This window comes from Chiroxiphia lanceolata, chromosome 1 (genome assembly GCF_009829145.1).
Source record: "Chiroxiphia lanceolata isolate bChiLan1 chromosome 1, bChiLan1.pri, whole genome shotgun sequence".
NCBI classification, from domain to species: domain Eukaryota; kingdom Metazoa; phylum Chordata; class Aves; order Passeriformes; family Pipridae; genus Chiroxiphia; species Chiroxiphia lanceolata.
The window spans coordinates 36,506,129-36,794,486 of NC_045637.1; the positions used below are offsets into that span (position 1 = coordinate 36,506,129).

The window sequence follows — 288,358 nt, forward strand, 5'->3', positions numbered from 1 at the left end:
CAGCATACCAGTGCTTAAGGATGGTACATTTTTAAAAAGGTATGACTAAAAATCTGATGTGGTTTTATATGCAGATTTCTAAGCCTCTCTAACACGTTTTCTGAAGGGACTTGGGTTTCATTGGCTATAGCTATATTATAATGAGTCTGTGCTTAAGCCCAGAGCATGTGGACACAAGCCCAGGCTGTGGCATGGACATTCAGCAAGCTTCAGCGCTTGGGGAGAGAAAGCCTGATCCCTCCCACCTTCCCTCTTACAGAAAAGCCACGTCCCTCCTGCCTGCAGCATGAAGTGGCTTTGTGCAGTTGTCTCAGTCACCAGCCTGTACACACAATGCCTTACAGCGACTGCACCTTGCCAAATTCAGGCAGCAAAGCTGGGCTGGAGTCATTGCAAGAGAGATTACCACATATAGGAAGGACAGAATGGGTGCAACAGGAAGCCCAGGGTGGCAACAGGGAGGTGGGAAGGGTGCTGTGCCCTTGGTGGGGCTCTGGCCGGTGCTCTGCTGAGCAACGCAGTCGCTGCCTCTGACTCTGGCAGGAATGTAACACTTCACACTAAGGTTACAATCACTTGATGCCAGCTGGACATGCAAGTTAGATCTTTAATAGCAGGGAAAAATGTCTTGTTTCCTCTTTTTAAATTGATAAATTTGGTGCTTTCTCCTGCTAAATAGCATGCAATTATTTAATCTTCTACTTCAAAAGCATTTGAAAATATGAAAGTGCTACCTGTTTTATTTGGTCAATGGAGATGTACACTTAAAAGGAAGTCAAGCTATTTTTTGCTTACTACATCTAGTTTACTCATCTAGCAAGATGATGCATTTATCTGAAGAATGGTTTCTTTGGCCCTGTGTCATGGAATATATGGAAAGAAGAATATATCCACAGTTACTGCAATCTCAAATTACTGATTTGTTTTAATGAAATTAAACTCCTTACAAGATTGCCCCAGAACAATATAACAATTTGAAGTGCAGTGTGTGCACTGGGATCTTTACATTAGCAAATAAATCTGGGAAAATATATGTATCCATTTGTCTGCCTTGCAGGGATATTCCTGAGGAGGCAGCTGCATGCTGTTTTGTTTCATTGTGTTGTTTTGGTTTTAACCAGCTTGGCTTTCTTTTCAGCCATGCTGCAGGACAGGAAGGCTCCATTTCAGCGGTAAAAATGTTTCATTTTAGCCAAAACAATAAATATGTCAGCTCCACCAGAGAAATTGTAAGACTGCATAGTGCAGCTCTATTTACAGTAGGATGGACTACAGCAGCACATCACTGGGAGTCTTCACCGCTTCCCCACTGAGTTCCCATCCTGAAAGCACCCTGTAAGACTAAGGTGAGTTTTATTGTGCTAGTCTTCCTGAAACCACTAAAACCCCATTTGCCAAGTTTAAGTTTCATAGAAATAATAAACGAGAGCGACCAATGCGCATCATCACATGGATATAAAATCTTCAGAGACGGCTGAAATTAACTGCTCAAATAAATCCTACACGAAACTAAATATAAATGAGGAATTCAACACTTAAAATAAACAAATAAAAACATTGAGAAGTCTTAAGCAGACGATGAGAAACTTTCAGGACATAACTTATGTATCCCATTTAAGGACCAAGCTACAGATTTTAATGGGGAACAAGAAGAAAAATATCAGAAATATCTTAGATGAAGTAGAAATGTAAATTCTTTCTTAAACTGAGATCATGTCTCTGAAATTCAACAAATTTAGGGGTTAGCCTCAAGAATCCCTCCTTCAGGAAAAGTTTCACTGACCAATCACATGTGATGAAGAAAATAAGAACTGTAGGCAGCTGAGAATGTTGTATCTGACTTTAGACATCAGCTAATGTGACTGAAAAAAATTGGTTCCCAAAAAGGAGGCTAATAATAAATCCTATTTTCAAGTAATTGTTTGACTAACTCCACAGGAGGGCAAACCTTGGGAATGAGATTACACAGCTGCAAACACACTTATAACTGCTACACATCTCATCTCTTGACTTTGCCAAGTAATATACCTTTCTCTCCTGTATCAATCTTCAGAAATGGGGAAAAGAAATAAAACAACCGATAAACAAATTCTTATTTTTCATTTGGAAATTGGAGACTGCCCCTATTCTTTACTTCCATTACTTCACATGAAGATGCACCTACATAAAAACTGTTACATTTTCTTTAAAAGATATCTAGGCTAGCAGGTGCTTCATCTAATTTTTATTTCAAATTTTAAGATGTTTTGAAGAGAGAGATACTCAACACCTTCTAAAATCACTGTCTCAGCTCTCCAGATGGTGAAAAGAAAAAGGTATTTCTAGATAGCTAGCTTAGATATAGGATCTAACTTTTGGTGGCTTAGGTTAAATAAGAAAAATCCCATCCCCAGCAAAGCTCTGCTGCCAATCGCAGATAAATAAATGCTCTGTCTAAAATCTCCAGTGCGAAGATAAACTGGTGTTTGGAATATATTGGCATCTTTACTGGTTTTTCTGGTCACAAAAATAATAATTGGACCTGTCAACCTGGGATATATATATTTTTTCCCATTCTGTGTCTAACTGCCATTACTGCTAGTAGAAGATGTATGTGGGTATTGAGAGCAGAATATACACTAGTTTCAAGTAGTTGAATTATTTTTACTTTGCATGGAAATATGATTAGTTGTAATGAGAATTCAGGATTCAATGAAGGTGAGGTAGCTTAATGGTGAGAATTTAGTGCACTTTTACAATCTGATTAACTTAAAATGTCTCAACTTATAGCTTTTCCAAGCAGACATAATGGACCTTATTCAATAAGTTTGCTTAATCAGGTGTTACTTGCAGGGAAATATTACCATTCTTCTAAAAATAAAAGATTGTGTTTCCATTGTATTGGGCTTTCTCCTTTTCTTCCTGTGGAGGGAATTTCTGATATAGCCCTGAAATTATTTTATTAATGTCTTTATTTCAGTGAAATCAAAACAGCCTGTAGAACTAGCTCCCCTATGTTCAGGTTTTCATATATATATATATATATATATATATATATAAGGATAGTAGTAATCTGAAGATATTTTAGCTTCAATAAACACTATTTGGCAGAAATATCATAATTAACTAGCCATGGCTTTGCAGGAACCAGGAAAGCTATAGTCTTCAAGGCTGAGGCACTGAAGAATGGGACTCCTAAACCTGGCTTTGTCAGTAACTCATCACATTGTTTCAAGCAGCTTGTCACTCCTCTGCCTCAGGGTCTTTATCTTTAAAACTGAGGCAGCAATACCCATATTGCAAGACAAACCAAGATTGTGGCCATGACTGTCTGCTTGAACACGCTGTACGAAAAAGCTTAGCTGGTATTGGCACTACAATGAGTTGTCTGTGCCTTTCCCCATATGAAGAGCACAGTCTCTTTGTTTTGGGTGCAGAAATGAGATTAAGTTTGTGAAAATGGCCTTGGTATGTCTGCTTAGGGGCACAGACTGGGCCCACTTTGCTCCTTGCAGAATGCTGCACTGAGCATAAGGCACAGGCAGAGTTGAGAACACTCCATTTTGTGATTCCAATATTTTAAAGCTTTTCCTAGATGCAGTTTTATGCTTATGATGGGATTAAGCAGTCTCAACTAAGAAATGTAGTCTCCAGGAAGAACACTCATGATTTTGTGGTTTTGGGGTTTTTTTAATTTCTTTTTTTCATTTCATTATTTTTTCATATTGTGTTTATGTATATGCAAACACATTTGAAACACCTAATAAAGAAAGCCTCATTCCTCCTTTCCATGTTTAAATGTCAAGACAAACTCAATACTTACCATATTACCAAAGCAGGAGGGTATGAGGAACCAGAAGAGTGTCTTACACTTGTGATGCCTTGTGGTATGCTGTGTTGAGCTGTATACTTATCTGGGTTAACTCAAGCTTCCTAAACACTAATTTTCCAGTCTAAGCCAGCTGAACCTGAACACAGCACTTCCTCTTATCTGAAAAGCAGTGTTTAGGAAGGTGTAGTGTTCTGTCCTTTGGAAGCATTTTTTTTTCCACTGAGTATATAAGGGCCTAAATGACCATTTTAGTCTAAAATTATGGAATGAGTTACAGTAGCATTGAGTAAAATGATACCAGCCTTCAGGTTGCTTGAAAATATTAAAAATGTAAAAAAGTACTGTACATATACAGGATGGGTTTAAATATATTCATAATTCACTTTCATCTCCATAAAGAACAACATGTTATGGAATGGCTTTAGATAATTTTGAATGCCTTTTTTTGATAGAAAACACAGGCATTGCTGGGGAAGGCATGAAAAATATATAGATTTCTGACTGAAGGTTTATCACATGAGAAACCCACTATCATTGAACAGACTGGTACCCTATGCAGAAATACTAGGCCAAACAAATGACTAACATGTTAGGAATGACAAAAATCTGTCATCTCACTCTATCAGCATCTCACCATGTTCTTTTCGTGATGCCATTTAGTATCAAACAGAAAGCCTATGGTATGCAGAAGACTGAAACAAACAAACAAACAAACAAAAACCAAAACCAAACAATCAAAAACATTTTTGAAAGAATAAAATTATTCAGAAAACAACAGGACAGGTCAAAATTTTAGTGAAATTTCTTCTCATTTTTCAAGCTGTGATAGAGCTACTTAAAGAAATAATAAATAACAGAAAAAAAATGAAATGTTGTAAATCCTCTTCTTCTGCATTAACAGTACAAAATATTGAATACTATAATCCATATTCCAAGATTCAAACTGATTAAAGTTTTTTTGGGGTAAGTAGGAAAGATCACATCTTGACATCACTTGCCAAGTGGTACTTTTTAGTGATGAATATAGGACATCAGCTGTGCCATTCCAATCCATCAATTCCCAGACTATATAATCAGAAAGAAAAACTAATCTGGGATTGAAATGGTAAAACCATTTAAATCCAACATAGAATGAAGAACTTTGAAAAAAGCTAAGAAGCAAGTATTGTGGTTAGTGCTCTAACTGCAGCAAGAAACTGCCAAATGGCAACGTGACAGAAGTAGTTAAGAGATCATTTTATGGCTCCGGGTGCTTGAAAAAGTTTAGGGTTATTTTGGATTTTGATCCAGAAGGTCATTCCTTGTTCATAACTAGAGAAATCATTGGAGCTGTTCTACCCTCACGGATGATGCTGCTGGAAAAAAAGCATCACCCCCAGCTTTTGATTTCCTTCACTTGATAATATGAGTTTTCCTTTGTCTCATGTACATACACTGAGAATTCACTTTTATTGCTGCAAATGGTTGTCATAAAAAATGACAGTTTGTGGAGCAGACATTTTGGGTGATATTCAGGGTACTGTTATGATATTGCTGCCCATTTTGGAGTCTGACATAGCCTGTGAAACTCCACGCAAGTTCAGAGAAAGTCACTTTCCTATTGTCCCTGTACCATACACACAGATAGATGTGTATATGTTTTTGAAAACTAGAGCTTTTAGTGATCAGCTTAGCTAGCACCATCCTTAACAAGCTTGTTTTAGTCTATTACTTCAAATTAATTTTTTAAGACTAAAGCATTAGAGAGGATGTCTGCTGGGGCTGCAGTTGGAAAGACAAGTCTGAGGGCTATTTTATGAAATAAAAACAGCACATAAGGGAAGAAAATTGCCTAAAGGAAACATACTTCTGTTTGAATAGCAGGCGAGAGGTGGGAGGCAACCTTGTTAAAAAAACAAAAACAAGAACAAAAACAAAAACAGGGAAAAATGTCCAGATCCTCTTTAATATCCCAAACTGAAACTGAGTTTTTTCCAGTTTTAATGTATCCTACACATTTTTCTTATCATAGTGGTTGACTTTTGAGAATTGCTGGTAAAAAAACCCTTAAAAATTGCCAATGCTTTAGAGTTTTTGTCCTACCCACTGATACTTGGGAGGTGGGGTGCAGAACATGCTGTTGTCTCTTTTGTAGTTGCCTCTTTTGTAGCTGCACCCCTCCATTTGATGCATCTCATATGACACGTGGTAGGGAAATGCCATTTTGACTACAGCTTGGTGCACCCATTACACTTTGTAAGTCAAATTCCAGGTTCCCAGAACATTCCCCAAAGTGGAGTTTTATTTTTAAGATAGAAAAGAATAAGAAAGCAGACGTGACAATCAGAAGATTGTCATCAATACTATGAAACTGTATGTCCTGGTTCCTTTTCCCTTATCTTTACCTTTCCCTTTTCCTTTTTTCTTTTCTTTCTGATTTTTGGACTTTGAAAGCTTTTAGTTAATATCTAAAAGTAAATTATTATTTCTTAAAAAAACCCTGATATTCTTCTGTGGTTTCAAGATCTAGAGGTTAAAGGAAACACTGTTCAATACCATGAGGTTCATACTATCACTGAGAAACAGGAAAGCTGAGTCTAAAAGTGTGTCCAGAGCCTGTAGCTCTGACTATACTCAAACCCTGACTCCTTTTGAAGAGATCCCTCATATTAGTCAGGTGCAAACAGAGCAGGTATTATGGGACATTCGTGAACAAGGTTTTTCTAATACAAATATTCATCTAGGTGAAAGGAGAAATAGGAATGGCTACACTGATGTGATTTGTGTGTACAGACCTCCAAAATTGTGTCTGTGTGACACACAGGCTACTGTGAGTTGTGATTTTTGGATTCACACATACCTAAAATATTGTCAGTGCAACCTCAGCCTGGAAAATGTGTCTTTTTTTTTTTTTTTTTTTTTGCTGTGTTGGGCACATTGCCTGTAGTTATCCAGGATTTGTTTAGAACTGTAATCTCCAACTTTCAAATTTACCCCTGCATCCTCATACTAAACTTGTTATTTGGCTAATACACATCATGCATATAATTCTTACCAGGTCAAACCCACTAAATAACACTGAACAATCATTAATATGCCCCTCCTGGGTAATTCTACCCAGGATGGGCAAATGTCAAAAATTAGATAAGGACTCCATCAAAATTACTAGAAACTGGTAAGATTACTATTTTAAACTGACAAAGAAACTCTCCTAGAAAAACAAAACCTGTGAAGCTGCATCCATGCTGCATCATGTAATCCTTTGTGGAAGAACTGGACAATCAGAGGAATTCCATACCAGCTCAGAGTAGGTTTGTGCATATGCACGTGTATGTAGGGTTACTTTAAATGTATACAACTCTCTCTCCCAAATGTAAATTGGGAATCAGTTGAATAGTTTGTTGTCAGTTGAGTGATCCTCACATTTCACTCCTTCTCTACAAAGTGACTGTGTTCAAAGTGGGACAGAAACATTTTTTTCCTGAAATGATTAAAGAAAAAAGTTGCTGAAAATTATGGCTATATCAATTTTTAAATTATGCTGAACAAAATAATTCCTGCTAAACCTCCTCTTTCCCACCCCTCCCAAAGAAAAAGTGCATTTGAGGATACAAAATGTCATTGAAACCCCAAGAACAAAAATATTTCAAACTGCTCTGTTGCTAGCATACTACGGCTATAGCAAAACACATAGTAGCAAGTTGGAATCATATCATCCTGAGCATCTGCACTACTCCTCCTTGGAGAGTGCATACTAATCATCTCTCTTCATGGTCAGTAACCACATAAGGACAACACCAGACGATGCCAGTGGTTTTGGTCCTGTAGCATTTATATGCTTTCCTGCAAAGATAGTCATGCCAGATAATATTCGTCAACCTTGTCTTTGGTCTTCTCTCTTGATTGAGGCAGATGTTTATTTTCCATCTGCACTATGTGTCAGTGCAACTGCAGCCTTCATCTGGCAAAGGGTGCCTGTAATATTATGAGGCCATCACATAAGCTGCTGGAAAGATTACTCTTGTGAATAAAATCAGTTTATAGCTAAAAACATTTATTCTTCATTTTTATAAGCCCTTAACAAATGAAAATTTGCTTCCTTACACTTTTGCCAAGCATAGGACCATGTTTATTTCTAGCTATATGGGTCACGAAGGATTCCCAGCTGTTAGATGGAGTCAGTTGTGCATTGCTGCACTCAACAACATCTGTTTCACAAAAACAGTATCCAGCTTTTAGCGCTCAAATGGAGGTTATACCATATGCCAGCAGACCACTTAGTTTTTACCTTGGGAACCAACTTTACACTAGTCAAGGTAACAGAGGAAGTACTGAGTATTTAAATGCTACCAGGCTTCAGTCATATCTTCATGTGCTCTTGTCATTTCCAACTATATATAGTAAAATTAGTTCCAAGCATATACCGCAAGCTGTTCCTCTGTTTAATTATTAACTGGAAGAAAGTTTGTTTGCAAAACAGTTAAAATGTTTTTTGTGATAGACTCTGATGTTGAAAGTGGTGCCATAAGATGCTTCTGCAAATACAGAACCTTGTTAAAATGTCAAATAATATCAGCTATCAACAAAGGCAGATCAGGCTGAATACCCTTTAACTACTGAGCAGGATGTTAAAAAGCCATACTACCGTGGAACTCTTCAGAGCCTCACAAACCATTCAAAATGTCTGGCGGTGTTACACTACCAGGATGTTTTTGATTATGATTTATGTTGTGCTACCAACTGTCTGCTTTCCCCTCATTTTGTTTTAATCACTTAATGACTCTCTAGAAATAAAGTTTTAAAAATACGTATTTTTGACAGCAACAGATAAATTAGTTTGAGAGAAATGACTCTGATGGGTGAATCATTCTCTAAGGAGAATACCAAATAATTTTATGCCCTTAATGGTTGTAGAAGGACAGTTGTTGCTGGAAACATTGCATAGTATTGTATTGCATATAGTGATACAGTAAAGCAGATTTGTTTGTCAATGATGCAAATGCTGATGATGATGTTTTCTTGCAAAATTCCTTTATGCCAAGTAAGATATTTTCAGTAGCACATGGATTAAATTTGGTATGTGCTCCAGAATAGTTACAAGACTCCCAATTCTACCAATTGTATCACTGAAAATGTAGATTAGGCCCATGAAGTGAATGAGATAGATTCTGTTAACACAGACAAATTTTCCTTGTATGTGATTCAATTGGCTGCAGTGAAATTATGCTTCATTTTAATGATGCAAAAAGCCAGTCATGACGCCACAGACCAGTTTGCTTCAAGTCCTCTCCTTGGTTTGTAAAACTGAACAATATGATTCAAGCTGCACAGGGAAACTGCTTATATTTATTTCCTTGCCATTGCACAATCAAGTGAGTAACGGATTCATATAATCAAAAAGATTCTGTCCTGATAACTTCCAGGAGAGCAGTAATAAATTCACTTGGTCTATTGTAACTCTTGTGTGAACATCACATGTACACAGCACAAGTTGTATCTGGTTTAGGCTTCTTTCTTTACTTGTCTTCTGAGCTGCACTATGGACATGCCTCAAGCTCTTCTTATTCTTTTCTACTGTTCATGATTTTCTTTTGGATGAAATGATGTGGTGTTCACATGCTGATATGGAGTTTACATCCTGATATGGAGCAAACACCTCCAGATAACAGATGCTCTTAAGTTCCATACTACAGACAATGCCAGAGTCTGACAAAGCCATGCTTTTGGGAAATGTGTCAATAAATCTATAAAACACAAACCAAAACTCTAAGTATGCCAGGTCATAAATTATACTAAGAATTCAGGGGGCTTGTTTCCAAAAGGGACACCAACAAAAACAAAAATTCCAGGGCAGATCAGAACATCAGAGGCTGCAAATTTGTGAATAAGATTATGTGACTTCATGGTTTAATTTACGTACCCTTTTGCAGAAAACATGTATTGAAGCTTCAGAGAAATAGGTTTGGAAGAAAAATATGATTGCCTAGTTTTTAAAATTCAGGTTGGTTACTTGATAAATAGAAAATCAGCCCAGATAGCTAAAGCCAAGCTGCTTTAGCAAAACGGAAGTCAGAGGAGTGACATCCGTTTATCTGTGACATCAGGACTTGGTTTTTGTTGTTTTTTTATTTTGCTCACTGAGGTCAGGTATGGAACTAAGCAACTCCTACAACACCACTTACTTAAATCATGGGTGGCAATTTAAGTTTTCAAATCTGTTTTCTGTTTCCAAACCTTTAAGAAATCATCCAGCTAAGAATAATCGACTCAAAGGACAGTATGAAAGACTTCATGCATTATAAAAGACAACAAATCCTTGAAATTATCAGTTCTATCCATTCATGATGGGAAAAAAAGTCCTCTTTCCTTATATTTTGAATATTCTTTTTCCTATCTTCATCAACATTAAGTTCTTTGGGACACTGATGCCTTTCTGTAACTCTGTATCATGACCGTGTTTGGCTAATTCTGTATTACAAGGAATAACAGTTTAGTTTGTTCTTTCCCCAAGGGCTAAAATTACTGAGACTTTGGATTTACCATTTTTGTCACCAGCTATTTTCTGAATATTCACACCCTCCACAAATTAAAAAAGGATTTTTATTTTAAAATTAAGTGACCTTTGCAGAAAATAAGGGTACACTATCACTTTACAGATTTCATCTTAGAATGTACCTCATTTTTCAAGGAAGATGGGAAGTGTTTTGTTTTTCGGTCTTCAGAAATTTAAAAGCTGCTGGGATATCTTCCCTTCCATTCATTATTGTTTGGCATCCAGCTCAGTTTTGAAGTATTGGCCCTTGCTCCACTTGGAAAACATGAGGATTCATGGAGATGAAAGTAATACTGGGTTGTCTAATGTGCTGTGAATATCACTTTTCCAAATGAAACAACGGCAAAAATTGTTCATTCCTCAATCCACAACCTTATCACAGATTTTTTTTGTAATATTTCTGACCAATCATGCTGAACTTACAACAATAACTCTGAACAGACAGTATACAGAGGTGCTCCTGCTCCCACAGAAATAGGAAAGCTGTTAAGTTCAATAGACTCATTCTGGATTTTGAAACTTTGCCCTTTCCTCCTACTGAATCATTACCAGGAACAACCCTTCATGTCCCTTTTCAGACCCTTCATTTCTACAATGCATCTGTACAGCCTTGCTCCACACGAGAAGAATTGCATGGGTACTTTGAAAGCCCATCTTTGGTCTGGGGTGTCTGTGCTGCTGCTGCTGCAAAGCCATAATGTCTTCAAAGCTATCAGCTAAAAAGAGACATTCTTCATTTTTCATCAGCAGGCAAAATGTCCGTGTTGATTCTGTGAGCCTCACTGAACACACAGTCCTAGACTGTCAATTCTCAGAGCTCAGCCTACTTCCCACAGTCTCAGCAGGTTGGCAGGAGGGCAGCAGGTGTGTGTCCTTTCCAGGGCAGAGGGGTCAGACAAATTTTTGCTCAACCTTTTGGTGGTTCCACTGTCCCATTCTACATTCTTTATACATTTCACCTACAAAATCAATGATGACTGGTACCATCTGCTTCTGACTCCCCATTAACTATTTGCCATCTAGCCTTTATACTATGATTTTGTACTTCTGCTTCATGTCCCCTTCCCCTCTCCCCAATTTAAAACTCTCCACTGGTTTTATTTAAGCTTTCCCTAAGCCTACAACTTTGGTGAGCTATTCTGAACAAAATGTATTAAAAAACAAGCTGGTTTTCCAGGTGGGTTTTCCCAAGCTCTCACAGCTCCCATTCAAGTAAAGTTTTTACAATTACATCTGTGCAAACAGTGAAAACAAACACAGTGTAATGGCACGGAGCTGAAGGAAGTTAAGTGCAACTCTCCACCTGCCAAGGCCCAGATGTGGGAAATAACATGGCACAAAGACCCCAAATATTGGGACACAGAAAAATTATTGCTACAGAAGGCTTTGGTACTATGTTAGTTTAATTTCTTGAGGCATAATCTTTTCTGCAACCATTGTTTTCCCATCCCTGCTGCAAGCAATTTTAGCACCAAGCATGAGGTAAGATTTACAATGTCTCTAAAAGCAGAAATGAGCAAAATGTTTGTCTGCAGAGAAGAATGTCCATCATTAAGAGAGACCATAAAGAGGGATGTTTATGTCTATTACCAGAGATAGGCAAGACATAACTTACAGCAGAACTTACTGCTTTAGAGAGTTTGGATGTTTATTAAGAGAGTCAAAGAAAAGTCTGCTTTCTAAAATTTTTGAGATTTTTTAACCTCCCTCCAGCTCCCCAAAAAGAGACCAGTAACACTCACACTGAATCTCTTTCTCTTCATAAATCATTTTATTAATTCTCACCAAGTGATACTATGTGGCACATAGAGGCAGTGTTGTTTCTTAAAGATGTTTCTTAAACAGAGAAATCTCCTCTTAACTCTAGACACTGGTGTCTGCTAGACAGGCACAAACTGACATTGTAACTAGAGATGGTGAAAGTCTGGAAAGCTTCTGACGTGTACTGGACTCTGCACATCATCTCATACTGGGTCAGGCCACAGATCTATTCTAACCAGTACATGATCCTTAATAATAAATATGACAATGTTAGAGCATGCACAGCACAACACTCCCTCAAATACACTCCTATTTTGTGCAGTCTTACATAGTTTATGGACTGGACAAGCCATTCACATCTTTCCATTTAAATAGCCCTGTTTTTACACCCATGTACACAGTCTATGATATCCTTTAGGTATGAGCTCTATGATTTAATTGCCATGTGAAAAAATCATGGTTTTTTGTTTCATTGCTTGATTATGTACTTGTTTTTATATTCGAGAAACAATTACTAATTGTTCCCAGTTCTCCATCTCCACGATACTTGCAACTTTACAGACTTGCCATTAAACTTTCCTTTTCCAATTTGAGGGGAGTTGAGTCTATTTAATCCCTGTTCATGAAGGAAGCCTTTCCCTATTCTTCTGACCACCATTTTCACATGCTTCTTCTGTAGTATCCTTTCTGATATGGAGGGGACCAGAACGAAACACAGTACTCATGGGACACACAGGGATTCACAAGGGCATAATGATCTTTCTGGTTTGTTTTTTATTTTTTTCCCAATCATTTCTAACAATCTATTTGGGATTTTTTTATTGCCTCTGTCTTTTAAGCTTACATTTTCATACCCACAAGTGAAGATCTCTTCTCTGGCTAATAATAGCTGCATTAGAGTGTCTCACTGTGTATGCATAGTTTACAATCATTTTTCCCTATTTGCATTATTTGATACTTTTGGATATTGAATTTCCTATATTATTCTTAGTCATTCAGTACTGCAAGATCCTTTTGTAACCCTTCGTAGACATTTACTGCTATGAAAGGTTCTGAATAATTTGCAACTTTGCCACCTCTCTTTCCAGATTATTTATAATTCAGACAAAGAGGCTCAAGCTCACACCCCTACAAGACTCTCATGGCATTGTCCCCTCATTGTGATACCCAATCACTTACTTCTACAACTTGTTTCCCATATAGAAAAGTTCCTGTACAGGAACCTGTGTGTCCTCCTCTAGAGCAACTATCAACACAGAGAATTCACCCAAATTTTCTCCTATGTCATTATGATCCTTGACCGCTCTATTCACTTTTGAGTAATTCCTTAGCCCTCAAAAGTTGCTTCACACAAGTTCTTCTCTGTTTGGAAAAACATTCTTGTTATTGTTTTTACACTTTTATCAAATTATTTATTAATATTTTATTTTGTTATCTTTATTAGCATTTACATTTACAGTGCTAGAAGTTATGCTTTCATTTTTTTCCCCTTTTTGGACACTTGACCAGAAAAGCATTTCCTGCAGTCCAAAAAAGGCCCAGTACTCCTAATTGCCTTTCTTATTCTGTTGAGTCTTCTCCCCTGCTTCTTTTCCAGACTTTCAGGACAACTTATGTCTTGATGCACATAGGTCTGTTTCTACGTTAACAATTATAATTACATAAACAATAACTCAGAAAGTCAGGGATTCTGTAGAGTGAAAGTAATTGCCTTGTAAACTTACAAAATTACAGCTCTAAGTAATACAAGAAAGAATGTAGATGGTACTGTAATAAGCAAGTCTTTTTAAATGCTACCAACATCTGGATGAATGGAAAAGGGCAAGTGAAAATATAAAAATGCCTTGTATTTACCTTCTGACAACACAGGCAGTTCACATCTGCCAAATTAGGATTGGTAATGAGGTCATGTACCCTTGTATTTCTGTAGGGAAAATTCTGTTTGTTTGATTTTACCCCAACTATTTGTTATATTTTAAGAATTATCAAGGGGAAATAGTCTGTTGGTCTAGTAAAAGGGAAATCCAGTGTTTAATAGAAATTACATAAAATCCTAGATTCATCCTTCTTTTGTCAGCTTATGGTAGATGGAAGAATTGGACAAGAAGGGTGTTTAGATTTCAAGTGTAAGGATTTGTTTTCTGTCATGTTACTTCAGTCTTGGGATATTTTTAAGAAGGGATCTTTATCAAGTCATAATGTAGGTTTCAATCGTCTCTGTCAGTAGAGGATAGTGGAAATTGATGAAATATAAACATCAAATGTAGGGGAAAAATACAGCAAATGCCTTTATATAGATATTTCTGTGTCCAAGTTACTCGACTCTTTAATTTGCCCCAACAGCTGACTCACTATAGTATTTTTCTGTGTTTGTTCCTAACCACATCTGTGAACCTTTTTTTCTTTTCATATATATGATCAAATAGTGTTGTAATTTATAAGCAAGAGATTAATAACTCACATAGACAGGATCATATTCCACAAATAACAAACTGATACAAGAAAGGGTAAATAAAGGGTATATTTAATAGGGTACCACTAAACATACATTAAAATATGGCCTTTTATTAGTGGGTACTGGGCAACCAGGCAAGTGTTCTCCATTTGTATTTAGCTCAGAAGTTGTCCATCTCTGTTTGAAAAAGTAGAATGTTTTAGAGAAAAGATTTCTATACCTAAAACCCTGTAGCTTTCTCAATGACTTGTCTCAATGACAAGATCAGTTGTTCTGATGGGTGATATTACTGCTACTTGTGCATGTCCTTAAACCTCTGTGGGTAGTGATCAGCAGTAATTCTATCACTTGTTTTGCTGATAATTTTGAAGGTTGTTGATCCTCTCACTGCCAAAAGACTCAGGTAGTTTGTGTGTCAACACCTTCTATGGAGAATTTGAGACTGACTCTTTCCTTCAGTTCTCATATTGTTGTTGCCAGCTAAATGGACCTATAAAGACCCTATTTAGTTGGTGAAAACTTTCTGTTTGGGTTTTGTTGCCTATTGTTCTCCTGAATCCAGTTTCCCTGAACATTAAAGTATAAAAAATTTGGTCCTTGTTCTTTCTTAGCATAGGTATAAGGAGTGTATGATCTCAAAATATTTGGACATCTGTAGTAATTAATGGCTATATCTGAGATTGTTTTTCTTGGCTTCTTCAGTGGTCGAGAGAAAAGGAGAATGTATCTGACCTTCCTTAGATGTCTGCTTTATGATGGGATGGATCACACCTTGGAAGAGTATGTCTCTCTGCTGCTAACACAGGGGTCACGGCAAGTAATTCATATGTCAAGTCTCCTCTGTAGTTGACCTATGTGGTCGAATGAATCCCACACAGAGTGTGCTGTCACTTTTTCAGAGTCGTAAAATTTCAACTGTAAAATTTAAGAGTTCTAAAATTTCAAGCCAACTGAATCTGAGCTGCATCAAAAGGAGTGTGGCCAGCAAGTTTAAGGAGGTGATTCTTCCCCTCGGTTCTTCTCTTGTGAGACCCCCTGGAGCACTGCATACAGTTCTGATGTCCCCAACATAAGAGGGACATGGAACTGTTGGAGCAAGTCCAGAGGAGGGCCATGAAGTTGATAAGAGGATTGGAGAACCTCCCCTACAAAGATAGGCTGAGAAAGTTGGGGCTGTTCAGCCTAGAGAAGAGAAGGTTGTGGGGAGACCTCATAGCAACTTTCCAGGATCTGAAGGGGGCCTAATGGGAAGCCATAGAGGGGCTCTTCATCAGGAACTGTAGCAATAGGAAAATGAGTAGTGGGTACAAATTGAAAGAGGGGAAATTTAGGTTAGATATTAGGAAGAAATTGTTTACTGTGAGGGTGGTTAGACACTGGAACAGCTTGCCACAGGTTGTGTATGCCCCATGAGCAGTGCTCAAGGCCAGGCTGGATAAGGCCTTGAGTAACCTGGTCTAGTGGGAAGTGTCCCTGTCCATGGCAGAGGGAGTTGGGACTTGATGATCTCTAAGGTCCATTCCAACCCCTTAACATTCTGTGTTTCTACGATTCTATGATTAACAAAAACAGTTGAAGGAGAACATACAGTATTTGAAAATCTGTTCTTTTACCTCTAGCTCACTGATTTGAATGCAGACAGAGAGTGCTCACAGTCTAACAGCTGTTCAGTGACCTATGTGATATGCTTTGAGTGTTCAGATTTAGGCTTTGCAAAGTCCTAAAAATAACCTTCTTTTTGCCATCCACCTGCTCCATTGCCAGTGCCTGCATGCTTGGGGTGTTTGTTCAGGCATGTTAAACATGCTTGTTTGTACCTCCTTGAAAACAAGCTCTTTAGGTAATTATTATGTCAAATGCAACAATAAGGGGAAGAATACAGATTCATCTGATCATGACAGCAAACTCTATTGTCTAGAGCTATTACTAACTAGCAAAGTACCAGTCAGGATAGCAGAAGACAGGGACTTCCTAAAAACGGAATTGCACTGAAGTTCTCTACTGTCTTGATATAATTTTTCAATGCCAGCTAAGACCTTTGTCCTAATTTTGAAAATAATTAATGGTTTAACCCCAAGTTGCATCAAATTTGCATCTATGAATCCTGCTGACAGCTAAGCTCTTTGGAGACTACACAGACCAGAAAGCTAAGAGTGAAGCTGGGGACGCAGTGTTCTCTGTTCAGGGCATCTGGCTAAGGAACAGCATTCCAGAGGAAAACAGCATTAGGAAATGTTGACAAATCTATGTGAAAGCCTTTCAGCCCTAGAAGTAACAGTGCACAATTTGAATGCCTTTCACTCTCTCCATCTCAAATTCTTATCTGAGAAAGCCATACCCCAACAGATGTTTGGCCTTAAATGTATTGGAAATTCCCTGTGCACTTTGCTCTACAAATGCCTTCATATAGTACCACGACTTCTGGCAGCAATATAAAACTCTGAGGCATACAGAAGAATTAGTGTCGTGCTACCCAGGACATTGAGAGGGCAGGTGGTACAATTGTACCAGGACCTGTAGGTTGGCACAGAGGTGAGCAAAGACAAAGGCAAGCGCCAATCAAGTTGGTCAGGTATTTTTTTTCCTCATGCCAAGGCACATGCCAGCTCCTGGTGCTTGAGGTTGTCTGGGGAAGACAGTACTCTTGTTGCCTATTGAAGAGGTTTACTTTATCCTCTGTTCAATTTCCAGGGGATGTTACTATGTGCCTGGCAGAACTAGGAGCCAGTAAAAGGATTAAAAATGCAACTTCCTTAAAACATTCATGCAAAGTCTGTATCTACCTAGTTGAATGCCTAAATCACTTAGCCTTTCTGAGGATTATATAACTATACATTTTCCATATACAACACTATTTCAAGGAGATTTCCTGGAAAGCCTGACTATCCAGAGCCCACCACACAGAAGCATTAATATATTAATAGTATCTGTTTGTATAACTGGGAAACAAAGCTGTGGAGTGTTATTCAATCAAGTGATACTAGACAAGTTAGAAAATGCTCACAGTATCATTTTGAAATGCTTTGATTATGGAAGTGTTCGTAATGTAATGATGTTGCCACTAAATCCCTGGTACGTGTTCATACCACGCTCATACAGATGCCCTGGGGACCCCATGGGGCTCAAGAGTTGTATTTTGTAGGCAGTGAGACTTCACAGGTACTCAGAATTAGATTGGTTTTGTTGTCTCAAGACAAATTATTACCAAAGCAACTGATTACTAAGAAGAAAAAAGTCTCTTCCCATTGTTGGTGTTGCCCCATTCACCAACGGTTCCCAGCCCTTCATTAGCACAGAGGCACACAAGCAGTGGTTCTAAAGTTTTTAACAGCTGTAGGGGTAGATTTTGCAGAGCAAAAGTAGGAAGGAAGAGGTGGCTGGTGAAAGAAGCTCCAGAAATCTATGCAATAAAAATGTTTCCGACCATAACCTTAAAATAATAACTATGCTGTTCATCAGGCATTACAGCCAATAGCTCATGCTCTGTCCCATTGCATCATACACTTGCATCCCACTGGTAATGACTTGTTCTTTGAATTGCAATTAACCTATTTAAGACCAATTAAGAAACAGATCTTGAATAGGCCTGCAGTATTACAGCTCAGTACTCACAGAAGATGACAATGATGTTTTAATTAAATATGGGAGCAAAAGGTCTCAAACTGAAGCTTACAGCTAACTAAGCAGCAGTCATTTGGTTACTGAACAGGCAAGGAGCTTTACGATCTCCTTCCACATGGTTCAGCCTCCATAGCTCTCAAGTTTGCTTAAGGCTAAATAGCTTTCCTAATCTATTATTGCACAGAAGAAGTCTCTCCCGCCCCCATTTTCCAGACTGCAGTTTGGTATGTTTTAACAGACTACGATAATCCCTTGGTTTTTGCAGGGCAAGAATATTGCTGATAAAGTGATTTCATTTAGGCAAATTAACTCTGTTAGTTACATGAAAGATTGAACACTGTTATCTTATGCTGGTATGTGCAAAGTCTCATAAGTGCAAAATACACATCGAGGGCCAATTTCACATGAAAAACTCCTGATAGTATAAGAGCTGGTTAATATTTCTGAATTATTAAGTCTGACAGTATAATCATGCTTTTTTGTTGTTTAGGTTGTTGATACCAGATGTTTAATGCACAATAAAATGTGATAGTGTAATAGGAGGCATTCTAAGGAAATGCAATTTCGGAAAACGAAGAAACTAGTTGGGGTAATTTAAAGCATAAAAACAGATGTTGGAATTTGGAGCTGCTTTAGTTTCAAATAAAGTGGAAGCCTTCCCTCAGAAACCTATAGATATTCCCAACCATTTGCTTTTCTCTCCTGGTATTGTTGTGGCCAGTTTAGGCCAGGAAGTCAGGTCGAAGTGTTGACGTGTTGATTCTCACTATTACGTGGTGTTCAACACTGTCCTCGGCTGTGGTCACCACACCACCGTGTCAGAGGTGATTGCTCTGCATCTGCTGTTATTTAGCACATGAGGACCACAGGGCCAAATGAAAAGCTTGACTGAAATGTTCTTCCCGGTTTAGTATTGGATTCTAAGAAAGTCTTGCATGTGTTTTCAGGGACACTTGATTTTAATTTGGATGTGTTATTAAGTTGGTTATAAAAGTTGGCTGAATTTAGACAACATGATATTTTTGTTAACTACTATAAATTGAGGTTCTTAAAAATACTGCACAATAGGATAAAACACTATTATATATTCATTTAAAATACACATTTCATAAGATATATATATGTGTATTCATTGAGTTACACATTAAATACTCGCTCCATATGGAAGCAACAGAGAATAATCAGTAATCAGTACTGGTCAGTATTTTGGGACCACTGAGTCTAGTAGCATAATTGTGCTTCCTTTCTTCTTGCTGCTTCTTCTGGCACCAGATGTTTAAAGCACAGTAAAATAGAACCTTAATATTCTCTGTAATTAATGAGTGAAAGCACAGAAGTATATATAGGCAGGTTGCATTTCTATTAAGACATTGTCATATAATTTATGAGCGAAAACAGATGTTCCTTTGAACAATTTTCACTTTGTGTGCCTGGAATTCCCCCTGAGAAATGACAAGTTGTGGGAATTTTCCATGACATAAAGGACTGAGTTTCATACTTAAAAAATTATTGTTATCATACACAGCTACAAACTTTATCATGGCAAGAGCCATTCCAATGTCATTATACATCTCCTTGCACAATGCAAGAGGTCCAGATCAACTGAGGGAAAGAGTGAAGTTACAGGAGATTAGGTCTGTTCTGATCTCTGATTATTTAACATCTCGAGTTGAGGGGTTTTTCCTTCTTTTTTCCTTTTTTTTTTTTTTTTTGAAAGTCACTGCTTCTTGTTGCCTTCAGTAAGCAGCTCTGTCAGATCTGCTTTGAAAACCATCTGAACACAACTGGTATTTCGACTGTCTTCATTGGCTCTGATTTTCAGAGAACAGCTGCTGAGATCTTTCTAATGACTGGGCATTTTTTAAGGCATCACAACACAACCATCCAAAAGAAAGAAACTGGATAGGCCTTAGTTCAAATGGGGTTTGGGTCACTGACTTAATGGCCCAGTACATTGCATCTTCAAAGACCTAGCAAATATTTTCTAGCACAACATCCTTCACAAGTGAAGAAACTGTTTTCAACCCCTAAAAAAGTTTGGAGAAAATGAAAGGACACAGTGAGAAGCTACCCAAGCAGAAGCCAGGCTCAAATCAGAACTCAGGGCTCAAACATTCCATGAGATTCTTGCAGTTTCTCTATTTATCTCATATCAGCGGGATGGCAATATCTGTGAATACATGCTTAGTCCATGGCAAAGGAAAGGTTAATTAGCCTACTACAGTCTGTGGTGGAGGTGGCTTAGACTGTGCACAACAATGTTCCTCTTGTCACTTGTCTTCTAATCCTGTGTTTAGGCCTCTCAACCACAATTTGTAAAACACCTAAGTAGGTAATCAATGTATTTGCTATAATTTGCTAAATTAGGATAAATCTTCCATTGACTTGTCTTCTGATCCCTGGTCTCCCCCAGCTCCAAATGATGTGACCAAAGGCTGCTGCCATGTGATCCAGGTCGATAGGCAGGACAGTAGGAAGACACTGAGCATTTCTTGCTCAGCACTGTTCCAGAGCAAAACAAAGATTCAGGAACAGATCCTGGATTTAAGATTGTCGCATTATCTCATTTCAAATTAAAATAAGCTTCCCTAATCTTTCATTGCACAATCTGGTAATACGTTTTGTAAACAGATGTGTAGTAGACAGCTGTTTTGTTTAACAACCAACTGAGAAAACCAGCCTCCTGCATGTAGTAAATAAACAGATGAAATGTTAGCTTTAGAATTGCTTCTTTCAGAAACAGCAGCATGGAAATATTGGTGGGGCCACAGCTAGCCATGTCTCTTGTCCTTAGCAATTCACATTCCTGTTCTGGAAAACAGGCGAAGTTCTCTGCTGTCAGCACGTGAATGAAAAGCGTAAGCCATTCACTCACCAGTCTGTACACTGTTAGTTTAGCTTATACAAATATGATTAAAAAAAAAAGTCAAATTTGGGGTGTTTTGGTGAAAAATTGCACTAATGGACTACTTATAAACATGAATTGCAGGAGGAAGTACAGATAATATCATCATTTGAACCAAGAACACCCACCCCTCAAAATCCTACTAAGTAACCACAGGATTGCAACAGTTTTTCCTGCTTCCAGTCACTTAGCACAGTCAGGTCAAGGCTTCTGGGAATTGTGGTTGATACATTTAGAAAATTTTCTTTTTTACTTTCTCTGGGGGGAAAAAATAAAGAAAAATCCATTTCTGTATGGTTTTGTGGATTTGACATTTGGTTCCCTCATTTTTAGTAGTCCTGGATTGGTAGAATGTCTGAAACATCATTCCACTATGCCTCCATATGGCTGAAATTAAAAATGAACATCTGTCAAAAGTAACTTACTATTTAATGAAGAATCAGAATACCAGGACAAAAAAATATAGTCTTTGTTCCTTTTTTACAATAAAGACTTAAGTCTCCTGGCAGACTGGTCAACTGAGTGCTGTTCTCATTAAGTTGTATGACTCCCAAAAGTTAATGAATTATTTGACATTACCAAACAGTGGAAAGAAATATTTTTCAGAAATTTGTACAAATACATATGTGTATATTTATTTGCATAACAGAGCAACTATTTAATATGATAAAGATTCCCAGTTCAAAGTTCAGGATTGCCAGAAATAATTCATACAGGGTTACTGTATTAAGAAAAAAAAAGCATGGAACTTTTTCAAGTATGTTTCTTCCTTTTTTAAGAAACAAATAATTCAAAGGAAAAAACCCAAAACAAACAAACAACGCTATATCTCACAATAAGCTCCATGCGAATCAATGGGTTATGATAGAAACCCCCCTCAGGAGGAAGGAACACTAAAAATACTTACCCTGAAACTGAAGTCATGATGATTCCTTTGCTTGGAGAAGCATGTCAGTCTAACAGAAGTGTTCTCTGCAGCTTCCCTAACCCCAGCTGTACTTTTCAAGGATACAGATGACTCTGATGATAAGCCAGACTGGCTCTACAGAGTACTTTGTTCATTCCCCAAAAGATCTGCTGCTCGAGGACTTGGTGTCAAGATAACTTACCTTGCTTTGCTTGCTATGCCCCGGGAGACTGAAAGAACTCCCGCTCCCAAGAGCTTTCATAAGAGATGTGTTTTTTAAAAGTCTGTTTAAAGTCAGGTGGCTTTGTGTGTTTCCTTGCAAGAGGACTGTTCCTGACAGTATTTATTTATTTCCAGAAGGTTTAGGTCAATATGCCTACTGTATTGATCATACAGGCAGATCCTGATCTCAGTTAGGCTGGAATAAAGAAAATGAAATCGGTCAAGGTTTAAACTTGCACAGTGATGCTCAGAATTTAGCCCATAATTTTGTTGCGCATGAGGCAGTCTTCTTATATTTGCTCAGGGAGATACATCTGGGGGAACATGAGGATTGTTCAGCGCTATCGTCATTATGCGTGCATTGCACATAGGCTCTACTCTTCATTTGTTTCTTTGTTGCTGTGCTGTCCATATAGACACAGTCACGAACCACCACGGAGAGAACGCTTCACAGAAAACAGGAGACACATTAAGCTTCCACAGCTCCCATTGATTTTAAAGGCTTTTAAAAATTAGCATGCCTGAGGATCAGGCGTGTTAATAAGAGTGTAGGCTGTGTTAGTTTAAAAACATAGCTAAAACAGTAACCGGTCATGAAAAATTCACTTTTCTTTAACATTTAATGACAAATCTCCCTCCCTATGAAAACAAACAAACAAACAAGCATGTTTACACATTAAATATGAAGCTGAGGTGAGAGGATAAATGGTTTGTGTCAATGTCAGGAGGAGGAAGGCATTTTATCACAGCATCAGTTCAACTAGGTATGAACAAAGTTTGTCTCGTTCAAGAGCAGATTTTGCATACGTTGTTCCAGAACAAATGATGATACAAGACGGCAAAACAAAGAGTTAAACAAGACATGTAGGAGCAAGAGGAGGAGGTAAACAAGTGAAATGAAGAGAGAAAAACACTGAGTGAGAATTTTTGGGAGAAAGAAAAAGTACTGCTGGCAATCACCTGGGGTGATTTAAACATCCAAAGCTTAGGCTTTTGTAGGTGTTTACATCTGCTTTTGGTGACCAGCTCCCCTTGGTGCTCACTGGAGAGCTATGCTGAGTGGAGCCCAGAGCTACTGATGATAATGTCTGCCCATTTAAGGATAACTGTCTCCATTTACCATAATGGGAGTTTATCCACCTTATCACTAGGCACCAGGAGACACATTCATCTTTGCACATTAAACATATCTAAGTGTCCTAATCTTGAACATTATAGAGTATGTTGAAATGGGAGGTGATGATGTTGCAGGAGTCAAGCCGAGATCTGGCACTAGAAGACAGGCAAACATAACATTACACCAGAGGAAAGCAGTGGATGGGGAAGGAAGCTGTAACCTTGAAACCGGCTGAAAGCATGCAGGAACCACGTTGTCTTTTCTTCGTCCCACCCTACAGCGGGAGAAAAATCAGGTGAGGTAGCCTATGCTAAGGACACTGAAAGGGATATCAAAATGTCCATTTAGTGTGGTTTCAATTTACAGATTCAGTTATATTCCAGTTAATATATATAGACCAGTCAACCCTTAGAAGCATTTCTGGTGCTAGGTATTAAGAAAAAAAAAAAAACACAAAACAAATCTAATATCATTAATATGGAACCCAAAAAAAAAAATAATGTGACTTTTAAGCCTTAGTGCTATTCCTACTTCTTATTTGTCTTCTGCAACAGTGCCTGTGAGAATAAGAGAATGGTACACATTCAGAGGGTGATGGTAAACAGAGAGGATAGTCCTCAAGGTTCTTCATTAGTGAAGAATACATCACATTTCCAGATAGTACTTTTGCTGAACATGCTAGGCCATCTGCTCATGAGGCTTTTGGTTTCATTTCAGACACAACTGGCTTCAGCCCATCTCTAGCAGTGAATAAAAAGAAAGTTTCTAAAAAACAAATTACAGTCCCAAATCACAAATCATTTTTTGCAAATGTTATGATAAAGTTTCCAAGCAATGCAAAGAAGGCTACTGTATGTGCAAACCTCTGTGGACTGGTGAGGAGGGATACACTCCCTCTGTAGCTCTCTGTGGCCATGTCTACTTTCATTATTAATTATTAATTTTTATATACCAGCATTAAATTTTCTATTTGTTCTTCTTTTTTGTTAGTCACTACTCAAAAACACTTTTGCACAGTTTAAATATTCAAGTTTAACAATTGCTTTTCTTTTTCAAAGCAGAATGTTAATTTAAACAATCCTAAGAATGCAGCAAAAAGGGCAATTATTTCATGTTGGTTGGAAGTTATTTATGGACATTTTCTATTGCTGCCTCTCACTTGAAACAGGACTATCACCCACTCGAGATCAGGTCAGGTGCGACTTTTTCCAGCCAGCTGCTGAAAATCTGTGTGGGATAAACCGATTTCTCTGCTCTGGTGGTAACCTCTACCACTGCTGCATTACTCTCTGGTTTCCTAATGACCAACCATCCCAAGCCACAGCTTGAATGTACTGTCTGCTTTCAATAAAACAGCGGGCCAGCAAAACCTGTAACAACCATTCAAGCATCAGATAAACTTGATCAACAAAAGTCAGGTAGAACCTAAGGGACACAGGTTCTATCTGCACATTGGAACTAAAGGCTACATCTCCTGCATGCAGCACTTCATTGATAATCCTGTACCCACAAGCATTTCCATCTTGTGAACAGCATCAGAAGGGATCATCAGAGGAAATCAACTACCTGGTTTTGTCCTAGTGTTAGTTAGTCCTTTTCAAAATGTCATACATAAAAAAGAGAGGCTGACTGAGGCATTTTTGTCGCAGGAAAGACAGCAAGGAACTGCTGGGTCTGTTGCTGTTGAGTATTACCAGTAACTTGTTTTAAAAGGCATTTCCTGCATGCTTTGGCAGATAAGCACTCACTGCTTTAGAAGTTTACACCAGAAATTTGATGTAGGTGATTTATACTTCCCATATAGTAATCTGTACATAGCTAAAAATGGCATTTGTGGTTCATCAGTTGCCTCCTGACACTTGAAGAGCAGGTGTTTTGTTGACATTTTAAGATTGGGATGGTCTTTGAATTTGAAATTCTCTCTCAGTGCAATAGCCTGCTGACTGCCAAACTGCAGCACTGAGAAGCCTTTTAGCAAGGGAGGAGGACAGTGCAGGTTGGGCTTTGGAAAGACACTTGACTTGTTTTGATTGTTTTGAGTAGTCTGGAATCTAGTGTCATGTTTTCTTGAACCTCTATTACCTCTTGGTCAAAATAAGCACTATCTGTGCTAGGCAGCTGTTTATAGAGGTGTAACATCAAATAGATTAGTGGACTTGACTGCTCAGTCTAAGCTGAAGAATTAAGGCTCTTGATACTTTGGATCAATCTGAATGACCCAATGGTTGAAGCAACTTGCCAGGGAAGATATGGCTCCCTCTCTGCAGCACTGTTTGCTAAGATGTGTGATAAATCTTGCATAGATATGACCCGTGTTGTTGCCTTTTCATGAATGCACAGAAGAACTTCAGCCTTGAGGGCCACTGATCTGGCACCTTTTCAAAGCACAGCGCTGGACCAGACCCAGAGGTTTAAGGTGGAGCTGAGGCACCCAGTCCCCAGCCTGGAGCAGCTCTTTGCCAAGATGTTGGAGCCATAATACTGGCGCACTTTGGACTCACATACTCAAAGCTAAGTACAAGCAGAAAACCTTTCAAGAGGAAGTCTAAGGGTCAAGTGTTTAGCAGGATCAGGCATTTCTAAAAACAATAATTATCATACATAAGCGAGAACTATAAAAGCATATGGGGGAATATTAATAGGTTAATAATAATAACTAAGTTTATAGTTACAATTCTAAATATTACAGTAAAATCAGGTGTTTGGTAAGGACTACACCATCTCACTGTTCCAAGCAGAAGCACAATTTCCCTTCGAAATAGAAGGAAACAGCCTTTACACAAATTATTTTGTAACCAACTTCTGCAAGGACCTAATCACTTACACTACTGCTTTTGATACAAAGCGCTGCCTAAAAAAAAAAAAAAAAAAAAAAAAGTAGGCCACTTATGATAGCCAGTATGATGATACTTACTTTTCAGAGTTCTGGTTCATAGCCCCAACCTGGCATAGTTGTATTGGAGACGAGAGAGACACTCTCATTTACACCAGATCATGAATGACTTGATTGTTGCCTCACTCCATTTGCTGTCATCCAGAGCAGAAACATTAGTCAGGAAAGGGGAGAGTTACTTTTGAGAACACTTTCAATACAAATCCTTATTTTCCTATCTGCAATCACTAACACTAATTGTTAAACAGTGAATGAGTGAGAAGTACCAGAGTTATTCACATGTTCTGGGTGCACTTTCAGAGTGTCTTTTCTCCAGCCTGCTTCAGAAGACAAACAGCTCATTTGAAACTCAACATGTTGCACTGCCAGTAAATTACACCATAAATTGCTTTGCTTTAGTGTCAATTAAAATTCTTTTTTTAAAATAAAAGTGAATTGAGACATCTGAATTTTATTTGGTGGTTTGTTATATCATTCCCTGAGGTTTTGCTTACAAAAACTATATGAAGGCGGATACCATTGTAAGGAGAAAATATTTGCCTAATATTTGACTTTCTGTAGACTTTTAAGGACAAAATTTTAAGATTCAGAAAAAAAAAAACCCCAAACCATTTAGCAATTCCTGCACATATTTTACTACTTCCAAAATTATTGAGATAGAAACATATAGAAGTATCAATTTTATTTTAATAGGTGATAGAATAATATGCCATTTCCCAGTAGATGAATAATTACACTATTAGATTTTTCTGCTTCATGAAGATTTCCCCTGACTTTGGTAGGAATTCTAAATGTGAAAGACTTATAGGGTCAAGTCCTTGGTGTTGTTTTCAGAGCTGAAATAGTATCTGTTACAAGCGCAAAATTTCCAGCAGATGTCTCTGACTATGGCATTGAACTTGAGTAGTTTCTCAGTTTGAGTTCAGTGAGACCATTCAGGCTTTTAAGGCTAAGCATGTGCTTAGATTGGATGGATCAACTTTTTTTTCTAAAACATATATATAATGAACTTAAACATTCATAGAATTAAATTATTGATTGGGATACTTAAGCAAGTAACCTGATAAAAACAGATTCTTTAAGCAAACCAATTTTTATTCCACCCCAAAGGCCAAGCACTCAGTTAGAAATCTAAATGCAAATAGAAATAAACTATAATTTTCAGAGAAGCACAAAAGTTATCAGGAATTTTGTACCACTAATTAGGTGTTTCCTTTACTTTTTAAAGTTAATTGCGATTTACCTAGAAAAAAATGCATGGAATTCTAGGGATAACTCCAACACAATATCACAGAAATGTAATTAGGTGTAACAGAAATGAATACAGAATTCAACAGAAAATGATCATGGTGTCATTACGTTTTCAACCAGGCTATGTCTGAGGAAATGGAGAATTCTTTAAGTTATGAGAAAAAGCAACAGGAAAGAGGTTTTTTTCAATTAAATGGGACCTTTTCCAAAATATGGAAGGAAATACGATCATTTATATTCTGAATATATAGAAGTTTGAAATTTACATGAGCCTGTTAAAATACATATATCACCATTTAGTGCTTGTGAATATAATACAAGAGCATAATGGATGTTGGGATTGCACATCTTGGAAGCTGATGCAACCGGTTACTGACCTTCACAAGTTCTCCTCCTATAAATGTTGTATCAGTGATTCTTCTACCTGAAGTAATGAGAAGAAAAGGAAGTCACAGCCTAAACCCCAGAAATTGAACCTGGGGAAACTGGGCAGAAGGGTACCATTAGGTACTGTGTGCTTCTGGAAGCAGAAGCCGGATGTGATCCCTGAAAGTGTTCCAGGACAGGTGGGTTGGAGCTCTGAGCAACCTGGTCTAGTTAAAGCTGTCCCTGCCCATGGTATAGGAGTTGAAACTCAATGATCTTTGAGGTCCCCTCCAACCCAAGTCATTCTATGATTCTATAATCTGCAGAAGAGAAACAGTCCGAAAGCAGAGAGCAAAAGCAGGAAACAGTGGACCTGGCAGAAGAAAAAAGTAATGGTTAGAGGAAATGCGAACATGGAAACACCCAATTTTAGTCTAAGCTGGAAAAGGCCTTTGCTCTCTGTGGAGAAACAGGGTTGCATCACATTAAGGAAATATCTTAACCTGTTCAGCATCAATTTTCCAAGGAAAAAAAAATCACTAGATTACTGATGTCTTTCAAGGCAAACAATTATTTTACTTATTAAAATATTTCTTTTCTGTTCTGGGAATTGCTTACATATATAATAGCCATTTATTTGATTGGCATTTAAGAACTCCATTTTGGCCTGGTTTTGCATGCTCATGTGTGATATGGCCAAAAGACTCTGCTGCTTTTTTTAAATGACTCACATCTGCATCTGACAAAATATTATGTTGACTCCTCCCTCATTTGCAGAATATAACTCAAGTTACGAAACCGTCATTTGAATTAAAATACAGGTAGGTCTACAAATTCAAATACATTCCCCCACAGGCACAAAATTACACCGTTTTTGCAGGTTTTAACCAGGCATTGACTATTAAGCAAGAAGCATGTTTTCAGAGGATATTTTTAAAACCAAAGCACTTTTCAAAGACAAGGGTTTCAAGGTGCAGCCAATATTTCTGCTTATGAATTACATGTTCTCTCCTATTTTGAAAGCTTGAATTCATAGGGCCGTATCTACTTTTCTATTCCTTCATCTTCTTCTAGCATCGTTGATTCTGCCTATGGAGGTGACATCCAAGAAAGTATCACCTCTTTTCTCATACATTGACTGCCTGGAGGCCAAAGTGAGTATATATGTAGAGGGGATCTCCAGTGACTTCCAATATCATAATAAAGCACGAGTATCTTAGTAAAATTGAAAGCTTCAGTTTCAACTTAGGCTGTGACAAACCTGAAGAGTAACCACGAGCATACGCTGCCTGCATACCTATTTCCCACTTCCCTTTTTAAAGGATCTTGCTTGCTTTGCTCTTTAGGGAGATACTGTAATAATGTAACCTCTGAGATCCCATTTTAGACCGGCCTGATCTTAGTCTATCCACACACAGAACATTTAATTTGGAAAAAGTATCTATTTCTGATGGAGTCCAAAGTACAGACTCTATCCCACACTCCACCCAATTTCTCTAATCAGAACACCACCCATAGGTGTGCCCCGTGCACAGGGAGGCACACATTTACCAACACCAGTAGCTTTACCCACCAGCTTCAGGCTTTGACAGATTTGCAGCCCAAGATTACAATCTGACTGGCATAATGATGTACGGTACTACAATGTTTTGCCTTTTGTTTTTCACAGGCTTACTTCAAATTATTAAGTTCAATAAAATATAAACCCAAATCCTTTAAATAATATTTTAATCATGACATCATTGATCAGCAAAACCACTATTCAAAGTAGTATCAGAGAAACAAGTGATACAGTAAGTTAACAAAACCCAAAGAAGACAAATTCATCGCATTTAAAGACCTGGTTTAAAAAATCTGTAGTACTAATATATTGAAACTGTGGTCCAAAAATGACAAATAAAAACAAAAACTGGTTGTGCAGAAGTATAGTTAGCACCATGGGAGTCATTATCAGCTACAGTCTAAGATATCAGGATTTAGAAATCGTGTCACTCAGTCATACTGTTTAAGTCACATTTCAGGTCTATATGAGCTTTTTTTCCTTGAATCCTTATTTGTTAATTGCATTTCTTTTCAGTGTGAATGTGAAAACACAAGCATGCATTCAAAACTTGTGCATATCTCCCCTTTGTTACATAAAACATGATTTTAGTTGATAATTACCCTGTGTTTTATTGCTAATTAACTTCTATGTGTGCAGTAACTCTTAGCATTGCTCTTGAAACATTTTCTACTGCACTTTGATCTGACCAGCACTGCTCCACTTTTTTTGCTCTTGCCAAGACAGCTCAAAAGTTTTTGAGTTTATTTCTGATTTTATTTCAGTTTAGGAGGTCTAGTCTCCTTTTTAAACATTTTCTTGTATTTTTTTTAAACCTATCTGCCATAAGCATCTGCCCTGTTTAGCATTGGTTAGCACTCCTGACATAAATGCTCAATCATTTTAGGGCAATACCCCAGCCACTGATTTTCTTTTGTTTGTGATCATGCATTTCCCTGTGTGGGGTTTCAGAAATGTCTGTGGATGGATTCACAACTGTATTATCATCCTGATGACAAATTTGTCTGGATTTTACTGTCTCCTCTTTCTCTGCTTCTATGTCTAACCATTTGACTCATATAATATTCTTACATCACAGTCCATTAATAATACACTTCTAAATAGTTCTAGGATTTTTCATCTGCAATCTTCAATCATTCATTCTTTTCACTTGGGTAACTGTGTACTCTTTAGACTTTCTCTTGAACTCTTTCTGTTTGCAAAACAGGATATTCCACCCTACAGCTGATTCATCCTTACAATGGACAGCACTGTGAAAGCTGAATCTTTAATGTTCCCTTCCCACCCACTCCTTTTTATCTCCTCTCCTCCCTCCCTTCCCCTCCCCTTCCCTCCCCTCCTCTCTCCTTCCCTCTCCTCTCTTCCAGTTTGTGCTATAGCTGTGTTCAGTACTCCAGAGAAATGAAAACTGTCCAGATGTTGTTTATATACATACACCTGCCAGTTAATGAGTTAATACACGATATTTGTTTTTATAGTAGTACAAACACTCTTCAGTTGCCCCAAATATTTGCTGCTAGCAAAGACTGCAGTATTCCCAAGGCAAATAAAACTGAATTATAGCAATGAAAAATAAAAAGTGTATTTCGAAGGTTACAAAGTCAGCTATTAGAAAGTTAGAAAGTCCAGAACTGTGGGCTTTTAATGAAGGTAGAGTATGATGTAGTTCCATCAATTTTTTAGGATAACTTTGCCAAATTCTTAATATATAATCCTGTGCAGGGAATACAGCATTCTTCAAAATTTTATTATGTTACTCAGAGCATACAGTTGAATACCTTACTATATTGCAAATACAAATTTTGTTTAGGGCACACCAGCATTAATATTTTCATGGATGCTTATCTGTAGGGCAGGTAAATGCTGGGGGTTTTTTATGCTAAAAGTGCTTTATGTGTTCAAAGGGAAAGTCCTGAATACATCACTGTTTCTTTACATCTAGATAACTATAGATATGCATCACTTTTGCTGGGCTTAGCACTTTGGCAAATCAGACCCAAGCTCTCAAATTAACCTGCAGAAAATGAGGGTGTATCAGATAATTAGCCTATAAGTGGTATGATGGTATAAAAATTTACCACAGAAGTGGATGGAATATAACTATAAAGGAGAATCTTGAGTTAACTTAGCCATGACAGCCACAGCTTCTGCAGTCACCTCCTTGCCACACCATGTTTCCATCTACGACAAGGATGATAGTTAGCTACAACAGAAGGGAAAATACAGGATTGCATGACTTGTGGCAGAGATGGCAGTACAGAGAAACAGGACCATGTCTTTTGAGGCTCTGCCATTGTACAAAGTAAGACTGCATCCAGGAAGATGGAGCATCTTCTGTTGGTTTCTTCTTGTCTTGATCCTCTTGCCCATCACTTTTATGCTTTCCCAGTTTCAATTTTTGATCCAAATCCCTTTCTTCTTTCCCATTGAGTCCCAGACTGCAAACTGCAGGAACCAATTCAGTCCTCTTGGCTTCTCCTCTCTCGTGCTGTCATTCCCACTCATTTCCAGTTTCACCTCTCTTCTTGGATTTCCCCTTTGAGTCATATCACAATTCCATATCTTAATCTCTACACTGAGGCAGTTGTCTGTTCTGTCACATTTTTCTTAAAAATCTTTTCTATTCTTACTGTCCTCCTCTCTCCTTTCCTTTGGGTCCCAGATTTCATGCCCATTCATCCCCAGTTTCTACTCATCTGTTCCTAATCCTCTTTTTTTTTCCCTCTCTGGATCCCATTCATGATCTCTTTGCCTATTCAGTTTCTGCCCCCGTGGACCTTTCAGCTCCTTTTTTTCTGACAAAATATGAGTACATATGCTGATGCATGTAATGGGTATATGTTTGGCATGGTAGTTCACATGACAGTGGATTACAGCATTTGAAATGCAGGGGCAGATGAGTGGGACTTCTCACCTGTCTCAGCATGGGGTCTTGTTCAGAGATCAGGCCACCTGGCTGTGATTGACACAGGAGGCCACGTGAGAGAGGCTGCAGTGCTGCCCATTCCAAAAGCATTACATGCACCTTGGTCTGTTCTCGAAGAAGAGAACACAAAGTGAGAATCAAATGTATTAATCCTGAATCTAGTGAGTGAGATTTGAGAGGTCTGTAGCCTTTCCGTTCTACACTTACATCACTGTACTTCCCTTTGCCTGTATTCTAGCAGGAAGGGAGAGGGAGAGCAGGGAACAAAAAGGCTTTTACTTTCATTGCCCTGAATACAGCCTGATCTCTATTAGCTCAGAGCTTCACTTCCAGAGAAAACAGCTGCTGAGCTAAGAGCTGGAAGCAGACCCAGTTCCAGTGGCATCTTCACGGAATTAAGCCCCAAAGGTCCAGCAGGTCATTAGAGTGTACAAAACCTCTTTTCTTGTGGGGCTTATAACCTAAATAAATTTGGACAGATTATCTTTGACACAGAGGTTAATTTGTTGACCTCATTTCAAAGTCTGATGCCACTGCCGTTTCTCAAAATCACTAAAAATGTTACCATGGGTATTTTCCCTTATCATTGCTCACAAAAATACACACATTGTTTTGGTTGAAATACTGCATGTGCATTTAAACTGAAGGCAAGAATGGACTTGCAGTATTGCAACTGCAATAGTTGCAGCAGAGCAAAGCTATAAGCTGTTCAAAATAGCCTTTGAATGAATAGTGTTAGGCGAGTAGAAAAGTAAGCCTTCTTCCTGCCATCATTTATAACACATTATGTCACTGGTGTTTCAGTGATAGAGAATCTGCTCTTGTCTAAGCCTGGGAGTTTAAATCCTTGTGCACATGAAAGCTACCCAGTAGAACAGGCATTTGTCCATGTGCTGTACATAGCAAAATCACACTGTGATGTGTAACATATAGTACAGATTGCAGTATATACTGTTCAAAGTTTATTTTGAGTCTTCTGCATTTTCATAAGACAAAAAAATATGATCTATATCATCTTACAACATTGGCAGTATGAAACATACACACAGTATGCATTTTGAACTGTAGCATATGTACAGAATGTTCACAATTTAAACAGGAGAAATGTAGCTGAGCATCTATCTGTCTATCTATCTATCTATCTATCTATCTATCTATCTATCTATCTATCCATCTAAGCTTACTACCATGGTATTAGGAACCTCTCTGAAATCTTTGGTGTATTCCAACTGAAAAGCCTTCAAAGCTTATCTCATGAATTCTCTGTCCCTTCCCAGTAGGTATTTGCAAATGCCTTCACCTCTCTTGAGCCTGCACTTGTTTCTAGCAGCTTTCTAATCACACAAACAGCACTTGAAGAAATTTGCTAAGGAGCCAATACTACTGTCATGGAACAACAGCAATTACACCCCACCAGTAAGGATAACAACTGGACACAGTTGTATCCAGCTGGAAAGTAACATTATCCTTTTCCAAATATAACAGCATTTGCATTCTTTCTCCTCACTTATGACCATGCTGCAGCGATACCTCCATAAAGATCTCATGACAGCTTGAAACTGAAAATCCCTCCAAGTCTCAAAAAACTAATTTTTCAGCATGAGACCGTATCACTATAAGACTAGCCTTGCACCTTCTGAAAATTAAATTATTTTCCTCTTTCCTGCTAGAGCTACATTAGAGGGAACTGTTCAGCCTCACCCTGTTTCTCCAGTTAGCTGAGATGCCAATATCTACGGATACATCTATTATAATTTTAACTGGTGCGTTATGTGTAAATATCATCCAGTTGGATCTGCATTGACGTAATACATACTATATATAAGACGCCAAACTTAAATATGTTTCGGTTTCTAGCTCTTTGAGAATCCTTTGCTAGTTAAGAATTCAATCCATCCTCTTGGGATTTTTAAAGAGTCGACACAGAACAGTACACAGCATTCTTAGGGTACTTAGGACCTTTCAGGTTCTGTTCTCTGTATTTCAAAATAACACAGTCTTGCTGATGGTGTGGTGCTTTTTGGTGTGTGAGGTGTGGTTTTTGCATCTGCAATTGACCTGACACAGTAACTTTCAGCAAATATGAAAAGTGTAAAATAAAAAAGGCTGTTGTAACCGCTTCACACCCTCTGCCAGAAATACAGTGATCTTCTTGGTGTTTTGATGTTTGATTGTGGATGAGGGCTTACTCTAGCTCTCATAGCTATTTAGTTGTACATGAACAGTTATTTCTCATTAAACTGAACTGAAACACTAAATTTTCACAGCAAAGGTCACTTGTAAAATGAGTAATATTTTACTGCGTAATGTCTTACATCGCAACACATTTCAGTCTTGAATTACTCCTTTTCCATGAATTTACTGGACTAGTAGCTAAGAAACCTCCTGGGATTCCCAAGCTGGGGATTTCAAATATAGTTCCCTACAAAAAGCCCTACAGAACTACAAGGATAACATCAGTTTCTCTTATGGTTTCCCTTTGTGCATTATATTGCACAATAAGGGTTTCTGGTTTTTTCAGTCTCAGGAGGGACAGACAGCTGATGGTTTTAAGCAATAATGACCCAATTCTGAGAAAATTTAATGTGAGACACTAATCAGATTTTTGCTGATTAACACAATGGCATTTCTGAGTATTTAATTGAAATTAACAGGAATGTTTGAGGAAGAGGACACACAGCCCTGATGACTGCAAATGGTCAGAGATGACTCAAGCTGCTAAAAATGATGAAGTCTTTTAAAGTTCAGGATGGCTTTTAGCTAACTGGCTTTTTATCTGCTAAGATGCATTTGGGACTCTACAATTTTGAGAAAATTTACAACAGGGCAAGCCAGAAGACTGAGTGTTGTACAACTTGTTTTCAAGATGAAAGGAATGTATAACCACCAGACATTGTGAAACATATAATGCATGATAATACATGCAGCTGAGTAAGCAAGCTAGGTGAACTTTTTGTCTGTCAGCATTCAACCAAATCACGATTCCAGAAAACGAAGCATCTTACTCCTTCAGTGTGAATTTGCACTGAACGGTATCTTACATCACAGCAACATTTTGGAGTGTACATTGTGCCAAATGGCAGTGGAGCTGTAAGGTACTGCTGCTGCCCTGGTATTTTTTTAGTCCCTGTCCTGCCATGCAGTACCAAACTACCTGGACCTCTGACTCAGTCCACCTCATCCCACTTCCTCACGCTGGGGATCTCTCCATTGCCTCAGTTTTTGGTTTCTCACCTCCTCCGCTCTTCATAACACATCAGAGAGACTGGCACAGTGGGGGACTGGACCCACATTATTCTCATATAGCACAACGCCAAAAGGCAACGCTCACTATTCATATCTCATCCTATCTCAAGCGAAGTTTTATGAAGATGGTGGGGTGTTGTCCTGCTGTTTAAGCGGGGGACACACATCGGTTGTCTGTACCAAAATCGAGGAGAGGTCAACGGGATATCAGAGTCGCTACCCGCCCAAACCCAGCCCCGCTCGCAATGGGGACACGCCACCGCCGCTCCGCCACACGAGCCCCTCTGCAGGGCCCCGAGACCCTCACAAGGTGCCGGGAGAGCTGACAGGGATGGAGGGCGGGGAGGACGGAGACCCAGGATGAAGGGGGGTCTCCGTCCTGGGACCTTTCCGCCACATCGGAGCCTTTCCCCGCGAGCCGAAGGCCGAGGCTTTCCCTTCGCCGCCGCCGGGAGGCCGCGGGGGCGGGCGGGCGCGACCCTCCCCGCGCCGGGCGCTCCCCGGGGAGGAGCCGGCCGGGTCGCACCGGGCCCGCTCGCCAAGTCCGGCTCCGAGCAGCCAAACCCAGCCCCCTGGGCTCGGGGTGGGCGGGGAGGGACTGCCGGCCGGGTTCCTCTCCTGCCGGGAGCGGGAGGACGGGCGAAACTTTCCTCCCCGGCGGCGGCGAGGCACCAGCGGCCGCCGCGGCGAGCGCCGCCAGCATGGGCCCCGACACGCTGCCGCTCGGCACCTACGGCGGGGCGGCCGCCGCCGCCGCCCTGCTGCTCTGGGCCGCGTGCGTGCTCTGCAGGAGGAGAAGGTACCGGGGCAGGGGGTGGACGCCGCATTCCCTCACGGCCGCGCCGCGGGAGCGGGGCCGCCGGGCGGGCGCGGCGCCGCCGAGCCGCGCATTGGGCCGCGCTGTCCCCGCCCCCCCCCGCGCGGGGACGCCCTATCAGCGCCCGGCGGGCCGGGGGCCGCAGTGCCCGGGGGCCGCCGGGGGTGGCGGCGATGGCGGGCCCCGGGACCGCCGGGGGCACCGCGGCGGCAGCTGCGCTCCCGGGGGCCGGGGAGAGCCGGGGAGGTGCGATGGGGGCGGTGGCTCCTCGCCTAGCCGCGGCACGTGGGAGTCTGGTGTCGCCTCCCGTGGGTACGTGGGAGCCCGTGCTCCAACAGGAGGTGTGCACGGAGCACGCATCCAATGCTCCGGGAAGTTTGGCGTGTGTGAAAACATACGTGGCCCTGAGGTTTGCTGCGAACCCGAACGCGAGCTGTTCGTGTAGTAGGACAGCCCGGCGCGGCCCTGGGACCGTCCCGCGGAGCCCGAGGTGCGCAGGCCGTACCTGCGGCCGCTGCTGGGTTGCAACATCGGCCCTCGCTGCCGGTTTTCTCTGTGATGAGTAGCTCGGGTCATGGACATTCTAGTGACTTCTGTTAGTGTATCTCACGGGGTTGCCTTTAGTTTCTGTCAGCTGTACGATCTAAGGAGTCACAGAAGGTACACACGTGTTTTGGGACACTTTAAGAAGAACTTGCACTGTTTTTGAGGGGAAAGAAGTACTGTCTGGAACTATATTTTCTGTTTCTGAATACCTATTACTTTATATACTATCATTTTCGCAGGTATTTATCACTTGATGAGGTGAAATGCTGGATCAAGTTTAGCCAATACTTGATGCTCTTCAATGTCTCTTCTGCAGATGATGATCCCAATGTTTGAGTGGGTTCATCCCATAAGACAAACTGCTTGACAGAGTAGTCTGCGGCTTCATGCTTCAGCTTGGTTTATGAAATGGATAGCTGCTGCTTGACTGGTCACTCTTCCTCCTCCTCCTCCTCATCCCCTCATCTGACTCTCTGTAGACTGGTTCTGGGAGTTAAACCAGCCAACCCCCTAATTGTTTTAATAGCTTTAGTTTGCTGCAAGTCTAGCTCCCGAAAGAACATCAACACAGAAAACAAAAGGGGAGCAGGAAGGGCATGGTCAGGCCAAATGGGATTGGATGTCGTTTTAAGGCTAGAAGTTGTTGTACTGGCTCAGGCGTATTATGTAATTGTGCCTGTCATCAGTTGAAATTTTAGTAAAATTTAAAAAAAAAATTGAATTTTTGAAAATGGAAACAGGCAAAGCTCTTGCTTGTAAAGTTTTCAGCCAGATGTGAATGGTAGGGAAAAAGGATCAAAGAACCCATTTTGAGTTATTTTTATAATCCTTGTGGCTGTGGAGTTTTTAAAGTGCACTCTTTAGAGTCTACAGCAAAATTGTTTGGACATTTGTGCCACAGCAGAATGATATTGTACAGGAGGCCTCAGCAAGAAGGTGTGCTGTCTTGCCCAAAAAAACCAAACTTCTGTTTGATTAATAAACCACTTTAAATCCTGTGCTTTCTCAAAGAAGTGTACAAAGCACTGGCATACAAGCAACTGGAAATAACAAATGGATAAACCATCAACCTCTGTATAGCACAGCCCTCAGCATAAGGGGTTGGTGTTGAGGCACTATCCTGCTCCAGTAAAATGTGCAATTAATTTTTTTTTTTTTTTTTTTTTTTTTTTTTAGCGTGAAGGAAGAAAAAAAATTAAGCATTATCTGGAGAGGTACCTGGGAGCAGCCTGGCTGTCTACAACAGCCGTTTTTGATCAGTAGGAAGAAAAGCTCTACTAAGGGTGCAGCAGATTAAAAAATAGGGATAGGTCTTAGTTCATGCTTCTAAGATTTGGTGCAAGTCTGTGATATCCCTTTGCTTATCTGACCCTTATGTGCTTATCCATCCCCATGTGTCCTCCACGTGTCTCATTTCTTCTTTCCCTTTCTTCTATTTGAATCTAACAAACCCAGGGAGGGTTTGTTAAGCAGCAGGTGAGGCTACCCCTCCCCTCAGGAATCCACTGTAAACATATGTGAACGTGTTGACATAGGGACTGTTGGGAAATTACTGCATAAATAAATGCCAAAGTCAAGGTTGTATTCCTGGATCACACCCATTTGGACAGAAACGCAAACAATATTTGTTTTGTGGCAGTTGTTGCTACTTCATGTATGCATGTGTTTTTATATAAATTAATATATTGCTCTGATGTTAGTATGCTTGTACCAGTGTGCAAACTCTGTATAAGGGGATTGTTGTGTTTAGGGTGCCAATATAAACTTGTACCAGTGTGCAAACTCTGTATAAGGGGATTGTTGTGTTTAGGGTGCCAATATAAACTTGTACCAATGTGCAAACTCTGTATAAGGGGATTGTTGTGTTTAGGGTACCAATATAAACTTGACCAAAATAATAAAATTTGACATCTTAACCACAGCCATGCATGGGTTCCATCAGGATAGGTGCAGTAATCAAATATGTGTATATATAAATGAAGAGTTTAAGTACATAAAAAAAACAACACTAAGTGCTAACTTGCATTGCAAAGTTTGGTATGTTTGTTTTGCTAGATGATGCCTCTGTCGTGCTCCACTGAGGCAAAGCACAGCCACCTCTGTGGCTCCAAGAGTTATACCTCTAGGAGCCTGACAAGGGTTTGTGTATCCCAGAGAAGAGAACTCTTAAGTCCATCACGGATGTTGCTTAAGCAGATGTTTCAGGATTTCACCTTTCTTGGTGTAAGGTGCTTCTGCTTGATTCCTCTCAGGCTGAGTGCTTGTTACTGGAGAAAAGATTTTGTCAGAAGAGGTGTTGATTGACTTAATCTGCCATTGCCTTTTTCTGTGACGAAGTGTAATCTGGCATTACAAAATTTCAGGGTGAGTTCAGTACCGGTTTTCTTCTTAAAGTATTTAGATCTGCTCTTTAGAGACAGGGTAGAAAGGAAGAGGAATTTCCTTTTGTATAAGTATTTATCATTTGAGTGCTTATAGTGGTAATAACACAAAGGAAACTAATTGGAGTCTTTGCCAGGTTTTGTATCACAGATGGTGCAGAAACAGAAGAAGAACAAAAGTTTCCGTAATCACAGAAAAATTTATTTTGAGTTAAACTTCTATGTCAGATGAGCCTCAGTGTGTTCTGCATGCAGCAGAGGGATCTCCCTCTTACTGGTTAATGAGGAAAAGCCTATCTAGGCTGTTTGCTGAGGAATGTATTTTCTTCATAGAGCGCTTCCTTTTTGCTGCTGTACAAAAGTATTTCTGCTATGGCAAAACCTGATGACTTCCTAGGCTGGAGACTGCACAGATTATTCTCTTTTGTCTTTATAAAATGTCTAAGTCATCCCCAGATTTATGTGGGGTCTTTTTTGGTGTTTTCAAACTGTTTTTCAACTAGTTGTGCATGGTCTCATGGAGCAGGAGTTGAGATAGCATGTGAAGCTAACTCCTGCTTGTCTTCCAGCAGTAATGCTGCCCAAGTCAGTGAAGGGCCCTGGAGATCCACAGGGGCTCTCTCCTACTGGCTTCGATAGTTGTAGAACTATTCCACTTCTTCTTGCTCAAATTGATGTTTCTATTTGGTCGCTTTTTTTTTTTTATTATTGTGGGTCCATGACTGCAAATGATCACAGATTGTAACAATCAGTTTGTGGACAAGGCTGGGGTGTTCTCTGACTCCCTCCTTGCAGGGCAGATGCTGATTACTAGGAAGGGGAAGGGGCTCAGGCTGTGACCACAAATTAAAACCACCGTCTTTGGGGAAGGGAACAAAAGGAGAGAAGGGGAACAAAGATTGTTGTGTCTGTATTTATCTATTGAAATTGGATCCTTCTCCTGAGGTTTGAATCCAAAAGTTTTTCAGATAAAGAAATTACAGAGTGAACCTGGTAATACTCATCAGAGGTTTATAACTGCTTAGAAAGTTAACGCACATCGGATGTGAGTTACATCAGAGAAAGGGTTTGCAAAAAGTATTCCTTCTGTAATTCTGTGGCTTTAAAAATGAAAGAGGGTAGATTTAGATTACATATTAGGAAGAAATTCTTTACAGTGAGGGTGGTGAGATACTGAAAGAGGTTGCCCAGAGAAGTTGTGAATGCCCCATTCCTGGAAGTGTTCAAGGCCAGGTTGGATGGGGCTTTGAGCAACCTGGTCTAGTGGAAGGTATCCCATGCTGTGACAGAGGATTGGAACTAGATGGTCTTTAAGGTCCCTTTCAACCCAAACCAATTACTATAAATGGTTTTCACAGTCAGAATTGCTTGTGAGGAATGATACGATAGATGGTGCATCTCTCTGTGGGTCTTGCTGTACAGCAGCATAGGAATTCCCATGCTGTGTTAGATGGGACGTTTACGTTCTACTATGTTGTTTCTGCAGTGCATCACAGTATGGTATTAAAAAAACCCAAACAACTTTAACAGTATAATTGTAGATTAAAGTCAACATAAGAAGAATTACATTTCTCAGAAAGGATTTTGCTGTGACATGAGCTACGGATTTAAAACCTTGTCGGAGCAAAGTGCCTTTCATTTTTCCCTTTTATTCTATTCCCTAAAATACCTCCAATCTATACAAGCATGTTTATCTAAGATACTTTTTCCCAAAATTGCTCTCTTGAACCCAGACAGATATTGTGGAAAAGAATATAGATTTCGTCTTTGCCTTCAAGAACATCTTATCCTTCTCTGTGACAAGCTGTGAGCTTGCTAACAGCTCTCTTACCAAGTGAATTGTAGTTCACAAGATGTCATCAGCCTGTCTTTTTTACCACTTCTGCTAATTTAGGCAATATGTTAAGGTAGTTTTCAGTTGGAGGGAACATCAGGAAGGACAGATACAAAGATATCAGAAAAATCTGGCCTCTTACTTCTTACCTTGCCTTTCTACCGAGGCCTTTTCCTCCATCCTTTTGATTGGAGTTCTAGGGAGTGCATGCAGTTTTCACGACCTCCTTTTGTTTACTGTCATTGTCCACTCTGAAAAGGACTGAAGACTGAAGCTGTTTAAGGCAGAAAAGTAACAGTTCTGTTTCTTAAGTAGCCTTAGAAAACCTTTCTCACCATCACACTTGGGTTTTCTGTCAACTGTTCACTGCTGTGCCAAGATGTGGTGGAAGCTTATTTCTTTGCTTGCTTCTTCTGGTCAGAGCTTAAGTGAAGGTAGAATAAAATGAGGTAAACAAAACCATAATCTTCTCAAGGTGTACAAGAGTCCCTTCACTGGCTTTAGATTTTTCTTATGGCACTAATAGACCTGGAGAGCTGGGGAGCTGTTATGTCATGGATCTTGCACAGTAGCGTGTCTCAAGACAGGCTTTTATTTTTCTTATTATTTTTTCAGTGTTTCTTCTGATGTGTAGTGTGTGTATTATGTACATTTTGGGTTCTGCTTCCTACCAAAACTTTGAAGACGACACTGAAGATGAGACCTCTTTTAGCAGATAATGAACTTTCCCAATAATCTATGATTTACAGTATTCTTTGCTTAAGGTACACTGCCACCTAGCAACAGTTTCCCTTCCCTCCTAGTTTTCTTGACCTACTTTGTTGGGGGTTGTTCAGCTTTATAGTTTGTGCCTGGTCTGGTCTTGATTAGTATCCAGAACCCATCAGTAGATGCCATCGTGGTAAATGTATGTGTGTTGGGGGTGGAGATATTTTTAGTGGCAATAAGAATGGCTAGCTTCAGGTTTCTCAGTATAATACAATAGTTTTTACTTCCTGGTGTTTTTTCCTTAGTGTTTTTTTGGGAAAAGGCCTATAATATTTTTTTTCTCTTGGAATGCGTGATTTTGCTTACTTTTGTTCTTTATTCTTTGGACCAAATAAAATTAAAGAGTGAGAGCTAAAGGAATTTGCTTTCAGCTCTTTTTATTATTCCATTGCAACATGAAGCATGGAGTGTCCATCTAGAGCACTGTATATGAATGTACAGAGCTTACAGAAAGTTCTGAACGATTAACTCTTTTGCTCCTTCTCCAAGCTGATAGTCTTAGAGGTATGAATGAGGACAACCCAAGTGAATACAGAGTGCTTCAAAAATTATATTCATGCTTACCACTATATTTAGAGGAGAAAAGCACACTGGCTGACAAATCTTAGCGGAAATGTTACATATAAAGCCTGGTGTGAAGGAAGACACAAAGGGGCAAATCCTAAGCCTGGTTTTCTCTTACACAAGATATTAACTATTTCTCCTTTAAGCATGATGGCGAATTTTTCCATGTGATGTGTTTTAATCACTGGTGATGTAACTAGAGAGCCACATCATTGGATGACTGATTGGAGTCCTGACCCACAAATCTGTTTGGGCCTTAGGTCCCTCAGCAAGGAGTGACTTCAGTGGGATGCAGGGACTTGGATGAGTCCCAGGCTTGCAGGCTGTCTTGTGGGCTTCCCCTCAGTTCCCCTGCTGTAAATTGGAGGTTAGTGTGGTCTCTTGATTTACGGCTAATGCAGCCGAATGCTTCGCTGGGCACTCATAGAGTTGTCAGAGAAGCTGAAAAAAATTCTTCCATGGTATAGCCACTCAGCGTGTGCTGAGTATCTGTTGCTTGTCCATTCCTTTTCTCCTGTATCCTGAAATATGAGCAGTAGGTGCTGTATTTGTGCAATATTCAGTTAAGCTTGTTGAATCGTGTCAACCACTTTAGTGTTTTGCTCAGTTATATGAATTACAGTCCCAAAAAATTTGTTTGGGTTTTTTGTTTGGTTTGGTTTTTTGTTTGGTTGTTTTTTTGGTTTGGTTTGGGTTGGGTTTTTGTGTTTGGTTTGTTTTTTTTTTTGTTTTGGTGGGGTTTTTTTAGTCTATTGTTTTGATTAAAAATTTGGTCAGGGCTTGTTTTAGTACACTAAGATGACTGTTCTCAGTACTCCATCTAGTCACTTATTTAACTTAGTGCATCATAATGCCAGGGAGTGGGGGAAATACAGAAGCTAAAAGAAACAGCATAAGTGCAATGTTAATACACTATATGAAGTTAAGGAAAATCTCACTGTTAAGTTGGCAGTCTTTTTCTCTTTTATCCAAGTTTTATAGATCTCCTTGGTAGTGGAGCCAGGCTTGGAACACATTTTCCTGACTTCTAGTTTTGTGCTTTAACGTGCTGCCTCTCCTTTCCAAGACACTTACCATATATGTATGACACTATAGCTGTCTGGTAAACTAACTTTTTCAATCATGAGGCAGATTTTGAATTCTGATTTAAAACTTCGGTAGTGTTCTTTTTCTTTTCCCACCGTTTACTGATCCTTCTACAAGAAGCATGTAGGTTTTTAGGCTAATATCCATTTGCATGCCGTCTGGGAGAATTTTGGCTGACTGAGAGTCCCATAAAACAAAAGTTTCCTCTTTACAAACCACATGGAGCTTGGCTGTAGATATTCAGTCCCTTTCTCCACAAACTGTTTTTAATAGTGCCAGATTCTTCTGTTTCTTCTCCTTGTTTGGCACATGTCAGGAAAAAAAAATCTTGGCTCTTGTATAGAACATATCTTGTTTCCTCTTAACTGCTCGTACTTTCTATTCGTAATTCAAATCAGCAGAAAAATGCTATGATTGTGCTTCTCGTGATTTAATCTTGTAGTTCCTAAGCAATAGTCCAATGTTCTTAAAAAAATAGTGCTCTCTCATACTGTAGGCCTAGTGGTAGGAGGTTCTAGCTGAATGCAGTGGATGTGTCTCTGTTGATTTTGGAGAGTGCATGGAGTCCTGACTGGATAGCCTGCTCAAGCCCTGTGGAGGCATGTGAAGAAAGAACAGATGAGCAAAGTGAAGCTAAAATGGGATGTTAAAGGAGTATCCTCTCCACCACCCAGCTGTGCCTTTCTGACACTGCAGTGAAAACCGGGACTGCAACACAGCACCTTGTAGGCTCATTTCCATAGTGGGAGGTTGAAGAAGTGTCTCCTTCCTGGACCACGGCATCCCAGTGACCTAGCAGAGAGCCTGTGTGTGTTTGTCACAAGCTACTAATTTTCCTTGCTGACAACCTTCCTCTGTCTAAGGCAGAGTGCAGCAGCCCTGCTAAGTGTGGTCCTCTGTCTGCTTTATTGTGGCTCCCCAGAAAAATCAGCAAACTGCTAGTCACCTGCACTTTCCTTATCCCATTGCCCTGGATACTTCCCAGAAGTCTCCCGAGTGGTCATTACAAACTCTTATGTCACTTGCTTTGCCTAAAAAGATTGAACAAAATCAGAAATTTTTAAAAGATATATTGAAAAAATGATCATAGAAAATTGATGCATTTTCATTACTTTATAAAGTGATATAGTATTTAGAAAAAAATTATGATCTCATTTCAGCACTGTGTGAGAATGGAGGTTTTGCAATTATTAGCTCTAGCAGCTCTGTTTTTGCTGAAAAAAAAAGAAACCCGAAAGGAACCCATATATTCCTTAACAGCAGGAACTACTGCTGTTCAAGCACAGTAGACAGAACTTATGAAGAACTGGTGATTAAAATTAAGTTTCTGAGAAGTCTGTATTTCAATGTTTTTGTACTCTTGCTTTCCCTTTGTATGTATGCCAGCAGAAGGGTGGATCTGCCCCTTTGTCACAGTGTAATTCTGTGGTCTCTGAAGGCTTTAGAGAGATGGTCTCTAACTTTATACTAGGGCCTCAAGGAAAACCAACCTATTTTTAGAAACTCTCATTTAACCTGGTTAACCAAAAAAGGATGCTTACTGGAGGAAAGGCAATTGCTAGTATCTTCTCAGAGAGAATTTGAGTGACTTCCATTGCTAGTCCATTCATGTGATGCCACAGTAGTGTTCGGTCATCACTTCCCTAGCTGGAATGTACTGCTCTATGTTTTTCTCTTCAGTGCTGGCATGGTTTTTTAGGTTACAATAGCTCCTCTTCAGAGCTTCTGGTGTATGGTAGATCATAGCCACGTTAATTCTCTCCAGCTGGTTTTTCAGCATGAGAAGCTTTGTTAGTTGCATTTGGTAAGCTTCTCTGAAATATCTCAAACAGTGGATTGATGACAAGGCATAATTTTTTCCTTCAGTTGTTCAGGAATTGATCTGCGATATTTACTCAGCTGACTTATACTTCAGTAAGACAGACAAAACCTCCCTGGAAGATTTAATTTTGTTTTTGTGGGTACCAGTATTTGTGAAACGTTTCCAGTGCATTATGTGTTTCTTCCATATTCCTTTCAAAAACTTCTGTTATTCTGTTGGATGGTATTTTTTTCACATTTTTAAAAGATTTCAAGATAACTAGGTTAGTTTTCAGCATGGCAACTATTTTGCTTAAGTAGCAAATTTCCAAGACCTACAGCTGGGGGTGAGGCGTGTTGCCAGAGTCCGTGCTGCAATGTTCCTCTGCGATTCCCATTTAAAATAGCAGCTGTGTAGCTGTACGAGAAGTGAAAATGTCTCTCAGTTCAGGAGTCATCCAAGAACCAATTGTAAAACACGATGAACTGACTGAATTGATATTTGGGAGGCAAAATGAAAGTACTGGGAGGACAGGCTTGTATGTGGTGCTCTTTTTAAGCTTAAATACATGCCTGAAAGATTCTGATTCAACAGCAGTAGGACTGTGTGTATCTGATTACGATATTGTGCTTATAGTGCACTACACAAAAGATGTTTAGGCCTTTCAGTAACAGTTGCCATCAGAGCATACCTGACTGATGCAGATTCATTTCCAGGCCCTGGAACAAGTGCAATAAGCTGAGTTCAGAGCATGGGCTCCTTCAGAGGACCAGAGGAGGGAAACTTGAAGTTTGTGTACTAGCAGCTTGCACGTAATATCCTTTAAAGCCAGGTTAAATTATCTGTCGCCGTTAAGGAGCGACACAGAATTGTTCACAGCAGGACTGGAGAGGTTTCTCCTGTATGTCAGTGTTCAGTGGCTTGGGAAACAGCTGCTTGCGCAGTGTCTGGTTTTGTGGATGAACAGACAGCTCAATTTCTGGCATTGCTGCTTTAAGATACAAAAATGATAATTAAATTTCAAAGAAATCTTGCATATGTGAATGAGTCAGAATTATTTTTTCTTCTATAAGCTGTTTAGTTTCTTTCATCTTATGTAGTGAAAACACTGGTAGATCCTACTTGGTATTATCACATTATGAGTGAAAGGATTTTTTCCATAACCTTTGGACTTCCTCAGATAGAACCACATCAACTATAATAAATTTAGAGCCTTAAAAACCTGTTGTTATGAAGACTTTAAAATAAAACTGTGCAGGCTGTGGCTGTTCAGTGGTAAGAAGCTAAAATAAGACAATGCTGAGATATGTTGGGCTCAAAAGCAAGTTCAGATTTCCTGGCTTCATGATCTCCTCTGCCGAAGGAAACTTTTGTGTTTCTCTCTTGGGAACAGAAGTCCAATAAAGCACCGTTGTTGTGACCTATCCAGTCTTACCTCTCACATAATTTAGGCCATTGCAATGTCTCCTGCATTAGTTACATTAAAAGGTGCTTGAACACAATTGTGCTTAAAATTGTGCATGGCAAGTGTCCTGCCTTTCGTTTATTTTATCCTTTGAGGGATGAATAGTCTAGTGCTAATCCAGTAGGTTGTTCTTACCATTCTGTTTTCACTTTCAGAAAGGGGGGTGGATTCAGTCTCATTAGTGGATGCCTATGTCCTTTTGAACATTGAAAAGATTTAATTAAAAGTGATGAAAGATATCCCACGATGTCATCCAGAACAAACAAACAAGGTAATCTCCCATTCAAAGTATTGAATACTGCTGTTCCAAATAAATACTTGCTTAAAGGCATAAGCAAGCTCATCTGACATGTCTTTGCTTGTGCCTCGATGGCAATTCAGTATAGACTGAGGCAACTTGCTTTTTATGCTTTCTTCCCACCCCAAGAACGTTTGAGTGGACCAGTGCGTGTGCACTGGGTGCTGCTGCTCTGTAGTGTCTGCATTGCAGGCTTGCTTGATTGTTTTGGAAAATAGATCAACCAAGTTTTTTTAACCAAGACTGTGAAAATCAAAGATAATTCAGATGGGACCAGATGAACCAGTGCTTTATTTTTGTTACTTAGACATAAAAAACCCCAAAATCTTGTTTTGTTTTGCACACTATTTCATCATATCTTGTTATTAATAATACCTCTGAGACCATTATTTAGGAGTCAGGCATATGTGTGATCTCATGCCTCCAAATTGTGTTGCAGCAGTTTCAGAGTCTCAAATGCACTGTATACAGTAGAAATATGAGGGATAAAGCTACTTAAACTGCAGTGATGCAATTTTGTTTCATCAGAATGAAAGCCCAGGAAGATTTTTCTTGTAATTGTGTTCAGCACAAGTGTAATGTGCTGATTTGGAACGTCAGATAGTTTCTGTCATCAGATCATGTGAAGAAACCCTCCAGTGTGCATATAGTTGTAACTTTGTAGGTAATTGGTGGTGTTAGAAATGTCCAACAGAGATACGGTTTTGATCCTTGGTTGTTGCATTGAAGAGTGCACACCAGGCTCAGTTCTCAGGGAATGACTGCAGTGTTGGATGACTAGAAGATGGAAATCGCCTTATGTGCTATGATGATGGTGGCTTCCAAAGTGAGGGCTGCCCTAGAATTCCCACATGCACAGGACATTGTCACCCCCCCATAACTTTTTTTCAATGGCAGGACCCAAGGCTCTGGGTAACAAAATCCCTGCTGTTGCCACCTGTGGCCATTTGTACCTCTGGTATCCTATTTAGTCCCAGGTGCATTGATCAGTTGCAGCTAGAGCTTCCACCCTGCGGTGTCAGATACATCTTTTCACTTTTTGTGGCAAATATCAAATCATCTCCTTAAAGACAGCAAGATGCTGGAAAGTCTGTCCTGCTCATGGCAGTCAGTTAATTTCTCAAGATTATGAAAGGGACAGATTAGCTACTTGCCTGCCAAAGTGTGAATTTTACTGTCAAGACAGTATGGAATAACATAGAATCATAGAATCATAGAATGGTTTGGGTTGGAAGCGGCCTTGAAGATCATCCAATTCCAACCCTCCTGCCATAGGCAGGGACATCTCTCACTAGACCACATTGCTCAAAGCCTCATCCAGCCTGGCCTTGAACACTTCCAGGGATGGGGTGTCCACAGTTTCCTTGGGCAGTCTGTTCCAGTGGACACCTCTTCATTTTCCAAGGTTGGGCTGGTCAAAGCAGCCTCATTAAATATGACTTTACCTGCTAAATTTCTTAAAACTGCTCTGTATATGGAAAGCAACCAGCACAGTTGGATTCTGTCATACAGGTAAGGTCCTTAGGCCCTATTGCAATCTGTTGATAATCATTACAACCTGACTGTAGAGTTTGGCTGATGCTTAGCACTAGATTTATGTCACTAAAGGATAAAGTCTGTATTTATCACTTCTCACTTTTTCAGCAGGCTTTATGTTTTGTATCATCCATTTTTTCTGCTAGATATTAGAGTGCTTTTTTTGCTTTTTCACTGATCACAAAATTCACTGTGCTGTATAGTAACTGTCCTCATGAATTCCCATTGCTCTGCTCAGCGGGTGGTAAGCTGGGCTAATGAGACCCTTCTTTTTTCATTTGAGTGGGTTTTGCTAATTGCTTTTATCACACTGGAACCTGTAAAGGGATTTTCTGTAGACGAAATGACAACAAAAAAATGAAGTGCTTTTGTTGGTAAGTCACCTGGCAATTCCTCATGGATCCTCAGCATATCTGTCAGCAAACATGAGTGACTCCTTAACATCCAGTGCCTCTAATTGTCCTTTATTTCCCCCCTGCTCTTCTTGTGTGGGATTTCTCATTTGATGGAGTGAAACCTAAAAGAAGGTTTTGGTGGAGTGCATCTCCAATCAGTATTAGGGAGAATGAAAGAATGAAGTTAAGGTGGTCAACAACCATCAGGAGGAGAAATTTCACTCAGTCTCCTGCCTTGTCTTGTGGTTGTGGCTGGTCTCTTGCTGTCTCAGTTCATACTTGTATCATTGCTTCCATAACAGCTCAGCTCATGTGAGGCCCCTGTCACTTCTGCAGTCCTGAGGGATGAGGACTTCAACACTTTCCCTTCACAAAGGCTCATGCTCCCCCAAATATCTGTTTGTATCCATCTTCTGCCCCCAGTCTTGCTCACTATACTGATTATCAACCTAAGCACTCACCTTTCCCAGCATCATATAATTATTTTCAGAATGAGGGTGGTATAAGGTTTTGTGACCTTCCTAAGAAAATATGATTGAATGAATTTCAAGCCTCAGAAATGAGATGGCAGCTGTTAGTTAGTTAGGAGGAGACAGCCTGCGTGAGTCCTGGGTAGACCTGTGCTCTGGCTTTTGAAGAAAATTTATGTTGAATCTTAATGGAGTTTCCTGAACCATTAAATTTGTAATTATTGATGTTTACAAACTTCACTGAGTTTGTGTTAAATCAGGATATGTTTGGATTATTTTTTTTTGTCTAACTTGAAGCTTTGCCCTTGAGCTACAATGTACTCCTTTCTTATCGTCTACTTGGTGGAGAGTAACTTGAGAGCTTCTTGCCTTTCCTGCCACACCTGCCTTCTGCAAGACTCCTTCCTTCACCCATAGAAGGGATTGGAGCCATTACTATTCTCTTCATTTATATAATTCTGTCATTGCCTTGACATCAGTGTAATCTTCTTGACTGGCTGATCAAACTGATTTTCAACAGTTTTAGACAGGGTAAAAAATTAGTGCATTTAAGTCTTCTTTGATTTTTTCAAGCAGTTTCTCTGTCATTCAGTCTAGCATTTTCTTTCTTTATCTCAAGTCCTTTTTGTTTTTTTTTTTTTCTGTGCTTATCTTTTTCCTTATAAAATATCTACTACAGCTGGTATTTTCTAACCTTTAGACCTGTAATTCTCCTAATCTTATGTCAAAGCAGTTAACAAGTGATAACAGACCCTTATCAGACTTTATATTATTTCAGTGTTCAGCATGACTTTTAGCTTTACTGTAGACATTTGAGATTTTCCACAGATTTCAACAAGCCCAGGATTTTTTTATTTTATATATTTGCTCACAGGATACAGCTTCAATGGTAGCTGGAGCTTTATTATATAGGCAAATGAAATAATCTCTTCTGTAAGTGATATGTGTAGATTTAGCATTTTTTGTGGTTCATGGGACATCAGTAACAACTGAAATACTGTTGCAGTAAGAAAATCTGTTCAAACTCGCAGCAAATCCAGCTGCTGTGGGCTTTCGAAAAGGGAACAGTGCTTTGGTTTGTGGTCCTGTTTCTACCATGAAACAGCTTTGGATTTTGTAACAGAGGGCGATTTGTGTTTTTATTTTGCAGGATGAAAATACACAATAGTTAAGGATGCTTTTGGGAGAACTGCAGACACTGGATTTCTCAGGGACATTTTAAATACCATCGAAGTTTTGCCAACCTGGCTGCATTAGTTGGGCTTGTGATTTGTCTCTCTCCACCACAGCTGTGCCTGCAGAAGTCCCCCAGCAGTGGCAGCAGTACTTGGGGGTAGAGGGGATTGCCATCGTAGCTCTTTCTGGTTGAGGAACCAGATTAGTGTATCTTCAAGACCTATTTGCTTACATGAAATTTACTGACATTAGGGCAGACCAGGCCATACAGGAAGGAGTGGAAATCTTGATGCTAAAGTCATGCAGCCTGACTATGCATGACTTCTTTGCAGGACCTCATCTTCACCATCTCACTGTCTTTACATGGTGACTTACCTCACCATGTAGAGGATAATACTTGCAAGTTTAGTTGGGATTCATAGAAGCTCCCTTGTGTTCTGATTCACTGAATTGCTGAAGTGATGGCTCTTTTTAAGCCTTTGAATCACTTCTGGTTTTAGGGGGACTTGAGCTTTTAAGTGGACAGATCAGCACATTTGACATGCTGAGTCAAATGTGAATTTCTGGTTTGATAGTATGATACAGAATATGCAGTAGCATTTCCTCTCCTTAGTGCTACTAATTCATGAGGGAAAACGTGGTTCTAATTTTATACTTTGAACAGAATTTCAAAGTTCATAGAGAACGAGACCACTTCTTGTTGGTAACTGAGGTTACTTAAAAATAACACTTTCACTTCCATCTACACAGCCATGCTAGACGACAGTTTACAGGGCTGGAGCTGGTTTTAGGTTTCCTTTTATATGCATATGTTTGAACTTATGGATTGCATGGAAGTATAATGGCCACATGGCCCTGATCACAAGGGAACCTTTTTTCTCATTGCTAAAACTGTGAAGCAGTGACTTGTCTCTCAAACTCCTTTCTGGGACTGTAATGCAAGCAGCTGCCTGTGGCTACACCGAGTTGGCAAACTCCTATCTTCTGCTAAGCCCACCCCTTATTTTTCTTCCTGTAAGGTGGCACACTGTGGCAGTAAATCTGCATTATATTGGAAATCTGTTGTTTAAATGTGTCTTAAAATGGCTTTTGGTGGTCTTTGCAAACACATGCTTCTTCTTCCCAACACCCCCCACGGTAATGTTATCCATGCAGGAATGTCCTGGGAAGGTGTCCTGAGGTGTTTCCCATTGGCCTTTGTTAACCCCTTCCTGTGATTGGGTGTTCCTGTAAGCCCCTTGAGACTTCTAATTGGTTACCCTGTGAATCCTCCTAAACCCTATAAATGTAACATCCCCAACAATAAACACTCTCTTGCCTCCTCTCCACGCCTGGTGTGCTGTCTCTGTGCCTGCCATGGGACCACGTGCGTGGGGGGAGGGGAGGGCACCTCTCCCCTCCAACCTCAGGGACAGAAGAAAACCCTGAGAAAACCCCTGGAGTTCCCTTTCCCCATCCTTCAAGACGTCGGAATGGTTCTTCAGATGGAAATGGAACTAGAACTGGGCCGCCCCACGCCGAGGGTGGGGAAAGGGATCCAGAGCACACTTGTGCTAATGAGTCTGATCTGGTGTTGCCCAGTGGGATACTAACCTTTTAAAAGCAGTCTGAAGCTTATTCTCCTTTCATGAAAAGTATAGGGAGGTGTAATTCTGTTGACTTACACAGAACAGTAGTACTCTTGTTTCAGTGCTTGAGAAGGCTGAAGCCTTTAGAGCCTTTTTTCAGTTATAAGCAATAAGATGCAGAACACAGTCAAAGACTTCTGTCTTCCAACTGGGGACCCCATTGTATGTGAATTTTCTCTAATCGTGGCGAAATTAATAACACAGTTGCTAAGTGTTGCAAAGTCATTTTTGAGCCATGAAGATTTTCTGACGTTATAGTACTTCTTGTTTGTTTTGGGCATCTAGAAACTAAGAGAACTTCTTTAACAAAATCCATCCTGAGTTTGTGAGAGCTTCCCACAAGAAGCTCTTCATGTAGCTTTCAGCTGCACAGTTTGTTACCATTGAATTTTTAAGATTTTCTTCTGGTCACTTTAGTACAAGATAGTTCCTTCTAGTAGGAACAAAAGTGTGTGGGTGGTAAAAATAATGGGTTTTTTCTATTGTGAAATCTACCTGTGTTTCAGTGCATTTCTTCCCACAGAAACCAGCTGTGGGGGGAGAAGGAAGGTAAGGTGGGGGGAATCCCAGCATAGCATGAGGGTGAGTGACAGGATCCAGTCAGTGTCTGGGAAGCTGTCTTTATCCTACCCTACAGACAGAGCCACACTGAGCTTAATTATTTCTTTTTTCAAAAGAAAGGACATTTGCCGCATCAGTAATCATTGCAATTTATGACATTGCAATCATGAAGAGTGTAAGTCCTCTGCTCTGTTTTTCCTTAGTATCGGGAGTATCACTTCTCATAATGCTGATGCTCAGCCCTGAACTGGCAGCTTCTACTTCATCTTTAAAATCATTCCTTTCTTAGGCAGTTCTTCCTAAATTAATGAGGACTGTAAGTAAATGGGACTATAACTCCAGGTGAACGAGAAAGGTGTAGGGTAGGTAGTTTATTTGGGATATAATAGGGGATAACTCTTGTTCCGGAAACAAAGAGAGCTCATAAGAAGAGAATGGTAGACTGAAAACCCCAACTATCCTTTGATTACTACCAGACTCAAACATTCCTGTAGTCTTAGAATGCTAATTAACCACAACTGATACATTATGGATGCTTGTAAATAAGTGATTTTCCTTTAACTCTGGTTTAACTCCTGAAGATACTATTTTGGGTGCTTATTTTGATCTAAGCTTTATATTCATTTACCTGTACTGTCTTGTGTCAAAAATATTGATAAATATTTCATGATATATATCCTTTAAATAGTATCAATACATAGGTCTTGTCAGCCTACACCTCTATGACATTTACTTCTAAAAGAAAAAGATCTCATCTTCCCTTAAAACTGATTTCCATTGGTTGTCATTTTCTTCAGTGTCAATTACCATTTGTTACCAGTTCAGACATTTGAAGATCTTCATGTGAAACTGGAAGCACAATCCAACTCCTTTAAAGTGAGTTTGTTTCTTATTAACGTGTTGAAATGAATGTGTTTTCAGAGTTCACAGAGTTCACAGAGCTTGCATTTTTCCTTCTTTTTTTTCTTCTTAAACCACAAAGCATATTAGGGGAACCAAACTGTTACCAGTCTTTGACTTTTTTTAGATTTGTGCTTTGACTCCCCAGCATGACTATGGTGCTGCAGCTTTGGCAGTGCTGGAATCCTGCTGTATGTGTGCTATATTGATGATCTCTAAATCATGTCGTCTGTGGTTGAGTGTGCTGATTCTTGGTACCAGAAGGTCATCTTCAGTTTGTTACTGCAGTGATGGTGCCACATTGGGACTCAAATCACTTCAACAAGACCACTGAAATTATGATGCTGAGTGTTCACCACTAAATTTCATGGCAAAATTCAGTTTATTATTGCATAGTCATATGGCGTTGTCGGAAACTTTAACCTCCTTTTACAGGCTGATTAGTCAAGAGTTCAGTGGGCAGTTAGTCCACACTTGGGATTCCACACTTTGTGTCATCTGCTATGTTTCTCAGCTTTGTGTGTGAGAGCACTGGACATGCACCTCTCCCTAGGAAGCCTAGCTAGTTCCTCACCCTTGTGCTAGTGACAGGGGTACTGTGATGATCCAGCCTGGTTTTTATGTCCTTTGCACCATTCTTGGACTGATGGACTTCACTGAAGTTGCCCATTTACAGCAGGGATTAGGATGATGCCCAGTGTTTCTGGCTCCTGCAGAGCAGAGAGTTCCTCCCTTGTTCAGCAGGGAGCATCCTGTTATACAAGAAGGTTTTGTTAATTTTTTCCTAAGTAATTAGAAATTTATCAGGGTAGAACTCATGTGCAATATAGGATCACTTGGATTTTCTCATGGATGAAAAGTAAAGGCTCTCTCATAAGCAGGAGTAGAAGATGATCTCATAGAAGATGATTGATATTGTATTAAGAATACAGTAATTTTATCTTGGCTTATTAGAAGTGATGACTGCAATAATTAATACATTTTTTAAATAAGAAGATTATGGAACAAAGACCTTCAGGCAACTTGTTTGTAATTCCCTTAACTATGCTGTGCCTCACAAAAATTACTGCAAGAAGTTGATAAGTCTTTTTTGCTCCACAAAATCAAAATGAAAATTGCTTTCCATTTTTTCAACCTGGTGCTGCTGCCAGATTTGTTATGTTGGGAACATGATGTGGTGAAAAAGGCATCTGTAACCTCAGGCTCTCAAGAAAAGGCCCATGTTTTATACATTATTCTCTTCTCTTCGATGGATACCTTCTAGGAAATGTCTTTGTTAGTTGTTCTTTTTTTCCAGTACAGAAATACTGCTTCAACATGTTCTGTGCTGAAATGTCAGCGTTGCGCTGTTGTGTAGGTGGTAGTATGTATTATACACAGTTTTCAAAACCTGAATAATCAGTGATGTGCATGACTTTGCCAGGGAAAACAAATGGCTGTGTCATTTTGATTTCGGTATATCAAGAAAATGTAACCTATAAAAGTTAATTAGCATTCTTCCAGAAGGGGGTTGTTTAACTAACATCTTTATTTCCATGTTTTCAGTTTTGTCAGAAGTTGGAGGGGAGTGTTTTATTCTGTTGCTAATATATACCCACAGATTTGCAGAGTATTTCACAGAGTTTTAGCTACCATGCATCTGTCCTTCATTTCAGCGAACGGCTCACTTGAGCAGCCGCTTAAATCCACTGAAAAATTTTATTCAGTTTTTCATGTAATTTTTTTTACATAGTATTTATAAATAAAATTCCTTGAGCCTGATGGTGTTCATGTTATCTATCAAAATGAGGTTTTGACAGTGATTTTAACAGGAGAAATCGTGTCATTTGTCATTGAAATCCTGACCATCTGCATCACTGGTCACTGCGGGGAATTGATGTATCTCCACCTCTCATGGATTTGGTTCTCTGGTAGGCTCAGTTCTTCCTGTTCAGCCTGGATATTACTGGCATTTGGCTGTATCGGATGCACAGAAGTTTCTGGTCTGAAACAAAACTGAGGTTTGAGCACCCATAATACTAAATGAAGTAATCTCACTATATTTTCCTGTATAACTGCAATTCATTAGCCTTCCTCCACCCCTTTAGAAACTAACTGAGAGAAGGCGTAGCCATTTGCACACCAGCATTACACAACTGTGTGCTAAGGTAAGTTATAAAAATTAGAGAACAGGTTTCTCACACACTAACTGGTTTGATAAACTCTGTCTAGACTAAGGTCTTCCCAAGGTTGAAGAATCAAAGATGGATGAAATTGTCCTGTCATAGTAAAATTATATTAGTAAAGCTACTATATTAGTAGCTTTACAAATACTCTAGAAGTGGGGGTGAGGTTTTATTCTGGATATTACTTCTGGATGTTAATATTTGCAAAAAGTGTTTAAGAAAAAGCAGTCAGTAGAGAATTCTAATTTTTATTTTAATGAGGCCCTTATAGAAAGCATAATCCTTAGAGGCCAGATTTTCAAGGCTGCTGAGGTATATTTGCTGTGTATCAAATCCGTCCTTCCTTAAATGCTGAAGTTAAGATGATCTTGTGGATAACTTGGCTTCTTTCCACTGTTCTGTAAATGCACACTTGAGACTTTAATTTGGGAGTCAACTTTGATATTGTGTTACTAAACTGTATATTGAAATGTTTGGTGTCCTTTAATGTAAGCCCTGGGTGGTGGCTAGAACCTGTGCAGAGACTTCAGCATTGTCACTGCCTGTGAAACCACCTCTCCTCCTTTCGTAACTAAACCACAGGGACTCAGAGATCCCTGGTTTTGGGTGAAAAAGTGATCAGGAGCAAATATTGTAAAGATAATAAGATTGATTAGCCACATATGTCTGCGAAGACACATGGAATGGACAGAAAGATGTTCTCTTGAGAATATAACCAAATGCCAGTAATATCCAACCACATGGGATTTATTAGCCACAGTGAGGGAGAACTGAACAAATGGTGGCAGGGAGAGGGACTGAGGGTGAAGTAATTTAAGAATTAATGGTAGATAGAGGACTGAATGGTACGTAAAGTGCTGTTGTTTCTGCGCTACTGTTTTTGAGATGATGTTTCTGTGCTGCCTCATCATTCTTAGGCCTGTTCTGAGTGTGAGCTGTTCGATTTTATCATCTCTTCGATTATAAATCTCAGAGTCTTGGAGAGCATGTACTCTGACCCTTTGCTCAAAGTGGGCCTTAGCATTTCACTTGGTGGTGCAATGCCAGCATGACTTTGGAGAGTACACATCTTCCATACCATCCCTGTAGCTTTCCTGGTAGCCAGTTCCTTTTGTTCCTCATCCTTGTGTTTAAAATACTTTATATATAACCCTATTTGTTTCCTTGTCACTGGTGGTTGCTATGTGTTTCTCTAAGATGAAAACCTAAAGCACAATTTTTTCATTTATCTGAGTTTTTGCAAGCTTCTTCATTTACCTGTTTGGTGTTAGATTCCCTCCCCTCTTTTAGAGATAGTGTCTTTGTAATAGCATTTGTGGATTAAAGCCCTATTTATGTAGAATGGAATTCAAGCCCCACCTCCGCTGATAATGAATACCCTTTCCCATATATCCAAGCCAGTATGCTTTCTCACAAAGTTCAGTTTCCCTTGTTTTCGTAATTGCCACTGTTTCAATATGCTTGTTCTGCCATCTCTAATTTTTAGTCCTACCAACCACTACCATGTTTTGAATTTTTCTGTGTCGGGGCTCCAAGTGCCCTTACTCAGTTGTAACAAACTAATTGACTTGGGTTGAGAGATGTTGTAACAGAGGATTATTAAATCTAAAAGGTAATAGCCATTAGAAGTAAAGTGTGGATAGTATAATCTTTAAGGTAAGACTATGTATTTTTCATTATGCCCATAGTATCTCCCTTTTCTGTGCTTAGTTTTAATTAATAAATGTTGTTTTCAGTTCTTTACTGATGCAAATTGTAGTTTTTTTGTCCTTTGGTATTTTGACTAATAAGTCTTCTTGAAGAATTTTAGTTCATTCACATTTTCTCTTTCTCATTTTGCCCTCCGGAGTTACAGCTTTCCCGTAACATTTGGAAACTGTGTTCTTTAAAGCTGTTGACTTTGGAACTGTCCGTGTTGGACATAATCCAGGGCATGGTTACTGATTACTGCAATACCAGCTTCCAGCCCAGTGATTTATTTCATCTATGTATGTCTGCATAGTTACTCTGTCTTAAACAGTGTATCTCTAGTAATGATAAGAGATGAAAACTCTAATTGTGTTTTCTTACTGTCTGCCTGGCACCTAAAGAGCAGAATAATTTTATTTCATATACTGGATAGGTGCATGAGGATGAGCATCCCTCATAGTGTGAGAAGAGCTTTACTAATGATGCAGTTTCTTATCACCCCTCATCCCCAAACCACTTAAGTGCAGAGCTGTAACTATGAAACTACAATGAAACTGGACAGTAACATGGCTTTGTTGGACCATGGGATCTGCAAACTATACGCAGCCATGAGCCTCCACCCCTCTGTGTTTCTGATGCAGGAATGATTCTGATTTTATTTAAAATCTTAAATGGTGTGGTGCTTTGGTGAGGAAGAGAATGAAAAACTGTTTCTAAAATTCTTCCTACTTAGAATGGTGAGACTGGGTGGAAGGATGGGGAGCATGCCAGTGCCAGGACAGGAAGGCAGGAGGAGAGTGCAGTGCAGCTTGTGCGATGGACCAATTCTTTGTGAGCATGGATGGGTTAGTAAAGATTTGAACAGTAGCAAAGTTGAAAAGTACTGTCTCATATGCACAAGTATCTGTGAGAGTGGGGTAGAGTTTTGTGCATGGGCTTGGGAGAAGGTGGAAGATCTGGAGGTTGGAGGAAGATAAACAGTCATTGGGTCAGTCTTCCTACAGGTTTGAGTTTTCTGAGAGTACTTTGGAAAAGCCCTAAAACAGACAAATATTTGGTGATGAAGACACAGGGAACAGACAGGAAGGTGTTCTCAAAGACTTGAGAAGATTTGTGTTTGGTTTAGTATCCTGTTCTTAAAATGGTGAATTAGGCAGGAAAATTTTGCAGCAGAAGATTACTATGGGGGAGGTAATTTGGTTACTTTTGTATTAGTATAGAATATGTTCAAACTCAAATATACAGCAAGATCTCGTCTTCTCCTCTAACATGAAGATAACCCAGTATATGAAAATCTGTCTGTAGATACAGAAAGTTTAAACAAAGAATTATCAAGAAGATATCACACAGGAAAAGAAAAGAGGAGTTTCAATAATACGGTGAACACTTTTCTGGGCTAAATGTTCTATCTTACCCAGTTAGTAACCTCATCAAAAAATCCTCAAAAGTTCACATTTCCTTTGCCAAATAGAAAAAAATTATGAGTTCTACCTAAATAAATATTCAGTACAGTATTTTGTACAATTCATAATGTCATTTTACCTCAAATAATGATGAAAAATTGAGAGATAATATATATGCATATTAATGCCAAATGACATGAGCTTCCCTTTAAAAAGTTTTCTTGGAAAAACCAGCAGACTTCATCCCCTCCAGTGCTGACAGAACTGGAGCTGTTGCTCTATATAAAAATTATAACTGACTATAAAACCTGTCTATCTGAATTAACTGCATGAAATTAATTCCATGAGAAAGGGTTAATATGTCATTATTACAATAATAACAAGTCTTGGAAAAAGAAGCACTACAAAGTGAGAAAATAAGTGTTGCATTCAGTTCAAGCTCTCTTTGAGGGGTTACATTTCATTTTTTGAAAGTATTCTACATTTTGCTTCTGTAGTTCTTCTGTATTTCAGCGTGAGGTCAAAAAACATACCTTCCACAATGAGCCCCTCCTGTAATAAGAATTATGGAAATGGGCAATAATGTCTTTGTACTTCTATAGAAGTGTAACATTTATTTTTATCTACCTATATATATATATATATATAATATTTAAAACTAGTCCTTTCTGTCTTGTCAGTGTGCTGTGCCATATGGTGCCGAGCAACATGCCAGATGATAAAAATATTCCTAGAACATATGATATCATCAGTCAATTCAAGAGGGGTGAGACTTCTTGACCAAAGCATTTGTGGCTTTGATACATTTTCCTAGGTGTAAAGTGTATATTTTGAAATGATGAAGTGTGTCCAAGAGGTCTCCTTTGAATTTGCATAAGCAAATTTTAAGATACCAGCTTAGAACATTTTCCTTCTTAAAAAAGATGGAAACTGGATAAATTTTGTTCTAACAAAGGATTTCATGGCAAAGTAGCAGTTCTTTTCCTAGCAAGAAATGATTCACCTTCTTCCTTTCAATATATATTGCTGATAGCTGCTCTGGTGTTGGAACCATGCCATGAAGAATGGCATCTCTCCATCTCCCTTCTCCACTTTCAGAGAAGTCAGAACATAGTGCAGGGTCAGAGGATTTGCACCTTGGGTTTGGTGCAGCTATCTGTACATGCTTGGGAAAAGACCATGTGTCCCCAGGAAAAAAAAAAAGAGAGAGGGCAATATTAAGTATTATGGTTTCTACCAGTCTAACTGAAGTAGCTGGAGTTACTCTGGTGTTAACACTGGAGGTTTCTTACTTTATGTTGAGCCTGTTGCTTGTTTTTATCTGTTTGCACAAAACACCAAAAAAGAGAAAATGAAGTGTTTTCACTTGGCAGGGAGAGTTGTGGTCAAATGGCCTGCTCCAGGGAAACTGTGGGTGTTTCCTCAGTAAATATCACAAGGATGCTAAAAACCAAATACAAGAGAGATGTTAAGAGCTGTATGGACAGCATTGCAGGAAGAGTGGCCTTTGCAATGGCATGAGTAATATATACTGCAAATAACAAACGTATGTGCTAGAAGTGCCTACACAACCAGTGTCTTTAGCAGCCTGCCAGTTCTCTGTTCATTTGTGTCTATGCCATGAGAAGAATATTAAGGAGAAAAGTCTCAGCTTTGAGTTAGGACCTAAAACCTGTGCTAGTTGATTCATTGGTATCATCTCTATGTCACTGCACTCTTTCTTCCGGCTTGTCTTCCTTCATCTATTTCCTTTCAGTGTTTGTGGTTTACCTGAGAATCTCCTTAGTTGTCAGGTCTGGGGTTCCTGGGTCAGTAGTTTTATTTGAGTAACCTCAAAACTCAAGCATGTATTGCAGCATTCTTGTTCTGTATTCACCATTTTCAGATTTCCAGTCCTTAAGTCATCCTCACTTTGCCTCCTGTCAAATATCTGTTAGGGTCTTCACTGACCTATTTGTGGTCAAAAAATTGTCTCAAAAGAATTCTTGAATATCCCAGAATAAAGACGTCAGTTATACAAAGCATGGTTTAAATGAGAGTGTTTGGTCCGATTATAAGAATCTAATTTGTTGAATGAACTAATTAATTGGGCCTCAACAAAAAGTAACATTCAGAAGTGTGGTTAAAAATCTGTTTTGCATGTTGCTGAGGCTCAAGCCTCTGCTGTTACAGTCCCAGAAATTTTCCAGTCATCCATTAAGTTCTCAAAGAGGTAGGATCTATATTTATAATTAAAACCATGAAAAAATGTGTATGTGCTGAAAAGGAAAAAAAAGGAAGGGTTTATTTGTTTGTTTGTTTGTTTTGCACAATGTGAAGAGGAGGAAAAAGGGTTAAAAATAAAATATATAAAACAGGGAACAAAGTGTAAATGCTGTCATAAACCATTATCTCTGTACCAGCATGTGTGCTGCTGATGTAGTGGAAAAAAATGCAGTTCTAACTTCCAGTCTATACTTTTCACCCTTTCCTTGTTGTGAGTACTCTTTTTCATATTTAATGGTTCTCCGTAACAAGGTCTTTAAACCCATTAACCCATCAGCAATTTGCTTTTACAGGTTAATATACTTACAAATTATTTTGTAATAGAATATCCTCATTAATGGGCAGATTTATTAACAATTCCCTCTCCACAACTCCCCCGTTTTTTCTTTGAAACTCAACTACATACCTAATTTAGTGCTTTTACAGTGACCAATTAGTTTGGCAAAAGGAGTGCTTTGACTTGTGCTTGGCCTTGTAATCTTTCGAGTGTCTCCAGAGGTACATCACACCACAGGATTTTAATAACTCAGACACTGTATGGTTGTTTGGGTTTTGTATGTTTAATGCAGAACTAAATGGGATTCAGGTCCAGAATCCGTAAGATTATACCACCTTTTAGGATTGTGGTTCTCTTCTGGAGAGCTGTATTTACCATGCCAACATTATTCCCTCAGAGCTACTGCTTACAGCTGTTCTCTTCTCAGTCAGACTTGGTTGTGCTCATCATTTATGAAACAGAACACATGACATTTTTCCATGTATATGTTTGATAATATAATCACAGAATCACAGAATTGGTCAGGTTGGAAGGGACCATAGAGGGTCATCTGGTCCAACCTCCCTGCTCAAGCAGGATCATCGCAGAGCAGATTGCGCAGGATTGCACTGAGATCATTCTTGGATCTCTCCAATGAGGGAGACTCCACAACCTCTCTGGGCAGCCTGTTCCCAGAGCATGGTCACCTGCACAATAACGAATTTCTTCCTCATGTTCAGGTGGAACTTGCTGTGCAAGTTTTTGGCCATTGACTCTTGTCCTATTGGTTGGCATCACCAAGCAGAGCCTGGCTCCATCCTCTCGACATCCACTCTTAAGATACTTACACACATTAGTGAGGTCCCCTCTCAGTCACCTCTTCTCGAGGCTGAACAGGCCCAGCCCACTCAGCTTTTCATTGTAAGAGAGTTTCTCCAGACCCTTGACCAATTTAGAAGCTCTCTGCTGAACCTGCTCCAGGAGCTTCATGTCTCTCTTGTACTGTGGAGCCCAGAACTGCACATAGTACTCCACATGTGGCCTCACCAGGGCTGAGTAGTAAACTACTAATTCGAATTTTGAAAATGCAGCCATCCCTCTTGTATTCTTTCTTTTCCAAACCAAGATTAGATGTACAGATCCTATATAAGCTCGTGGTTCAGTTATGGATATGAACTTGTCCTTTGCCTGGAACATCTGAGTACCATCGTTGAGGTCTTCCAAGCCAAGGTGATCAGGGCCAAACCATATTGCAAACGTGATCCACTCTTTTCAGGAAGACAGAAGTAGCTGTCTGTATTTAAAAGCAAAAGACTTTAAATGATTTCGTAGTGGAGTTCAGGCACCTAAAAATATTCTTCATCACTAACTTTAGGCTGAACTAGTATGTCAGAGCAAAAGACGTATATGTGGTTAAATGCTAAAATGATCTATGCTCCGTCTACTTCAAAAAAAGAATAAAGCAGTACTTCGTAATGTTATACAATCATCTTTTACCTCATTTCTGAGGATCCTGTCATTACAGTCATTTGGGGCTAGACAGCATTATTGTCCATAACCCACTGATGGGAGGACTGAGGCACAGATCAAGACTTTTAAGATGCTGTTAAAGGGAATGAGTGGGTTCTTTACTGACATGGGGCTAGGCTGCGCAGCCACAGTTAGATGCCACAGGAGCCATGTCTGATCCATTGCCAATCCATGGCACTCCCATGCATTGGATAGGTACTGGGCACTGGCGTCCGCATCTGAACATTTATTAGTTTGCTGTCTTAATATTGTAACGTGCAGACCATCTCAATTGATTTGCAATCAAGAACAACCAACACAGTGGGAACAGAAACCCTATCTAAACAAGTAGGAGCTAACGAGGCCGTGCGGTGTTCTGTGCAGCGATGAGGCAGGAACCTGCCTGTAGGTCATCTTGGCAGATGCATTACAGCACATGCTCCTCTTGTGTAGCCTCAGCTAGGCTGCCTCTGGGCTGCAGCTGGCTTCTTTGCTATATAACGTACCTAAAGAAAGCAAATGAAGCACAGTTTGCCGTGGTATAATTCTTTTTTAATGGTTGTGAAGCAACCTTAGCTAAGCGCACTCAATATTTTCTCCTAAGAGGAGAAGAGTAACTGGATACAGAAAAGCTCAGAAGTTATGGACAGTGGTGAAAGGGATTTATGGACTCTTATAATCTTGAATATTCATTCTCATAGGAGATCACATTTTCAGAAGGTATAGAAACACAGTTGCAAGCACAAAAATATGCATGTTTGTATGGGTTAGTGCACTTGATTCACTACACAAGCAAATGCATATTTCAGTACCTAATTACCTCTCCTGAAGTGTAGTTATGCAATGCATCCACCCACTTGCTATAAACCTGAATGAAGATATAACCTGCATATAGGTTGTTTACATTGCAAATCTCTGCCTCTTTTAGAAAATCCAAGTTTTACTCACTTCATATGAGCAGCTCACAGGATTTTAAGAATTCATCTTAACAGAAAGCAGATGGTTTCAGAAAGCTGAAATGAAGAAGGAAAAGGAAGAAGTTGAACATCAGAACTACAATGTATAGCATTAAGTGAAAGCTACCATGATAGATTTTTTTGTTTTTAAAGACGAGGGATTCCAACAATTAGTTTTGTGTCCTGGCATGCAAGTAGAAAGAAGTGCTAAAGATGCTTTTAAAGAAGCAACTTTACTTTTTTTTTTAATCTGGAAAGTGTTCAACCATAAATTGCAGAGCATAGGTTATCATTCCTTCTTTGGTTGTCTGTCTTATTAGGAGGTGGTGGCGGTACCTAACTCTTCCCTAGGACCTTCCCTTGCAAAATCCTGGCGTCTGTTGTCTCAGTGCTAAGGTTAAAGAAGCCATCGTCTCCCAGACAAGGGAATGCAAACTTCTCCAGTGTCTGTGAGAGAGCTGTGTCTTTCTGCTCAGTTCAGCCTCCATCTCCACAGATATATCCTGCCTCTGCAAGACACTGTGGATTAGTGAACCTCAAAAGAACACTTAACAGTGCTACTGCAAAAATCAACAGCCTGTTTTAAATTATCAGGAAGAGTAATTTTCTCTTTCAGTATCAGTATTTCCTTATTAAAATGAGAGGACAAGATTTAAATATAGCATAAAACTTCCAATACTGTGTAGTATTTCTTGGAGGACTGTGTTTGCTATGTTTATTTGCCTCAGGGGTAACACTTTTTTATGTACATTGTGAGGCTCAATAGTCTGGCAGCGGCAGCGCTCAGAGCTGCTTTTCTTGATACTGTGCATCTGTCTCTGTTATGGTATCTATAGCAAAGTTGGTAGGAAGAAATAGATAGTGAAGATGTCTCTGGACTCAGTTTTTCAGTGTTGCTGTAGTTAGGTTTTCCAAAGGGTTGTGATTAATTTTTGTGTAGGGGAAAATACTAACCTTTTTTGCCAGTGACTACTCTTAAAGAAACAGTGATGAAAAATTCCCAGAGGAAGTTTTGCTGTAAATACTGTGAGGATTAATTACTGCCCACTGCTTCCACATGGATAAGTAATCCTTTTGGGCTTGTGTGGGAAGCATCATGTGTGCTTTATTAATGATCAGTATTTGGTCAATGTGACTTTTTTTATTATTTGAAACTTACTTTCTGTCATGAAATATTGGTCTCATCTTAAGAACAAGGGGTAAATAATATGGGTATATTGTTCGTATAATTCATATTGTTCCCTACTGTCATTATGTTTTTTTTATGCTGAAAGCTCATCTTTAAGTGAGTAATATAAACATTGGTGTATCTTCTCTGTTCCACCTTCATTTCTACAGGGACTGATTTCCAGTCACTACATAATATTGTTGTTCTCACCTGTACTGTGTGGACTTCCGGAGCAGAGCCTCAGCTTCCCAGTAGAAAAAAAATTCAAAACAGGACACTATAAATTGCATTGATGAGAGAATAGTCAAATGCTCAGATAGGTGGAGAATTGATTACAAAAGCTTTTGTTCTTTAAGCTTCACTCATAAGCAAGTGATTCTATTAGAAAACTACTTCATTCTAGTGATTTTTCTTTTTATTCATCCTCAGAAAGTTGCTGTTTGAAAACCATTTTTGGTTCTTAGTAGCAGACAAGCATTAGGCAGCTGTTTAGCAGCAGTAGCAGAAGCGCCATTGGTGTACGTCTCCATAAAAATGCAGCTATTTATTATTCTTATTGGGGAAAAATATATATCTCTACATATTCTCTGTATCTCTGTGTGCCATATACTGAAAGATATATTCAGAAAAGGGCAAGTTATCCACATGGCTTATGAAAACATATGACTTCTGTTGCTTTTCTTCTTCACAGGTTATTTACATAGCATGGTTAGAAAAAAAAAATATTTCCTCAATGGAATTTTTTGTTCAGATTCTCTACTAGTCTACTTATACTCCTATTCAGAGTTTTGTGCTTATAGCCATTCTGCACTTTCTGAAGACACCAACTCAGTCCCAAAGCCTGATAAAGACTTGGACTGGAATGGATTCACTTGCTGGTGAATACAGAAAGTCATAGCATTAATATAGAAAGAAAAGCATAGTGTGTTAGTCCTGCATTACACCTAGTGAATAACTATGGATTTTCGATGGCAAGAGCAATGGATTAATTATACATTAAACCTTTGGCTTTTAGTAGCACTTACGAGTTGGTGTGGGTAACTTCTTACTGAAATCACTGCTAAAATCAGTGTCAAGGTTGGAGAACCCAACCCTTAGGTCCTGTTTGTGTGATCAGATGGTTAGCTTGTGCTGTGAATGCACTTCCTTAACTTTGAGTTCCCACATGGAGAACTGGACTGAAATAATTGATCTGTTTGGAGTTCATAGCCTGATTTGTTCATATTGATTGTGCACAGGCAAGCTCTGAAAGCTTTTGAAAACAGAAGCAGTTAGCACTGGTTTATGCTGGGGTCAGTACTGGTCCCACCTAGCTCAAGAGAAAAGGTGATAAGTTCATTATCTGGAATGCCATTCATCCACAGAATCCAAGGGTAAAATCCTCACTCTTCTTTCTTGTGCTTTGGATTTGCCAGCAGAGGAGCATTTCTTTTGTTCCTTTTATTCCTTAATGTGGGTTATGCTAGCTTGTAGTTACTGTAAATATTAATACAGAGAACCTTCCTGGAGGTCCATCTGACTGCATGTAAAAATGGGGGAAGGGAGCACTTCTAAAGCACTGTTCATCTCATTTTAAGTAAGTCTAAAACAGATTAGACAAATTGCAACTCAAAAGGAGATGGCTAATCCAGATGTGTCCTTGTGCGTCTCTGCCAGAACTGGCCACGTACATCTAGCCAGATCTTTGTTTTTCATGTTACTCCTAAAACTGTTCATTCTGATAGCACATGTGCACAATGTTTCAAACTGAATTAAATTTTCCTGGAAATTTGGTATCTGACGAATTTTGAAAACACTTTTGTGTTTTTCTAAGCTCTCCTGAGGATAAAATTCATTTTGTGTGAATGTCCCAAGTACAATTGCTTCTTGATTTGTAACAGCTGCTGCAAAAAAAGAAGCATTTACATTAGCAATTCTGGGCAGGCACTCATATTTTAAACTCTGGGCTACTCCATTCTCTCTCCCCGACTTCCTCAGGAGACCAGTGGATCAAAAACAAAAAAGATTTGGATACATGTAACATTGTGCAAACCAACGTGCTTTGAGCTTACTGGAGGGCTGCAACAAGCACATGATGATTGGTAGTTTAATTTGGAGACGTGATGTTATAAGACATTTTAAATGAGGAAAGAAATTAAATTTAAAATTTCATTTAAAATTTTACTGGTGCAAATATTGTTTAAAAACAAAATAAAAGAGTTTCTTAGATGGTCAGTAGAGGGCAGGCATATTTTATTTCTGAAGAACCTTTGCCCGCTACTGTGTGCAAAGAATATTTGTTCTGTCTTCAGATTTGGGGAGTATAAGTCTATTTTGTCACATTACAGTGATATAAATCAGCAGTAATAATTTAAAAAGACATTGTCAACCCCTTTGAGAAGCTAAATGTCCATTTTAAAGCAATTGGAAGATATGAGTTATGACTACAGGCATTTAATTTCTGTGTTTAGATTGTAAAAACCATGGCATAAAAAACCTGAAATATTGCCGCTACCGAGTACTAGATAAGAATCATTTCTCTGCAGAATTCTGTAAAATGCAGTAGTTCTTTCTGATGTGAACTACTATATCACTAATGGGGTGGAAACACACTCTTGAAAGTCATGATTGTTTAAATCTTCAGCTCGGTAACAGAGATTCTTCTTGAAGATCTGACTAGCCAAGCGACTTTAAACCTAAAGGAGCAATGCCTCTTTTAATTTCTACCTGCCTTCCTCTGTAATTGAAACAGTGTTTGTATTTCAGCTGGACAGAATACCTAACAGGTTCTGAGCACAGGGTAAAATCAGTGTCATATCTGATTAACTCAAGAGAAAAAATTAAAGTGGATTTAAAGAAGCATTTATTCTGAATGAGCTCATTCTTCCCCAAATACATTTCAGCCCTGAAACAAAATGTACACAGAGTCTTTTCTGGAAACACATTAATACAAACACATCTCTAATGTTGTTATGAGATACCCCTTTCAAAATCTTGTAATGAGATTTATTCTTAAAGAGAATGAATGATTAAAAAATACACGTTGATTCTGTAAAAGACTAGAAATTTTTTTTAACCTATGCATAACGCATATATGAACTCTTTTTTATGTGTATAATCAGACTTGCTGCGGTGAAGCTATACATGTAAGTAGCAGTAACATGAGACAAGAGTCGTGTCATCTACCATTTCTTTCTGTGACTTGACAGTTCCATTTTTTTCTGGCAAGGTTGATGTTCACATAGACACCTTTAATTAGGATCAAAAATGGTTTGAAGATTTGTCCCAAAATATGCAGTTTGCATTCACTTTGTCCACTCTGTATCCATCAATAGAAAGTCTTTGTTAGATTTTGGAACTATTCCAGCTAGAAGAAGTGAATGCTCTGAAAGATGGTTGTCATCAACTCCAACTTCATGGCTTTGGACTTATGAGTTTGGGTGCCTCGTTGCCTTCATTATGACCATGGCTTAGACGCGTGTGACTGAGATAAAGAGGTCCTTGAATTTCATCTGTAACTGAAGATGAAACCAAGTTTGTGTGATTACTTTAGTTCTTTTTAAAGAAATGCTCTGACCTTACAGGCAAGGAGCTGAATTTTTATGCTACTCATGCCTTCCAGATGGTCTCTGGGATTAGTTTCAATTTTTCCTTCTAGAAATTAATGGAGGTCCATATTTTTGTGCAATCCAGTTAGATACTGAGATGATGAATCTCTGTAAGAAATGAAAGCTGATTGAAGAGATGCAAATGTTAAAACCCTCAAATGATTTCAATCAAAATTGGACTTGCTATCATGTGGGTACATGTTACTAAATTAACTTCAATTTTATCTACTTGTATCTTTGTTGAAGTTATCTAGGCAGATGGAAGAACTGTCCATATGCAGCCTATACCATGTACGAAATTTACAGGATATACTTTATTCTAATCTTGCACTTAACCCCTAAATGATGTAGTGTTATGTTTCCTATGAAATACAAAGTATAAAATCTGAACTTCCTGCTTAATGCTTTTAGGTGATTGGATTTCACCACACTTAGACTGGATAGAAAAATCTAAAACTTCATCATGTATTGTTCTGTAACAGTGACGACGCTGCAGCAAAATATATGGATCTTACTTTAAAAATGGTATTTTTGTCTATAATACAGTAACCTTCATCAGGCCAACAAAAAGCTTTCAAAGTTTTAATGCATAAGCTCTCAAAAATTACTTTTTCCTTTAAAATTTTTGCCTTTGATTTGATATGGTGAAACTACTGTAGTGTAAATTTCAAGATTACTTACACTGACAACATCAACTTGAAACCTAGTAATTTCATAAAAAAGTAGAGCTAGTAGTTTCAGGAAATGTTTCTATTTCTATGTTACCTTGCCAGTTTCTGTAATTCTACTATTATATTTTCCTCTTTAATGACTTTTATGCCTTGTGTTGGACTGCAAGGCTTTCACAAAAGTGGGGGAAAATCCATTTATGCAGGGTAACAGTGAGACTGACTTTAAACAAAACGGTACTTTCTAACACAAATTCTTAAGTGAATTTTTTACACAAATTCTATATTCACATAATAAACAGAAATTTAAAAATCTGATTTTTTAATGAGTTTTGCCTATTCATGCAGACCTATTTAGTGCTGAGTATGATAAAACCTGGAAATAATTTCTGCAAGAAACTGCCCCTTGAAAACAAGACAAACAGATGGCCACAGAGGAAACAGCGAAAAATGGGAGTAGGCTGATCTATAGTAGGTCAAACATTTTCATCAAGGAGTACTGGAACAAAGTCTTAATGAACATTTTCAGTGCCACCTTAAAAAATTAGAACCGCTGTTTTAGCTTATCTGTTTTTCCTAAAACCGAGGACTCTGGTACATGTAGGCTGCCGTGTACCACACATTAGCTGTCTACTGTAGCCTCCTTAGGAATGGTATGTGGACCACCTGAGGTCTCCAGCAGTTGCAAAATCACTCATCTAAATAAAGCTGAGGAAACAACCATGACCAGAGTCAAGTGTGAGCTGTCCTTCAGGGCTGTGAAGACTTCTGGTAAAGCCATGTTCAGTGCCGTGGATTCTTGTGCTCAGTCTTCTTCATCTACACCCGCTTGTCTTCAGAGGTGCTGAAATGGCTATTTCCATGGCTCTGCTTGTGTTACTCCTCTTGATGCTCTGTAACCTCTGCAATGCGAAGGGTGAGATGTGTTGTAGCAGACATGAAGGGAAACAGCAGTGTGGGAAGCTGAATTGAGATAGCCCAGACATGGTTGCAAAAGGATGTTCAACACTTAGTTTAATACCTGTATAAAAACCTGTATGGTTAAGAAGATTTATGGAAAGGAACTAGGAAATAGTTCCTATGCAGTAGGACAGAAAAAAAATGCATGACAGGGGATTCAGAGATGAGTCTGGGTGAGCATGGATGTATTGGAAACTGAGAGGAGCAAAATGGAAAAGAAGTAAGAGGAAGCTTGAGAAGAAGTGATAGAAAAGAGAAAGAAAAGAATCTCGTCTTTGTCTCTTGCATAAAAATGTGCACGTGAGAAAGAACTCACTTGAATATTAGAAAAATATAAAGAGTTGGGGAGGGTGACCAGGGAAACGTTAAACTGGAAGTAAAACAGAGAGGGAAAGGGCTTACTTGTTTGGGTTTTGCTTTTTTTTTTTTAGCAACAGAATGCTCCCAGATTGCTGCTTCCTGCCATCCCCCACTTTTTTTTTTTTTCCTGGCTAAATATCTTCTGATTTCCCAATATCTTCTCATTCTGTAAACTGAGGTGGGATTTATGACTTTCACATAATATTTATTACTCTTATTGCAGTACCACTCAAAGTCTCAAACAAGGTCAGGACCTTTCTGGGAAAGTAACTATGAAAACGAAGAAAGATGATAAATTTTGCGTTCTGAAGCCTTGTTCAAAGGCTGTTTAAAGGCTTCTTCAAAGGCTGTTACAAGCATTGTGAAGACTCCCTTTAATGTGAATGAGTGGGTAACATTTTAAATGTGCTAGAAAACTAAGTACGCTTCTGCATATTGCAATGGTGTGTCACTAGAGATGCAAAGCCAGCCTGAAAGGCTGAGCAGTGGAAGTCTGAGGTAATTCATCTCAAGATGCAAGACCAAGTCCTGGCTTTATTGGAGAAAGTGGGAATAGGACTCCAGCCCTACAGCTTCTGGGACAGGAACTAGATCAAATGATTCTTCTAGATCTAAATGATCTTTGCACTGTAGCAACGTAGTGCAGCTGGACTGTTTAAATGCAAGAGGGTCCTACTGTAGAAGTTGGCCAGGTTTCGTTGTTTTGATCTTTAGCTGTAAGCTATGTTTAAAGTAAACAGAAGCAGCATGGCAGGGCTGAAGAAAGTCAGGCTTAGGACTTGTCATTAATTCCCTGGATACTCCTTTTTCCAGTTGCCGAGTCCAGTTTAGCCCTGATTGATCCCCCAGAGAAATGTTAGAACAATTCATAAGCACCTAGACAGTAATCAGGTAATAAAAAACAGCCAGCATGAATTTGTCAAGAACAAATTGTGTCAAACCAATCTCATTTCCTGCTTTGACAGAGTAACTGGCCTAGTGGATAACAGAGAACTAGGAGATGTGATGTATCTTGACTTAAGTGAGGCTTTTGACACTGTCCAACATGACATTCTTTTAAGCAAGCTTGAAAAATATGGCCTAGATGAAATCGCCATGAGTGGCTGCAAAGCAGTTGAAAAGTGTTCTCAAAGAGAAGTTATTGGTGGTGCTCTTCCCAGCTGCAGCAGGGGCAGCTCACCTGACATTGCTAATTGACCTCTTCACGGAAAGTTCTGCTCTCTAATCCATCTAATCCATCATTCAAAATGCTAATGAGGAAATACGCTCTATTTTTTTTTAACAGGGGCAGGCGGGGATGTTTGCAACACTTTGGATCAATGAATTGGAGCAGAAGGATCTCTGTAAAAATCGACCAAGTGAAATTTGGTAAAGAAGTACAAATACTGCCCTTGGAAATGATACAGTAAATGCACGAAGACAAAAAAAGTAATTGGAAAGCAGAAAAGTATCTGAGGTTTTAGGAGATCACAAATGAAATATAACGCACAAAGGACATGCTATTGCAAATAAAGCACCTCTTTTTTCGGGATTCTTTAACAGGAGTGTCATGTGTAAGACATGGGAAGTAATTATTTTGCACCATATGGTGCTGGTGAGGCCTCAGCTGGAGTATTGAATCCAGTTTTGGGGACTGCATATAAAGAAAGATGTAGATAAATTGGAGAGTTTCCAAAAGAAATCATGAGGAAATGAAGAATTTTAAAAGTATGATTTAAAATGAAAGGTTCAAGGAGTTAGGTTTTCCTAGAATATTTATGCCCTCTACCCCTAGGAGGGTCTAGACTGTCTCCTGAGAGTCGTATGTTTTCGTAGTCCTAGCTGTAATATCATCAATCTGAATAACATACTCGTCTCAGTTACGATTGGTTGATGTCATAGCAGAGGCATCAGAGAAGTTCTGGAAGAGGAAGCAGATACTTGGAGTGGTTTCAGATGTTCTCTGTGTGCAAGTACAGTAGTAAGAAAGAGTTTATTGGGGAAATAGAGAAGCCAGTGTTCAAGACTGACTGTGGAGAAAACCCACTTTATACATGATGACTATTTTTTTGTGTGGCCACATGGACTGAAGTATCATCATTTTGACAAGCTGGTACCATCCTTCACCACCCGGGGGTTTCTTTCAGTAAAGTTTTCATCACTGGAGATTTCTGATTGGATCCAGAGTATTTTTTCCCCTGAGCTGAAATACAGTAGATTAAAAACAACGTTTTTAGGAAGCAAAAATTTTTAAGAAGAAAATAAATCCACATTTACAGTATATGGTCAGATTTTTCCCTCTTTCTTTTCTGTGTTTATTTTTCAATTCCAAAATACTTCGTCTGAGTTGTAGCCTTTAGACATTGAGGTATTCACAACGGTAATTGCTGACCCTTGCTTTCTGTTTCTGTGCTTTTCTTTAGAACTGTAGTACACATACTTATGTACAGCTGTGAGAAAGTTTCCAGCATTTGCAAGATTCAGTCCCATGTGCTCCTCTGAAAAGCAGAGTTAGTGTAAGCGTGTCCAGGTTGACTACGCAGCAGCTCAGCTCGCTGGACTAATGCAGTGCCAAGTATGGCATTTATCTTGGGTGTGGAAAGTTCCTGTGGTCTCCAAGAAAATGTTAACAGATCAGTAATAATGAATTTTTTTAAGATAAGTGAGGAATAATAAATATAACACCTTTTTTTTTTCATAGAAGCCACATCCTCCCTCAAGGAGAGTGATTTGAGGGAGTTTAAGCTTCCTCAAAGTTTAGGGATTTGTGGAGCAAGTGAGAGTAGTAATGCATCCTCTGAAGGATAACACTGCCCAGACATCCCAGAAGGATAATATTGCCCATTTCTCATCCCCATGTCAGGCTTTGTGGCTGGTGTTGCTGAGGAGCCACTGTCGTGCCTGTCCTACACATCCTTCCAGATAGGTGGCACAGGGAGCAGAGACCTTCAGCTTTGTAGTTCCCCAGCTTCTTTGCCTTAGAGGCTGCTTAATGCTGGTGACTTAGTTGGAAATGATGTTATTATCCATAGGTATGAGCAGAATCTGTATCATAGCTCATCCTGTGCCTTCCAATACAATGCCTCAAAAGCATTTGTATTTTAGCCTGAAAAAAACAAGCAAAAAAAAATCTCTCTTAGATACACACAAACAAAACAAACAAACAAAAGAGAAAAAATAGCAGAACCTGGTTTAATCCACAGCAAACCCGAGGCAGCTCAAAGTTAAGCTTCCCATTCAACTACTAATTCGTTGCTTTTGTTTGTGGGTATTGCAGTATAGATGGTTGGTGAGAGTACCCGCTGATTATTATCTTTCATAGTGATGCAGCTATCCCACAGAAGGAATTAAGAGTGAAGCTTCCTTTAAGTGCTTACACTTTGCAGTGTTACAGAGCATGGGGAAGTCGTTTCATGTATGTGCAAGGGGGGCTGCACGTGGGTGCGAATTAATAGAGTTTTTAAATGTATTTTTAATTTTTATCTCTAAGCACTGCTCTATTATCAGCTAGATGATAAGATGTCTTGAATAGTTGACTCTAGGGCTTTCACTAAACTGCCCATGAATGCTGAAACCATCTGTTTTTCTGGACGTTTGTCAGGGTGAGTGTGGCAGAGGCAGCTGTTTGAAAAGGGACGCTTTGGATGATGAACCAGCCCATTGTTTCTGAGCGATGCGCTTGCATTCAGCGGCTCTACCCAAGCGTACTATAGAGCAATCAAAATCAAACTATTGTTTGTCCCAATCATATTGATCTGAAAAGAAGGTGGTGGGATGACCGCATTGTAGATGCAAATAGTTGTTTAGAGCAGCTGTATGCTGGCCAATATGTACCACAGTAGGAATCCCACATGGAAGCTAGAGGGCTCCCTGCACCCTACTGGGGACAGAGAAAAGATGATGCCAGATTGAACTTCAGTCTACAGCAAAAAGGAAGGCTCTGGACTGTTGGTATTGCTAGTAATTTGCTTTTTGCAGCAATGGTTGACATTAACCCTGTAGTGCCTTAGTAACTAAAGTAAATTGTTTGGGTTTTTTTTTCTGCAAGCACGTTGTGAAGAGGGGTTATCAAGAAGATAATTACCTAAAACTACTGCGATGAAATATAGAAGTAATTGGATTGCTTCGATGTCAACTATCAATTTTCTCTTCTATAAAAATTAATTGCATTTTTGTTGTTTTCTATGCAGAATCATTCATGCAGTGTTTAAAGTTTTCATAATTTATTTATGATGATGAAAATATAGCAGCTGAATCGAAACATATTGTGGTGTATGTTTCTGTGTTAAATATAGCTGTCTTATCTCTACAGAAAGCGGGAGAAAATATGATCTTTAGTGCATGTAATGAAGATTATAGCTTTTAGTTTAGAGGAACTAAGAAAGCTGCACTTCATCCATTAACATTTTAAGCTTTTTAGTTGTCCTTGTCACTTCATTGCATGCATGCTAATATCTCCTCATATAAAATTTAATCTGTCGAACTAAATGAAGGAATTAGTATCTGAAAGACATCTTTCATTAAGCAATTAACGAATCTTTCTAACAAATCTACAAAAGCATATGTGTTTATATTTAATAAGTATTTGTATGATCAGCCAATTACAATACATAGATACATCTTTTTTGTTTATTTGTGATATTACAAAATCTAAACTTACAGTTAAGTTGCAATTATGCTTTACAAAATGTAACTTTCTAAACAACTGTGGTTAGGGAACTGCTGTCTTTAAGAATCATATCGCAGTCCCATAAAGCTTAATATCTATTTCTTTGCGTAAGAATCTTTTTTCCTGTCTCTTTGTGATTCATGGATGGAAATGATGAAGTAGTAAAGAATCTGCAGAGGGAATACATTCAAGGATATGTCTTTTTAAAATTAACAGTTATGTATATGTGCATGTAGGAGGGAAGCAAACAAGAAGAGGATGGCAGCCTGGATGAAAAGATGATCACCTGCACCAGCTGCAATATGTTTCCTTTCACAGCTCTCTTTTCAGGCTGCTTGCATAATTTAATGAAGGGACACCCCAGCCTAACTTAAACTATTACTAAACCAGTGTTAGCCTCTGTGTAAAAAGCAAAAAAAACATTAGTAATAATAGTGACATTGTCCTTTTGCCTTTGCACCATCATTAACTTCTTCGGGAGTCTTTAACTTCTTTTCTTAGCAGTATCTGTGAATGTTTCCTTCCTAGGCTTCCTTCTTGTTTGAATTACTAGTCTTCAGAATGCTCCATCTGATGTATAAATGTCCAGTCGCTGCAGCACTTGGAATTGCCAATTGACTAGTAAGTCTTTAATATGAATTTAAAAAAAAAGCTACTTGATTTTCTTGAATAAAGTGGTGCTCCTGTACTAGTTGCTCTATATTTGGCCCACTTTTATAGGTTTTTTGTTGTTGTTGTTTTTGGTTTTTTGTTTGTTTGGGTTTTTTGTTTGGTTTTTTTGGGTTTTTTTTGTAAATGAAGTCTTCACTGCGATCATGTAGTTTTTTGGAGAAAAAGACTATGGTAAAGCAGAGGAGCTATGAATCATACTAACTTCAAAAAATGGCCATTTTTCTGAGTAAGGACAAATTTCTGCATTAACTTGTTCATTTTCAGGCACATAGAGTATTACAACAATTCTAAGAATGTCCTTCTACTAAATTTTGGAGAATAATGTTCTTCAGAAACTTCTACCCTTCTGAGTGCATGTAGGTCCATGGCAGTTGGGAGGAAAACTCCATAGAGAAAAATTTGAGATAGGTAAAAGGAATAAAACCTCAAGTACATAGAAAATGCTGCACCGGTAGTTATCTCCAGTGGAGAGACCTGTGAGTCAGGTCAGTTAATGAATTACAGGAAGGCACTTGGGTGTTAAAAAAATGAATTTGGCCAGTAGAAAGACGTGTTTTTCTTTCCAGACGTACCAACCAACATTAAGACAGACAGTGTAGCATGCTTGATTTGACTCATTTGCTTATCTTTTTCATTAGCAGTTTGCTACCTGACTGTTTCAGAGCCAGTTCTCCAAGTGTTAAAATAACTCACCAGCTTGACAGCTATCATATATGTCTGGCACTATTAACAAAGTGCAATCCTTGCCATGAAGTTTGAAAAAAATGTATCAGACACCTACTTGCTGGTTGCCAGAGGACCAAGCCTCTGAGCAAGAGAGAGACAGAGGGAGATGCTGTACCACCAGTGAAGTTCAGGGATGGTGAGGAGCCAAGACACCTGCTATTTTTACCTCCTGGAAAGGGTGGAGTGGAGGAATCCTGGAAATCTTTGTTTACTCAGGTACTTCTTTGTCGCATCTCTGAAACTCTGCTCAAAGTTTCACTCTTTGTGTCAATCTCAGGGTCGTGTTTGTCTCATCTTGTGTTGTGGTGGAGTCTGAAGTCTTATGCTCAAGGATGCTTTTTAGCTGTGTGCAGTGTGCTTCACAAAGTATTGGTAAGGCCCATTCCTATGCTGAAAGAGCTCTGGCCACTCTCGAGCATTACCAGCTTCCTTCTGCTTTTAATCTTTTGTTAGCTCTCACATGGCTTTCTGGACATGGGCTTTTATTACACTCCTTTTGTCATATATGCCTTGAGCAATTAACTCCAGTGGCTCCTTCAGTGGTACTCAGTTTCGCTGAATATTGGCATCCTGAAATTATTGTTCAGTTAAATCCAGAGATTTTACTAAGTGCAATTCCTGGATCTGCTTTACTTCAAATGGAATTACACAAACTGGAGCTACAGAATATCAGTGTTTGGTTATAGTCTTTCTGATCAAGAGCAGTATAAATACATAGACAGACAGAAATCAGTGCCTTGGAAAAATGATACATCACTAGTGTATTGCACTGTAACATTTTCTCATAGCCAGTTTTCACCAGAAAAACTGTGGAGATGCACTTGGACACAGATATAGGGTTGTGGTTTTATGCTGCAGTTACCGGAGGCAATCATTCGCCTATGGTCTCCGGCTGGATTAGACTCTACTTTAGTCAACCCAATGCCTGTGTCTGCTGTGCATTTCCCAGTGTGAACATGGATTGTAGAAGAGATAGATGCAAACAATAATGCCAAACTATTAGTACTGTGTACCTGTGTATTAACATTATTTGGCTGGGATTTTATTAGGGAAAAAATATGAGAATTTCTTTTTCAGACTGAGTGAAGACTCAGATCTCTAAATCCTATCAGAGACAGGGAAATAGTCTGATATAAATAATGTTCCTTTGGGATGGGCACACAGAAATAAAGCTTATTTCGCTTTGTTGCCTTTCAGATTGTAGTCTGCTTTAGTATATGCATTCTGTATGCATTAGTATAAAAATGCATACATCTGAATCCACCTTTTCTTCTTTCCTTATTTTTTTGTGTTTAAGACGTGTTGTTATATCCCCTAAAAAGATTTCTTAAGAGTCTCCTTTTCCTGGTGGAAATTTTTCTTCCCAAAGAAGCATTTTGACAATGATACTGATTAACATCCTTTCACAAGGTGAATAATATGTTAGGCGAAAATGTAGTGGAGTTAGAGAATTTGGCACAAAATTGGAATAAGGACAAAATGTTGTCAGAATTGGGTGCTGGAAGCCATATGCTTCTTTTTTGAAGGTGGGTCACGTTTTTAGCTGTCAGATGGCTAAGAATTCTCACATCGCCCGTGGACTTCAGGCAGAGACAGGTTTTCACCACGGTGGGAAGGCAGACCTGCCTGCTACCCCCAATTTGGCACATGAATTCAAAACTTGTATGACAAGGCATCTGATTTATCAAGCCTAATTTGTGACGTGGAAGGACTTCTCTTACACAGATTTGTTTTCTACTCATACTGGGGTGAGCTGTCATTTTATTACAAGTTTTGAAAAATGGGGAAGATTGGGTTTGTTGGTTTATATCTTTCTCCAAAGGATTCAACTTGCAAAGTGAAGTGCTTGAACAGGAATTTCATCTTTAAAAGGGCACAATCATTCTTGTGTTTGAGAGAATGGAGAGACAAAGACGAAAAAAGCTAAAAATCCCCATAAAATTGGACTTCTAGTCTCAAACCCAGACGAGCTCATAGGTAATTTACACCAGACATTTTTGCCCTCACTTTTATACCAGCTTGAATAAACCTGCTGTTTTTATCTTCCACTTCTTCCCAGTGTATTTTTAGGAAAGTTATTATGCTAAATAAGTATAACTCCTTGTCCAAAGAACTGATCTCACTCCTTTCGCATATAAATTAATATCTTTATTTACTTATTTTTTTAATTGTCCAGTAAGTTTTCTTTGAAATTCCAGAAGAGGTTTCATCATAGATTTTTGGGGGTGATACAAATATTTCTGCTGACAATATGTGGATTGACAGTACTATTGTGTTTCAGTGTCTCATTAGTAGAAAAAAATTAATAGCTCTTGGCCCTTGGCCTTCTCTGCATTTACAGTTCTGGAAGCACAGCACCCAGAAGAAGTTCTTGTCTCTGTCCTGAAGTGCACGGCCTCTCAGCTAAGGCTAACAGATCTTCCATTACTGATGTCCCACATTTCATCTTTGTGATTTCTGGTCCTTCTTTTTGTTAGGAGTGAGTCTTGACTTCAAGTTCTCATTAACATCCTTATATTTATTATTTTGGTGGTGAAAATATTAAAACTAACTAATCTTAAAGCCAGTATTTAAAGTACTTTACTGGTATTCTCCTTCCCATATAAATAATTTTTTTTAGTGTGTAAACTACTGATTTTGGTGGCTGATTCCAGAACTGTTTGTGACTACTGGAGATGCTCTGCTGAGTTCCAGATAGGTTAATAATTACTGGTTTTGTTGGTTTATTTTTAGTGTAAAATACTGGTTCACAGAATCATAGACTCATAGAATGGTTTAGGTTGGAAGGGACTTTAGAGATCATCTTGTTCCAACCCATCTGCAATGGACAGGGACACCTTCCATTAGACCAGGTTGCTCAGAGCCCAATTCAACTTGGCCTTGAACATTTCCAGGGATAAGGCAGCCACAGCTTCTCTAGGCAGCCTGTTTCAGTGCCTCGCCGCCCTCACAGTAAAGAATTTCTTCCTAATATCTAATCTAAATCGACTTTCTTTCAGTTCAAATCATACCCCTCGTCCTATCACTGCATGTTCTCCTAGAAAAGAAAGATTTCACGTCTAGCTGTCCCCTTTCAAAAATTGTTTCAAAATGTCAGGATCTCTAGAGGTGTGTAGTACTCTAGGACTCCTTTTCTACATTATTACCATTAGAAAGATGTGGGCATAATCATATTGTCCAACTCCTGATTTGTATGAAGGATGTATTTATTTCGAAAAAAATCAGTACAGTGGTTTTTTCAAAGCAGACTATTCTTGACTTCTAATCTTTTTTTTTCAGTGTTTGGAAATGAAGCTCAGTTACACTTTACGGATGTTGTATGTCAGAAGAAGGAGCTTTATGCAGCAATTTATCATGCAGAATTTCTGTTTCTGAATGGTTTTTAATAAGAAACTTGTTTGTGTTGAAATGTGTCTTTCCAGCTTTCCAAGTAGAAGCCTACAGGTATGGACCCATTCACACTGAGAGAAAAATTATCCTACTTTCTTGCAAATGAGTTCTAAAAAAGGAAACTGCTTATGGTTATTAGGAGATCCTATAGCAATCTTTGTCCTGGCATGCTCATACAATTCTTCTTTAGATGCTTGCCAAGTTACGTATCCCAATCATCTCAGAAAATATCTTCCCTTTACTAATATTTGCTTTAGGTTTGATTTGATACTCTAATCTTTATTTTACATCCTCGGCTGTCTGTGGTTTAATCTCAAACCAGTGAAAGTGGTTTCTGAGTGGCTGCACTGCTGTGGATCTCGTGTAACTGAGCGGCATCAGCCCTTAAAACAGAGCTAGTTGCCAGCAGACTGGAAATTATTTCTGTTTTCCTCAAGCAAGGGTGGCTCTCAGGTAGCTTTCTCATGTTTTATTAGGAGGAATCTATGGCCTTTCAGTTCCTATGTGAATTTTCTATTTGTGAAAGCGGGTGGTATTTCTAGACATGGAAACTTTTGTGTACAGATTTATCGAACAAATTTGATATTCAGTACTCACTGCAGACAAATGCTGCACATTCAGTCCTCAATATGCACATGTATCAAATGAGGATTGTGTACTCAGCCTTCACTTGAAGTAAAGGCTTTTCTCATTCCAGCATTGAGTGAATCAAAGTTTAATGATAGTAATGAGGCTAAATTAACAGAGTTTATGCATGAAATAAATACAAAAGATTATAAATATAAAATTAGTTCCAGAATCTTAAAGATTTTAGGTCAAAAACCTTCTGCTACCATCACTGTTTTTAACTGATGAATATTTACCTCCTGTTCTGTTTTAAAGCCCAGTTTCTCTCCTGCACTGAACATACAAAAAATACAATATAAAATACTGATGAAAAATGCTGTGTAATAACATAGCATGGTGATGGTTCAAGTACAAGAGTAACCAAGGGGTGGTGATTAAAGTAAAATAAATATTTTACATAATTAAAAAAAAAAAAACAAACCACAGAGTTTTGTTCCGCCTCTTTAAAAAAGGTTTAGCAGTAAAATTTACTATTTTCTTAATTCTATGAGAAATTTCACTAAGGGTTAATTGGTTTGATTTATACTACCAGTATAGGAAAAACATGAAGAGAGTTTAACTTAATATTTCTCATGCCCAGCTAAACTGAGATATACTTTTTGATCGAATGGGATAATTTGCCTTTCAGAGAATCACTGTGTTATGGCATATATTAAGGGAGAGTTAAAAGTGTTTGCCACAGTTGCTGTAACTTTTGCAAAAATGGGTGTTGACATTGTTTGGGTATTGCCAGAAAATGAGGCAAAGTGTTTGCTTTATTAAAGGATAAAATCAATAGTGCCATGTGAGGAAGTGGGAGTGCTCTGGTGCTCTGCTGTTCCACATAGTCTAAATGTGATGCCCAGTTTTCAGCATGATTAGGGTGATGTCCAGTTTTTAGCATGACCCCTAACTGGGGTTTGGTGGGATACATGCATCCCTTATTTGTGTGTGGTGGTATTTCTCTGAGCCACTGGCATGTCCAGATAGGCACTCAGAGCAGTTCCGGTGTGTTTGTACTCTGTTTTTGTTCTCTCCCTGGTCACTTCTCCTGAGACACTGTTAATGGTTTTGTGGAAATCATTTATGATGCAGCGACATGCTGTAATGAAGACGTAAAGGACACCATTCATTCTCCTAAACAGAGATTTCTGTCCTGTGTGGCCTCCAGCTGTGGGTCCAGAAGGTTGTAATTCTCCGTCCATGGCACTGTCAGACCTGCCAGCTCTGTGTGAATGTGGAATAAATATGGTGGAGCATCTCACAGTACTAGATGTCTGTCTTGAGGCAGCTGAATTGAGCCCTGCTTGTTTACTTCAGGTGAAGTAAATCAGTTCGAGCTCTACTGATGGTACGGTTGCTGTTTGGCACAGGGAGAGTGCACAGATAGAACAATTTTAGATACCTACATTCTGGTACCTAAATTTACTCTAAAACCAAATCCCACACATGCAGCCAAAACCAGGGAACTTACTGTCTTCATTGGTACATGGGTTGGAGGCTGGAAACTGTTGGCATGCCACCATCTACCAACCTAAAGCCATTGTGGTGCATACTCATCTTTAAATAAAATGTGAAATTCTGGTAAGTGAAGTGTAACATATATTCAGCCTTACTAAGTTTGTGCACTTGACCACTTTAAGTGAAGACTGCAGTTGTCCCTGTGCTGGGGAGGTAAGACAGATATCTGTAGAGAGGAACTCAGATCCTGAGCACCTGAATTAGCACTCACACTAGGAATTATACTTTCCATCTGCTGTATAGTATATGCAGGGTGATTAGGATCCTTACTGCTTGCTTTAGTTTAAGAGAGATGAATCTGGACCTGAATTGTTTCACGTACAGCCCTGAGAGAGGCCCTGAAATGTAAAACAAGTATAATAAAGAATATGCAAGGAGAGTGGAGTGCTACGCAAGCGGTGTTAGGGAGACAGGCAAATATCAAACAGATTTAGAGGTTGGGTGGCTCAGGTGTTGGTCTGAGTGTTGAATTTGAGTTAGAAATTATTTTCTCACTCATATTCTTTAAAAGCATGGCCTGGGGTTTTCTTGTCAGATATGGGATTAGCAATGGTTCATTCCAGCTGTCATCATGACCTACAGCCTGTGTCTTCTCTATTGAGAATTCATAAAAAAACAGTAGCAGACAGTTGTGATTATTCCAGTGGGAAGGAAGGAGGAACCACTGATAATTCCCAGGAACACTGAAGTGTCCCTAGAATAAAATAAAGTTCTTTAGGAGCAATTCCTAATAATTCTTTTTGTTCTCCAACAATGATTTCTGTTCATGGGACAAAGCTTTACTCTTCATTTAGTTATGTTCTCTCTGGAAAGCAGAAAGAAGAGTTCTTCTGGGAAATAAGGTGGCCAAAAAAAGAGAAGCTGAACAGTCGCATTACACCTCAAGAGCATCTCTACTGTGCAGAGGTCCCTGGTTCAGAGACCCCTGCCCCAATGTTTTGTCCAGCTAGTAGGGGCTGTGTTTTTGCTCTCACAAGAGCTGCACAAGAAGGAGTAACTTGGAGAGACTTGGCTCTGCTTATAAAGGGTCAACTTCAGGCTGAAGGCACTTTCATCTATTGTATTTCCTGCTCTGCTCTCCTGAGGCAGTGAGATGCCCACTTAATTACAACAACACTGTGCGTTTATCAAGATTAAGAATCAAAGCTGAGAGGTAGGGAGGGATGTGGATTGTCCAAATGTGAACTCCTGGCACCTATGCTACCCTGCGTCTCTGAAGGGTCATCACAGGGCCTGAGGCTTTGCAGATGGTGGCAGAAAGGCTGCAACCTCATGTTTGCCAGCAGCAGCCTGTCTCAGCAGCTCTGATTAATACCAGTGATGATGGTATTGAGAATAAAAGAGAAACATTGTTCCCATTTTTAAAAAGTGGAGAAAGGAAAATCCAGAACTACAGACTGGTGAGCGTCACCTCTGTGCCTGGGATGATCATGGAGCAGATCTTCCTAAAAGATATGCTGAGGCACGTAAGAGACGAGGTGATCTGAGGCAGCCAACACTGCTTTACCAAGGGCAGTCTGGTGGCCTTCTATGATGGAGGGATGACAGTGTCGACAAGGGAGGTCTGACAGATGCCATCTATCTAGATGTCTGTAAGGCCTTTGATATGGTCCCACATGACATCCTTATCTCCAAATTGGAGAGACATGGATCTGATGGGTGGACAACTCAATGGATAAGGAGTTGGATGGATGGATGCAGCCAGAGGGTTGAGATCAATGGTTTTATGTCCAGGTGGAGGCCAGTGACAAGTGGTGTCCCTCAGTGCTCTGTCTTGGGACTGTTGCTCTTCAGTATCTCCGTCAATGACACAGACAGTGGGAGCGAGTGCACCCTCAACAAGTTTGCAGATGACATCAAGCTAAGTGCTGCAGTTGACACAACAAAAGGATGGGATACCATCCAGAAGGATCTGGAAATCTTGAGAAGTGCGCCACGGGAACCTCATGAAGTTCAACAAGTCCAAGTGCAAGGTGCTGCACCTGGGTCAGGGCAATCCCAGCATGAGTAGATACTGGGAGAAGTCATTGAGGGCAGCCCTGCAGAGGAGAACTTGGGGGTTCTTTTGAATGAAAAGCTGGACAGGAGCCAGCAGTGTGCATTTGCAACCCTGAAAGCCAACTGCATCCTGTGCTGCGTCCTGCATCAAAAGAGGAGTGGCCAGCAGGTCGAGGTAGGTGATTCTACCTCTCTACTCTGCTCTTGGGAGACCTCAGCTGGAGTATTGTGTCCATGTCTGGGGTCCTCAACACGAGAAAGATATGGACCTGTTACAGCAAGTCCAGAGGATGCCATGAAGATGACAAAGTGATAGAGCATCTCTCCTATGAAAACAGGCTGAGACAGTTTGGGTTCTTCAGCATGGAGAAGAGAAGGAAATCTCATTGAAAACCTCATTACAGCCTTCCAGTACCTTAAGGGGGCCTATAAAAAAGGAGGGAAACGGACTTTTCAGACAGGCCGATAGTTACAGGACAAAGGGAAACAGCTTTATACTGAAAGAGGGCAGGTTTAGATTAGATGTTAGGAAGAAATTCTTTATCCAGAGGGTGGTGAAGCACTGGAGCGGGTTGCCCAGGGAGGCTGTGGATCCCTGGAAGTGGCAGAAACATCCTTTTTTAGGTTTCTGGAAAGGATGGTCTGAATTCCTGCAGCAATATCAACTTCATGACTTAGGAGGTTTCTTCCATCTCCATGTTCTCTTATTGCTGTTTGAGTTGCTGTAACCTTAATTAAGGTTGCCTTCTTACAGTATTTTTTTAAAATATGTTCTTGGAAGTGTTGAACTGCTTGTGAGTTTAAAGCAAATTAACAATACTTCTTTTTTTTCCCCCTCTTGAAAAGCTGTTTTACAATATGTCTCTTGTAAACTTGCAGCTTTCTAAGTTTCTGTATCAGAATGTGAATTGATTATGGGATTTGACGGATTGTATCCCATTAGCTCTTTGGCTTGTAGGAAACAGCCCTTGACCTATTTTTTTAAGCTTTATTTCATAAATGTTTTCAAAACTGTCTGAAGATCAAAAAAGCAGGGTCATTCATTTAAATTTACTTTAAAGACCAGTGGTTCATGGCTAATGAATGTATGGTTTATTAATCAAAATGTATGTAGCTGAAAGAAGCCAACTACAATTCGCTTACAATTGCGATTTTACCCTATTTTAACGTTATTTTAATGAGCTACAGATTTGAATGTGGGCTTTGTTCATCTGTTGCTTCCACTCAATTGCAGTTTCACCCTAAGAAGACACAAGACAGATTGATCAGGCTTCCAGTCATTGTGAGACTTAAATGAAGTGAACAGGGCCTTATGTTTCAAAACCAAATGAGAGGATTAAAGCAACAAAAAAAAAAAAAATCTCCTATGTTATCTGTCTGCTGTTCTTAAATTTGATTAAGCTACTTGCCACTAAGCACTTTTGGTTTTACTGTAAATACAGCCTAGAAATAAATTTTCATGGCCGCAGGCACCAATCAGCAAGTGATACCATGAATAATTAGCACTTAGAAACACTTGTTCATGTTAGAATATTTCTTTGATTGCCATTTCCAAAAACACACTCAGATAATAGGACAGTACATTTCTTTAAGGTCTAATTGGGATAGAGCTCTGTGCCAGCAGTTACAGTAGTAGTATAAGCAAAGTTTTCTGAATATTTGGGTTTTGTGTGTGTATGTAGTATAAGTTTGTATTTTATGAGAAGAGGGAAAAAATAGTCTCAAGTTAAACTATAGCAATATGATGTATTCATATTTTATTTGTTAAACTACAGCATTCAGTTTTGGGCTATAAAAGGCACTTTTGAACCTGAATATGACCATATCTAATATTACCTTTGCAAAATATATGCAGATTGCAATGACCTGTAAAATAATTAAATGGCCTGTGAAGACAATATAAGCAAGAATTCTGTATCCTACTTTTATTCTTTTCTGCTTTACTCTTAAAAGCTCTCCGGTTCGCTTGAGAGTGTCTGATAGGGAGTAGCAATCCTTGTGAGTTATACTGAACATAAACTCTAGGAACAGCAATGTAGAAGCATAGCTCAGTTTTATAGACTTTTGCTTTGGTTTGTATGTTTAGCTTTTGCCATAAGTGTGTTTGAACTATGAAGTCCATCAAGAAATACTTTGAAAATATTCATCATGTGAGTAATAATGCTCTATTTTTCAAATATGTTTAATTTACATATTTTATAATTGATGTTGATGCCAATTACAGATTTCTATATTTGATGTACACCTTTTTTGTTCCAAATTGCCTTTGGAATTTTTCATGAAAAACTTAAGGAACAAAGCAATCTAACCTATCTGCAGTCGATCCCACATTTCTTGTGTATCCAAACTCCCACCCTACTCTAGGGTGACTTTCTGTGCAGAAAAACCCTGACTGCACATTCTGGTGGCCCGACTAATGTGGGGCTGTTCTTTCAAATGACTTTATGGATTGAGATTTTAAATAAGAAATACAGGAAATAAATTTTGTTAATGCTGAGAATTTTTGCAGAGTTTAAAAATGCTTTTAGAGGGGAAAACAGCTATGTAATGCCATAAAAGAAATGGTTTTGAAAATTGTTCTTTATATAATGTCCTGACTACATTAAGTACAAGCACCAGCTAATTAGTGCAGGATCTCAGTGGAGCAGGCTAAATTTGTGGCTGGTGAAACTGAGGCAGAGAAGGAAAAACTGGACTTTCTGGTGTGCTTATGCATATCTCCAGTGATTGGCATCTCTATGCAACAATTGAAGCACAGGCTGCCATAACTTTTCATTTAGTTAAGCTAAGAGCAATAAAGGTAGGGAAGCTGTGGCAGTGTAGCGGTCAGCATATGGACTTGGGACAGCCTAAGGTGTGTGATGTTGTCTCTAGTACCAAGATAAAAGCTAATTGGGGTTTGCTTCACTAGACTGTGAGCTGTACCTTCATTCAGTATCCAAAGGACAAATGCAATATAGAAATTGTAAGATTACGATCAGATTTGGGAGTACCAGACTCCCAGATTTGCATGGCTTTCTCTTGAGTATTCAGACTCTCCTTGTCTTGTTTAAGTGTTAGACTAATGTCTATCAGCCTCAGGAATTAAATGTGCAAGAATGAACACATTGATAAGAAAAACTAATTTATAATCAACACTGAGTCTTTATGCAAAAATTTAGAATAATGCAGGTCTTAAATCTGTCTGATTCCCACACATTGTTTTTAAATAATGTGCTGCATGAAGTACATTTTTTGTGTTCTAGGGAGATGATCGTTAATAGACCTTTGTGTTTTCTCAGCCTTTGTGTGGCCATATGTAAACTTGAGGAACCGGGTTCTGTTGTGTGCATCTATGTCTAGCTGAAATCAAAGGTAATTTGATATTTTTCACCCCAAATGAGAATTTAGGTGAAAAAAATATTGGTGGGTGAATTTGAAGCACAAACATATTCATCTTCTGTATGTTAATCTTTATGCGAGCCATATGCTCTTATTTAGGAAGAAAATTCTAAGAAATATTTGCGTGTGTTTTTAATAGAGTTGAATTACTTTGTATTTCGTAAAAGTATGTATGAAGGCCAAAGCACATAGTGCGATGAAATTTCGTAAAACGTTTGTGGGCTCATTTTCTGCAATGCAGGGTGTTTGGTGGCACAGTCGGTGAATATTTCTGTATAGCTTCACAGTGTTAAACAAATTTCTCTTGACATTCAGTATATGTAAGTAACTGAGAATATAGTTCATTTCATTTAGTGTTCAGTCATCTAAAATCAAAGCATTTGGAATATTATTACTCAGCTTTGATATAAATGAATAATCTACCGTGTATTAAGCTTACTCTGTTTAAACTGGGATTTCCAGATAGCACAGGTTACCATCTGTATTTTTTCATATTATTATTGCCCTCATAATAAGTTCAAGGTGAGATTTTCAGACAGTAAGCTGCAAGTCAGTTTTCATATAAACACTTTAGAAAAGCCATGTTGACATCAGCACCTTATGCAGTCTTCCATCTATAATGTAAATGACTACACCTGTGTTATTTTTATTTCTTCATTACTTTGTGTCTGCTCATTTAAAAATGTTTAAAGCATTAAAAACGCCTCTGCAAATACGTGTGAAAGGAGACAATTGTTCTTGTAGGAAAGGCCTGGAAAACACACAAAAGAGGCCACAGTGAGACGATAAACATAAAGGTCCAGGAGGTATTATGATGAGGTTCACAGATACTGTGTTCCAATCAAGCTCAATAAGCTCTGAATTCCTATTATGTTTCTCAAGTCTCCAAAAAGACATGGGAAGAAACCAAAAGTTTAAGTCAAATAAAAAGCACTTAAGCCAAGAGCACATGAATGTATAGCTGGGTAATGGAGCTTTCATCTCTGAAATAAAAACAGTTCAATTCAATTGGAACTGAAGTTTCTTCCCCCTTTGTAAAAGTTTATTTTAATGAGTTTCCATTTTATGCGTGGGCTGTTCTTTAATCGATGCTGCTCCATTGAAGTTTTACCCAATGAAGACACAAGACAGATTGTCCAAGCTTGCGGCTATTGTTGGGAGTTGATGAAGTGTATGGGCCCTTATGGTTGATAACAGAAGTAGATGGTCAGAGCCAATAAATAAAACTTTAACTCTGATTGTTGGCTGCTTTATGCTGAAAAGCTTTCTATTACCATGAATCTTCGGTTTTGAAGGACTTGTGAACCCAAAGGCAGCTTGTAGCTCTGTCACACAGACTAAGTTGGTCAGACAAGCAGCAATCTGTCCTATCCAATAAACCCAGTTTTGTCTTTTAAATTCTAGACTTCTCTTCAGGAATCAACATTGTTAATATCTTGACAGACCATTAACTTCATAATACATGTATCTGCTGCCCTGTTGATTTATCATAAAAAATTGATGTTTGCAGAAGTTAAATTGTGCTGTCCTTGATTGTGTTTTTACAAAGCACATATGAGAAAGAACAACTGGAAGCCTGTGCTAATGTTAGAGGACAGTAATAAAATATTTTTGTGACAGCACTGAGAGTCACAAATGCTAAAGAACCCTAAGAAGATTCAGATTCTGTATAGAAAGGAAAGAGAATATTAACCTAGGGGTTTGAGTTTTTTGAATGATAAATGAGATTTATTTTACAGATAGAGCAGTCTAGAGACAGATTTGTTTGTCGCTTGGTCCGAAGAGAACTCAGTGAACAGAAGAGCAAATATGAATTCAATTAAAATACTCTGTATATTTACGGAAGAAATGTCAATCATTTCAATTTTAAGAAGAAAATCTGTTCAATATTTGTGTTATAACTGGTTTTGTCTGAACAGCTATACTTGTGGGGCAGCTAGTGGCTGTCTCACTTTGAAAGTGTCACGCAGATACAGTGGAAGATACTTGGTCTTAGAGATGCATTGTGTATACTGGAGTTTCCTGATTTTTGGGGTGAGAGGGAAAGAAAGGGGGCGAAGAGCCCTGACTGGCTGAGAAAATGCAGGGAGTGCAGGTGTGAGTACCCTTGGGATGGATTGCAGGAGGAAGAGTTGTGGGGAAACGGGAGAGAGGCCTCTCTGGGAGTGTCTGTTGTGTACTTGCATGAAGGTCACTTAAGTGATTAGACCCTCCTAATCTTCAGAGGTTCTTACTCTTCTTCAACATCGAGGTATCAGAACCTCTTTCAGTGGCACGTGGAGTAGCATGACTAAGATTTGTCACGAGTGATCTGTTCTGTTATTCCTTACATCTGAACACAAGAAAACACTTTTTTTACTGTGAGGGTGGTCAGACATTGGAACAGTATGCTTGGGCGTGTTATGGAGTCCCCCATCTATCCATACATGGTCCTGGCAACCAGCTGTAAATGACCCTGCTTGAGCAGGTGGGTTGGACTATACATTCTCAAAAGGTCCCTCCCAACCTAAATGATGGCAAGTTTTTGTGTACTGTGCAGTATTTTATTCTGGTAGGCATGTTGCTTGGGTTCTAATATTCCATTTGGCATCTGTTTCAGGAAAGAGAGAGGAGAAAGATGCAGCTTGCATATGGAATAGGAGGTCATTCTCAGATTGGCTGCCAAAAACTCCTCTCCTGTAATGATGATCTTTCAATCTGCAATGGTAATTGAAACAACATCCACTCATATAAAGTACATGGGGAAGGTGGGCAAAATTTTTGGTGCACATTTATTATGCCTGAAAAAAACCCTCTATTTTTCTTAATAATATTAATATAGTTACAATAATATTTATACATTTGCTTTATTAAGTGGCACTGCACTGAACACTGTTGATAATTCTTCACTCATACATTTGATGAGGATGAAAATTCCATTTTCATCATTATTTTCTTCATTAGAAGACCTGCATTTTGTCCACTTTCTAGAAGAAGTTGGTCTTGTGAGAAGAGGTGACACAGGGAAATAACGTACAAGGTGTGGGTGGTCAAATGGATGCATTTAGTGTATACCAAAGAATCCTGGACTGTAGCTATGATACCTCTAAACTGTGCATCAGTATGTGTTTAAGGACAGGCTTTGGGTGAAGTATAGAAGCCCTTTATTGTACATGTAGTACAGTAGCTGCTCCTGCAATGTAATATGCCAACTCTGGCCTTCATAATCACAAAGATCTCATATCTTTTGTGTGCTAAATATGCTGATATTACCATGTTCTTGCAAACCATGTGTTAACTCCAAGTGTGTTAGATGTTGTAATGGAGTAAATGTTTTGAGTATAACTATTGGGATGTGGGTAGCTGGAAGGGCTGAACTTAGAGTAAGAAGCTTTGAAATACTTGGAGGAAAGCCAGCTACTAAAATCTCTGTGAAGAGTGGACACAAATGAAGACAATTTCATGGCAAATTAAAGGTCAGGCTAATTTAGTGTTAACCAGAGTTGTTTAACACCCAAGATGAGTTGGTCAGGCCCTTGTGAGAGTGAGTGTGCTGATTGCACAAATCGCAAAGAATTTAACCATCATTTGTACTGTGGAGGATCTCTTTCGGCTCTCTCAAAGCCTCTAACTAAAGGGATTCAAAGACCTAATACTATCTTACTCCAACTGATGACACTTCCATCCTTATTACATTTATCTGTTCATTGCTGTGGAGAAATGTTGTGTTCTAGGCACTGGTAGTAGCATGACATGCTAATAAAGCGGGGTCATACATTTTCATGAACCAGATCTTCTTACTGCTTTTTGCGTCTCTTCTGTAATATGCTTAGAGATTTGAACAGGAATAGTGATACAAAACTCTGGATATTATTGTATTATTTTATGCCGAGTGGCTTTGTGCAAGCAGATCTCCTTGTTGGGGAGTATGTAATGTGAGCTCTTGCAGATGAATCAGATGCAATACATTATTCTTCCGTTTATGTTACATCCTTCTTTCTTTACTTTTATCAAACACTCAGTGTCTCAGCACCAAAGACTTGCAATATAACTGACTGCATTTGCTGATCAGCTTTTTCTCAAGACATGGACAATACAAGTCATGGACAAAAAAATTCATTCATTTCCTTGCCATTGCCCATCCTTGCACAGAAGCTTTGCTGCCAGTTCTTTCCTAGAGAGGGACTGTGACTGTACAGACATCCTAAAGAACAGCAGGCTGGACACCCCAGAGAGCCCACTGAGCGAGAGAGAGAGCACAGCCAGTAAACAAAGTAATTCAGAGACTCACTTTGCCATTCCCGGTTGGCACAAAGAGAATTCTCTGGCAAGTTTCAGATTCCAGAGCTGGCTCCAAGCAGGGAGAGTGGTGCTCCTTCCTAAGGCATCTAATTATGAGTCTGTTCCTGGGTATTATCTGGTACAGGGAGGTGTGCTTGCATTTTCCTCATGAGATAAAATTATTCCTCTCCCTCTAATTACATGTAATAGGAATTAATTCTTTTTACATTTAAATCAGTTTTATATCAAGTTTCTTTTACGTTCTAATACACCTCAGGTTATAGAGTTGCTTTAATTCCTCTACAGTTGGAATTAGAGAGTCTGTCTGATGGTTGTTTCCACAAGGGTGCTCTGAAGTAAGCACCCTTATCCATGCTTTGTTTTGGATAGACTAGTTCATCTGGGGATTTTACTAGGTTCAGCAGTTACACTTTGGGCGAAAGAGTCCTGGGCAGTTGAAGTCTACTGGCACCCTCACGTAGTTCCTTCTTAAAAAAATGCTCTCTTCTCTTATATAGCATCAGTAGACCTTGGTGACAGTATCTAAAAGAAGTGTAGCTTAAGTTTGGTTTTGTATGTCCTGGCTTAATGAAAGGGAAGGTTGTTGGAGGAATGCTGTTCATAGTTTAAGATAATGAAAAATGCGCAGTTAAAATACCAGCTATATTTTGAATAAATTTTCAGCCATACATGCTTTTCAATGCTTCACCTGCAGCTATGACAACTGAGGACCATGGAATATATTAGGAGTAAGGACTTTGGCTGTAGGGAAGGACTGCGATGTCTGTAAACCACTGCTGAGGCTGCATCTCAGGTCCCTAATCATGCTCTGAGCTTGGGCTTCATCCAGGAGCTGCACAACTGCTCAGTAACAGGCTTTGGCTTTTCTGGTCGAGGTGTAGCGGTTAATGACTGGAACTCTGGAAAACCCTGTTGCATTAAGGAAAATGTTGTGTCAGGTCATCAGAGCACTGACTTTTAAGTCTCTGGAACATAAAGCAGCATCCACTAGGAAAACTGTACTTGATAAAGCAAACTTCTTTTGCCGGAAGATAAAGAGGATTAGAGTTCGATTTATATGATAAAAATACTGGCTAGAGGCTGTAATCGCTTGCTGTCCTTTATTATAATCCCCCAATTGCCAGATACGGGTCAAAAAGGTAAGATGTACTCTTTTGTACCAAAGCAGTGGAGTAATGAGGACATCTGTTTTCATATGGTACTTGACACACACTACCAGAAATTTGATGTCATGCTGTCCAAACTTGTACATCATTGCAGAATTGCATTAGCTTTTCTGATTGATTCTGACAAGTCACTGACAGTTTTTGAGGTGAAACACAGACATGACAAAGGGCAAGCAGAGGCTGCATATGTCAGCTGGAACACTCCCTTGTTGACTCAAAAGGGTGAAAATCTCTCAGTCTTGTCTCTATCTGCCCCTTGCTGCTGTTTAAGCTCCCCAGCCTTGCAGCTTTAGACATTATGTTGTTACAAGAGCGAGTCCTTTTGAGATTTTGCTTCAAAGAATTATAGTTCCCAGGAATCATTTTCTTTTCATAGGTTAACGTGTGTACCCATAAGGTAAAAAAGATCATTGCATCCTTGCTTTAAATTTATTCATCATGAATCATGAAAAGTTGATTTCATTTATTACATCACACCATAAACATAGTATTTTTTGCTTTGTATTTATGCATAAACTTAATTTACCCTCGCGGTGTCAAGCAAGTCTGTTTCCTTTCCAAAAAGTGTCGACGTATATGTGCTAACACGTAGTGGTTTAAAATACCAGTGCTATGAAAAAAGTTGTTGGTTTGGTTTTAATGTTGTATGGGTTTGAGGTGGTTATTTTTTAAGAAAAATAAGGACAAATTGCACTCCAGTGATGATATATGTAGGTTTACGAGCTCTGAAACAACACAGGATTCCCTCCGGTGCTACTGTCAGTAAGGTCAAATGCACCATTTGTTCTCAATATATATTTCTAGGTATGCTGGCAAAAGAGCAAATGATGTGCTGTAGCATAGCAAGTTGGGGTTGCATTCTATTTAACATTTTACATTCTATGTTCTGCTCCAGCCCTTCTCTGTGAGCTTGATGGTCACTTTTTGTCCATGACTTATATTGTCCATGTCTTGAGAAAAAGCTGATCAGCAAATGCAGTCAGTTATATTGCAAGTCTTTGGTGCTGAGACACTGAGTGTTTGATAAAAGTAAAGAAAGAAGGATGTAACATAAATGGAAGAATAATGTATTGCATCTGATTCATCTTGCTAGACTTGAACACCAATCTCAGAAAAGATCAGGTAACATATGCCTTGGTTTTGCAGATAGGTGTGTGTTACAATCTTTTGGCTGATTTAGACTTTTTCATAAGAAAACACAGAAATGCAGTGACTATTTTAGGTGAGATACTGAAGTTGACATTTATTATTTGAATGAAAAGATAGCTTAAAACTATGTATTCTTATTAGTAAAAGAAAGCTCCCCTTTCACATGTTAGGGGTTTTGTTTGTTTGTTTGGTTCGTTGGTTGTTTCTTAGTCTTTTTTTTATTAAATAGAACAGGTTGTTTTGGAGTGAGTCCAGAGGAGTGCCTCAAAGATCATCAGAGGGCTGGAGCATCTCTCCTGAAAAACTGAGAGAGTTGAGGTTGTTCGGCTGAAGAACAGAATTGACCAGGTTCAAAAAGACCTCCGAGATCCTCAGGTCCCACCCTTGATCCAACACTGCCGTGGTTACTAGACCATGGCACTAAGTGCCACATCCAGTCTCATCTTAAAAACCTCCAGGGATGGTGAATCTACCGCCTCCTTGGGCACCCATTCCAATGTCTGATTACTCCCTCTGTAAAAAATTTCTTCCTAATATCCAACCTAAACCTTCCCTGGCAGAGCTTAAGACCGTGCCCTCTTGTCCTACTGCTGGTTGCCTGGGAGAAGAGACCAACCCCCACCTGACCACAACCTCCTTTCAGGGAGTTGTAGAGAGTGATGAGGTCTCCCCTGAGCCTCCTCTTCTCCAGGCTCAGGGGAGACCTTAGAGCAGCCTGCCAGTACCGGAAAGATGGCCTGCAAGAGAGCTGGAGAGGGTTTACGACAGTATATAGTGATAGGACAAGGGAAAGTGGCTTTAAACTGAAAGAGGGCAGATTTAGATTAGATATTAGGAATAAATTTTTTATTATGAGGGTGTTGAGATGCTGGCACAGGTTGCCCAGAGAAGTTGTGGATGCCCCATCCTTGTAAGAGTTCAAAGCCAGGTCAGATGAGGCTCTGAGCAACTGGTCTAGTGGAGGGTGTCTCTGCCAATGGCAGTGAGGATGGAACTAGATGATCTTTAAAGTCCCTTCCAACCCAAACAATTCTATGATTCTTTTTACCAAACAGTATTGTAATAGTATTGAAGAAGCATATAAAGGAAAATAAATAATAAGGAAAAATATAATTAGTCATAGAATCTTCTAATATTATCCAAGTCTTAAACCACAAATTATGTGAATGTTGTTTAGATCAGTCTTTTTTTAGAAATTTCATTTTGAAAGGGTTGTGATCTCTCAGCTAAGTTAGTGGAAGGCATTGGTAGACGAACCATAGACAGTATTATCAACTCTTCCCAGAAAGGAGTGTGTTAAAGAAACAATGTGTGAAGCAAAGGAACAAATTTTCCCACCTTATTGTTATCTAAATTCCAAGAAAACATTTTATCTTAGTGCCTTCATCCCACTGGGCTCTGTGAAATGGAGCAAGCTAGGCACTTTCAAAGTGTTTGATCTGTGGTCACCTATTTTCTTTTTCTTCTGGAGATGCAGGCATGTCCTGGTTGCATGAGACTTGCTTTTCTCAGTTAAACTTTGCAGACATCTGAGATTGCCGAAGGTTCAGGGATCATACATTCAAAACTCCTGACATTTGGAGGGCAGTGTCATCTTATTTTACATGCTGTCTGAGCTGCTAAAATTACGCGCTGATCAATCAGTGGTCGAAGTGGTGGTTACAGGTATGGTTGATATTTCTGTGGCTGTACAGAGCTGTGGTGGAATAGGCAAACCCACAAGAAGCTGCCTTGCTGCTTAAACTCTGTTATTGGACTGTCAGACCTCATACGGACAAAGCTGGCCAAAGCAAGAGTGTAAACACAACTTCCTCCATCTCCCACTTGGAAGGAGAAGCATAGCATGATCATCTTCATCTTTGATTGTTTCAGATTTCACCCTGAATCATTCATATTCAAGGATGATTTTATTCTGTTTGGAGCACAGGAGAGACTTGCACAAGACGTGCTCCTATTTGGGAAGGCTTGCTGTCATCAGTTTGAGCTGGGTACCCATAGAGGAGAGCAATAACAAAACAAACAGCTGAGATGCAAAAAATTGTTGACTTGTTGCTGCTTTTGACATCCTTAGTGCATCCTTTTGCATTCTTTTTGTATTTACAGTGCAAGTTTACATGTAAAACAATACATCACTATCAAACTTGCAGTATTTGGGACAGATACATGGAAAAGGGTGATCAGCATATTCTGCAAAGCATCTTTTGCTTAAATGCTCTTGACTTGAATATCCATTGTATCTTTTCTGATGAAACTTGGAGATATATAAAAAAGTATTCTCTGTTCGTTGTGCATACATAATTTGAGCTTACCAGCTGGAATCATATGTATATGTAAATTATGGCAGATTTGGGCTCATAATTGTTCAAATTGGCTATGGCATTTGTTATGTCAACCCTGTGTTCTCAGTGCTGACACTTAGATTTCAATCAAAATTTTGTTAGGCAGAAGTCATGGAAAACTCCATTCTTTTAAGTGTGTAACTTTCTCATGATACAGTCTGGAGCTAGCATACACTTAAAGAATTATTTTAGCAAATGGCAATCTTTTAATAGTTTAGCCTGTGGCATTGCCTTAGCAAGTTATATTCTTCAGAGACTTCCAAGCTGCCCATCAAGATAGTATCCAGTACTAATGATGTATATTTTTCTTTATTTTATTAATATAAAACAGAATACCTTTTTTTGTTTTTCAATTCTGTGTTGCTATTTTAGCCTCCTCACCTGCAAGGACATGCTGTAGATATTAATTATTAGGGACAACTTTTAGCTTCAATGCCATTTGTGAAATTAGGACCTGTATTGCATTACTCTTAGAATCATAGAATCATTAAGGTTGGAAAAGACCTCCGAGATCATTGAGTCCAATATTTGACTGAACACTACTATGTCAACTAAATCGCTAATGCCACATCCAGTCATTTCTTGAATGCTCCCAGGGATGGTGATTCCACCACCTCCCTGGGCAGTCCATTCCAATGCTTAACTACTCTGTCAGTGAAAAAATTCTTCCAAACGTCCAACCTGAACCTCCCCTGGCACAATTTGAGACCACTGCTTCTTGTACTGTCACTAGTTGCCTGGGAGAAGAGTCCGACTCCCACCTTGCTACAACCTCTTTGGAGGTAGTTGTAGAAAGTGATAAGATCTCCCTTGAGCCTCCTTTTCTCCAGACTAAACAACCCCAGCTCTCTCAACTGTTCCTCATAGGGCTTGTACTCCAGACCCTTCACCAGCTTTGTTCCCCTTCTCTGGACATGCTCCAGCACCACAATGTCTTTCTTGTAGTGAAGGGGCCCAGAACTGGACCAGGGATTCAAGGTGCGGCCTCAGCAGTGCTGAGTACAGGGGCAGAATCACTGCCCTGGTCCTACTGGCCTCACTATTGCTGATACAAGTCAGGCTGCCATTGCCCTTATTGGCCACCTGGGCACACTGCTGGTTCATATTCAGTCAGCTGTTGACCAGCACCCCTAGGTCCTTTTCCATTGGCCCTTTTCCAGCCCAAACCTGTAGCGCTGCCTGGGGTTGTTGTGACCCAAGGGCAGGATGTGTCACTTCGTCTTGTTGAACCTCATACCGTTGGCCTTGACTCATTGATCCAGCCTATTCAGATCCCTCTGCAGAGGCCTGTTCAGCCCACAACATACTTCTGCTTTCTGGTTTTCAGTTTTTCCAAATTGTTGACTGTTTCACTAACATATACTCTGATTTTTCCAGCGTGCCTAGAAAAATCCCTCTCCCTTCTCATGCATCTGAAGATATCACGTTTCTGTCCATCTCAGGTTTGATTTTGGGAGGATTGCAGCTTGAAGAAAACCAACTGTGGTTTTTTTTCCCTCCTCAGAAGTTGTGTAGCTGTTATTACTTTTTTAACCTTTCCTTTATATATTTGCTGTTATAGTTCCTTTAATTTTGAGCACAATCACACAGATAAGTAGACATCAGAGCAAACCTGGGCAGGCAAATGGCTGCTCTTATAATATTTATAAAAGATAATGCCAACAGTTTCACAGTTTACCACAGTCTTGACTCTTCATTAAAAAGAATTGAAAATGTAGTGCCATCAGCCTTACAATCAGGGAGCGACTAGCACAGAAATATTAACTGATCTGGACTGTCACAAAGTACATTTTGGTGTCTTAGTTAGGTAGGGCTCAAGCAGAGTAGAAGTGCCTTAAGGCACAGACCAGTTCTGAGCTTTATGTTCAGAAGCATTTTACAGCCATGATAATATATCTCTGAAATTAAGCATCCTAAGCACGGCTGATTGTCTTTTAGTTAATTTATTACTGTGGAGTATCTATACAGTCACTTACAATGACAGGCTGTAGTATGGACAGTAAACCCTTCCTGTGGCAGGCTGCATCTGCAGGCTTTGTATGAACTTGTGATATAAATGTTCCTGATAGGCCTTGTTTTCCTACCAGATGAGATTGGTTATTGTCCCTGTTCGTGTGTACATATGCAACGGAAACAAGGAACCGCACTGCGTAATGCTGGAGCTGCTCCAGGTCCTTCTCAGCAGAGGACAACTATCAAGTGTCCCCAGTGTGTTTGATGCATCAGCTCCTATGCTAGATACTCCTCCATTCAGAGACCCACCGATTTTTATCACTGACCTTTTCAGGAAAAGTGCATTTTGGACATTTTCAATGTAAAGACATTGATGCACTTCTGACTAGATAGGTGCTTGGTTGGGCCATCAGCAAGGTCTGAATTTCATCCAGTGGTTGTAGGTCTGATGCTCTGACCACATTACCTTGGTTTCTGAGCATTGCAGTACTGTGTAATTACAAGTCTAGGGTGTATATTTCAAATTACATTTTATGGCGGTAAGTGCTGCTTTGTATGATCATGTTTGAATTTGTATGGTACCTGTTTATGAGACCAGTGTGTGTTTACATCATGAACTCCACCTTTGTGTATTCCGTTCAAACTGTTGAGGATGGCTTGATGGATACCCTGCTAATATAGAGCTTAGCTCCAATGACTCTGTTACTGTTTTAGCATGCTGTTGAAAGGGAAGCAGTGCATTCTGCTCTCTCCCTTCCCACCCACGTCTAATGCATGCTTCTTAAAAGTAAGAATTTCTACCATGGTCTGGATTTCATTGCAAGCTATTCGAGAAACAAATACTAATGCATTCTAACATCTGAAAAACACTACTGTACATTTGTTTTGCTGGCTGAGTGTGGCAGCACCATTTCAATATTAATTGTAAGGAAAGTGCTCCTGGGTGTTTCAACTTGGTTTTGGTACTGAGGTCCAGATTGCTAAAAACTTGCTGAATTATACCCCATTGGATCCAAATGTTTTTATACTATCAAAAGAATTGTAAGTACACCTTTTATTTAGAATGCTTGTTAAGGTATAAATTGTAGTTAGTTCTATTAATGTACTGAAGAAAAATTGAAAAATATCTCCCTGGAAAGATTATCTTGATGACTCTTTGCCTCAAAGCAACTCTTCATCAGACTGAGAGGTCTAATGAATGAAAAGATAGGATATGCTATAAGGAGTCCAAACACAGAAAAAGTGTTTGAGATTAGGATAGGCAGACACATCTAGTGATCCAGTGGCAAAAAGGAGTTATTCCTTAAAGTGCAGGGCAAATCCCACTTCTCCTATGTTTTCTTTTTTAGAAGGAATCGTTCCCTTAAAAGGAAAAGCTTAATTCCTCTATGAAAATCAACATTTATGGGTGGCACAACGTGGCTATCAAGTTTTCTGTTTGGAAAGTAAAACTGTTTTGATGAGGAATAATAAAGCAACATCAGAAGGAGTTAGATTGTGTTTGTCTTCCAGAAACAAGCAAGGCTGCAAACATCCTTTTAAGCTTTAATTTTATCTAAGCAGTGGCTCATTTCAGAGACTGACAGGTAAAATGATTGGTGCCAGGAAGGTAGTTTTCTTTTGGCTCCTGGCACCCTTCCAGTTCTGTGACTGGACACTGTGCAGCACTCTTAGAGTTGCTCTGCAACGACTTTCTTACAGCAGAATTGCAGTGCACAAACAGTGCAGTGGAGCTCTGAGTAGAAGTGTAAGTGGATTTGTATGTAGGGGAGTTACCATTTCTTATCAGTTCAGATGCAACAGTTGCATAGATGATATGCAAGAGGACAAAGCCCAAAGGCACAGGGAAGTTTGAAGCTTAGCAAACTCCAAGAAGTTGTTCAAAATGTGATGGTGGTACTGTTTTTTAGAATATATATCAGCTTTTCTCTTGGAGCTTCTGCTTTCAAGGTACTATGACTTCTGTTTTAAAATGCAGATGGTTTCTAAAATGTACAAGGTCTGACTCAGCTGGAATTGATTACATGAGTTTTGGTTTCTTTGATTCAATAGCAGAAAAACCACGTTAAAATAGGGGAAGGGGGATTGGTGGGGCTTGTCTCATTACTGGCCAAATGTTTCCTGAGATGTTAAAATGAATCCATTTCATTGTAGGTAAGATAATGCTTAAAATGCAAGCCCTTGGTGTAACTGAATGTCTGTGGAGCCATTCTTTAAGCTGTTACAGCTCCTTCAGATCATGGAAGGTGACAGGAGTACTTTTGAGAGCTGCATTCTTCAATCTTTGGTATCCCTGCTGTTTCACAACACTGATTTCCCCACATTTTTCTGTGCATGTTTGAGAGCACACAAGTGGCCTCATGTACCAAATAGCTCCTCAGTTACTGGGGCTTGGTACAGGACCAAACAAGTCAGTGACAAGATTTCTCTCCAGCAGACCTTGTATCATGAACTTTCAGTATGTACTGAAAAGAACGTACCAAATCAAAGCAAGTTTTCCTTCAAAGAAGCCAAGATATCTTCCCACTGAGAGAATTTTTCTTGCCAAATGCTGGCTCTCCAACTGTGGCCATCTTGACTAGGGAGCTATTTAAAGCAAGGATGCAATGATTTTTTTTTTTCATTATGGCAAGACTTTATTTCACTTCTCATGGATGGCTGAGCTGTTGATGCTCAAACTTTCCTTAAATGTATGTTCAGACAGAAATCAAGATTGGGAAGTTTTAGAAGGAAAGTGATAATTGGGATGAACTGAAAGCAGAATTAAAATGGACACTTAGTATAAATATTTGTGTTGTTTCTGCTGTTGTAATCATAATAATTTCTCTTTATCTGATATTTTCCATTCTTACTGAAGTCAGAGCACACCCCACATGGTTGTTGCATCCACTTGAATGTATATTGTCTCTTATACTCTCTGACATGGTTTCTAGCTGGTAAAGAAAGGGCATCATAGGGGTGGTTCAGAAACTGGGCCCAGATATGCCAGTCTCAGTTAAGATAAATGCCATTGCCTTGGATGAGAAACTGTCCCTTGTCTGATCCCTTGGTCACAAACATGGATGTGGCATTATGTACATTAGGAGGCATCTTGTGTGAATTTGGTTTTCTAAGTTTGCTGCAAGGTTACATGCCATGGAATAAGTACTTGGTGCTTCAGTGTTTATTATTGCCCTTATGATGAACAACCAATGTCTTTTTGACAGAAAAGAATTGATCTTTTCCAAAAACTTGCAGCAATTAATCATCTAAGTTATGTATGTAAATAAAACTCCTCACTGCCTAAACACCAGTAATAGAATTGAACTAGTTTATGTAAAGGTATAAATATGCACATGCTTGGTTTTAATTGGAATAACTCATTTTCCTATTTCTGCCCTTGTTATACAAAACAGGTTTACATTTATCCAACCTTCTTTGCAACACCACTCTTCTTGTTACTCTTTTCTCCGTTGCTGTGTCCCCTGCCGCCAGTCTTGTAAATCAGGTGTGTGATGCAGACATCATCATCATCTACTCATATCTTCTAGTAAGACTATACCAAATCTTACAGATTATTTTGCATAATATCTTTAAGAGACCATCTTTCTTCTCTGTCTGTGTATCCCACATGCTCAGTTCTCTGCTCTGTTATGCCTTAGTTATTGCACCTCAGCATATGACCACTGGGGATGAATCCATCAAATGCAACATGCTTAGTCTCATTCTTGCAGTCTCTCATGGTGTGGCTTCTCACTGATTCAACTAACCTTTCATATAGTATCCAAGTATTTGCACACTCTTCCTTATCAGTCCAGAATGCCAGTTCATCTTTGAGGATATTGAGGATATTGCCCTTGAGAAATGACTTTCAGAGCTTGCATTTCCTTGTGACACAAAAATGGTTTATCTGCTTATGTGCCAAGATGACTACTAATTGATGTTAACTGAATGCTTTTCCTATGCTAATTCCTTCTGTCTTTAAACAGCTGTTGTCTATTGTCTAAAAGTAAGATCTTTCAGGAAGAAAATGTCTTCTTCATGTGCTTTGGCTTTGTGCAGTATCTAATGCAATCAGTTCCTGATCCATGATTCAGGTTATAGACGTACTTCCAAAAATAATAAAGTACAACTTGTTTGTACTAGTGATTACCTCTCATAGCATTGTTTATGCCTTGTCTTTTTTACAGTTTTATTTACAAGCAGTACCTTTTAAATTTCTGTAAATTTCAAAGTCAGAACAATACGTTCTGGGATTATAAAGTAAAACCTGCCATAAGTATTCAAGACTACTGAACACAAAAATAAACGATGCCAGCAATTTAGGCTGCATTTCTGTTATTATTCCAAGGCAGTTTACAGTTTTGGAAAAAAGGAAAATGTCTTTTTCTCCATTTGCTTACATTTTATACTACTTTGTTTATAAATGGTTCGACTGTTTCCCTAGAGGAAATGGTGAGAATGAATTCAAAGCCTGTTGAAGCTAGTGGAGCATTAGTCAGATTTGACATTTGTGTGTTTGTGCCTTTGATACAGAAGGAAGGTTGGGTGAATTTTTTTAAGAAAAATACATTAGTCTGATTGCAAAGCTACACAATTGGTAAATTGTCTTGAGGGCAAGTCTGGGCCCTGAAGCTCTGATTTTAAATTATGTTCTTAATTGACTGACTTTAAAGATTACTCCTTTTTGAACAACCTCATATGGATAAGAAAGAGAACCCCCAAATTCATTAATTGATGGTTTCAGCTTCCCTTTTTTTTTTCTGGTTGATAATTTGTTTGACAAGACAGGCGTCACCAGAATAGTTACCTGGAAAATGAGTTCTTAGTTTCTTTTACACAGATTTTAGTTTTGACTCAAAAAATAGTGGCTTCTGCCAGAGGCAAACTGTAATCTGGCAGGCACACAAGGCCCTAAAGACTTCAGAGGAGCTGAGCAGAATGGCCCATATATCTCATTTTAAAGCTTCCTTCAATAGCTTTGAGTCCAGTGAGGATCTGTGTGTTGGAAAGATCTGCCTCTTGACACAGCAACAGAGGAAGAAAGATTAGGCAGACACTGTGTTCCCTATGTGGAGGACTAATTTCTTTCTTTATCAAAAGGACCTTAGCAATGTGCTGCTAGATATGATAAATGTGTTTTTTACCTAAATCAAGATGACGATGATGATGGTCTTCACTGTGTCATCATAATTTTGTGCAGCAAATTATGAAATCCGGGGGGGTGGGGGATTTTTAAGATACTGTAGGAGAAAAGAGAATATGCGTATTACCTACAAAGCTTTTAAATTTCCTAAATCTGATGAGTGTGCTGTGTTTTTTGAAACCACTAATGGCCTGATTACTTTTGGAGGAGACTTAATAAAAGGATGGGCTTTAGCGTGTCTGTTACCTGTCTGCTGCTGTGTGCAGTTTTGTGTAAGGCATGCACATTGGATAAAACGTGCATGTAAAGAGATTGCCTTAGACCCATTCACACCCTCATGTGAATGTGCAGTTGAGGTAAGTATGAGCAAAATTCAGTTGCAGAAAGCTTTTAGATAAATAGGACAGGGTCTCTGTTGCTAAAAATTAGCAGAGCTCCTTTGACATCAAACAGTGTAAATCCACAGAGCATCCTTGGTGACCCAGGCCATCCTACCTTAATTTACATATACGACTCTTTTCATCTCTGCTACTGAACTGGATGTCCCAGTGTATGAGGTATCTCTTTCTTTCTCCCTTTGCAGAGAGGGGTTAGTCCCAAGTCTGTGAGTTAGTCTGGGAGCTTCTCTCCAGCTCCAGCTGTTTAGCAAAAACTCTCTGTACTGAAATAGCCCTTCTCCAGCACTGCAGGAGCTTGCCTGCTTAGAGAAGTGATTGTGCTGGATTAAACTGAAGATCCAGAAGACTGTAATCTCAGGTGTCTCTGACCTTTGTGCAATAACAGCTCATAGGCTGTTTCCAGTGCCATTTGTCCTATAGATGGCCTGGATTCAAGAGCTTGCATGCTGTTTGAAGCTGTTGCTTTTGACTTCACCATGGCCAGGATATCTCCAACAGAATTCAGTCATCTTCCCACATAGTGACAAAATCTGGTAACAAAACAAACCACAGGTGAAGGTTTAGGAAAGAAGTTGTACTGAAGGTAGACTAGATTAAATGTCTGTCACAAATCCATGGCATGCTGCAGGATGTTTCTTCTGCTGCATCTGATTACAAGGTTAGGAACTTCTTGGACTGATATAATGACTTATTGGAACTAAGCACAAGGCAGGTTGTTATAAGAAATCATCATAAAGCTCAGGGAGAAACACAAAGTATTCCTCCACATTTCCATACTATGGTAGTAAAATTCATTGTGTATATATATATAGATATATATAATATATTGATAGATACGTATATTTTACACATATGTATTTATAGAGCTATGTATGTACTTTTTGAAATACAAGACAAAGCATAAGATGGTTTTCATCTTAAAGAAGAATTACCCTCATAGCTATCCCTAAAGAAGTAGGCTCCTCTGTATTTTCCCCTTTAGTGTGAATGCTCACAGGTTGTATGCTAGGCTTGTTTTGGAGGAAACTGGTTACTGAAGGAGCCCTGTTCTGAGAGCACCGGATTCATCCTTCAGGATTCAGAGTTCCTGAGGGGCAGAGCTGTCAGGAGTCGTTGACATTTAAAGGAGAGGAGGCTGTCTTCTATGAATGCTGTGCAAGTGTCTCAGAGGTTTTGAAAACAGGGAGTAAATGCAAACTATATATAAAGATGTGAAGCCAAGGTGCTCCTGGTAACCTGCATGGCTGCAGATGTGAACTGCTGCACTGCACTAGATTTGGATACAGAGGATGAAATTTGTTGTTACGCCAGGAACGCAGCTGATGTTGACATCCATTCAGATTCATTTTGCTTACAGAGAAAGAACAGAGAGATCTTCACTGTTAGTAAAAGCTGTTGTTGAATATGATAGAATACAAGATAAAAAGAATTATAAAGACAGATTCAAATTAATTTGGAGTCACAGAAGGGGGACTAGAAGGCATTTCAGTGGTGTAGTAAATTAGGACAGAGATCTTTCACCTCCAGCCACTGGGTTCAAACTCATGCCAACCTGCAGGCTGATAGAAACTGAGTGATTTAAACTACGTCCTTACTAGGGCATGTCCATGGTTTCTTGTGTGTGCCTCTCTTCAGTTGGAAAGTGTTTTCATTCTATTAAATTATTAAATGTCAGAGTGTGGGATTATTGCTTTGTAAATTTACAAAACTGATATATTTTCAACGTCAATTATAATATTTATAAGAATAGCTTTGTCGTGATTGAATTAAAGTATTTCAAAACACAGCTATTAGAATTAATGCAACTGTTTTATTTGAGCATTCTCACAGGAATATGGAAGCTCTTTATTCTCTTATTTATATATGATGAGTTAATGTATGTGTGTTATATGATGAGTTAATGTATGTATGTGTACTCATTGTGGTCCTTTTTTTTTTAATAATAATTACTAGAGAAGGAAGTTGTCTGTTTTTAAAAACCCTAGACCCTCAATCTTTCCTTTTTACATAATAGCTAGACTTGGATGAAGCTAATGTCATTTGGATGTTCAATACAACATATGCTTAAAAGCACAACCAGCTATATTGGTAAGATAACCCTACTTCTCCACATACTATGGGTGCAGATTTAAATTTAACACTGTTAAACTGTGGAGGTGAAATGAGAAATCATGTGAGGCCTTTTTCAAAGATCCAACCATAAAGCATACATTCAAATGATACCAAGTGATAAATTAATAAAAGTGAAACAGCTCCATGTTTATGTTTCTCTCATGCTCCATAACTCAGACATTTTGCAGATATGTTAGGTTGTGCCATACGGTCTTCTTCTATCAGAAATTTACAAAGATCTGAATAATGTTATATAAAAATTGGGAGAAAAGCTCTGGTATTTTTCATTGTTGCGATTATGATCTGGTGCATGGTATAGGTGACAGAATACCTAAATTCTGCACAAGATGAGATACAACTTTCAGTAGGTATCTCTAACAGCGTGAAATAAATATTATTTTATGTATTTATTTTATTTTGGAAATGTATTATAATCTCTTACTGCTGAGGCAATATTTTATTAATCGTTCTCTCCTGGAAGAAAAATAATATCTCAGTCAGGAATTCTTACAGTTCTGAAAGCTGCATAAGACAGCCTTTATGGACTAGAAAATGACCTTTTATAGAATTAAAAAAGCATAGATATTTGTTAATAAAAGCCCAAATCTATATATGTGGCCCAAATGTGCCACTCTTGTTCACTGGAGTAATTCTGTTTACTTCAGAAAAAGGAACTATTCCTATGACAGTATAAAGCAAGTAGTGAAATTTGTAATTCCTTAAATAATTTGTCTCTGGGGGTGGATAATGCATATTTGAGCATTTTAATTGCAGTGTATTGTATTTTATTTTCAGACTAAGGGCTAGTGTACACAGCAGTTTTCAGTGTTATTGTATAATGTGTAATGTCTCTGATTAAAGATTATTTGTGTGCTGGGGGTTTTATTATTATTATTTTTATTTACTTCATAGACATACTTCACAAAATATCATAGGCTGGCATCTCTGCAGTAGCTCGGAGCTGCTCTTTAAAATGTCCTTGACTTTAAATAAGTATATAGCCAGAATAGGCATATTCTTGGCTTCAATGTAATTTGCCTTAGTCCACTCTCTGACAAGGCTGTTTAGGAGGGAGGATGCCAGTGGTTTCCAAGAGGAAAATTTATAGTGGGGGAAATTCAGTGTTTGACAGTAACACAAAAGGACATGAGAGGCAGGTATGAAGGCACCTACTACAAGGGATTCCAAATTTTAACTGGACTTTTGTTTGCTTCCGCAATACTAACTGTTGGAGAATTTATTAATTAAATAAAAACAGTAGAATCCTTCTGACATCATTAGGCTCGGGGGAAGCTGCTAATGTACTGCATTGCTTTAGCAGTGAGTATGTTCTGCTTGGGCCATTTACTGGGAAGAGCATTGCAAAGAGGAACATGAAAGAATATCAGAATCCTTCTTCTCCATTGCATTTTCTTGGTTTTTTCACATGTTGGGGTTAGGGAATGGGACAGCTCAGAATACTTATTTTTGCTGAGATAAAATCCCCACACATTGAATATTCTGTTTTAAATATAAAGAACCAGGATAGCCTAACTCTTGGCATCCCTTTCCAGTAAGGATACAGGGCCGAGTACCTTTGCAGCTTTACCTGGGCTTTCAAGTTGCCATCTCTAAAATACACCATGTTGTATTTCCCCTCTTATGTCATGTTGAAGACATGCAGGGCTCAAAAGAGCTAACGGGTCTGTAAACTTCCTAAGGCCCTCCTGATTCTCTTCAATTCAAGACAGGTAGTCCTGAAGGTTAGATCCAATGCGATAAGGCAATAATGATCTTTTTATTGCCACGTGATAACCATCTGATTTCTTTTTTTCAGGTAATTGGCTGGTTTGTAATAGAGGAGTGAGGATGATTTAAGAACTTCTTGGAAACATGCCTCACTGCATTAGCAACTGAAACCAACATAGACTTAGCTGAGGTTTTTTCATACTTTTCAGTAGAGTATTTTAGAGACCATTAAATGTGAAATTAATTAATCCTTATGATTCCTTTGGGAGAAGTAAGATTGTTATTAGTCCTGTTTTACAGATGGGGGAAACTGAGATAGTTTCAGGCAACTCACTTCTATGTAGTGAACCACTGGTGGAGCAAGGAGGATAGCATAACATGTCCTAACTGATTCCTAGACTTCTACCTTAGCTGCAAATGATGCTGTTTTATTGCTGGACTACTGCATCTCCAAACTCTTTCATATCTATGCCAGCTTGCAGTGCCTTAGGCATACTTAAGTTCAGGGTCCAGATACCACAAATTCTGCATCCAGAGAATAAGACATATAGTTGTCTGTCAAAACGTTAATTTAATAACCTTGCCACACATGACATAAGAATTCTGGGAGAGCGTGAGGTGCAGGACTGGTTTTGGTGTGTCATTCATTTCCTTTGATCACACCAGTGCTTCTCTCCAGTTCCTTAACACTATTTCTTTTATCTCGCTCTTGAAGCCTTGCTAAAAACAGCCTTGTTTACTGTGTAGTCTTAATTTGCTCCCTGAAAACCACCCTTATGATATGCAGGGGCTGTGAAAGAAGAGAACATACACAAGCCTGCAGCTGATGGCTGGATCATAACATGTAAAAAGAAAGGGAAAGGGATACAGTAATGCTCAGCAACTGTAATTCTGATACATCCTAACTTTATACTTGATAAAACAATGTACCTTTAATTTGAGATCTACAGTGTTGGTCTTTGAGTTTGTTTGTTTCCCTTGTATTCTCAGAGAACCCAAAGGAAGCATGCTTCTTGCCTGAGTAGCAACAACATCCTACGTAGGTCATGATAGCCCATCCAACTCCAGCCTCCAAGACTACTGCACATGCTGCTTCAGCTTGTTAGGGGATTAACAACTTTAGCTGAAAGAGCAATAAGCCTTTTATCCTTTAGGCATCAGGTATTGCAGGGGTATGCACATCACGTTTGAACAGTGCCCTCTCCAGTGGGATTGAAAAAGAAACAAAGGAGGAATGGAGGACAGTTGAGGGGAGAGACCCCAGCAGCCTGGGACAGGGTGTATTGAGCCCTGGATGATCTTGCTTTCTGACTGATTTGGCTACTCCCAGGGTTGATGCACAGCCTGAAAAGAAAAGGGCTCTGTTGGGGTGGTGGCTCCTGGGGACTCCGCCTCTGGCTGCCTTTAAGTACATTGTATTTCCTTTTTATTGCACCTGCAAGCAGTACTCGGGAGCAAGACACTAAATTTTGTATACCGTCTGGATGTCAGCAAGCATTGCAAAGAGCGGGGTTCTATTCCAGTTAGGATGCCAGTTTGGCTTAGCAAACTAATGCAAGTGGGACAGAATAGCTCCGGGTTTGTTTTGCTCACTCCAGCATGCTGAGCTGGGCTAAAAATCATTTTCATTTTCACCTCGTTTCCCAGAGAAAAAATCCTCCCCATTATAATTTTTTCCTCCTCTCCAAGAGACTGTTTCATTTCGTTGAAAACAGACAAAAAAACTTTTGTTTCTAAATTCTTGTTTGTCTAAACCTCATCATGACTGTAAATCCAGGAGTAGTGGTGTAATAGGTTTTGGGCCATGCTTTTAATCTTATAAGATGGACCTTAAACATTTTTTGTCCGTTTTTGACTTCACAAGAAATGTGTGATATTTGTGCATTTGGTAGCATGTCGTTAAATTTGTAAGGCGGATCACCAGCATTATGTTTATGGGCTGAGTTCATGATACGTTTCTGATATGTCCATCCTTGGATCCAGCATTGACTTCAGTAGAAAGTTTCACCTTCCTGACTTTCAGCTGTTGGTATATGGTAAAAATACAACTTTCAGCAGTTCAAATGCCTCCCCATGTCTGCTGGTTTCCTGGATCCTGGATATTTTACTTGAAATATGGTGGTCTAGGGACTCGTGTCAGAAAGGAGAGATTGAGAGGGTGACAGGACAGGGCAAGGGGTGGCTGCATCCATACGGACGTCAGCAAAGTGCAGAGCAATGCCACATACCAGAAAATACTGCAACTACCTCTTGCATTTTGTATAAGCAATTTTCCAGTCTGTTGTCTTCTGTCAAATGCAATGTTCTGAGACATTTAAATAAAATAAATATTGCTGTTGAGATATATTTAGAACCATGTGAAATTTCTCTAGTGAAACTCCCAGCCAGGCAAAACATGCTGGCTTTCAGGTTTATGTACCACTTGAAGCTTTGTCTGGGTTTGTCAAAGAGGTTGTTCTTGAAATCTGTCAGTGAAGGTGGGCTGCTTTCCCAAGGAGGCAATCAAAGGCCCTACTTGCCACTAAGGATGCTGCTGGAAGATTTAAGCAAACCAGGAGTGGGTCCAGGTGAGCCTCAGAATAGAATTGAGTTTCCCACAGATGGCAGGTCAAAAAAGCAAATGATGAGAACAGGCTGCTAATGGAAATTGAAATGGAGGTTTGCATAAATCTCCCACCCCTGCTCATTGTGATCACTGAGCTTTCGCATTTGCCTGTCTTCCCAGATGTAAATTGCTTATCTAATGAGGATGGGTGTTGGTGTCACGAGTACAGGCACACATGGGGACTGGCCAAGGCAAGAGTAGGTGCGTGTAAATCCTCCAGAGGTGGGGTGAGAGCCCACTGGAATGGAGGCCATGATGGGGCCCTGGGGCAGGGTGGCCTGCCCGTGGCTTAAGCATCCAGCTTCCTCCCTCCCTCTTCTCTAGCCATCACAGGGTTGCTCCCAGAACATCACCTCTGCCCTGTGGAGTCACCCTCACCCTAAAGTGCTTCTATTTTGCCCCCTGGGGTGCAGTTGGGTGAAGCACTCCTGCTCAGCTGTAGCCCTGTTTTGAGGCTTCTTGAGTGCAAATGCGTTAGGTGTGCACATCGCATTCCCCTGGCTTTGGGGAGGGAGGCTGGCAGCACAACAGTTTGGCAGGCTGGGACCACTGGTGCCACACAGGCTCTAATTGGTGCCACACAGGCTCCAGTGCACATTTTACTGCACTTTTGCCCCAGTGCTAACATCCAGTCAAATGGATTTTGATAAAGCAGCAAGCAATGTTCTCTCCATTTTCCTGGTGAGATGGGGAGGGGAGGCTGAGCATATCTTTAAATCACTGTCCTTTCTCTTCGTAAGGATCCTCAAATTAATTTGAAAATATACAAAGGCTTTATTATAAAATATGTATTCGTGAGGAAGCAGGCAATTTTGTTCACCACAGTGGTGGTCTAGCTGTGGACATTATAAGATAAAATTTTTAACAGCATTTAAAATAATTACATACATTGTTTAACAACTCTTTTTATTATTATTTTTTTTAACTCAATAGGGCCCTTCTTTTATTCATTTAGAAGTTAGCCTTGTTTGATAACGTGCTAGGAAGGGATACAGAAATCTTTATTCTTCCAGAGGGTTGAATTCTTTTGTGAGATATGATAGACAAAGCTGGCATCCCTTGTAGAAGATATGTAAAGCCTGTCTCCAGACATTGTGACATTGCTACAGACAGAGTTTGTCATCCATAAATTTACAGCTTATTTCAGTCTATTCATAAATTGACTAAATTTTTTTTTGAAAGAAAAAAATATATATAGGTGTATAAAATACCCAGTTACAGGTTGTGTTCTATTTAGCCCTTGATTGAAACGTATTGCTCCTCAGTATCTTTTAGCTATGAAAATTATAATATGGAACAGAGATTAGAATGAAATTATCATGGCTAGAAGGCATTTACTCAGTGGTGGCAGCCACATAAACCTGAGCCCTGAGAATGATGATAATGCATTAGGTTCTGCATGCCCGATATTATTGCTGTACATTATGTATGTTTCATTTATACTATTTCGCACACACCAGCAACGCTGACAGATAGGTAATTACTCTCTGCGCCAATGAACACTTATCAGTCCCGCCGCTGTTTATTGCAGGGATGAAGTGCGCTTGTCAGTCAAGGTCACTTGTTTGTGTGTCCTTTTTAATAGTTCTTTCACAGTTGTTGAACTTTGCGGGTGATTCTTATGGCAAGCTTTCGTCAGGTTGCTTTACTACATCGCCTGCCTTATTAAAGTCATTTGTATTTTTCGCTTTAATTGATAAACAACCGAGTTGCAGGAAGCAAGACTGGAAAGAAGAAGGAGTATATTTTGCTGGTCAGCTGATCCACAGGGGTATTTGGTCATGGATGACCTAAAAAACCAGCATTTTGCAGAGACCCTCAGACCCTGCTGTGCCACCAGCATAAGCTGGTGAAATCTCTTGTGATAAAGATAAACATCAATTTAATGGTAATGGATACCAACACAATCTGCAGACTGCTGTAGGGCTACTGCTTGTGCTTTTTGGTAGAATATTTGCCAGTTCTGAGCAGGGCTCTTATTGTTTGCACCCTCAGGACATGCATGCAATAGACCAAGCCACTTTGCCTTCAAATCAGGGTTTCCTTTTCTGTAAGAAGCCTCACAGAAACTGTATTATTGCATAAAGTATGCTTTACAGACTATGTGTGTGACTCTAAAATTATTTTTTTCCTATTCTTCAAATTAATAGTGTCAAAGGCATTATGGCAAGCCCAAAATTTCTTTGATGACAAAGAAAAAAATCAGAAGCTTTCTCTTTTTCTCTTTTTTTTTCTCTTTCTCTTGTTTTTTCTTTTTTCTCCTTTTCCCCTCTTTCTTTCTCTCCTTTCCTTCCTTCCTCCCTTCTTTCCTTCCTTCCTTCCTTCCTGTTTGCTGCTGAAGCTTTATTAGAAAACAGAATAACCTCTAGGATATAATAATTTATCCAGTCAAGATAACTGGAGCTATTTCCTTAAGCCTGTAATCACCCTGAGTTTGTGTGTTGTGAGATTTATACTGCAGTTCCTTATTACCAAAGAAACACTTAGAAAGGATTTATGTAGTGTGTGCAGTGCGTGTGTCTGGAACTTCTGTATGTTCCCAACTTCTGCACTCTGGTGCCTCCTTGGTCCTTATTTGTAGAGGGCACTATTTTGAAGTGGAGACTGAACATTCAATTAAATGCAAATTTTATTCAGGCATTAAAGCAGAATCACATTCATTCATTAAACTCAAATGATGCTTTTATTTAGAAAAATATATCAGCACATGGTAGCACCACATGCTGCTTATAAATAACTATGGTGATCTGGTTGTGCAAAAGTATATAATTTCATTATTAAAGGATTTAAACTCCTTACAAGGTGCATGGTGTCCATGAATGTTTCACTTAATTTGATTACATCCATAGAAAAAGCATTTCACTTACATGGGAGGCAGTGGGTCTCCTGTCTTACGGCGCTGTTCTAATGCATTATGATCCCAGTCTCACACTCGTAGGTTCCAACTTGACTGGACGTGTTTAATATTTCGAGTGCATAAATGCAGATTTGAGCAATTCGGTTTGTTTCTGAATCTAGCCTACCAAGCTTCCACGTTTTCAAACCACTTCCTTTTCTTAGTTCTTAGTTACCAGAGTGTTACAAAGAAAGGGGTTTGATCTCATGTAGATAGCATAGCATTAATTACCCTGACACTAATTAAACTGCATCAAACAAATACCACCGTGTTCCTCAGGGGGACAACAGAAGGCAGTTTAAAATAATTACTGGAGCTTCATGCATGTGTGAAGTTTTCATTACTCTTAGGACACAAGCAAAAGAGATTTGATATCATTAAAATCTCCCCCTTTAGTGTTTGCAAAAAATGACTAAAATTTCCTTGGAGCATATTGATGTCTAAATAGTAGTGATTTCAGTTCTTGAGAATAGTAACTTTTCTTTAAGAATTGTAAGCCTGTGAAGCAGGAACAGGTGTTCCAGTCCACATTCTGGTATGATTATGTATTAGCTTATGTTTGTCAGACCATTTCATTAACCACCCACTGCTATCACATATACATATACTTTGTTCTTTCTGAACCATGAAATGAAATGCATATATCTTCACTAATGCTTGCTATCAATGTAAATGAGAAAAGGAGGCTTATTACCAGTCACTGCTGCTGTGAAGCACACACCTCTGTACAGTTACAGGTAATAAACATCTTTTTGTAAGTAGGAAGCAAGATATATTGAGTTCTGTGTACAGTAAGAAGCACACATGCCTTCGACCGCACTCCAGTGTTAATAAATTGCAATTCCCAGACGTGTACACATTCAACAGGATATCCTAAAGCACCTAAAGCACCTTTCTGAAGGTGCTATTCCTTTTCATGCTCTTTTATATCTTGCAAATGTTTTGAAGCTAGCAAAACTTTGCTGGTCAGCCATTAATGGGCAGCTTCTATAAGGAAAATTTGAGCATGTTTGCACCGCTGAGCAAGTACCAGTTTCTGCACCAGCTGTTGCCCCTGTCAGAGCCAGCATCAGCTTTATAGGCCCTTTGAAAAAGTCGGTGGAAGAGTGATGTCCCTGCCCAGGGTGGGGGGTTGGACTAGACAGCCTTTGAAAGGTCCCTTGCAACCCAACCCATTCCATACAGTTCCTCATGCCATAGACTGGCAAGCAAAGATGACACCAGAGACAGTAAATGCGGACAATGTGGAGTTCCAACCTTCTGCAAATGCTGTACTTTGCTAATGCCTACTTGATTATACAGGAAGCACCACTTGCCCTTTTCCAAGTTGATGAGTGTGTGTACTTCGTATTTCCCAGTGCTCTAAGAGCCACTGAACCCATTGTACAGGGTCATTTATCCTCTTTATTTCTAAAGTCGACACAGTGTCAGTGAACTTCTTTGAATTTAGCACTGATGGCAAGGGTCTATGGTGAAAGGTATGTGAGACAGAAAGCATTTCTAGATCTGCACTAGGTGTAGTGTTCTGAGTGTGTGATTCTTTCTCAAAATTTAATTATGTGTAATTTGAATGTATATTGTCATTTATCATAACCTGCTTACTTTCTGGAACCTTTGAGCAACTATTTAAAAGATTTTATCTGTAATGGAAGGTCCGATTATGCTGGGGATGCTTCTTTTTTTAAATTAAAGTATTGTCTTGATATTACTAAATCTACTGCCTGCAATATAACATTGAATTAGGGTTGTGCAATTGACAGACTAAGTAGAGATGATCAAAACTGATTGGAGAGGAAATACAAAATTAATCCAGTTGTAGGATTCTGTGAACCCAACAAACACGCACAACAGAATACTTTTATTTCTTTGGAGCCAGATGGTTTGTCCTATTTTAAGCTGATAGATTCTTCATGCATTTCTTTTGGATGTCATTGGTTTTAACTGCCAGACAGTATCTACTGTTAGAAGTTTCCTTATTCCTGGATTATTTAAAGAGTATTTTTGGCACATTCAAATGATCATACTGTATACCAAGTTAATTTTTCCTTACACTTAGCTCATACGTGAAAAAAGTGTTTATATAATGAAAAAAACCCTCTAAAATGAACAGTTCTTTTTTTCCTTCTTTTGACATGATGTTGACAGAAGTCGCTTTGATGTAGTTTAGAGTCATGAATTTTCTATCTGTTCTGTTTTTCCTGGGGCTCCATCTATTCAGACATCCTGATCTGTCATTTTGCAACACTTTGTGAAGTGCTTGACAGATAGCGGTTTTGACAAGTGCTGGACATCAGCAGCAATTCAGAATAAGCAGTGTATATTTCTCCAGGTAAAGTGACAAAACGTCTAAAAGCGTAAGAAGAACTGTACAGTCTTCAATCACATTTAATGTTACAAAGCAAGACTTTTTCTGCTTTCTCCATTTATTCTAGTAGCGTGCAGTGGCTCAGAGTTGGGTATCTGCTGGAATTTTGGATTGATAACTTTTCCTTTTCTTTTTGTATTTCCTAATATATGACTAATTTCTCCAATCTGATTAAAAAAAATGAAAGGGCTTGCTGAGACATATCCAGAAAAATGCAGCACAATTAAAGTTTCATGTAATATTAATTTCCAGGGTCTTCTAGTATTTGACATAAACAATATGTATGTGACCAGTTATCTCCGCTTTCGTTATTGTGGTTTGTTGGTGTGTTTGGGGTTTTTTTTGTAATGTCATTTTAAGTCTACAAATATAGCATGTATGAAGAACATAATTTAGGAAAATCACCATTATTCCTTAATTATTCTATTTCCTATTCCCTTCTCAAATCCTTTCTTGATGGTGGTCTGTGCTATATTACCCATAGGTAATCATAGATTTCATATTTACATTATGTAGTATATTGAAAATGTAAAACATTTCATATAATTATTCTGCATCTGTATTCACTCAAGAAACAGCTGTTGAAAGTTGAGGGGGATGCAAAATGGCACAGCCTGAAGATGTTCTTGTTCATTCAGCTAACTCCTTTTTGATGTGATACCTACTGGCAGGGTTGTGTGGTGAATTCAACTTCTTTGACAGCCATCAGCCCCACTGACCAGTAGTTTCAGTTTTTGTAGTTAGGGGAAAGATGAGAAAAAATATTTCCATAATTTAGATTTTTTTTTTCAGCTGCTGGATCGAAAGCCCCTGCCAACAGCTATCTAAATCAACACCATGCCAACATGTTCTGTAGTCCGAAGGTCACTCAAACATCTGGCCCCACAGTCTTGTTCTTTAAGGTTTGTCACTGGGCAGCATCTGTTTATAGATTCTTTCTCAACCTCTCTTTGATCACTTTGACAGCAAAAAGAAGCTTCTATCACCCTTGATGTGTTAAGATAAAAATATCAGGAAGATCAGACCATTGTAAAATTTGGTTCAATTTCATGTAATACTGTATCTGCGCTTTTAGTTTCTTAAGTTTAGTTGTTTTTTTTTTCTTGACTGAGTTAGAGAGTATTATATATTACTCTTCACTGTTGAGATTTAAAAAAAATATTGTCAGAGCTGATATGTTCAGTGGGAATGTGAAAATGACTACACTAAGCAGGTCTTGCCCAGCTAAGCTTGGTCAGCATTAAAAAAAAAAAAAGTTTGGAAAGTGAGCAGAGCCGGCATATTTAGCTCTGATCTATTTTGAGTAACGTGTTATCTAACTCCCTCTACCATGTCTGTCCTCTGTACTCTGACAAAGAGTTACCTTTTCATAAAGGTTTAATCTCTTATGTCTGTAGATATTTCTTTTATAAATAATCATGGGGAAAATGGAAATATCACTGCTTCCCTTTCCTTTTACTAACTTTGAGTTAACTTTTACATCTAGCATTGCCAAACAATGTGGAACTTCTTGCTTTATTCCAGACAAGAATAAATAAGCATTCTTTATCCTGATCTTTTTTTTAAAAAAAAACATGTGGTAGTGTTTGACAATATTAGAATGATCATATTCATAAACATTACTGATGTCTAGTTTGTACCATAATGGAAAAGATCTTAGGTGACTTATGTAATCTTATGGGGTCTTATGGTCCTATCCTCAGCAAAGATACTTTGTTTGATATGTAACTCAGGGACAGACTGTCCCTGAGTCATATTACAGACAACTGTAATATGAATGCATAAAACTACGTGTATGTGGAATTAATTTTTGTTTATGCACCTCCAGAGTTTGTGGCAAACAATGCAGACAGCCCTAGGGTCCTTTGTTACTCCAGGGAATTGTTACAGCATGGTATCAGTTATTCGGACCTATTCATCTTCATCAGAGAGAGGTCTCTGCATGAGAGCCTTATTAAATGTGCACATAAAGGCCTTAGTCCTGTACATCTACCATGGGTAGTCACCTTGGTTCTGTAATGGTGGTTTTATGGATATATATCCATCTGTTAAATAGAAATGAACCACAATCTCATTTCACCTTGACTATAGGTAGCTAAAATATTTTATCATAGTCAGTCAAGTGTGAGAAAATAATCATATGTAGAAATCAGGAGCAGACACATCTTAGTTGGGTGCTGTCTAGTTTTATGAAATTATACAGGAATGCATATTTCAAGTGGCCCAAGTGAGGAGGCTGCATTCCCACTGTTCTCTCAGGTGCAACCATCCTGGGCATTGGGTGCATGTAGCAGTCTCCTCTCAATTGCTGGTAGTGTAACAGGAAAGGGACACCCGAGCAGTGAGGGTCAAGTACTGCTGGCAGATTGGAGCTGTAGTGGAAAACTCTGTTTTCCCCAAGAATACAGGAAAGTCATGAAGAGTCTCAGTGGAGAAGCTAAGTTTGAACCCAACACAGGGAAGAGAAGAAAGCCAAAAGGCAGGTACGGGCTCCTTCCTCACAGGAACATGCCACCTCAGAGGTGCTCAGAATTAAGGTGGTAGAACTTAATCCATACTAAATGATGTCCAGCAGCTTTGAGGAGCAAGATGACATGGCCAGTTGATGAAATTTCTAGTTGTATGAGAGAAGGGAAAGGTCGTTCTTCAGAGATATTTTCAGCAAGAAGTGACAACATTTTGTTATAATCTAATATGCAAAGAAGGCCAACTCTAAGACTGTAGATCTGAAATATACAGAGGGTAGGCGCTTCCATAGTAACTGTGAAAGAGATGTAGGCTTTGAATTTAAATTCCAGCTAGCACATTTAATAGTGTATGAACTGTTTAGGATAGATTATTTCAGAGTAATTCTGCATAGGATCTTCCTTTCTATTAGAGCAGTCTTGTGACATGGGTTAGTTGCACAATCCTACATCTTCTGACTTCTCCTATCTCTTACTTCATGTCTTGATGCTTTCTTTGCAGTTTCTTTTTCAGTGTAATCTTTCAAATCCTATGAGGAGAGGCTGAGGGAACTGGGGTTGTTTAGCCTGGAGAACAGGAGGCTCAGGTGAGACCTCATTACTCTCTACAACTACCTGAAAGGAGGTTGTAGCCAGGTTGGGCGGCAGTCTCTTTTCCCAGACAACTGTCAGTAGGACAAGAGGGCACGGTCTTAGATTCTGTCAGGGGAGGTTTAAGTTGGATATTAGGAAGAAATTTTTTATAGAGAGAGTAATCAGACATTGGAATGGGCTGCCCAGGGAGGTGGTGGATTCACCATCCCTGGAGGTTTTTAAGATGAGACTGGCTGTGGCACTTAGTGCCATGGTCTAGTAACCACAGTGGTGTTGGATCAAGGGTTGGCCTTGATCTCAGAGGTCTTTTCCAATCTGGTTGATTTTATGATTCTGTGACTCTATGAAAGTATGGGCCTTTTCATGTACCTTACTGCTTTTAACTGTACGTTGCTCAATCCCCAGCATCCTTCCTCCTTTAGCTCTCCTTTCCTTTGTAGCAATATTTTACCTATTCTCCTTGTCTGCTCTAATAAAATTTCATTGTTGTAGAGCTGAATTAGTGAAAACAAGTCTTAGACACTTCCATTCACTTACAGACAGTATTTGGCTCAGGAAATATGTTACCTGAAGGAGATGACATAAGAAAGCAAAGACTGTTCAGTGGGAATTTTGCCTCACAAACTTTTTGTAGAGCAGCTGCAGATGGTATCACCTGCAAGAATCAGATGGTTAGTCCTATGCTAACATCAGGCACTTTCTGAGAAAAATAATGCAGATTTGCACAGGAGAAACCCTGTTGTACCCTCTGAGGTGAATTGTGGAGAGTTGTTATTGGATGTGGTACAGTTTTGAGCAGCAGGAAGGCTACATGTTAGTGGTAATTGGACTGAAAGATGATATTAGCTAGAAGTAAGAGTCTTTACATAACCCACAATAGCTTAGTTTTAAGATGAACAAGTAAATAGTTGTACAGAAGCTCTCCAGGAATACAAGAACCTGAAAGAAAGGGAAGAATCAGGTAAATCCTATTTCTTATGTGAGGATTAATATGGTTAAAACTTCAGGCAAAACTTGAACTGATAAAGTAAAAAGCTAGATAGGAATGAGTTTATATGAATAATAGCACTGTGTGCAGTGCAGTGAATGTACACATGAAAGCAGTACAGTTTTCAGCGCTACAGCTGCAAGATGAGAGCTGTTTCACTAGTTGCAAAAAAAGCTTATATTGGCTTGTGCTTTTTTATGTAGTTTTTTCTTTCACAAGTAAACCTTTAGGATGTATTAATACAGAATGAGCAAGCTTTTGGTCTAGAAGTACACATGAATGAAGACTGTGTATTCTCTTGTGTCTGCTTCTGGCTTTTTTCCTCCACTCTCCGAGTCAGAAACATGTTTTATTAACATTTTGTGTTTGTCATTTTAGGTTTAAAGGTAAGAATGGTCAATATGAGACTAACAAATCCCCTAGGTGGATTTCCTGTTGACTCTAAGGCCAGAAGCAGATGTGTGCCAGGGAGTCCGTGGCAGGAGAAATATGCACAGAGACATGCCTTTTGCATCTTTCAGTTTCTGTGAATCAGAGACTGAGAGGTTGTCTGGCCTATGAGCAGTATTTTTATAATTTTAGACTTTCCACCTGTGGATTTCACTGGGTGGTTATCATTTCGAACTTCTAGTTTCTACAGTAGTTTCCACAGACACCCTGCCAGGCTCTAGTTAAAGGACAGTCCTTTAAAAACTGTGAGGTCTGGACCAACTTGGTTAAGACACTGCTGCCTTGTCCCCAGAGTTCGGCATTTTTATTTCTCTTGTTTTCTGTTTTCCTAGGTCTTTGTGTGACTTTGAAATCTATTATTTTCTTCTTCAGCTTGATGTTCCCCTTTGTTTTGTTCTTGATCCTGTTCTCCCACTTCTCTTACCTTCTTCCCTCTCCAGGAACTTATCTCAGACAGCTCAGCCCAGCAGACACGTTCCCAGTTGGTTGGGAATGTGTCTGCTGTGCTCTCATACAATAGATGTGGGACCTACTAGGTGAGCACAGGGTATTGCAGGCACATTGTGCATAGAGCCATCAGAACCAACAAGCGTGTCTCTGGTGGACTGAGGATGTTGTGGCACTTAGAAAACAGTCATTTTAGTGGGATTATCAGCTCCATTTTTGAGTCAAGAAGTGCTTCTAATTAAGAATCGTGGGTCTTTAATGTGTCAGTTATGTCTTCAAAATGAGTTGCTGGCATTGTTCTGTGTTGTCTGGGAGTACAACTGGTTTAAAGCCCCTAGGAAGACATGCCTGACTCACAGGCTGCAAGGCAGATTTGAACTGATGGCTGATGTTTGTTTTCTGTGATGAAGCTTCCCATAGATGATATTGAAGGCTGAAGAGCCTTTCCAAGGCAGATTTGAATATTTTATGTAAAAAAAAATGGACTGAGTGCAGTACAAAAAAAGCATATTACAGAGGCTATAAGTATTTTGGTACATTTCTTGCACAAACAATGAGACTCATAACTGTTTATGCCACCTGTAATTAAAAATGAGATAACCCCAGCAATTTGAGAAAGTCTTATATGATTAATATCCATTTCCTAGTTGCTTGCTGCAGTGAAAGATAATTAATTGTAAAGACATTTTTAGAAGCAGCGCAATAATCTTCTCTAACCAAAAGCAAATGTTTTAAAAGTAAGAAAATTGATAATGCAATTAATTACGTGGATATTACAGTAATCTAACCTCCTTGGTAGAAAGTTGGTGCCTAGGGACAGTATTATCCACACGTTAAATTGAAATGAACAATAACATTCTCTTTGTCATTGCAGTCTGGGAAATGGCAGATGTAACATAGCTGCAGCCCTACAGACTTGCCTAGATTGAGATTTCAGAGCAGTTCTTGAAAATGCAGATCTATTCACAGACGGTCTTTCTCTAGATATTCCAAAAGGATGTTTCAGATACAGATTTTAAGACTTACCCTAAATGTATTCATAGGTTCTGCATATAAAATTTATCAATGCTCCCGAATTCCACAGGTGGATTTGTAGCTACATGATGGGTTAATGATTGTGTCCACCTGCTTTTGAGTTTTAACCTGTGTTTTAAATACACTAGTTCCACAAGTAAGCATTCACTGAACATGGATTTTAGTTAATTGTAAACATTATATTTCAAACTTAGCCATATTATTTCCAAAACAAATCTTAATGACAGAAATAGTAAACATAAACACTTATTTTTAAATAAATAAACTATATTGTTAATAGTAGATGTGGAAAATAATACACAGTTACTGCAAACTGTTGTGCTGAACATTTTCTTGAAGGACTGTAAACTCTTAACCAATTGGGTATATGGTTATAATTTACCTACAATATTTTCCTAATATTACAGATGGCAGTAGAAGCTCAAGATTAAATTACTTATCTGGTTTTCAATTAGACTTCAACAGGTTGCTTATAATATAACAAGAAAATGAGCATTTAAAGTCATATGAGTTGTAACCGTAAAATGATAATGCACAAGTAGGTAAAATACAGCACTGATAGTAAGGAAAATGGCAAGAACTGAATTAGCTCTGTATAGGTGTGTGTAATAATGTATTATTTGTACTATGAATGTATGCTTTGTTGTTTATTCATTATAAAGGAGAGAGGTCAATATGAGCTTTATAAGTAAAAATGAAGAAACTTAATGTATCTATTGCAAGTAGCAGAAAAAACTTGAAGTGAAATGAAATCATGAAATATAGAGGAATAAAAGGAAGTTTATGTGTATGATGTGTTGATGTTGATTTATTTGTGCGTATATATACAGAGACATATATTTCTCTAATCTTAGGAAGTCTCTAAGCAAACCATGAAGTGTCTGCTGTGTGATTCTCTTTTCTATGGATAATCGATATGCTGTTCAGAGGAGGAGTATGATGTGCCAGGCAGTGCCCTGTTGTTGGGATGCAGAGCACCAGAGGCTCAGAAGCTGAAGACAACATAAAGAAGTGAAGATTTATGAAATAATTGCTCTGTAAGAATTTTGCTGTATGAGTTTTGAGCTTGATATGTAATTTCTGCTGTATTCCAGCTGACTTCATCTTCGGGGCATGCACAGTATGTCTTGGGCTCTGCCTCTACCTAGGAGATATCTGCACTTGCAGGAGCTCCTGCGGGTTTCAGTGGGTATTGGTCAAGGGAACTTGTGATTCTTCTTGTTGAAATGGGGCCCAAACTAACAAAAAGGGGTAATTTTTTAACCTTATTTGGAAACCATCCCAGATTCATGGATTCGGTAAATGACATCAAGCTTGTTCTTAGTTTCTTTTTCTAGTCTGTGTATGGCCTGGCCTTAGGCTTGAGTCAAGATGAGCTAGCAGAACTGTAGCAAGACATGGCAGTGTTAGCAGAATACATGTTTCAGACAGTGCTGTCCATCAGTTTGATCAGGAGGTTGTCACCTGCAGCAGGCATTCAGAGGTAGCTGCATTTAATTTCATTTTCCTTACAAAAACATTTAACACAAGAACTCTTCCTGCTGCAAGAGCATCAAATCACATGAAAATAAAACTAAAACAAACAAAAAACCAAAACAAAACCCACAAAAAATGCCAAACAAACAAAAAAAAAAACCCAACAAAAATCCGTCTTTGAACATCTAGATCTGTAGTCTGTAAATAGCTGCACACTTAATTCTACAGTGTGGTTTGAATTAAGCATTTCCTTGTGATCTGCAGGGTTTGGAGCCCTGTACTGCATAGTGCTTAATTTTGTTGCTGGCGTGTTAAGACCACGATATTCTAATGTGCGTGTCCTGAATTATATAATACTACTGAGCACCCTTTCTAATTTTCTTAATGCTGTGAGTCATTCAGCTTCTGGGCATTAGTTAAGTTGTTACATAGATGATTTCCCTCATAATTGTAGAGAGTTTTGCTGCCTTGTTTTTCTTTTTTTCTTTGGCAAACAGGATTGTTTCAGTAGTGGTAATAGAGTTGCCCGTTGCTATTGTGAGTTTAGCCAGCTGTGAAGCTGCACTTATGTTTGTTATTACTCTGTACTTCGTTATGAAATGCGGCCTATTAATTATTTCACTTAAATGTAGTCACTGGGCCCAATCCTGGGGGACATTCCATTTTCTCCTGCTGCCTTACATTTCCACTCATTTTAATGGCAGTTCAGGCAGTTTCTTTACGTTGGTGTGTAATTTCCCTTGGCTGTCACTGCCTGTTCCTTCTAGATACTTCAGTCAATATTTTCCACTGTTGATTAAATTCATATTTTTGCTCAGGAGCTGTTTTTGTAACTTCTGATCCCTTATTTCCTCCTCAGTGCTGTAGTAGAACACTGAGGCATACAGGGATGGAGGTCAGGAGTACAACACTTCTGATTTGTTGTGGAGCAGCTTTCCAGAATAATACTCATTTTTAAGCATTAAAACATTTGACCTGTAACTCTCCTTGGTTGCTGCATTTGACTTAATAACTCTATTTTGAATTTTTTTTCCTTTGGCTCTGGTTGGTATTGCAATGGACTTGTTGGGAAGTTAATAGCTATCATGTCAATTTTTATTTTCTAAATGAAACAATGCCCCCTGGTGCTCTAGGATTCGAGAGGTCTGATTTTACAGTCAAAATAAAAATAAAATCAAATAAGTTCTTTTCAAACAGATACTTATTATCCCTAAATCTTCCAGCTACCACTCAAATGCTGTCACTGTCATTCACAGGGGATGAGGAATAACTCTTGTTCTGAGCAACAAAGAGAAATCACAAAGAGAGTAACGGGGAATAAAAGCAAATTACAAAAGAAACATGCGTCCATTAGGCGGGGTAAAAGCAAATTACAGAAGAGAAAAAGTGAGAGGGTTAAGACAAGAAAAAAATCTAATGATAGAACAGTCAGAGAAAAGTCAAATTAAAACTGTCTGCTTAATGGAATGTAAAATCTAGATAGTGATAGAGAAGAAGCAATAATATTAAAAATGGAAGTACTTTTTTATAAAAAGATTGTATTTAATAAAGGTATTACAGAAGAAAAGGACAAAAAGGGTGTGAAAAATATGCAATGAAGAGCATTAAATTAAAATGGCAAGTCTAAAAAGGAAGATAATATAGAAGGTATATATAAGTGCATGAATGCTACGGGAATTAGTAGAATAAATGTAGTTTGATATTTTCTGTGCATTAGAAAATAGATTATTGATGCAGAAATTTAATCCAAAGTCCCATCAGAGTTAAAATGTAAGCAAAGCTGATAAGCAATGAAAGGAAATAGTTGATCTCTCTTCAGTTTAGCCTGTTACTAGCATTTGATTCCTTAAGAATTAAGATGCTAAATTACAAAATGATTCTTGATGGGCATGGCATGCATGGGAACCACAAGAATGTTGCTTGTCCTGGTTGCAGACAGCAAACTCCAGCACAGCATGCCTTCTCACAGCCTCGCAGCTGACGGGAGCCTCAGCTTTGGAAGACCAATCAATAGAGCAGAGACTGCCATAAATCACCATCTCAGATGGAGCACAGGGCTATGAACACTACCAGAGCTATCTATAAAGCCAAAACAGACACACACACACAAAAAAAAAAGAAGGCAGAAGAAAGGAAAAGGAAACCACCACTTGCTGCAGCTGCAAGATGTGTAAACAACCCGTGCTTTCAGGTTTTTTTCAGTCAAAGACAGAGATAAAATAGCACAGCTCAGAAGCAGGGATGACTGAAATGGCTTTAAGGTAGCTTTATGTTCCCACAGTCCTGGAGCAGCAATGAGTCAGTCAAGTCCCTCACTGTAAGTTAGAATAGCCTGAAGGGTGCTCTAAATCATTCTGGCTGCCAGTGACCCTGCAACAGCAGAGAGGAGTTGCTGGGGCATAGTAAAGTCTTGGCTGCACTTCTCTTCCTTTGGCCATGTCCTCTAGCCTGTCCAGAGGAGCTGTTGGGGGTGGGGGGATGAGGGGGAATTGGGGGAGAAAAAGGGAAAGGAAAGCACAGAAATAGCTGTGATGCCTGTTCTGCTGGAAGACCCCTGCTTCTACTGTAGCTGGCGGACGTCCAGTGGCTGGCTGTGGTCAGAACTGATCCCAGCACAGGCAAGAAAAATTCTGTGACTGGGCCATGGCCAAGTGCAGTGGTGGGATTTGGTTTTGTTAATCTGATTTTCAAAGGCATTTTTTGAGAGTTCTTCATATTATGTAGAGTCCCTTTTCTCTGGGAATCTCATCTGATCATGACTGGTTTGTAGCTCCTACAGACTGATGGGTCTTCATATTCTGTGACCACTGAGCTCATTTTCTTGTGTACCAGTGTTAATGAGGTATTATCCCTACCAGTATCATTTGGCTACCAATATCTTAATGAATACTGCTGTGTAGATTTACGCCATTGAGTCTAGCTATTTATTTTAATTTGGTTTTTATTTACCTGCTCTTACAAACTAAAAACATAGCCCAGTTTGGGAGAAAAACATGAGACTGGGATTTGATTTTTTTTTTTCTTTTAAGAGGAAAATTCTAGATAATATTAACAACTAATATTAGCAACCAGTTATCCTGACTCCAAACATTTGCATTTTGAATTTGGATGCTTTGATGCTGTTGTCGGTCACCTCCCAGGTGGTGATGGAAGCTGCGGTTAAGAGTGTAATTTGTTTCCAAACTCTTCTGTAATATCCCAATCTTGCTACTTCAGTGTGAACAAAATTTTTGTGGCTTAGAAGAAGATCATGATGCTTTTCAAGCCAAAGGGCATACATTCTGAAACCTTCCCTTTCTCTCACTAAACAGTGAACAGACCAACCTTACTAGTGGGTAGTCAGAATTGGAATGTTATTGAACTGATTAGTAACAATAGGTTATTGAGTGGGCTTTTAGAGGAGATCCTGCAGCAGAGGCAAAATATTATCCCTTTTAATAATTCCTTAAAAGCATTCACAAATTTTCATTTTCAGTAAACTGGGTATTTCATGATGTGCAAGAGAAGGAGAGTGATGTTTTGAGGTACTGAGCAAGACCGTTGGTCTTGGAAGTAGTAGACATCTATCTTGCACAAGTTATGCAGAGACATGTGCTTAACCTACACATATACAATGGAAAGGTTATAGTTTGTACTTCCAGATTTATTTTAATGAAAGTGTGAGGAGGTACCTTCCCCACTGAGCAAACCTCTGTGAAGGCAGAAGTAGGTGGTCATGGACATTCCATTCACTACCTGTAGTTATCTGAGACAAAAGGATATGATCCCTTGACAAGCAAACGGTAGAGGAGTGGTAGTTTGTAACCACGGGTGCTGTGTGCATGTGAGGGAGCATAGATGCTATAATTAAATTTAATGCCGTTGACACTGTAGCTTATAATGTCTTGGGTTTTCTGATAATTTAGAACAGAAATTTTTAAAGGAAAAAAGAAATATGTGTGTGTTAGTTGGATTTATGTCAACACTGGTTGACACAGTCAGCAGCTGAAGACTAGATCTTCAGGGTGTAAATTCATTTAGCGCAGTTGATGCCAGGAGAGCTGTGTCAGACTGCGGTACTTTAAGCTCTGTCCTGAGGACACCCAGTACCATCAGCAGGAACCTCATATACAGAATCAGTAGAGTTCCTTGGAAAGGATTCAGTTCTTTCCTGCCAGGAGCTCAGCACCAGCAGTGGTCCTGAAGATCTAGTGCTGCCAGAAGAGACACATAACCTCTGTCTGTTGCCTTTAATCACAACCAAGAGAAAAACTGTTGTGTTATCTTCGAGTCTGAAAACTGCTAACATCCCAAACTATTGAAGATGATCTGATTCTGTGCAATTTCCCTGCTACTGTCTTCTCCCTGGCCTTTTTAGGTAGCACAGATTGCAGCAATTCATGCTGGTGTTTGGGAGATTGTTCCAGAGTCTTACCTGTGACAGTCCAAACACAAAGACCTTCCTACAATGGTGAGCATTTCATCCCATCCACAGTATTGTCTTAAATATACCTGTCAGTTCACCAGGTCAAGCAGTCATTGAAGCTAGTTCTGGATTACAAAACAGAGCAGAATTTTTGGTACTTGGAGGAAGTGGTGCAAACTGGATATGCTCTGCACTTCCAATTCATGTGTAGGGCCACACTGGACAATACTTCCAGATATATTCCTTTGCATGGAAGAGCCCTCTGAGTAGGTATGTCTGATTTAGCAGCAGGATGGAGCTGAAATCACGTCTGACATGCAAGTATTTTGGATTATTTAATAACTTAATTTTTCCTGGAAGATTGATGGCTTAGTCTGTCATTTATTTGTTTGAGATATTTTATGATCTGATGATTTCTTCTCACATATTTTAATCAGGCATATTATGTATCATTGTTGCTTTATATTTTCTATTACTGGGGATTAATTTTTCACACAGTATCTTCATTTAATTATATAATACAGTCACATGTGCATCTGCATGAATAGGAAGAACCTATTCTAATTTAGCCATTATATATTATGGTATCTTGGGTTTTCCAGTAAAAATTCCCAAGTTTTTTGTTTTAGCATAACAATAGTCATATTCATTGCTTCTTACATTGTAACAAAAGCACTCAGATGTCAGTTCATAGATTGACATAATCAGCTTTGTCTCTTAATTAGAAAAGAGAATAAAGCTGCTTAGGGGTGTCAATAAAATGACAGATGTATCATTAACAGAAGGCTACATTGGATCAGAATGGTGCAAATACTTGGAATTGAAATGTTAAAAATTTTTACTGATAACCTTTCATTTCTAATTTTCATTTTCTTTTTTTTCATCATTGAAAAATAGCAAAGGTACATGATACTGCATATATATGGAACAATTACTGGTGATGGAGAACGCAAGTTTATAACCAAAGTGGAGCTATAGCTAGGAAAACTTGTTATGCAGGGTTCCTGCCTACCCTCGAAACAAAATTCAGCCTGACTAATGCACCCTTTGGCCATGCCTTTGATGCACTCCTCATCACCCCTATGATGTCACCAATTGTTTGTGAACAATGGAACAACATGTAGATTTTATTATGAAATTCAGGACACACCCCATTTCTGACTTCTTGGTGCAGCACCCTGTTTGAAACTTTTCACAATCAGTATGAATATTCAGTTTAGTATTGACTTCAGTGAGTCCATATTTTGCAAATTTTTCCAGCAGTTTATGATGCTGTTGATATCCACCCATTGGTATAAAGGAAGTATTTACATTGTACTTTTAAGACACAATGACTTTCAGTCAGAACTAATAGAAATTGCAGAATCTGATAAAATTACAAATATTCAAACACTGGGGCAATGGGAAGTACGTGCTTTGGGATTCAGGCATACAGATGGAAGTAAGATTGAATGCTGCATCTATGATCTGTCACAGGTGTCTTATCCCAGCAGGGTCTGGCGCCCAGGGCATCCACAAAACCCAGCATCTCATATCAACTTTACTGACAACCTGAGCTAGAGGATTTTCAGACTTCCTACAGATCCAACTGTCTTCTGGCAAGCAATATTAAGGTCCTTCCTAGGAGGAAATCTGGGCTGTTTTGTCTATTCAGCATCAGTCATATGATACAACTTGGGGTGTAAATGGGCTAGCTGCTGGGTCAAATAGCAAGACATTTGAGAGCCCACCCTTGAGTATACTCTAAAACACCCATACCCACAGCCTCCAGTACTAGATGAGTGGCTGTACAGCCAGTCTTGGAGGCATTTCTGCAAGGGGAATGATGAATGGGTGAGTCACCTGTCTGTGGTCTCAAGTTTGCATCCATTTCTGCACAGTAATATCAACACGGAGGAGGTGTCCTAAATCTTTGCCTCTTTGTCTGCATCCACATTCTTTTCATTAGAACCTGTAAAGCTCATTATCTCTCCACCAAAAATGTTTTAAACTTCAGGATTTCATGAAGTTTTGACACTTCCAGAAATTTCGTGTCCCATGTAGAGACAGCTGCCTCATTTGCTGTTTGGGATTCAGCATTTAATTATGTGAGGCTCCAAAACAGTTGTAATGATGCCCAGTTGAAATAACTCATTGGAAAATATTGAACATTTTTTTAAATAAAATATCTAATTTTCAAATTCAAGCCTTTACTTGATGGAAAATTGAAATTGCTGTTACTTCCACCAGGGAGTTTAGATCTATCCTGTATCCTTGAATCAAAATAGGAAATGACTCAGTCACCAAGGCAAGTGGCTTTGGTGCTGGTATGATTGACAACAGTGCTCCAGGGTGGTTCACGGGGGGGTTTCCCAAACTGGAGGAACCTTGGGAGAGCTGAGAGAGCTGCCAGGAGCCTGTGGGTTGTGCCACAGCAGGGCCAGGAGAAAAGATGGCCAATTCTCCATGCCTTTAAAAGAAGTCCTGAGGGAGCACCACTGCCCAGGGCATGGTGCAGCAGTTTGTGTGGAAGGGTGTGCAGGAAGGGCATACAGGAAGGGCACTGAAGCCCTGGCAGCTTGGTGAGGGAGCAGTGGTGTCCACCCAGCAGAAAGCCACAGCCTCTCCAAGCTCTGCACTCACCATGACTGCCCATCTGCCCAGATAGAGCTCCATGGGGAACATGCTGCCACCCAGGTGTAGGGCTGCAAGGTGGGCCCTGCTTTGCCACCAGTACCAGACAGCAGCAGCACTGAGCTCCCCTATGCCCAGGAACTCCTCTGCTTAATGACAGACCTCCAGGAGCAGATGAGCAGGTTGAGGAGTATCAGGGAGTGCGAGAGACAGACTGGAATCTCACCCTGCCTTCCCTGAGACAGGCCCAACAGGTAGACAGTACAAGAGATACAGAGGATTTCCTGTCCTCTCTCCACCTGTCTGAACACAGTGACTTAAGGAATAGGGAGCAATGGAGACAAATTCCTGAGCAATGCAGCAGGCACATTGCCTTTGTGACTGCCCCACTTCCCCAGGTGCCCTGGCATAATAGGTGTGAGGCTCTGTAAGTGGAACTGAACAATAGTGAGCACAATGGCTCATGTAGCATGGAGGTGTTGTCAAGGTAAAGTCAGCCTACTCCCTCTGTCAAAACCACTTCCATAAAGGAAGAAGACAGGTCACTGTCACAGGAAACTCTCTTCTGAAGGGAACAGAAGGCCCAGCATGCAGACCGGACACACCTCTTAGGGAATACCTCTGCAGCTTCCTGGGGCCCAGGTTAAAGATATGAAAAGAAACCTTCCTACCTTGGTATGGCCTTCAGATTATCATCCATTATTGATTTTTCAGGTGGCAGTGATGAAGTCCCAACAGGAGGTCTGAGGGCAGTCAAGAGAGACCTCAGGATCTTCAGACCCCTGGTTAAGGGGTCAGGTACAGAAATACCCGAGTTGAGTGTTCTCCTCAATTTGCAGGAAACAATGGGGTAAGAAACAGGAAGAGACAGCAGATCAATACCTGGTTCCGAGCCTGGTGTCACCCTTTTTTTTGATCATGGGTTGGCTGAACAGAGAGTTTTGTCTGGAACTAAGGAGAAAAAGGAGAGTTTATCACCTTTGAAAGAAAGGGCAGGCAACTCAGGAGGACTGCAAGGATGTCATGAGATTATGCAGGGAGAAAACTGGAAAGACCAAAGTCCAGCTAGAATTTAATCTGTTTACTGCCATAAAAGACAATAAAAAATGTTTCTATAAATACATTAGCAACAAAAGGAGGGCTAAGGAGAATCTCCATCCTTTCTTGGATGCAGGGGGAAATATAATGACAAAGAGGAAAAGGCTGAGGTACTTAACGCCTTCTTCACATCAGTCTCTAATAGCAAGACCAGTTGTTCTGGGGGTACCTGGGCGCCTGAGCTGGAAGACAGGGATGGGGAGCAGAATGAAGCCCCAGTAATCCATGGGGAAATGGTCAGTGACCTGCTACACCACTTAGACCCACATAAGTCTCAGGGCACTGAGAAAGCTAGCAAAAGGGCTTACCAAGCCATGTCCCATCATTTACCAACAGTCTTGGCTAACCGGGGAGCTTCCAGTTGACTTGGAGGGTAGCAAATGTGATGCCCATCTACAAAAAGGGCTGGAAGGAGAAACCAGGGAAATACAGGACTGTCAGTCTGACCTCAGTGCCAGGGAAGGCCATGGAGCAGATCATTTTTAAGTGTCATCATGGGGCACATCCAGAACAACCAGCGAATCAGGCCCAACCAGCATGGATTTAAAAAAGGTCGGTCCTGCTTGACCAACCTGATCTTCTTCTATGACAAGAGGTCCTGCTTAGTGGATGAGGGAAAGGCTGTGGATGTTGTCTGCTTGGGCTTCAGTAAAGCCTTTGACACCATTTTCCACAGCATTTTCATGGAGAAATTGGCTGCTCGTGGCTTGGACAGGTGCACTGTTGCTGGGTAAAAAACTGTCTGGATGGCCGGGTCCAGAGAGTGGTGTCGAATGGAGTTCAATCCAGTTTTTGGCCAATCACAAGTGGTGTTCCCCAGAGCTCAGTATTGGGGCCAGTCCTGTTTAATGTCTTTATAAATTATCGGGACAAGGGGATTGTCAGTTTGCAGAAGACACCAAGTTGGGCGGTGTTGTTTGTTGCAGAGTAGAAGGTTCTGCAGGGGGATCTGGACAGGCCAATTGTGTGAGATTCAATAAGGCCAATTGCCGGGTCCTGCCCTTGCTTCACAACAACGCCACGCAGCACTACAGGCTGGGGGCAGAGTGTCTGGAAAGTTGCTCAGTGGAAAAGGACCTGGGGATACTGGTCAACAGGAAGCTGAACGTGAGCCAGCAGTGTGCCCAGGTGGCCAAGAAGGCCAATGGCATCCTGGCTTGTATCAAAAACAGTGTGGCCAGCAGGACTAGGGAAGGGATTGTCCCTGTGTAGTTGGCACTGGTGAGGCCACACCTTGAATCCTGTGTTCAGTTTTGGGCTCTTGTGTTTAGTTTACAAGAAAGACATTGAGGTGCTGGATCGTGTACGGAGAAGGGCAACAAAGTTGATGAAGGGCGTGGAGCACAAGTCTTATGAGGAAGGTCTGAGGGAGCTGGTGTTGTTTAGCCTGGAGAAAAAAAGGCTCAGGGGAGACCCTATTGCTCTCTACAACTACCTAAAAGGAGGTTGTAGCCAGATGGAGGTTGGTCTCTTCTCCCAAGTAACAAGAGGTAGGACAAGCGGAAATGGCCTCAATTTGCACCAAGGGAGGTTTAGATTAAATATAAGTAAAAAATTCTTCACCAAAAGGGTTGTCAAGCATTGGAACAGGCTGCTCAGGGAAGTGGTTGAGGCCCTGGAGGTATTTAAAGATGTGTTGAAGTGACACTTAGGTACATGGTTTAGTGGTGGACGTGTCTGGGCTAGGGAAATGGTTGGACTTGGTGATTTTAAAGGTCTTTTCCAACCTAAATGACTGTTATTTTATGTTATTATGCAGTTGGACGGTATCTGGTTTTGAAAAAAAAAGGATAATATATTTTTGTAAATCTAGGACAAGCAAGTCTTGGATTCTTCAGAAAGATGATCCTTTTATAACCTAAATATTATTTTGTGCAGGAAACGACTTAGGGAAAAAATGAAACAAGTATTCATTTGCAATTGTAATGTCTCTGATTATAGTCCTCAAGTTGACATTTACTCACTTTAATTAAAAAAATTGAGAATTTTATTTATATTTTCTATTCCATCTCTCACAGCAGAGGGATTTAAAACATTTTCAGACCTACAGTTACTGTTCCATCTTGTGATCTTCAATTAATAATATTTTACTTTCTGTGACTGCAGAATGAAAATGTATTCTTGATTTACCTAAAACTGGAAGTAGTTAGTTTACTTAGAACCAACAAGGATTACATTTGAGAGAACTCACACAATACAAGGCCAGAAGCTTAATTTAGGTTTAACTCTTATGCCCTTGAATACAGTAGAGTTTACATAAATATTTAAGAAGGGCGACCACGGACCAATTACAGGAATATATTTTCCAAGCATCAAACCATTGTTTTCAGGCAGTGCACTAAAGCTCTTAAATTAATACATATTAAATCTGTTATGGGCTTAGCAGAGTTTTAGGCTCAGGAGAAGGAAAAGCAGATGAGAGCACTCCAGAGGGAGGTCGAGCAGAGATTGCCTGTGAGACGCAAGAACCACTGCGCAGCTCACAGGATGTCTGCATGAGCTGAGGGTGGCTGCAGGCTGCTCTGCAAATCTGCCCAAGGAGGAGTGGGCACCACCATGGCTCTTGTTAAGTCCTTTCTCTCTTCATTTTGATATTTGCTAAATAAAGTTGGGGAACAGCTGTTTTGTGGAAAATATATTTTAGGGGACTTTTTATTACTTCTTTAATAATACAAATGTTTTGAGATACTTCAGTTTCCCTTGTAATAAGAGATTTAGTTTAAGGCTTGTTCTATCCAGGAATGTTTAGTAATAAAGACTGTGCTTTTCATATCCACTCACTTCAGACTAGAGAGTCTGTGGGGTTGCTCTTACATAGTGTGGAGCATGAATTATAGAACAGTGCTGCTCATATGCACAGTAATGTGAAAAGTATCACTATCCAGACCTAGGAATATAAATTTGCAAGTAATCGAGTTTATTGCTCCCTAATTGTTGCAGCTTGTTTAGGCAGGGACAGGACTTACCCAATATGAACTGTGAGAAAGTATGACTTGAAAAAGACCTGTGTGCTATTGCAGGCAGGGGCAGAGTCAGAGCAGAGCTCAGAGTGAGAGGAAAGGTACAAGTGAAATGGAAAACCTAGCAGAGAAGTTTTGGAAGAGGAAAGAATGCAGAAGCACATTTAGGAGGCAGTGTGGGGGGAAAGGAAAGATTCATTGCAACTAGCGAACAGCAAAAGATGAGTGCAGACGGCAGCGTGCTTTCTACTGAAATAGATCACCTGCAGTTTCTGTTGAGAGAAGTAAAATCAGTTCAGATGGAGAAACTGCGATGGTAATCTAGGCTGGCGGCAGAACAAGATGAAGCAGGAGCAAATGAATGTTTCTAGAGAATCTGGTTACAGGACTGTTTTTCTTAACATGCGCAATAGACTTGTAGCAATGAAGGGAAAAGATGGAAAACAAGTATCTGGGAAGCAAATATAAATAATACTTCAAAAGGGAAGAAGACCTACTAATACTGTGCTCATCTTTCAGGCTTTAAAGCTTTTGAAACATTCACCTAAGTACAGTATTCAGCTGCTGTTTTCCTGTGATATATGCCTTACTGACAGAATTAGTTACCTTCTCTCATTATATCAACTTCGAGTTTTATCTACAAATAAGTGAACTAAATAAGGTACCTGGGGTATTTTTGTGTTCATTCTACTGCTGAGACCATACTTTGGAATTTTTCAATAGATTTTTGAGCAAAATATGTCCTGACTGTTAATTCTGTAATACCATTTGTGAAATGTCTGACATCTGAAACTCATGGGGGAGAGGAGAGAAATTGCTTGCAGATCACCATGTGCTTCCACTTGGGGAATGCATGGCCATAACTGTGGGAGTCATGAAATCATTAATTGAAAACTTCTTAGCTATATTGCATCCTTTTTTTAAAGATGAAATGTAAAGTTTTTCTTCTTCTGAAGTTATGCACATGGAGATTTTAAGACAGAGTAGATGGCCCCATTTCTCTAGTTAATTACCTTGATAAATCAGGAGTGGGCTGCTGGTATTTGAAAATCCTGTGCATGGTAGACAGAGCAAGGGAGGGAACAGTTTTCTGCACTCTTCTGTTGTTGCTCTATAACTTAATATAATGCACTCGGGTCAAAAGGGTGTGACTGATACTCATGATGCCACCATGGCTATAACATCAGAAGTTTGCTGCAATAAAACTAAATATTACAATAAAACTAAATGTTTGTGTTATCACTAAAAAAAAAAAAAATTGCAGCACCACTCAATTTTTACTATGATGAAATTACTCTTTGTTTGCATACATGCATATGTGTGTGCATATAGAAATAAGTATGCTTATATACACATAATCTGTGTTGATAAATACATGTGTACACACACACATGCATTCTGAATGAGTTGTGCTTGCCTCTTGAAAATGGCTAATACTCCCTGAAAGGGGAAATGGAGAGAGGGAGTGATTTTATCGATACTAGTAGATCTTACAACTGAAGATCAATTATGCAATGAGCAATGTAGACATAGACTGTAGAAAGGCTATTCCAGTCTCTTCCTAAGACAGGAGACAACAGATGTTTGTGGGCAGACAGGAGAGCACAGTGGGGAAACTGGACAAGACTCACCAACAGTCTTACTCATCCTCTGTGCTAGTGCAGTATGCAGTGGTTCCCAATGGTGACAGCGGTGGTTGGGATTCAAGAACAGATTTGACTAAGGATGAATTGGAAGGGAAAGCGGATGGACAATATCTGGACTAAGAATATATTGCAGGACATGAGAGCAGAGGTTCCCCAGATCTGAACAGGAGCTTGGTTTGAGAAGAAAGTTAACATTGGGTGAGCAAAGGGGCTGAATGGTGGTGGCAGGTCCATGGAGGTGCCTCAGGAGGGATGGGAAGCCAGGATGAAAGTATGCAGAAGGAACTAGAGGAAGGAGAAAAGCATTTGCATATGAGTGGGCCAGGAAAACTGACATAAAAAACCAAATGTGAGAAGAGACGTGACAGAATTAGGGGAAATCTAGGGGAGTTATCATCTTGGCCACGTAAGTGAGCACTTCTGGTCTATCTGTGTCATTAATAAAAATTAATACTCCCAAAAAGCTTTTGCACTCCTTTTCTCTCTAGTGATTAGAGAACTTAAAAGACATCCAGTTAACCAAGATTCTAAACTTTTGGACAGCTTGATTACCTGACATGAAGGGTCTATTCTCATTATCCTTTTTGTTCTAACAATCATGCTGCATTATTTAGCATTCATACTGTTTTATAGGAAATAATACTCAATTTTTGACAAGAATCATTTTTTTACCTCTGAAATTATATAGTACATACTCAAAGAAAATATAGTTGCTGCACACAGAAGCAGCAATATCTCTCCATCTAGCATTCTGCTCTCTTTCCTTGTTACCAGGGTTTTTTAAATGTGATAATGTCCCACCACTGTTTCTGAGATTTCCTGAATTTATTTGTTTGCTCTTTATTACGTAAGGAATGATTTCTGCCTGTTTGAATAAATTTCTGTGGGGAGTGCTGACATTCTTATCCACACTTCACTTGTCACTTCTAGGCCAGACGGTTAATATGATTTCCTACTATGAGCTACTTACTGTGTACAGTTTTAACATGTGTTGCAGCAAGGCAGTATATTAAAGTGCAGAAATGACTAATGAAAGAAATGAATATTAGACAAAAGTTGTTGGGTTCTCTTAGGTAAAGTCAGCTAATGTACAGCATAAATATGTTCGTGATAGTGGTAAAAGGCAGTAGGGGATGACCTTCATGTTTTGCTGCCATCCTTCTCACATGAATACGAGGAAAAAAAGTGTTTATGTTTGTGGATAATACCTAAAGAGGAGCGACTGCACGTCTGCAAATGAGGGATTAGCATTCGAAATGGTGAACTGAAAAACACAGAGGACCGATCAACAGCATCTGGACAGGAGCATGATCTCTTCTCTGGGAAAAGGCTGAGGGCTGTAATGGTTCCCTGAGTTTGATTTTTATCTACATGGTGGTGTTTTTGCACAGAAAGTCGAGGTTGTGCTGGGAGGCAAAACCAGGTGTGTCACCCTTGAGACGGAAAAGGTAACTGCTCTGCTGTGCTTAGGACAGGACACTACTGGAAGAAAGGTATGGGCTAATGTTAGAAAATTAAGAAAAAACTGACATAAGTATGTAGAGGTCTAGAAAACAGCTATGAGGAAGTACTGGAAGAAATTGAGGTTGTTTAACCTACAGAAGACTAAGGGGGAACAAAATAAGTATCTTTAAATACATTAAGTGTTCCTACAAAAGTGAAGGGAGTAATTTATTCTCTTATCCTTTTCAGGCAGAATAGAAGTAGTGGGCTTGAGGTACAATATGAAGATAAAGGCTGGATGTGAGGAGAAACTTTCTGATAATAAAGACAAATTGCTTGGGGAGACTGTAGAGACTGTTACTGAATACTTCAAGAAGAGCATAGGCAAATATATAGGTGCACTGCACCCTACCTGGGATACAAGGTATGGAATAAGCAACCTGTCATTATCTAGCTGATTTTTCTTTAAATGAAGCTGAATTAAGAAAGGAAAACTGCTGGGCTGGAAAAATAATCTCATATGTAAAATGTAATAGAATAACCTTGGGCTTGGTCATGGTAAGTGTTGAGTAGTCATGGCTGCTCTCACTGCCCTCACCCAGAGCAGAAACAAAATGGGATTGCAAAAATTCAGCCTATAAGCACTAAATTTGTATCCATTTTTAATATTGCTGATTTATTGTCACATTGGCCAAGTCTTGTCTTTACAATGACTCCTCTCCTGGCTGTTATGAAACTTTACATTACATTTTGTAATGTAAAATTTCTCAGAATTTTCAGCCTCTGGTAAAACCTGAGGCGCAAGGGCTTTTTCAGTGGGTTTCCGTTTTAAAACTGTTCAGATTACTTTCCCACAATGGTATTTACTTGCCTTTTGGCTTTTTAGGCAATGTCCCAACCAGTATCTACAAGTACTGCTAGAATTTGTGGGTGTGTCCTTCAACACAGTTTGAAGTGTGAAAAATTGTTATGTGCAATGTCAACCTACAATTGTTGAGATAGTTTAGCCTAAACTGCAAAGGAATAAGATTTCCTAGAGACTGATATTTCAGAGCTACCGAATGAGTTATTATTGGTGGTTTTTTTGGTATTTGCAGATGACCTAAATGAAATTACTGGAAGAGAGAAAAAAAGAGGAGGCTTCTGAACAGATTACAACAGAAGTTGGAGATTTTAACAACAAAAAGCTTGTATGGCTTTGCAGGAGAAAAGATGTATTTTTAACTAAAATCCCAGAAGTTCTTGACGTGAAAAACTTTCAACAAAAGGATTGCATTTTTCTGTGAAAAAAAATCACTATAAATATTCAGTTATTGGTTGATTTGTCTTTGTCAGCATTTCTCCCAGTTTGTCTCACATTACCACTGTTTTGCTGTACTGCTCTTTTTGGGAACTCTTCTCTCCTTGATGTGCTGAAAAAGGTATTTGCTACTTTTTCCTGAGTAGTTTTCCTTTTCTTTTGAGACTAATCTTATCCTAATTTAAAAGAGAAGTTTATCAGTATTGCAGAATGAAACCACTTTACCTAGACGTAAATATAGGCAGCAGCAGTGTGAGGTTTTTTTCATCCCAGGACTCTCGTTTCTTCTTCATTGAGTCAAACCATATCTGCATCTCTCTGTCAAGATGATGCATCCATTTACTCCACACAAGCCTCAAAACAGTGATCAGAGAGGAGCAACATCCGGTCCTTACCTTCATGGGAAGTATGTAAACTGAGAATTTAAGGGTAGAAGACTGTCTATTGCTAAAAGTCTCATCTGACTTGTTCTGCAGGGAATACTTTTTCATACTGCATGTATTCAACATGGGAGATTTAGAGTTCCAGGAGATCAATGAGTTAGATAACCTGGGTGGGTTATTTAAGGCATGCATAATTTTATAAGTGTCAAAAATTTCATTGTGGCCAAATATTTGAAAGATAGTTTTATTTTCTGTCCTCATGGATGTAAAACGCCTAATGCCATGAGCAGGTCTGGAGAAAAACTGTAACTGCAAAATTTAAAAAAATAAAAAAGATAGACTTACTGGCTTTCTCCTGTCCTAAGTTTCCTGTATTCCCTCTCTCATAATACAAGAAGACACTCCAGACACCACATTTGTGGGGATTACCTTTCTTGGGGTTGAAGCCTTTGGCCTCATTCCTTTCCTCACAGTTAGAGTGTTCATAAGCCCCTGGAAAGACACTGTCTGTCATGTCTTATTGCTTAAATATTGTGATCAAGCCTGTGAATAATCTCTAACTGCTTTGACATGTTCATAATAGCTTTTGTTCTACTCTGTACCAATCCCTTTCCATTCCTTAAAGTCCCCCGACACGGTGTGTTCCAGCTTGGACGTGGTATGTGGTGGTTTAGCCAGGGATATTATGGAAAAATCAGAGCAATACTTTTAACTTTTGTGGATGATAACGGTGGCTTGGAAAGTAAAAATGACTCCTCTGTAGCTATTGATATTGTTAGACACTTTTCTCCTCGGCTTGTGGGTTTTTTCCACCCTTTGGTGAAAGTTGTTGGGAAGCGATCGGCTGAACCGGCGTTACCCTGCAGAGTGACGTGTTCACGTCAGGCTTCCTCAGCTGTGCTGTGTGCACTGAAGGCTGCGTTAACACCAGATGCCAATCATACACCACCAGTGGATTTGCAAGATTATAGGACAGGAAAAAAGATGAAGGTTAAGCACGGGGCACAATAGAGATTACTTATGGTAATGAATTGTATAATTTTTCTAGACAGATCTGGATTAATGTTTATCCCAGGCAAGAGATTACTGTATGTCTGATTCTAGTTGTAAACAGACATTATTAAACAGAAGGTTTATGTTCATGAAATGCGACTATGGGTGTTAAAGCACTTATGATTTATTATGTGCAAAAAGAAAAATTAACCTGTTCATCTGCTATAGTACAAGATGCGCTGTGGATTTTTGCATAATTTGAAAGGCATCTGCTCCTTTGGAATACAAATAACCAGTGAAATGAGAAAGATTCTCCTCTCATTTACACTGATCCAATGCCTTACAGTGCAGTGAAGTTGAAATGGTATAACCAAGAAAAGAATAGTCTTGTATATTTTTATAAAGCAATAATATTTCTGTGAGACATAATGTTGGCAAAGTCTATTTTCTTGTGAATCTTTAGGGTATTTTTTTTTAACTTAAAAAAAAAAAAATCATGTTCAGATTGCTAACAAATGACCTCGCTTGGGTTTTACAAGTAATTCACTTTCACTAATTGAAAACATAATGTTTAGAGACCTTGAATTTAATAATTTTTTTAAAGAATATTTTCACAATCTGTACGTCACAGCCCATTTTTCTCTTGCTTTATCGCATCACTGCTGCTTAGCATAAGTGAGATATAGATACAGCATCCACAATTTTGAGTGCTGCCTTACCTCAGTAGTTAAATAATCACACCTGAGTCAGTGCCTTCTATGTTTTAGGTAGACTGAAAAATCTTCCCTTAAAGAAACTGTAAACAAACTCCAGAACTTTTCTTATTTGAAGTAGACATTGCAACTCTATTACTTGCTTAACAAGGAACTATCTTTTCACTGTGAAAGCAAAGCAAAATTACAGTTATCAAAATCTGTTTGTTCTATTTATGGGCTGTATTTGTAGCCAGCTGATTTTTGCATAATGCCATTTGAAATTATCCATTTAACAATGATGGATGATACAACTGTGTTGCTCTCCCTCCACTTTGTAACTGATCTGTCTGCTTATAGATTGCATTGGACATGTTGCTGATGCTTTATTTGTAAAATTCACTCACATATGTGAGAAATTTGTTTGTTAAGTCTTACCGACTTCACAGAGGCTTCTTAGATAAGTAAAAATATTCCTCTATAGAAGCAAAAGCAGCCCAATATGTGGAGCAAAATCCTGGAAGTATCACGAGGTTTGTTAAGTGAATTAGAACTTAAGCAGTTAAACTAGACCTAAATAAAATGTAATCTGTAAGACGTTCTGAATGCTTCAATTAAAAAAGTTGCAGTCTTAAATTGCCAACAAAACACGTCATACTGCTCTTTTGTATTTCTTAGCTGTATTTTACATTTGGTACCACAATATATATTGTGTCATGAGAAAAATATAATTTTAACCCTTGTAATATTTTGCCTAATTATCAAATTTTTCAACTTCTGTTAAGTGTGAGTCCAGAGTTAAAGTGCATGAGCAAATTATTAAGCAGTAAAAGTTTGTGTGGGCTTTGTTAATGGTTCAGTATAGCATCTGAAGGCGATGAGAATTTCTGGAAGTACCCATGGGTACTGGAGGTACTTCTGGAGTGTAGATAAGAGTCCTTCAGGAGATGGGGTTAGCTGCACTACGCTGTTTAAAAGTTTGTGCAGAGAAGCATTGTATTCGGGGAGGCACTAAAATATACGCGCTGCTCGTTTCTTTGCTGTGTGTTAACAGACATCAATAAGTCATGGAGATGACCTCCATCTTCCAAAGAGAAGGAAAGCTAGAAATGAAGACACATTTCTGTTATCAGTCTGCTGGGGGTCGTAAGTTGAACTGGTGTTATATTTTCCTCCGAAAGCCACGTAGCCTTGACACAGTGTTTAACAGTGTTAAGCTTATTGCTGCTGAGCTAAACATGTCTGAAGCGAACGATGACCCTCACGTCTTTGCAATAGCAAAATGTCTCCCTGATGTGATCCCAAAGACTTGGAGCATTAAGTTAATTTTCCCCTGGATTTCTGAGCTGCTGCCTTTTTACCCGGTGGAGAGCTTGTGAGGAATACAGCTTCTGACCGAATGACAGAACATGGAGGGTGAAATTAGATGCATTCAATTAGAAGATGACAAAAAGCCTATCTAAATATTTGTCAGGATGCTACTTACGGGGCATAGTGTCCAGGAGGGGAAGTGAAAGGTGGTCGCTCTGGGGACTTAATAGTCTGGGGAGAAAAAAATGGGTAAATCATCCAGATTTTTTACAGGCTTGGAGAGGATAATTGAGGGTATCAAGTTGGCTGCTATGCTTCCAGAGGTGGTGATCTTTCTCATGTAATCTCGGATTAGTTCTTTGCTTTTATTCACTTAATACAGAAATAACCGTTACAAAGTTTTCTGGACCACATGTGTAAATAATGTTATTATTTGACCACTAGAGGATGATTAATGGAGTGGTTTCTGTGAGGTATTGAAGAAAGAGGGGCTCCACCTTCTCCTCAATATAAAAACCACACCACAAAACAACCAAACAAAACCCCACAAAAATCAAAGAAATGAAAAAGGCACAGCAGATGTTTTGGCTGTGAGATTGTCAGGTTTGGACCAGAAGATTTACTGATTTTCCAGGGGACAAAAGGATGTTCTCAGAAACTAAAATTCAAAATTAGTAGTCAGTTACATAGAAAGAGATTGAGATATGCAGCATGGTTTGGCCACATCTGCTTATCTGTAAATTAAATTTATAGCAACTTTTTAAAAATAAGTGAGCAAATCTCTGGCTTGTAATTTCCTGTTCAAAAAGTTTTAATTATGAAAATAAAAGAAAACAGTAAGTACAGCATACCATGGTTACCTCTTTTTTATTTTTTTTATTTCTGTTACAGCAGTTCAGGGGAGAATGTGACTATGGTAGGGTTAATCCAGCTACATAAAAATCCATGCTGTGTATGATAGTAGTAAAGCTTGTGATCCCTTGATCTTTGATTAGATCCAAGCTAGTAAATATCTTGTGTTTAATCAGAATGAGTTGTTCTGCATATAGTATAAGTCACCTTCACAGATGGGATGTAGCAGCAGAGTTGTTCACGAATATTTGTTTTAATCCTTTCCAGAACAAGCACGCTTTATGTTTCTTTGTTGTAAATCAGAGTCAAGCAACTAAATGCCAGCATGAAGGAAAGACATTTACTTGCAGTCAGGAATAGGACAGTGTGGGAACCTTTTTTCCTTTTTGAAGAAAAATGTAACTTAGTAGGTTCTTAAAAGGTATTTTATACTATTCTGTAAACATAACTAATGCACCATGGCTGCTTTTTTAGACTGGGATGCAAATATTGTTATCTAGAATTTCATCCTAAACTGTTCATACGCATTTCTATCTTAAACTATAAATATAAAGAGACTAAGATTTATTACGGTTAACGTTCAGCCTCTATTATTATCCTATATTTTAACGGTATTTAGTTATAATGGTAGCTATTCTGTATGCTGGTAAGCTGAAATTACTAAAACATTATCTGTAAGGCTAGTTGTTTTTTGTAGTATGTCGGCGTCCTATTTACCTAAATCTGTCATAATTGCCCTCCAATACATCTTCCTCTGACATGCTAAATATTGAAAATGAGAGGACTCTTTACTGGAAGACTTTCTACTGAATATCATTTTTCTGTGTTCATAACTTGATGGTAATAGCTGGACAACCTGTAGTTAAATGCATCTCAATTTCTCTCACTTATTTTTCCTAATCACCACACAGAGCCTTCCGTGCTCAGAGGTGTGATTAGATTTAATCTGCCATCATAACTGAGGAACTTTCTGTACAACGTATTATACATTGCAGAAATTATATATGTAAATGGTGGGTCTAAGTATAATATATAAATAGATATAAAGATAACTCGAGTTGCTCTCATGCCAAAGCTAATTCCTGGTTGGTTTTTTTTCTGTTTTCAACAGGAAGACTGGAGAGCCCCCACTAATAAATGGTTGGATTCCTTACCTTGGGAAAGCTCTGATTTTTAGAAAAGATGCTTTCAAATTTTTACTGGATCAGCAAAAGAAACTTGGAGATATTTTCACTGTACATATTGCTGGTGAGAAATATTTTAGTATATCTCTTGATTTTTTGCTATCAATGAAGTTAAACAGTAATTCAAATGTTTAGTTTAGAATCTTACTGAACCAAAAACATTTTTCTGTAGCATAGACCAATAAAAATGACTCATATTTACACATATTATAAGCATAATAATTATCCACAGAATATCACTATGAACATGTAGATTTATACACATATATATATATGCATATTGACAGAATTCGTAGGTATGTTAGATATGAATGTAGATTTTGCCAGCACATTTAATTGTGTTTTTTTTATTTTCCCTGAAGAAGGGAGAACTAACATCATCTTGACACTGCACAGAAAAATATCAGATTAAATTTAGAAAACACTTTAAAAAAAAGTGCAGAATTTGCTCTCACACATTTTACAACTGGTTGACAGGAACACAACGGAATGAATGACACATTGACTCAGTGATACAATCAGGACTGGAACACAGGAACTTCCCGTTGCCAGCCTCTTTCTCTGATCATGCTTACTGAAAATAAAAATATAATAAAGTGTGGTATAACCTTGTTTCTTTCTGTATTTATAACTGTGTTACTACACTAGATTGAATACAAACACTTGAGTGATTTTACATAGACACTTAGCTGTAGAAGAAAAACCTAGAATGAAACTGGAATCTTGAATGAAAGTTAAATATGTAAATTTACATATGTATATATATGTGTGTATATATATATATATACACACAGAGATCTACTTTTTACTAATATCATTTAAAATCCAGTGTTTACCTCTGTTCAGAAGAAGACAAGCTCTTTTTAGTGTAGGTGGATGTAACTGTCTCCTGCCCCTCTACATGCTGATATCCTTGTTCAAATGATCAAGTTTAGAGTTAAGTCTATTTCATTTTTAGTTATTCCTGTATTTTTAGGGAGTTTCAAACAAAAATGTTAAGGGTAAAGTATAAAGCTTGCTTCTTCCATGGCAGAAGCATTAGCTTTATATTTCCATATAAGTAATATTTTGCAATAGAAATAATTTTTGTCTTCAAATGTCAACTACTTTAATTGCAAGCTGTGTGTTTAATTAATAATTTTTTTTTTCTCTTAACAAATCTGTCTTTTTGTTCCTTTGGAAAAGCATTTTTATTCTATTAAATGTGTGATTTTTTTAATTCATTCAGGATTTTTTCTTTGGAAACTGGTATGCTCAGATTTTTTCCAACTTGAAAGTGAGTTTGACACAGTACAACACCAATTTTTGTTGAAATACAGTCTTTTTTTATTGTTAATGTGCAATCACACTACAATAAAGTTTTGGCTTCCTATAAATACAGGTTAATAACTGTAATTCGGATATTATCTTAGTACATTCATAAAACCAGATACAGTCATACGTCATAATCCTAAATGTGTTTAATCAAATATTTATTTCTCTTTTACCTCTTTATTATGTTATGCAAGACTGTGCTTAGAAGTTTGTGTGTTTAAGCAATCTGTGAGTGTAATTTAGTTTCAGAAATCTCTATTTGCATGACAAACCAAATTCCATTTCAGATAATCTCCCCGTGTTCAAGTGTTTTCAGCAAGCCTCCCTTGATAAAGACTGAAGTAAATAGAGTGAATTCTGGATATCATTTCAGCCTTGTGCAGGGAGATGTTTGATTTTGTGCATTTGTCATAATAGAGATACCACTTTTAAGTTCTCTTTTTTCAGTATAGAATTACTGACCGTCAGGACTTCACTAAAGAGAAATAGTTTGTCATCTGCAAGTCAAGAAAGAAACCTAAGCTAGTTAGTACCTCTTAACGTGTCCTGATCCAAAGGCGTACAGGATTTCTCTATGTCTTACTGATTTGACAAAGATGATGTTTATACGTTTGGCAAACATAGCGTAGCCAGCTGTATGTGGACTATCATTACTTTACCCCCCTGGTGGATGTCTAAAGGTCCTGTCAAAAAATTCTATCAATATATATTGTTCTAATTATTGGTTCTCAAACTAGTTCATTTGGAAAATGCAGAACGATGCTTGGAGTTTCTGGCGTTGCCCCGTACCGGTGATGCGATTTTGCTGATTGTACTTTCCCATGTGATGAGCAAATGATTGTCATCCCTAAAAGTCGCAAGGGACATGGATGTCATCTTAATAAAGAAATTAAAAAGCAAATCTTTCTATGAGAAACAATGTAAATTCCTGACCTGTCGCAGAAAATAGTTCTCTAATTGGTTTTGTGTGGTGGTGCAGCAGAATCGTTTTCCCCAAACGTCATGCCAGCGCAGCACCACTGTACATCATTGTCAGCAGTTCAGCAGAATCTCCCTAATAAGTGGATGATTACGTAAATGCAATAGTCTTGAGGAAAAAAAAAAAAAAAAAACAGAAAAGGAAAGAATAAGGAGGGGAAAGCGAGAGAGGGAGTCTGTGGCATTGAGGTGATCGTACTTCCCAAGCCTCTCTGCTTGTTAAGGGTCAGCAGCATAGGCAGACGGCTAGGTAAGAACTTAAAGAGCTTGAAACAGTTTTGTCATTGTTTCTCGGGATTAAACTTTTCCTGATAAGTTAGTGGGAGTGATACTGAACCTTGCATCACTAAGACTAACTCAACTTTAAATAAAATAATCTTATTGTTTTTTACTAAGCACACTTGCCTTTTCAAATACTGCTGCTAAGTCATTCTTTTCTTTAAAGCACGATACACCTACAGTAACATATCACATTTTTCTCTCTTAGGCAAAAGGTAATTTACATTAACTTCTTACCAAGCTGAAGCCTGCTGCAAGCATTACTGAAGTAACATCCATCATTAGATGCTGTCTGAAATGCTTGTCTTTCATCATTAGCATTAAAAAGCTCCAGAATGCATTATTAGAGTAATTTCTTAACTATCATACAAATACTGGCTTCTGTGCTAGATTTACCAAAGTTGACAATTTTCATATTTTCCACATCAATCTTCTATTTCTAGGAGACTGTAGAAACTAAATGGAGATAACCAGGCTATTTGCAGCATGGGTGTAATGCAGGCTGAAGGACTGGATAGTGAAGTATGAATTCTCTGTAGCCATTAAAAAAAAAAATCAGAGGGCTTTTTACAGAAATAAGGATACATCTCTTGCTTTGACTTGTTTCTACTGTATTAAATAAAAGAGCTCAGTGACTTAAACTATTAAAAATTGGAGTGTGACTTTTCTATATGTACGTCTACTTCTTTTTGGTGTTGGAGGATTTTTTTGCAAGCTAACAAGGAAAGGCTTAGTCTCCAGTGGTTTTTATATAAACACCTTCAATATTTAAGGCTTCCTGATTTGTGGAGCCTGTGGTATGCCTCCAATTCTTGGCTGATTTGGCATTTACCTTTTCCAGTACTCTAAAGGAAATTCATGAGTATCAAGATTTTGGTTTGATTTCAGAAAAGGTTACCTTTTAGAGGTAGTCTTGGCATTAGCTGCAATGGAAAGACATGGGAGGGGAGGGGGAAGATGCATTTTAAAATACCAAATAATAACTGGAAACTTTAGGAAAGGTTTGAATTTATTAGTCTCTGACACCATGAGGGACAATCAGTGGGAAGAAACCTCACTGGGGACAATGACAGGATTTAAAAAGCAAGATTAAGGACCATATTGACACTTAAAAAATTTAAAATCGTAACTTGAGGTGAGAAAGTTTGTTCCACTTTGGATGTTTGCTGTTCAGGGTAGAGGAGGTGTTGGGGCACAGTTTTGTAATTAGCAATCTGTTCCTATATGGAGGAGACTGGGGTAAGCAGTGCAGCCACGTAGTGCATCTGTGTGTGAAGATGACTGTAATTGTTAAAGGTTTTCCACTCTCACAACAACAACTTTCTAACTGCCATTAATTACCCCTAGATTTTAGTATTTTTCTGATTAAGAGATCTAAAATTAGATTCTCGATGACATACATGAACAAGCTGCCTTTGTTATAGAAGGGTTCCGCTTTCTGACTGTCTAGACCTTTACTAAATGCAGCAACAAGAAATATTTTGGTTTATGTGTTTATATATGTTGTTGACTTGCAGTGGTGTGGTCTGGAGCCTGAATTGATTCTACAAAATGAATTATATTTTGGTACATACTTACTTTTTGTTACCAGGAACCTGATGAGAATAATAAAATCGGGATATGTAATATTCTGTTTCTCAGGGATTTTTTTTCAAAGTGTGTGCTAGTGTTGAGTGAATTTTGATTTAAAATTATTGCTAAAATAGTTTGTTGTCTGAAAACTCGTTTACTGAAAATCATTTTCTTACTTAAAAATGATAAGAATTGATGTGCGTTTGCTAAGTGTCTGATTAAAGATCACAAAGAAACTCATATTTTGCATCAGAAATAAGCAGATGGTGGACAGATGGTTTAAATTAATATTAATTAAAAATCTTAACTTAAATTGTTTACCCTGTAAATGCAAAGTTAAGAAGCCAGCTTTCATCTTTAGGGTTAATAACACTCCAAATCTATTTATTAAAAATTGCTCCAATGGGCATTTTTTCCAAGCTTTGATCACAAAGATGGTAGCCTCAATAAAGAGCATGAAAGTGGGTGAAAGCTGGAAAGAGAGAGTGATTCTAGGACACTTAATGAAGATCCTGCACAGGTTGAGACTAAAAATTCTTTTCAGTCTCTGTGGTCTGGAAAGGAAGAACTGGTCAAAAAAAGGAGACTGAGAATTCAAGATCTCTATTTCATGCCAGTTTCTCAAAATATTTTTTCTTTAAAATTAGATTTATGCCTATGGTTGATTATGTTACAATAAAGCAAAATCCATGAGTATCTTTAAGAACTCTCGCACACTGTTGACAAAAAAAAAGGGGGGTCAAATTCTGTCTCAACTTATCCTTTACATTTCCTTACTGGTTCACTGGGATTGCAGTTGATGTAATTGGGAGAGAAATTATGGCAACTGGTAATTGTAGAGGAAGTCCAGGGTACACCCAGATACCACGGAGCACTCTGTGTGTGTAAAAGTCAGAATATGGAATAACTATGATAATTCACGTATCACTATATGGTAACCATGGATACTTGTTGACATTTTTAGTGGTAGTGACTACTTTATCTCTGGACATCTGTCACAGAGCCAAATTTGGTCCTCAGTTAAGCATGTAGTGTTCCCATTAAAATCAAAGGAGATTTGTCCCTTTAGTAAGACAGAATTAGACTGTAAGTGCTGGAAACTTTGCTACTTTCCAGATTTTGTAACTGGGATATTTCACAAAGGATAATAGGTACCCTTTTTCCGTCTTCATTCAAGGTAAGAATCAGGAACTCTAAATTTAGAATCATGTATGAACAGTTAAGATTTAATTGAGCTTTGGGAGCATTAACATTTTGATTCATGACAGTTCACCCAAATGCTTTTCTTTAGCAGTTGATTAGAATTTTAGGGCAAAATTGCAAGATTTTTTCTGGCAGGGGCAATTTAAAAAAGCATCAAACTTGATGCAATCCTATCCCTCTGTACAAGCAGCTGAAGTTATCACTGTGTCACCTAATTAAGTACCCTGGGAAGGGTAGGAAGTTTTTGGTGTACTCTGTCACAATGGGACTGTGTGTACCCCAAAGGAGGACCCATGGTAAAAATCGTGGCCTTCTACATTGTAAGCTATGACTTCAAATTCACATTGTAAGGTAGTCATGGTAAGCATACTAAGCACATTCTTAACAAAAAGTTAGCAAAACTTCAGGGGAAAAAACACAGATGTGAGAGATGTGAGAGAAGGTTTAAATGTTTAACTGCAGTGTGCAGTTAAACCTGTAACTGACAGATTTTGAGTTCCTGTGTCATTTACTTGGAAAAAAGCTGCCTAGGTGGCATGTTTTCCACTCCAGCCCCCATCATCCACTTTCCTCTATGAAGGTGAAATGTGTATGTTTTTCACTTTCCACTGGTAAAACCCTTCAATTTTCAAATGTTGCTATGACTCCACACTGTATTTTCATGAATTAGACCAGAGTAGTAAATGATTTATTTCAGAGCACTACAGTTGAAGAGATCACACTCCATTGTTGGCACTAACAGGAGATCAGTCTTAATAGAAATGGCTTCACACTGATTTTAGAAGAGCCTTCAAAGTGTACACAGGTGGAATCTGCAACCTGACAAAGAGGATCTAAATAAAAGTTATTACCTTTTTTATTATTTTTTTCTGTGCAGATTTATTCGCATATCTTTGGTTTTTTGGGTTTTTTTTCTGCATGCTTTTTTTGCAGTCTTTGGTTTATCAGTTATTGCTTCTGAAAGTGTCACCAGATTATAAAAGTGCATATGTCTCTTAATTTTTTCTTTTCTTCTATTCAGGTAGATATATTACCTTTATCATGGACCCATTTCAATATGTTTATGTCATCCGGAATAGCAAGCAACTTGAATTTCATGAATTCGCTAATAAAATGGCTTCCAAAACTTTTGACTACCCAGCCTTGTCAAAAGGAAAATTCCCCGATCTCAAGGAAAACCTGCACAGAATCTACCAGTATCTACAAGGCAAGCCTTTGGATATCATTTCTGACCACATGATGAAAAATCTCCAGGATATATTTGAATGGAAATGCTCACAAGCAACAGATTGGGAAACAGAAAAAATGTACAAATTCTGCTGCTCTGTAATGTTTGAAGCCAGTTTTGTAACACTATATGGAAGAGTTCCTGCTGCAGATGGCCACAAAGTTATTAGTGAAATCAGAGACAAATTTATCAAGTTTGATGCCAGCTTTCCCTATTTAGCTGCAAACATACCAATTGAGTTGCTAGGAGCTACCAAGAAGGTTCGAAAGGAGCTTATACATCATTTTTTACTTCAGAACATGACAAAATGGCTGGGAGGGTCAAAAGTGGTCCAAGCCAGACAAGATATATTTGAGAAATATGAGCTGCTTGGAGATTATGACAAAGCAGGTAGGAAACTTATGAATGATTGCTTGTCTAAAATAAAATAATTTACTATAGACCTTTGAAATAAAAAGGCAAAATGGCGACCTTGAAATTTTTTTATGTTCTTTCTAATTGGCTAATGATAAAATGTTTTACTCTGAAACAACCCTCTATGATAATTGATTTTTTTTTTTTGTGCTGAGGTGGTAAAACAAGATACTTAATGGTGATAATGAGAAAGATTATAACTGAGCTGCATTTCCTCCCCTTATTCCCCCCACCCCCCCGACATTACATTTCAAACTATTCTCATTAAGCAGAAAATTAGACTTCAGAAGCCTATTGGTCCTCATTAGCATTCACTGATCCTTGGCTGGGTCTGTGTCCTAACATCTTTTAATTAGCACACTGCAAATCTAATCAGTGTAATAAACGCTATTAATCTTCCTTTTCACTTATTTTCTCCCAGCACATCATTTTGCCTTCCTGTGGGCCTCTGTGGGAAACACGATTCCAGCTACATTCTGGGCCATGTATTATCTTCTGCGGCACCCAGAAGCTCTTGCAGCGGTGCGTGACGAGATTGACCATTTGCTGCAGTCAACAGGTCAAAAGAGAGGGCCCACATATAACATCCACCTCACCAGAGAACAATTGGACAACCTGGTCTACCTAGGTAATTTATTTTTATCTGTTAGGAAGAGAAGAGGGGCTCTCCCGGCAAACTCAGTTTATCACTCATTTCTGTTTACTGAGAAGGTGGAGGACACAGCTGCCTAATTGACATAATAACAGCCATTTACATCAATTATAAATTATGTAGTTTATAGCTGTAGATACTCTCATTGCATGTAAACATTAAAGCCTAGGTAATTAACTATGCAAGGTATGCAAAAGGCTAAATCGAAGCTTTGCAATTATTTGAAAAAAAAGTTGATGCCTATTAAGTTGTTTGATTCTGAGCATCTGCCGATATGTTAATGCATTTCAAATACTTCTGTATGGTACTGCCAAGAAAGACCCTTTTCTGAAATTAGAGTGGGGTAGTGTATTTAAACTGCAAATATATTTTTTTCCATGGGCAATTTCTTTCTTTCTCTCTCGAACAAAACAAAAAAGACTTCTTAAAGCAGGCTTCTGTTGGACAATGCCTCCAAATGAAATATAAGAAGATAAAAATTCACACAGTATAAATGGTGTTTTCAGTACTGAAAAAAAGTACCTTTATTCAACATGAACTTTAAGGGAGCTACACGTCTTCCAGTTCTGGATCAGAGGTTCAAAGGGAGACCCTTGCCAGTGGCCATTGGAAGTTGTTTGATTCAGGAGCTGTATAGGCCTTCAGAGCATGAGCTGTTGATTTCACTTCATTTGCTAGTGCACAGACACTGACAAGAGAAATGGTAAAATTAGCCCAAGAGAGGAGAGACGGTATAGCAGGTAGGTATGTACCTTTAAGCATCTGGAAGTCTCCACAGGGTAGACAACAGCTGAATAGAAGTTTAAAGATTCAATAATCCTCTCTTTTTAAATATCAGAAACAGTCCCCTGTAGAAAACAAGCTCATGTCTATAGGTCTTGGTAGCGCATGTCTATTATGTCTTGGTAGCTCATGGCATGAACTGATGTTCCACTCTTAAACAAAGCTTTGTCAAGAGGTGATGGTGAAACAGTGCAGTCTCTGTGCCTGGTCTGGATCTAAGTAACAGCTGCCATTCTCCAGGACAATCCAGTGTGACATGTCTCGAGAATCTGTGTTCAAAGTTGATTTGCTTCTTGTAGTACAAATATAAAATTGAGTTTGATCCAATTCCTTTATGTTAGAGCATTAATATTAATCTTATATAGCATGAGTCTACTAAGTTGGTTTCATCTGGAGTCATGGTTGTTTTGATGCAAATTTATCTCTAACCGATGGAGAATGCTTTTGAAATAGAGGAGATATTGGATGACAAGGACACTTCTGATGAATAACATGACATTCTAAGCATTTTTTTTTAAGGAACACGAGTAAATCTGCTTCACATCAGAGCTAGCATACACCAAACAATAAGTTACCAAGCATCAAGAAGATCAAAGGAAAATTTAGTTTCTATTTGGAGACTGAGATGGGAATGGCAAGGAAAAAAAGGGGGAAAAAAGGCTCCCCAGAAGTGTAGGAATCAGGAAAATAAAAGCATGTAGTTCACTAAAACCATCTGGTGCAAAACAGTATGAACAGTTTAAAACATTAACTGTGTCATTTCTCTGCTTCTCCTTGAAATCTTGAAGTACCTTGGTAGCATTTGATTTATGTGTTGAGAGGGAAGTGCCACATCCTACTTTGTAGTATTCTTGTAACACTTTTGTTAAATTTTATAATCATGTTAAACATAATGTGATATGAACAGAAGCTCGATTTCAATCCTTCTGGCACTTAAGTCATAAAGGGCTGGATACTGTCCCATAAAATAATAATATAGAAAAAAAATCTGTACCATAAGAGAATTAAAGTCATGCTTCGGTGGAAAGGGGTAAAGGGATGTTTTGTTAATAAATGTGGAGGCGGGACAAAGGTCCCAAATTGCATTGTTTGCACACCAAAAATTCCCCCGTTGCAGGAAGGCTCAGGCCACTGACCCCAAACCTCCAAGGCTGAGCTTTTCTTCTTCCTGCTCCCCTTGTGCCAACCCAGGGCATAGGAAACTGGGATTTGTGTCTCCGCTCTTGAGTAAGGCAGACCAGGTGGGATTCTTGCATGTTCATCACCTTGTCATCTCATTCTCCTGTTTTAAGCGCTGTGATTCTTCGTCCTCTTTTTGGCCTACTATAACAAGAGACTTTTTTTTGATTCCTCATTCTATGGAGAACAAGCATGAACTGCTAAAAGTCTTTGTCGGGAAGTAGCATTGTTATTGTGGTCAGGTTCTTTGGGTCGAGAGAACAACATGGCCTGATTTATTCCTGAATTCTAAGCAGAGTTATGTGACTTTTTTAATTTAAAAAAAAAAGGGGGGGGGGCAGAAAAAAAAGCCCAAACAAACAAACAAACAAAATAAAACAAACCAACCAAACAAAAAAACTAAAGCACTTTTAACCCAAAACAAAGCTAGCAAATGTTGACCCTTGTTATCTTTTTCTGATGGCATTTCTGGGGCAACACACTTCATATTGAATACGTTGGACAATACAATCCCAAAATCCAAACGTGTATTTGTGTGCACAGAGTAACATACATTGTTAGTCGTTATGGCTCACAAGAGAGTTCTAACATGGCAAAGGACACATGAGAATGGTCTGTCAGTTAAAATGGTTATAATGAAAATGCCAGGGGTAAAGCAGAGATATACTTAGTGCATGTTTAATGCTGGGCATGTTTAGTCAGTTCGTTTGTTTAATATTAGTCCATTCATTTATATGGTGAAGTATTCTTGCCTCAGGTCATTGCTGAATCCCAGATATTTCCTGCAAAAAAAGCACAGCTTGAAAAACTGTTTTGTACATGAGGAAGGATAGGAACCCAAAAACAACTAATACAGAGTGCATATTCATAACAGAAATGCTAAGCATTAAAATCCTTGGTTGGATTGAAAGAAATAAATATATTTTTCTGGAATGGGCTGGGCAGTACCATTTAGTTCTTTGTAAGATGCAAATGTACTTGTTTCAAATTATCATTTGTGTTGGCACACCATGATGCCTGTGGGTAAATGACCCCCCAAATATTTGCATACTCAATAGCTATTTTCCTACAATACACTCTAATAATTATGATACCCTATTACCTGCTATGTGTTAGTGTAAAATTAACAATCCATTATTGCACAATAAGTTTTATAAAACATTTACCAATAGAGATCATGTTTAATTAAAATTAACTTGCCTACGAAAGCCAAATGCACTTATGATTCGCAATGACCTTTTATTACCTGCAGTCCCTTGTTTTGGCTGGATGATTGACAGCTTGCTGTTTGGCTACCATGTTGTATTTCAGCTGACAAGACTTTTCATTTTAACTCAATTTGCCTGCCTATCACAAGCTGGTGGCAGGCCAGGCTCAAGTCACCCAGCTTTGCCTCAGCAGCTTGCTCTATTTCTCATTAGTACGCATTTATTCAGTGGAAATTGGAAGACAAATGCTTGAAGGCATGTGAACTAAGTATAGCAAATTAGGGTTTAAAGACTGAATATTTATAAGTATATTGAAACAATTTTTTTTTAAAAAAAGTCTAGAATGAATTGGAAGCTGAGTGCTAGCTTTAGTATAAGAGAAATGAAGAGAGAAGTGGGAGGATTCTAAGAATAACAATACTATGAGAGATATCTCTCTCTCTCTTTTTTCTCCCTCTCTCTCTCTCTAGAAAATATGTAAAATCTCTCTGACAACACCTTATCAAACAACAGCCTGGCTTCTTTATGTAGCGCTCACACAGTGAAGTTTAGCATCTCATGTGTGTAAGAAGAGAGGAAAAAAATGAGGGTCATGTTCATTTGCTGCTTGGTTATCCCTTGGTATGCTTTAAATTGCCTTGTTTGTTCGGCACAAGCACAGAAACAGATGTTGCTCTACCGTGCTAGATAATTTACTGTACCTCACGGTGCAGAATGGAAGGCCTCCCAAGCTACCCAGCTGGTCTGTCAGCGGCGATGGCTGGTGTCTGCTGAACTATGACAACTGCAAGTAAAGGCTGCAGTTTTATTGTGCAGTTGTCATTCCTCTCAATGTATAGCTCTGGCATTTGTGGAAAGCTGACTGTCTATTTTTTTAATGTAAGCCTGCAAAGCCATATAAGCTCCATTCTCCTTTGTTGATCATAATGTGACTCATTACTTTTGTCATCTAATGATTATCGGCATGATCGCTCAGAGCAAGAGCCAAGCTTGCCTTCCCCACATAACTGGTACTGGAAGGTAAAACAGATTTGTCATTTACGATCTGACCGCTAAGCCACACTTTGTGCTCCATTATTGTGATTAACTTCTGCATAAGATATGCTGCCCGATTGTCATTTGGGATCCGGCAGCGGGCAGGGACTGTGCGTTTTCTGGGAGAATGTCCACCGATAGGATGTGACCGCATCGCTTGGGTGGTTAAACATAAACCTGCTATTTCGCAGCATCATTTTAATAATTATTTCTCTCTTTTTTTCCCTCCTTCCCTCTTCCCTGTTTGATTTCTGCTGTTGCTATGCATGTCACCACCACTCCCAAATGGTGGACCAGCATGAAGTTACCAGCTTCATTTTCTGCGGGTTGAAGGCAGTCTGGAGCAGAGACTGGACCCTTCCTTTGTACCGTGCAAAGTTTTGTTGCCAGAGCGCTGCCAGTTGAAATCTATCGTGTCAGGTGCCTTGTGGCTATCCGCAGTAGAGGCCATCTTCTGGAACCAGGGTTCTTTTCTGGCTTCGTCACCAACAAGCCGATTTGACTCTGCCTGATTATAGTAACGAAGGCAGTCCAAAAGAATATGCACAGACTCACTGTACGTCACATTGAATCACGGCGCTGGCCACACAAAGCTGACCGCAGCCTCATTTCTTTAGACAAATGCATGCTTAAGGAAAAACCTCCTGCAAGAAAGCATCCAGGGCCACTTTATTTGCTATGCATGCTGCACCAGATTTAATTTTTAGTGAAAGAACGTTTGTTATTATTTTTTTTCAGAGGCATCTACACTGGGTAGCTACTGTCTCTAATAAACTAACCTTTTGGGTGCAGCAATTGCAGTGCCTTGGTGAGAAGGCTTAGAGAAGGCTTATTTGATATCACAAAATGTAAATGCAGACACCAATGGATTACTACGTGCACATGAAACCCCATTTTAGGCTGTTTTTCACACTAATGATTAGAAGGAATCAAGTCACATATAACAGTGCCCATACACACTGGTGGAAAAATAGTCAGTTTTGATTACAAAGTGAGAGATGCAGCCCTAGACAGGAGCTACATGCTGATATACATGCTATCAGAATGATTTATGCAAATTATGCATATTATTCCCAAAGGAATTCCTCCTCAAACTGCCAGGATAAATTGCCGGAAATTAGCCATAAAATCTGTCGTGCTAGGAGCAAAAGGTGAAGGCCACTGGGAAAGCAAGGACATTCAGCTTCTGGAGCCTTCCAGAATGTGATGGTGGAGACAGAAATCTTGCTTTCCCCAAACCTGAAAGAACTATGTTTTGTTTCCTCTTACTCAATTAGAAGTGTATTTCTCTCTTAAAATTACCAAGCAATAATGAATTGCTTTCATTCACTCTGACCGTAACAGACACTATCGTTTGGCAGCATAGCGCATTGAAAAGAAAATACATTTAAAAATTCTCAGAATGACTGCAGAATTAACAAGCAGAATGATCTTTCTAACATATAGTCCTGCCATTACATCCAACAGCTTTTGAAAAGCAAGCTAAACAGCTCCATGGATGCTTTGGCTGGTGTTTGCTTGCAACCGCCAAAATATATGTAAATGGATAAAGCGTTCATATCTTTTTATTGCGTTGTTTTCAACATGATGCCTGAATAATGACTTTTCACCCAAAACTTGGTGCTGCTTACAACCAACAGGATTTCTCAGCACCATCAGTGAGAATCACATCGGGAGGTTCAGCATCCCGGCTGCCCCACCCCAGCCCTGCGGGGGTGTTTATTGCCTCCTCCTGATCTCTGCTTTATGTTTGGTTGGTTTATGTGCTTTTTTCCTTTCTTTTCCTTTAGTCTGCTCTACTAAACCCGTCGAGATTAAGCAGCTGTAGCCATGTATAACTTCCAGTCATCTCCCATATTTCTGACGCTTCCCCCCCTCCTCTGCTTTTTTTTAATCGCAGAGAGTGCCTTAAACGAGAGTTTAAGGATGTGCTCGTCCTCCATGAACATCCGCATCAGCCAGGAGGATTTTGTTCTCAAGCTTGAAGGGAATCAAGAAGTCGTTTTGAGGAAAGGAGACTGGATAGCCCTTTACCCGCAGATTTTACACATGGACCCTGAGGTCTATGAAGATCCTAAGGTAAACATTCAGCTGGTGCTACTCTTTCTACTCCAGGCACATCGAAGCAGCCAAGCCGTTTGTGATCTGTGGGTTGTTTTTTTTTTTTTTTTTTTTTTTTTTACTGCTGTTCCGTCTTGTGGAACAAATCTTCCTACTTTCAGATGTATTTTCTATGGCCCTACAGGTCAAAGGATTCATGGCCTGAAGAGAGAAATATGGTGATGAGACTGACTGCGACTGCTTTCAAAGGAATTGACAATTGCACATTGACTACCATAAACTTTAGGCTAAATGTGGGCTTTGTTTGGCAGTGGATCATTTGATACCCAAGGAGGGCTGAATAATAGAAGGTGGTTTAAATAGCAAATAATGTGGGCCATTTAGCTAAGTGCCCGCAAAGCATCATTGACTCTCTGAAGCCCTATAATAGCAGTGTCTTACTTGAGCCTTATGCTTTTTCACCTCCCTTCGTAGGGATTCACCCCTTCTTGATCAATTAGAGTGTTGTGAACTTGAGACTGTAAAGCTGTTGCTCTGCAGCGGAGCTCGGAGGGTAATTGTGTCATCTCCTTGTATTTTTCTCTGACGCTCGAGTTAATGAATATCAAAGACTCGAAATTAATCCACCCTGCCTCAGCCTTAATACGGCTTCAGAAGTTCACCACCTGCATGCAAATTGAATAGTCCTCTCGGCTAGGTTGCTCCCCAGATTGCTGTCCCCAGCCCAGGGTGCCACAGAGGAAGAGCAAGGAAGAGCAAGGGTGCACGCTGAGGCTGTTAAATGGCTCCTGTACCTCAGAGGCAAGAGCTTGTACCTGATCCACTCCACACCCCTATATTCCTAAGCAAATGGCTGTCTCCCATGCTGATTTCCATCCTTGGCATTTGAGGCAAATAAGAACTGGATTTTTTTTGCATGCTTGTAGAAAGCCCATGTTAGAGACATTGCTCCCTGAGGCTCTCCCTTTCAGGGATTTAAAGATGTGAGGTTGCAGAGAAAAGATGAGAATCAAGTGTCTGGTTGGTGTGGGACAGCATCTCGCTGTGCAGGAACCCTGCCAGCCTCAGTGAGAGGAGGTGTGGAGCATGTTGGAGTCAGCAGGAGTAAGGTGTAGTCACTGGGATGAACACTGGAGCCATGAAAATTAAAATTACTTCCAGGAGGGTTCTGCTGGCTGTCCCCACCCAGAAATGAAGATAAAGCCTGCTAAAAAAATTAGGATTTTAAAAATAATCTGTCTACTGGCAAATAGTTTTTTAATAGTTTTATCCTTTATAAGGATAGATAGCAGCTAACAAATAAGCTTTTTTTTCCATTTTATTCTTAACACTTTATTTTGGAGAACATTATTGATTTGTCAAAAGTCCATCTGTTTGTTTAGGTCCTAGACCAAAAGCATCAGTGTGGAAACTGATCCCCTCCCTTATCCAATAATTGCCGGAATATATTACCATATTTCCATTGCTTGAATATATCTGCTTAGTATCAGCTCTGCTCAGCTTTCACAGTACAGCTTTAGTTCATATATTTTATCTTTTTGATAGTGAATGAGCAATCCACACATTGCAGTACATTGATTTCAGCACATGGGCCCTCTCGAAAAGTGGGGAAATCACTGTTCTGTTTGGTTCTTAAAATATGCAGTGTGCTTTCAACAATAACTACTGAGGATCAGATAGAGATGGAGAATGAATTTTTTGAAAGGTGCAGTCTTGAGCTTGTCATGTATTTAGGGAAAACTTTTCCTGGGAAAACAGGCAGCTTGACGAGATAATTTTGTAGCAATGCTTTTTCTCCTGGATACATAAATTTAAGTTCAAGCTATCTTCTGCTTTGGCACCATACTGTATAAGTGTAAGCATATATTGGTGACCTCTTTCTCCACTCATTAAAGCCTAAATAAATGAGTCAGTTTTCTATGAAGTGGATAAGTGAACCCCTAAATCCTAACGCATCTAGTTGAGGAGCTCAGTAAATTAACTCTGCAAAACCTGTTCAGTGAATATCAGGAAACCCTGCAGGAAACCCTACGTGGTGACTTCCCAAACAAGGCTAAATACAAGATTTGACTTACATTATTCACAGGAAATTGCTCAGTTTTCATAATACCCATAGCAGGCCATCCACACAGAACTTCATCGCCTGTCTTTGCTCACTGTCTTCACCTCTTCCTTGCTTTGAGCCACCCTGTCTCTTCTAGGAGACCTCGTGCATGGCTGAAAATTTCTTCATTGTCCCAAGTTAGTCTTTATGTAGCTAGTGAACTAGCTTTTAAGGAAACACTACTCAACTCAAGGGGCTTCAGCAGCACAAACCTGAGTCACTGTCATTGGTTACATTCCTGTCTTGCACTTGTTTTCTACTTTCCCAATTCCTTAGACACCAATTTATTTTTTGTTAAAAGCAAGTACAAGTCTCAGAAGGCTCTTATTATGACAAAGCAAGCATAAGGTTTGACCCAGTGTGTCTGTGTGTTCAATACCACAGTTCTTAATTGCTCCAGACACCAGGAGTGCACCTTGTGGAAAGGTCTGAACAAAGCAAAGAGCTCTGAGTGGGGTTGGGTTGGGTTTCTAAGCTATTGCAGTCCATATTTAGTGGTGCTTTTTTAGACCAGCAGGATTTAGATTTCAGGAAGTGAATCTTCTTGTTATTCTGGGCTTTCATTTGTTACTGTGCTACTTCAACTGAAGCAATAACTTCCCAGGGGAAAAGATAAGGGCATGCTTCCTTTTGGCTGAGGTGTTCAAAGAGATTGAAAAGCATTACTTGTCAGTGGAAGCAGATATAGAATCAGCTTTATTTTTATGGAATATCCAGGCCTCTGCCATTTAGAGAAACAGGCTCCTGTTCTTCAGCACCCAGAGTTACATCCAGCGCGCCTTGCACTTGTTCCCTTTCTCACAGACCACCTCCCCTGACACTGTCTTTTCTCAAGAGCAAGACCTGCAGTGGATGGTCTTCAGGGCCTTTAATCTGATGGGTAAATCAGCATCAGTGTATTTTCAACGGTGGTGGGGGTTTTTGTAATCAGTTGAGGTCGGTTTCTGTCTGACTGACTTGTTCCCAGCCAGCTCCAAATGGCTGCTGCTATAGCAGATGTATGCAAAGCAGGACAAATGCTAATGAGTGACCATAAGCAAGAAGTGTCTGTCATTTTTATTCAAAGCATGCAGGAGGGTTTTGTAAGTGGTTAATTTGCCATTGACTGAGTGTGGATGCCAGATCTCCTTCATTCAAAAACATGAACGATCTCTACACAGGGATCCTGCTACTGGAAATCAGTCAGAAAGATGTTCAGTTTATGGAACGTAGGTTACAAGTACAACCTCAAACCTTACTTTGTAATGGTCAGTTACTGGCAGTTGTCCTGCTTTACTCACAGCTTCTGGAGCAAAACATTTGAAGGAAAGATGTGGCAAATTAAGCAGCAACTATCTCCAACTGAAATGAAAATTGACTGCAAAGCATCAGATCTGGTTTTCAAATAATCTGCACCACTAGGTGCAAAAGAAGGATGGATTTTGCTCTAGCTTGCAAGAGCAAGATCAGTGCAATGCATTAATTTATTCATAGGCATTTGCAGAATTTGTCAGTTTATCCTTATTCATGATGTATGTACCACACTGAGTGCGTATGATGCTTTACAAGAAAATTGTCCTTCCACTAAGGTTCATTGTCCCTGCTACAAAGCGGTCAAAATCTAATTACAATCAATACAGGCCAGACACTCAGTGGATGAGATGTGGAAGTTGAAGGAGCTTGATGAAAAAGGGCTAAGCTAAGTAAGTGGATTTAAGGAGTGTTCTTTGCAGGAAAGATAATGTGAGTTAATGAAACTTGAGGGAACCAAGTATAAAGAAGAAGCTGTCAGCTCCTTGTCTTCCTCTTTATCTTATTTTCTGGGTTTCACACGTGTTACCATTGTGCAAAGAAAGCAGCTCATGTAACTGCCTTGTTAGATATCACGCTGTCTCTCTCTCTTTTATTTTCAGGAGTATAAGTTCGATCGATACATAGAGAATGGAAAGAAGAAAACAACATTCTACAAGGCGGGAAGAAAACTGAAGTATTTTCTAATGCCATTTGGCTCTGGGATCAGCATGTGTCCAGGGAGGTTCCTCGCAATGAATGAGATGAAGATGTTTCTTTTCATACTATTGTCTCATTTTGATGTAGAACTAGCAGAAAACAAAGCTGTCAGACTTGATAACAGTCGTATGGGCCTTGGTATCCTCCTGCCAGACGTTGATATTGCCTTTCGTTACAAGCTAAGGCCCTTAAGAAATTGAGCAGCTGCCTATATGCCTTCTACTAATCTCCATGTTTGCTCTGTTTCATCACTCAGCTTTATATTTTTGAAAACATTTGCTTTTCCCCTCTCTGCTTTTACCTCCTTCCTCTTTGTTTCTAAGGAGAAAAGCCATCGGGCTGGAGGTAGATATAAGATGCAGGGACATGCAACCTCAATTTGTCCTGCCTGAGTTGTGAGAAGTGAGGTGAGATGACAAGACTCTGGCCAAGTAAATAGCCCAGCATCCTTACAAGATGGATCCCCATACTCCTGGCCATGAGACGAGCAGGATTTACAGGGAGGATGAGAGCAAGCTGAATCCAGGCCATTTATATGGGAAACAGGCTCAGCAGCCCTCTGTCCTGGGGGTTCAACCCTTGTTAGGTTGGGAGGTCCCATATAGCCATCATCTGGAGGAATCTCAGCATCTGCTCAAAGCAGCAAATAGTGAGAAAGGGGGAACTTAATTCTAGGGAGTGAAAGCATTTCTAATGATTATTGTTCTAACTTTTTGTTTGCTCTGTTCCCTTCATGGTCTTGAGAGTCTTAGCCCTTATTTGGAAGATGTGATGGAAGTTGTGTGGGGTGGTGGAAGATAATTTGCAAGAATGTCTTACTGGCAACACATTTCTAACTTCAGTTTTATGTACTGAGGTTGAATGCTTTGCTTCTCTTACTATTTCTTTTGTTGCAAACTGGTTAAATATAATTTTTTTCCTGCAGTCATTTAAAGTCAGAAAGGAAGTTCTGTTGATTTTAATAGGCTCTGGATCAAGCCTAAATTTTCTATTTTGGCTTTCGAGCCAAAAAAGGTATATTCTGCATGGAGGAAATATATGAGCCTGTTTGAAATGATTCTGTCATCTCAAAAATTACCTTCTGTTTCTCTCACTGTTTTCTTAGTAACACATTCATGCATTTATTTTGACTATTTTTTACCTTTGTCCATTTCTCTAAAAAGGTAAAAGAAGAAGAGGGTTTCAAGGGCAAATGTGGTATCTAAAACTACTTTTTAATATTGTTTTACTGTGCCTAAGTTTTGAATAGGCAGAGTAGTGTGACCTGTGTTTGGAAACAGACTTGTCCATCTGCAAAATTGGAAAGTAGGCTTTTCCTTGGGGCCAAAATTTGAGTGAGTGAAAATTCTGGGCAGCCACAGCAGTTGTCTGCATACTGACTGCCCAACCTGCTTCACTGGGTGACCAGCTCTTGTTTCAAAAATCAATTTCCTAGTGCATAGGATCTGAGATTTTAGACCCTGTCTCTCTTCCCAGACATCACTTTGGAGACTGATGAGGATTCTCGTCACTGTCCAGTCTCAATTTGCCAAGATGATAATTGTGATGGGAGAATAGCCATGTCTGTGGGCCTTGCCTTGTGTTCCCAAAAACCATCTCTCTTTAGAATGTGCCAGTATAAGTCTTTCAAAATCAGAAATTTTACTCATCTCTGAAGGACTTGATGATCTATGGATGAAAACTGCTATCTACATACTAAGGATTAGAATTATTTATTATTTATTGTTTCTATGTAGGGGCTTGTTCAGTTACTCTTGTAAAGCACATACCCTAAATAAGTATCAGCAACCATAGAAAGGCTTTCAGAGATTGGCACAGCCACATTTCAAGTCCTCCAAGGAGAAAATTGTGGTTTTGTGAGATATACTGGATAAACATTTTCTTTTCATATATGGTATCTATAATGTCTACAAGTCTTCAGTACACTTACATTAAATGGGCTTTGCAGTTAATTCAATGCTTTAACTTTGCTTCAACATTTAATCACCAGCAAAAGCTGATTATCACTTTGTGCCACAGAATAAAATTGGTTTTTATGGAGAGATTCTTGTACTCAGGTTACTTACTCCTGTGGTTACTCTGTAGAAGCTATTCTGCACTCGGCTGTAGCTCACAATCCAGTTTGGTCATTAGAGCCTGGTTTATTGGGAGAGGAAATGTTGATATCATTAAACTGTTGACTGTATTCCATTATTGCTTAAATGTAAGCTGTAAAATGTCTCATACCACAGTTATGATAAATCTTTCTTTGGCATCCAACTTTAAAACAAACCTGAAGCAACTGTGAAAATAACAGTGGGTATTTGTTTTAAACAGAAGACTCCTTTTTATAATTGTGTTCTATTTTTAGGATTTTGAATTAGAATATCACTGGCTTCTGCATAATTTGATAGGGCATAATAGGACTGTGCCAAAAGGACATGCAAATCATTAGTAGTTTCAGATTAGTTTGCGATCAGTTGTTATAGTATCTATTTAGAAATTAAAAGAAGAACTCGATTGTCTCCAAAATAGCAAATTAAGTCTGTAGAGTATGCTCCATTTAAATAAAAAAGAAAGAAAGAAAGAAAAATAGTCAGAATCTTTCCCAAGAGTTGCAAGAAACCTCCATGAAGACACTTGGAGGCCTTGCGTCAGAGTTGGAGAGCAGTCTCTGCACCACACAAGAGGCCAGCGTTTTGCTGGGAAAAAAGTTATATGCTCTTTTTGCTCAGGCACTAAAATAATCAAATGTTAAGCAGGGCCTGCCCAGTTTGTCCTGGAATTGTGTTCCTGGTAACCCAGGCTCCTCGTAGATTGGTTTTACTGATAAGCAATGCATCAATATCTTGGCATACCCCAGCTGCAGAGGAAGTAAACCTCACCCCCATCTAAAGCAACGACAGCTAGAGCAGGACAGAGGAAATGTTAAGACCTTTGGGTCCATGTACTCAGTAACTGAGGAGGTGACATATTGAGAGCCAGCAGCTGCTCTGTCTCAGGAGTCAGTCTCCATGGAGCTGGGATTCAAAGGCCCCTGGTTTTGGTATTTCTGGTCAATAAACTGAGGCAGTACAACAGGGTAAGGGTGCAGCATCCCTGGAAGTCCCACCTGGAGCCAAGCTGGCCACAGAGTGCTGTGCCAAGGAGAGCACGTTTCATAACGCAGGGCACGATGCTGTTTTTGATGATCTCCTCTGGTGCAGTACCCAGGAGCAACCAGTTCTCGGTGTCTGTCGCTGGAGCACTAAGATGGCAAAATCATCTAAGCAGAAACAGCAGTGCCATTTGCAAGCATTCAGGTGCCAGTGGGGCTGCTGGAAAAGGTGGTGGGAGGCAGTCAGACATGTTCTTCCTTGTCCCAGCTCTCCACCTCAGCAGGGGGGTCTCCCCTGCCAGCCCAGCAGTGTCTGGCATCCACTGACCTGGCAGGTGTAGGGTCAGGCAGGAGGGGTGCATGGGTACCCCGTGAATTTCTCTGCTGTTCCTCCAGTGAAATGGTGCATTCACTCATCACTTTGAGGTGTGACTCAGCTGGTCACTACCCAGCCTCTCACTAGAAGTTGTTGATATCTATGGCTGTATCAATAGTATCTTTTGCTATTAGAAAATATATATAAGCACCTTTTTTTCTCATATAAAATGGGTTTATAGAGTTAATACAGCCCTTTATAACACCGAAGAAGAAAAGTTAATTTATCATGAACTAATGTGAATGATAAAATCTCATTTTTTAATTATTATTATTATTGTAATTTACAGATTGTGTTTTCTCCATTTTCATGCTGGCACTCAATACTGCTATAAGCTATTACTTAAAAAACCATCCAGTATATGTGTACCTGTTTGTAAATCAGACTTTCATATCTCTGCCAATATGTCCTAATGTACTAACATAAAACCATGTAAACGTTGTTCTTTAGTTTATGCTTTTAAGCCAGTTGCATGTCACTACTTTTGGCGCTGCTATTTTTATGAATAATTACTGGTCTGTGAATTTCTCTTGTAGAATTATACATGATCTTTTATTTTGTCATTACTGAACTTTCATTCAAAAGACTGTGAAGTGCTCTTAATTGTGCAAACTGACATTTTGTATATAGATGAACAACAGCTAGGTTCTACTTTAATAGTTAATATCCGTCATTCTGGCTCGTAAATTGACTAAGGTATATTGTGAATTTCTGAGCAAGAAAATTGAAACTTCATCATTTTAGTAATCTAACATCTTAAATGAATTTTGTATTTCAAGGAAGCAATAAAAAGGAATATATATATTTTAATATTGAATGACTGTCCACGGTATTTTTTCCAGCTTATGTTTACACTTTTCTCACAGATTCATAACTATTGCTTTGATTTTTTAATTATTGTTTCAACATACCGGAATTTTGGTGTTACTTAATCTTGAAAGATATTTCTGTAAGGAAAAAAAACCCCAAACCTTTAATTCAGCACTGGCATAAAGCAACTCTTTTGAATTTAGGAAATTATCAAGTCTGGTTTTTATCCCCCCATGAAACATAAGCCAGTTCTCATCAGATGAGGAAAAAAACCTGGTACATCTGACATTCCTAGGACAGTATTAAAATTAGTATAAAGATCTGCAATCCACTAGCTATTCCTAAATGCAGCTCCTTTGCAAACCTCTATGTAGTACAAGATGTACTACCTAGTGTAAAATATTCTGTCTTCTCAGATCATTCATTTTAAAAGGGGAAATGAATGAAATTGCTACGATATACAGCACTGCACCAGCAAAGCATAACTTGGCTTTTCTAGATATCACTGTATAGCTACTGAGTTCTACAAGTAGGTATTTAATATCAAGGTTGTACCCTAAAGACATCAGTGTTTCTTCATTCCTTCATGCAGAAATGCTTGTCAGGTATGTCTGCAAGGGTTGTTGAAGATATGTCCTAGAGAAGACAGACCTGCAGCATTTTTCTGGGTTTGATAAATGTGTGTGTAACTGTGCAATTGTTTTAACTCCGGGCTGTATTATAAGTTACTGAAGTTTATAAATTAAAAAGGTGGCATTGTTTGAGATCTTAGAAGGGTACATTTCTGAGTGAGCTTTCCGTAATGGTCTGAAAGACAGCTTGGCAGGGAGAAATTAATTAGATCTCTTAACATTGTATTTTATCTAATATTTTGTTTGATACTAGGTACTTTCTTACCATTACTTGCATTGCACTGTATTTTAAAATTATTCAAAGCATTAATTTATACATGACATATGCTTAACTCATGTGAGTAGAGCTATTCTATCAGACCATAGAAAATTCAGTATTTTCCTGCCTATTGCATAAACCAGCCTATATACCCTGGCCACATACCCTCAACATATCAGAAAAATGATCTCATTATAAAAATACCCCTTAAAACTATGCTTATGAAAGTATTGTGATCTTTAAGTTACTCTCTATGTTTATAAATAGTAATATGAAGAAACAGTTGCTGCATATATTAAAAAAAAAAAGTAGACAATGTCCCATTTTCATTTAAAACCAAGAAACTGTAGTGGGATCTTGATCCTCATACAAACCAGTACTGTGCCTATGTAGCCTATTCTATGCATCAGCCTTGCCTGGGATCTCAGGGTACTGAGGTTGTGTGAGTCCATCATTCGTAACAGCAGAAATGTGCTTGTCTTCAAAACTATTTACACCAAAATAAATAATCAAAAGAAGTCTAAGCTTCAACTTGTTCTTGCTAGAAGCCTTGCAGGATTCTATCTTTAAGGGTTTGTTAAACCGATTTTGATGTGTTGGCTGGAGTTTTTTTCCCCAAAACCAGCAGCTATGAGTGCGGCAAAGTTGAATAAAAGTCTGAGTTCTGGCTACAGGGAGAGTAAAAGTCAGTAAGCAAACACCCTGTGATGACTTTTGACAGTGACTTCTTTCCTATCAGCTCATCTTTCCAACTACCTCTTTCTTCCAGATAGTTTGGTCTCTAGCTAACCTCCTACAGGCAGCAAGTCTTTCCCTGTCTAATTTCCGTCTTGTGAGCCAGTGAATCGCCTCTCTTCGCAACGTATCTTTCAGTTGCTTTCTAAAAATGAATTCTTTACAGCAGCTTCTCGCAAAAGCGGCATCGCAGGTGGCTGCAGCTGGGAGAAGTGCCGCCTCGGTGAAGCTTTGAACCTGCAAAGCGGATGGGCATTAGATGAGCTCGGGGTTGAAGCACGGGGGGATGCCGGCGCTTCGGGATGGCTCCGCTACGGGATGCCCCCAGCCCGCGACGGCGTCAAGAACCCGCACCCTCGCCCGCCCGACTCCCCGCCCGCTGCCCGCCGGGCTCCCGGCGCCGCTTGGGCTCCCTGCGCTCCGCTCCTGCCTCCACTGGCCCCCGACAAAATCAGGGGAGAGGGAGGGTGAGGAAAGACTCCTGCCGCCCCTTCCTAAAAGCAACCCGAGCTTCCAGGGATGCTGCAGTGGTGCAAGGGGACGGGACCCCGAGGAGGTTCCTGGGAAGCGGTCTGGGTGTTCGGTGAGTTTGGAGGGCTTCGGCTGATGGAGAGGAGGTTTACTTTGGAAAGGCGATTGTTTGCCTGTAATCCTCAATTATGAGTATTTAAAAACAGTATTAGAGGGGCAATCTGTTCTGCAACTTCTCGGAAGAAATAATTGTTGATTTAGATAAGCACTGATCCCTTCAGTGTTTGATGAAGACGTTAATTTATGGCTGTCTAGCAGTTTATGGCGATCATTAGATTTTCAGCTTTGTCTCTGTTCGAAAAGTATCTTTATTTTTTATTTTAATCCAAGACAATTATGTAAGAAAACGGTTATGTTTGATCTAAAATACATCATTTTCCTATAGCATTTCAAATTATTCACAGATCATAGTTCTTATGTCTGCATATATGAATTTAAAAATACAGCAGTAAAGTGCTTGAAACAGACCATAAATTTGCTTCCTATTTTATTACACGTCTCTGAATCAGGTTGAGAGGACAAGGGCAACTAGGGGCTTGGGGAAAGATTTAACCCTTCCTGAGGCTGGAGAACCAACCGAACCAGAGCAGATTCCCCTCCGGAGCGCTTCGGGGATATGCGGGGGGCGGGCTGGGTGACACCGAGCTGATGGGTGACCCCGGGGAAATGGGGCTGGCTTCAACTCTTTGCTCATTTAGCAGATGTCCCTTCTGCGACGTATTTGGCTGGTAGGAGCTCCAGAGTCGGGCCGGGGGGCCGGGGCAGCCACGCCGTCTCCCGCTCCCGGTAGCGGGTTCCACCTTAGCCCCTGCCCCGACAGGATGGCCCCGGAGCGGCGGGCACAAGCGGCTTAACCCCTGCGGCGCCTGCCTCAGCCAAGAGCAATACTCCACAGAGAACCTCAGTGACGCCTCTGATAGGCTCCTTTAGTGCCGGAACCTTCCCAGATACCGGACGAGCCCCGACGGGCAGCAGCGACCCCGCGGAGCGGGAGGGCGGCGGGGGCCGGGGCAGGCGCGCAGCCCAGAGCGACTTCCCCAAAGTTTTGTCCCGCTCCGGTAAGGACCTGTTTCGCCGTTTGCTTACAGCCTCAGGATCCCTCCCGGCCTGTGGGCAGTGGCGGTGCGATCACAGTTACAAATGATACTGGAGGGAGTCATACAGTCCTGGCTCGTCTATTTAACCCCCCAACAACTCCCCTCCGCCACCACCACGAAAAAAAAAAAAAAAGGTGTTAATTGCTGTAAAGTTTCCAAGCACGTGGATAATTTCCTTTGACTGCTGCTTTTTAATTAAAAGCAAACTTATTTATGTTTCTGATGTTTATATTACGCGATTTAATTACGTTTAGAGGCAGCGTCGCACTTTTTTCCCCCCCTTCCACCCTAAATCACATTTTCATTAAAGGTTTTAATAAGAAAACTCACTTGACCACTATTCATTATCTAGTTCGCTCCATGCACACAAGTTCACTTACCCATTCATTTATTCACTTACTCATTCCAGCAGATCCGCTGCAACTGCTGCTAGCAGGGATGTGAACACTCATAATTATTTGTCAAAGTCTGGAAAGTGTATTATCCCTTCTTCTAGTGGTAATTAGTTACCATAGCATCTAATACGTAAATGTGCCCAGAGCACACCATTAACAGTTAAGCGGAGGATTCAATTTAACACATGATTATATCTTTCATAAGTCATTACATTAGGAAAGCCAATGTCACTCATGCTGGGACAATCTCAGGCTCCGAGCTGGGGTAAGGGGCCGCGGAAGGGAGCCGGGCTGGGCGGCGGGGGCAGAGGGAGCTCCGGGTGAGGCTGGGGTAGATCCCGGTTCGGTGGGGCGGTTGGAAACCGGGAAGAAGCTCTTTTGAAAGGGGACATGTTCATTTCTGGCTAAGTCCTCTGTCAAGATTTAAGGGGGGCGGGGGAGCTTCTCTCCTCCCCTCAGCCCCGACATACACGACGCTCGCCTTGGCAAGACCTTCCCAGGGACTGGCCCAGTGGCTTCGCGCCGCTTCCCAGCTATGATGCTCGGTACAGGGAGACAGGAGAGTGGAGCCAGAAGTGGCAGCACCTCTAGCTGGCACAGACCCCTCGCCCCCCTTCGAAGGAATCGAAGACGAAGTAAGGGAGCCCAAAGTCGGGCGGCAGTGGTAGCCAGAGTTTTCATTCCGCTGTCCCGTCGCTCCGAAGCAGTGACAGACGAGAGAGTGGTGAAGGGAGAAACCGCTCCATGTGCCACAGGCGGCAGCGGCCGCCCTCGCTCCCCAGAGCCGGCGGGGAGCATTCCAGGCGCGGCCCGCACACTTCGGACCCTGCCCACGGGAGCCGGGAGGCAGGGCGTGGGCCTCCTCCAGCCCCTTGCCTTCCCAACAGCCCAGGTCCCGGTCGCTCCAAGAGTTTGCTGGGACCTGGCTTGTCTTCCCCCCACCCCACGGCCGGGCAAAGTCAAGCAGCGCCCGCGCCTTCCAGGGGAACCTCCCGGGAAGAAAGCCCACTCGATAGCCAGAGACAGTAAGCGGTAAATATTGCAGCAAATGTGTCCTGCGATGTTATGTGCACGAACACACACTCACGCGGACACACACACGCACACACACAGAGGCACAAACACACAGGCACGCACCACGCCAAGCTGGTGGCGGTGGTTAATTCCTAATCAGAATGATGGACAGCAGAGACAGAACAATACAAACTAATGGCTGTGTTGCTGATCACTTTACCCCTTGATTAAAGACACCCAATTATGGCGCAGAACAGTGTCGTAATTATGTTCCTTAATCACATCCAGGAGGTTTAATTGCCTTAACGATGTGTTTCATTAAATGAATTTAGGTATTATAGTCGACAGTTTTCATATACAGTTGTTTTCAAATTAACATAATATTAGACATCGTCATGGAAATTGTTTTAATAATCATAATTAGACGCACCCAGCCTTTGTCTAGTAAATGCTGAGAGACGCTTCTCCTTGCGCCTGGGGGCTGATCTGCCCACCCTCTCTGGGCTGCCTTCCCACAGCTCCGTGGCACTTTACAGTTATGTTTCCTGAAAAGTTACAGGTTCTGATTAATCTTTTTTGATGGGAAGTGGAGCAGAAAATATTTATCCCCTTCCCCCGCCTGTGGTGCTGCCGTTGGGAGAGGCGGCTCCGCGGACACCCGGCGCCGGCCAGGCCCGCCCGAGGGAGGGGGGACACGCAGGGCTGGGACTCCCGGCCCGGGCTCAGCGCCGGGCGGGCAGCTTTGGGGGTCAGCACGCTCTCCCTGCCCTCGAGTTTGGGGCAAGGCGGATGATCCACGAGGGGAGGGGCGGATCCAAAAGTTGGGGGGTAGGGAGGAGGCGGGAGGGCGGTCCTGCAGCTTACCCCGGGGCGCATCCAGCCCCACTGTTCGGGGCGTGAGTGGAGCCGCAGAACGGGCGGGCAGGGCCCGGCGCTGCCCCACGGCTGCCCCGCAACGCCGGGGTCCGCCCGGCACGGGCGCGGCAGAAACGCAGCGCAGGCAGGAACTTGTCGCCCCTCTGCCTGGGATACCCTGAGCCGGTAGTGGGGTGCCGGGAGGGGGGGCGGTTTTGAGGCGCATTCAGAGAAAGGCAAAGGAAAGGAAACTACCCACCCCCTCTCTCCATCTCCTTAATTCTGGAGATATATGCTTAACAAAGCACAGCATAATGAAAGCGTTTGTTCAAAATATTTTAATAAAGATTCTTTCCGACATAGATACACATACAAACGATCGTACATTGCTGTCATAATCTGATTGACCTATTTAATATATATCACTCTTTACACATCCGTGACCTGCCAACAGATCCATCATGGCTCCTATTTTGCCATCCAACCTGACAGTCCGAATTTGTATTATCTGCAAGTAGTGGAAAATAGCAGGACTCGTTTTTGAAAAGAAGAAAAAAAAAGGAAAAAAAAAAAATCTTAATTTACAAATGGCAGAGAGACAGCCACCCAGCCATGCAAACTAAACTGAAGGCTCACTTTGGGTAAATAGCTACTTCTTGCTTTTCATCTCTCATTTTTCCTTAAAAAAAGAAAACCACCCCACCCCCCCATCCCCACGGAAAAAGAAAAGAGAAGAATTCCACGCGTTCTGTAAGTCAGCCTAAAGTCTTTTAGAGTATTTTAACTTAAATAATCATCCACAGTCAGAATAATTTACATACACATTAAAAGCGGTTTAAATTATACCCTTGAAAACAGCGCCTGGGAAAACACTGGCTTGGCAAGTGTTCTTGTAGCAGCTATTGCTCTGATGCCTTGTAAAAGTAAATAGCTATTACCTGTTATAAATGCAAAGAATACCCTTTCAAAAATCAGTTGGTTGAGCAATTAAGAATACACTTTTCCTCTAATTTTTGGACTGAAGCAATTTATTAAAGCTCAATTTAAATACAGGGATGATGCAACTTAAAATCCAGATGACCTTTCATAAACCTAAGCAGCTCGGATACATCAACATTTCTGCTTATACGTTGTTGGCAAATAAATGTTTTAAACACTTGGCACACAGCTGAAGTTAATCCATAACAGAATTTTAGAAGCATTTAAAGTAACTGCACATAAGACCCGTGACCTTAACACATGATAAATATTGTTGGCGTGGAAGGGTCATTTAAAGAATAACAAATAAATAGCATGTCTTGTTTATACATCATTGCAAACTGGAAAGAAACAAGGTGCACATAAATATTTCTTTTAAAAATGCGATACTTTCAGCCACACGGAGTAGGGGTTTTGATCGGTTATTTTTTTGTCTTTTTTTTTTTTAACTCTCTCAATTTTAAATCACTCTCACCAAACTTTGCGCATTTTCACAGGATCAAAGTTTAGAGACGATAAAAAATACGAAGTCTTCCATAGCAATGGTCCAGTCTCTTTGTTTCTGTAAGTCACTTAAATAATAAGTTTACATTTCAAGTTTGTTTGTTTCCTGGCTCAGAATAATATTAATAATACTGCTAATAATAATTAATTAAAAAAAAAAATCTATGTTCAAGTGCCCTCTCTGATTTGTCCCCGGCGATAGCCCCGGCTCCTAGCCCGGCCTGCTATTTCCCGGCCGCTCCTTTGTCCGGACGCGCAGCGAACCCCCCGGCGACCCCTGGGCCGGGCCTTCCTTCCTCCCCGCGGCACCCCCGGCCCCTCGCCCCCTCCCCACCGCCGCACGCACGCTGGCTCCCGTCGCGGTCCCATCCCGGCGGCACCCCAGGAGACGAGCGAGGCGAGTCCAGGCGGAGAGCGGCGGGGGCCGGGCAGCGGTCAGTCCCTCCGCCGCCTCCGCGCCCCCCAGCCCGGGACCGGGCCGCCGGCAATCGTCGCTCCCCGGGGCCGCGGCGGCGGCGGGGGGCGACCACGGCGGCGGCGCTTAAGGCTTCTCCGTGCACTGTTTGCAGAGGCTGGAGGAGACGCTGTTGAAAATGGCACATTTCTCCGGGCAGGAGGTGGCGGGAGGCAGCCCGGCGCTGAAGGGGTAACCGGCCGCCTGCTCGTAGGCGCCGAGGGCGGGGTGCAGCGCCGCCGCCGCTGCCGCCGCCGCCGCGGCGGAGCTGGGCAGGGAGGCGGCCGAGATGGCCTGGCCCTGGTTGAGATAAGCCACCAGGCGCCGCATCTCCTCCAGGGCCTGCGCCTGCATCAGGATGTAGTTCTTGGCCAGGAGGAGCGTGGCGATCTTGGAGAGCTTCCGCACCGAGGGGCTGTGCGCGTAGGGGATGACCGCCCGCAGCTCGTCCAGCGCGTCGTTCAGGTCGTGCATCCGCCGCCGCTCCCGCGCGTTGATGTTGAGCCGCAGCGCCTTCTGCTCCTTGGACTTCTTGCTGCCGCCGTGCCCGTGGGTGTTGGAGCAGCTGCCCTCGGCCGCCTTCAGCCCCCCACCCCCCCCTCCGCCGCCGCCCGCCGCCGGCGAGGCGACGCGCGGGTCCCCCCCGGCGCCGCGCAGCACCAGCTCGCAGCGGCCGTCGCTGTCGTCGTCGGGGCTCTGCTCGCCGCCGCTGCTCTCGGCCACCGAGCTGCGGCTGGCGCTCTCGCCGTACTTGACGCAGACGGAGCCCGGCGGTAGCGCCAGCGGGTCGCCGCCGACGCCGGGCTGCAGCAGCGCCTCGGGCTCCGACGCCTCGTAGCAGGCGAGCGGCGAGGGCTGGCGGTCGCGGGGGTGGGAGAGGTCGAGCCCCGGGGGTGAGCGGAAGGCGGACTCCATGCGCTTGGCCGAGGCGGCGAGGCTCTTGTGGAAGAGGTCCTCTTCTGCGGGCAGCCCCAGCGCCCGCTCCATCGGCGCCCCGCTCGCCTCCGCCTCCGCCTCCTCCGCCCCCCTCAGCTCCCGGCCCGCTCCTCCAAGGCTCCGCGCCGCGGCAGGCGGCTCCCCGGCGTCCCGCTGGCAGAAATCGTCTCCCGGCTCCCGCTGGGGCTGCGCCGTGCCCGGCGCCGCGGCTGTCCCTTCTTTGGCTCCGGCGACGGCTCGGACTGCGGCTCCGGTGGCTTCGGCTGCGGCTCCGGCGGCTCCGGCTCGGGCTGTGGCTCCGGCTGTGACTCGGGCTGTGGCTGTGGCTCCGGCTCGCCCTCAGCAGCCGCCGCGCTGGGGCATTGTGCGCTGCCAGTGGAGCCGCTTCCACCGTTTATCTTGCTTGGATTCACCTTCAAGAGATTTCCGGACCCATCAACCAGCAGCCGCCGCAGACGGGGGAGTCTTTTACATCATTATCTCTGAGAGTAGGTTATTATGAAGAAGACTCGCCTGTTGGGACAGAGCTTTCTACCCAATCAGGTTAACGTTTTAATTAATAGGATTAAAACGGTAACAAACAATCCCAGGCACTATCTGGCCCTGAGTCTGAATAGTTTCTTTTCCCAGGTCTGAAGACAGGCAGCAGCTAGAGCTTTATAAGAGGCGCCTGCTCCATTATTCTCCCTGCCATCTGTATACACAGCTTAACGCATATGTTTGCAAGACGTTGTGTCCTGTTAGTAACCCAACAACTGCCTTTAGCTTGACATGTGTGGCGACTTTCACTCATCAATGAGCACACTAAAAGCCCTACTTAGATCGAAGGATGTTCTTTGCCTCCTTCAGCAAATTACAGTCCTGCACTGCAGAAAAGCCCACTTCAACACTTCTCCTTCCGAGTGCTGCCAGCAGACTTCTGCTAACTTAGCTGTGGAGTCAGGAGTGACACCCTCTCCCCCCCAGCCCACCCACCCCCTGCATTTACATTAACTTATAGTTCCCTCCCACCCCCACCCGTCTTTCCGAAAAGCATCGCCTGGGAAATAAAAAAAAAAAAAAATTAAAACCCCAGGAGCAACCCCAGCCGTCGTGCCCACTTCTGCCTACCGCCAAAGTCCACCTTGCTTCCTTGGGAGGTGGTCCCCAGTCCTCCCTCTTTCCCCCACCCCCCTCCACCAAACGGAGACCAAACTACGGGGAGGTTCCCCTCCTCCTTTCCTTATCCCTTTCCAAGTAGCAGATTGCTGCTTGCGAGTGATTATCCCCCGTGTCCCTATAAAAAACATAAAGCCCCATCAGTTACCTTGAAAATGAACGGATCTGGAGAGGAGAGGGGGCGGGGCGAGAAAAGGGCAAAATCCACCAAAGTTTTTTTTAATTTATTTTTAATTGTGACTGACCAACTCTTTGCAGCTCCGTGCCCTCCTGCCTCCCTCCAGCGAGCCCAGCTCGGCGGGAGCACCCTGTTCTTCTTCCCAACGCCGGGATGCTGCCGACGGTGCCAGGGCGAGGCGTCCCCAGCTATCCGGTTGCCCTGGCCCTCTGCTCCACTGCCGGGGCTTCTCCTCTGAGCCGGGCACACGCTCCTCTGCCCTCTCCCAGAAGCTGCAGTGGAAACCCTAGAGTCGGTCCGAATTTTGTCCGACTGCTCCTCTGATGCTTGAGACTAGCAGCTCGCTCTCTCCTTACTGCTAGCACTCAGAGTATTTAGTGGCAGGTTTTCATTCTAATGACATCAGTAAAAACAATATTTCCCAACACTTCCAAATCATTCTTATGTGGCAGGATTACTGAAGGCTATGAAATTTTTTTGTTTCTCTGGTTTCATTAAAAACCTTTTAATTGTGTCTTTCGGAGTTGGCCCCAGGTGTTGGACTCTTTTCATTACATTTTGCTCTAATGTGATGAAATTCTAATTCTCTCCTTACCATATGGTTAAATTTCCCCACTGAGAATTAGTTGAAAAAGGAGAAATAATCTATTAATCTCTGTAATAGATTCACAAATGAGGTTTGCCACAGAACCCGTTTTTGAATGGTAATATCAGAACAGTTGGGTGCCTTGTTTCAGGAAAGAAAGGGCCAGGCGACAACAGAAAACGTTTGAATTTTCACCTGGAAAGAATGAAAAGAAGCCAAGCTGCAGATTTCAGAGTAATTGACTGAGATTTCATCTAGCCAGGACATGACTACAATACAGACCTTCCTCACCTCGTGTCTCCGGATCAGAGGCGAACATACAAGCCGAGCCCTCAGAAGAGGGGGGGGGGGGTCTCACCCCCCAACCCCATTTGGCTGCTGCGCTTGTCCCTGGTCGCCGTCCAAGCGCACAGTCACCGAGCGCCTTGCTCCCCTCCCCCTTTCCAAGGGATGGATGCCACCGTTAACCTCTATCATTATTAATCCAAAGGCATTTTAGGTTTATTGTTTTTCAATTAGCAACTTCATTTTCCCCGGGATCATAAACAAAGTGCTTTATATTCTCAACAGAGGTTTGGGGGTTTTATTATTATTGTATAATCTGTTTAATATCCAACTTGTAAAACTCATGTGGTCACTTAAGGATGACGAATACTGTTATTATAATTTGATGGCTAGTGGGAACATTTCATTCCCCTCAGCTTATTTCTTCGTAGACAGAGGTCTCCGGCCCGATCTCTCCCACTGATCTGTGGGTTCAGTAGCGCTATCTCCCCTGTCTTCCTGTGCAACTTTGGGGACGGCGTACACCGCCACTCCGCAGGCGGCAGGGCTGGTTGCTCCGGGACTGCGGCCGCCGCAGTTGCTCCGAAGGGCGAGGGGTGCTGCCGGGCCGCACCGTCGGGGCGGGGGGACAAGGGCACCACGGCGACCTCCGCGGCAACCTCGTCTCGTCTTCGGCTGCATTCGCTGAGATTTGCCCTCTGCATCTGAAATTTCTCTCTTCGTCAAAGCCTTTCCTGTTCTCCCTGTCCACCGGTCAGTCTGCATGATCTGCCCCTGGATCTGTTTGTATGCTTGCCCCTACTTCAGCCCGTCCTTTCAACCACGTCGCTTTTTCTTTTCTGTTCACCCTTTCCTTTCCCTTTCTTTCTGGGTCTGCCCCTGTTATGGAGACAGGGATGTATCCCAGTCATCTTGGCGATGCGTTCATCTGTGACTTGTGCTCTAATGATGCAAACTTTCTTACAAACTTTAGCTTGTCTGGGGTTTGGGAGGGCGTAGGGAGAGCAAAGTGGAGTAGAGTAAAAGAGAGACCCTCTTGCCTCTCCCGGAGCCGCCTGTTGTGATCTATCTCTCCCCCCCTCCCGAAGAAGTGCCCATTTAATAGTCTACGAGAACTTTAGTTTGGAAGCAGGCAGAGGAATTTATAGACGCTTTAAATGCGGAGCTTATAAAAATACCGAGGAATGGTCTTTGAGGTTTATGCACTCGTAAACTTTTGCTGATTGCTTCTGGGAAGTTGTCAGGCATTTAACACTGCGTTTATCTTACAGGGCAATGAAAACACATCTGCCCAGCGTCTCGTTACCTGGTTTAATTGTACCGCAGCCCTCCGCCACTGGCTCCTCCGCACTTGGGTCATTATTGCGGGAAATGAGCAGCCCGGAGTCGAGCCGCAGAAGGACTGCGCCGGCTCGGAGCATCCCCCAGGCTCCGCTGTGAGCGGTCGGGCACGGGCCGTCCCGTGTGGTGCGGGAGACAGGGGAAGGGGGGAAAGGGTGCTGGAAGGATACAGATGACAGCGGACAGCACGGCGATTGCTGATTTTCCGCGGCGTCTTTAGCAAGATCTGCTCGAGAGTTACTTTGTTCTGCTCCCCACCTGTGAGAGAAGTTAAACCTCCCTTTCCCTCTCCCCAGGTCTGGGTTTGCTGAAAAGCCTGTGAGATTAAAGACACTTTCCAAATTTTCCCTTAAGACGCTCAGGAGCTGAATGCAGACAGATTTTAGTCAGGTGAAGTCAGCCTCTCCCTGCCATCTCTGGGGGGAGGCACGGCGTGTGCCCGCTGCGGCAGGACGGCACCGCAGCAAGCGGAGGGCTTGGGATCTCCCATAACTTCCCGGTCTTTATTCTAGTGGCTCAGCCCCAAGTCTGTCCTGCCTCCGACATGCAGAGCCAGGGGGAGAGCAGAGGCGGGCGCCGAGCGCCCCATGCAGCGGGGTCAGCCCGTCTTTTCCAGCGCTAAGTCAAGCGTCGGAGAGCGCTTTCGTTCGCCGCAACTGCTCCTGTGCAGTCTTCCCCATGAGACAAACTTTATGTAAGTTCAAGGTGAAGAAAATACAGTTAAAATAAAAAAAAAATTACGCCCTCATTGCATTCGCTTCCAGTGCAAACATCCTCGGAGATGCCTGTCTGCCTAGAGGCAGCCTCAGAGGCCGGTGAACTCCCAGCCTGGGAGCTGTTCCCGGCAGCAGGCAGGGGCCCGGCAGCCCGCCGGGGACTCGAGGCCGCGGGGAAGAGGCCTGTAGGGGAGGAGAAGGGGAAATGCTCTCGGGATGCCCGGCACATCATCCTGCTCCCCGGTGCCAGGGGGAGGGGGCAGGGCGGTGGGACGTGGCGGGTGCGTGTGTGCAGCCGGGATGGGGGGATATTTCTGTGGCAGGGGGCTGCAAAACGGAGGTAAACACTCCCTCCATTTCAGGTCCTTAGCAGGAGGAGAAAAACGGCATTGATGGACTTGACTCACAGCGCAGCAGAGTTGAGGCTTCTTGGGGTGAGGGATGCTACCAAGATACCCTAGCCCTGCGCCTCTGGAGGGACCGCTGGAGATGGAAGGCAAATTCTGGAGGACTGTAGAGAGGCCAAGGGCACCTGAGAATCCCCATGGAGTCCGGCTGGGTGTCTAGGGGGTCCACTTCGGGCTCCGCGGGCACCTACCGGCCCCAGTCCCCGTCCCTGTCTCTGCGCTCCCGATCCAAAATCCACAGCACCATCTCCTGGGCAGTGGGAGAAGTGCATGGCACGCCTCGGAGGCGGCGGGGCTGGTGGCGGCGGTGGAGGGAAAGGCCGACGTGGGGTTGGAGCCATAGAAAACTACATGAAAATGTAAAAAGAAATTACATGGCAATGTAAAACACCCCTTCAGTGTGTTTTGATATGGGGAGATTAATAATTCCTTTGATATCCCTTTTGGAGCTGAAGCAGGTGGATTGATGTCTGTGCATGGGCAAGAGTCAGGAGGCTCTCAGCAGGTGTTATCTATTCCATTACAGAGACACACTAGTGAATATATATGCACTTGAAACACATTAAGGATGGAAGAACCTGATGCTATTCCAGTTGCAGAGACAACACAGAGTGTATAGGTAGTGACAAACTCATCAATACACTGAGGTTTGTGGAGAAAGAATTCCTTTCTGACCTGTCCCCAGAGAAGCCTCTTTAGGCCCTCCAAGACATTTCTCTCCTCATGCATATGTTTCCCCATGTGTGTGCACTTCTGCTTTGGCCAAACCAGGGTTACTGCTGTAGCTCCCCTTAGCAACCCATTCCCTGCATTGACAGAGCTGCCAGTTATGCTTGCTTTTCTACTTCGGCCTGAACTCTGCCTCACATAGCTCTGTCTGAGTACTCTGTTCTTGTTTTCAGCTCTCATAGTAAGTCCTCATTCTTTCCACTCCTTTCAAACACACCCCAAGGAATGTCTGGGTGGGTCTCAGAAGCAGCAGAACCCAGAGCTCTGGCTCTGTACAGTTAATATTTACTCCCTGTCCAGTTTTCACTTTCACTCCTGACCCTATTTTTTTTTATGCTGGAAACTTTCCACTGTAAGGAACATGGCACTGAGCTTATTCTTCCCACCCTTGTTTGGCCAGGCTATAGATATCTATTTTCAGTTAATATTTCATTGTCAAACAGTTTCTATAGGCCTTTACTTTTTCTTCCATGCTTCTTGAACTCCATCCAGTTCACTTTTATTGGTACTGAAAGTACTTAAATCTGAAAGCAGTAGTTGAGGTGCTATCTCATCAGTATTGTATACTCAGAGAGACATCTATCACTTCCCAGGTACATGACACAATGCCTCTGTGTTAGAAGCCAAAAAATTGCATTGGATTTTTTTTTTGGTCACACTGCTAGATCCTATTTAATTTACTGAAGCCCATAGATAAAAATCTATATGTTAGTAGGCCTGTATATTATACCTACTGTATTCCCTTCAGTCACCACTTTGCAATTATAGGAAGAAAAAAATACTTTTGCGTACCTTCCTTCCATTCCTTATAAATCCATGCTGTTTGTTGGTTCTGGATCCATTCTCCCCTAGGTGCTTAAGATTTTTACCTTTTAATATTTTTTCCACTATATTACTGCAGCCTGAAGTTAGGCTTACCAGATGGTAGATGACAGGTTCACTTTTTCTCTTCCTTTACCCATGCAATTTTTGAAGACCAGTAACATGCTCCCCTTTCTTTTCAGATACCTTAGAGCTCACTAATTCTCCAGGAACACTTTAAAATATTGTCAGTATTTTGGATAAGTTCCTTAGTTAATTCCCTTTCTTCCCTTGCTGCACATCACAGGGATACGCTCAGTTTCACATCCTTAGTTTTCCCTCTCACAACCTTCCTTATGACCTTCTCTCAACAATCCTAACTACAAGGTTGTTTTTTCTAATTGTACTTTATTTTTCACAAAAATTGCAATTTAGTACTTTTGCTAATTTGGAATCATTGCTCCTTTTGTTTTCTTCTTTGTAGAATAACAAATCTCTTTTATTCCTATCCTCCCTTCTTCCCTTTGTAATTAAAAGATCATTTAGAATCTATACACATCTAAGTAGCTGCTACATTGAAAAATGGAGGCACTATCATTTGCAATGCTGTTATATGCTATAAATAAGGCAATTTTATATGTTTAATAACTTATCATGGGCATAAAATAAAAAAATGTGCTGAAATGCAGTTCAGTAAGAGTCAAAATCCACATATTTAACAGTGAAAAATAATTTTGTTCTCAAACTATTCCTATATTTCAGCTTATTTCAGTAAGTAAAGAGCAAGGTCATTTCCCATTACATCCCTTCAGTTGCCATGATAAGTAACAAGAAAGAACAAAGAATTTCCTTCCTGGATTACTTTGCTAAATTCATACTTTAATCTTTTGGTAGATGATGTTTTTCAAACACACTCAGATGTCTGATTGTCAGCTTTATGTCCTAGGAAGTATTCCCAGCAATTCAGGCACAGTAAAGTATCTACCTCTAGCAAGTCTCTGTGTACTATATAACTTTTATAGTCATTATAAAAGTAATTTATTGAAAAAACTTAAACCTTTTCCAACTCAACTGACTTTTGATTTAAGCGTGTGTGCTCCTGGTTATGGTAATCAGGTGTGGTAGGTGCTTTTTTCAGAATTAGGTTTGCTGTTTATGTCACAAAGTTTAGAAGCTCTGAGAGTAACATCCTCTAAAACATAGCATGTTCACAGAAGCCGAGATATCAGCTCATGTTTCACTGTTACAGTGCCTGGAATTGCACATAATACAAGGTAGGAGAACTTTTCCCATTTTTAGATCACATTTTTTCTCGTAGCTATTATTTCTATTTGCCTTCACTGGAGTACAATACAGTATTGACTATAGACTGGCTCTGGGGAAACAACATGTAATAAAAAGGGGGAAGTAACATTTCTTCCTTCCTTCCTTTCTCTCTTTCTTTCTCTCTTTCTCTCTGTCTCTCTCTCTCCTCCTCTCTTTTTCTCCTTCTCTCTGGTCAACTGGTTGTCTGGCTTTCTGGTTTCCTCTCTGTCTTTCTCTCTTTTTCTTTATTACTTCTTTTTCTTTCTCTTACTTCCTTACTTCTGCTTGCTGTCTTTCTTGCTTGCTTGATACACATATGACCTTGTTTAATTTTAAAAGTGACAGGACTATTTAATGACAGCAACGATCATAACCAAGAGGAAAGCTCCTTGCAGCAGTGCCTAGCTCTGATTAGCACTGTGACACTCACTTGCAATATTTTTGAGCCAAACCATTGCAATGGCATTTGAACTTGCTTTTCGATCCAGAGAGGAGAATGCTGCCAGCTATGGTGCCAGCCTTTCATTGACTGTGTGGTGCAAGCTAAAGCACTCTACCTCACCACAACCTCAAGGACAAGGAAAGAAAAAGCAGAGAGGCATCAGCAAGTGAGGTACAGACCCCGCTGAACTCCTGAGAGGTCCAGCTGCTGAGTTCTGACATCTGGAGAGTCCTACAGCACCTTGGTGTTGCTCAGTTGGTCCTTTGCTCAAACCCAGGATTAGCACACCCACTGCCAGAGCTCATCCAGAAACCAGGGTGTAATAAGGACAGAGACCAAATGCTACCCACAGAGAAAAAACCCATACAGTCCAGTTTTGTGAGGAACTTTGGCTTTCAGAGTATTTTGCAACACAGCCTCCATTGCCAAGAACAGTCCAAGTACCACAAAGCTTACACACAACCTCCTTTCTGAGAGTAAGACTGAGTGACCAGAGAATGCCTAAGGGCTGACAAAAGCTTTTAGCATCCTTAGTTCTGTCTTAGACTGTCACAGAGACTTACTGATGTTTCCTTTGCAGAGTGATTTGATTATTCCAGGAGAGGACTCCTGGAGCAAGGGGTTCCGTGCACCTGCAGGCTGAATCCACCAAGGTGACAAGTCATCTTTGAAAAGGCAAGCTTGCATGGAGATTTGAACATATTTCAAACTGATTTGCTTCGTTATTGTTCCATTTCTCTCACTGGTGAACCGCTTGGACAATGGCTAGATTTATTTGAGTTTAAATGGGCATGAAAACAAATGGCGAGGCTGGAGGCAAAGCTAGGTGCATCTGATCTACAAAGTATGCAAGATTACATCTATGAACTCATGAGCTGAGGTACTGTCAGGGAAAGGGCATAGGCAGCCTTTTCACATCCCTGGCCCCATACACACCTGCATGTAACATCAGACCACGTTAACACAGGAAAGAAGCACTTTTTAATGTAGTTGGTTCCTTACTTCTTGTCAATAACCCTGAATTGAAGAACTTAGTGAAGAATGCCATGCAGTTTTTCTAAGAGGTGAGTTCACTGAGGTCAACCTTATACCAGTCTGATTGGCCATCGGACTCAGACAACACTGGCATGTTGGAACAGTCAAAGGTTCCCTGAGACACATTTTTTAGATTACCAAACAGAGTGTGGGATTTTCCCTGCCTCTCTCTTTTAACTGTGACCATAGGAAATTATGCAGGAATTTCCCAGTGTAATAGCAGAAGCTCATGCATGGGAAGAATCTGTACCCAAGTGTTCATACACCACAAGACTTGGGCACCATTTTTGGTGATAAATTCAGAATTATGCCATCAGTGTAAGACCAGGCACAGTAAGAAGCGTGGACCCTGCAACACATTGTTATCATATTCACAGTGTCGATTCTGATTCTCTGATAAAGTTAATTGACTGAGTCAAGGCAAATTTGCTCCACACCTGCTCTGGACAGAGCAAGCTCAACCAGCTCTAATCAATCACTCCCCCCAGGAAACTGGCACAAACAGTGCTTGTTCAGCCGGTGCCAGCCGCTGAACTTGATGGCACTGGTGCAGTCTCAGGGTAGGGCTGTGGGATGTGCAAATGACCCTGGGGGAACCACATCAGAATCTTACCCCAAGGCACTTTATTTTTTCTCTGTAAAATATACATTTCTCAAGCCTTTCTGGTAACTCTGCTAATCTCAATGCCTTTCAGTTAATGCTCTGATAGCATTTCCTTAATATAAAGTGTATTTTATTGGATTTGTGATCTGTCCATTATTTAATTGGTTCTAGGATGGACCAAGGGAGGATCTTTGCTCAGGTGTCCATACTCAACATCCTCATCCGACGGCCTTCAGCAAGGAGAGATGGCTACGCTTTGCTCTGTGAGTAGGGCATTTGGGCCAGGAGTCCAAGAAACTGTGCCCTGCCTTTCCTGAATTTACTCATCAAGAAATTCACCCCAGATAGGGCTTTTTTAGAAATGGCCATTAGACACACATCAAATATACCTCATTCTTTATTTCTGAATATTTCTGAGCCCTTTAACCTATTTTGCCCTGCCCTCCTGTCTGTACACAAAGCACTCCATCCAAAATCCATGCCTCTTCTGAAAGGGAATATGTATTTAAAGGCTCTGGCACAAACCTATGGGAGCCTGTGGTTGTCCTGCACAGCGGTTCCCAGTGGATGGTACAAGGAGCAGTTGGACCTAGGCCCCGAGAGGAACAGAGCTCTGCCAGCCCCCTCACGTGGTTATGTCATGGGATACGACAGCCTTGGCAAAGCCAGGACCTTGAGTCAGACAGAAAACTGGTTAAAATCTACATCAGAGCTGAAACTCTTCCCAAGGCAACTGCAGAAGTTTAAACTCTGTGTTTCCAGACAGTGGGTGGCAGGGGAAAGGAAGGCAGACAGCAGCAAACCTTACAAATGACAGAGTTTGCTTTTGAAGCACTTAAATGTGTTACTGGCTTTTAGTTAGCAGAGAGAAGAGCCTGGAGCCTAGGACCCTTCCTTTGGAGTTAAGTCAGACCACGGCACAAACTGAGCAGAAGAGGCATGTGCATCGAGGTTGAAGGTATTTTGACAAGAAGAACGACAGCAGCAATAGCAGCTGCAAAAATCCTAATGCCCTTAGCAGAAGGCGAATAGACTGCAAAGTAAAATAAATTGTAGGAAAGACCATTTAAGCATTTGAATCCTTTCAGTTCTGTGTTTACATCCTGTAGCTACAGACCCTCATCCTATACTAAATGTGGGTTTGCTAAATAACTCCCTAAGCATTGTGGGATCAGGAGCTTCAACTAGGACCAGTGGGTACTCAAGGAGTTATTGTGGTTTGTGCTCTGCCTCATGATAACTTGCTTGTGTGCCCAGAAGTTCAATCAGAAAAAAAGGACAACTGATACTTTAGACTGGATTCTGACAAACAAACCTGGGGAGGGGCAGAAACAATGCTATCAGCCCTCCTGTCTTCACCCCTGCTCTGATGGGCACAGCGATGGTGTGCTTGTCTCTGGGTTGGGCTCTGAAGGCTTTCATGAAGGAATTCAGCTGTCCCAGTGAATTTAATTCCTTGAACATCTGGTCTCCGTCTGCTACAGGAAAGATGGTGGACCAGATGGGAAATCCTAGTAGCTGCAGTCAGCCTGGGGGGCACCTACTACATCGTTCTCAAAGATGATTTGAAAATGATAGATCACAGGACCTGAACAGCTTTCACATAAAAGACCTAATGCTACTATAAAAATAAATAAGGTGCCTTTTTTTTTATTTGTTTTGTGAGGGAAAGATGTTAATACGTTAAGAGGTAAGAGATATGTTCACTAGAAATTCAACAGGTAGACCACACTTTTAGGAAAAGGAAAATAAAAGGCAGACAGTGAGCCTGGGCTGTGCACACTGTTCAGTTGCTAGTACACACCCTGCCTCTGCTTTCAACCGTTCTAGGCAGCTACCTCCAAAACAGTTTGGGAAGAGACAGGCTGGAGATGTGGGCCCACATGAACCTCATGAAGTTCAATGAGGCTAAGTGCAAGGTCCTGCACCTGGGTCAGGGTAATCTGTAATATCAGCGCAGTCTGAAGAATGAAGGGATTGAGAGCAGCCCCGTGGAGAAGTATTTGGGGATCCCAGCGGGTTGAGAAAGGTGATTCTTTCTCTCTACTCTGTTCTCATTAGACCCCACGCGGAGTACTTGTCTGACTCTGGGGTCCTCCGTAAAGGAAGTACATGGACCTATTGGAGTGAGTCCAGACAAGAGCCACAAAAAGGGTCTAAGGGGTGGAATACTTCCCTGTGAAGTGGAGAGAGTTAAGTTGTTCAGCTTGGAGAGGAGAAAGCTCTGGGGAGACATTTTTGCAGCCTTTAATTACTTAATGAGGGCTTACAGGGAAGATGGAGAAAGATGTTTTATCAAGGCCTGTAGTGACAGGGCAGGGGACAAAGGTTTTAAGGTGAAAGAGGTAGATTTAGATTGGACATAAGGAAAAATTTTTTGTGAAGAGTGTGATGAGGCACTGGAACAGGTTGCCCACAGCAGTTGTCCAGTAGCCTCTGGAAGTGTTCAAGGTCAGGCTTAATGAACTTTTGAATAACCTGCTGTAGTGAAAGATGTCCCTGTCCATGGCAGGAGGGATTGGACTAGATGGTCTTTAAAGGTCTCTTCTGACCCAAACTAACCTGTGATTCTAAGAGTCTGAAAGAAGTTCATGCCAGTTCATGCCCAAAGGGCAATAAGGCCTGCAAACAAGTTTGTCTCCTTCATGTTAGATAGTCCTCTTAGACCAACCTGGAAGGCTTTGTGTTTCCAGATGCCAAACCTATCATCATGCTCTGTTTTTTCTTAGTGTGATGGTGCACATGCTGTGTGTGTCGCCTGTACCACGTCTCATATTATTTCAGGTATTGTAAAGTGGCAAAAGAAAGAGAAACTATCAATGACATCTTAGGGCTACCAGAGGCTTGGGTAGAACAGAGGCCAAATACTTCTGGGCTCTGGTAGTCTGTTGAAGAGGGCTTTGGCCTTAGCAATGTGGGTATCCATCAGTCTATGCCACTTTGTCTCGGGGACTAGGGACTGCTCCCCACACCCTTTACTTAGGAGTGCAGATATAGCCTAAAAGTTTGAACCTTCATCACTGGGATCATTTCAGATGGCAAGTGAAGGTTGCACAATTTCCCCAAGTTGTTAAATGGTGAAGCAAAGTTTGTTCTATTGAATTGGCCAAATCAGACAGTATAGAGGGTCAGCAAATTTAGGGGCAGAGACTCAATGTCATTGGCTTCAGCCCTTGGATTTTTTTTTCACCTTTCCAGTCAATGACAGTCAGAGACTGATCATACATCACTTACTGCCATCACTAAGGAGGATCTGGCAGCTTCTACTTTGTGATTATAGAAATTTTTCTTTCAGCTTCAAATCAGTGATGCTGCAGTTTGAATACAAACCTGACTGAGGTTGGGTAGTTAATAGAAATGAAGTGTAACAAAGTCTAGTACTAGATCATGTTTATGCTATGTTGTGAGGAAAACAGAAATCAATCCAATTCCAAATGAAAGGTGGACAACAGCTGCCAGAACTGCTGCTGGAATGAAATCCTGAAAGAAAAACAAAGGGTATTAGCGTAGGGTAGTCAGAACAGCCTATTTACAAAAAATTATTGTCAGCTGAAGGAAGACACCAGAACAGACAAGATTTTATTTCACAATATTCACAATAGTTAACTCATAATTCACAGGATTTTATTTCAGCCTATATTGTGATTCTTCAGCAGTTACAGAAAAAGTTTTATCAAAAATAAAATAAAACAAAACAAACAAACAAACAAAAAACAAACAAACAAACAAACAAAACAACAGAAGAAATTATTTTGGAACAGGAAAATCCAAGAAAAATGTGAAAGGGATGTTTAATGGCCACAAAGAAATTGTGAATGTTTGAACAGTTAAAGATTTTATACAAAACATACAGATCAATTAAAGTGAAAGAACATAAAGTCTATCCCCCTATGTGACAGAGCTTGTGCAGATTTATCCCTTTGGATCAAATGACACAGATTATTCACTGAAGTGTTTGAGAAACCTCCCTGTCCTCCCTGTTCTCACATCCCTGAGACAGCCTTGCTACTAAAGAGGAGGCTTTGGTATTTCAGGTAATTTTTGATGGTTTGTCTGGAACAGAAGGCATAAATTAGAGTCACAGCCTCAGCTACGTGGATAAGGATTTAGCCATTTCCAGTAAAGTGCAGGCTTAGGTGAACACTCTTTAGTTCTCATTTTCTTCAGTCCATTTGTTGGAAACTATGACTCAAATAATAACATACCTATTGAAAAAGAAGGGGCTACAGAGTCAACTTCTGACTGTTTAGTACTTCTATTACAGAACAGTGCCAGTGGAACAGGATTAACATGACCTTAGATTTTGCTTACATGAACAACATAAAAAAATCTGTTATAAACTGAGACAGATTGATATGTGCCAAAATAAAAGAGAGAGATAAGGCAAAACCAGAACACCCTGGGAGCTGCCACCACTTGATAAAAACAGTCTGCGTACATGTGAGGATATCGGTTGTGTCATGAGGGATAGCCTGGTGGTCATAGGAGGTTGTAAATCCAGATGGACACATGCTCTGCCAAGAGGAGAGCAGACAAGAGGCATTAAGTCAATTGTTTTGCACAAGACATTTTCAGGCAACGACCAGCAGGTAGAGTTGACCGAGTCCCAAAATACAGCACAGTCAGGAAAAGGCTGTGTCAGGGTAGACCCAGAGGTCCAAATGAAAAATATGCAACTCTAATTCAGCATCAATTCTGTTGATTAAGTTAATAGTTCATTTGCAAGTATTTGAAGGTCTTTGCTGTGTTAACCAGAGGAGAATGATGAAGATGGTGATGGCGTGTGCCTGCTAAGGGAAGGTGTGGGGAAGTGTGTTGTAGATGGTGCTGGCACATGCCTTTTGGAAACAACTGTTGGGTTGTGCTCCTGTAGCGCTGTACCGATCCGCTCACGCACAGGCAATGCATGGAACAGACCTCTGTTGGGCTCCTTGGCTCTTAATGAGTCTAAACAACAGCTGTTCTCTCTTTCTTTGGGCCAAAGTCAAATGCTGAAGCATAAAACATGTGGGTTACAGTGCCATGGAGGGAGTGTGCAATTCATCCTCCTGTAGCTATGGCAGGCATGTGCACTTGTGTGAGCAGCATTTACATGTTCACAACAGTCTTGGGGAGGGCAGGAGAGTCACAAAGTGCAGATTACAGTTAAAAAGCCCAAAGGAACCACTGCAAGCGTCTAATTGGACCTCCTATGCACTGCATAAGACTGCACTGAACTAAATTGTTCAAACTAGATCATACCTGTGGAAAAGAAAAATCTTAATATTTTGATCTTCTATGTTAATGCAGCATGACCTTAGAGAAATTGATAGCTGTTCTGACTGTTTAAAACATGTAACTTTCTCCTGTTTTTAATCTGGCTAGTTTCAACTCCTTGGCACTGCACTGCTGTACCTCCCTTGGCTAGACTGAAGATCACTCTTACTAATGTAACTGAGCTGTCAACTTCACACTTGTTAAAGTCAAACCCTTCAGTTTATCATGCTAAAACACCCCTCAGTGACTCTTCTGGTTAATTTCTGAACCCCTTCTATATTGTTACCTGTCTTCCTGAGGGGTGGGCAGCAGAACTGGACACCATGCTCCTACTGCACTCATTAAGGGGGTCAGTGATTGACTGGCTGCTTGAATGCTGAGCCTGAATACCAGGCTCTTCTTCCCTGCTTGATATTCCCTGTTTATGTTTTCAAAGATTTCAGTAGACCAGTAATTACAGTTGGAACAGTGTTTAGCTCATTAGCCATTTTTTTCCTTAACAAAACCAACCTTCTTTCTTTGTTAAGCTGACAAAGTTAAAATCCAATCAGTAGTTTTGTTTAAGATGATGTGGGCATGATATTACTAATTTTAGTAATCCTGAACTTTTCCAGTATTTTACATACTATAGAATATAGTAAGCTTCTTTGTCAACTCTTCTGAAATTCTTGTATACAAAATGTCTTGCAAAGTAACCCTCATCTACATTTTGTCAGGGAATTCATATTCATTTAAATGCACCTGCTATATCTACAAAGATTTGCATGTGCACTTCAAATATGCTAGAAGTTATATATAAATATGCATTGCAGACCAGAGAACTGGTGTTCAGCTACTACCAGATTTTAAAAGCAGAAAATGCCATTATCATAATTTTATCTATGTCAGTCTATGAGGATTTGAGAGCACGTTCTGTACAAGAAGCAACGAGAAGCAGCCTGACATTGATTACCGAAGTTGTACACTTTGATCTAATTTTTATCTGATTTAGGCTGCAGCTTTCTTTTTTCAGTACTTGTTAGAAATAATATCTAGTTCCTGTGTGATCTGGAGCAACTTTTTCAAGCTCACATTTTCACTTGATTCATAAGCTTCAACTGATGAGAATGTGTCAGAGTAACTGAAAAATTTCGTCAGTCTAATTACCCTCACCGTTAACATTTTACACAAGTTCTAAATGCAGTGTATTCCATGTCTGTTGCTAGCTATTGGAACTTGCAAATCAGAGAATGGTTGAAGTTGAAAGGGACCTCTGGAGGTCATTGGGTCCAAACACCCTGTGGGGTCTGTTACAGGAGGTTGCCTGGGACAATTTGCAATTGACTTCTGAGTAGCTTCCCAGAGGGAGGCTCTACAACCTCTCTGGGCAAGCTATTTCAATGTTCAACCAGCCTCACGTGTGATAAATGTGTGTGGGTTTTTTTGTGTTCAGATGGCATTTCCTGGTTTTAGTTTATGACCATTGCCTCTTCCCTTGTCTGTGGCTACTGCTGAGAGGAGTGGCTCCCTCTTCTTTGGTTTTTTTCTATCAGATTTTTTCCACATGTTGATAAGATCCTCCCTGAGCCTCCTCTTCTTGGGGCTGAGCAGTGCTGTCTCTTTCAGCCTCTCCTCACATAAGAGATGCTCTATACTCTTAATAATCTTTATGGCCCTGCACTGGATTCACTCCAGCGTTCATCTCTCTTATATTGGGGAACCTGGATCTGGACACATTGCCACATATATACCTCACCAGTGCTCTGTGGCAGAGAAAGATCACCTCTCTCAACCCACTGGCAACACTCTTCCTAATGCAGTCCAGGATACTATTAGTTTTTTTTTTGCTGCACTGGTGGCTCATAATCAGCTTGCTGTCCATGGACCCCAAGATCCTTCTCTGCAGAGCTGCTTTCCTGATGGTTGTCCCCAGGGGTTCTTCCTCCCTGGGTATAAGAATTGGCATTTCTCCTTGTTGAACTTCAAGAAGTTTCTCTCTGCCCAGTTCTCCAGATTCCTCTGAACCTGGAGCACTGTGGCATATGAGACACAGTTTTATACAACCTGTGAACTTGCTGAGTGCAGTCTGTCCCAGTGCCCAGGTCAGTAATGAGGCTAAGCAGTATTGGCACCAATGTGGTATACCCTGTGGTATACCACTAGTAATTTGACCACAAATGAAATTTATGCTGCTGATCACAATTCTCTGGACTCAGTTGTTCCCTCAGTTTCCAATCCATCTCACTTTCCACTTACGTAAGTTTTACTTTGTCACCTTGTCTGTGATTTGAGACAGTGTCAAAAGCCTTACTGAAGTCAAGGTAAACAACATCAACTTTTCTCCCTTCATCCCCCAAGGCAGCCATCTCATTGTAGACGATCATCACACTGGTTAAACATGATTTCCCCTTCATAAATCTGTGCTTACTACTCCCAGTTACTTTCTTCTTTGAAAAGGGTTTCCAGGCCGATTTTCATCATCCCCTTCACAGTCAGTGACTGAGGTGAGGTTAACCAGCCTGTAGTTCACCAGATCTTTGTTGTTGCCTTTCTTGAAGACAGGAGGGATGTTTTCTTGCTTCCATTCTTCAGGAACTTAACCCAGTTGCGAAGACATTGCAATGATAATCAAGAGTGACCTTGGGATGAAATCAGCTGGTCCTTCAAGGACTCATTGTGTATGTTTAACTTGTCTAAGTGTTCTCTAACCTGTTCCTCCTCCATCTAGAGTGAGTATTCCTTGCTCTGGGTTTTCACTCTTGTAGAACAAGCCTGGGGTTCCTGAAGACTAGTCTTACTGATAAAGACTGAGCCGAAGGCAGTATTCATTACCTTACCCTTTTTTGTGTCCTTTGTCACCAGGTGCCCTGTAGCAGATACCAATGGCACAGATATTGTTCTGACTGCTAATCTAGACCCATAAGTTCTCAACAAGTTCTGACCTGTCCCAGTGCTGAGGTCTATGCACTTCACGTGCATTTTCACTTTAAGAGTAACTCCTTCTCCCTATCTTCCTGGTGTGTCCCATCCAAAGAGCCTGTATCAGCCCTTTGCGTGCCTCTAACCTTGTGACCCATCCTACCATGTCTGCGTGTTCCCAGAAGTTATAGCCCTCTAACTACACGCAGACTGCTAACTCTTCCTGTTTGTTATGCCTCTGTCTACTTGACAGAACACATTTCTTACTAATAGAGATCTTCCCCTGGCTTGTAGAGCTCTAGTATCTTCCTAGAGAAACCATATTGAATTGTGTTATTTTCTCATTTTAAGACACATTTCCCAGACAATGAATTATAACTATTTTCTGGACCTTTTTCAATCTGTATCCTAATCAGTATCCTTTTCCAAGTATAGATCTCAATGTTGAGTGCAGCTATCCAGATGTAGTCTCCCTAATCCTGTGTACTGTGCGAATAATAATTTTCTACTATTCCTACTCACCATTGGCCAATCAGAGCTCAAATCAGTCCAACAGTTTAATTACCTTGGTAGCCTCATCTCCTCAGATGGTAAGATCGATGGAGAGATAGACAACAGGTTAGCTAAGGCATATAATGCTTTTGGAAAACTCCACAAAAGAGTATGGCGTAATAAACACTTAAAGAAAAGCACCAAGATCAGTGTTTACAAAGCCATAGTGTTGTCTACTCTCCTATACGGCTCCGAATCATGGGTCATCTACCGCCACCACCTGCGTCTCCTAGAACGCTTCCATCAGCGCTGCCTCCGTACAATCCTTAACATCCTCTGGTCAGATTATGTGACCAATACATCTGTACTAGAGCAAGCAGCTGTCACTAGTATTGAGGCCATGTTACTGAGAACGCAGCTGCGGTGGGCAGGGCACGTCTCAAGGATGAAGGACCACCGCCTCCCTAAGATCCTGCTCTATGGTGAACTTGCCACTGGCTGCCGCATGAGAGGAGCCCCGAAGAAAAGATACAAGGACTCCCTGAAACAACATCTCAGCCTTGGCCATATTGATCATAACTGGTCTACTCTGGCCTCCAATCGGGAGGCCTGGAGACACACCATCTATAACGCAGCTGTCTCCTTTGAGAACTCACGCAGGATCACTCTCAAGGAAAAAAGGCAACGCAGAAAGAACCGTATCTTGCAAAATACACCATCTAAGGAGTCTTTCTGCTGCGCCTTTTGCAATCGGATATGTCTATCACGTATTGACCTCATAAGCCACCAGCGTGCCTGCAGCAAATGTGGATAGTGCCTTCCCAAATCTTCGTTCGCGAAGCCTAGCCATGAGACTATTCCTACTATACTTCTCTGGTTATTATTCCAAGGACTTGACATTTATGAGTGATGAAGATGAGAAACAATGCACATCAGAGAGAAACATATACTTTTTGTTTGTTCAGTAATCCCTTTTCAAATCTAAACCTCCAAAAACTTTAAAAGATTGCAAGTGCTCCATTTGTGTGCTGGGACAATCCCTCATTTGCTCAGTGCAATCTGGAGAGACATCAGCCAGCCTGTGTATAAACTTCTGAAACCTAGCCTGTGAAGGCTGTTGTGAAAAAGGGATGTAATTCTAGCCAAGGAGAAGTGAGAAGGAGGCCCTCTGTGTTTTGTGAGGGCAAGTCCTTCCGTGAAAATTTAAAGGACTGGCAAGTTTTCTGTCTACCTTGCAGGAAAAATTTATCCCTACACATATACATGTTAAAATTAAATAATAATGGCTAGATCTTAACTCAGTGTTGATGCTAAAATAGAACACAGAATGACAGAATAACTCAGGTTTACAGTCCAAACTCCTGCCCATAGAGGCCTGGATCCCTCTTCTTGAGAACTTCCCTGTAGTTATTGAAAGGCTGCTATGAAGTGCCCTTTTCTCCAGGCTGAACAAGCACGGGGCCCTTGACTACTCTTCACAGGACAATTACTCCAGCTGCTGACCATGTTTCTGGCCTTCTGCTGAATTCACTCAGTTTGATCAATGAAATGCTGGGCAAAGGAGGATAATCACTCCCCTTGGTGTATTAACCTCACTGCCGTTGATACAGTTCTGGATGCTGTTGACCCTTTTGTTTGCCAGATTGATGATCAGCTTGCTATCTACCAAAAATCCCAGTGTCCTTTCCAGCAGAACTGCTCCCCAGTCAGTACATTTCCAGCCTGTATCCCTGCAGTGGGATCTTCCTTCCCAGGTGCAGAGCTTGGCATTTGTCCTTATTGAATTGCATTAAGCTCTTGTTGGCCTATTCCTCTAGTCTGTCTGGGTCTCTTTGGGTGGTGGCATACTCTCAGGCATATGGACAGACATCAGTTTAGTAGCATCTGCAAACAAGATGAAAGTGCATTACATTGCTTCCTCCAGGCCGTTGATAAAGTTGTTGAGCAGGACAGGTTTTGTACTGATGCTGCAGTATTTAACTTGTAACTGGCTCCCAGGTGGAGTTCAACCAATTAACCAGCCCAACCACTGACCTTCTTTTCATGCAAATACTTGTCTGCTGTCCAGACCAAAACATTCTAACTTGGATATTGGAATATTGCAGGAGGTAGTTTCAAAAAGCCTTGCTAAAATAGAGGTAAATGACATCCACTTGCTCTCACATTGAACACCACACCAGTCATTTCATTGTAAAAGACAATCAAGTCTGTTGGGCATAAGGACTTTAGTAAATCCATGCTGATTCTTCCCAAATACCTTCTTCATGTGCCCAGAGATGTGTTCCAAGGTGATTTGTTCCACAGTTTTGTCAAAAACGGAAGTGCAGCTGACCAGCCTGTAGTTTCCTGGATGACCATTTGGGTTTTTTCTGAAGACGAGTGCAACACTTGTCTTTCCGCACAAGTCATGAATCTCTTTCAGTTGCCACAACTTTAGAAAAAATGATAGTCACCTTGCAAGAATATTGACCAGGTCTCTCAGCACTGTTGGATGAAGCTTGATCAGTCCCACGGGCGTGTATGTGTCAAATAATTTTAAATAATCCCTGACTGAATCCTCAACCACTGCTGGTAGTTCTTCTTCTCAAACTTCCTAAGCAAAGAGCCTTAGAAGACTCTGTTTGTAGGGGGAGGCTGAAGCAGCCTCTTGTGTGTGTCCACTGACAGAAGATCACTTGCTTCATTCAGAAATGGACTCATGTTTTCCTCATTCAACCTTTGACTACTTCTAACTCAATAGAAGGAGATCTTCTTGTTGCTTTGACATCCCTTAGGAAGGCCAGTTTTAGGAGAACCTTGACTTTCCTAACATCATCCCCACATGTCCAGGCAACATTTATACATTTCTCCTTTGTAGTCTGTTCTAGATTCCATCTCTCATATACTGCCTTTTTACTTTGGAGCTCTGTCATATATTCCCTGTTTAGCCTAGCCTGTATCTTAGTACATCTACTTTTCTTTCTCTATTTTTTTTTTTCCTGAGTATTGACAATGAAGCATTGTTCTCAGAGGATGCTGTCCTTAAAAGACTGACTAGCTTTCATGAGCTACTTTAGCATTTGGAGCTGCCTCCCATGAGATCCTACCTGTAAGATGCCTCTCCTGAAGAGCAGTCTTTACTCTGCTATTCATTTTCCTCAACGAGTGTGAATTCTTACAGAGATTTACCAAATTAATGTACATTTAGAATATTTTAGGGGAAAAAATGTCCAAGATTCAGTAATTGCTTAAATAAGTAATTTTAGGTTTTGGGCTACAAACACATATTTGTGTTTATGCCAAAGTAGAAATTTTTGGAAATCAACCCAAGACTAATAATGAAATGCCTTTTTCAAACAAGGGACAAAACTGATCCAGTTTTCCATCTATGATGCTTTAGATAAAAAGGGATCCTTCATCCTTCTCACTTTGAGGTCACTACATGGGACATGTGATTTCTTGCAGTGAATGTCTAGCATCTCTTGGCAGGTGGCAATGACTTTCGATAGGCAGTGCAGATGGGCCACCTCATTTTGGACAGAGAAGAGTTTGGGCATATAGATGAAAACTACACTATTCCATTTGCTTTCAGGGTCATCAAATGGACATGATTTATTTCATTTACTGTCACAGAAGCAGCACATTTGACACTAGTAAAATTACTTTTGCATAGTTCTGTATTATTATTATTATTATTATTATTATTAAGCTCTGTATATGTCTTTAAATAAGGTCTTCTAATATATATTAGATTAAATAGAGGCCTTTCCACATATTTTCTCATTTTCTGCTCTGGTGACCATGGTATTTGCTCTGCGCTAAATTTCATTCACATTTGTAGAGAAGATAAAACGAAATGAGGCTGAAGGAAGAAAAGTTGGGGATTTGTTTTCATCTTTTTTTTTTGAAATGAAAATTAATTGCATAAGCTCTTCCTTGGTTGTTCTAAGCCAGCTTGTAAAATAGTGGTGTGCAGTTTTCTGTAGTGTTAATTCAGAGCAAATGAAAATGAAGTAAAATTTACAAGTCTTCAACTGACACTGATTTTTGCTTGTTTTTTAGGGCAGTGTCAGGATACTTGCACTGCAAAGGCCTGTGCTGTTTATGTTCTATGAATAAACAACATTTCTCTCTTAAAAATCTACCAATCTCACACTTTTTAAAAACACTAGAATTATTTAAGATATAAATTATTTGTATTAAAGTATTAGAAGCTGAAAAAATCCAATAAATAAATATTCACTAAATAGGGGTCATTTCTGTGCCTCAGAGAGGCATGAATTTTATAACCTCACATAAACAATTATGAAGTACACTATGCTTTAGAAAAAAATACCAAAAAAGTAAAAGGTTCTGTTAAACTGGTAAAAGCTTGTTAAATTAAAAGCAAATTTAAATCTTATTCTGACCATTGTTCTTATTTTGAAATCTCGAGGTTCCTGGAATTTGCAGGTTTAATTTTTGTATCTTTTATTTCCTTTTTTGGAAGTGAACAGTTGACAGTCTGCTTTATATGCAGCATGCATAGCACATAAATAGCATTCAAATTAAATTCTACACCAGCTGTACATATCCCATACATGTGGTTTGCGAATGTTGCTGACTGCAAATGGTGCATATTTTGATTTTCAGTTGATATCTAAAACTGTGAATTATCTTCTGAATATGTAGTGTTTTGCTTTCAATCCCTAGATTACATTTATATCAAGCAAAATAAATACAACTGTCTGATAATCACAACCTGGTTTTCTTCAACTTAGGTAAAGATTAATTCCTGGCAAACTGACCTCAAGTCTTGTCTTCTTTAAGGCAACAGTCCCATTTCAGATCTGAAAGGGAAGTTTGAAATGAAAAATAGCCACAGAGGAGAAAATCCAGCATGTTCCTACACACTGCACCCTGTTAACCTGAAGTCTCTTGAACATGGGGCCTCTTTTACTTCTTTAAAGTTCCGGTGTGCCTTTAATGTAGTAAGGTTTGGTACTCAGCTATTAGCTCTTTCAGGCATGTTCACACTGCATGACATTTATATAACATTGACTCGCAGAAACCTCTTCCAGCATCCACTGGGCCCAGTATAAAACCTGTGAGGATTTTTTTGGATGTGGCCTGTGTCTGGTTCTTCCAATATCCTGGTCAGGAATATGGCAGGGAGCCATCAGAGGGAGGAGAAGTAGCCAGATGGCACCAGTACACTGTTGCTTTGGCATTTTTTTCTGGCCAGCTGACGGGCGCAATCTCTAAGGAGGATTTTTGTTTGTTTGTTCATTTGTTTTGTATCTTTTCTTTCAGGTAGCCTGTGGACCTGAGTTAAACTCACTGGTAGCTTGGTCACCTTACACATTTTCCATTTTATCTTTTCTCTTTTTTATTTGTTGTACACAGTGTTGGGGTAAATTTACTTCGGTATACTAAAATCTTGCCCTGATTTCATATTCATTTTTCATACAAAAGCCTTGTTGGCTCTAAGGAGCGCCATATGCTTGAAAGACATGCAACACTGATATTTTTTTCTATCAGCATGTCTATGAACATTGTAAAAATTCAAGACAAAACTCAAAGGGAGCTAAGGGTTATATAGATATTTACATCCACAAACCTCAGAGGGAGATAAGACCCATATAGATACCCACAGCAAAGATTTTATTTTAAATCCTGTCTGAGTTTGAAAATACCCTCTTTCAGTGGCTGTATCTCAGACGTTGGCATCTTTTTTAGCAAGTTGAAGGGGTTCAGGGTGCACCCTCCTGAGGGTGATCGTATATGTGAGATTCGTCTCCTCATCCTCTGATCTGGCCAGGCATGAGCCATTTTTGGTCTATATAACTGTGTTAACATTGCTCTGTGCTCAAGTCAGTAAGGCCTGGTGACAGGCTGTGTATATTACTGGTTTGTGTCTAAACAGCTTCGAGACTAGAGCTGGCTTGTATCCAGCCTTCTGAGAGCACCAACCAAGCAGCCTGCATGTATCTGCACCTGTCCACGTGGATGTATTATAAATCGTATATGATGCAATATAATTCGCTGTTTATAAATGGCATATTGTGACACCTCCTCCTTGAAACACATTTTTTTTCCACCTAAGCCTTTCAGCAATAATCCAACACAGAAACAACACGGCTAAGAGAATAAGTGCATCACTGGGAGTCACCAGTTCTTCTTTGTGTTTGAACCCTATGATCTGCCTAATTGAGAGATTGATCTTGATTAGTTGTGAGCACCCATGGTTCCTTCTGATGGGAGCATATGGTATTGTATTGTATGTGCTTTGAGCCAGGGAACAGATCTCTCACTACCCCTTTTACACATAGGGCTGACATTACTAGGAAGACAGGCAGCAGTAGTATAATGCCTTCCAGCAGCTGTGAAAACTGTCTGCATGATTCACATGCTTTCCTGCTTGCTGATGATTTAGTCCTAATAGTACCTTAAAAAGTGGTTTGTCAGCCTCCTGAACATAAACACTCTGAGGTCATCTGTCTGCTTGCACCTTTACAGGTGATGATGTTCCTTCTGGTTTAGTATAGCAACAGTGAATGGGTGACTTCAGTGTAAAATGCAGTTGTCAAAACATTCAACGAAAGCTGCTTTTGACCAATATCGTTTCAACACATCAGTTGAGTTCTTAAAAATTCTGTTCGACTAAGGTGGTTGATGCTCTGTGGGATGGAGAAGATAGGAAGCAGCTGCATTTGTGGTCTGCAGATGTTCAAGTCAGGAAACTGCTAACTACCTTTAATTGATCAGCTCACCAAAGTGGGGGAGTGAGTGTTCACATCTGTGGCCCATTCTTACAACATGTTTCCTCCTCACTAATTCTTGCTACTGTCTGGAAGCTTTCCAGACTGCTGCTAGTGATAGAAGACAATTCTTCCATAAAGCAGCAGGCATTTCCAGTTCTCAAAGGACTTTAAACAACTAAGTAGAGGTGTTTTCTGTTATAATAACTAGTTAAAGTAAATAAATTGTACTTAGAGAGGATTTTAATTTAGTTTTAAGGTTTGCTACTCCTGTAACATCTCTAAGCCTTGGTGCTTTTCTAGCTATGCTGAAAATCAAGTAGGGTTAAAAGTCTTGCAAAAAGTGAAATAAAATTATATAATAGACCACTCTAAGTCACAGGCAAGAAAAGCAAAACAAGTCATGTTTAGTCTGCAGGCCCAAATGCAAAAAATCTTTCTCCATCTCTTTATTCAGCAATGAAGCTGTGAATGCTTTCCTAAACCCCTGTGGTTCTGTGCATACCTCTGTTTCCAGGTAGCAGAGAGAAGAGCAGTGAGTTACCCCCTCCTCAGGGTTTCCATGTGTCCCATTCAGATTTAAATTTTCTTTCTCTCTTTACCCCTAAGGTTTCCTAATCCCTAGATGTACCAAGGAGGAGTGCTGAAGCTTCACTCCCAGCAGACCAGGGCTGCCTCTGCCTCGGAAATGGTAATGTCACCTCGGCATGGCTGGTGGTGACCAGGACCAGCCCAGCTGCTAAATTGGAAGTTGGCTAATCCCTAAACAGATTGTTAGCCATGACTCAGGCTAAGCACGGTTCAGATCCCAAACTCATCCTGTATTCTGCATCCCTAATCATTCTTTAAGCTCTCATAGTTTGGGAAGGTTCATATAAAACACAACTGCCTTTGGGGTGATAATGTGACTGTTCTAACCTTGATACTGACAGTTTCCGTGATAAATGTGGTGATAATCATCTAAGAAAGGTAAAGATGGATTTAGAAATCAGAATCTATTCTGTGAATCTGAGAGATGAAATGTTCAATAGTAATAATAGGTAACAAATTGTAGAATTCCTTGTAATAGGATGTTGTGGAGACCAGGAACTTAACTAGGACTGGATGTTTATAGAAGTAATAATGTCCAGACTTACAAATAGTTAGAAAAACAACATTTGTTTTGCATTTGAACCTTTTTCTTAGAGACTTTTTGTCAGTTGCTAAAGTTAAACTTTGTTTCTTTATATTGAATTCACATCTGGAAGCAAAGTTCTATCCATAGCTGAAATTTAGCAGCCTTGAAAGATGTCTGCCTACTGTAACTGCATAAAAGTGCATTGGAATCAGTGTGGAGAAAGTTTACTGTTGCATTATTCCAATATGTTTGTTTCCGTTTTCTGGACATCAAGGTAATGAACCGGGGTACAACACAGAAAAAGATTACCTAGGCTAGGCAAACAAAATTATGTAATCTATGGTACAAAATTTAAACCTTATTTATTTATCTCAGTTTGGAGCACAAGTTTTTGTGAAATTTTGAATGACTATAAAAAGAAGAAATACTGTATTCCCTGTTTTCTATCAGAAAGGTATGAAACTAGCACTTGAAAAAGAAAAGGGAGAAGAACTACTTTTTTCTTCAAAAGTGTGACACTGTTAAACATGAAATATGGGTCTAAAGTCTCATCTATCTGAGAGGAGCTAATGAGAAACTGCTAGAACTATCTGTCACAAGAATCTTTATCTGAGGATAAAGATTCTGCTGGGGCTCCAGATTAGGTAAGGAGAATCTGTCTCTGAGGGGTAGAGCTGACTTGCCACTGTGCATACAGCTGATGCAGAGTGTGAGAGCTCACGCCAATTTAACATGCAAAGGAAAGCAGAAGGATGTGGAAAAAACCCACATCTTTTGGCAAAAGCTTGACTAAACCATGCCTTTGCTACTGCTGAAAAATAGTCCAGGACAGGCTTCTGGCAGTGAGGCCAAACAACATGATACATTCACTTCCACATGCCTAAATTCTTGTCCCCCTTGAAACAGAGGGTGGCTGTATCCAATCCACCACCTGGGCATGCGCCCTGGCAAGGGCTGTGCTCTGAGCCATACCCAGGCAGCACAGGCTGCTGCTGCTTGGCACAGCCCAAAACTGCACCAGGGAGCATGCTGACCCAGTGAGTGATCAGAGTCTTGAGCCTTCACCCTGAGACTGGCTTTATTTATTAGTGCATACACTACCTGAGAGAGCATGATGGAGCTCTTAAACGTGTCTCGTAAGCATATTCTCCTCAAGTGTTAGCATTCTGCCCACTGATCTCACCTCTTGTGTCTTCTTTATGTGTCTCCTCAACTTTCAGTTTGTCTTTTAACCAAAATAAATTGTGCTGGGGACATTTCTGGGGGCAATTATTATCCACATTGTGGAAGTGGGGCATTGGACCAGCAGCTACTGCTCCATGCCTTGTTCAGTCTCCAAGGATTCATTGAGCTTTCTGCCTGGGAGCCTCCAATTTTGCAGTTCAAGGTCTAAGGCTGCTTCTGTCTATATATATAAATAGGTTGTATATGTGATCGATTGACTGGCTGGCTGTTTGACTGACCAACTGTGTCTGCTCATAGCAAGAGGAGATTTTGTACCCAGAGTGCTGCTTGATCCTTTTTGGTACTTATGCCATATGAAAATATGGGATAAATGCTGTAGAATTTTCCCAGTTAATCAACTAACAATGTTGTGTGCTGAAAAACATCTTAGAACTCAGATATTCTGAATGTTCTGCATATTTCTATATTCTGTGTTGAGGTAATCTTTCATTCTTTTGTTAATACTGATGAGAACTGCAAATATTTCCCATGCATAATGCTAAGTGATGTTTATGAGAAAATGTCTTTTCCTTGAATGCAATGTGTACAAGAGGTACCTAAATGTACCAGTGTAAATTACACACATTGAGGAGTAAAATTTTTACAGCACTTGACATCCTTGTGGTATGGGGCTTTTTTGCCTTCTGGAAGCAGAGGACTTCATGCGTGATTTCACTTCTGAACAGTCGCCCCTCATTATTTTTTAGTTGCACTTTGGACATATACAATTTGACTGCCCACTACCTGCAACTGCCTAATTCCGTGGGGTTCAGGTTTTAGAGTTCTAAGTGAAGGGTTGATCTATAAATCTGGCCAAGAAGTCTCCAGAAGGTCAGTGTGGAATAAATAGCAACAGTGTAATGTTCTCCCTTTGTTTCATTATTAGTAGCTGGCCTGATTCTGCACTTTTAGTGAGACTAACTCGGCACTGACATAATTCAGAAACAGTTCAGTTTTTATGGACTGATGATAAAACTGGACTGATACCAATGTCAGGCTTAAAGATGGATATAAGAGGCATAAACCAAGAGTTATAGACTAGTTTTTGATTTCCCCATGATGTGATCCCACTCTGCCCTTGCTCTGAGTCAACTATAATCCACTTAAGAGAATTAGCCAGAGACTGCATATTGTCTCATGTCTCTGGCTTGGAAGTTGGGGCTTAGTGTTGTGTTATGCATTGTCACAAGGTTTGGAGAGTAGAGGGTAAAAGATGTGCTTCTTTTTGTGCCTGCATGGCACCACCCCTGTGACACTGGGCTAATTCAGCACGGAGTGGTTCTATGCAGTTGGAAACTGCAGTCATTAAAATAGTCAGGAAGGTTAAAAAGAAGCAAGAGTGGGCAAAAGCATTTAATGTGTGATAAAGTAAGTGATTTTATAACTGATTTTATTACTTAAAGTTCAAACATTATTTTCGCTAGTCTTTGTCTGGTGTAAATGAAGATGAAAGAAGTTGGACAGGGAGAGACTTGAGTACTGCAGGATGCTTCAGGGATCACGTCTTTAAGGGTTATTAAACACAATTTGTTTTTGTCAGATTTCAATTTGTCTGTGTTTTAGCAAATCCTAGAAACTTGAGCTCTGACATTTTGTATATCCCTATTAATTATTCATTCCTGAGAATCTGTACTTGTTTGACCTTAAGAATTATTGCCTGTTTACATTGAAGAAGACCCAGTAAGACTTGTCGTACATCGTCCTTCACAAAAAAAAAAAAAAAAAAAATCAGAGTCTTTCTCCCTGGGTAAATGAGGAAATAAAACAACCTGGGCTGGGTCAATGGTTTTAATACTGGTGGGAAAGTCTTAACATGCTGCAGAGGCAGCATCTAAGAAATCTGCTGAGATAGCTGGATCTGTAGTTCTAGGTTAAACTTAGGGATACAGGATCACACTTCATCAACACTATGTGGGATGAACTGACCCTTGTGCAGGGTGCCACCAGAGGACTCATGTATCACTTATGTCTGACAAAGAATCCTAAGTGGGACTTTGGTGGTGCACAAGGGCAATGTGGATATTCTTCACAGGAGCTAAGTTTTAACCACTATGGGAAAGGTTTATACAATCTTCCTCTTTGTTTACACTTCATTTTTATTGAGACAAACTTCCACTGAACTCAATGTGATATTGGCTGTGTTGCACAAACCCCGCTAACTTCAGCAGTTCCAGGGCAGAGCTGGCTGCAGATTTCTGGTTAAAACAAGCTTTTGCTGGAAAAATCTCACCTCCATGAAGCATCTCATGGAAACTATTTGTTTTCAGTGATGTCAGTGGGTTTTGCTCAGACTGTGTGGAAGCCTGAACTAATTGAATATTTGTGGCAGCATTATGTGTCAGATCACCACGGAATTGACAAGCCCAGGGCTCAGGTTTTGCAACACTGGGGCAGCTCAATCAGCTCATCTTTCTAGAGCTATGAGGGAGCAAGCACAGCACTTAAAGGTCCTGGAATTAACACTTCTAGCCAGGACTTGTATCTTTTCTCTACAGCAGGATTCTGGGACACAGTTTTCACATAAGACAGAGATTCTGGTATTTCTGTCACTGGACTGAGAGCAAATCATGGTCTTCACGACTCTGGTCTTCCTGTGATGCAATAGTGAACAAGACCTGCAAGCATGTTAGTTCTTAATATTCTCTGTTTTGAGATTGGGTATGACATGGATACTGAAGAACTCATTGGTATGTTAGTCTTTCCTAGAAATAGCCAAAAGTTCAGCTGATGGAGTGCTATTCCTTTATCTCAAAATAAAATACCTCACTGAAATATGTTTTTTTCCTGAAAATAATTATTTTTATAATTTTTCCTTGTAGTATCAGTATTTATAGTTTTCATCTCAGATCAGGAATAAAACCCTCAATTCGTTCATAGAGATTTTTCTTATAGAAAAACTTGTGATGATATTTAGGGCTACAGGACTGAGATTCATCAACACTCGTCTCCCTCTCCTTCAATGGCCAATGAACCATTCAAGCTCAGCACTGTGCTGAAAATATGAATGATTCCAACTTCCCAAAGAGAAATGGAAGAAAAGGGCCAATCAGTGACCTCCGAAGGTGTCAAGTCCCCACCAGGAGGCCTAATCACATATTTCCTCCTCAGTAAACTGTGATTCCTTTGTCTGTCACAACAATTTTAGTGTTAACTAATTCAAAACCCATAAAGGTGAAACCCATATATTTTTTCTTAGGGTCAAAGACCTCAGTTGCTGATATTTCATTACTTGCTGATGAATGAGTGACTACCATCATAGCTAGCTTTGTTTTTTGGCCTGCCTTGGAAATAGGAGCTGAACTAGAGCATCGGCTCGGCTGTTGTCTTTCCTAAAACTGGTTTAAGACATGAGGGGAAAGCTGTGTTGCTGCTGTTGTGAGACTGCACTTTTTATTTGAATTTGTATATAATTTCTCAATTTGTAAAGTGTATGTATTTGGAGAGACACTATAAACTCCACAAAGTAAGCAGTACTGCTGCAGAGATTGTAATTAAGGAAAAGCTTTTAAACAGGGCCTGGACTGAAAGGACTGAGAAGCAGAAAGCAGATTTTGTTATCTTATTGGCTATCGATAGGAAATCTTGTGCAGCTCTAAATTAAAGATGAACATCTTGACTTGTGTTAGGCCTTTGACACAGTCCCATGCAACATACTCATCATTATATTAAAGAGAAATGAGTTTGGTGTATGGACCATTTAATGAATAAGGAGTTGGTTGGATGGCCATGCTCAAAGGCTCAGTGTCCAAATGGAGATCGGTTACAGTGCTCTTCTTCAGGGCTCCATACTTAGGATCAGGACTGTTCAATAGCTTTATTAATGACAATGGGATTGCAACTTTGCTGGTACAACCAAGCTGAGTGCTGAAGTCGGTGTCCTTGAGGAAAGAGATGCCATACAGAGAGACCTTGACAGGCGGGAGGAGTGAGCTCATGAAGTTCAATAAGACCGAGTGTAAGGTCCTGAACCTGGTTTGTGGCAATCCACAATATCAAAACAGGCTGAAGGATGAATTGTTTGAGAGCAGCCCTGTGCAAAAGGACTTGGAGATCATAGTGAGTGAAAAACTGCACATGAGACAGAAAAGAGCACTTGAAACCCAGAAAGCCAATCATATCCTGTGATGTCTCAAAAGGAGCACAATCAGCAGGTCAAAGAAGATAATTCTACCTCTCTTCTCCACTCTGGTGAGACCCCATTTGGAGTGCTGCATCCAGCTCTGGGGTCTTCAAAACAGGAGGAGGAGCATGGACCTGCTGGAGGGGGTCCAGAGAAGGGCCACAGGAACGATCAGAGGGTTGGAGCACCTCTCCTATGAAGTCAGGCTGAGACTGTTGAAATTGTTCAGCCTGGAAAGGAGAAGGTTTTGGGGAGACTTTATTGCAGCCTTTCAGTACCTAATGTGGGCCTATAAGAAGCATGTAAAGAGGTGTTTTACCAAGTGCTGTAGTGACAGAACAATGGTTAGCAGTTTTAAATGGGAAAAGGGTAGATTTAGACTAGATATAAGGAATTTTTCTCTATGATGAGGGTGCTGAGACACTAGAACTGATTTTCAAGAGCAACTGTGGATGCCCCTTCATTAGAAGTGTTCAAGGTCAGGTTGGATGGGGCTTTGAGCAACCTCATCTAGCAGTATATGTCCTTGTCCATAGCAGTAGCTTTGGACTAGGTGATCTTAAAACGTCCCTTCTGATGCAAACCGTTCTATGATTCCATGATTCCATCGTTCTATTCAATGTTCTGTAATGAAAAAAACATGAAATCTCAGTGATTCAGAAGACAGAATTCCCATTTAAATACATCATGGAGATTCTGAATTTTTTTTTTTTTATTTGGGAGAAGTATTTTCCTGACCATGTATTAAGGAAGTCAGTAGATGCAGGCTGAAAGGCTACAGACCACAATCTAAAGGTCCCATCCTACACCCTAATGTTTATGAATGACATCCTGGAAAACCGGTGAAACATCCTGCTTGAATATAGTCATTCTCACAGAAGCTGCTAGGGGTCCATTTCATGGGATATTCCTTTCTATGCTTTAAAAGAAGATCATAGTTTTCAAGCCCAAACAGTCTGAAATCTTAAGGTTTCAGCATCTAAGATGCTGAGCCATTATTTTTTATCTTTTTTTTTACTTAATTTACCATAAATCTTACTTTTCTTTTTTCCCCATGACTCCTCTCCAGCCAAGCTGCAGCTATTAAAGCATTCTTCTTTGGCTGTCACCCTGAGTTTTTCTCTTCTAGTCCCTGACAAATTCCTCCTCCTGATATAAGTTACTCCCTGCTCTTTTAATATATTCTGTTTAAATCCTGATTCCTTCTTTCAGCCTTTGGATATTCTCAAGAGTCACCATCCCACAAAGGAAGACACCAGATGCATTGGTCCCTCTTGTGGCTGCCATGGTATATATTTTTAGAAAGTTCAGAATGAGAAAAAACTTCACATTGAGATGGCTGCTGTCTAGACTGATGGTAAACATGAGATTACAGACTGACCTAAGTTACTGTCAAACAGTAACTAGCTGATCTTCTTATGCTGTGGCAAAAAAAACCCCAAAAAACAAACCCCAAACCCCTGTGCCCACAGCACCAGCTTTCAAGGCAGAAGAGCGTAGGTGATAATCTTTTGTGAGCAAGACTGCAACTACTTCGTGACTGAATTAAGGACTTTGAAGTCCATCTGAGCTAAAAGATGTGCGAAAGAGGAAGGACTGAAACTAGTTAGTCTCCAAAGGAGGTGAAGCACAGAAGGAAACAAGGTCCTCAGGATGCATGGGAAAGTGCAGAGTGGAAGGTGGATCATATGCCAGGAGATTGTGAACATATTACACCTTGTTATCTGTATAGAGGTCACTTTTGGAGCTAAGGTAAACATAGAAATATACATGGCTTTAGTTTAGTTGCTTATCAGCTTCTGTAAACTGCATACTGGGAGAGGCTGAGCAAGTGCCTGGGACCCAGTGCTAAAGCTCTGCCTCTTTGGCCAGTTTCAACCAAGCAGTGGATTGAGGCTTCTACACTGAGTGAAACAATCAGTGAATACAGTGATCTGATTTCCCTGGTGACATGAAAAACAGACAGTTTTTCATTGTCATAATTCACTTGTTCGCCAGATATTCCTGTATAAGTATTTTTAGTATTAAGTGATTATGATAACAACATATTCTACTCTGTCTGATCAAATTCAAACCTCCCTATTTGATATTAAAAGCTGCATGAAAAGGCAAAAAATAATCCTCAAATATGTTAGTATCCCTGGGAATATATAATGTGCACTTACATATTTTCAGTCCAAGACAGGAGACAATGTTCTGTGTCACAGATATGCACACTGCGCTTTGCAGCACCAGTGCATCCAGCAGAAGGCATTAAAAGGTGGACCAGATACTGGGGATGTCAGGACACATGCTGCCAATAGACAGACCATGTTCCAGTGAATGCTTCCTTACAGCTGGTAAGAAGGTTGTTCTGCAAAAATGCACCGGGGTCTTCAGGTGCTAAGGCTGATTCTGACCCTCATTGTGCTAAAGAGAATTTGCAGAGATTTCCAAACAGAAAGTTAGAGAGGTATGACAAGAAGTAAAGCCTGTATATTGAGAACTAAGAAACTCAGCTACTATAGGTACCTCCATACTGGTAGATAAAGCAGAGCCTCATTTAGGAAGTTTTGGTACAGCTAAAGGATCACAAGGGATGAAACCTGGATTTCTGTGAGTCACTTCGATCAGTGGACTTAAAAGGCATTTTTTAATTAAATGGAAAGAGGTCATGACTTCTGTGTGGGGAAAAATGCCCATTCCTGAAGACTGCTTATGAGCTGAGGATGGATTTTCTGTGACCACAGGTGGTGAACAGGGAAGGGGGTGGTAGGAAATGCCCTGAGCCTGGAGGCAGGGCTGTGAGCTGAGGAGAGGGTTGGAAGAAAACCAAGGGCTTCCTGACAGAAGAAAATTGGTCTATGGGTTTGCATCTGAGTGTGGGGCTGTGGCTGTTAGAGGGATCAAAATATAACGAGTTAGACTGATTAGATTATGAACCCAGGAGGCAGCAGGTCTAATTTTTATTTCTAACTTTCTGTACGATTAATGCCAACTCATCTAATTTCTCAGGGCATCAGTTTTTCCATCTGTGAAAAGTGGATGATATGACCACCATCACTAAAATGCGTGATGCAAGTACAACATGATATCTACCTCCAGTGCCTTATGGACAGATTTTTATTTAGGTACTCTACCACCTTTGAAATTACACTGAACAGGTGATTTGAAAGCTTTGTCATAAATCTAAATATTGCTGACACATTAAGAAGAATGAGGTGATCAGACAGTGAACTGCATTAAAAAAAGAAGCATGTTTAAATCTGGTATAAATGAGTTTGAACTGCAGTGATATGAAGGTATTTTTATTTAGACATTCAACCAGAAACGTGCAGCATTCACATTTTATCCTATTCACGGATTTTCTTGGAACATAAACAACTTATATATTATTGTTACAACTTTGCAGAAGTGACTCAAATACAATTTTACTATTGTTGATGAACTGTATAGATAAGATTTGTTGTAGAGGAAGTAAATTTGCGAACATAAAATGGAATAAAAAGGAGAGATGTATGAGGCATCCATCACAGAATATATATTTTACTTTCTTACAATAAATTGATCAAAGGGAATGCATTTATTTTGCAGAAGACTACACTGATTTGAGAATGGTCTGCACCAACAATGCATGTTACTATACAGAATATCCCAAAGTCTTCTACCAACTTCATAATTTTAGGAGTTGGGTATGCCTTTTTAACAGAGGGTAAAAGAAGATTCAGAGAAGAAATTCAGCTTAGCCTTTTCCATATAAAACATTTGTGAGTTTTGTGGGGGGAAAAAGCTATGGTATTTGTCCTAAAAGAGAGCCGAATTGAACTTTCAGTTTCAGTGCTGTAATAGAAACTGTGCATTTTAATGTGTACATTGTGCTTGCAGCAGTACGATAATACAGAAGCAGAGCAATTACATCAGTAGAATGAACACATTTCTAATGGTATTTGTGTTATATGGATATATGGCTGTTGGCCTGTAAGCTGATACTTTCATTGCTGCCATATACATGCAATCTACTTATGGTTAGGGTTGCCAGGCAAGTAATTACCAGAATGGAGTGCTAAGCAAGCAGTCCTGGTGTCAAAGAATCTGACCTTGTGAAGATAATGAGACAAGGAGAATTCAGAACAGATGAAAGCCAAGAGCACCTACTTTATCTACTGACAGCCAGAGAACACCTTCATGCTCAATCAGTTCCTGCTAATGAGACAAGATGGGGCAAGATGGTAAAACAGCAGTAACGGGCAAACTTTTTTTCAGCTTAATGATCTATAACTTAGTCAGATAAAATTGTCTTTTAAACCAGACAGTGACATAAGTATGAACAGAGAAATACAAAGAATGTATTTAATACATTTTGGGTTTGTTTACACTATAATGGGGAATGATTAATGGGCGGAGAAATATGCCCTGTAGTGTGGCTGGGGGAAGCTTAATCCATTTAACTTATCAAAGGGAAGGCAAAAGGGTAATGTGATCACTCTCTGAGAGTCCACACCAGGAGAAGAGCATGGTAATGGAGGGCTTTTCAGCCTAGCTGGCAAACAGACACAGTATATACTCTCTGAAAGGTGAAACCAGAGAAATTCAGGTGAGAAATGGTGACCTTTTATTCATGAGGGTAATTTCTTACTCAAAATTGTGAGGGACTCTTTTTTCCTCAATTTAAAAAATTTCATTTAATTTATTTAAAATTAAGATTGGATGATTTTTAAAAGGTGTATGTGCTTTTTAATGTGTTTATAAACAACTGATGGTCCAAAGGTGACTCTGAAGGGATCTTAGAGAGGTAAACTAAGAAGTGCAATTTGATTGTCAGTGGACATACAGCATCTTCAAATCTATTGGAAAGTTTAAAGGTATGCAAATTGCAAAAGGTTGAAAACTAATGGACTAGGCAAATTAACTCTTGGACCTGTATCAAGAATTAATGTAGGGGAATGTTCAAATCTCTCTTACACAGAATATCAGACTAAAAAATCACTCTGGTCTATTCTAATTTTGCAGTCTATAAATAGGACTAATATTGTGGAGCTAGACCAAGATTAGGAAATTCTGGCATATGCTGTGTATTACCTCTTCCATTGCATGTTAACTAGGCAGCCTTATGAGGTCTTTGCAGGTAGCTAGCTGAATTTCTATATTACCTTTGTGCATTCTCTTTTTCCTGCCATTTTAAAGCCGCACAGGAATTACAAAGTATGCCTGATACACAAAGTTGTAGTCTCATTCTTTCCATTCTCTATTGAAAAACTCTGCATTTGTTAATAAAACCGTATAATCATTAAAGTTCAAAAAGGCATCTTAGACATCGAGTCCAACCATTAGTCTGATGCTGCTGACTAAACCATGTGCCTAAGCACCATATCTACACGTTTTTTGAACAATATCAGGGGTGGTGATTCCATCACTTCTCTGGGCAGCCTATTCCAAAAGGCCGTATTCTCTAAAGCCTAAAGGCCACAGCTTGGTGAGAAGGTCGGAGGAGGATAGGGGGATGGACTCTTGTAAATTGTCGCCTGTAGTCTCAAACGTACTTCAAACTCCAGACAAAATTATAATTAAGAAAGGGCCTTGGTAGGTTGATGGCAGAGAAGAAATATAAGCTCAATACGTGAGTCACTGTTTGAAATCCTTTTCCTCTCCTGTTTATAGCAAAGAATTTAAGCCATGAGCTTGAAGAAAACCACCTAAAAAACACAGATTAGAGTTTCTGAGAGGTATTTTCCTGTCCCAGTCCTCTGGGAGCAAAGGGAAGGGCTCTGTCCTCTTCTGTGGCTCCAGTTGGAAGGGGACTGAGAGGTTACAGAGCCTCAGTTTTCCCAGCTCCATTTCACTTCAGAGCTGTCTTCACTTCAAATAAAAAGGCCTTTCAGTGATCGGTGCTGAAGTTCAGACCTATCTCTTCAGTTGGTGGAAAGGATAAGTTCTTGTCTCTGGAAGCTGCTGGACAGAAGTTCTGCTCTTTCTGTACTGGGAGAGAACTGAAACATAAAACCAGAGGCCAAGGTCAGGAAGGAAAGAAGCAGTGGCATGAGGGAATATTTGGAATCGATTTCTCTGACCAGCCCAGAATTTCACCAAGCACTTTCTTCGCTGATCCAAGATGAAGCTGGTTGACCTTCTTAAACAAAACAAACCAAACCTAGTCTTCATTTAGTGTCTGAAAGCAACTGAATCACTCTGGGGACTTGACTTGTTCTTAACTGAGTCAAAAAACTAATAGTAGTTTCCAAATGCAAGTCACTCACGAAGCTCGAATGAGCTGTCACTCCTAATGCAATGCTTCCTTCCTTTTCTTATCCCCTCTAATAAGCAATGCAATACCCAGTAAAGTGGAGACCCCACCCAGATGGTGAGTTGCGTTGATTAATTTATAGACCTGTCAGATCTTGTGCGTTGTCACTGAGGCACAGGTTCCTAGCTCCTGCTTTGTTCTCTTCAGTCTTGCCCTATCCCTCAGTGGTTTGTGGTGGTGCCTGGTGGCCCTGCTCTGGCTGTGGCTTTGGGTGTCTGGTGTCCTGGCTTCCTGGGACTGTGGGTTAATAGCCCCACAGGGCTTAGTGTACGGGGTCACTGTGAGTGGTAGGACAGCTGCAGAGTGTCAGGGAAGTCCTGCTATTACAAGTTTACCCTCAGAAGACCTTTACTGGAAGCCACATCTTTCAGCTCAAAAGCTTCTTGCTCTGGACCTTTTACCTTCACTTTGCACAAAGTCTTCTATATGTGCAGAGAAGAGATACTGAAAATATCTGGAGGCAGTGCTTCTCTTCCTAACATGTGAAAAGTGAGGACTGCAGCTCTTAGTGCTGTAATTTTAGCCTAGAGCCATTCAATAAACTGTAAGGTGGCCTTTCAGTTTTGTTTGTTTGTTTGGTTGGGTGGTTGGTTTTGTTTGTTTTTGGTTTTTTTGTTGGTTTTGTTTTGGTTTTTGTGGTTTTCTTTTGTTTGTTTTTTTGTCATTTGTTGTTTGTTGTTGGTTTTTTTTAAATTGGGGAGCTTAAAAGTAAAGGCATGCATGTTGGTGAGAAGTGTGGGGGTTTTTTTTCTAGAAAAATACATCTTTTGCTCTGTTCAGTTTGTTCTGTCTTGCTTTTCTATTTTGTCCAGTGCTGCTCCAGATCCATCTCACACAGCACCTCTGTCACTATTGCAACAGATCTTCACAGTTTCTTTTATTGTTTCAAGCTGGTAAGAGTGGAAAACTGAGCTGTAAGAGCTCAGATTAGCATAGCTAGAAAAACCAACCAAGTGTTTTGGTCTCAACAACCTGTCTGCACATGAGAAAACCAGATTCAATTCCTGTAAGGTGGTAGGAACTATTCATAATTTCCATTACCTTTCTGCAAACACTCTGCTTTTTTTTTTTTTTTTTCCATTCTTACCTTTGTTCTGATGAACAAAGGCTATGTGGACAGGCACATCTGCACAGTCATCCTGACTTGGCTCCAGGGGAGCTCCTCTTGGAAGCCACAGGATAATATAGGTTGGTCATTGTGGTCTTTGGTCCTTCAGGTTCACCCAGTCAGGAGAATCTCAGTAACAGCACAGCTCATCAGACTAAGCAGAGCATGCTACCTGTGTGGTGCTGTTTCTTCCCACTGTGCACATTGGGTAGGTCAGAGATATCTTTCTTACCTTCTGCACCTGGGACTCAGGAGCCCAGGCCTGCACAGAGTATCATTCTGCTACTTCATTAGTCCCACCCGTACATCCAGTGTGATTATTTTCTCTAACGTTGGACTGAACTCCCCAACGTGTTATCTTCAATCATCTGTGCCTCGGACCTCAGCATATATGTTTTGTGTTCTGGGACACACAGTCTTGCATTTGACTGTCTTAAAAGCATCACTGGCTGTGCTTGGACACCCCGATCACCATTGTTCGCCTCTGTCCATGTTCGCAGATTAGTGGGAGAATAAATACCTAACAGTTATTTAAAGGTTTATTTTTTGTTTTACCTAGATCACTGAGAAGCATATTTAGCCTCTTATATACATGATATGTAATGGATCATAAATGGTATAAGCCTTGTTCATAATTAAATGTACTGTGTACATATTATGTTATATGTATTTTATATATGTATAGATATTTATGCGTATTAAATATCCTAAAATATTCTTTCTCTTTCAGTGTAATTGGGGATCTACCTCAGCTGGGACAGTACACTTCTTGTTCACCAGCTTTACTTCTTTTCAGAACTATGACCAGTGGGTTCAGCAAATCCCAATCCCTTCCTTCAAAATTGCGCATAAGATTTGCTTCCATTTGAGGCAGAGTGAAGGTTTAGATAACGTGCAACTTCTTATCTGTTCCCATCTTATCACAGCTGCACAGTGAGCATGGGGAAGGCCCATTGCTGACCCATGCTTCTGCTGACCAATTCCTTGGTTTCCCCATTTCCAAGGATAAGATAATAGCATAATGCCTTTGCAGAACACTAAAAAAGTCATGTATTAAGATGAGCGAGAGCTGGGAAAAGGGCATGGACTGAGAATGCCTTCCACCTCACTGTCAGCAGTAGCTCAGCTGCCCAGACAAGCACCAGTTCACAGCAAGAGTATTGTATTCACCAAAGGTCTGCTAAAAACTGGTAGTGTGTCAGGGTCTTTGTTTTGTTTTTTTTCCCCTGAAACTCCAGGGGTGTTTCTGGAGGGCTCAGAGCATTTTCCATTGCACCCATTTTCTTTTGAGGTGAAAATAAGCAAACAGCCCTTCAGTTATAGATCAAGTATGATTTCAGTATAGATAAAGTATAGATTGGGCAACAGCTTCAGATCTTTCTCTTGTTATCCCACCCAAGGAATTGCTGAGATATCCCTACTATCCCAGGGAGTTACTGATTCTTTTCTGCTTTTCACCCTTTTAAACCAAAGTCAGAGTATTGAAGCTGGCAAATCTAGCCCTTTTTTCTAGCTCTGATCCTGCATGGTGGTCCTGTCCCCAGGAGGCATCGAGACCCAGGGTGGCAAAGTTATTCTGTTTTACATGATCTGATCACAGCTGCCCAGCCCTGATTTGTCCCATTCCTGTCCCATGTGTGAACTGTCTTCATCCAAATCACTGTAGATTTGGTGATACAAAGTCACATGTGAATCTTGTTTAACTTTGAAAAAAATATGTGCTTTGTTGTCTCCTCTTCCGTCAGTTATTTTAATGTTTTTCCCATTACATTTAAAGGAGAGGGGAAAATGTGATTTAAGGAAGGGTAGGAAGCAATTTGCCCACCCACTCACATACACCAGAAAAAATGTTTTTCCCACCTTTAGCCTTACTTTTCTCAGTTGAAAGAAATAAAAAATTCAAACAATGAAAGCATTTAACACCAGTATGATTTTTATCACTGCTGTCATCCTTTCGTTAGAAAAATCTTGAACAAATGTAACTAAATGTGAAAATGGGCCTTCTTCTGTTATTTCAAACAACAACTGAAATAATTACATCAAAATTACATCTGGAAATACAGAATTATGACTTTTCTTATAACAGCTGAACTGGTTTTGGGAAACAATAATTCCAGTGTTAGTGTAGAATAAAGCAGAGATATTTAGGGGGTTAGAGAAGGATCGGCCCATGTCTTTTAATTCTACTGCATTGTAGAAGACAAATTTTCTCTCTTACTTTTTTTTTAAGTACTTAATGAACAGCTTGCAGAAATAATCTCATATTTTACAATCTTTGAAGAAACTGGAGTCTGTCTATCTGAGCATGTGTGTATATGCACACTGATATATAAAAGAAAAGTAAAAGTAATCTTTTTGCTTCTTCACTTTGAATTATAGTAGATATAAACAAAAGAGGACAAGCTGATGGCATTTTTATGTCATTTTGTGTGGCTTTGTCTTCTTTTTTTTTAATACCTCACTTTGTGGCTAATTAGCAGCCAAATGAAACCTGATTGTTAAAAATAGAGAGCAACACACATTTCCTGAGTCAGTCAGGAGTCACTTTAGTCATGCAGGTAGCATAGCTCAGCAGGGTCATTTTGGACTGTCATTTGGCATAAGAAGACTAATTCATGGTATTTTTTTAATGTGTGTAGCTAGACTTCATACTGAAGATTTTTTGTGCAAGTAAGTGCTTAGAATGCACAGATATTTTCTGCAAATTGCAAAAGGAGATTGCTTAATCTCAAAGTAGTGCTTTTCAAAGAATAGGACTGTATTGCAAATAGTTACTGAGAGTATTCCCTTCATTGTGGTATAATTGCACATTTAATACTGGGTCTTTTTAAAAGCTGTCTTGATTTCTACAAAATATATTATGTCATGCCAATATGATACACAGCTTCAAGATAACACAGAGAGAATGGTATTACTGGGTGCTTCGCCCTGGCAGTGTTTGGCTGCCAGTGGGAGAGAGGAAAAAGATGAGATCTGTGCACCTCTGGGTGGATGTGTGATATCTCTCAGATATGTGGGATGTGCTCCCTTGGGTGTAAGAGCTTCTCAGGCAGGAAAGCAGCAGCAGCATGTGGGGGGAGGCTTCCTTCCCCCTTCTCTTTGAGAGCAGCCAGGGTGTGAATATGGCACTGTGTGTGCCTGGGGGGTGTCTGTCACCCATAGGCTCAGGGGAACAGACCTCCCATTAACTCCCTTCTGCAGATGGAGCTGTGGATCAGAGGTACCCAGACACTGCTGTGCAGCAGCACACATTCATGAGGTTACAGAGCAAAACTGAGCCGATGCTGAGAGCTGTGAAAAGGTGCAGGGATTCAGAGCAGGAAGGGCCTAAATTGGAAAGAAACATGTAATGAATGAAACAGCTGTTTCTGCTCTGAAGGTTGGGGCTCCCTCTGCTTCAGACAGCCAGGGTTTCCCTCACTGCGGTAACGTCATTTCAGTTCGTTGGTCTGTTGAACTGAAAAGGAACCTACATACCTCTGCTCTATGTGCTCCAGGGGCAGGGATGCTTTTGGGGCAAGCACTGCCAATAAGGAATGACGATGATTAGCAGAGTTGAGGTAACAAGTGAGTTTAATCCTGTGAAGAAGTCCCATGGGGAGGAATGGGAAACCATCATCCAGAAATCTCGGAGTGGAAGAAGATCCTGTCCTGTGCTGCTCCATCCTTTTCCCATGCTTCTGGCCTTCATTGCAACCTGCATTTTCCCATTACTGGGCAGTCCTGGGAGGGAGCACAACTTAAAGACCCCAGGGTGCAAGGCTGATCTGGGGGAGAAGCAGGCTGCCAGCACACTGGGGCATTCAGATGCACACACTGCAGGATGCCTGTCAGTCAGGGCCATAGGGATGTGACACAGATGGAGTGAAATTCAGTCTCCCGACATCTAATGAGAGGCTGACAGTTCTGCAACAGACACCAAAAGTAATTGTTAGGTACAGCTTTGCGGGAGAAAATGATCTAAGGCTGAGTGAGGCACAAACTGTCACACAGGGAGTAATGATGGCAGCATCAGCTGTCCTACCGTACAGATCCCTTCTGAAAGCTTTACCTCAAATGTTATCTTTCTTTTTTTTTTTTTTTTAAAACCCACAACAGATAGTATAAATTGGGATTCCAAACCTCTGAGTTTACCTGCTGGAGATGGGACGGTAGCTGAAAGACTGCTAGCTGAAGAAATGGGTGGAAGAAGTCTTGACAGCCCAAGTTTTGTACCCACTTAGAGAGACAGAACAACCTACTTCTGTGGAGAGTGGTCCTGGGCAGTAGTGGGAAGAGAAAAGCAACCCTCAGCTTGTGAGGTATGGAAGAGATATGAAAACAAGGGGAAGCTTCTATTTGCTGTTATTTTACTGACAAAATGGGATGTGTGAATCTTCAGTAACAGTTACAGTCATATGATTATAGATAGGTGCAGTTTAAATTTACTTTTCATAGGAAAACTTGAACTGTTGTGTTGTTCAGTTAATTTTTTCTTCTTATCTGCTGATATCCTTCTATATCACTTTGTGACACATTTCACCTTTTTGTTTTCAAACAAATTGAATTAAGTACTCCAATGTACATTAACTGACCAAATCTTAGAAATCCAGGGTGTTTCCATGACCTCTAGAGGAATGGGCAACTAACTCACTTAAGAATCAACATTTTAGGCTGAAAATCCTTCACAGTTAAAATCCTCACATTTTTCTAAGTCCACATTTTCTAGGTGCAAATTTCTGAAGTTACACCAAGAAGAACTGAATTGTGGTATTGGATGTAAATTCTATATTTTCCCTGCTAACAGTTTAGATTTGGAATGACTGTTTGACTACCTCAGAAGAGGAGGAGAGATAAAATGACAAGATCTGTTTAGTGAATATAGCGTGATGATCTAACTTTAGATACTGTTCAGGTCTGCAATTCTGGTTCACAAAACTTGGTCGTTGTCTATCTGTTCTGGATGTACTCAGACTGGGAATTTTGGATAAAAGCACAGAAGTGTGCCTTCTTTTTAGGAATCTGTTAAACCTTATGGCTATTGATCCATTGCAGTTTTGTTTAAAATAGAAGCATACATAAAGGCAACAGTTATCTGCAAACAAAAAAATTAAGGTTTTTCAAAGCAATGAATCTAAATTGAATTCAAAAATATCCCTGAAGAAGTGGACATGATTTTCAGAGAAGTCTCCCATGTTTTCTGAAAGTTTGTCCTTCTCCAATCACTGGAAGAGTGGCTGCAGACTGTATTTATTTTATTTTCAAAGTGTGATGAGACCAAGAAATTTAGAAGCATAATAGCTATTTAGAATAGCTTTCAAATTCAGCAAATTTGTATGTTTCATACAGAACAAAGAGATCGGTAAGAGGGAACTAAAATAGGAGAAAGGGGTGGCTTATGTTTTTGATGAAGAACTAAAGCTGAGCTATACTGTTCATTCTGTAATTTTTAGCTTATCACATCTTCCTGTGTGTTGTCTGCCTTGATACGTAGCAGGATGACAGATGACATCTGCTTGCATCTGAACACAATGGTAAAACATGTACAGGCACTCAGGAAGGATCCATTGTCCCAGTAAAGCACCAGCCCTAGAAAACCTTAAAAAGCCCCCCGACCCAACACAAACCATAGGGCTGAAACTGAAGCTTTATTTTTTTCCTGAAGTATCTTTAGTTCTAGAAATCATGTATCTGTATAAAACAGTTTATGAATTTTTTGTCTCATGATTAGGCATGCTGGAATGACTGGATGCCTTGCAAAGATTTAGTACAGTCTTTTTATATCTATTGTTTGAAGTGTTTCACAACACTATTTTATCTGAGGCTCATTATTACTGCTTGATCTCCCTTACCACTTTTCTCCCTGAACCATTGCAATGTCACTTTCTCTATTTTTTTTTGACTCCAGACTTACATATTCTTTCTCTCTTGCCTTATTGTTTACCATGATATTTACTTTCTGTCCTCTGTTGACTGTATTCTCAAAGAAAAAAAACAACAGACCAAAACCACCTAAACCTAGCACCTTTTCCCAGAATCACAGAATTTTAGGGTTGAAAGGCTCTTCTGGTGATCATCTAGTCCAACGCTCCTGCCAAGGCAGGGTCACCTAGAGCAGGTTGCACAGGAACATGTCTGGGTTGGTCTTGAATGTCTCTAGAGAGGGAGAATCCACCACCTCCTTGGGCAGCCTGTTCCAGAGCTCTGCCACCCTCAGTGTAAAGAAGTTCTTCATATTGAGATGGAACTTCTTGTGTTTTAATTTATGGCCATTGTTCCTTGTCCTGTTGCTGGGCACCACTGAAAATACTCTGGCACCATCCAATTTCTGTCATCAGAAATGTCTATGCACTCAGTGGAAATAACTGTGGCATTACTGCTCTGGAATGGTGATAGAATGGCTCCTAGGGAATAATCTTTAGTGAATAAATTAATCTTGTATCATCCCAAGCTTTTCATAATCAATATGTATACTGCCAAATGTATGAAATTGAATGGATACATTTTCTGCATGGAATAAACTTTCTCTTTAACTGCCCATTTGGAGTCCTATGGCACTAACAGAACTTGCATTATTGAATTATTATAGATACCAGACTCATTAGGAAATTATTATCGTGGACTAGATGGAGGGAGACACACTACATGTACCTTCTTCTTTAACCCTGTTTTCTACAAGTATGCAACTTGTGCAGGTCAGGTAGAACATTATTAATCTTAAGGAAGAAAACATAACATTTCTATGTTAAATGTTGATCTGGGTGTAAGATTTGCATTATTGCATACCTCGTGATTTCTCTGTAAATAGAATCCAAGTATCATGAAGGTTGGAAAGGACATCTGAATGTCATCTAGTCCAGCTTGCTCCTCAAGAACTAAAAGCAAAATTACTTGTTGCTGTTTCCCTGGTGATCCAGATAAATATAAAAAAATACTACATATTTACTTCATCATTTAAATCAATCTCTTACAGTTATGAGGCAAACCTTAATTATAGCATCACTCCATTACACCTGGGCAGACCTCACACAGACTGAGAAAACTTCTTTAGATTTTATAGGCATTCAAGAGTTCAAATGAATACCAAAGTAAAAACTGGATAAATACTATCTGGTAGTGTTTGTCAAAATGTTAGCAGAAGTGCATTATTAATGGGTCCGACTGACCTAAAGTAATTCTAAAAGTTTCAAGTTACATAACCATTCTCTTTTGTTTTTATCATGAAAAAAAAATCCATGTACCATGGTTGTTTGAAAAAGAAAGACACCTGATTGAGCTATTAGTAGTCGGTAACAATTCAAGTGACCTCAAAAAAAAAAAATCTGTAGAGGTTTTGTTTTACAAATTCTTCAGAACACTAATTTCACATCCTGTTCTTTAAAATGTGTTTGCTTTTGTGGCAGTAATTATTGAGGATGTGAGTGAATCAGAGTCTGAATCACTTAAGACCTCTATATCCATGAATAATGTTCACCAGTGACTATTTCTCAGCTCCATATTTATGCAGTAATTCCAACAATGAAGTCTTGTAGCGTTACAAGAAAATAAATATTAAAGTAAACAGCTTGTTCTGTATTGAGGTGATTAGAGGAGAAATTCAACAAAGACTAGACTTCTGTCAGTCCAGTTAGGAGTTTATTATCCAAAGCTGTTTTGATAACAGTGTTATTTCAGTGGATACAGGCTGTTCAAGTTTCCTGGGATTTAAAGGTGAATTCAGGTCATTCATTACTTTTGTTGGCACTATAAATCTGTAGCATTAAGGGGGAGTGGAAAGAGATAAGTATGCTACAAATAGTATGAATAAATATGGAAAAGATCACTTTGACCCCCTAATTCTTCTTGTATGAAAATCTCACTCCATGACAGAATCACAAAAATTAGATGGAAGAAAAAAACACCGTTTCCTTTTCCATGCATACTGTGTACACTTTCTTATGCATGCAGAACATCCTCTGAAGCTTTCAAGCCTGTACACTCTATGGCTTCTACTGGGTTCTTTGAAAAATGGAGTTCAACATCAACAGTGCAAACAGCAGAGAAACTGGGGAACTTGTTCAATAAACTAGTTCTTGTATAGTGTACTCCGTTTTTTAATGACTGTAATATATACTGAACACTCCCCAGCTGAATGTGACTTGTGAAAGAAGCTGTGTGGATATTTGTGTTTCAGCTGTAGTTGTGCTGGCTCTACTCCTCAGTGGCCAAGGATTGAGTCTGGTTGGGCATATTCCTTTATCTTGAGTACATTCCTCTTCTTTTTGTTCCCAAAGGAGTTGAAAGAGAAAAAAAAGGCCCCCAAGTTTTCCAGACTGATAGTAGGATCTTCCTCTTTCCTATTTGTTCCCTTCAGATAATTTTTTTGCTATGAAAAAATGTAGAAAATTCATTTGCTGTTACATTGTGGCTAGATGGATAGTTTCTAAGTGGATTAATCCTGCTTGTTCATTGCATTAATTGCTCCCTTTTGCTAATTTCTTCATAGTTAGTCTATTTCCAATTATAGGATGAAAGCTGTTTATTTCTTTTCCTCTGATTAGCCATGGTAGAAACCTCCTCCGTATCAGGGAGAGAGGTCTGATGGTTGTCCTGCTCCTTGGGTGTTTCTGATAAGTGGAAGGCTTCAGGACCCAACTCCCTGGAAATTTCATGCATGGAGATGAAAGCTAAGCTTCTGTCTGGAGCAGAGTTAGAAGAACATCTCTGGTCTGGAATCTCATTTAGGAAATCCTCAGATACACAAATGGTCAAATGTGAGTCTTATGAGGAACGGAACTGAGTTTTGTAGTAAAGAATTCAGGTTGCAGTTAATTGTTGTTTTTCATAACTGGAAAGAAACTTGAACTTTTTAGGTAGTTTTTCAGGGTTTTGAGGTTTAGTGTCATCAGTACTAAAGTTTCACTTAGAAATCTTAAAATGGTCATCATCCTACTTGTTCCCACTTAAATATGCAAGCTCAAAACACCTTGCCCATTTGGGACCTATATAGTGTTTTCATTATGACATTGTGATGTCCAATTATACACTTAGAAAAGATACAAATAAAAAGGTGAAGAATCTGTCCAAGTAGGCATGAAATAGGTGGATACTTACAAAAACATTAGAACATAGTCCTGCAATGTCCTGCAATCCTTTCTGTCATGAGTTGTTTTAAAAAAGTATCCCTTTCAGAGTGTAGTACAAAGATATCCTTGTATTTGTAGGACCTGATCTGAAAACTGTTTGACATCTTAGTTTTACCATTATATCTCCTCTCTTCAGAATCTGTCTTCCAAAGGACCAAATTCAAAACAAGGTGTTGAGATGAAATGAGGTGAGATGAGATGGGGTGATGCAGCCAGTCAATCACCCCTCCTCCCTCTGTAATCATCAGGGGACCCGCTTTGAATGCTCAGCTTCCCTCTCTTCCATTCAGTGTGTACAGAGCCTGTCAGATGACACATTCACTCAACCCTGTACTCACAATTAAACACCTTTCAACAAACACAAGCAAAAACACTCTACCATAGTAACACTAACTCCCACTTCCACTGAAAAGCTATTGCAGTTATGGGGAGGGGAAACATCAGCTGTGTGGGTAAAAGTGTGCCCTCCTGTGAGCAGAGCTGCTGTCAGGATGGTTATGTGTCTCACACGAGTGTTTGTGCAGACGGCATTTCAGCGCAGCTGGGAGTCCTGCCTCCCACTGAGCCCGTCTAACTGCACAGAGCATAGGCTGACTGACAACCTTTAAGGCAAATGTAGAAAGTTTGCTTAAAACCTGATACAGTTTCTGACATTGATGGATATGAATAGTGAGAAACGTCAGTTCAAGATGAAAAGCTACTGGTGAAACAGCATCCTCCAAACATATTCCCATGATACCACAGCAGACTTTAGCAGCCTTGATTTTCTTGACACAGAAGCTCGTGACTAGAAGTCTAGATGTAACTTCAGTTATATTATTTTAAAACAGTCGCTGGAAAGGCTGTAGCCTGATTTGTAGCCTGATTTTTGATTTTCACTTCTAATGCAAAAGAAGGTTGCTTTTGTACTCTTGGATACATGGAATATAATGTATATGTATGGGTTCAGGCACATATGTATGTCTGATTTTAACAAATGTGTGTGTGGGAATAGAACATACTGCAAAGTAGCGTTCTCTTTCATCATATCAGTTTTCCCTGGCCAATAATCCAAGTGTGCTGGTAAGAGTAAAGACATCTATTCAAATAGTTACAGATTTAATTTCTTTCCTCAAAATATTAAAGTTTCTCTGCAGAATTGTACTTCCCAGGACTAAGAGTTAGAAGTCTGTATCATTGCCTAGCTTTGAGACCAAACAGACTACATGCTGCTATATCATGGGCAAGAAGATATTAGTGTTACCAGTGGGTGCCTAATATCAGGTTTTTGCCCTCAGGGTGATTAAAGTTGCAGGAAAAAAAAAAGCTTTAAAAGACTTTTCTGTCCTGCCTTGGCTGATAAATGGTTATTTGTTTGTTTGTTTGTTTGCATATTACTAGATAGTGTTTTTACTTTTCGAAAATACCTAGACATTGGCTCCTGATTTTTCACAAATATCTGTGATTTATGAAAAAAGTTTGCGCAGAAAAAGTTTAACCAATCATACCTAATGACATTTTAAGTTATGTTTTTACATCACTTGTTCTTTCTGTTGTTTTTAAGGAAGATATTTAAAACTCTTTTTAAAGAAAGGAAGTTATTTCTCTATTTAGATAGATTTCTAAAGGTAAGAACATGACTTCACATACAAAAAGATACGGCAAATAGTCCTCAGAAGACATTTAAAAATTTTTCTAAATTATTTGTAATGCTTTCCCTGTAAATTTTTTTGCTACATCTCTTCCTTACATACTGCAGACCTTAGAACAGTACAACAGTTCTAACAGTCAGATCTTGAGCATATGCAGCGCTTAGCACATTTACAGGTGATTCATCAAATCAAAAACTTTTACCTTAAAACTGCCCTCTTTTATGCTGTAAATATAGTGAAAAGCTAAAACAAACAGAATATTTTGTTTGAATATTAATGAAAAGTATTTCTTTTGCTGCTCAAGGTCTCACGTCATGTCTAATAAGGGGTAAGAATAAACACTACTAGCAGTCAAGAAATTTCCTCACTCAGTTGTACTGAATTATTATTCATAACAGTGAATATTTGAGAAAAAATATTATGTTTATAATTATTTGTACATTGCCTGATTCACCTTGGGTGACTGACTTGGGGACTATGTTACACATTCACTTTCTAAGATACAATGAAGATAAAGACACTCCATAGGACATTTCACAGAAAACTTAACTTTGGTGCACTGAATCTTCTCACAATGCGGAAAATTCCTAAAGCTTCTCAAGAACTTTGTGTGTTGGAATGTTGTGTTGGTATATTTAGGGTTCCTGGGCTAAGAAGAAAAAATCTGTGGTGGGCACCTTTTGTAACTCCTGTTTGTTCTGGTCTTGACTAACAGCTTTTCAAGCACTGCAGAAGCAACAGGACTGTGTGGAAGTCCATTGCCAGAGTGAAGTCAGAGCCACACATTTCACACAGTCGCAGAGTGGTTGAGGTTGAAAGGAATTCCTGGAGATCATTTAGCCCAACCCCCTACCCAAGCAGGGTCACCCAGAACAGGTGCTTAAGAAATGTCCAGTTGGATTTTGAATGCCTCCAAGGATGAAGACCCTATAGCTTCTCAAGTATTTGATCAGCGCAATTGTAAAAAGTAAACCTTCAACTTAGGTTTAAGAGGAATTTCCTGCATTTCAGTTTGTGCCCGTTGCCTCCTTTCCTGTCACTAGACACCGCTGGAAAGAGCTTGGGTCCATTTTTTTCATTCCCTTCCATCAGGTATTTATACACATTGATAACATACTTCCAAGCTTTCCCTTCTCCAGGCTGAACAGGTTCAGCTCCCTCTCCATACACCAGATATTTTGTTTCTGGAATCATTTTTATGGTCCTTCCCCAGACTCCTGTGCAGGGGAGACCAGACCTGGTCCTAGCACTTGAGATGTGTCTCATCAGGGCTGACTAGAGGGGAAGGATTACTCCCCTCTATCTGCTGACAACATTTTTCCTAATGCAAAGCCATTCCTCCTAATTTTGTATCATCTGTAAATTTGCTGAAGGTGCACTCTGTCTTGTTGTCCAGGCCATTAAGGAGGATGTCTCAGGAATGGGGGCAGCATTAACTCCTGGGCTGTACTGTTTGTGACTGGCCTCCAGCCAGACCTTTTGCTGCAGATCACAACCCTTTGAGACCAGCCCTTCAGCCAGTTTTCAATCCACCTCACTGTCCGCTTACCTAGCTCATACTTCACCAGTTTATCAATAGGGATATTGTGGGAGACGTTGTACCAAATGCCCTACTAAAGACAAGATAAACACTGTCCAGGCTCTCCCCTCGTCCACTGGGCTGGTCATCTCGTTGTAGAAGTCTATCAGGTTGGTTAAGCATGATTCCCCCTTTGTAAATTCATGCTGACTACTCCAAACCACTTTCTTGACCTCGTGTTTGGAAACGACTTCTAGAATTAGTTGTGTTATCACCTTCACAGGACTGAGGTGAAGCTGACTGGCCTGTAGTTCCCCAGATCCTCCTTCTTGCTCTTTTAGGAGACAGGAGCAACATCCTGTCCTCAGAAACCTCTCTGAACACCTTGACCTTTCAAAGATAGTTGAGAGTCACTTTGCAATGACATCAGCCAGCTGTCTCAGCACTTTTGGATGCATTCTGCCAGGTCCCATGCAGATATTATGTAAGTTCCAGTTTGTTACAATATTCCGTAACCCAACCTTTCTTCACTGAATGTCTGCCTTACTCCAGAGCTTCACTACAGGCCTCGGGTTCCTGAAGGCCAATCTCACTGGTAAAGGCTGGGGCAAAGAGGGATTCAACACCTTGGCCTTTTCCCTGTCCTTTGTTACTCTAACCCATTCAGCAGCAGGCCCACATTTTCCCCAGTCTTCCTTTTGTTGTTTCTGTACTTGTAGAAACATTTCCTGTTGCCATTCACATCCCTGATCAGATTTAGCTCCAGTTGATTTTTTGCTTCCCTAACCCCATCACATGCTCAGTGTCTCTGTACTCCTCCTGGGTAGCCTGACCCTACTTCCGCTTTGTGTGCTTCCTTTTTTAAGTCTGAGTTTAATCAGGAACTCTTTGCTCATCCATGCAGACCTTCTGCGGCCTTTGACTGACCTCCTTAACATGAGAATAGACAATTTCTGGTCTTGTAGGCGCTGGTTCCCTAAAATCAACAAGTACTCCTGCATTTCTCTCCAGAGCTTTATCCTATGGTATTCTTCCAAGCAGTTCCCTGAAGAGGTCTAAGCCTGTTCTTCTGATGTCCAGGGCTGGGGATTCTGCCATTTGTTTTGCTTCCTCCTCTCAGGATCCTGAACTCCACTATCCTGTGATCACTACAGCCAAGAGTGCTCCCAATCTTCACATCCCCAACAAGCTCTAGCTTGTTTGTAAATATGAGGTGCAGCAGAGCATGTCCTCTTGTTGTCTCCGTTTTAAGAACTTATCATCAATACCTTCTAGAAACCTCCTGGATTGCTGTGTTGACCTTCCGACAGATAATGGGATAAATAAAATCTCCCAGGAGGATCAGGGCCTCGTGAGGTTTCTCCTTGTTTGAAGAAAGGACCATCCTCTCTAACATCCAGGTTGCACAGCCTCTCTTTATTAGATCAAGGCATATCTGCAAAATGTAAAATATAGTTTAAGGTTTGCAAGACACTTTAGGTTTCAAGACGGTATATTTGTTTTTGATGGAAATGTCGTGCATGGCCAGCTTCATTTCTGAGAGAAAAGTTCCTAATGTGCAAAGAATTGTAACTTTTAAAAAAATACACAGAATTATTGCTGGCATACATGGTAGGATTCAAAACCAAGCCGTCAGTACTCTGAAGGTAATCTAGAATATTGTGGTCAAGAATATTCAAACTCAAAGAAGGAAAGACAAAACTTGAGTCTGATTTTGAGTTCCTGTTTGACATCTCATATGTCTTTTTTGGAATGTGTGTCTTGGGAAAACCTCTGGCCAAACCCTGTTCTTCACTAAGCAAAGGGATTTTATAAGAATTTACCTAAATCTCCTCCATTCAGTTACAAACTCTTTTTAATACTTTTTTTTCTTAGATAGCTTCTATCTCCCATATGAAATGTGTTGCTGGAAGGGATGGTCTATCTCTTGTTTTGTGCTACTGTTTTCTTGTAGTTCGTAAGAATCCTTTAATCTGCAGAATTATACCTGCATTTCTGGTGCCCACCACATCAACCAAGGTTATTCCCTAGGCCAGAGTGGTTTGGTCACACCACTTTTTCTATCTAGTAAGGCAGTGCAGCTATTATTCTCAGGAGATGATTTTCTCAACCCTGCCACCTCTGACTGGGCTTCAGCAGCAGTCTGGTTTGGATTTAAGCCTGCAGATGCAAAACAAAGCCTATATGTCTCTGAAAACATGCAATGAGAGGCCTTTTGGGGACATATTTATTGATATTCTATTTTGGAATATTATTTTTCATTGTCACTGCCTAACTTCTGGTAATATACTGTGGCATTATGATTTCTCTAGCAGTAAGTTAAATATCTTGGTGGGCTTTATTAGTAATTTAGTTGTATCTATTTATTTTGATTAATGGATTATTTTGAATTAAGATTAATTCAGTGATTGTTTGTAGATAATTTTTTTGAGGGATTAAATTTGCATTTTATTATTTTTTCCCTAAAATTTCCCAAAGTGATAAGCTTAAACCTCCACTGAGTTTTATTAAAATATGCCAGTAATGTGACTGGAATTTTTAAAGACACAAAAATGTGGAAAAAAAAAATCTATCTGTTCTCAGCAGTTAATGATCAAATAGAAATAATTCCATTGATTCTCAAATAACTAAATTAGACTTAGGATTTTGTGCCGTCTATTCAAGTTCAATTATATGTAATTTAAACCCCAGTTTTAATTCTTACTGTTTTGATCCCATGGTTTAAGATCATATACTAATAAAATATAAAAATAGGAGATTATGTGTCCTTTAATATTCCCATTGGTGCATTGAATGGGGTCACTTTTGAGCTGCGACAGTTTTGAGGCAGTTCTGATTTCTGCAGCTGCAGTACTAGATTTTAACCACTGAGTGTCAGACACTGAATAATCTTTTGACATTGTTTTACCTTAGTGTTTTATCCCTTTCCCTTTACAGCACAGTTAAAAGTTATGGCAGATCTTTCTAACCCTGCTTTAACCAGAAAAAGATATCCTGATTGCTCAGCAGACTAAATTCCATCACTAAGACTGAAAGAAAAGAAATTTGAGCTTGATAAAAAGAAAGCTTTACAGCAGACACTATAACAAGTACCTTGCTATGTGCTTTACTGATGGTACAGCATAGAAGAGAGTTGTATTTTACTGCTAAGAAAGTTTGTTGGCAGTTAAAATCTTGTTCTTGGTGTAACTACTTTGTACTCTTTGTTCTTCCTCAAGAGCAGAGGACAGACATCACAACAAACAACTTCTCAGGATTATTCTGGGGTTTATTATCTGGGACCATCAGATGATGAAATCCCATGCTGCTTGATGTAGGTCACTGTTATGTGCTAAGGGTGTGTGTATCTGCACTAGATGGCCTTGGTTGGGGCTTTGCAAACTGTCTTGGTGGAGATACAATTAATACAACCAGTAACTTCTTTGCTAGCATATCGCGTTTCCTTTTTCTCCAAACTTTTAGCTATTGCAAATATACAGATGAAACGTTGACTCATAGGCCAGACCTTATGGTACTATTGTTGTTACCCTGGGGAATCCATTGCCATGAGATACAACTGAGGCAAGAGCTTAGTAAGAGTCAGGTGATTGTCATCTTTGTGTTAAAATGATACAGCTGTGGCAGCCACCACTGCACCCATTAAAGACAGAGCATCTAGCAATACTGTCTACTGCAGATTCTCTAATGCTTTTCATTGTAAATCTCCGGCTTTCTGCTGGTCATACCTGCTGAACTTACACACCTGTCTTACTCTCTTGGTACTTCCTTTCAATGTGTCTGCATGATAAAAGGAGAGGTCTCTCTCATGGGATTGCAGAAGAAATAGAAAGGCAGAAAAAAACTGGAAGAATTGGTAGGGACTGAAAATGTGAGCTGCCCTGCAGCAAAAAGATGAGTGACTGTGGCCGGGACCAGAGGGAGAATCTCAGGTGACATAGGAAAGATATGAGGGGTGCACAGGGAAGGAACATGAATGTTAGCTGAGTCTATAGTGAAAGCAAAACCCTCAGCTTTGCCTCAACTCATGAAGAAATAAAACATGGAGTTCTGTGCAATGAAGATTACTGTGGGGAAATACCTAAATCAGAATTGCCCTTGCAAACCTTATGTCAGACACTAATAGGTGTTTAGAAATCTGCAAGATCATGTCAGGAACGTCACTTGGAAAACTAGGAGGAATCTCTATTTCTGCTACAGAGCTAAGACACTGTGTTGTCAGTGTTATACATATGAATTTTTTTCTAGGTTTCTCTGATATTGCAAAGTGGAAAACCACCTGAAGAACAATCAACTAAAAAGGACCCAAATGTCTCAGTGCCTCAACTTCCTTCACCTCTGCAAATTCCTTTCTCTCATCTCTCAGGCATACCAGAGAGATAAATTCATATTGGCTATGGATCAATTACTATGAAATGACATCATCACAGAAAATTCATGAAACATTGGTCTGTGGTACTGCAAATAATGCCTGAGCCATCCCTGGAAAGGAAATACACAGAAAGATTGAATAAAATTTACACATCAGCTATTCTGCACACCAAACGAACCTGGGATATGATGCTGCGGCCATATCATAGTCTGTACTCTATGTCACGCAATAGAGTATTTTACCTTACAGTGCTCATAAACAAAACGGTTGGATGAAATTTGGACAGTTAGCTTCTTTTTTCTCTTGTAAAGTACTGAGTGCTTGGATTTTCTAATTTGTTTTTCTTTTAACACAATTTTTAATCTCACAGCCCAGTTTGCGAGAAGGCAGCTCCTGCTTTCCTGAGAACGTGGTGTTGGTCAATTTACTGTTCATCAGGAACAAATGTTTCTGGCAATGCTTTCCTCAGTAGCACTCTCTCTTCCTTTTTTCTTTTCCCCACCTATCAAACACTACATAAGTTGCTCTTAGAAATGCAGGCTTTCAATTCTAACCTGGTTTATGCAGCACTTTCATCACATTTCAGTCCTTTGTAATCGGATCACTTATAAAATTACTGAAGGAGGAGCATTTCTTCCAAGAAGCACAAGTAAGATTCCATTATGAGTATGTAATAACAAAACCAAGAGTTTTCACTCAAGAATGAGTAGTCTGACCTGGCCTGGAAACACTGTAGTAAACAGTAAAACTTAAATCAATCCAGTGAGCTTAAGGTTTAAAGGTAGTAGAAAAGGAGAGAAAGAAATGTTGCAGGACTACAGGTTTTTCTCCTTGGTGAGAAGAGTTTTCCATGTAGTCTGCTGCCCACCCGGAGGCTCAATGCACTTACTAAGCAGGAGGCTTTTGTGGCCTCCTGCTCTGTATGACAGTTTACATTTTGCCCTGGCACTCTTTGTAAAAGATTGCTGCAAGGTAGTGCAAGGTAGAGTTCAATATATCCTGTGCTGTCCTTGTGAGGAGACTGATCCTCTGTTGCACATCACTATTTAGCTTGGTTCTCTTCAAGACAAAGAGGAGACCTTAAGCAAAATGTAAATCTTAAAATGGACAAAATAATTAACTGAAAATTTAATTAGCCAGGAACAGAGTCTTAATGGTGAAAATCTTGCCTGCTTGCGCATCTTCTGACTTTGATTGTGCTGCAGTTCACATGTCTCTGGTTGCAACAGGTCCAATGAGAAAGAGAGCAGTAGTCCAAGGGTAGAAGCAGATTACATAGACTTTTAATATCAGAAAATAAACTGCAATGCTTGATGTCAAAGGATCAGGTCTGTTTTCAGCAACAGGCTGCAGAGATAATAACAGAAAAAACTTGCGTTTTGCTCCTAGTTGGACTAAGCAGGACTCAGTATTACACAGATGCAGGTGGCTTTTGGTTCGGGTCTGCAACCTGTTGGACTCGACTAAGCTTTATTTGTCTCAAGATCTTGGTGGTCTGGAAAAGGCAATTCAGACCACTGTCAAGAGAATGGCACACTTAAATGGGTGGTAGAGACAGTCTCCTTCCCTTGCTCCCCCATCCCTTAAACTTCACATCTGGCTAGAGGTTCTACTGCTCTCTTCAGGGTTGTCTGTGTCTGCGCAAGCACAGGCAGCTCTTGGGAGACAGGAATGCACATAGGTGAAGCAGTGAACAAAATTTAGACAGGAGACTGTTAGTCTCTATGGACTATTTCTAAGAGCTCTCAAAGGAGAGCTTAAAAAAAGGCAGCTTTATTGCCTCAAGGCTTGACAGAATTTAACACCTCTCCTTGAAAAGCGCAAGTCAAAATGGATGAAAATTGCTACATCTAAAGCACGGATGAGTTTGGTGGAGGAATCGTTAGGAAAAAACTTTACAAACTGTTATGCAAGAGGACATGTTGAGCCAGTTAGACAGTTTGTTTTGTAGCACGGTAAAACCCGTGTAAATCTCTAATACTTACGTACTGTGGACCGCAAAAAGCTCCTCCAGAAAAACAAACAAAGGCAGTTTGCATCAGGTCAATTAAAATGTGCTTGGATGTTAGTTTTTTTAAACTTTTAAATTCTTTATTGTGTAAATAAAATCAGTCAACAAAAACTTATCTTCAATTTGGGAATAAAATTATTTGAAGCTAAAACCTGTAAAAATAAGATTTTGGAGCAGTTTCAAGATTGGAATTCTTTCTGAGAACAGAAACTTTATAAAACTAGCCTATTTTATAAACAAAAAGAATTGTGTTAACAGCCTCTCAACTACTCTGCTCACATTTAGTGGCCAGGATTATTTTATTTCTCCTAGTAAATCTTGCTACTGAAAGTGAGATACTATGTGGCAAGAACCTGCAGGCAGATGAGCATTGCAGCTCATAAGAGTTTTTATTAATATGAAATTCTTACTTACTGAGGGTACAAAATTTATCCTGCCAGTTTCCACAATAGAGTCCACACCTGAACAAAAGTAACATGCAGAAATACCACTGTTTATTATGAGGCATAATCAACCAGACAAGCTAGGGCAAAAAGGGCTTATCTTGCAGTCAGCTAATTTGTACAGAAAAATATCTATTTTGGATTGAAATCTAATCAAATGTTTGAGACAGTTCTGTTGGGAAAGGGCAGATGATTTTCACTTTGAATTGCTTAATTTCAAAATCTCTGCCAAATTATCTCACTGGCAAGATGGAGCCACCTGGCATTTTTGATTGGCTGCTGGAGGTGGCTGCATGCCAAAAATTTGCCAGATTGTGGTGATTAATTTTAAAGGACTTGGCCTATGTTGTTCCTTCTCTGTGCAATGTTCTGGGGTGACTCAAGCGAGGCAGATTCCTGCATGCTTATCAGGAGGGAGACAGAACTTTTGAAGTTAGGGAGAATGCTCTTGAATCTGCAGTTTTGGTCACCAGAAAGTAACATGGCAAATGGTACAGACATTCCCAGGAATCTCCTTGCTTTTTCCTTCAATCTTCCACTAGGAAGTATTTGTTGAGAGGCAAAGTTTGTGCATAGCTGCCTTTCAGTTTTGTGGAGTAATTACACTTCTGCTTGTGGTGATGATAACAGAGGGACACGTGTTTCTGGAAGGAAATACTCAGCCTAAAAAATTACGTGTACTATCTACTAACAGGTCTTTTATTGTTCTCTGACTTTGTAGTCCAGGTCCATTTGTGACGTGCAAAATGAGTTCTGTGTTTTGGCTTTGAAACTCAAAAGAGGTTTCTCATCAGAAAAAAATCACTGTTCATATTTAGATTAATTGCCTTTCTTGGAAGGTACCTATTGTCTAGGTGCAAATGCTACAAAGATGCCCCAACTTGTTTTAAGTGCAGCTGAAGCAGAGTTAGTTCTGACCGTGCAATGTACGGTCAGAACATAAGAAGTTCTTATGTGTAAAGCAGTTCTTATGTGTAAAGCAGAGGCTTCAACGAGTTGGGGCTATAGAAACTGAATGAGTTTTTTGCTTCAGAAGTGATTAATTCAAGCTGGGATCCAAACATATTGCCAGGGTAGATGGAATGGGGAAACTTGTGGTTGTGTGTACTGAATTTATGGTCAAATAGAAGACTTCAGTCTCTGCATATAAGTTTATAAACACCTCAAAAAAGACTTCTTGCCTTTGTTATGCATTTTAATATGAAATGATCTCTACTCCTGATATGTTCACCGTTGTTTAGGGGAGGGGAACCATAGCGGGGGCAAACATGAAAGTAATTTATTACAGAAATTGTCCAGTAATATGAGTGGGAGCATTTTGGGCATAAATTACTGCTTCACCTAATTTGATAATGTCTTGACTTGGTCAGCTAAAACTGAAAAGATAGTTTAGGCAGTGAAATGATATACAGTGTAAGTGAGAGAGTGGCAGAACCTGACCTTTAGTGAGAGTTTGTGTATTCTCTCTTTCTTTTCAACCAGCAAATCAGCCTTGGGTGCCATCTAGTCAGTTAATTATGAAGTTTATGTCAATGATTTTGATGACCTACAAATACAGAAAATTTTTGATAGCACTCACTTCCATTAAGTGTGAGTTTGTTGCTCATTACTAGAAGCATCTGAATTTATGCATTAAACTGTAACTGAGAAAAGCACACTTTCAAGTCTGACACAGGAGCAGTGCAAGCTTGCAGCATAATACAGAATATGTAGCACTCCCTTTGTCTCCTGAACAGGGGACTAAATACCCTGCCTGTAAACAAGGCTTAGAGTCAAAGCAGGATACATAAGACAGGACTGAAGCACATGAGCCTGAAATTGAGCCTGGAAAAACCATCTGCCAACCTGCTACCTAGTGGCTGCTGGAGCTGCCTCTCTGTGCATGGTGAGGGCTGCCACAGGCCTCTTCATCATCTTATGGTGTTTAGTGAATAGAGTTTCCTCCTCTAAGTTGGCTGAGGAACTCCTTAACTCCTCCTTAAGTAGGACTCCTTAAGATGCCACCTGATATGCTCTGACATTATCAGACCTCTCAAAATGCAGCTGACAACAGTTGTTTTCTTTAGAGACAGTGGTGATGATGCTGCACCTTTTCAATGATAGACTAATGGTGGGAAAACAAGCAGCAAGAGAAGAGCCAGGCTGGTGTCTCATTTTCTGATGGGACACACACTTGCTATTTCTTCAGCAACACCTTAACCAGTAACTGCTTGCTCAGTTGTGGAGAATGACAAGATATGGATACAGCTTACTTTATAAGTCCAATTAATTCGTATGCCTACAAAATGTATACATATAGTAGTAGAGACTGAGAATAGCTTATGAAATGGCGTTGCAAAGTCTAAGGAGGTTACTGGCATGATGGCTGTGCTGCTTATTAATACTTGTTCCTTGTGAAGTCAGGAGTTGATTTTACAGGTGGTGTTGCTTAGAGAAAGAATCAGGTTATTCTCTTGGTCATATGGGTTCCTCAAAGATTTCTTCACACTTGACATTGCCCATCATCAGCTCATCCGTAAGTAAACCCACATAGTGGTCCATGTCTCTTGCAACCCTTGCAAGGTGAACTAGCCTGTCTTATCTCTCTAAACACTGTCTTTCTGAGTAGGAGCTGGGTACCTGTAGCCATAGTTGGCACATTTGAACAGAAGACCACGTGGGGTGGAGAAAAAAGAGAAATGAAAATGTTGCTATGCTGTGAGGGGCACACTGGGAGGCACAGGCCTTCTTGGCTGCGTATCCATTGTGTCCATTCACAATGAAAAAGCTCATGTGCCACTGACTGGGAGTGCCCTTTCTTGCAAGACTTTTTTTCTTTAGGAAATATGTAGGTTTGATAAAGCTCCCACATTCTGAATGCCAAATGATGACAATGACCTGATGACAAACACAAATTAATACTCTAGTTTATAGATGGAGAAGGAAACAGAATCTGTCTTTTAGCCTTTGAATAGCAAGCCTGTTTTAAACAGCTTGAGTGTTGTATCTTTAAATTCACCTAGAAGATCCAGGGCCTTTAGCTTATTCCCTTTGTGGATCCTTTGCACTCCCAGGCAAGTTTTCCAGGACCTTGGTGTAAAAGAAGCTTAGGCCTGCTATTTGTGTATTACTGAAACTTCTTTCAAAGCTGCTGTGACAAGTAGAACAGCACCATTATAAAGCAAGAATTTTGGGAAATGTGCCTTTGGAACTTTTTAGGAAGGAGGAGGAGAGACCATCTGTTTTGCTTGTCACAATTCTTGTTTGTTTAAGATGTGAATTGCCAGAAATGTGGAAAGATTGGGTACAACGACAAGTGATAGAGTAATTTTCACACTGGACTTATGGGAAGCATGTGTTGTCCATCTGTGTGATTCTCATTTTATGCAAATTTAGGAAATATAGTCTTATGCCTAATTGTCCAACAGTAGTTCTGAACATTTAAATGGAGGAAAGATACCACATATCGTCAGTAGCCCTTCCTCTGGCTTCGTAACATGCCAATGCAGAATGCTGCTTGTTTGAAACTACAAATCATAATAAACATTTATATTTAGAATCCAAGAAAATAATGTTTCAGGGTCTGCAAAACACTTCAGACCCATGCTTGGGTTTTCCTGGAAGTGAAATAGAAAGCCTCAATGTTCCTGACCTTCCTAAGAAGCCCCATGCTGATGGCTGCTGGTTCGTGATGCTGGGGGAATACTAGAAAAGGTTGGTGACAGTCTTTGGGCTAAAAAATACATACCTGTGTATGGTTAAAACTTATACAAGTCATATCTGAGCTTCTGAGAAGAAGCTTTGATTTAAGGTTTGTTTTGGGGGAGGAAAGTGTTTATTTGCCTTCTTAAAAAAGAAATCACACTCCACAGAGGGTGATGGAAGTTCTACCTGAAGCATATTGCATTTTTCAGAGCTCATGAAAATGATGCTTCCCCTTATCTACCCTAAGCAGTTTCAGTGAATAGGTCCCAAATGATACATCTTTTTTTTTTTTCTCTTTTTTCCCCTTTTTTTTCCCATTCTCCAGTTCATGGTTTGTCTATGAACTGCAACTGATTCTGTATCTTTGACTCAATATGACATCTGCAAATGTGACTAGAAATAATTCTTAATTCCACCGTCATTGAAGTGCAAGTATTACCAAATTAAAATACATTTTTTTCGACAGTGTTCAGTCAAGAAATGCTTCAGTGCCTGATCATTATAGAAAGAAAGACAAAAGTGATCCAAATGTAGTGAAAATAACATTCAGCTTGGAATTCTTATTGGAAGTTCCCATGAAATCTTTTCCTTTGTTGGTGATTTTTTAAATGGTACAACGCCAGCAGTGCCAAAGATTTAGATTTGTGCATTGCTGCTTACTAAATCCTCTTTAGGCAGGCATCATAGTTCTACAGGAGTCATGGTTTAGGAATGATATTCCCCAGTTTAGTGCTCCCACCGAAACCATGTTGGCACTTGTTTCCCCTCCCTCTCCAGCTGGAAGTACAAAAGGCAAAGATCTCAGATGTTGCGATAAGAACAATTTACTGGAAACACCAAGGAAATTAAGAAAATGAGCAGTAACAGCAACAATATTAATAACAAAAGTGTACAAAGAGAGGGTAATTTACGTGCAAAATGCTCACCTACAATGGTGGATGCATTCCCTATCCAGCCACACTTTTGTTCCACTGGAAAAGGATGCCCCTCCTTTCCAGAAGTGGGAGAGAGTCCCTTTTCCCCACTTCTGGCAGTGTTGTAATGTTGTATCAAATAACACAATGTCTTGGCCACACTGATCTGAGTCGGAACCAGGAAGACAGGCTTTCAGGTTTTTTTAACTTTCTGTTGTTGTTGTTGTTTGGATGATTTCAAGGCAATTCCCATTTATGACTCTAAAAATAGTCTATTTTACAGTATGGTGTATCATTAAGGCAGAAAAAAACAACAAAGCAAGAAGACCAATTCTTTTTTTTTAATAAAGATCAATATAGTGATGGTAATTCATAAAACACTGATTCTGACTCCTTGCAATCTGGCTAGCTTTTGAGAAGAGGTCTGTTGTATTTGTGAACAGAGTGGAAACCTTTATTATAATACCTGTGGGTCAATTCTGTGATGTCTGATGTTGGAAAGACTGTTTCTGGATGTTGGAAAGACAATGTAGCAGGTCCCCGGGTTTTGGCTGGCTCAAGAATACTCCTATATATAATAAAGCTCAGAAACCTTTAGGTGTATGAAGATTAAATGATGTAGGAGAAATGGACTAACTGAAAGGAACAGAGGGGCCATCACAATCAAAAAAAATGAGAGATTAAGCAGTGTCCTAGCTTCTTGTGGGTGAAGTGACAGAAGCAAAAGATGTTAGGAAGAGGTAGAAATCCATATTTCATAGAGCAACTTGTTATTCAGAGAGGACTCAGAGAGGGGGAATGAAAGGTTTTCTTTTGTCCAGCAGGATTATTTAATAAGTAGGTTAGATGGTTTTCAGCTAGGAGAGGCTAGGGAAAGACTTTAAGCCTCTTTTAGTGGCAATATCAAGGTGCTGATTTTGGTGGTGTTGGGAATCAAAGGCAGAGGAGGACAAAAGGAGAGAGTTAAGGCGGCAGAAGCAGAGGAATGCTCCTGTGCAACTCAAGATGGATGAACTCAAAAGCAAGGAACTGCAGCCTTGTGAGACAAAACCTTTTTTCTCTGCGTATCAAATTCTGAGCTCTGTGTCAGCCTCCTACTAAAATGTGTCTCACCTAAAGGAAAGACTGGTCCAGACTCATCTTAGGAAACCTGAAGTTCTTTTTTTTTTTCCGTCCTAGAGTACTTATTAAATGGAACTCATTGATGGTATGTCGATAAGTACAGTAAAGTTTATAAGATTCTTGAATATGTGTAATTGGAGTTATAAATACTGAGTTATCTGAATATGGTACAACTAGCTCTTTAAAAGTTTTAAATGGAACAAACAAGTATATTTATATGTAGTTGCCCAATAGAAGCTACTCCATAATTCAGGGGTTTTTGTCTGTTGCCAACATATCCAAAATACATTTTAAAAATACTTAAATGTAATTTTATAGATACTAAGTTTGAAGAGAAAGTAATATCTTTAAGCTAAACATGGCAGCCAATTTGCAACAAGCAATGATTTATTAATGTCTTTTGATAGTGAAAACTTGGCTTCTGAAGAAGGTGTGAACTGCGGTACTAGTTCTGCTTCCTCCATCTTTGCATTATATAAGGACATGTTTAAACTTTAGTTGATTCACTGAACCCCCCGACTTTTATTTTCATGCTTTCATTGCGCATTACCTTATTCATGCAAAACAAGGAACTTAGGAGATTTGAATAAACAACTTGTCGTTTTCCATGTTTTCTGCTTGAATGTTTTGATCAAACAATCTTGAGCTAAATGTTGCTACGTTACTTCTTTGTCTTTGTCTTTCCTTGCCTTCAACAGGACTAATTATTCCCAAAGCTGCACTATGCTCATGCCACACTGCATTGTGCTGTATAGATGTGTCCTAAGTGTGCTGTCTAAAGTATCTCTGTGTTTTAAGCTGATTAAGAAAGCAGGAAAGAAGAGGTATACCTCCTCTGTTCCACACCCAAAATATTGTGGAATCTGCAACAACTTCAGAAATTCTTGCATGTTGCTGGAGGTGGTTTCAGTTTTCACACCAGAAGTAATTTAATTTCAGCACTTAAAGCCCAAAAAGCTCCAACATATTGCTAGCGTGCAAAAATTCCATGTGTGCTAAAAAACAACAGCATATGGTTGGGTGGGGTGTGACCAAAATGAACATAGTTATCACATTGTGAACTTTCTTTTTACAGACTTGATTAAATAAGGGGGGGAGGCACAAGGGAGGGACATCTAGGATGAAAACTGGAATCCTCCTAGACTCTGCCCTTTCGAGTGCTGTGTGGTGAACTGAAAGGTTCATCTTGCATAAACTGTGGTTTAAAATAGACTGACATTTCATCTGAACATGAACACATAGACAAAAGAAAGGTGGAAAGAAGGCAAGATGCCTCTGGGGTGAATCCTTGGAGGAGAATGGTATGGAGAGTAGGCTGGAGAGGAACTTCAGCCCTCCCTGTTTGCTATTAGAAATCAGGCAGATTGGGATTATTTGCTTTTTTTTGATAATATATCACCTAGTCTTGAATTGGGTAGAATGAGTTTTAAGTGGGCTTATTTGCTGGGACTGTGTTTTTCAGGATGTTTAAACTTTACCATCAGTTATTCTCAGCATAATTTTGTGCTGAGGTAATTGTGGGAACAAATAACTTGAGTCATCTGTGATGTGACTGTATATATATCCATAGTAAGTTTTTTTACTCAGGTTCTTTCTCTATTGAGTGTTTGAGACCTTCTCAGGTCCTCATATAGGAATACCTACAAATTGTGTGCAAATCACAACCAGAAATATTTCTGGAAACTTAGATCTAGATACTTGACTTATCCTTCGGAATCCCTGGTGGCAAAGTTGAAAGCCTTTAAGATAATAATATCAAAAATCTCAAGGGACTAGTACTAACATGCAGTTGTTTTGTGTGATTATGTGGTAGCACCTGAAGCCCCACACCTGAGTGTATCTCTCTTGGGTCATTGTTAGTGTAGGATTTCTCCTTAATTTATTTTGCTCTTCTAGGTGGAAATATTTCTGCAGAAGCAAAATCCTTAGTTTCTGGCACATCACATGCTATTTTATCTGGTCTTCAGCTGTGAATATGACAGCAGCCCAACTTTGTCACGTAGTGACTCTTGGCAGGTTATTTTGTTGTCAGGCTCTTGGTTGTCTGCATGACCAGCGCTGTTGTCCTGGGGGCAGCCAGGGAAGATGTTTCCTGCTCGTATTCCCAGCCAAACCATGTCATTTCTGCTGCAGAGGTTGAACAACACCACTGGGCCAAGTGAGTGATACCATGCAAAACATGCCTTTGTCCTCTGCATGCAGGTCTGTCAGACATTCGAAAGTGAAAAGGTAGTCCTAGTTTGGCTTCCGATTTTGAATAATTGATCATTTCCATGATCTCTGTAATCATCTTTGCTTTCTAATGATGAATTTTTTCACGCTTTTTGCTGTTCTCTTTATCTTCTGCAGTCATCCTTGAGCAGCCTTAATGATTAGAGTTTGGCTCACTTTTCTTTAGGTTCTTGCAAATAGCAAAATAACAATCCACATAAAAACATATTCTTCCAATTTCAAAGCAAAGAAGAGAAAATTGCTTTGGATGACTTTGTGATTTTGGAAAAACTTTCAGTTTTGCCCAGAAAGGCCATTGCTCATGTTAATTATGTTGGCCGAGACAAAACATCTTTTTCAGAACAATATTCATGTTATTCCATGAAAAAACAAGGTCTGTCAACATGTGACAAGGCTTTCATATCTTGAGGGGAGAATCCAGCTGATGCAACAAAGCATCAATCAAGATGTAGAGCTGCAGGAAGTTAACTCGTGTACTCCAGGGTTGTCCAGATCAGATGAATAAAGTGCCAAAAGAGCTTACCCATCATAACCAGCTGAGAGATGAGCTATATATGAAAGACAGGACATCCTGAAGGGCCATGCATGGTGATCTCGGGAGATGCATCTCTCAAGAGACAGAGACATGCTTCGTGTCCTTGTACAGTCACTTAAAGCAACTTGACGTGAAAATACTAAATAAAACATACAGAAATCCCAAGAGGGCTTTTCACCAAAGAGCCTGAATGGGAATTATCCAGCCTTTTAGCAGGTGTAGGGCCCTGCCTGAAAGTGGCATCATAGATGTTTCCTGAGCCTTCCCAGTAAGCCAGTAATGGATCTGCAGCTTGCCAGATAGTCTGTCATAGGTTGTCAGCCATGGCTGGGAGGAGGCACGGCAGCCTCTTTTGTTCCCATGTCAGGCATGCAGAGAAGAGACTCCTAAGTAGATAATTCAAGGGGAAACAGCTGCTGAGTTCCCAGTTCTCCATGACTCTAATTTTTCCTTCTTCTGTTAATGTATTTGTCTGCTGCTGGATGCATATGCCTGCTGACAGTCAGACAAATAGCAAAATGCTATAAATTTCATTGAAAACTACTGTGAAGTGTAGCTATTTTGATGGTTACAGGAGAACCATTTGAAGGGCTTTCTTGAATGTGTGGGACCACGGATGGATAATTTTAAAATCTTATAAAAGGGCACACTAACTTGATTGCCCTAATTCTGAATTTTAAGTCAGATGAAGTATTACAAACTCTTCTGATTTTGTGATTGTGAAGGGAATTTCCCTCTCTTTTTAAAAGCCCCGGCTCCTGGTATCACTTGAATACATAAAAATTAAATGTTTCACTTAAATGTTTGAATTGCGGCTTAAAAATGTAAATCCTATAGACACATTAAGGCAGACTCTCGGTAAACAACCCTCCCCACCTGATTCATGCCACATTACTTTTAGATTAGTATCAGGTGGCTCACTCATAGGTTTTGGATATTTTGGTAGACTGTACTTGGGTGTCTGTATCACTTGGTGCAAAAATGTTCGCGAAATCCAGTGAGAAAAAGTTGTTTCGGGCAGTTTGCTTCTGTGAGAAAATGACGGGCTTAGCCAGAGCTACATAAACATAAACCCCTCTGCTACCCTTGCTGCCATCCGAGGTATATCCATCCCGTGCTTCAATCCCGGGCCGGGCCGTGCCGGTGGGTGCCGGTCCTTGCAGCGGTCACTAGATGGCACCACAGGACCGACCAGCGCTGGCGGGCGGCTGCATCCTCCGCCTCACCGCCCCACCGGGCTGGGCTGAAAGGCGCTTCACACCGGGGTAACATGAAGAAGCGTGTGCTGTGTCTAAGAACGTGTGTGTGTTGGACAGCAGGGCAGCCTGTCAAAAACTTCCCAAAGAATGAAACGTGATTTCATTCCCCGAAACATCCGCCTCAAAGGTGAGGACAGGCACGGCATTAGCCAGTTTATTTATGTACGCTTAAGAGGATACAAGATTGACAGCCAAAGAGCACGTTCAGGTTGTCCAAATGTTTCCTCGTTTCTCCTTCTGACAGTCTACAGGACAGGAGCCTCTGATCCAGTGTTTAAGTCTGGACCAGAAGTGATATTTAGACCTAAGCGCCACAGGGTGGTCTCAGAGCACACAAAATTGTTTTGTTTAGGATGAGGTGAAGAAATCCTTATGCAAGAAGTGCAGAAGACACAGTCACTCTCCAAACACACCTCATCTGCTACAACTGTTAAGGCAATCAGGTGAAGATTAGAGACTAGACCGAGAAAACCCCCCACAAAAGTTTTGGTGTGGGTGCTCTTGGCTCCAACTATTTCAGTGTATGGATCCACTCCTTCCAGGCTATGACAAGTGTTAATTTTAACATAGGCTAAACTCACAGTAGTTACAACTGACAGATGCAGTGGCCCATAGGGGAAAGAAAATTCCTCCAGTTTAGATACTTGCATTTGCATCAAATAGGTGATGTGGACAAACCCCATAGTGATGAAAGGCTTCTGGTTTCCATACACACAGAGGCAGTGTGGGCATCTTGCTGACTGTGCCACTTGTAATTTGCACTACTAGCTGTTCAGAGAAGAGATTCAGGAAATAAATATCTTTTTAGTTTGTTGTTTCACTTTTATGGCATGATCTCAGGTTTGCCGCAGACCCAAGCAAGTGTTTCTGTATGAGTTATGCTGAGTTATGCCAGTTTTGAAGGGTTTTTTTTTATTGCAGTCTTAAGCTCGTCACCATTTCCTGTTTTTAAATCCAAAGCAGAGGCTGTGGAGAGCCATTGAGAAATTAGTTCCTATACCCACTTCTTTGGAAAAAAAACCTCAAAGTACAGAGATCTCAAAAATGGTGGTGCTTTCATTCTGCAAACTGGCATTGCTTAACTAACACTGATATTTTTTATTATAATCAACCCTCAAATATGACATTTCTGGAAATGAAAGTTTTAGTTGCTGGGTAGAAGAGAGTTAATAATCCTTAAGTTATTTAAAGGTTATGTTTTCTATATTCATGTAAAATTATACTCGGTGGTTCACAGAGATGGGTGGTAAATGCTGTGAAGGATCCAACTTGGTGAGTGGGCTTTCAACGCCTCCTTTCTAGAACATATTCCAGGATCATCGCTAAATACATTTGAGGTAATTTACAAAGTCCAAAATCCTGGGAGCAGGAACTTCCTAATTTGGGTTTCCTGCATTACTTTCACTCCTCCTGAGCTGTCTGCTGCAGTCATGGATGGGATAATGGATTTCATGTGATATTTCTGTGACTGTGCTGCCAATGCTTCAAGGAGGATGCAATGAGGCTTCCCAGACAACTGTGATTCCAGTATATTCCAGCTTCTTCATGTGCCTGCTCTTTTCTGTAACTCTTGATCTTTCAGTTGAGGGGCTTTGGGTGAAATGTCATGGTGTACTTATGGAAAAATTGTAATAAGCAGCTAAAAAAAGTTTCAATAAGATTTCATCAGGATTATTCATGTGCTGAAAAGTAATCATGTTCATAAAACATTGTTGAATTTAACCTTGTCTTTGTTCTTTGAATAAGTTTTTTATTTAAAATTACATTAAATGAAATTTTATTAGATTATAGTTTTATTGAAATATTACTCTGTTTTCCTATCTAGTTATTTTGAAGGACCACTGTAAACCCAGAAAGGAGCCCTCTGTTCAAAATTATGCTTAGAAAGTTAAGATGTTCTCTGAGTTCCTTTATTTAACTGGATATCTTATCAGGGTGGCTTTAAATTGCTGGAAAACGAGTAAAAAATACTTTCATTTTTCAAAATGCTTTGTTTTTAGTAAATATAAATTGCAAATGAAATTTTAGCCTAATTTGCAATAGTCAAGGATATGTGACAAAGGGCTTGTTTAAAAAAGATTTCTTGTGCTTTATTCTTAAAAATGGATTGAAGGAAATATGCTGAAGACAAGTTTTGCCAGCACTGCTTAACCTGCTAGTATCTTGGAGATTATTTCTGCTGGCTTTCTGGGCCTTTTCAGTGTGATCCTTGAAAATGCTAATTAATTTCAGGATTGCTGTGTGTGTGATATGCTTTGACATACACAGCAAATTAATAATAATATAATAATCTTTCTAAAAGAATTTTGAGAGCAATTTATAGTTCATGCCAGATGTCAGTTGACTGAGTAATTTAACACACTTGTGTAACTGAAAAGTAATAGCTTTTGCGAGCTTGCCATGTTGCTTATGGATATGAATGACAAAATTTATGGGTTTTTAGCTATGTGCATAATCCGAAAAATTCACTCCCTCTTGCAGGGAATAAGCAGTATCACAAGTGAATGTGTTTTAATCATCTGAAACATGTAGTCCAAATGCTATTTTATTTGTTTAAACCAGGAAAAGACATAATTCCTCTAAAAGAAGTGCTGTAAATGCAATACCAAGAAAATTGTTCTTGTCCTATCAGTAGTTGCAGAGACCACATCTCCATAAAAGCTGTTAAAGCAGCAAAGACAGCACTGTCAGCTTAGAAATTGCACTAGAAGATATACTAAGCTTCTGGTCCTGGAATCTAAAGTGCATCTTCCTATATTTGTGCCCAGTGTAATGGCCCTTAATCTTGAAGTCTTTAGACCTAAATGTGACCTTAGGGGTGGGTGTTAGGGAAACTGGGATCGACCTTGCCAGGCTTGAGCTGCCTAGAAACCATTGAGCCTGAGCTGGAGCTCCTGTAGAGCAGATAGACAGAGACAGGCACCTCTGGGAAGAGGTTCCCCCCCAAGAGGTAGGTGGGTGGATGAATTTCTCCTTTTGGGGCACCAAGTCTAGGTAAGATTAATATCTCTGTCTTTTCATGCAAATGATGGTAAACTAAAGAACTGAGTGGAGGGTGTTCCCTTTACCTCTCAGGAAAACTGTAGTTTCACAATCACCCAGCAAGCCGTGGCAATGAGCATTTTTAATTTGTTCTAATTTTACAAAAACTACAATACATAGTTAGTTTTGTTTTACCTTTAAAACAAAATGTCTCCCTCAGCTCTAGGTTCCCTAGAAAAAAAAATGTTTAAGCTCATGTCCACAGTGCTGCATTGTGACGGTTCATCCTAGAGTGTCGGCATGTGAAAACCTTCCTGGTTCTCCAATCTGCTGCCAAGTTCATCTCCATTACCCCTATTTTTAACTCTGAGAAAGGATAAGCCATACAAGATTATAAAGGATAAGCCACATTAAGATTAACAATTTTGGGGCTTGTCAAATTAAAATAAATGGGGTAATCAGTTTGTAGTGTAAGGAAAGGAGCTACAAACTTGGTGCCTGCCTGCCTGCCATTGGTTTCTTTCAGCTGAGACTCTGTGATCTCAGCTCCTATAGAAACTGAGCATGGTGAATCAAATCTTGGGATGTATTTTCTTTTTATGTTTGTGTTTGTTTGGTTTAAAGGGTATTTATGCTTCTCCTGTAGTCTTAAAAATAGGAATTATCTTACCCTGAGAATATAACACCCAAGAATTTCCTATGCATGCATCAGATACCCGAGTACATCTTTAAATCAGAACTCAACAGGTAGAAGCCAGGTGAAGTGAGAGGAGAAGGACTGGAAACGAATTGGTTTAATCAAAAAGGGATGAGAACTTAATGAGTGGTGCAAGACCGCACTATCTGCTTCAGTCACTCTCCTGCACTGAAATCCCACTGATCTAGATCTGTTACTCAGATGCACAAGCAAGAGGGCACATATCGTCTATGACATCTCCAAGTAACCTTACAAGGACTATGAATGAGCTGGGTTGTGATTGCTACTTACCATAATTTCTTTCAGCTCCCCACAAATTTTAAATTTTATATATTTTTTTCATCTAGAGACAGTAGTCAAGAGGCCCTTAAGAGTAACCCACACATGCAGTGTCTAGCAGGGAGGGACCTTGGCTTTGAAGAACCTTCCATAGCTAAGATAAAAAAGAAGAGTTACAGTGTGTGCTCAAGCTGTTTTATGAGTAATTTTCCACTTTTTCATTGGAAACTTTTAACAGGGTTATGCTGCTGACACATGCTATGATAAACTGCAGGACTCTCAGGGGATTGGCTAGAAAACAGTTTTTCTCATCAGTAACCAGCTAGAGAGCTGATGCTCTATGACTTGCCACAGTCTATACATGCTCTATAAGCCAATCACAAACAAAACCTAGGCATGCCTTCCCATGCTTAAAGGCGAGGGGTCAATATGGGGAAAGTTAAGGTAATGTAAGTGCTGCTCAAATTTTATTGGCTTATATATGAAACTGATCTCAGCACCATAGCAGGAGACAGACTGTCTTACTTTTTGTCCTCAAAAAACTGTTCTCCAGAGAATGCAAGCAGGCCCCGTGGATAAGCACTGTAAATCTGTAGTGCCTATAAACCTATATGTTCTCACCATATCTGATAGACAGATTTTAGTGGGTTTATATGAGATTAGCTAGACGTTTTAGGCTAAAGGGATAGCTAATGCTTTGCCTCTAACACCTTCATCTGAGGAGGTTTCCCAGTTGAGTTTGCCGGTAAAGCTGAATAACATCTCTGAGGCAAGTATTTTCTTTGGTTTTGATTGAGAATTTTAATTCCTGCTCAGAGGCTTCTTCCATGAAAGTATGAGAGGAATACTGGTTTTTCTGTCTTTTTGAGACCAAAGGAAGTGGGAAATAGACACGTAGTCTACAGGTGAGTCTTTGATTAGCTCATGTTACTCCAGACAACATTTATCTTGTTTACATCTTCCTGCAGATTTGACTGAAGTCAATAGAGATGCATACAAGTACATCAGTGCAAACTTTCTTCTGCATAAAGAAGACAACTTAAAACAAATCTGCATTCCTTGTAACAGTAAATTTTAAAGTGTATTAAATTATAAAGTGTATAAATAAGGCTTAAATTATAATGTTGCAGGATTCTTGTTAGACAAGACATGATTGATAGTTTTGGTAACAGAATTTAAAATCTGCTTGATATAAGTCATGCCTTCTGCGTTATTCTGACTGGAACCGTGTGCTGTGGTTCTAAGAAGTAATTTGCTTATTTATTGTAACAGCCCATTTAATGAAAATTTAATGAAGAGCAGTCCTTCTGGAAATCTTAGGCTTTGTGTGTGTAGGAGGAATATTGGATCAACGTCATCTGTAACATTTTTAGCTTGGGATTTTTATTGGTGTGTTAGTAGAAGTTCTGTGTTTGCAGTCTACTTTTGTGGCAGTGACACAAACTAAATGCAGCTTCTACAGAGACTAAGACTTGCCAAATGTTGTCCTTGTCACAGGAGAGGCTACATGAGTAGCTACAACATCAGACTAACCATGGCTTGCAATGGGATGTTTCTTTTCTCACTTCTGAGAGGAGAGAGGCTGTTTTGGGTTTGAGAAAACTGTAGCAACGAGACTGCAGGAGTAAGATGCTCTCTTAGGTGTGTGTATGTCTGTATGGTGTCTTGCTCCCATTTCACATACCCTCCCCAGTAATGTATGAGAAGTGTAATTTTTTTCTCTGATATGAAAAAAGGATGAATTTGGAAATCTTAGCACTTTTTATTTTCAATTTCTTTTAGTCGGCCTTACTTTATTAAGCTAGCATATTTATACCAAATATGGAGTTCTGAAGTTGACTAGGGATGTCCCTAAGATCACCACTGCCATTGTAAAGCCAGGAATCTAAAAAGAGGATAAATCCCTTTTGTATGGCTCTGTAAGCAGCTCTACTTGCTGGTTAGATTTACATATCAAATGCATTTCAATCTTTTTTTTCTTCTGAGCACTTCTGAACTAAGCCTATTCTTCAGGGCATTTGTTCAATTATGCCACTTAGGAGCTTGTGGATGGTTCCTGGGCCATTGTAATGCGTGACCAGTTATCAAGCTTTGTATTAGTGTCCTACGTGCCTTTTTTCAGTAACAGTGTTGCTTTTTTCCCATCCCCTTACACAGTTTCCTGTTGCCTATTTCTTCCTTGTGTTTTTGTCCTTGTGCAGTAGTAGGTAGTATTTGCTTGTGGTAGTATTTGCTGAAATGTAGGAGAAAAATTTCTGGATTTCACTCGAGCCCTGAAGGTTATGAGTAGGCCTTGAAACAGGAAATTCCCATTGCAGCTCCAGACCTGAGAGAGTAGTGGGAGGAAGGGGGTGCATGGTTGGGGTAATTGATGGAGAAAGTGGAAATGCTCTTATCCTCATACTGTCAGAAAGAGTAATACCCAGCCCTGTGCTGGAGCACACCTGGGATCACTGGGTCGGGATCAGACAGCAGGGCTGGTGTACCATCTTTCTCCCTCCTGCACTGTCTCCACAGTCCTACTGTACCACTACTGAAACACTTGGTCACAGAATTTATCCCATTTGTGAATTTAACATACATGCTTTTTGCAGAAAAGAAAGATATTTGGTGGAGAGTGTCTTAGGAAAATCTATTTACTCATGGAAACTTGTCTCACTAAGATTTGAGGAAAGAGAGGAAAAGAGGACACTTCGCATGCGCAAACACCAGTTTGTACCTCATACACACACACACACACAGATGAGTACATGATCATATGCACATACCAGTTGTGATCATTTCCAACAACTATTCACAAGACAATAGTTTCAAAACCACAGTGTCAAACTGGAAGCCTGTGTGTGTTGCTATGGATATAAGGGTTTGCCTAGAAAAGCAAGTCAAGTTTGCCCAAAAAATTACTGATGTAGGGTTGAGAACTTGATTTTCTGAAGTGATCTTCTTCTGAAAATGAGCCTCTTCAAAACCATTAAGCCTTGACTACCAAAAACATGAAGCAACTTTCTACATCTTATTGCTGGTACTACTATCAGTAGTAAAACCAGGAAACATGAAAGAATATGCGAGCGGCACGGCATTGTGAACAGATATTAAATGGAATTGTTCATTAAAGAATGTTTATTAATATTACTTTAAAGTATTCGATTGATTCAGAAAGTCACTTAACATTAAGAATGTAATTAAGTGTATGTTTAAATTATTCTCTGAACTGCTTCAGTAACAAAGGATCTGGATTAGAACTAAAAGTAAACACCAAGGATGTCTTCAGGCTTTGGTAAGTTGAATATAGTGGAATTACTTTTACTTTGGTGAAAGGAACAATAAAAGAAAACATAAAATTAAGTTTTTTGGAAGCTTTTTTCTTTTCTTCTTCTGTAAATGTGGTATTTTAAAGTTTCTCACTTCCCTGGATCCCTTTGTTTTAGTAGATGTGTTATAAATATATATGTTTATATATATGTATAGATGAACTGTATGCACATGATGTCCAAATGTAACACATGGGAATAAATAAGCATGTAGCCTGAAGACATAATGTTGTAGCTTCAAGAGGCAGGCCCTGACAGGAAAATTTGACTATACAATAGTACTTCCCAACAGCATGATTGACCAAGTTTTCCAAGTCTCCCCCTTCTGAACCACTTTCAGCCCCACTAATAACAAAAAAGGGAAAAATCACAGGCTGAGCAGTTTATAACAATGCTAAAGTGAACTGGGAGAGTTCTTCACCGTGAATTTCCAGATTTTCTCACTATACCCATCTAGTCCCAAAGCCCTCTTTAGCAGTTTGTTAACAGCTCTGACCCCTACAGAGCTCTTAAGATCCATCTCTGTCCATACAAAATTTAGATAATTTGTGGTTTGAACAATTGTCCATATGTTAGACTATCCCAATTAAGTAGTCCCTACTGCCCCTACTTTGCTATAAAAACAGTTGTATCATATAAGTAATAGAGAGCAGCAGAGAGAATCACATGAATATGTAATGTTTCTAATGTTGCTCATCTGCATTGCCCGTGCTTGATCTGCAAAAATACTTAATCATTTTGAACGAGACAACTTCTCTAATAACCAGTACTGTGGTGGTCACAGCTTTCTTATGCTGGGAATTGAGAAACTTCAGCTGGAACTTCAATAAGCTGTACTGGTGCTTCTCAAATCCTGACAATGGGGACACAGCCTGCCAAAGGGCTGTATGATGTGTATATATATACTTGTCTGCTCCTGCCAGGGTAGGCGCATCTCAAGAGCTTTAGATTGGTAGTCACTGAAGCCTAGACTGAGTACTCGCACTGAAAGGTGGGCTTACCAGCAAGTGACTCTCCCTGGAGTTCACACCAGCAAGTGACTCTCCCTGGAGTTCTCCATGGTGAAAACCCGCCATCAGATGGAAGATTGTGAATATTGTTGAATTTAGATACTAGTTGTCTGGCTGAATTGCTGAGAGTGTCTGAGGCTGCTGGCATGGTTCTGCAGACCCTGCCGTGCCCTGCTGTCTTCACTAGCCCTCCACGGAGCTGTCTGGAGGAAGGGTAGTCAAGCCTATTGAATCATATTTGAAGGAAAAAAATGAAAGAAAATTGGGTAAATAAACTCTTAAAATTACTTTTACCAGTAGCTGGGCACCCCTAAGGTGGTATACTGAAATAATAAATTAAGATATCCTGTCTACAAATCTGTGATTTCTTTAGAGATGCAGATTTTTTTTCCATAAGCAACGATGCTTTCCAAACACCTGTTAAATAATTTGCAATCAGAAACCAGAATATAGAAGATTTTTAAGTACAGAGTGTCAGATCAGCTTTCTGTATTCATCTTGATAAATTCTTAAGTTCTTACTGTGCATTTTCCAGGGTTTTGTTTTTCTGAATCTGCTTTTTTGGGAGAGCTCAGGCAATTTTTGACCCTGTTAACATACCTATTTTGCTATGTTTTTTTCTCACTGTTAAGCAAACTGAAAAAGTAGGGAATACAGTTCTGCTAAATTTGGTGTCCAAAACCTCTCCACCTCTCCTTAGTTTTTTCCTCTAGAACATTCAGAAAGCACGATCTGTTAGTGTGATGTCTGCTAATTCCTCCCTACCAATATAATCACTTTCTAAAAACATCAACTCTCAGAAAGGACGGAAGGGCATGGCAACTCTGTGTGTAACCTGGGCATTCCAGCTCCAATCCATACCCCCTAGGGGCAGAATGTTCATTTCACCCAGCTTTACTGCTAACGCTGAGCAGCATTGATGGTTAAAACCCCGCCTTGTCCTTCTCAGACAGAAGAGAGGTTGCTAGTATGACTAGGTTGCTAGGTTTCTAAAATTAAGGGAAATGTAGGAATCATGTGCTACAGGATGCAAACCCCGAAACATGACAGAGAAATGCAGAGTTTTGAATGAGGAAACATGGAATACTTGTGTGTGTTATATTGATTTGTATTGCATTAGGTAAGGAGTCTATATGTGACACAATAATTTAGTGTTTCTGTGTAAGTCTAGCAGATTCAAAGCCAACTTTCTAGTGCCTATTTTGCAGGGATTTTTCAGGAGCATTTCAAAAGATCAGCCATCTTTCTCTTTCACTGACACGGCTTTTCTGGTTTAGCTCTGACATTTGTAATTGCTTCAAATGAGTTGTTTTTGCCTTTTCCTGCCTGTACTTAGCTACTGCTTGCCTTTATTGGTCTTTCTAAATCCCAGATCTGGGCACATATAAGAAGAAGGAAAGATTTGTCCTCCTGTTCCTTATCAGACTCATATCCCCTCCTTCAAGTTAGGCTTTGGGCTGGAACTGCAGTCCCAGTCCTCCAGGTTTATCCCAAATCAGTGTCTCCTCTGCCCTTCATCCTACGTCATGCGGCTCAAGGAAGAAATATCCTGCGGTCAAGAATCCAACAAACACAGCTTCTGCTGACAAGTTTTCACCAGAAAAAGGTTCTTCAAAGGCATCCCTTAATCACTTGGGACTTGTTTGTAGTTCTTGCTTGCTGGACAAAATTGTTCTTACTTTCTGAGAGGGTGAGTGCTTGAATAAATTGAACAAACCCCGTGTATGTGGAGACATAAAAATCTATTGATTTTTGTGTTTGCCCACAAAATGTTAAAGAAGCTTGTTTGCACAACTGTCTTAAGCTGAACACAAAAGGATGAGCACAGGCAACAGAGGAAAATGCATTATAAATTTTAAAAAAAGTACTTTTCACCGTTCTATTGTACTTTGAACTATTTGTCTCCTTTCTGTGCTTCTCCATATTGCTCTATAAACTTCTGAGGTTGCAGAATTATTTCTCTTCACTTAAGTTTGAATAGAAACTCATTCTTCATTTCTACTCAGAATCAGTGGCAGTCTTCCCAATAAATGCTCAGCTCAGTATTCCCCAAATTTTCCAGGTAGTTTCATAGTTTCCATGCAGGTGAGCTGGGTAGTCTTTGTTCCTTCACATCCACACGTGAGCCACAGAATAGCCTTCATCTTGCAGGCTCATGTGTTGTATCTGCAAAGGTGGCAGTGTTTTTCTGTAGTTTAAGATGGTAAAAACAGTCAGGTGTTTTCATTTCTAACTTCTTGTTTTCGTGTATTTAGGATTCCTTAAGATTTTGCATCCTTAGATGACTTTTCTCTGATGTGTTCTTTGTCTCCAAAGTTGAGAGAAAATTAAAAAAAAAAAAAAGAAGTTTATATATTGCTGAAATTTATAACATGATGTAACATGTCTTTATGGACTGCTAATTGTTTGAAAATGGATTAACGTTAATATAGTTGGTATCTGGGCTGCATTGATTTATCCATATTTTTAATCTCTATATGCCTGTATGCAAATCACCATGCAGACAAAAACAATATATCATAAACATCCAGGACCTGTGTTTCTTTGATTGCTTGCAGTTAGTATAACATAAACCTTGCTAAATGTTCTTCTGTCAATCTACAAAACCTGTAAACAAGTCATCTTTGCATTTTCCTTATCTCTTTGCTTAAAATCAGAAAAATGAACAAAAAGAAAAAGCTTTTGAATTCTTTGATTTAGAGAATTTATTTCCAGTAATTTTAGAACAGCCGTAACATACCTGGATTTTCTGTTCCTGTAAGCTTACAATATTATTGACATATTGAAGTGTATCTTATTATGCAAGTTTTGCATAGTGACAGAAGGAACACTTCAAACAAGAACAGAGGTTGTTCGTATAGCGCACTTAGAATTTTTTAATAATATGTGTAAGAAAAAATTGCTGACTCATTGAAACCAAGCAGCGAAATTGTACATTTTGTTAATTTACCCAATTCAAAAATTCACCTTGAATTAATGGATTAAAACACCTTGTTGTGAACATTTTGTTTTATTTGAAAATACTTCTCTTCCTTCCTTTTCTCAATTTCTTCCTATTTCTCTTTGTTTCTCCTTTTTTTTTCTGTCTCTTCCTCTTTCACTTTCTCTTTTGTTCTCGTTCTTTCTCTAATTCCCTTTCAAAACATGCTCTTATTTTAAAATTGTCCTAGATTTTGAGCTCCTAAATACACAAGAAATATTTTTCTTGATCCAGGCTGAGACCTATTTTTTTTTTTTTTAGATTTCAGCAGAAAACAGTCAGAATACTCTTCCTAGTAAATGAATTCAGCTACTCACTCTTCAAATGATTTTTTTCTTGTCTTCCACCAGCTTATGAGAAGGTTATTTATTAATTTAGTTCCCTTTATGCTTAGGTTAGGGGTTTGGATTTTTTTTCAAGGTAACATTAGTGCTAGCATCCTAGTAGTACAATTACTTCTTTGCCTATCCTAGCATCGTTTGTCCTCTGATATTTGCCAAGAGCTGTCATACTTCCCCTCTGACTTCACTTTGCTGAGCTGACAAATCAAGTTCTTGTCATCAGTTCATGACTGGAGACTCTTCATCCTCTTTGCTATCTTAGTAGCCTTTTGTTTGACGATTAATGGGGTGACATAATCCCAATGAAAACTTGCCTACATCTAGGGCTATAGCATAAAATAATTTCCTCTAATAGTATCCCACTAGCTTTTTTTTTTTTTCCAGGTGTATATCACGCATGTGGCATGCAGATATTATGCAACAAAATAATACCCCAAGTCCTCTTCCTCCCTCTGTTTCCAGACACTTGTAGTCCTAACTTACAACATGAAACGGTTTCATTTATTCCAGACCATGATGTTCCATGTTCTCAAGCAACATTTGTTTTGTTTCTATTATTGCCATTCAGTAAAGTGATTGTGTTCTTTCTCACACAGTATTCCAGAAGCCCTACATTTTTCATAGATACGGAAAAGTGTTTCTGGGTCGACTCTGCTATTATTATGTATTATTTCTCTTTATGTAGGATTAATGCTCTATTTTTATTGCGTGTATATTATTAGGAAGCGCTTGGATGCATTTAATTGACTGCACTAATAGTGTAGTGTGAACACTGACCTTGGTCAGACCATGGCTGTGTTAGTAGTATGAACCTTCAGTTCAAAGGGATTCAGCAGTCCCAAAGTGTTTGTCCTGTCCTGGCAGTTAGCGGGGCTCGTATTCCAGTACGTAGCTATGGATCTGAAGCACAACTGGGGACTGCAGTATGTGCTGCAGCGCCATCTTAAATCAACACTTCATTTAGGGAAGGATGGAATTCCTTTTGAAATGTGTATTGCATCCTATGTACTTCAAATCTTGACCATGCATGTTTAAACCTGGCTCTTGGTATAAGTGTGCAACATCTTGCTAAAAAGTCAAGCTTACTAAAATTAAGTTTGTGAACATATAAGTGCAGAAGACCTATCTGAACAGGTACATATATTGTTTTGATTTTACACTTACCAAGATAAAATTAACACTTCTTTCTTTTTAACTGAGAGGTTTCTATGTATTTCTTAAATACTCATGACCTGAAACCTATAGCTGATGTCACCGGTCTGACTAATGTGGGGAATCTGACATTTTAGTTGTTTGAAATTGAGCAAAAGAAATGCAAAGAAGAAAAACCCACGGATTTTTGTTTTCTTTTGGGATTTTGGTGCTCTTTTCAAGGAAATGATTTATTCTGATTGGCCCTTAGAATCCTCTACAGAGGAGAGATGAGGAACTATAAATCTTTAAAATAGGTCAACATCTCACTAATTATTGCTTTAATTAGTGACAGCCACATAATAATTTTTATTCCTCTGTTCAATTTAATAGTAGTCAGACATATTTGAATTTTTCTAATTTGAAAGAAGTTGTGCCCTTGATTTTTAATGGACTTCACCCAGTCTGGCAGATTACTTGGAAGTGTTGATGGTAAAAATTTAAAGACTGTACCTTTACTTTTCCTGTCACAGCTGCTCTTTTCATTTTATCCACAAATATTAGTAGGCTGAGCATGTATTACCTGAAGAAATGAAAAATAGCAAAAAGTTCTTAATTAGGTTTGAAAAACAACAGCGTGAATGTAAGAGATTTTTACAGAGACCTGTACATTCATTAAAAAATGTTTTCTCAGTTGATTGTCTCATACACTAGACGTATAACAGTAAATCAAATAATGTATGGTTTAAATGGTCCAAAAATACTTTCAACACCTCTGCTAGATCTTGTTTGTGAGATAGGAATAATGTATGGAATAAGTTTGGGGTTCAGAAAAGACTGAACAGTTGTTTTATACAGGTTGTGCCAAATGACATCACAGTGCTGGGTCATAACCCTCTGAAGTTGGAAAGACCTATGTATGTTCCATGTTCCAAGTACTGTAATAATGCTTCAAATAATTATATTATTCTCTGTTAAAATTTCTAAGAAAATAATACTATTGCCTTGCTTATTAGCTTCTTTACCAGCTGCATTCGTTAAGATCAGTTCAAATATACACTAGCTAGTTGCTGTAAACAGCATTTCATCTTCATTTTCTTGTACAAAAAACTTATACAAAACTTATTAGCGATGGAGTTAACAACCTTAGATTACATTTTAAGTACTATTGTACAAGTATTGAGTGTGTATTTTAGTTAATGTTATTTAACATGCAAACTGTACTTCACTGCCTAATAAACAGAATTACTTTAATATGGCAAATTATAAAGCAACCTTAGTATAGACAGTACACCAAGTTAATTTAACAGGTTCCTCCTGTTAATTAATTTGTCCTTGATTTGCAATTTAAAATATTTTATACCAACAACATATTTAAAATTTGGTATTTCTTCCCCGTTTTCTGATTGTGGGACTTCTTTAGTCAGGTTTTCATAAGACTACATCTGACATACAAATATTTAGTATAGAGTAGTGCAGTACTCTTAATACCCACCATGCTATTGAAGCAGCTCCTGACTAAGTAAAAATTAATTTATATTAAACTGCAAATTACTATCTCTGTTATCTCACTCCTCTCACTCCTCAGTATTGTGGTAATTTATCAGTACCAGAGGAGCTAAGTAATACAAAAGAAATGTGAGGAATTTTGTGCAGAGTGTGAAAATTAATCTCATTACATACCTTACTTGTTGGCTCATCCACTTTCCTGCCCTGTGGCAGTCATCGCCGTGCACCAGGCCTTGAAGCACCAGACACGTTGCTTCTCCTCTGCTTCTCTCAGTGTGAAGATCCTGCTGCTTGAACAGCCCTTCAGGGTGGAGACAGTGGGACAGTGCTTGTTCTACTGGAAGGCTTGCTTTGCTTATTGCCTGACTTACCTGTGCTCTACACCTTTCTTAGCCACCACCCTGAGTACAGGATAAGTGAAACAAAATGAAATGTTTGGCGTTTAATCATCCCAATTCAAAAACTAAATTTTAACTTTTTGAAAATGACTGGCCTGTGTCTGTAAATTGGACAATACCTTGAGTCTGCCTCTTGCTATAGTAGGACCATTTGCCTCTGAGTGAAACTGATGCCCCAGACTGCCTCAACAGCTGCAGTAAGCAGGTAGTAGCTCATTTCCCTTCATATTTTCGTGTCACAGATGATACTCTACAGATCTGAATCTACATGAGACAGATAGCCTCGATTCCCACTGGGAAGGCATGAAAAGATCACTTCTCACGCTCTACGCTGCAAAACATTTTAGAATGACATTTTTGATTCGGAACATTGCTTCTAAACGGTTCGTACTTGGAAGTTTCTCGTGTTCTGCCGCGCCGGGTTTGAGCGAGACTTGAGCTGGACTTGCGCTGCACTGGGCGATGCGCCGTGCGCGGCCGCCAGGGGTCGGGGCAGTGCCGGCGGAGGGGGCGCATCTTCCCGCATCCCGCCCGGCCCCGCCGGGGCAGCGCCCGGGGGCGTCCTGCGGCCGTCCCGGGGCCAAACTCTGCCCCTCTGGCTCCGGGCAGGCGTCGCTTAAGGAGGGAAAAAGGAAAAACAATTTAAAAAAAAAAAAAGGGAGAGGGAGTAGTGGGAGGGCGTGGGTGTGTTCTTCTAACTCAAGGAGAGGCTGGCAGGCAGTGCTCCCTGCTCCTCTCCGTGAGGAGCCTTGGAAATCAGACTACCCCCAAGAAAAATTGCTGAGAGCAGGGTTTTTGTTCTGTTCTTGGAGTAAGAAGGCAAGTGATGAATATTAAGTGCAGGTTACTTTCAGATGCCGCCACCATAACCTCAACCTACGGCAGAGATGTGACATCGGAAGGGGAAACACATGGCTCTCTCTAGATGGCATAGTTCATCAGCTGGGTCTTCAGACCTTCCTTTCATCCATTTTTTATGTGCTCCATCATCATCGTCACCACCATTATTATTGCTACTGTGTTTAGAAAGGAGGAAGGTTCCCTGTTTCTGAAAGCTTTCCAAGAGAACCTCCATCTATTCCAAAGTTCCATTTCTTTCCAAGCAGTAAGAAATATTTTTAAAATTACATTGAGAGATTGGCAGTAGCAGGTTCACTTACATATTTATGTTTCTTTTGCTGTGAAAGTATAGAAGGTTTATAACAAATCTTTAGCGCTGATTTCCAAGAAAACAAGAAGGAATGAGATGTGGTGGAGATAATGCCTTAGTGCAGGGGTAGTCAGTTCACGTTTGTAATCCTACAAAGAGTTTAACTGAGTCCTTCAGGTTGCTCAGGACACAACACATTTAAAAGACTTCCCTGTTCTCTACCTGTATGAGGGTTAATCTCGGCTGTGCATCATCCTGGCCCACACACGAGCAGGCGAAGATGGACTTTCCTCTGTTTACTGCATGGCTGTCCTGAGATCCTGCGAAGTACTGGGTCTTACAAAGAACACATAAACAAGAAGAAATTATAAATAGAAATTAGGGCAATCTGAGGGTACATAGAAAATGTGCAAATGTGCATATGTATGTGTGGGTAGATGTGTATATATGAAGAGGCATCTCAAAAACAAGAAATGAGAGAAGCTATGTGGCACAGCAGGAGCAGGCAGTGCCTTGAGAAAAACTCATCCTCAGCTCTCTGAGCTGAAGAGAAAGGATGGAGTAGCCCATGTACTTCATCTGTCTACTGGACAGCATAAGGATGACTACAGGGAAATGAAGAGGCTGAGGAAAAAGTAAGATTTCTCCTCTTCTATCCCTTTGCAGAGAAGGGTGATCAGTCCAATTTGCAATCCAGTTTTTGATAAAAAACCCACTGCAGTCAGTGCTGTCTCCTGAGCGCAATAGGAAAGACGACAAAGCTCTACGACCTTCAGGCAGATGGTGTTGTTATCATTTATAGTTCTTGTAGTTATTGCTGTTTCTTAGTTGTTTTGCCTCATTTAGTGTTTGAGAACATCCCCTGCCCTGGCTGGCTGTGGCTGCCGTTTGGTAGACGGCAGAGTAGAATTAGGCCACGGCAGATGGCCGCGAACGGAGCCGGGACGGGAGAGCGACAGAGCCCCCGCAGGACTTGCTTCCAACCTGGTTGTTTCAGAGTGGCTGTTGGAAGGACTCGACGGGAGGGATGAGCCGGGGAACCCGCTCGGGGACTCCGCCGGGGCAGCGGCTGTGCACGGCGCAGACCAAGCCGCTCTCCTGCCCTACCCTCAGGGATGCTAGGTTTTCTTCCGCCGGGGACGCTCCCATCACGAGGGCCACCCGGTGCCACCCGGACGTCTCTGCGCGACCCGGAGCAGGTGGCCTGGCCGCCCGCGTCGGGAGTTCGATGACGCTGCCAGCACCAGGGACAGCGCCGGCCGCGGTCCTGGCCCCCACCTGGCCCCCTCTCGATCCCTCCGCTCCTTTGTTCCGAGGTCCCGCGGAACAAAGACTTCCGCCGCCGACGGCGCGGAGACCCCGGCCTCTCCCGTCCCCGCCCCCCCCCCCCCTCCCCACACCCGTCGGCTTGGCCCCGCCACCGCCGTCGTCTCCACCGGAGCCGCCTCTCCGGTGCCCCTGGCCGCACACACCCCGGCCCCCGCGCACGCCGCGCTGCCACCGCCGCCCTCCCCCGCGCGTAAGCTGCCCCGCACACACTACCCCACCACCGCCGCCCCCCGCTCCGCGCTCGCAAGCCGCCGCCTTACTCCTCGCCCTGCCGCCCAGACCCGCGCAAAAAGCCCGCACGCCGCTCCGCAGCCCGCCGGCACCGCTCTGAGCCGGTCTCCCCACACCGTCCCCGTACGCTACTCTCCTCCGCTCCCCCTCGCAACCGCCGCACACTCTTCTTCGCGCGTCCCGGCTGCCTCTCCGCACACGGCTCTGCTGCAGTGTCCCCGCCGCACCTCCAGCATCTCCCGCACCCGTCCACCAGCGCCGCACATGGCTCTGCCGGCCCGCGGCACAGACGATGCTCTGCTGCCTCCCGCGCACCGCGCCACTGCCCCAGGGCCCGCGTTCCTCGGCTTCCAGAGGAGTCCCGCAAGAGGAGGAGCCACTACCGAGCGGGCACCCCTAGCTACCGGCTGGGCGATGCGCAAAGAACAATCCTCGCGATGATAATATTAGAAAATGTATTTATTTCCCATTAATCGACTTTACATGGTTCAGCCCAAGAAAGCAAGAGGTCGAGTCACCACCACCTTGAAAAACCACCACGGCTACCCCAACGCTCCAGTAGTCCCCCACGGCCCCGTTACCTGCTGATGACAGCTTCCCTCGCGGGCGCCCGTCCCGTGGCAGTAACATCTCTCCACTGGGCTGCACCGATCAGTACGCCAGTCTTAGTCTCGGTTTCCGCAGGTGAGTACAGGTTGTCGAGCTCTTTATTTGCTTTGTCTCCTTTTTTTTTTTTTTTAAATTTTCAGTTTTCTATTACTTTGAGTATTAACGTTTTTGTTATGGTGTGTTCTAGCGAGATCTTTCATGCTGCTTTGAGGATCCGCTCTTGGCATTCACCGCGTGCCTTAATTGTATGACATTAAATCAAGGTCCGCTGTGAACACGGAGAGTCAGAGCCTTAGAGCGCTCTCTCTCTCTCTCTCTCTCTCTCTGGAAGCAGAACAGCAACTGATCCCCGAAAAAAACCCCGGTGATTTCCCTCTGCCCTAGTCCCATCCTGGCCTGGGCTGCATATAACTCATGCTCGAATTTTCTGACTAACCGGTCTGCTGTTTGCAATGCTCAGGAATCTGTTAAATATGTATTTAATGGATTAAAAAAAAAAAAAAGGAGAGAAAGTAAACGTGTGCCTATTAGACACTTCCAAGGCGATTGCTTTAATTTCACCAGCGTCTTCGCATGATTTTAAATACAGGAGCTGGCTCTCCCCGACTCGACGTCTGTGATTTGGCATCCCTGGCTCAGGGGGATGACCGTTCTTTCCGGCTGCCTCGGTCCGCCTGGTCCTGCGGCTTCCCTGGATCACGGGCTGGAGGAGCCCTCATCCCCAGAGCATCCCCGTTCCTCTCGGCCGGGGGAAGGAGGGGGGAGAGGGAGGTCTTTCGGCGATGAAAAATGAAAGGGCAGGACGTGTCATCTTTCTTTGTAAAGCGGAAAAAAATTTAACTCACTCGCACCTGCCCCTTTCCCGGGAGGGCCTGGGCAGCCCATCTGGCCTGCCTACACTGAACTGGCGAGTGAGGAAATGAGGGGTGAAGTCATTACAATAGTTTTAAAAAAATAAAATCAGCCTAAGCTTTTTTATTATTATTACGCTTTTTGCCATCTTTCACCGCTCAGGACGGGGACCATTCCTTTTCGGTGACGATGGCGCGCCGGGGAGGAGCGGAACGGCCGGGCGCCTTGCATCACCCTGCGGGCTGGACCACGGCCGGACCCCGGGAACTAGGCGGCTGACCTCGATTGCTTCCTCGGCCCCAGGGCCCGGGAGAGAGAGAGGAGGCGAAGCGGGATGTACTGCGGTTGCATGCGGCGGCGCCCGGTCTCCTGCGGCGGGCTGGGCTTCCCAGTATTTTCCCGTAGCTTGCCGGGGCATTTGGGGGCAAACTGGGCAGACGTCTCCGACCCCCCTCGGTACCGCAGCTCCCGCGTGCGGCCGCCTGGAAAACAGACAAAGCAAGAGCGTTAGAAAGGCAGGCGGGGAGGAGAGGAAAGGCAGGCGGGGAGGGAAGGGCGCCGGGAGCCCGCACGCCGCGCGGTTGCCAATGACAAAAGGAAGAGAGGGGGGAGTCAGAGCAGGGGAAGGGCGGGGAGGGAAGGGGAAGGGGAGGAAGGAAAGGGAAGGGAAGAGAAGAGAAGGGGGGCCACACGGACCAGACCCGAGCCTGTGGGGCTACTCGGTCTGCGGCCGAGGAGAGACAAGGCGGAACGCCCATCACCGCAGCGCCGGTGCGAGCGGGCATCTGAGTCTCTGCAGCTAGGTGGGAAGGGGCCAGCCGCGGGCAACCGCAGAGAGCAACCTCCTTGCCCTCCGCTGCAAAATCCCCGGAGAGCAAGCACAGGGGAAAGCTTAAAATGAAAAAAAAAAAAAAAATAAATTAAGGGTATGGAGGGGGGTGGGGAGCGGCATTTACCCCTTCTTTCTCGGCTTGAAGAGCGTACGAGAGCAAAGAACTAAATCCATAGGGGGAAATCCAACCATTCAAATAAAAATAAAAAAAATGAAACCACTCCGAATACTAAAAAAAAATCATAATCAAAAAGAAAATAGTCAAACCTGCCGGGGGCTGACGGCTCCTCCGCCCAGTCGGAGCCGCGGAGAGCAGGAGAGGAGAGTGCCGCTAGTTGCTTTCGGGGGATAGGAAGCGGTCCGGTCTCTCCCCCTCGCTTGCTGCTCCAGAATTAGGGATTAATGCCTCTCCAGCCAAACAAATAAGGCATCTGCCTTCAGTACAAGAGGATTACACGGGGTTGCTGACGTCACCAGCCAGGCAGATGTTGGCTCCCAAAGTCCTGATCATCTCCCGTGTCCTTGAAACCCGGCACAATCCCAGACCCGGGCGGCCCAGCCGGGTCCCTTCAAGGTCGAGGGGGACCTGCTCGGAGGGGACCCCGCCGAGCCACTCTCTCCCAAAACGTCCTCACGCATCATCGGGAGAGAAAGGTGTGAAAAGCCGAGCCCGGCAGAAAGTTCATCCCTCCCCCTTCCCTCCGGGTCCTCTCCCCCAACTCCCCCGCCTTCCTCCCACCTCCCCAGCCTCAATGTCACATGAATCTGTACAGTCATAGCGAGGAAGAGGAGCCTGATCGCCGGCTCACCCAGAGGTCACCCTTCCCGCACGGCAGGCGACCCCCCCTCACTGCGGCACCGCCGCGTCCCTCGGTCCCGCGCCGCCCCAGTCTCCCCCCCGCAGCATCCCGGAGCCCGACAAGGGGCCGGGAGCACGACGGAGTCAGGCCAGGCCGCGTCGTGCCCCACGGGCTTTGTTTCCACTGTGCCCGTCCCGGGGAGGCAGCGTCGGGCAGCGGGCGAGAGCGGATCGCTATCCTTGCGGAGACAACTCGCTCCCCCGGCCCCGGAGCTACACGGTGTCGCTGCGGCAGGCAGGCCCCATCGAACGGGCAGCGAGCCGAGCCGAGCCGAGCCGGGCCGAACTAGGGTATGCAGGAAGTGCGGAGGTGGCTCAAGGCCTCCTCTCGCCTTGGGAAGCCGGTGGCAGGTGCAGAAGTAGGGCTTTTCCTGGCTAAAGGACTTGGAAGTTGCATTTGTGCAATTCTTAGGTGAAGGTAGAGCGGCTTGTCCTTCCCGGAGCTCAGCCCTGAGTTTGCTGGAGCTGCGGGGCGGGTTGAAAGTGTCGCAAAGTGCATCTGAAAAGGGAATCCAATTAGAAGAGAGATCAAAATAAAAAAAGAAATTTGCCTGAGAATCATGTCTGTTGCCTCTGCTGTGGCATAAAGTCCATGACTCATCATTGCTAGTCCCTTTGCATCGAACAATGGTTTCAATCATTTCGGTTCTGCAGAAAGGCAAACTAGATGATGTGACATAACGGAGCAGGATGAAGAAGACGGGATTGCCAGTATCTAGGCTCCTGTTGGGTTGATGTTGTTGTTGTTGTCCAAAGAAGCTGTTTTATAGATCTGTTCCATATTATCCTTGTCTGTCAAAGTGGCATTTAATTTTTCCAATTGTGGAACTTGGTCACTGATAAAATCAATTTAATTTACACCACTGTCATTCAGCCGATCCGAGCAGTAGATTTATTTTTGGCTCGGAGTTGAAGGGAAAAAAGCAATCGTATGCAGAATGAAGAGATCCTTTTACTTCTTTTGCAGGCAGTAAGAAGAGAAATCCCTGTCATGGCATTTTAACAGACATTGCTCTCCTGCAGGAGAATTACAAATGTAATTTCTCAAATCTTTTGCTTAGAAACTTGAGCAGCAACACGAAAGGGATAGCAAGAAAAACAGAGCAGCCCGGCCCTCGGCGTTCCGTGGGGGCAGGTAGCCCCGTTCACCCCCTTTTCCCGGGGTGACACCGACTGCTCCCGGTCCCTGTCCATGGTCCTGACCCGCCGGCGGCAGCGGGCGCTGCTCCCGCGACCGTGCGGGCGGCCCTGCGCGCCCCTCCGCGCCCGCTCGGCCCGCGCCACCGCAGGGCCGGGGAGTCTGCTGCTCCTCCGGGGCACTTCCACCAACGCCTTCACTTTGTTGTGATCACTAATAATGCTATTTTTTTTTAAACTCAGAACCTTAGAAGAAGGTGGTGGTGGTGGTGGTGGTGGTGGTGGTGGTGGTGGTGGTGAGGATTTACCTTTCTTGGGTTTTATTTGATAGCTCTCCTGTTTCAAAGAGCTTTTAATCACTGACGCCTGGGCAAGCCCACATTTTAATAGGAAGTGGCTGATATCGGACAAGGGTGTTTAAACCTCGGACTCTCATTTGTTTCCTTAAATAGATTAACATGGAAATTCAAAAGTGTTTTTTTGGTAGCTGGTACCTACCTATGAGCTGAAAAGAACTGACAACATTGCGAACTATATTTTTCATTACACCTTACAACGGGAATACCTTGCACACACTGGTTAAATATGCTCTAAAATCTCAGTTTACATATATATGGCCTCTTTCCGAATCTAAAAGAAAGATCTTACTACGTGGCTACATGCACGCGCACACAGATACACTCTCTGTCTCATGCACATACATGTATGTATACATAAAGTTTAAATAACTTAGTGGAAAAGTCAGACCGTCGTTCACGAATCTTTTCTCAGATCACAACACACACACAATTGGCCAACGCTGCTCCTTAGCATTTAAAAGGAAGGACAGGTCTCGTAATGCTATTTCTTCAGTCCCCACTTCTCTCATAACCTGCTCTCCTGAGTTGAATAACGCGGGCAAAGAGCAGCTGAAATAGCCCCTCCGCTGCAAAAGGGTCTGAATGCAGCAGCTTTAGAAATTGTGCACTAGCCCTGCAAGGAGAAATGTGTGGGATCTCTCGAATGTGAGGTGCTACCGGCTGCGGAAAGGGCAGAGCTGAAGCCATTCACACTTCGTAGGCTGGGAGATTTCTTTCAAAAGAGCCCTGAAGTGTTTAAGATTTGGGGGAAAACCCTTGTACCGGAAGAAAATGGCCTAAGCACAATAGGACTCGCCATTTTCTCCTTCCAAAGCACAAAGCAGCTCCGCGGCTTCAGCACCACACAAAGAAAGTCCGGACCCTCTCAATTCTCTTACATTTTCCCCCACGATTTCAAAAGCCTTCCCCTCCAACCGATCCGCTTTCCCAGGAGCGCTCTCACAGAAATAAAGAAAGAAAGGAGGAAAGGGAGGGGGAGAAAAGCAACTAGGCTAGGCGAGAGGGAGACAGTTCTGGTCTTAGTTTATTTAAAGCAAATCCTTCCAGGGAAAAGTACTCCTATCCCACATACACTTGAGGAGCGTGTGTGTGTGTGGGGGGGGGGGTGGGGTGGGTTTGGAATTCCAAAAAGCCAAACATCTGGAAAGCTGTTTTGACCACCGCATTCCTTCAAGCTGGGCGGACGCACGATGCACTACACAGACCCGAGCAGATCGCGCTGCCTGCGGATGTTTATGTACACACACAGGCGCGCAAATTCCCGTGCCAAAAAAAAAAAACCAAACTCATTTTCATTCCAGTTAAGCCCACAAACTGATGCCGAAAACAGTCCTCTGTCCCCACCACTGCCAACATCGGACAATCCTCAGCGCCCGCGGAGCCCCGCACCCCCGGCTGCTGCCCTGCCGCCGCGCCGCTCTCCGCTCAGCCGTCCGTCCCTCTCCCGCTTTTATTATCTTATCTCAGTAAGTCGGCAGAAGACTGATAGACCGATAAAGAGGGGGTGATAGATTAAAAAAAAAAAAAAAAAAAAGTAGAACAACAAAGAATCAAAACAAACCGGAGCAACACCAACCTAAACATCAGCCTGTCACTATCGCTCTGAAATACAGCAAGAGACCTCGTACTTACAGCCAGCGCTAAAGTGAGTAATCCTCATCCCAGCGTGGTTGGGTTTGTTTGGGTTTTTTCCTCCTTTTTTTTTTTTTGTCTAGTTGTTTTTAAGTACTTGTTCGTTCCCATTGTCCATCGCTCGGAGTGGATTCAAGCAAAACCGGTCGGTTAGCAAGAATAAAAATAGAAGTGATTTCATTGTGTAAATGCAGCAAAGAGACAAGATGCTGTGTTTCTCCTAATACTTTCTGCTTAGGAACCGTCAGCTCTCAGCTCAGAAAAGCAGGACTCCGTGTGAGTCTCCCCCTCCTCTCTCCTCTCTCTCTCTCACACACACACATACACGAACACGAACACGCACACACACACACACACACATACACACTTACTTTTCGTCTTCTTCTTGCCTTTCTTTTTTTTTTTTTTTTTTTCCAAAAGAGGGCAGGTCGTTCCCTGAATCTCAATGAGTTAAGTCAGTCACTTTCCTTCACATGCATCACAGCCTCCTTAGAGCTGCAGGCACAAAAGAGCATTTAGCTGCCTCCAATTTGTGTAGAAGGCCTGGCCTTATTTTTTTTTTTTTTAAGTATATTTAAATCATGTATTTGACTCAGTATAAAAATACCACATTCCCAACTTTGACTACTGAACCACTAATTGTAACCTTTTAAATAAATTCTTGAACTTGTATGCATACTTAGCTGGTCTGCAGGGGCTTCCCAAGAAATTGATGCACAGTATTTCTCATCTGTGCAGACCTGCACCCTGCTTTCTGCAAAGGTCAGAACTATACAATCCACAATTACTTTCTGATGAAGTCTTATATCAACAAAATCTCCTTGAAAGGATTACAGGCCTTTAAAAATAAAGCTTTAATCTTAAATATACATGGTAGCATATTCCATTTCAATCAAATATGAGGGATTGTTTCAAAAAGTAACCGCACACACATACACGTGTTTTAATGTGGGCTGATTTTTTCCAGGCGGACAGAGAAATGCATAAGCAAGGTTGAATTTACTCCACATTTCACGGGCTATTTTATGTCAGTTCTTTGTCCTGGCAAATGTGGGAACATCCATCCATGTGAATGTGTGTGTGTATATACATATATATATATGTATATATATATTACATATTCATGTATGGCAGAGTGTCGCTAGCCTGGCCATGTCAGAGAGCCGCGAGGCTGGTAGAGTCTGTCATGAGGCGAATGAAGTGCCAAAGCGACCCAGCAGTGGCCCTCCAGCTGCGGAACCACAGTGAGAAGAAAGACCGGTCTGTGCCGGGGGCTGGTGGGCACTGCCTGGCCCAGGGCCACCCGCCATCTCCTTGCTCCATGGTCTGGGGCCCTGGGGGACCCTTGGGTGCTGCGGGGTGGCCAGGGCTACCCCGACATCTTGGTCACCTCAGGAGTTCTTGGCACTTTCTTTGCATGCTTGTCATCTCCTAGTTCCAGCTGCACTTGCTCAAATGGGTGGTAATCCGACTCTAGAGGAGATTAAGGAACCAGAGATAGCTGCATTTGGGATTATCAAAAGGAAATGAAGGAATCTAATCCACTCCCACCCCTTAGGTTGCTGGGTTTCAATAAGACCTTATACCACCTTTTAGGATTTTAAACAAATGAATTCACTTGGAGAAGGGGACAGAAAGAGACCAAGTGATGGAGAGCGTTTACCCATTAAATGAACTCCGTAGCAGAGGATAAGGTGAATTGCAAAAGCAGTCACAGTTGCTCTGCTTTCTTCTGCATCCGTGTACAGGCCCAAGGCTTGCAGTTTCCTCAGTGCTCTCCTCAGGACCAGGACAGGTTTTGGAATGCTACACTGGAGCCCCACGTATAAACCGCAAAATCAGCCTAGTACTGATTAGGACACTCCCGCCCACCTCCTCCCTCTGTCGAATCACACACCTCAAAAGCCAAAACCCCACAGTATAATGTGAAGCTGTAAGTATGTTGTTTCCAGTTAATAAGAATTATCAGTAAACCCTAGAATGTCCTTACCTTCAGAGGGTTTTTTTCTGCTGTATTCTGATTGCATGAAGTCAACAAGAAAATAATTAGCACTTACTACAGTGATAAAAATAAAGTCCTCTTGGTTTTTCCTAGTTTTGCTTTCAACCAAGGAAACAGCATATACTTTTGCTTCCAAAGATACAGGAAATCCAGAGGAAGAGGACTGAGCTAACCTAGTACTGAGACCTGGTCCTCCTTCTTTGGAAAGACTATAATAAGAGTGTCACAGAAATAAAAAGCAAACCAAAAATAAAACAAACAAACAAAGAAACAAAACCCCCAACACCCCCCCCCCCCAATTCCACAACTAACAGAAAAACTGTGAAATTTATGAGTGTTTCCTTTTTGTAATTTCACATGTGACCTTCCCTTTTCCCCAGACGATTTTTATATTTGAAGTGTTAGACTACCTACAACAAGCCCTCTCAAAATAATATTTAATATGAATATGTTTAATTCTACTGAGTTTCTTCATATACTGATTGTCCTTGGTGCATTGTCGGGGTAGTCTAAAATACTCTTCGGTTGGAAGAAAAGAGCCTTAATATGAAGGAAAAAATGGCTAGTCATCCCTGAGTAAGATTTTGTTTTGTAGAGTGCTTGCCATGGTCCTTTGCAAGTCTGGAAGCAACGTGAATCAAAAGCCTAGGAAGAAGACCTACGTCGACAGAGGTTCCATATATAGCAAGCGCTAATTATTAAAGCTCATTCTCTGATTTAGGACTCTATTTTCCTTAGCAAGCCCATCATCCTGACACAACGCAGCTCAGGATGTTTGTTCAAAGCTTATGAAAATGTAACCCTACTCATTGCTAGAAGTTGTTGCTAATTAGTTGATAATAAACTTCTCCGTCCAGGACACAAAAGTCTTTCAGAAGTGCAAGGTGTTCTTTGTGATTCCCTCACAAGGGGAATTAGCATATCAATTCGGCAGTGGAACAATACGGCAAGGCGCTTGCCTTCCCCCCCCTTCTTCTCCTCCCCCCACTCCCTTCTTCCTAGCGTTGATGTGATGGGCATGAAAGTGAAAGGCCGGGGTCCCCTGCTCCGCACCGCCCCGGCCGGGGGCTCGGCAGGCCCCGGGGCTGAGCCCGGCGCGCTCAGTGCACTTGTAGCCGCGTCCCACTTTGGGCATCAGCCGCTGGGCGTGCGGGGCTGGCGGACCACCGGCAGCCCACCCCTCCGCACCGCTGGCTTTACGACCCCTCCTCTGTGGCACTGACAAATGCGTTTGCGAGCCCCCGCCCTGCCTCCCCCTCCCCTCGCCACCGATGAAAGGGTTTCAGCCTGAGAGCTTTTTGCACATGGATGTTTTACAACGCCTCCCGCCCCCGCCAAGGTAATTCTGCTACCCAATATCCTTAATAAAGACTGTTGTTCCCCCTTCACTTGTTAGAGGTTTCTCTGACAGACTGGTCTTTTATTCCTCACCTCCAAAGGGTGGATTTCTAGACCTCCCTACGCAGGTGTAAACACAGAGAAAAACCAATGGTCCTGATAAAAATGTTCAGTCAGTTATAAATTCAAATAACTGAGGGAGAAGAAATCCCATTCTTAGCAATTTAACAGGAATTTCTCCTATTGATTGCAACCTCCTCCTGCTATTGGTTGGTTGTGTGTGCTCTTGATTTTTTGGTTTGTTTGTTTGGTGGGGTTTGTTTGTTTGTTTGTTTGTTTGTGGTTTTTTTTAATGCCTAGTAACTTCACAAGAAGACACAAAACCTGCAAATGCAAGGCACAACCAAACACCCAAATCTACTAGCCACTTGGTGACATGTGCAAGTGGACTCCATAGAGGAATGAAAATCTGTTTATAACAGGCCAGAGAAAGCAATTAGACAAAATTCTGAGATCCTGAGGCCTTTGATCCATCTAACTGTTCTTCTACCCAAAGGTTTGACAGCTGCAAGAGTTTTTATCCACATGGTTAGAGTACAAATAAATGCCTAGATTGGAATGAGAAATGTGGTTTGGACCCTACAGGTAAATCAGAGCAAGTCTATGGAGTGGCATCTGCCCTCCTTGGTGGCTGTGGATAAACTCTTTGTTTGGAGTGTGGGGAAAGGGTCAGCCTTTGAGGACATAAAAGCTAGGCTTTCCTAATCAGGGCAGAAATAAACCAAGAGGTTTCAATTTTCTGTTTTTAATTTTTTTTATTTTTGAAAGAAGGAGCACTGTCCAGTTGTCTCTCACTCAAAAAAGAGTATGCTTGAATACAGTTATTTTTATGAATTACAGTGATATGTAGTGTGCATTAAAACACGGTGATATGCTAAGGAATAGAAGAAAAGAAATCTCACTTTTCCCCTTAAATCACTAGGGAAGCAGTATACCCCAGGAAAAATATGTTGTGTAATTAAAAAGTATGTTGTGTAATTTAACAGAAAAAAATATTTATTAAGAGAAAATGTTTGTTTTCTTAGGTTTGTAGAGAAAGTCTTGAGTAATGAGAATAAAAGCCCAAATCCTAAGAGTTTCCATGAAATTCAGTGTAGGGAAAAAAAAAACCTGTTAAGGATGGTTGTTTCCCTGAATGCAAAACATCAGGGAAGAATCTGAAGAGAGCTTTACTTTCTGTGCAAAATCTCCATTGTTGCTTGGCAAACAATGGGAGCTCTGGGCGACTGGAAGGCTGTGAGAATGAATAGGGAATCCACAGGATGTGTGCGGGTCAGTGCTTGGGGTCTCTGTCCTAAAGCCCCTTTCTCAGCTTGCCACAATAAAGTAGCACAAGGTTTAGTCTTTCCTGGGTCACTGGCCATCTTCTATTATTCAACACTTCACAACAAAAAACACTTATTAATCAGCACTGACCAGAGGCCCCTTTTGAAACAAGAGAAGGGGAGAAAGAGAGGGGGGAGAGGCAGAGAAAAGAAGATTGAGAAACCCTGAACAGACCCTCCCAATACAAGAGCAACCATAGGCACTTTCTCAACTGGCCAAAGAGATTTTTTTTTTTCTTTTTGCCACAACAAAGTTTCCAATCAGGTCAGAGAGGACTGGACTTTCCCCCTACCCCCACCCCTGTTTTTCCTCTCACTCTCTTTCCTTCTTGCTCTGAAGATGATGGAGACTTTGTTTTGCAAGTAAGGATAGCTTTAGGTCAAATTACCAGGGTCTGATTTTAGAGGTGTATCCTTGCTATATTGGAAGATAAGGCTGTTTCTCATCTGGGCCTCAACTCTGGAGATGGCGTAGGAGAGAAGAGGTTTGCTTGTGGGGTGCTGCTCTTGGGCTTTAAGAGCTGATGGATGAGGTGTCAGGGCAGAAGTTGTGTGAGGACTTGGTTCAAAATGGTATGAGAGAGAGTCAAATGTGCCATTTATTGACTCTGCTGAGTGCAATTGTGGGCTTGTTGTTGTTGATCTTGATTTTCTGGCGCTACATATTGCACAGGGCTAAACGGTGCGCTTTGGAGGGAAAAGGAACTAATGGATATAAGAGAAAACCTTTGTATTCCTCCGTGCAAAAAAGGATTCAAAGGCAGCAGTGAAAAGGGATCTTAAAGGACCTAATAAGTGATAATTTAATTCGGAGGGGGAGGTGTTTGTTTGTTTTTTTCTTCTTCTTTGTTGCCTTCTGATAAAATTTTAAGTTGTTTAAATATTCTTAAATAAGCTGGTGTTTCTATGTAAAGAAATATGCATAGATTGTCATACAGCCCACGTTATGATGTTCATGTCTCTTACCCCCATGAAAATTATATAAAAAACTTTGTACAGAGAAGTTTTCTTTGTTGACTCGAATTATTTTTTGAGTGGAGAACACAACTGAAAAATTGTAGTTCAGACTTTGTTAGCAGAACAGGTAAAGATGTACCTAAGAGAACAAAGATATTTGTACTATTTTTTTTTTATTTAGCAAATGTATAGAGACAGTAAATATTGAATCCCCTGTGGATTACCTGAGAAAATGAAATTGTTCTTTCAAGAAAAAAAGTAGTCCACAAAAAAGGTAAAAAACTTTTTTTTTTCCCTGACTAAATCATGTGTGTGTGTTGTGTCATGTTGTGGGGGGTGGACTTTTTTTGTTCTGAAGTCGATGTGCACATTTTAGCTAGGGTATATAATTAAATATTATGAACATAAGGAAAAGCTGTTCCTTAAGCCCTCTGAATATCATACTTTGTGTCATGCAAGCTGCGACTAGTGTACCAAAGAACTGCTCACTAAAGGGTTTTGTTAGTGGAAACTGGAATAAAGTGTTATTTGGAGGGCAGCCTCAGTGGTGCTTTACCATAATTGGCATTGCAAACATCAGGCTGCAGTTCACATTTTGTCTGCAGTAAATGTATTTTACTTGAGTGTTTATAGTAGAGTATTCTCTCTTTTCCCCTCAAATATTGTGTTACTCAGGTTTTGCAGAGCTTGACGTTCCAGCAATGGAGTAATCAAGTGTTACCTAAATTATTTAAAGCCTGGGATTAAAGGCCTTAGCTCTGAGTGCTGACAAGCTTTCAAATGTAGCCTGGGAAAAGTTTTGTATCCTATCCTGTGTGTGTACACTTTGAAAATAATTTGGAAAAGTACAGTGAATTATTCTCAAAATGTATGCACAGAAAGAATGAATAATTCTTTTACAAGTTGCTCTCCAAAGGAATGAGTGACTATTAAAAATACAGTAGCAATATATACACAATAATATTGTGGCACCTGTAGTGTTATTTTTAACAGATCTGTTTCTTTCACCGGAGCTTGTTTAAAGGAGCTCTTTTATTTTAGAACTTTGGTTGGGTCTGCAACAGAGAGATTGCATTAATTCAGCATATATGACCATTTCAAACATTAAATTCCTGTATGTTTGGAGGCCTTCCCCTGCATTTCTTAGTCTTCAGGATGCTCAGTGGCTTCATGTTTCTGTGTACTGAAAACTAATGATGTTAAAGTACGATTACTTTAAAATGTTGTGTAAAATATATATATAAATGCATTTTTAACCAGCTACATTTTATTTACACCTGTATGTGGTTTTGGTGAGCTAGGTCTATATTTATTTATTTGTGTTCTTCTTCATCATAGCTTTGTTTAGTGAATGGATGGATTGTTGGTGTTAAGCAGTTGTAGACAACTTATTCCTTCTACTAGATAATGTATAATTTCTGCTATACTGTAATGTAAAAACAGATTCATAGGTCTGCTATATTCTGAGCTTTCATTGCATCACTGTGATATACTTTGGATAATATTCTGTAAAAGGAATATCGTTCAGAGAAGCGAGGATTTTTCTAGGTTGTCAAAAAAAAAAGCAAAGACAGTTACACTTTTGTAAAAGTTTCATCATTATCAGGTTGTTCTGTGCCATCAGAAGACATGTATTAGAAATGTTACTATATAATGTCAGCTCCTCTTTCCATTCTTACTAATGGCTGATTGGGTGAATAAGTCCCATTTAAATCAGTGGGACTATTCAAAGACTGAGATCCTACTCTACATGACAAAGGGAATGACAAAATTTGGCCCACAGAATTGAATGGGACTATTGGAAGAATGAGATGGCGCTTGGAATGAGGAAGGATACTCAAATCTGTCTGTAGTATAAAGCACCATCTTCACACAGTGCTTTAAAAACAGACATTTCTGCATATATGAGTTTGTAGCTACAGCCAAGAGAGGCAAACACAAGCCACTGGGGATAAGTAAGGCATGCGAGTCTGGCAAGGATGGAAAGCGCAGAGTATGAATTGCAGGTAGAAGTGAGGCTTAAGGTGATGAAGATCAGAAGGAGAGGACACAAGTACTTTGTCCATGGAACATATGCACCAGGCTGAAGGGCCAATATAGAGCTGGAGAAGGGTTTAAGAGATAAAAGAAGCTTGAGAGAGCTACTGTAAAGTACTCAGAAAACAGAAGATGATCTATGTGTTTATATAACATTTGTGGTTTTAAAATAGTTTCATGTTTCCTTACATTTATATTTTAGGATTTAAAGATTTTTAAACTATTGCCTCATCTCTACAGTACATCCTGGGTTAGAAATTACTTACTTTACAGTAACTGTTCCAGGTATCTAAGAGAATTTGAATGCTTTTGTCGTAAATTATCTTTGATCCAGTGAAGACTGCTTTACTCATATGCGAGTTGTATCCACTCTACTAGCTAAAGGCTTTCCAGCCAACTTAGTTCTGGGTAGGCTCTGTTACATTTTGAGATATATAGATCAAGGTTTTATAAAATGAAGTCCTGAAAATCTGACAAGGAAAAGGCAAATTTTAGTCTGGTACAGATATACAAATCTGTCTGACAGACCTTTGAATGGCTACATCTTTTACATTTGTTTTCATGTTTCACTACAGACTGATGAAGGAAAGATCTTGCATACACATATGTTGGGTCTTCAATCTGCAAATTAGATGTGTGTAAACATCTGTGTGTTTATTTTAGTAAGTCTTCTCCTTGATATTGAATACCAAGGTTATTTTCATTCATTAGAAAGTGTGCTATATTTAAATATAGGGAAAAAGAATATATGATTTACCTCCTAAGATACTCATTTATTTTTCCACCCCAAAAATTGTAGTGTTACTATGGCTGATGGTGTTTTTGGCAAAGACAGATACAGAATAATCAGTTAAAACTGCATCAAAGGTATATCATGCTTTGTTGGGTGTAAATGCACTTTTAATTAACTGAGAACACAGAATACTCAGAACTGTGTGGGATACAACAAAACCTGATGCGCACACCTCAATGTACCTTCGCTCTTACATCGCAAAATTTTCCTTCCAGTTCTACACAGCAACATTGTACCTTTGTGGAGATTTTGTCCCATGTTTTAATAAAGGCATTTATTTTGAAGGTCTGTGACATGCAGTTCCATTTAAGAGCAGGTTGATGACAGCATACCTGCTAGAAGGTCTCAGATCCTTGTAAACCAGGAGTTTGGGACCCACAATCTCAGCTGCTGATGAGCTGAAGGCCTGCTGGGTGCAGTGGCAGGGAGTAAAGGACTGAAGCTGTTGGTTGGTTTGAAAGCTGTTTTTATAGCTTTTTTTTTTTTCTTTTTTAAGGTGGAATCTGACTGGTGAAGTGCTCACCAAAAATAAGTATGATGTATCTAAAGAATTCAAAACTAATGAGTCATTCTTTCCAAAGCTTTGATTATTTTTTTAATAATACATTTAGGGCTTGTTTGCCTGCTTTTGAGCCTGAGGCCCTGGTACTTTCAGACTTTTCATCTGCAAAGGCTGGAAATGTATTTTAAAAACAAGATTTGAGCTTCCCTTGCAGATATCTTGATTGCAGCAGCTGGGGCTTTATGAAACACTGGCTTGTGGAAGTGGGAGAGCTGGCAGCATTAAGAAGCTAAGGAAAGGGCCTGAAATTATTGTGAAGTCTTATAGCTCAGAGAGATCAAATAACTATTCAAAAGGCTTTAAAAAGCCTGTGTTGTTCTGAGTGTGTGTGTGTGGGTGGTTTGTGTAGGGGGGTGAGTTTGTTCACAGATCCTCAGTAAAGGACTGTGGAAATGTGATGAGAGGATACCGGTGAGAATAAAGTTTGTTGCTGATGTGTTAGGGATGAGGCTGCGTATCGATGGATGAGCATCACAGAGGTGTGCAGGGATGGAGGCAGTAACTCCTTGCAGAGGCAGGTGCAGAGGTTTGGGAGGGAAGCTGCTGCTTGTGCACCTGATGACTCGTTGCTTAAGCACATAAAAGTTGATAATCTACACAGCAAAAATTCAACTGGCTGCAGACAAGAACTGCTTCAGCTTGGCTGCCAAAGCTTGAACTCCATGCAAGGTTGAAATTGTTTAAGTATGTATGTCTTTCATGGCAAAAATGTTTGGCTTTTTTTTTTTTTTTAATGATAGATGTCATAGTTTCAGCAAAATGTACCAGTAGATGGCGTGCAAAAATATGCAGCACCGCTCATAGGTTTTACTGGACAGATGCAAGTTCTGGACAGATTGCAGCTGACTTTGGGTACAAAGACACGTAAGAAAGGAGTTTTATGAGGAGGCTCCTGGTAAGCAGGAAAGATATCCATGCAAGAGGAAAAAAATGTGAGATTAATTCAATCTATTCTTCATGTGTTTTCAGAAACAGCTTTTCAACTGCTGCTGCTTGTTTTTTGACCAAGTCAAAGCATACACACTTCCACCAATGGTCATTTTCTCCCTTGGTTTCCCACTACAGTCTCCTCTTCTGCAATGCTACCCAAAATACATGGTTAGGGTTTATCTTGGGGAGGAAAACATAGAGAGAGAAGCTTGTTTCTTTGCATTTTATTCAAATTTTACAAATATTAATGCTTTGGAAAGTTATGGTTTCATGGAATAGGGGCTGTTTGGCTTTCTTAATTTTAGTCAGTGGTACTTTTATTGCATATTGATCTGTTTAATCTTGTTTGATCTTCCTGCAGAACTGAAAATAGTCCCTTTGAAATAGTTTCTTGTTGTTTTTTTTTTTTAATGTGTTAAGAAAATCAAGATGGTAGATTTTGATAGCTCTCAGTTGATACTGCCCACCTGAAGAGGTAAATGCAGCATTTTGTGAATTTACTACCAGCATCTCTTATTCCAATATAAAAAGGTTTGGAAACTGTTTCTAATTATAGGTGATCATTGTTGTGGTTGTCCTTACATATATTAAAATAGGTATATTTGGTAATACTAGTGGTGCTCTGCTGCCTCCTCTGTAGTTCTCCAACTATGCTTTTGAGGTTGGAGGTGTTCCTCACCTGCTCCACAGAAAAAAATTATATAGTGTTATGAAGCAGAGTATGATATGGGTGTCAGATGACCTACAAGAAAGACTGGAGTTTGTTAGTGGTCTGATATACGTTGAAAAACTTGGAGTCACTGATTAAATCCCCTACTAGCCAGCTTTGTTCAAGCATTTACAGTGACCAAACATTTTTGAAGATGCAGACTTCCAAAATCTCTGACAAGCATCATCCATTTCTGCTCTTATCTATTTACCATGGTTCACTGAAATACCCTGAAGGCATATGAGAATTTGCACAGATGAGATTTCTGTTACAAAGTTGTGATATAAGCGCGTCCATGCAAATGACCAAGAGAGAAAAGTCTGTTGGACAAAGGGCAGGAATATGCTGTGGTGCTTGTAGGCTTTCTAGCTTTAGCACAAACTGCTGTGCATGGAGGTTCAGAATAGAAAATATGAAAATCTAGATTGTTGCTAGGTTCTAAGCCAGAGTTTTTCAGAAGTGGATAAAGGAGTCTACATGCACTGGAATTTTTTTTGCTTCCAGGAAAGTTAGACAGACAGAGCTTTCTCTTTCTATAAAAGCCTTGCATTTATAACAGATTTGTCAATTAACAGAGGCCTTCTTAAAAGTTTTGCTAATATTTTTAGCTCATTGCTTTTCTATGTCAATTCTGCTTGTTATTTGCACAACTATCTTTATAAGTGGAAGGATATAAAATGAAATATCCTGTGATGGCTTTTTTTCCTATTAGGTTTATATATTTTATGTCTTGCTTGTATTTCTACAGTGTGCTGTCTTAATTAGAGCTCATTTGCAGCAGTCTGCATAAGTTGTCTGTTTCTTGTGACAGTGCTACAATTTAACCCAAACCCAATAAAACCTTTTCATCCTGCCATTCTTTCGTGATTTCTTGCTTTTATGTGTATGATGGCAATTTTTAGGTGAGATTACAGTTTGAAGATGTAGCATACACATAATTCACTTAATTAATTTATATTATGTTTCAGTACATTAAAATGGTCACATCTATTTTATTTTCTTGGCAACTGAGTATTCTGTGTCTACCGGCAAAGTATGGTATCATCAAGTACACTATGATGAAATGGAAATGGAAGATGCTGAATTCTGTTCTGTTGTATATTTTCCCCCATTTAAAACAAAGCATGTAAGTATCCATACTAGATGAAAGGTTAAATGACAACATTTTAATTTTTTACTACTCACTTGCCCTTTTGGCAGTGGAATTTAGTAGGAGTTAATGATCTGAGGTTTCCAGTGTAAAACATCATTCTAGTTCTACTCTCTAAATCTGTAATTTTTATTGAGATTCTTTTTTTAAATAATTTAATATTTCTGAAAAGTAACTGCTTTTTCTGTCAAACCAGGAACTTTTTGTGGGACACAAAAGCTAGTTTTAATGACTCAGATTATTAGATTATTTGAATCAAGACTTAGTATGGTGTGTTATTTTTCCGATTTTGGGTTTTTTTGTTTGTTTGGTTGTTTTTTGGTTTTTTTTTTCCTGGAACACAGTTCTGTGGAATGATGAAATAGTAAAAAAAAAATCATCTTTTAGTAATTAGTGCTTTATACAACAAATATTGTATTGATTTTATGTTTATCAAGGGTCAGTATTTATAATATGAACTAAGAATTATTTTTTTGTGCTTCCATTGAGAGTGATCTATTGCATGTCCATTAATGGCTCTGCTGGGTGCCTTGAGACACTTATTTGGGAACCACCAGATAACATGTTATGTATGAAGGAAGATAAACAGTGCTGTTAAAAAACATCTAATTTGATGAAGTCTACCTAACTGAAATTTGAAATGAACTGCTTCTTAATTATACCCAGTCTAACCAACATCCTCCAGATTTTATGGACCTTTCCTCCCCTCTCTTCCTTTTTAAAGGCAACCAGTCAGCTCTTTGTGCCAAATAATACCTACCCAAAAGCTTTTTGAACTCCTAGTAAACTACTTTACATATATACATAGCAGCAGATAAGGTTTCTGTAAGCAGGCCTGGGAACAATGTTCAGGACAGCAGTCTTAATTCCCAGAGAGCAATTCAGAGAAGCAACCAAGCCAACAACAGCAGAAGGTGCAAAGTTAGAAAATTAATGCTCTGCTGTGATTTAAAATAGTTTGCAAGTATAATGATAACTGTTCCCTTGTCTTTGCAAGGATGCTTAGCTATATTTTGTCAGTCCCAGAAACATACTCACCTCTAAAAATACTAGCTTCAGAGTTCATGTCTCTGTTCTTCTTTTGCTATCCTTTGGATTGATAAATCTGACTTTGGACAAGAGGATCAAAGTGAGCAGGTGGAATGGCATTTTTTAACAATTTCTGAGAATGGCTGGGATGAGTTTTAAGTTTTTCTTTCAGATTAGCCAGGCTCAAAACTAGTTTATTGTCAAAGGTCCAAATCACCACTGTTATATTTAAAAACCATCACTACGAAATTCTCTACAAGTTTAAAAAAGATGTGGGTTTTTGCTTGTATTCTTGCTACAAGTTCCTAACATTCTTCCTACTGAAAAGCAGGGTCTCCATTCTTCAATGTCTCTCTCTGGGTTAAAAACCATCCTTGAGTATATCCTGTATCTAATTCAATTTTTTTCTCTGTTTTTGCCTTACTGCATGGTATATCACTCTCTGTCACATTTATTTTACCTATACAAACTTTTTCTTTCAAATTATCCTCTGTCCTCCCACACATTCTCTTCTACAATTTTCTAGAATATTATGAATACAAAGGTTAATTATCTAATAGTCAGATGCTGGTTTGACATAGATAAAGGAGTGTTCTCTCTGCTTTAGTCTAATGAAGAGTGAGGGAGAGAGGTTAGAAGACCTGGCTGGCAACAGAAGAATTTGGTTCAGAAGTTTCATTCTGAGATTCTCTTTTTTTTTTTTTTTTTTCCCCTTTGACCCACGTATGTAGTCTGATAAGGGGAAATCTTGGCAGAAAAATGGGTTGCATGGTCTACCCTCTCTACAGTTTGAAGAAACAAAACATACTACAAGCCATGATTTCCACAAACTTTAGCATCCAGTTTACCATGGGGTGCCAGGGAAGGTCAGGTCATTGGGCAGGAACAGGACCGTCTGTGTGAGCTATCACAGAGGAGTGTGGTTATCCGAAGGGTTTAATCTTTGACCTCAACTGTGGTACGAGCTGTAGCTTTTCCTCAATCCTGAGACCTGATAGACACCATCAGGAGGGCTGACAGGGGCTTGATAAAGGGAAGCTCAAGCGCAGCTATAACAGCCTGTTGCTATGTTGCTGGTGCAACCTGTGCAAAGTCTGTACAAACATCCTGCCAGCAGCGCTGGGCAGGGCAATCACCTTCCACGCTGGGCTGAAGATTTAGGTGCTCTTACTAAAATGACTTGCATGGTAATCGTGTGCTGACTGTTGAAACTTGGAGAGCTGGCTCTCACCTCAACATTATTGTCTGCACTCCATTTGCCCTAGTAGAGTGCATTTAGCTGGAATTAACATTGGCCAGTGTGATAGTTTTCACCCTAGACCTTCCTGGAGACCAGCTTGTAACCAGGAAGGAACTAGGAAGGTGACCAAGGAAGTATTCCATGCTATTCCTTTCCATAACACAACATACAAATAAGGCATAGATAAGAGAGCTCGCTCTCTTCTCTTCCTACGAGGTTCGAGAACGGTGGGTCCCTGTCTCGGTCTTGCTTATCTGGAGCTGAGGCCTACAGTGACTGCTGTTGTCTGGCACGCGAGGGGAGAGTGCTGGGCCACATTCAGCCGTCCTGCTTCTCTCAAGGGAAGTGGTGAGATTTTGCCAGTTCTTTATTTTGCTGGTTTACCAGATTTTTAGGTGATGCCTTAAGCCCCTATTAGTTTTTTATTTTTCTAATTTTTGTAAGCCTTATAAGTTTTATAAGTAGTAGAAGTAGATTTTAAAAGCAGCAGCCCTCATTCCCTTACCCTGTAGTGCAAGTAGTTTACACATTCCTTAACCCTCTTACCCCTTTCTATGCTTCCCATATCAAATCTACCCCTGAATTCAGTGGCAATGTTTAGTCTCTTGTCAAGGCAAGGCCTATGCTGTTTAGAGAACACTCATATCTAGGCCTGAACAACAAAACAGTCAAAAACTAGGTGACTATGTACCCTTTGTACTCTGAAGATGGTGAAGATGATGAAGAGGTAGTCCCAAAAGCCCCCAGACACAATTCTTGGGGGGTGGGCCAGGAGGTGGACCAGAGCAAAGGCTACAGGGTGGACACACTTGGGATTGGATGGATGGTATTATAAAATGTAACATCTCAAGCACAGCTGGCGCGTGTCTTGTAACATCTATTGCCTTGGCACAATTAAACCCTTTCCTTATCTCACCCCTAATTAACTACTCCTGAGTTTTTTTTACTTTAGTGCCAGCCGAGCAGGCATCATAGGTTGTGTATACCTGTTTTGCTTCTGTCCCTTTTCATCCTTTTTTTGTCCTTTTTTCCCTTCTCCCTTCCCCTCTTTCCGTTTAGGAAGCTATATGAGGTTTCTGGGGTTATAGGTATATAGTATTCTCACTGTATGTATCTGTTTTATATGTGAAATATATATTTTTTGCTATAGCTTTGGCTGTTTGGTTTTTCTTTTTTTTCTTCCCTCTTTGGGAAACAGGTTGTGTTGTCGAGTTTTGGAGACTTGGAGGGAAGCCAGCTCGAAACTTGCACAGCCAGCCTGATATTTGCTCCTACGATGCACAAAGGGAAGGGATTGCAGCCATTGTGTAAATGCTACACATGGTAGAGGTGTTAGATCTGGGTTAAGCAGCAGATTTGCCAGAATAAAGCTTTGCTTCTCTTTTAGGATGATATATTCTTTAACAAGTTCAATAAATAACATTACACACAAGCTTGAAAACCTTACTTCAAGTGATAATATTTACCTAGTTAGTCAAAGATAACTTATGTGCTGTGTAAATGGACTGTGATCAAAAATACAGTCATACTCTTAGGAGTAATCGTAATTAATGTTTTACAGATAGACCATTATATTAATGATATAGACAAAGGAATTGAGTGCATCCTCACCAAATCTACACTTGACACCAAACTGAGTGATCCAGTTGACACATCTGAAGGATGGGATGCCAGAGGGACCTGGACAAGCCTGAGAAGTGGGTCTGTAGGAATCTCATGCAGTTCAACAAGATCAAGTGCAAGGTGCTGCCCAATCTTTACAGGCTGGAGATTGAACAGATCGAGAGCAGCCCTGCTGAGAAGGACTTGGGGTGGATGAGAAGCTGGGCATGAGCCAGCAATGTGCACTTGCAGCCCAGAAAGCCAACCATATACTGGGCTGCATTAAAGGAAGTGCACCTCTGTCCCTCTACTCTGCTCTTGTGAGGCCCCATCTAGAGTACTGTGTCCAGGTCTGGGGCCCCCAGCACACGAAGGACATTGACCTCTTGTAGCAAGTCCAGAGAAGGGCCACCAAGATGATTAGATTGTTCAGCATCTGGAAGAGAGAAGGCTTTGAGTTGACCAAATTGCATCCTTCCAGTACCTGAAGAGAGCTTATAAGAAAGATGAAGAGAGACTATTTACGAGAGCATGTAGTAACAGGACAAGGGGGAATGATTTCAGATTGGAAGAGAATAGATTTAGATTAGGTATTAGGAAGAAATTATTTACTGTGAGGGTGGTGAGGCACTGGAACAGGTTGCCCAGAGATGATGTGGATGTCCCATCCCTGCAAATATTCAAGGCCAGGCTGAGTGGAGCTCTGAGCAACCTGGTCTAAGTGAAAGGTGTTCCTGCACATAGCAAAGGGTTGGAACTAGATAATCTTTAAAGTCCCTTCCAACCCGGGTCATTCTGTGGTTATATGATATGGATAAATGTTCAAACACAGAAAAAAAAAGTGAGAATGTTTACTTATGTAAACTCTACATTTCGTGAAGATGACAATATCAATTAAAGGGATAGGTCTGGCCTACCTAAGGTGGGAGATTTCTAAATCTGATTCTGCCTTAATTAAAACCCCTTTGCTATTGCATTGACAGGTCCACTCAGCACCTCTCAGAAGCAGGCTGGGAATGTGTATAAGATGTTAATATTTTTATGAGAGGAGATCATTCTAGACCACAAATCCCATGAGGTAGATTTCTTCTCTAATTATCTTTTCTATGAGGTACTTATTCCAACTATACTTCATGGTAGCATAAATTGTTTTAATAATTTTATTAATTTAAATGGGAAATGGTTTCTCAAAAGTAGAAAGTAAAAGAGATAGAATCAGAAGAGGAAATGAAGGTTCCACCTTGATGCTAACACAGCTGATTTTGTGATGTCCTGTAGTTATGTATCCTGGGGTAAATGCACTTACTTTATTTCATAAAAGGAATCATACTGACTTCAAAGGGAAGCTAATCGTGAATAGTCCCTACAGTATTTTTAAACACCTAGTTTATTTTAAGGAAAGCTTTCATTATAAATTGTGTTACAGTATTAAGATCTATATACCAAGTACTATTTTTTGCATGGTCTAGGTGAGTGCTAATTGCTGCATTCTGCAGTCATAATATTTTTATCTTCATGGTCAAACTAAATCATAAAGAGGACATTGACAACCCAGCTATGGCAGTTTGCTATGATTAAAGATAATTAATATGTCAAAAGGGTCCAGGTTCCACTGTGTCCATTGGTAGGTTACAAAATGATACCAAGCAGGGGACAACTCTCCCACCTCAAGGATTGCCTGGTGTCAACTGTGGTTAAAAGTTGAGCTTTAAAGTGACAAACATTGAATTGATAAATAAAGTGTTATTGACCAACTGAGGTTAATCCCAGTTTATGAGCAAGAGAACTGCATTCATTTTGGTCAGCTGATTCATCTCCACTGAGCATTGTGTGCCAGGTGAGTATTGCGATGGCCTCTCGTGTAGCTGGTTGTAGCTGCACGAAGTTATTACTGACTGACCAAATTGCTATGGAAATAGTGGTGGTTGGAAGGTTTGGCCACCTGGGGTTTTGTAGTGATGGTCAAACGCAAGGTGTAAGGTTGAATAAAGGAATTTGACATCTTCTGTCAGATTCTGGAAAATACAAGTAAGGTGAGCCACGTTTGAAGGTGGGGAGACATGAGATACTGAATGAAGGACATTTGTGGAAATGGCTACAGCAGGAGAATAAGTTTTGAACACAGGCCCAGAGCAGTTGTACTAGCCTAAAATCTGCCAAGAAATACAGGAATGAAAATCTCTTTGGGAGCAGCATCCCCTGCTTCTCCCCATCACTTCCAGAAAATATGAACTGAGTTCAGTGTGCCTGCAAACAGCTTCTGCAGGAGAGGAGATGACCAGGATCAAGCAGCACTCACTGCAGGTCCCCTCTACTATGCAGGTTGAGAAGTCTGAGAGCCACCTATATTCCTGAGTTTATGCTTGGGTGCTTCATGGTGTCAGGTTGCTTTAAAAATTGTACTCTTTCATACAAAAGATGTTAGTATGATCATGTGTTGGAACCTCACAAGACACAGTGCAGAAATCTCACTCTAAATACCTGTAGGGGATTCACCTATAGAAAGGGACCTGCACCAATCACCTAGTCTAATACCTGATTAATTCAGGGCTGACCAAATGTTAAAGCTTGTTGTTAATGCCATTGTTCAAAAGCTTCTTAAACACCAACAGGCTTGGGGTAACAATCCTCTCTCTAGGGAGCCTGATTCAGTATTTGATCATTCTCTTAGTAAAGAAATGCTTCCTAATGTCAATTCTGCACCTTCCCTGGTGCAGCTTTGAAAACCATTTCCATGTGTCTTGTCACTTGGGGAGGAGAGATCAGCACCCCCCTCTCCAAACTAGACAAGCCCAAAATCCTTAGCTGCTCATCATAGAACATTCCTTCCAGCTTCTCACCAGCTTTGTTGTCATTCTCTGAACACACTCAAGGACCTTCATATCTTTCCTAAATTGTGGGACCCAGGGCTGCCCACAGTAGCAGTGACTTTCTTTTCCTCATAGCAATGATTTTTAAAAGTTTGGTAATATCTAAACTCAAGCATATGTGATACTGCACAAAGAAATGAGACATATCAGTTTCAAAATCACTGATTTAAAAATATCGTCCTTCTGCTTTCCAGGAAAATTATTTTTCGGTTGTCAGAGGTAACATGAGAAAGGAGGGAATTTTAGCTATATGAACTGTGGGGTTGAGAGGTAGGGGAGCTGGAGAGGGGACTGTAGAGTCTAGCCACGAGAAAAGGGAGGGTATGCCCTGCTGTGGGATAAGGGGAAAGACTGAGAAACCTGCGGTGTAAAGAAAAGAAGATTAAAAAGACTAGGAAAGTGGATGAAATAGGGTAGAAATTTAGAGATGGAAAAATAAAAAAATATTTAAAAGATTAGGAAAGTAACATTAAAAAAGAATAAACAAAGTAAGATGTTGTGCACACTTTGGTACTAAGGTGGATACAAGTAGTAGGCAGGGGTTCATTAGTTTTGCAGAGGCCTGGACAGGAGCACTTTTCTCATTCTTGTTGCTTTGATTTCTGTAGACATGAGCGCTTAATCAATTTTTTTTAAATATATCCCCAGTGAAGCAAAAAAAAAATCTCAACCAAAATTTTGTCTCTGTGTTTCAGGTACCTGTTCTTAGAGAGTAAAATGGTAAATATTCTGTTAATACTATGAAACTCATGAAACTGCCTTCATTAGAGTATGTATCTCATTCCACTTCGAATTAGCAAAGTTTAGGTGCCTTAGGTACCTTCCTTTGAGATCCCCATCCCAAGTAACTCGTTTAATGTCACACGAGAAGTGTGGTGGGGATGTGAAATTTAAATTCAGTACCTCTGTCTCCAACATATTTTCCTATTTGGGACACTGTAAAGTCTAGAGGCTATTAACCTAAGATCTCCCTAGTTCAGGAAGCAAGGAGAAGCTGGGAAACAGTGTACCCAGTTGACCTAGAAGGGTTATATATATAGTTATCAGATTTAAGCTAAGAAATGTTTGTGTCTCCCTCTCTTTTTTCTGTTTCTCACTCCCTTCTTTTAGGCTTTGGCTGAAATAAGGAATCCCAAGATTAATATTTTCCTGTCTGGTCAGGGCAGATTGAGAAAAGCCTCTATGTGCCTCTGAGCCAAGCCAGAGACACACTTCACCTGGAGGAGCATGTTTAATGAAGGGGTATAGTGCAGTTTTCTACTTCTTTTCTCCTCCTTTTCCTTTGTACTTGAAGCTATGATTCTGAAGTATAATAGAAAACTATTCTGAGGGAAACTATGGATATTCAAAAAAAGATCCATTAAGATATTGCAAAGGCAGAAAAGATGGTGGTGAGACTGTCACCCTGGGAAAAAACAACAGGTTTATCTTATGAAACTTTATGCTGTGCAGTGTTTCAGTGTATCATATGGTAAGTAATCTCCCGGTAAAATACGAGCCAGAAATTGTCTTTGGCTCAGGTACATAATGCTGAGTGGACAGCCCATCACTAGGAGCTCTTGGTACTAAACCAAACCAAACCAAACCAATCCAAACCAGAAATCTTACTTATTTTTTCTGAAAAGTTAATAGCTATGTTAGAGAGTCCCTGTCTTGAGAGGATATTCCTGGGTGTTTCTTCAGGGAATGTTCTGACTCTTGTTGCTGTTTCGTTAGTGAGTTTTGAAACAACTGAATGATGTCTTTTTTAAAAACAAACAAACAAGCAAAACTGGCAATTTGTTATAATTTTTTCCCCTTAAATACATAAAGTGCTTTGTTTTGTTTTGTTTCTTAATAGCTGCCTGCAGCAATTCACTAAATTAAGTTGAATTCCTTTTCACAGAAAATAATATGCAACCATTGTAAATTTGAGTGGTGGTTATGGTTCCTGGTGATGACTAGACTCTTGTGTGGAATTCACTTTGTTCTGGCTGCATGAGAGATTCTGTTTCAGTGTGAAAAATATCCAGAGTGAGGACGGACTCATTTTTCTCCAAAAGAGCATGGGAAGGTGGGTTAAAACTGAATTTTTCTTTCTGATACTGAGATCAAGTTTCAGTTTGACTGTTGCAGGTTTACATGAGTCAGATGCCTCATCCAGAAATTGGCATGTCTTTCTTGTAATTTATATATTGTCTTGGATTAAATTTAAAATAGTGTTCAGCTGGAAATGTGACGTAAACCATAATGCCCAAACTCAACTAAACTGAGGATCAGAATTCCAGTTACCCATCTCCACCGAATATAGAGAGACTGAAATCTTACCTCAGTCTTGTGGTTTAATCTATATCTAGACTGACTAGTGGCTGCATGTTTTGAGATGACCTCTGTCTGGTCTCTTGGTCATACATGTGAAAAACCTGCTCAAGTTTTGCTCTGGTTCCTCTCTGGTGTCCTCTGCGTTTCTTTCCAGTGGGGTTTGGTCTGTGAGGGACTGGCACAGCTTAGAGAGAAGGCCTCTCTGTCGGTTCATGTTGATTTGACGGACTGGTTGTCCAGGTTGCGAGTTCCTCTCCCACATGACCATGCACAACATCGCACATGACCCCGTGCAACATCCATTTGATCACACATTGGTCACACAGGGCTCTTCCAGGATGGGCTCTCTCTTTGCACTAGTGCAAGAGCACAAAGGGTCTTCACTGGAACTAAAGAGAGTCCTCAGATCTCACATACACAGTCCTGGCCACGTCCACACCCTGTAGAGGTAGAGGGTGAAGGGCGGAGTAAAGGGGGAGGTTGGAGGATGCAGCATCGGTTGTGAGAGCTGGCAGAGGAAAGACAGTAGCCATGGCTCTGCCTGTGAGGGGCTATGTGTCAGAGCAGCAGAGTTCCTTACACACTACTAACCCAAGAGTTTTGAGGGTTTTATATTAAAGGAAGAGTTTCATTTTGTAAAATGCAGGTCTCTGTTCAATGTGACCAGAAGCAAATTTATCTTGTTAGCACTTATTTACAACTGACAATTCTCAATTAGCATTTGATCCTAGATTTCCATTTCTATAAATCCCTAATGAGGGTATAAATTACTAATGAAAGACCTAAATCTTAGGGCCAAAGTCTTACTTCATTAACACAGTAATGTAAATCTGAAGTGTTTCTGTTCTTCTGAGCAGAGTTGCTTCACAACAACACTGGTGTAAGTGAAATGGGAATGAATTCTTGACACTTTTGTAGTGGGCAGCATGAAGTGATATTGTTCTGTCTAATTTTCAAATTTAAGGGGAAACGTCTCAAATGTCTCTGTAGTGCTATGCTCAAACTTGTTTGTCTGATTTGTTTGACTTTAAACTATTTGATTCCTTTAAATGTCTTTTTTCTTCTTGCACTGGCTGCTCAGTGAATAAAGGCTGTGTGGAACCACAAAATATTTGTCATCTTTTGGTGTAATCAGTAAGGATTTTATATTTATTTTAACTAGTATTCAATTTCTAAATGACATGGCTCATAGGAAATAGGTAACAATTTTAATTTCAGAAAAAATAGAAATTATGTTATTTATCACAAATGTTTAAATTTCTCATTGAATGTATCTTGCTAGTCTATGATAGTATTAATAGGCTGATGTAGAAAAGACCTAAGATTAAACTTGCTGTACTGAATATGTTGTTGGTGTGAATGCTTTATAA

The 288,358-nt window shown here is 40.4% G+C and overlaps 3 protein-coding genes and 2 long non-coding RNA genes across 12 annotated transcripts; 2 read left to right on the forward strand and 3 right to left on the reverse strand.

The window, feature by feature from the left end:
• The first annotated feature begins 36,260 nt into the window (after positions 1 to 36,260).
• On the forward strand, positions 36,261 to 166,448 carry LOC116787809 (cytochrome P450 7B1). Of its 6 annotated transcripts, none has more exons than XM_032689736.1 (7): positions 72,098 to 72,154; positions 137,715 to 137,889; positions 144,108 to 144,244; positions 150,548 to 151,144; positions 151,590 to 151,796; positions 157,926 to 158,104; positions 162,083 to 166,448. In XM_032689736.1, exons 1-7 carry the CDS (start codon positions 72,106 to 72,108, stop codon positions 162,377 to 162,379), a joined length of 1,641 nt encoding a protein of 546 aa, XP_032545627.1. In that variant the 5' UTR covers positions 72,098 to 72,105; the 3' UTR covers positions 162,380 to 166,448. The 6 variants fall into 6 exon arrangements, with proteins under 6 accessions (XP_032545634.1, XP_032545642.1, XP_032545627.1 ...); XM_032689779.1 differs by lacking the exons at positions 72,098 to 72,154; positions 137,715 to 137,889 and adding exons at positions 123,559 to 123,565; positions 132,343 to 132,350; XM_032689743.1 differs by lacking the exons at positions 72,098 to 72,154; positions 137,715 to 137,889 and adding an exon at positions 36,261 to 36,373.
• Positions 166,449 to 169,068: 2,620 nt separating this feature from the next.
• LOC116791058 lies at positions 169,069 to 170,486 on the reverse strand. Of its 2 annotated transcripts, none has more exons than XR_004358601.1 (2): positions 170,096 to 170,486; positions 169,069 to 169,705 (listed from the first exon to the last, which is right to left on the reverse strand). It is a non-coding gene; the product is annotated as an uncharacterized LOC116791058 (long non-coding RNA). The 2 variants fall into 2 exon arrangements; XR_004358600.1 differs by having other exon boundaries at positions 170,076 to 170,486.
• A 1,796-nt stretch (positions 170,487 to 172,282) lies between these two features.
• BHLHE22 (basic helix-loop-helix family member e22) lies at positions 172,283 to 175,788 on the reverse strand. The gene has a single exon (XM_032713776.1). It carries the CDS (start codon positions 174,880 to 174,882, stop codon positions 173,983 to 173,985), a length of 900 nt encoding a protein of 299 aa, XP_032569667.1. The 5' UTR covers positions 174,883 to 175,788; the 3' UTR covers positions 172,283 to 173,982.
• Positions 175,789 to 208,509: 32,721 nt separating this feature from the next.
• LOC116782449 (collagen alpha-1(I) chain-like) lies at positions 208,510 to 262,859 on the forward strand. The gene is made up of 4 exons (XM_032679200.1): positions 208,510 to 208,583; positions 260,296 to 260,487; positions 261,427 to 261,875; positions 262,641 to 262,859. The coding sequence occupies exons 1-4, from the start codon at positions 208,523 to 208,525 to the stop codon at positions 262,857 to 262,859; spliced, it is 921 nt and encodes a 306-aa protein (XP_032535091.1). The 5' UTR covers positions 208,510 to 208,522.
• On the reverse strand, positions 252,067 to 259,688 carry LOC116791699. 2 transcript variants are annotated; one of them, XR_004358830.1, is made up of 3 exons: positions 259,644 to 259,688; positions 256,870 to 258,579; positions 252,067 to 255,769 (listed from the first exon to the last, which is right to left on the reverse strand). It is a non-coding gene; the product is annotated as an uncharacterized LOC116791699 (long non-coding RNA). The 2 variants fall into 2 exon arrangements; XR_004358829.1 differs by lacking the exon at positions 259,644 to 259,688 and having other exon boundaries at positions 256,870 to 259,459.
• Positions 262,860 to 288,358: the final 25,499 nt, after the last annotated feature.

Bases quoted from the DNA above. Each gene is read 5' to 3' on its own strand.
- LOC116787809 (XM_032689736.1), top strand. From the start codon at position 72,106: ATGAATTGGAGCAGAAGGATCTCTGTAAAAATCGACCAAGTGAAATTT. The intron at 144,245-150,547 runs GTGAGAAATATT...TCTTCTATTCAG, and splicing joins TTTCACTGTACATATTGCTG to GTAGATATATTACCTTTATC. The intron at 151,145-151,589 runs GTAGGAAACTTA...ATTTTCTCCCAG, and splicing joins TGGAGATTATGACAAAGCAG to CACATCATTTTGCCTTCCTG.
- LOC116782449 (XM_032679200.1), top strand. From the start codon at position 208,523: ATGTCAGGACACATGCTGCCAATAGACAGACCATGTTCCAGTGAATGC. The intron at 260,488-261,426 runs GTGAGTACAGGT...TTCACCGCTCAG, and splicing joins CTTAGTCTCGGTTTCCGCAG to GACGGGGACCATTCCTTTTC. The intron at 261,876-262,640 runs GTCAGAGCAGGG...GCACAATCCCAG, and splicing joins CAAAAGGAAGAGAGGGGGGA to ACCCGGGCGGCCCAGCCGGG.
- BHLHE22 (XM_032713776.1), bottom strand. From the start codon at position 174,882: ATGGAGCGGGCGCTGGGGCTGCCCGCAGAAGAGGACCTCTTCCACAAG.